The sequence below is a fragment of the Pleurodeles waltl genome, chromosome 6 (assembly GCF_031143425.1).
Source record: "Pleurodeles waltl isolate 20211129_DDA chromosome 6, aPleWal1.hap1.20221129, whole genome shotgun sequence".
In the NCBI taxonomy this organism is placed as follows: Eukaryota; Metazoa; Chordata; class Amphibia; order Caudata; family Salamandridae; genus Pleurodeles; species Pleurodeles waltl.
The window spans coordinates 1,716,055,765-1,716,344,122 of NC_090445.1; the positions used below are offsets into that span (position 1 = coordinate 1,716,055,765).

The 288,358-nt window shown below is 51.2% G+C and overlaps 4 protein-coding genes across 6 annotated transcripts in view; 2 read left to right on the forward strand and 2 right to left on the reverse strand.

The window, feature by feature from the left end:
- Positions 1-5,284: 5,284 nt before the first annotated feature.
- Positions 5,285-55,882, reverse strand: GTF2H4 (general transcription factor IIH subunit 4). The gene is made up of 13 exons (XM_069241938.1): positions 55,618-55,882; positions 38,321-38,425; positions 30,508-30,639; positions 30,111-30,207; positions 29,582-29,670; positions 27,093-27,201; positions 14,343-14,411; positions 13,732-13,815; positions 12,128-12,260; positions 11,024-11,154; positions 10,391-10,438; positions 8,616-8,694; positions 5,285-6,505 (listed from the first exon to the last, which is right to left on the reverse strand). The coding sequence occupies exons 1-13, from the start codon at positions 55,734-55,736 to the stop codon at positions 6,333-6,335; spliced, it is 1,368 nt and encodes a 455-aa protein (XP_069098039.1). The 5' UTR covers positions 55,737-55,882; the 3' UTR covers positions 5,285-6,332.
- A 721-nt stretch (positions 55,883-56,603) lies between these two features.
- On the forward strand, positions 56,604-197,173 carry VARS2 (valyl-tRNA synthetase 2, mitochondrial). 3 transcript variants are annotated; one of them, XM_069241941.1, is made up of 31 exons: positions 56,610-56,766; positions 74,995-75,325; positions 83,293-83,374; positions 87,380-87,480; positions 88,049-88,170; positions 89,062-89,207; positions 90,322-90,388; positions 90,655-90,752; positions 91,343-91,424; positions 92,254-92,373; positions 98,414-98,522; positions 101,099-101,187; positions 101,480-101,570; positions 104,031-104,158; positions 134,226-134,329; positions 135,006-135,087; positions 135,436-135,512; positions 136,394-136,481; positions 139,858-139,963; positions 152,898-152,968; positions 154,445-154,570; positions 160,894-160,998; positions 161,098-161,166; positions 164,466-164,544; positions 168,722-168,849; positions 172,773-172,925; positions 183,934-184,143; positions 184,229-184,340; positions 185,096-185,274; positions 195,301-195,450; positions 196,181-197,173. In XM_069241941.1, exons 6-31 carry the CDS (start codon positions 89,113-89,115, stop codon positions 196,271-196,273), a joined length of 2,811 nt encoding a protein of 936 aa, XP_069098042.1. In that variant the 5' UTR covers positions 56,610-56,766; positions 74,995-75,325; positions 83,293-83,374; positions 87,380-87,480; positions 88,049-88,170; positions 89,062-89,112; the 3' UTR covers positions 196,274-197,173. The 3 variants fall into 3 exon arrangements, with proteins under 3 accessions (XP_069098040.1, XP_069098043.1, XP_069098042.1); XM_069241939.1 differs by lacking the exon at positions 89,062-89,207 and having other exon boundaries at positions 56,604-56,766; XM_069241942.1 differs by lacking the exons at positions 89,062-89,207; positions 172,773-172,925; positions 183,934-184,143; positions 184,229-184,340; positions 185,096-185,274 and having other exon boundaries at positions 56,604-56,766.
- A 4,376-nt stretch (positions 197,174-201,549) lies between these two features.
- On the forward strand, positions 201,550-234,649 carry LOC138301827 (valine--tRNA ligase, mitochondrial-like). The gene is made up of 8 exons (XM_069242324.1): positions 201,550-201,613; positions 202,740-202,867; positions 207,021-207,173; positions 218,146-218,355; positions 218,441-218,552; positions 219,308-219,486; positions 232,777-232,926; positions 233,657-234,649. Exons 1-8 carry the CDS (start codon positions 201,550-201,552, stop codon positions 233,747-233,749), a joined length of 1,089 nt encoding a protein of 362 aa, XP_069098425.1. The 3' UTR covers positions 233,750-234,649.
- Positions 234,650-278,017: 43,368 nt separating this feature from the next.
- LOC138301443 (loricrin-like) overlaps positions 278,018-288,358 on the reverse strand; it is a 23,659-nt gene continuing 13,318 nt past the window's right edge. Inside the window, exons 5-8 of the mRNA XM_069241943.1 lie at positions 284,706-284,780; positions 284,359-284,556; positions 282,444-282,544; positions 278,018-278,700 (exon numbers count right to left, since the gene is read on the reverse strand). Coding sequence (XP_069098044.1) covers positions 282,468-282,544; positions 284,359-284,556; positions 284,706-284,780 — 350 coding nt within the window. The 3' untranslated portion in view covers positions 278,018-278,700; positions 282,444-282,467. The remainder of the gene's footprint in view (positions 278,701-282,443; positions 282,545-284,358; positions 284,557-284,705; positions 284,781-288,358) is intronic.

Below are 288,358 nucleotides of genomic sequence, written 5' to 3' on the forward strand. Positions count from 1 at the left end.
TTTGTGCTAACTAGCTTGGCAAAACGTGAGATTTGCCTAAAATGGACACTTCCCTGGACTCCAATCGCCCATGATTGGGTCGTATCTGTTAATAAAGTGTATAATTTGGAAAAAGGTGGCCTTGAGAGTAAGAGAAATCGATTTCGAGCATTATGGAGGGAAAGAGAAGCTGACGCAAGTCACATACGGAACGGATGAATATAGTAGGGAGTCTGATGATCAGACGCCTTGCCGGCCCTCCGGTTGCAACAACCTGTGGGGTAAAGGGGCGTCCCTGTCTCTTTGAAGCAGAGTCTCTTGGTAGAGCGGGACCTTAACCACAAGGCTGACAGACGGCTGGATGGGGTCCATGAGTGTTGGTTTGCCCTCTTAGTGCCTTAATTCAGATGTTTCAATAGCCTGGCTTGAGTGGTTATGAGGACAAAAAAAAAGTTGGATTCTGTTCTTCTAATAAGACTAGAATCAATGCAGAACACAAACGCTGAAGTCCATTTGGAGAACATGGGTATCAAAGAGACCTTGTGGGGTCACAGGTGCCAAATGCAGCAATAATTGTGCGGGATGAGAAGACAATCCGGCAGAGATGAGGAGGTCAATGTTGACCACTTGGATTGTATCACTGTGGTCTGAATCCGGACTAGGAGCAACGCAGGAGAGTTTCCTACTAGATACACTCAAGGAGTTGCCAGAAATGGCTGATGAGTGATCCAGGGGAAATTAGTAACGTTATCGGGATACAGTTAACTCTTTTTCAGGCACAGCAGCTTCTCTCTGCTTCTCAGGGAATCTACAGGAGCACATTGAAAGAGTGAATACCTTCTCACGGTTGGCAGCAGTGCTACGGCTTCACAGGATAGCTGCTTCGCAACCGATTATGGGACGATACAGCCTTCGAAGGATCTGCCATTCAGAGTTGTAGATCACCAAAGAGGACAATCTGGGTACTTCAAAGGGTGGGATTTTCAACTGAGGGCGAGATGTCAATGTCTTGGTGAATCTGGATCTTGGAGACGTTGTTGCACTTTTTATTGGAGTTCATGACATTTACAGGGTTTTGATTGCGCTTTGGTTGGGCGTGAAGGCTATAACCCAGTCTCGTTTTAGAGTTCGCCTCTTCTGATCCCAGTTGAAGGTGATTGGGGTTGTAGGAGTCTGGAAGAATATAGGTATCTGTAGAGTGTGGCTCTTGAGGTCCAAGGTGTTGCCCTTGCTGTGGGCTCGGAAGGTATTCAGCAATGTTGGTGACGACCAACAGGCTGGAGAAGTCATTAAGATTCTGGTTGGTCCATTACCTGATCTCGGGCTCAGGATCCAGTGAATTTATTGGTGCTAGCAGACAGATGTTTCCCAAACCTGTTCCCACTATAACAGACAAATCACACAAGGGTTTGTGCACAGGGAGGCTTACCGGACAGAATGTTTTAACTCCATGCTTCTCTCCACCAACAGATCAGTCTATTCTTGCAAACATCTTTCCCGAGTGCGATCCTTTGTAGGTATATTTGGTCACCATAAATAAACGACCGTTGTAAGATTTTGACTCCAGGTTACCAAAATCCAGGACCACGATCAGTGTGTTGTGTGGTTCTGTGGGTTCAACACACTTGTTTATGCTTTTCCCCTCAATGCAACTTATTCTACAAATAACGTGCACATGCATACTCCTTCGGACTGCTCAAGTGCACGCCACACACCTACAGTACACACACAAATGAGCATATTTTATGAACATTTCCAAAAGCTGCTGGTACGTGCTCAGCGTCCCAGTATTTGTCAGGGCCACGTCAGACAGTGGAATCTAAAGTTGATAAACATGGTGCTGCAGATCTTAAAGTCTTAGATCTTTTGATACCCAAACATTCTGCAAAGATATTTGGGCATTATTTGTAAGAGATGAAAGTCCAGTATGCACTATTGCTATTCCACAAAGGGGAAGACCACGGGCTGTATTGCATACGGTGTTGCAGGGTGTAACAGGTGTGTGCACCCGTTTTCTGTGCCCAGGGGGCCCTACAGGTTTACAGAACGGACAGTCGACGCTTGTGTGGCCCTTCTGTGATACAGATAGCGCAAGGGAACATGCAGTGCCAGCAATATCTTAAGTGGGTGTTCACTCATGTGCTTGGGGCATGGCTTCATGCTAAGGAGGGAAACACTTAGGTCCCGCACTCATGATCATACTAGGAGCAGAATATTCATAGCTGCGCGCACTGCCCCGGACTTCATTAGGTGCACCTTTCGAAAGGTGTGCCTGGAGCAGACCGGGCAGTACATCCATCCTGAAATCAGGGCCCTGGTGTCCTAACGATCACAAAGTCCCATTCTCAGCCTCTGTTGCAGATATTTACAATACACGTGCTATATGCAGCTATGGCTGATCAATATATTGTGATCCTTTTGGTGGCATTAATGCCAAACCTTAAATCTAGGGGCACACCCTTTCTTTTACAGTTCAGAAACATCTTGGTTTCTTTTGGGTCTCCAGCATGTTTCCCCACCTTCCCATACGCTATGACCCAGACGAACCCTGAAAACGGTACTTACAAAATTAGTGCTGCCTCCTTTTCAACTGGTTACTTAAGCGCCTTACTTTGCATGTGGGGTCTTATTTCTAATAAGAGTTACTTCACTGTGTAGTGTTAGTGAAATCTGAAGAGGTGACAATGCACCAATCATGTATGCAGATCCGCACATAAGGGCTTGTTTTGCAAACTCACTTAAGGTTGGTTTCCAGGGTTTTTCATGGTAATCGGATTAGTTTAGTTTGGAAGAGTTATGGAGCGCATGGCTACCCGGAGGCTTCCCAGCGCTAATGCAGGATCACTAAACCAGGTAAAAAACCTATACTGAGAAGAATAAAGTCTTCAATTTCTTGTGAAAAGAGGATTCTGAGTTGTTTTGACGGCGTTACAAAGGAAGAGAGTTCCAGAGGTTAACAGCTTTGGAGGCAAAGGGCTCTGTGCGCAGCACACAAGGCTTTGCAATGAATCCGTTGTTCTATGGGGAGCCAGTGAAGCGAGGCTAGCACTGATTTGGCCGAGAGATGTCCGGGAATGTTCATGCGTAGGCGGGAGCTGCATTCTGCACCACCTGCAATCTCTAATACATAACGGGGAGAACTCAGAAAGAGAAAGTTCCCATAGGATAAGCAAGACACTATAAGGGCCTGAATAATAAGTCTTTTAGCCAGAAATGGAAGAATCTTACAAAAGTTTCCTAATAGTTCTCAGCGGTCTAAAACAGGTAGCTGCAAGTTTTTTGGAATGGTATTCCATCGTGAGGCGAGAGTCCAACCAGGAGCCTAGGCTCTCCATGTTCTGTTTAGGCAGAAGGAGGCCTTTTAATCCTTCCAGAACAGGGGCTGGGGACTTAAGGAGAGAAAGATTCCCCACCATCACCTCTGTTTTCTCATCCTTAACTTTGAGTTTACATTCAGCCATCCAACTGTCAACATCCAAAAGACAAGAAGATAGATTGGCCTGTTCAGAGTTCCCATTAGTGGAGAAAGAGAAAACCAACTGAGTGTCATTGGCGTAGGTAACTAAGGATAGACCGTGGGATTCCACGATCTTGGCCAGTGGAGACATATAAATATTGAAAAGAGTGGGACCCAGGGAAGAGCCCTGTGGAACCCCGCAAGAGAGAAGGAAAGTGTTGGCGTAGGATGAACAGTTGAGAACTTGAAATGACCTCTCTCTCAGAAAGGAGGAGAACCAATCGAAAGCGGTCCCCTCGATTCCTACAGAAGATATTCTTTTGAGTAGTATATTGTGATCCACAGTGTGGAATGCGGCGGACAGGTCTAATAAGATGATAGCTGCATATCCACCGGCATCTGATCGATGTCGTTCTAGAACTTCCCTTCAGTGCAGATCCTAAGGCTGCTGCACAGACGGGGCTCCATACCCTTGATGTGAACACACAATTAGTATTGTCTCACGTGCAAAAATGTGTGGAAAATAGAAATATGAAATCTACTTCTGTACAGTGAATTTTCTAGTGCGCTCTGTAAGGCCATTTGTATTGAAACAAAACATCACCTGCTAAGGCAACAGCACCTCCGACTAGAAACAAAGCATCATTGTTGGCAATGAATGACAATATTTTACCCGCAGGCGCATTTACCAATTATTAATTGCTCAGCAGTTCTTACGTTCATTAAACACTACTGTGCTGACCTTCAGGCAAGGCCAGAAGCAACAGTGGGTCGAGCTAGAGACCTCCAGTTCAGAGCACTCGCTCTTTATGTCCACCCTCATAGAGAAGACCAGCATGTGAATCTAGAGTAAATTCATGCTGCATACTTTTCCACCGCCATGGAGAAGACCAGCATGTGAATCTAGAGTAGATTCATGCTGCACACCTGTCCACTGCCATAGAGAAGATTAGCATGTGAATCTAGAGGGGATTCATGCTGCACACCTGTCAACTGCCATAAAGAAGACCAACATGCAAACCTAGAAGGGATTCATACTGCACACCTGTCCACCGTCATAAAAAAAGACCAGGATGCAAATCTATAGTAGATTCATGCTGCACTCCTGTCCACCACCATGGAGATGACCAGCATGTGAATCTAGAGTTGATTTATGCTGTACACCTGTCTCACATCATAGAAAAGACCAGCATGCGAATCTACAGTACATTCATGCTACTCACAAGAAAGATCACCTATCTCAACAAAGAGTTCTGCAGCTTAATGCAATTAACATTCTAGTTAAGAGGTGTGCCAATACATTAGTTTCACACAGAGGTATAAGGGGACACACTTTACAACAGAAGGGGAAGGAGCCTGAAGGCGGTGCCTACTGTGCTGAGCAGTGTGGGCTTTGAGTCAATGTCAAACTAACACCTACGGTTAAAACCAAACAAAAACCCCCCAAAACACCAAGACCAGCAGATGGTGGAATGACGTATTACATGTTCATATTAAAACAGCCACATGCTGAAGTGGTATTGCTACAGAGAAGTGAGGTTTTGCATCTCTACCGTTTCTGGCCACCCTGCCCCTTGGGCAGGAGTTCACCTTGATGAGATGCTCAGACATATTAGATGCTACTGAGCCTTCTTTCACTCTCATGCAGTACAGACCTGGAGTTGGACACAGGAGGCAGGCCGATAAGGTCAGAGTTTGAGGAAAAGCCCCAAGAAGAATAACTTCATAGACAAGTGCGACAACATGAAAATATACAGTGCAGCAAAAAACAAGCACTGGCCTTTTAGCAAACTCATCATGCTCTTTGCAAGAGCTGTCAAGTGTCTGTCAATAACGGAGGCTAATTCATTTTGATCTCCAAAGAGGCCACTTTATTGTGTGGTGTGAACCAGGTGGTGCTAAAAATATACTGTGTTTAAGGGCATTAGCAAGAAATTAGCCAGGATATTGCTTCCATTCCAAGAGTCAGAAGCAATGTTTTAATGTCATCAGACCGGTGATGTCTTCAGCTGGGCTTCAGTGCTACAGAACACCCCACCTTCTCAGCCAATGACAGCTCACTTACAGTACACCCCACCTTCTCAGCCAATGACAGCTCACTTACAGAGCACCCCACCTCCTCAGCCAATGACGGCTCTCACAGTACACCCCACCTTCTCAGCCAATGAGAGCTCACTTACAGAACACCCCACCTCCTCAGCCAATGAGAGCTCTCACTAACAGTACACCCCACCTTCTCAGCCAATGACAGCTCTCACTTACAGTCCACCCCGCCTCCTCAGCCAATGAAAGCTCTCACTTACAGTACACCCCTCCTCAGCCAATGAAAGCTCTCACTTACAGTACACCCCACCTCAGCCAATGAAAGCTCTCACTTTCAGAGTTCGGGCACTCTGTTGAGCTGCTTCCGGTATTCATTCACACCAGCTGTTTAGGCTTTTTTGTCCTGTGCTACAGGCTTAGAGGTTATTTCATAAACATTGTGCAAAAATAAAGATAAGAACAGACCAGGTTTCCCAGTCTGAAATGCAACGTGGACATACAGCAGGCTGCATCCCCAGTATGTTCACTACCTTGTTAGATATGTGCTCCCTTGTGTGGTGCTGATGTCATGGCACGGTGTATGTCTCTCAGTCCAGCCTTGAGCCCAAGGGACACCTTCTCCCCAGTGCTTTTCTAGTCAGAAGTAGGAAGCCTGTGATCACTTCCTGGATCAGAGTACGGTGGAGGTGCCTCGGCTGCTCCCATCTGTTCCAACCACAAACACTAAATTCTTGGTCAAAGGCAACCGCTTGCCCCAAGTCCCAGCGTGTCTGGGGAGGGGCCTCTGCAGGCAGCTTCCGGGAGGAGTTCTCAGATGGCGCCCAGCTATCAGTGTTCCCTCCCTGTGAGGGGCTTAGGAGCCCTGCTTCTGCCGCTTCCAGAAGCGCTTGACGTCAGCGTGTCCTCCTGGCGTCACCACCATCACCCTCCGAGCTGGGTTTTCAAAAACCAACACTCCCAGGTCCCGGGCGTAATTGCGCAGCAGTTCAAAGTCCACCTGAGACAGGAACTGGTTGTACAAGACCCCTGGGTGCGGAAAGAGTCACATTGTGAGTAGAGCACGTCACACAAATAACGGAAGCATCAGAATCAGTCACTGGCAAGAGCGCCCAGATACCTCTTAAATACAAGCGCTACAATACTAATCGACTAAGGGCTGGATGCAGGTAAAAAACAGCGTTACACAAGGTCTACACAAAGAGATATGGTGAACAAACCCACAATGCCACTGTCTGCCCTAAAAAACATCAATATAAAACTGAATTCGCTCCTCATGTATCCTTCAGGTAAATAACAACGTTTGATACATGCTTGCTACCAGTTTCACCTTACCATAATGATAAAACAACGGCCAACACTGTTGTCCTCACCTGTTCTGTAGGTCACACAAGGGCACCGAAGGCTCTGATGGCTTACCGGCACTATATCTGGTTCCCTCGTGTTTATACTATAGGGGCTCAGGGCCTTGGGCGGTCGGTGGTTGCTGCACAGTATACACAGCGAGTGGTGCCCACTACTGGTGTCCTAGGGCCACAACAACAGTGTCTTGACTCTGCTGAGACAGTTTGTGCACTCCGGCCGGGTACCCACATCACTCCCTACGGGACCCGAACTCCAAGGAAGCGAGGCTGAGCCGCCAGCATTCCTCCCTTTCTCCATCTAGGGCATCCTTGGCGTCTCCGGAACCGATTTAGTGAACCCCTTTACAGCAGTTGTGTCAATTATAGGTTTAGGATGTTTAGATCGATGCAAGATTTCTAACATGACTGGTTAGGAAAGGAGTCCAGGAGCAGAATAAGCAGCCTGCCCTGGTAAGGCTTCCCCGTGAAGCAGAAGGCATCTCATCACTTCTTGGACACGGGTGACATCAAGTAGGCCCCACATGGTCTACAGAGGGATGTTCTCAAGGTATTGATAATGGGTTAATGCTTCCTACTGCGGTTCTACAGGAAAGCTCACATTATTGCACAGCAACATTTCCAAGTGGTTTGTGAAAACTTATAGGTTCATTGCAGTCCTTATTAGGTCTAACAAGACGTTCTTTGATTGTGACTCAATTTCACACTTTTTGAGTAATAACGGTGCTGATGGAATTCGTGCAGTATGTTTGGACGTACTGTGAATGGATAGGATATGGGTGACTTCTGATGCAAATTGTGAGCTGCTGGAGAGTATATAGTTACACTCCATCCCTATAGGATCTGAGCTACGCTTAGCACAAGATGAGGTCGAATATTAATAAAAGATACCTTATGCTTCAAATAGAACTAGCAAAGCAATCCAAAATATAAAATTTTGCTTGCATTTCTATACCATTAATTCAAAGTCGTCAAGTATCTTGATGTGTGGTTCACAGCACATTTAAACTCGAGCACACATAGGGTGAAGGGTTTTTGAATGGAGTATGTTTTGTTTCTTACAAATACGGGAGAATGAGAGCACGCGGCGCGAAAGGTTTCAAGTTCCACAAATATTTAGGTATCCTGTAGAGTGTACTAGGATGAGTAGGTTATCTTCCTCACCTGGAGAAGTCAGGCCAGGGTTGAGGAGAGTGAACTGTGGCCCCCCCCGGGGTGGGGAGAGGACTATGAAAGCGTCTCTCTGAGCTTGTGATCTCTAGGAAGCCACTGGCCTGAGGGTATTCGAGGCACTGGCAGGAAACCATGGTAACGGTAAGGTAGGTGCCTGTAATACTTTAATGCATCACTAGTGAGGACAGAGCGCATTTCCTTTCTTCATCCCCATACTCTTTCCTGGCGTGTCCTCCTTTCTCTGGATTTCACTCCAGCAGGCAGAGGAAGCAGCGGCTGAAACCAGTAACAAGGACTCTGCAGATTGTCCCCCGACACCCCCAGCAAAGGTGCTCTGGTTGCCCGGACGCCAGAAAAGAAAACAAAGAATAGGAAAGGGAGTTTCAGGAAGAATCGGTACCAATCCTTTGGGATGGGAACAGATGAACGTTTCAAACCACAGAGCGGAAGTTTCAGGGCAGAGATCACAAAAAACGACACATACAAGATACATGGTAAAATGGAAAAAGGCAAAACAGGGTATTCAGTGCCACCTTACAAGGGGTATGCCCAACCTGACAAGCAAGTCCTTCTGTTTCTCCCCGTACACCCAGGTTCTCACTCACCCTCAGAGAAGCGAAGTCGGTCCCTCTCTAGCTCCCAGAGCCGGATCTGGTCTGTGATTGTTGGTGGCAACACATTGGCCTGCAGTGAGAGAAAGTGTTTGATCATCAGGTTAGAAGTGCTCAGTGCTGGGACCACACTTTGTACCTCTAGAGCTGTGCAACCGTCCACTCATCTTCTATCATAAGCCACGACTGGTGCAAGCTCTGCTGGGGTGTCTGAAGGTTTGTATCTAGAGTTGTGCAGTGTTGTGACGAGATCTCTTTATCCAGAGGCATGCAGTGCTCAATCATAAGGATGTAGTGAAGCTTCAGGTACAACAAACTGTAGCTAAGGAGGGAGCTAAGCCAATTTTTTGTATTTGCAGCCTTGGCTTGTCGTAGTTTGACTCTTGCTCTGGGCAAGACTGCTGGTTTAAGGGTGACAGTACTTATGTTTGTAGGCGACTATGCGAGTCCTACAAGACTCAACTGTCGTCCCAACCCTCCCGGCTCACAAGCAGCACCTCACCTTTGTGGCAGCCTTTACGCATGGACTCAAGAGTGCGACATCTCAGGGAGTGTCGCGGTTAAACGGAGATTACCCCTTTCTCACATGAACAACATGTCTCAGTCAAGCACACGGGCACTGAAGGAGATGCAGTAAAGTCTTAATAGGTTTTATTAACAAGACTGCAATCTGCGATAAGTTTATGGGCTGCAATGATTAGGATAATGAACAGTGCAAGAAACAATCAAAGACGAGAGTCATGAACACAAAGACCCCCACCATCTTGCAACAGCATAAGAGGACGTGATATGAAATATGTCCTAATATCCTAACATGATGAGCCTACGCTCTAACCTGAAGAGAGCTAGGTGTCATAAACCTAATCTGCCAATGCCATGTCCATGAGACGAGCCCCCAACCCTCGTTGCCTTGGAATGAGATGTCTAGATCAGACTCCGTGGGGACACGAAGACTGGGCCAGCGTCAAGGAGACATGTAGCATGGATAGTTCGATGGCATCTGGTCGGAATCCCTCTATCTGTCTTTTTAAGGTGCATTTATACAGATCTGATGGGACTCGTGACGTAGGTCTGTTCCCAAACAATAGATAAGACATGCTTGGGACGGCACTTACATAAACAATTCCCTCGAAAGCACAAAGAGGGAAAGTACCTAATATGAATACCTACAGTTTATCTTTGTTGCTGATAGTCATGCCTTAGCAGAGTGGCACTGATGACACAAAACTAAAACATTGGCCTAACTAAAAACAAAGCAGCCATCCTGGAAAGATATAATTAAATAATGGCGCTAAAACAGAGCAAACTAAGTAGGGTAAAAGTCACTGGGTGACGGGGCACGAGTCTACAAGCCGGAAGGCTAAGCTAACTCCTGCTCCCATTAAAACAAGATAGGATTCACTACAGGCTTATTCAAGCACCACCCCCTCGCTGGTACAAGAAAGCAATCCCAAGGACTTGCACATATAAGTGAAGGTCATCTTCGGGCTTACCATTGTACTGTGGAACCCTGGGGGAACCTGGCTTCCCCAAGCCTGGCATGAGCCATGAATGTTGTGGTCCATGACCAGGTAAGAGGCTCTGCAACTAGAAATGTGCTCTGATGGAAGGTGAGAAGCTCTGAGTCAGTATTCTGTGTGATGGGGATTATCAGTGCAGGAGGGGTGACTACCCCTCGGACAGGGCCGAGCTTCTCCTCCTCCTCAGGACAAGTCAGTTTAGAGCTGTCAGACAAGAGAAGCTCTTAATACTCAATGTTCTAGTCTCACCTGTTTCAGCATTCCAGGGTGAGCTCGCGTCCTGAGGAAGTGAATGATCTGAAGAAGAGAAGGATTGTGTTACAAGCATCCAACGGAACCAGACGTGTGGCCGATCGTCACTAACTCATCCCATACCCAAACCCCATCCCCTTCTGATAACTCAGCTAAACAACCTCCCTAACTTACCTCAAACCTCATCACTCCCACTAACTTACTTCACATCCAATGACTGACTGTACACCACACCTCCAATAACATCCCGTCATCTTCAATGAGTGACTTCACTTTGTGAGAATTACCTCAAATCACCCCTTATTGCCTTTCTGAACTCTCACTGTTTATATTTTGCCCTCAACAAACGTACTCCTGTACCCACTGTTCCTCAGCTAAGCTTCCATTTGCTTCTTCCAGTGTAGCTCTTGCTCTGTCCTTCCCACCTCCCTAAATCTCTGTCGGACACAACAGCTGGATTTCTTACCCTTTCACTCACTCTACCGCATCACGCCAGTGGTTCAACAGCTAGCTAGGTGTTCCAGTCTCTCTGATCCCATTCCCCGCTCCTAGCTTGGTGACCCTATTCTCTATGGTTCGTATACCCTCCCACGGGCTCGCTCTACACCCTCGCCCAAGCCCCCTCCTGACCTGGTCAGCAGTGATCCCGTTGGCAATGGCCTGCTGGACGCTCTCTCGAGTCACTTGGGCGACAACGAGGTTGGGGAATCGATAGAGCATCTCGGAGAAGAGAGCCACCAGGGCGATCTGCAGCTCAGACTCTAGGTCACGAAAAGAAAGCGGGTCAAAACAATACACAGTGATGCGCAGCTCAAACTATGAGTAAACAACACAGAATAAACGGGGTTCAGTGAGCCCCTCACACCACTGGGCCCCGGTGCCACTGCACCTGCTGCCTCCAATGACAGCATAGCTATGTTGCTAGCTAAGTCAGTGTTTTTTTCAACCATTATATGAGCAGTTCAGGTACATCTTTCCTACCCTCTCAACGGAAGGAAACATACATTTAGTAAACATGATTTTGGTGCCAATCCCAAACCAGTGACAGGGCTCCTGAAAATGATTTTTAGATTTCTCACTTGCCAGCCTAAATATTATTCAGTGTTTAGGTAGAAGACTGACAATACCGTGGCTGGGATTTTTAAGTTCCATCACCTCCTCCCCCAGTCACTTCCTCCCCTCCTTGGCTCATCACAGTACATATGGAGCCTCCTCAGGGGTGGGGGGTGTGGGTGGGAGGGGATGGGGGGTTCGAAGGGGTCGTGCAGCTAGACAGAGAGGGGCTAACAGTACCTGCGGGTCTATCTGCCCCATGCCAGGCTGGGGAAGGAGCAGACATGGGAGGAAGTGTTCCTTTTCCTTTCTGGAAACAGGTGATACAATGTATTACAAGAACAATAAAAGACAATGGGAGGCAACGGGGGAAGCACCGCGAGAGCAGGAAGACAGGACAAAGAATAACTCATCTGATGAAAATGAAAGTTTCCAAGTGTCCCAAGTGAGTTTTGTGACGCTGCAGTTTGAATCTCAGGCCAGTGAGAGAGGAGGTTGGATTTTATCCGTGACCCACAGATACAGACCCCAATATGTCCAAAGTAAAGGTAGCCCCGATCCTGAAATTAAATCCACGGGGGACGTGGAACATTTAGTTTCAACAGCAAGAAACCAGCGTAGTCCAAAGCGCTAATTAAACTACGGCGAAGGTGGGGGGGTTGATGAAACATTCCCGGTCACCTGTGTAGGCGTAGATGCGATAGTTGGTCTCCACAACGATGAAGCCCTGCTCGTGAGAGTCCACCGAGGGGCCCGACACCCCAGAAGCCAAGTTGATGGCGAGACGCGTGGGGTAGAAGCGACGAGACTTCCTCTGCGGAGAAATGCACCAAGTGAGGATTTTATAAACACCCTCCTGACACCGCTCGGCCAAATCAGAGGCTTGCAAACTGCTAACGAAGGCTGTGAACACAAGTGTGGGGTTCTCTGTACCATTCGGGGTGCTGCAAGTCAGAACTAGCGGAGCTGGACCCTGGGAACCTGTCACGGAGCAGCAGGCGATGCTCCTGGCAACGAAGGAACTACACTGACAGAGCTGCGCACTGGAAAGACAAAGGGTGCTGTGAGGCAGTGCAGGGGTGCATTGTTAGAGATGTAAGAGACTTTGTTACACTCTACACCAGATGTAAGAGATTTGACAGCAGCATAGCCTTTGTAGACTTGTCTGGGCGGATTCTGTGAAACTGTAGCTTATGTCCCACTTTACTGCATAAAGTCTTGTGGTGACAAGCTCCACTTGTGACTACCGAGAGGAGCTCAGGTACTGTGTGTACCACGTCTGCAGACCCACGCAGAGGACGCTGCAGGCCTCATCTGTGACACTGCTAGCCAGGTCCAAAACTGGAACTCCAGAGTGCTACAGGGCTGAGATTTGCATGCTTCCAGTACTGGAACAGACTGACTGGGCTGCTGCAGTTCATAAAGGACAGGTACTGGTGAAGCTGTGTGTAACGGCTGTGAGCTCCAGGGGTGAAGGCCCGGTACTGGTGGAGCTGTGTGTGACGGCTGTGAGCTCTAGGGGTGAAGGCCAGGTACTGGTGGAGCTGTGTGTAACGGCTGTGAGCTCCAGGGGTGAAGGCCCGGTACTGGTGGAGCTGTGTGTGACGGCTGTGAGCTCCAGGGGTGAAGGCCCGGTACTGGTGGAGCTGTGTGTGACGGCTGTGAGCTCCAGGGGTGAAGGCCCAGCACTGGTGGAGCTGTGTGTAACTGCAGTGAGCTCAAGGGGTAAAGGGCCGGTACTGGTGGAGCTGTGTGTAATGTCTGTGAGCTACAGGGGTGGGGTGAAGGCCAGATACTGGTGGAGCTGTGTGTAAAGGGTGTGAGGTCTACGGGTGAAGGCCTGGTACTGGTGGAGCTGCAAGTAACGGCTGTGAGCTCCAGGGGTGAAGGAGAGGTACTGGTGGAGCTGTGTGTAACTGCTGTGAGCTCCAGGGGTGAAGGCCCAGTACTGGTGGAGCTGTGTGTGACTGCTGTGAGCTCCAGGGGTGAAGGCCAGGTACTGGTGGAGCTGTGTGTACCGTCTGTGAGCTCCAGGGGTGAAGGCCCAGTACTGGGGGAGCTGTGTGTAACTGCTGTGAACTAGAGGGGTGGGGTGAAGGTGGGATACCTGCTGTAAGTGGGTCGCCCCATATTGTGCCACAGAAGCCCCACTGCTGCTGTGGCCGGCGTCCCACAGGATACATTTCCCCTTTGTAGAAGTCGCCACAGAAGCTGGTGAACAGATCTGCCCGTGTGGACCTCACATCGCGCATGCGCTCCAGGGCGCTCACGCCCGCCGCACCTACCTTCCTCTGAAAGACGAGTCCAAATTCACGCAGATGCTGCAGGAAGGTGAGGAGTGAGTCCCCCATGCCCTCCACCGAGTAATCCTGAGGGGAGAAGAGGGGTGATTATAAAAACCATCCACCGACACCGCAAGAGGCCCAGCGGAGGGTGGGAGGAGAGCAGAGCTCAGGGTGGGACAAGGCGATAGTCAGTCTCTTTCCCTCACACACACGCAAACCTCCACTTCATGCAGGGCGCTCCCTCTCAGATGTCTGGTAGAAAACACACTATCACCCCCCGCACATCTCCCTGATGCCGGCTTCTCTCAGCTATTTTCCCACATGTCCGATCTCTTTCACGCTCCGGCCTCTCCCTCGCACTCCCTGAGCTAACTAATGAGTCAGACACACACTTACTGAACAACCCCCCACTCCTCGCCCCTCCGACCCATCCTCATCTTCAAGGCACTATCTGTTGTTCTCTTAGAAACACTCACTCACTCGCCTGCGGTCTCTCACCCACCCCCGGCCTCTCTTGCGAGCACCTTTCAACCTCTCGCACATTCTGCGTCCCTGCTGCTCCCTTACTGCTTCCCACCCACAGCCCCAGAGGGTAAGATGCGGACCCTCACCTTGCCGAGGGTAGAGAAGCTGAGCTGGAACATGAAGGAGAGGATTTCCACCAGATCCATGCCGCGAGACTGCAGGAGACAAGTGATGGAGACTTGTTATCACTGGCAGATCAGTCACTTACAAGACCTGAGCCTTGGGCCCTCCTCACAGAAGAGCTATCAACTCCAAACTCGGTACTGGCCCCAACGCCCACCCCCGGCCCACCCACTCCCAACCCAGGACCACCCACCCACTGCCAACCCAGGACCACCCAACCACTCCCAACCCAGCCCTGGAACACCCACCCACTCCCAGCCCAGCCCCGGACCACCCACCCACCCCCAACCTAGCCCAGCACCACCCACCCACCCACAATCCTGAGACCCTGGACCCTCCTCATAGAAGAGCTATCAACTCCAGACTCTGTAATGGCCCCAACGCCCTCCCCCAGCCCAGCCGTGTACCACCCACCCACCCACTCCCAGCCCTAGACCACACCCACCCACTCCCAGCCCAGCCCTGGACCACCCACCCCCAACCCAGCCCTGGACCACCCACCCACTCCCAACCCAGCCCTGGACCACCCACCCACTCCCAGCCCTAGAAACTCCCAGCCCAGCCCTGGACCACCCACCCACTCCCAGCCCTAGAAAACAGCCCAGCCCTGGACCACCCACCCACCCCCAGCCCTGGACCGCCCACCCACTCCCAGCCCTAGACCACCCACCCACCCACTCCCAGTCCAGCCCTGGACCACCAACCCAGCCCTGGACCACCCACCCACCCCCAGGCCTGGACCACCCACCCACTCCCAACCCAGGCCTGGACCACCCACGCACTCCCAACCCAGCCCTGGACCACCCACCCACCCCCAGCCCTGGACCACCCACCCACTCCCAGCCCAGCCCTGGACCACCCACCCACTCCCAGCCCAGGCCTGGACCACCCACCCACTCCCAGCCCAGGCCTGGACGACCCACCCACTCCCAGCCCAGGCCTGGACGACCCACCCACTCCCAACCCTGGACCACTCACCCACCCCCAACCCAGCGCAAGTACACTCCTGAGACCCTGGACCCTCCTCACAGAGTGTACCTGGCGCTGCTAACACCCTAGACTCCCTCCACTGCCAAACCCACCCTGCGGAGTGATTAACCCCAAGATGCTTCAGTGCCCTCCTCTACACTGCCCTCTCCTTTCCACTGCCCGCCACCACCACCACCACCACCAGGAGGACCTGTGACTCTTGAGACCCAGGTCTTAAGCCCTTCTCGCAGCAGGTTTTATTTGAGCACATGCTTCACATGGTTACCCGGGAAAGGGGCACTGAAGCTAGATGGTGTTTCAGAAGGTAGGGTAGCTCAGAAAGTGTGAAAAACAGGACTCAGAACAACAGGTACTTGAAGATATGATAGCATAGAGGGCGGGTAGAACACGATTTCAGGCTTTAGCAGTAAGTCAGCTGTACCCCCCTCACTTCAGATCTCTCACACTTAAAGCCCTGGACACCGCCCCCCTCACAAACAACTCCAAAGACCATGTGCTCCCTGTGACACCCGGTGCGCATCACCACAACAGCCTTGGACATACACCCAGCAGATCAGCCACTGCTAAGACAACCTCTCACTCTGCAGAACCCCGAGTAACCACCCACCTTGAAAACATCTCCACCCCCAACCTAGCCCAGCACCACCCACCCACTCTCAGCCCAGCCCTGGACAACCCACCCACTCCCAGACCAGCCCTGGACCACCCACCCCCAGCCCAGCACCACCCACCCACTCCCAACCCAGCCCTGGACCACCCACCCACTCCCAACCTAGCCCAGCACCACCCACCCACTCCCAACCCAGGACCACTCACACACTCCCAACCCAGCCCTGGACCACCCACCCACTCCCAACCCTGGACCACCCACCCCTAGCCCTGGACCACCCACCCACCCCCAGCCCAACCCTGGACCACCCACCCCCAGCCCTGAACCACCCCCAGCCCAGCCCTGGACCACCCAGCCACTGCCAACCCAGGACCACCCACCCGCTCCCAACCCAGCCCTGGACCACCCACCCGCTCCCAACCCAGGACCACCGACCCGCTCCCAGACCAGCCCTGGACCACCCACCCACTCCCAACCCAGGACCACCCACCCACTCCCAGCCCTGGACACCCACCCACTCCCAACCCAGCCCTGGACCACCCACCCACTCCCAGCCCTGGACCACTCACCCACTCCCAACCCAGGCCTGGAACACCCACCCACACCCAGCCCTGGACCACCCACCCACTCCCAACCCAGCCCTGGACTACCCACCCACTCCCAGCCCTGGACCACCCACCCACTCCCAGCCCAGCCCTAGACCACCCACCCACTCCCAGCCCAGGCCTGGACCACCCACCCACTCCCAGCCCAGGCCTGGACCACCCACCCACCCCCAGCCCTGGACCACCCACCCACTCCCAATCCAGGCCTGGACCACCCACCCACCCCCAGCCCTGGACCACCCACCCACTCCCAACCCAGCCCTGGACCACCCACCCAACCCTGGACCACCCACCCACTCCCAGCCCAGCCCTGGACCACCCACCCACTCCCAGCCCAGCCCTGGACCACCCACCCACTCCCAGCCCAGGCCTGGACCACCCACCCACCCACTCCCAGCCCTGGTAAACCCACCCACCCCCAACCCAGCGGGGTGTACAATCCTGAGACCCTGGACCCTCCTCATAGAAGAGCTATCAACTCCAGACTCTGTAATGGCCCCAACGCCCTCCCCCAGCCCAGCCGTGTACCACCCACCCACCCACTCCCAGCCCTAGACCACACCCACCCACTCCCAGCCCAGCCCTGGACCACCCACCCCCAACCCAGCCCTGGACCACCCACCCACTCCCAACCCAGCCCTGGACCACCCACCCACTCCCAGCCCTAGAAACTCCCAGCCCAGCCCTGGACCACCCACCCACTCCCAGCCCTAGAAAACAGCCCAGCCCTGGACCACCCACCCACCCCCAGCCCTGGACCGCCCACCCACTCCCAGCCCTAGACCACCCACCCACCCACTCCCAGTCCAGCCCTGGACCACCAACCCAGCCCTGGACCACCCACCCACCCCCAGGCCTGGACCACCCACCCACTCCCAACCCAGGCCTGGACCACCCACGCACTCCCAACCCAGCCCTGGACCACCCACCCACCCCCAGCCCTGGACCACCCACCCACTCCCAGCCCAGCCCTGGACCACCCACCCACTCCCAGCCCAGGCCTGGACCACCCACCCACTCCCAGCCCAGGCCTGGACCACCCACCCACTCCCAGCCCAGGCCTGGACGACCCACCCACTCCCAGCCCAGGCCTGGACGACCCACCCACTCCCAACCCTGGACCACTCACCCACCCCCAACCCAGCGCAAGTACACTCCTGAGACCCTGGACCCTCCTCACAGAGTGTACCTGGCGCTGCTAACACCCTAGACTCCCTCCACTGCCAAACCCACCCTGCGGAGTGATTAACCCCAAGATGCTTCAGTGCCCTCCTCTACACTGCCCTCTCCTTTCCACTGCCCGCCACCACCACCACCACCACCAGGAGGACCTGTGACTCTTGAGACCCAGGTCTTAAGCCCTTCTCGCAGCAGGTTTTATTTGAGCACATGCTTCACATGGTTACCCGGGAAAGGGGCACTGAAGCTAGATGGTGTTTCAGAAGGTAGGGTAGCTCAGAAAGTGTGAAAAACAGGACTCAGAACAACAGGTACTTGAAGATATGATAGCATAGAGGGCGGGTAGAACACGATTTCAGGCTTTAGCAGTAAGTCAGCTGTACCCCCCTCACTTCAGATCTCTCACACTTAAAGCCCTGGACACCGCCCCCCTCACAAACAACTCCAAAGACCATGTGCTCCCTGTGACACCCGGTGCGCATCACCACAACAGCCTTGGACATACACCCAGCAGATCAGCCACTGCTAAGACAACCTCTCACTCTGCAGAACCCCGAGTAACCACCCACCTTGAAAACATCTCACTCCTAAGGCCATGGTCTCCATCACCACCAAATGCAACTGTCAATCTAAAGGCTTGCACTAGAGCTCCCCTCTACTGTACACATCAGTCACAATGTCACACCATTCCCAGTGCAGACCTGGCCCTCCTCAGGCCAGGAGACCCCAAGAGACAAGAATGACCTCACACATGTCTGTGCAGAATCCTTTACTTGGAAACTGGAGAAAGGCACAGACTGCTTCAGAAGGCCCACAGGCCTACAAGCCTGCAACCAAGAACAGGCAAGGAGATGCATTGTAAAATCCAAAACTGGAATCACGTCAGACAGCTGGAGCCCAAGGTGCACGGGGAAGTGACATATAAAGGCATGTCTTCAAGTCCAACTATGCGCACACAACGTCCCTGTTTAGTCACCGGCCACGAAGAGCAATCCAATCTCAAGATAATATCACGACACGGTTATACCACGAGTCCATGAATACAATCATAAGTAACAGGTCAGAACATCTAAACTATGCCTTAACATTGGAAAACACAAAGGGACAGATGTACGAAATTCCAGCATTGTGACTTGCAATGTGCGAGTCGCAATGCTGGATGCAAGATGGTGTTCCTGACACCATCTGCGACTCGCAAGGGGGTCGCAAAGGCCCACCTCATGAATATTAATGAGGTGGGTCGCAATTTGCGACACCCTTGAGACTTGCGGCACTCACAGGGATGGTGGCCTGCTGGAGACAGCAGACCACCATGTCTGTGACTGCTTTTTAATAAAGCAGTTTTTTTTTAAATGTAATGCAACCCGTTCTCCTTAAAGGAAAACGAGATGCATTACAAAATGAAAAATGAAACGTTTCAATTTCATTTTTTCCAGAGCAGGCAGTGGTCCATAGTACCACTACCTGCTGTGAATTTTTTTTTCAAGGGCATTCACAAAGGGGAAGGGGTCCCATGGGACACTGGTGGTAACTGGGATTGCTTTGCGACCGTGTTCGCGGTCACAAAGCAATCCCACATCGCGCTGCGACTCGCAAATAGGAAGGGGAACACCCCTTCCTATTTGCGACTCGCAGTCCCGTTTTACGAGTCGGTAACCAGGTTACCGACTCGCAACATGGGAATGGGCATCGCAATGTGTCTTTTGCACCTCGCAAACAGCGATTTTCGCTGTTTGTGAGGCGCAAAAGCCTTTCTACATCTGGCCCAAAATGTGCAGTCAAAACTAGAGTTCCAAAAACACCTAAAAAACCTGTTCAGCGTTGCTCATTATTTTCTGTGATCTTCATTAAGTTCCAATATCAGTTCCACAATGTGTGACGTCACTTGATGTTCTCCGCTTTCCAGCGAGTAACATTAGACAGCTGGGTGTGTTCATGGGCTCTCACGGCTCCCCGTCCCGCCAAGGTCCTTGGGGAGGCCATCAATCGCCAACTCGAGGAACACCTTGATCCGACTGACTGGATCCTCTCCTCATCATCAGTGTTTTCTTGGGATGCCTGGGCCTTGCCAAACTCAGCAAGCAACTCCTGGAGTTGTGCCTTTGTTAGTCAAGGCCCAGGTACAATTGTGCAAGCCTTTCAGAGGTCCTTTAGCGGCTTCAGTCTAAGGAGCAGGGAAGGGGTGAGGTTCAGCTCCTCAACTCTATCCTCTGAGGCTGACATTTTTTTAAGTGTAGTTTTAGAACTTACACAATTCTAAACATACTTGTACGGCCTGACTAGCTAAAATACTTTTCAAATTAGTAAAACAGATGGACTGGGGAACTTGACACAAGGCCCCAGCTGTTCAGATTAGAAATTTGGAAAACTATAAGAATTAGAAAAAAAAAAAATCTAAAAATTAATTTTTAATAGTCAATTATAAGTTTCTTCGTGGAAACACCTATTGACGAACTGGTATCATGTACTGCCATTTGATGGAGTTTATTTTGACCAATGACTTTGTGTTTCACCACTGCGCATATTAGTTGCTCAATGTTCACCAGTAGCACATGGTATGTTTTGTTCAGTTGAGCCGCCTATTGGCTTTGACATGGCATTAGCCATTACTTTCAGTTTACCCGCCTATGGGCTTTGACATTGCATTAGCCATTACATTCTGTATTCTGCCTATTGGCTTTGACATGCTGTATCCAGTCTAGCCGCCTATTGGCTTTGACATTGCATGTCTATTGACTTTGACATGATGTATTCAGTTTAGCTGCCTATTGACTTTGACATGCTATTAGATATTCTGCCTATTGGCTTTGACATGATATCATATATTGCATTTTATATTCAGCTCAGCTGCCTATTGGCTTTGACATGATATTATACATTGCATTTTGTATTCAGCTCAGCTGCCTATGGGCTTTGACATGATATAAGACATTGCATTTTGTATTCAGCTTAGATGCTTATTGGCTTTGACATGACACTAGACATTGCATTTGATACTTAGGTTAGCTGCCCATTGCCTTTAACGTGGAGTTAGACATTGCAGTTGAGAATCGAAGCTGTATTTTTCCAAGCTGTGTTTTTGCACCAGAGAACCAAGATGTTTTTCTCACAGTAGACTAGACATGATAAGAGAGGGTACATGGGTGTTGTTCTCTCTGCTTGAGCTTGGGAACAGGAGTAGTCTTGGAGACCTGGCCAGTCTCCAAAAGGCTTGCTCAGTTTCCCAGGTCTGAGAGGAGGGGGCACACCTTTGTAACGAATGACACAGGCTGCAGAGAGTCAGATTCGAATCTGCCGGACCTCGTGCTGGAGCTTGGCGCCAGCTGCCAGCAATCCCGTGTGGGTAGATGAATCTCTCTCTCTCGCGGCTGACAGGGGTCATCAGCTTGCAGACCTTAGAAAGATGAAGCTGTAAATAGTTCCCACACGGTGAAGTATTTGTTTTGCTTTGCATTCAATATCTTATAAATATAACCTGCTGTGTATATTGCAAACTGATATATTTTGTTTGATTAACGCGGACTTGAAAGCTACTAATTCGTCATTCATAAATATTGTGGTTGGGGAAGAATTAACAACAATAAAAGTCTTCTTTGACCTCAGAAGTGCATTTCTGTTGTGTTATGTTAGTGCTTAGAAACTAAATAAGAGGAAAGCACTACATATCACCAAAAGCAAAGCGCTCCATCGCACCGCTGATTCACCAATGTAGGAAGCTGTCGGTCTATGAAGTGCACCAATGTAAGGGGACGCGCGGCAGAGAGTCCAGGCGACCCCTATTGGTTCACAGGGGTTAAAACAATAATCCCAAATGCTCTCTTTTGTGGTAGTCTGGGTGAGCAGCGCAGGCTTATCAGAGGCCAGTGCTCAGCATTTACTGAACCGAGTCAATAAATGTGACACACGCTCAAGAAGAAACTCAAGACCAATTTTAGAAAAATAGTTGTTTTTATAGAATGTCTCAAAGCACAAACAACTCACAAGAAGGTAAGTACTGTTGCAGTATCAATTCTGGCAAGTAATTTACTCGAGTGCACTTTTACATGGTAAAGAGACTTGCGTTGGATAAAGTACTTCTACTGCACAGGGATCCTAGCAGTCGATTCTCAGGGGACCCCTTAAGGTCTTGGGGTGCCAAAGGGACAAGGTCACAAGAAACACCAGCAGTTCAGTTCTACCTGTGCAGAGGTGCTGGGTGGGTCGGGTGCCCTGCGCACTTCACAGTTGGCTTAGGGGGGATGCCATGTAGAAACAGGCTGAAAAGAGAGACTTGGGGACAGGGCCGGGAGCTCCCGCTGAGGGTGGGTGAGTGGGGGGGCGAGTGCTCAGTCACTGGGGGTTCTGGGAGCAAGGAAATACAGTCAGTTCTTGTGGACCTGGGCTGTGGAGCTCAGGTGCAGCAGGTTTTGGTCATCGGGTGCACCTGCATGAAAACGCCTACAATGCTTAGGTGGACCTGCAAGGAGGAGTCAAGAACAGGGCAGCCGGTCCACTCTCAGTGATTGACTCTGCAATGCGGACGTCCCTCGATAACTGGTCTCTGGTTGTGGCGTTGGAGTCCAGTCTGGACTCAAGCAAGCGTTGGTTGCTGCAAGGGGTTCGGTGCCCCGGGTATTGGTGCAGTTCAGTTCTGGTAGGTCTTGGGGTCTTCTCTCTTGGTAGGGAGACTGGTTGGTGACTTCCTGGGCAGCTGCTGCATCGGTGGCAGCAGAAAGGTGAACTTAACGTTGCGGGTGGCGCCTGCAGGGAAGTGGCCCCTTCACTTCAGGGGAGATGCTGGCGACTTGGCAAAGTGCCGGAGGCTCTCAGAGGCTTTTGGAGGATGCACAGCTGCGGGACAGGTCGGGTTGTTGCGACTGTTGGGACGGCAGCAGGTAAGCAGAAAGAGTATTGCGCCAATGTCCACCAGCAGTCCACAGTTCTCGTTTCTTCGGGTCTTCCTTGTCCTCTTCTTTCTTCAGTCAATCTGAAGCCCTGGTGCAGGGGGCCGCCTAAACACTCAATTCAGGGGAGTGTCGGGTAGTAGCCAATGGGCTACTCGCCCCTGGGGTGATACTAAGTGGGCACAACCCCGTCCCAGAATTCCTAATTCCACCAAAAACACGATAGTGGAACCCTTCCTTTGTGGAGCACATCAGGCAGCCCACCTTAGGGGTGTGACCAGCCTGCTAGTGCAACAGGCCTACTTGCATAGCTAGTGTTCCACCTATCCTTGTGCTAAATGGGGGTTCAGGGCAGGGGGTGACATTCCCCAGGTCTGGGGGAAGCCAGGGTTGTACAGCAAAGGGTGGAAGAGGCTTTGAAGCCTCCAGCTCAAATAGCCATCCTGCTGGAGGAGGTGATCACACCTTTCTCTGGAGCAGGCAGTGTTTCTGACCTCTGAGAGTGCAGGCTTTCAACTCCCGGGGGCAGAAAATGGTCTGTGGTGGCAGGCTGGTTGGTAACAGCCAGCCAGCACACTAGAGGACTAGTAGGTTTTCAGGGGGCACCTCTAAGATGCCCTCTGGGTGCAGGTCATAATAAATCCAACACTGGCACCAGATTTGATTTATTAAGATGAAGTGGCTGATATTAAACACCATAGGTTTCAGTGGAGCCATTATGTAGCTGGGTACCTCGTAATGACCAATGCCAAGTACATACCTTAAGAAGACCAGTTGAATTACAATATCTAGTAATCGAAGTAGACATCAAAGGGGCATACCTACTTATGCAGATATGTCCTCACATAAAATATAATGCACTGCCTTAGGGATCTGAGTCCTGCTGTAGGAGTGACTTACATATATTACATGGATTGACTGGGGCATGGCACACAATGAGCGTGCCATGTCGTGTTTTCACTCATGGTTTGCACCCTGACATGCAGCCTGCAGTGGCAGTCTGCGTGTAATTTGCATCGGGCCCCTTAGGGTGGCACAATACATGCTACAGCCCTCAGGGACCCGCTTTAGTACCCATGCCCTGGGTGCAGAGGTACCATTTACTGGGGACGTACAGGGGTGCTAAAGTGTGTGCAAAGTGGGTTGCAATTGGGTATTTCGTTCTCAGGGGAAAGACACTGGCCCTGGTGTCTGGTTAGCAGGCTTCAGTGCACGGTCAGAGTCAAATACCAGCGGGTGGCAGTTCAAATGGGGTAAAATGTGGGGGTTTCCTACAAGTCCAGTTTCTTGCCCAGAGGGCACCAACTCTACAACAAATCCTGGCGGCGAGCACATTATTTTGATACATCCTTCTGGCCTAATACCCTTGGGGGGCTCTATCGGGTTCCTAATCAGCTACAATTCTTAGCCACGGGGAAAACCTTAGAAAGAAGCAAACCAGTGGGATCCCTAACTTGGCATCCTGAGGCAAGTGCATCACAGGAGACATGCCAGCTGACCAATAGTAACCCTTTGTTTGGAAACAAGGATTAAGAGCAATTTGTTCCAGCTTTCCTTCCTTTGTATTACATTTTGGTGAACCCCTTGTGTAACAGGACCCTGCCTCCATTGCCATCCAATAGCCGGAGGGCAGTGAGGCCCCTTACTTCCTGGATATCAGTGAAGGAGCCCCTACAGCAATCTAGATCTTGAGTATCTGTTTTTGTGGCCACTTCAGCTTTGAGGACAGAACCATCCTCTCTCAGCCAGAAATACGGAAGAGCCAGTGAATGGTTTCATGTCTGGAGATCAGACCGCAGGCAAGCCTGCATGATGGAGAAGGATGGTTCGTGAATGGAGAAGACGAGAGGACAGGTGAAGAGGGGCCGAGGTGAGACGGGCAGCAGGGAGGAGAGGCAAGGATGGGTGGAGGAGAAGCATCGACGTAGAGCGGGTAAAGCTATACGGGAATCGAGAACATACGTCTGAGTGAGAAGGCAGTGAACCTGCCCAAAGATCAAGCTGTCACCTGGATCCCCCCACTGCCACGGACAGGAGGAAGAAAGTGTTAGGGGACGGCCGACAAAGATTTACTAATTAAGATCACTCCCAACTGAGAAGCACTACAGATGCCCCGGACTGCATGTTTTTGGTGTCACGAATCATTGTTTCAGGAAGGCACCAAACTGTCAACTCTCAGCCTTGGGTCACAATTCTCATGTGTACTAAACCAAAAAAAAAGGGAAATCCTTGCTCACAAACTGTGCCTGAACTTGTAAGCAGGGGCCAGAGAACTGTTACTAATTGCCCACCTGTGAGATCTGATCTTGGCAGACTTTGGTTATTGAATGAAGCATGCTAAACGTACGCCAAATTGTTCAAAAGAGCCAATTTTCCCAAAACACCACCTTCCTGACTTTGTACTCAATAAAGTAAGGATTTAACTTCATTCACCTGCAGACTACCCTACCTTGGCCATCACAACTAGATTATGTTTGGGTTTGGGGGTTGGGAGGGGAGAGGGTCTGGATGAAGGAAGTCTGGGCTGCTGTCGCTAGCAACAGAGTGGCAGGGGTTTAACCCAATCAAGTATCCAGACTTTCACACAAAGCCAGAGGCACCAGCCAACCGTATTCTGTCTCTCCCTGTCTGGCACGAGTGTCCCGCCCAGACCTCACCAATAAACAACGTAGTAAAACCCCCGGAACCAGACCTTGAGTCTCAGACTTTAGTGTAGGAAATGAATTTACTCAAAGGACTAAGGGTTACTGTAACAAGCAGCTCCTGCGCATAAACACTTGAAACATGTTTGAAGTCTTATCTCGGCCCAAAATTTTCTAGCGTCATATTTCCTTCAATTTTGTTATAGTTTTCAATATCCAATTTTACCTATCTAAAAATAAAGTTGTATTCTACCTTGACTTTAAAGCACTGCCTGGACATTTAAAGATCTTCCTATTTACTGTAAAACTCTATATTTTGGTTTATTTCCTTTACCACTTACCAGAATACACCGCGATTGTGCCACTCCACTACCCCTGACGAGTCAAGCGCCCAACAGGGAGTGTAAGTTGATGGCAACTGTACCAAGCCTCAAAAAATCATAAAAACTTAGCCAGACCTGCGGGTCAAGGCACTTGATTAATCTACTCAGCCTAAACGTAATGCTCTTCAACCCTAAAGTGGTCTTGAAGGGTGGGATCCTTGGCAAATATTTTATTTCACAGAGTTGCCTCTTTCTTCATTATCAGAGCACTTTTATATAGGAGTTCAGAATGTCTGCCACACAAAAAACCTCTTTTCTTTGATTTATAGACTGCACTTTGCTCGATTTCTTATAAGAATTGAGCCCACGTATAAGATACAACCGACCTGCTTCTTACTTAACTAACAGCATCGTCATCAGGACGGGGTAGGAATGTTTCTCAGTTCATTTTAGATTCTCACTTTGGATAAATAGATTAGTAAAGTATGATGCGGTCGAACACTGTCGGTTACAGACACCACATTTCCCACTAAAGTGGCCGCACTTCCCTCTGACTTGCAGTTTTACTGATACAACTATACATCGTACAAAGGATAATGAGCTGAAATTGTGTTTCAGTGAATATTTATCATTTGCACATCAGCAAGTAAACTGTTCCAATGTGTTCTGATCCTATTAAATATTTGTTCCCCTCCCACCTCAGAATTACAACAAAAAATGCTTTCCTAACTGCTAATATATTTTGAAATTTGTAGTCAGTTACAAGCTGTATTTTGTGAACTAGAAAAGAACGGACATCCTAAGGCCTTCATTTCACACTCCCTGTCCCCCAGAGTGATTCCCGGACACTACACCTAACAAAACCTATCACTGCAGTTAGAGAAAGAAAAGCAAACACAAATCTCAAGGATAAAATAAGCAGCATTTTGTAAGAAAACATCGGCTGACATTTGACCTCTGCCTTCGAAGGCACAACACATGTGACAAGATACACAACAGACTTAAAACACTTCTTTATTGTGCATTCACTTTCTAAATGGAAGTAACACCTGCTCTTTGCAGCCGAGCTCTCTCATCAGAGCAGGTCCCCGGGCTCTACACACAGCTCATGGTGATAAAACCTGACTTGCCACACTTGGGCAATCGATTTTTCGAGGTCTGAGTACTAAATAGCTGGAAGAGCGCTAGTTAACCTCAATACCCCTGTTAAGTACTTCCCAGTAATCTCCGATTGTCCCAGGACCCAAGAGTACAAAACTTGTTGTACACAAGTTATTTATGTCAACAGATCTTTACTTGAGAACCTCTTGGGTGTGTAGTCGTGAAGTTTTCACTTCATACTGTGCCCACTAAATATGAAAACCCAGTTAGAAAACTGAACAATGCTTCGGAGCACTACCCCCTTCCCTCCCACAAACCCCTCAATGGCGGAAAGCGCCCCTCCAGGCCTGGCATCCACGGCGAAGCGCACAGGGTCTCACCTCGGCCGTTTTCAGGTACTGCAGCATGAAGTACCAGAGCTGGGACGCCGTGTCCAGGAGAAGGAACTGGAAGCCAGCAGAGGAGATGCAGGGGGCTTCCCCGGGCTCACTGCAGGGAGGAGAGAGAACAGACACGATGGGTTAGACGCACGGGCTCGTCAGACTCCAGAGCAGCTCTGCGCACATCAGCAGAAGGGAATCCTTGGTCATGGTAGAACAGACAATGTGCAGGAGGCACAGAACACGAGACACCGCAGGATCCTGGTCTCCGCATGAACACAGACTGATGAGAGGACATGACATCGGCTAGAAGGGCTTCCTTGCCCCTGGTAGTACAAACAATGTACAGGAGGCACAGCACATCAGGACAACATCAGATAACACAGAATCGTGGGTTTGATGTTGTGGAGGTGGGTGAAGGACAAGAGGGGTTGGGACACCGGGGCTGCCGTGCTCAGAGGGGCACAGAGCAGAGATACAATTAGCAGCTGGCATGGTACCCGGGCTCACACCAGACACCGCAGGAGCCTCGTCTCTTGAAGACAGACTGACATCAACTAGAGAGGTTGGAAATCATTGTGGAGTGAGAGAAGGCTGAATGAGCAGGGGGCACTGTACCTAGGGGGCTAACACTGGCTAGGCCAGGATCATTGGCTCAATGTACAGGGCACGGGGGCTTCACTCCTCACTCACTGCCAGGACACCCTCGCCGGTGACGGTGTGCTTTACCCTCGTAACATTGTGAAGGGCACGACGACAGGGAGGATGACCAGCAGGTAATTGGGCTGACACATTAAAAAGTATAATATTGGGTTCAATGTGGTGGGCACAGAGGCGTCCAGGCTCTTTGTGGAGGAACAGAATAAGCAGGAGGCACAGACTCCGCGTAGAGCAGGCTCGTGAGCTCAATGAGGGGAGACAGACTGGTCAGAGGGCTGGGTACGAAAGGTATTGGGCCAACAAGTGCCTTAAAGAAAGCAGTGCCTTCAAAATATAAAAGCACTGTGGGATTTGCACAAATTCTCTCCTGTGCCAGGACAGGTGTGACAGGTCACACAAGAAACAAGACAGAGACACAATAGCTTGCAAGGTCAGCAAAGACAGCTCCTAGGTTTCTGCTCAGGCGCTATGAGAAACAGAGGATCCACTCCACACCTATGTCAGGTCCGCCTCAAGTCTGAAAGATTATTTTGAATTTATTTTAGTTTTTTTGTGTAGTGGTCAAACTGCCTAAGGTGCTCTTGAACTCAGAAATCACAAATAAAAGAGTTGTTTGAAATAATCCCCTCACACATGGATGCTAGGGCCCTACCTTTGTGGTCCGATTCATTTAAAAATACTGGACAACAACTCCTTTTTAATCTTAGAAATGCCTCAGAATATCTCATTTGTGAAGAGCTAACTGAAATTTCTTGATTTTGATGAGTGCATCCCTTGGGCAGTAGCGTTGTAAGGTCATGGAATGTCCTTAGAGACAGACATGTTGTTTCACAGTGGGCAGTATCTCTACTGGGCAGTGTCAAAGGATTCACATTAGTTTCTGAAGCGTCCAGACCCAGTATGATCCGGCTTCCCTAATGGGTTTTTCAGATCAGATGGGCCTGAAAGCAGGCCTACCTTCTCCACAACATACCATTACTCTAAACTAAAAAGATTTTTCTTGTATGATTGACTTGGTGTAGTTAGAAGATAATATCCGTAAGCCTGCCCATATTACAGATTTAAAAACGCAGTCTGCCTCCCAGATCATTTAATAAGTTGATAGCGCAGTATTTTGAAGATGGCATGCTATGTTTTTTTCTAGGCCAGCATATAAAAGGTTAGGGGTCGTTTGGAGTAAGAAGACTTGCACAATTTTCAATGTTAGAATTATGAGGTGCAGATTTCTAACCTGATCTTCAGAGCTGCAGCCATCCTTTCTGTGGCCTTAGGACACATCACACAAGTGAAGATTCCCCGCCCGCAGGCAGTATTCAAAGTCTTGTGCAGTATGTCACTTCCTGAGTAGGAAAGAACTTAAGACTTTCCGTCTCTCTAGACCAGAGGTCTTCAAACTGGGGGAGGCAGGCCCCCCTAGGGGGGCCTGAAGTGATCCCAGGGGGGGCCCCCAGACTGGCCAAAATACATTTTATACAGTTAACAGGCCTTTGTTTTAAGCAGAAGCATGTTATTGCAGTTTTAAAAAGGTAACAGTACTTAACTGCAATGTTTAAATAGGTTTAGACATATTTAAACATTGCCATGTTTATAAAAAATTTTGAATAATTCTGAGGGGGGCCCAATGATTTTTATTTTTCAACTGGGGGAGCGCAGCATTAAATAGTTTGGAGACCTCTGCTCTAGAAAGTAAAAGCTAGTGATTTCGGATGTCTCTGTCCAATGATACGAGTGAGTGCAGTTTGTCTCTGAGACACAAGGGGTCAGTGTGACATCAAGTTACTGGTCAGAATAAGTCGAAAATCTGCAAGATGCTGCATTCACCTTCTTACCTCTTCATCAGCCCGGCTTGGATGAGCAGCTGGGCTAGATCCTGGCTCACTGCTGCGCTGGGGGAGCCAACCATGAAATGAAGGATTACCTGCAGGGGGAGAGACATCATGAGGAGCTTGAGAGATGCTACGTGTAACCTTCAAACCTACAACCAGCACTGAATACAAGGCCTTTCACTGTGCCTCGTTGGGGCCCACCTTTTTTTATTTATTTTATTTATTTAATGCGTTTTTATATAGCGCGGACTTTACCCGAAGGTGTCAGAGCGCTTCACAATAGGCAAAGTAACGATACAAGAGGAGAAGAATTACAAGTGAGCCTGTTACAAAAACAAGCGCTACATTACATGAGGCAATAGTGATGATTGTGCAAGTATCAAGTATTCACCTCTGAATCTCATGAGCATCCTCGTGCAAATGTGCCCACTAGTCATAGAGCAGCTATGGCAGGGGCACAAGAAGGGGTCACGTCTTCAACCCCTGGCACAGAATGATTACCCACCACAACTGCAAGCGTGCACTCACTCACCTCCCACCGCTCCTCCGCATACTTGTCGAGGGAAGGCACATCTCGGGCATGTCTGTCCGGTCCCAGTAAGCTGCCGTCGTCGGCCCATGCTTTACCACTGCCCGGAAAAAACAGAGATAGTGACTCCTAGGGCTGAAGTTACTGTAAATACTGGAATTAATTCATTAACTGTCTCACTACTTCGTATTTCAAACTAGATTAGCAAATTAAAGATTATGTAAAATGGGCCACTGATCCCAAAGAGGCTCCTTCACTGACAGGCCACTGATTTAATAGGAAGAAGACAGCAGCCCTCGCGCCTTCAGTGAACTACCTGGAAACAGACTGATAGTAACACATGCATCATAGTCTTTCTGCAACACCTGCACCCTTCCCTGTTGTTCCAGGCGCTACTCACCCTCCGAGCAGGGCTATTCGAAGGTTCTCCTTGAAAGTGGGGTTCAGCAGGAGCCCTTGCAGCCCCCCGGGGAGCTGCTGAGTGTGCCACAGGCGTAGCCCAGACAGGACCTCAGTGCTTTCTTCATGCTCCCTAAATAGTGAAGAAAGAAAACTTGAAGACAACAAAAGAAACATTAGCAACACTAAACAAACGAAATGCCAGGAGTGTGTGTTTGGCCGTTTCGCAACTTCCACTAATGTGATGTTAAAATGTTGCTAAAGAGTGGCAAACGCCAGCGGCGTCGAGGCGCTGATGCTGAAAATGGACTGGAGCCGAAGAAAGAACAGCTGAGCAGATCTACACAGCCAGGTCTTTACCTGCTCAGAAAACTGTAGGTGACTGAGAGCATCCTTGATATGTGCAGGAGGCGCATTCCAGGCTCTTGCAGCCACACGAAGGATACTGCGCCCCCCAAGAGGCCACTTAAACTTAGGGGCAACAGTGAGTTTAGCGCTCACCGACCTGAACATTCTCCTTACCCATTGTGTAGGACTCCGGACCCATGGTGTGAAGGGCCTCGTAAGGGCTGCAGAAGGATTTGAAGGTCATTCTTTGCAGTATTCGTAGCCAGTCTAGTCCTTTAATACCCTTAGTTACTGAGCGATATTCAGGAGACTTTACAAGGAGCCCAGTGGCTGCATTCTGAAGTGACTGAAGTTGGTTCAGGATATACTGGGGAGCGTTTAGACAGAAACTATTACAACAGTCCATTCCTGCCAGGACTGATGCCGTGACCAGAGCCTCCTGCAGGAGGACGGGAACACAAGGAAACATTCCATTCAACATCTGCGCATTAGGAACGCAGGAGGCGGAGGCATTACCTTGATCCTCATAGCTCAGCTTGTCATAGTTAAGAAAGCCCAGTTCGTGGGTACTCGCAAACATTTTCCCATGGAGCACAAGGTTTGGTCTGTGATGCCACCGAGGGACCCGTGATGCCAGCAGGGTGGCGCTCAGGGAGGGACGTTCTGGGCACGGGTGAGCAGGGAAGGGGGTGGATGGTAAAGTGGGTCCAGGGGAAGCGAAGCATACACAGCTACCGGCTAAACTGCACTGCGTGAAACCCAAAGGCCTGGGGATAATTACGGCTTGTTCACTTTATCAAACTGCGTGATCTTAGGCAATTGTTTTATTTCACTTCCCTCCATTATCGCATACAAGAGGACTTCAAAATGCGGACATCGGAATGAGCGCTAAACAAAACCGTCTCCTGGGTTTGGTTTAATAAACTATAATGTTATCCATGTGTAATAGCGCCCCAGGCCCCCCAGAGAGTGCCCATAACTTACTTTTCTGTTCTCTTGTTTCACTATGGTCATTGTTTTCACGATGGGGAAAGAATTAATGTTTCTGAATTCACGTTTGAAAACCGTCACTTTAAGAGACAAAAATATCTCAATGCACTGATATGATCTGATGTACTGAGGAGAAACTTTAGGAATTTTGAAGAGACATTATAATATTTTTACACTTTTGCTTCAAGATGTGTTTAAAATGAAGATGTTCCTCAAGTAAAGCAGCGCCGGACAACCTGGTCAATGAGCCTTTGATTTCAGTTTACCTTTAAATGACGGCCTGCCTGTTTATTCACCATCTTTTTAACGTTAGTGCTGAGTGGGGTAAACAGCAGCCCAGTGCCGCTGTCGACTAGGGGCACGTGTAAAACTCAGGAGGGCCGCGTGCGACCCCCAGCCGTACTCGGAGTATCACTGGCCTAGGTCACGGGCCGTCTGCACCGTGGTAGGAGGGGGACCCGTATCAGGGGGCCAACAGCACGGAGACTGAAAGGACAGATGAAGGCCAAATAAAATGACCTCCGTTGTCTCAGAATTCAGTCTGAAACTCTTGCTTCCCATCCAAAGGCCAATCGCCTGCGGTCACAAAGCCTGGTGCCGAGGCTGTCGTCATCCTTGGATAGAGAGACCACAATCTGGGTATCGTCTGCATAAGAAGTTAAGGAAAAGCTGAAGAACGAACCAGGCCAGCCAGCAGAGTAATGTAAAAATAAACAGGGTCACACTCAACAAAAAGCCCTGTGGGAGCCCCACAAAGAGATGTGTAATGTACCCAGTCTCACGATGTGCCCCGCCCCTCAAGGAATGATCTGAGCAGGTTCAGGGCAAGGCCACTGACACGCAGCGGCCAGCGGTCGAGAAGCCTGAGGTGGCAGACGGTGTCAAAAGCAGCCGAGAGATCTAATAGAAGCAGCACCGCTCTCTTCCCTTGGTCGAGTATCGCTCGCAGATCCCCTCTGGCTTGGAGTGGAGCCGATTCGGTACCACGAACGCTGCGAAACCCAAATTGGGCTTGGTCTGGGAGATGTTATCCTGTACACATTTCATGAGCTGAATGTCAGGGCTGGCGTCCAGGGTAGGCAGTGAATTAGGGCAGAGGTGTAAGAGTCAGTCTGAATCTTATGCCAAGGATGGGATGAGGTGGCCGGTGCGACTTCCCTACAGGGGAGTTCACCTCGTTTAAAAAAAGATGTTAAATAGGACAACATTATGAGCTAAGCAGGCTAGGGGAATAATTTGGAGTTGTTGGAGAAAATGCCGTCAATGTGTGACCAGCCCGGGGGGTGCCAAGGGGATCTTTTCGAACAGATTAACAGACAAAAAGTCTGGAGAAGGCCCGCAGTGGCCCGGTCCAGAGGATGCTCAAGGTGAGTCACCAGTAAGATGAAATCCGATCCTAAAACTGGGATTCTAGGTGTTTGGCAATTTCTAAAACAAAGGAAGGACTGGGGCCAAGTGGGCGATACACCAACATGTCATTAAAGGATTGAGTGATAGCAAGTGGTAGTGAAAAAGAAATGGCTTCACATTGTTGGGCCGGTTCTGAGCTGAGCTAATCACAAGGGGAGCTGGTTAACCACCAGCTCACGTGGTCAGCTTGAGAGAGTGCGGGCTTCCCTTCCACTCCAGCATCACTTGTTGTGGGGGATGGGAGGTCATCAGTGCATGGCTGGGAAGGCAGATCTCATGTTAGAGCATCCTGAGGGAATGCTGCAAATCACTCTCAAGTCCAGGGAAAGAGTGAAAGGAGAGGTCCATGAACTGCAGGAAGGACAGAGGACTGACAGGACAGGCATGGGACTGACAGGACTGGCATGGGACACGTGGGGCCGGCAGGAGAGCTACAGGGGTGACGGGATACCACACAGAGCAGCGCACGTTGCATCACGTGCTTCTAAAATAAGGCCTTGTGGCATGAGACTTATCAGAGGCGGCTGCCTCTCATGCACACAGCAGGAACCTAGCTGCAGCAAACCCTTGGAAGGGGCAGTCTTTAAACTCACAAAGAACTGCTGATAGAAATTACAGATTTCAAGTTATGGCATGTACTAATTTAAATTAACAATGACATCAACACAATAAAAAGAACCATATAAAATATAAATGTAATGTAAACTAACTTAAAGCGACCACTCACTGATATCACCTTTGATAGGAAATATCTCCTGTTTCTTGTGAACTGTAATTAGAAACTAGGACTGGTTTCTAATGAACACTACAAAACTCGTTAGTGTATTTATCGGTCTTGTACATACAGCATTAGCTGCCTATTGTGAGAGCTCTTTTTATCAACATGTAAAAAAATATATGCATCTCATTTGCTATCAACACGTCTAGAACATTCTTTAATAGTGCAAACTGGTAAATATCAGACACAAATGCTATTATATCCTACCATATAAAAACTAACTTATCAAACCTAACTTATCATACTGAACAGAACAGAACTCACCTTTCATGCCTAGAAAACCTACTCACAATACCTACTTATCATAGTTACTTACCTGCCACAGCTACCTACCATACCTAACCTATACCTACCACAGAAGGCTACCTACCGTACCTAACCTACAACTACCACAGAAGGCTACCCACCATACCTAACCTATACCTACCACAGAAGGCAGGCTACCTACCATACCTCACCTATACCTACCACAGAAGGCTACCTACCGTACCTAACCTATACCTACCACAGAAGGCAGGCTACCTACCATACCTCACCTATACCTACCACAGAAGGCAGGCTACCTACCATACCTCACCTATACCTACCACAGAAGGCAGGCTACCTACCATACCTCACCTATACCTACCACAGAAGGCAGGCTACCTACCATACCTCACCTATACCTACCACAGAAGGCAGGCTACCTACCATACCTAACCTATACCTACCACAGAAGGCTACCTACCGTACCTAACCTACAACTACCACAGAAGGCTACCCACCATACTTAACCTATACCTGCCACAGAAGGCTACCTACCGTACCTCACCTATACCTACCACAGAAGGCTACCTACCACACCTAACCTATACCTACCACAGAAGGCTACCTACCGTACCTAACCTACACCTACCACAGAAGGCTACCTACCGTACCTCACCTATACCTACCACAGAAGGCTACCTACCGTACCTCACCTATACCTACCACAGAAGGCTACCTACCGTACCTCACCTATACCTACCACAGAAGGCTACCTACCGTACCTAACCTACACCTACCACAGAAGGCTATCTACCACACCTAACCTATACCTACCACAGAAGGCTACCTACCATACCTAACCTATACCTACCACAGAAGGCTACCTACCATACCTAACCTATACCTACCACAGAAGGCTACCTACCGTACCTCACCTACACCTACCACAGAAGGCTACCTACCGTACCTCACCTACACCTACCACAGAAGGCTACCTACCATACCTAACCTATAACTACCACAGAAGGCTACCTACCATACCTAACCTATAACTACCACAGAAGGCTACCTACCGTACCTAACCTAAACCTACCACAGAAGGCTACCTACCATACCTAACCTACACCTACCACAGAAGGCTACCTACCATACCTAACCTACACCTACCACAGAAGGCTACCTACCATACCTAACCTACACCTACCACAGAAGGCTACCTACCGTACCTCACCTATACCTACCACAGAAGGCTACCTACCATCCCTAACCTATACCTACCACAGAAGGCTACCTACCGTACCTAACCTATACCTACCACAGAAGGCTACCTACCATACCTAACCTATACCTACCACAGAAGGCTACCTACCATATCTAACCTATACCTACCACAGAAGTCTAACTACCATACATAACCTATACCTACCACAGAAGGCTACCTACCATACCTCACCTACAACTACCACAGAAGTGTAACTACCATACATAACTTGTACCTACCACAGAAGGCTATCTACCATACCTGCCTTCCACACCTTGCTCCCATTCTTACCATACCTAGGGCCACATGTACAAAACATTTTTCTAGTCACAAATGGGCCAATTCGCAGAATCGGGCCATTTGCGACTAGAAAATGCTTTTTGGGATGTACAAAGCCCAAACTGCGATTCTGTAACTTGTTACCGAATCGCAATTTTGGTTCTGCAATTCAGTATTAGGAAGGGGGGTGTCCAGGGCGGTTTTAAATGGTATGTATGATTCTTTTGTGATTCTGGTCGCAAAACAATCGCAGTTTGCACCAATTTCATATTGGTGGTAACCCATTCGCAAAGGGGAAGGGGTCCCTGAGGGAACTCTTCCCCTTTGTGAATGCATGCAAAAACGTTTTTCAAGAGCAGGAAGTGGTCCCACAGACCACTAGCTATTTGAAAAAAATCAAACTGAAACATTTCATTTTTTTTCTTTCTAAATGCAGCCTGTTTTGTTTTAAGGACAACGGGCTGCGTTTTAAAAAAATTGCTTTATTTAAAAGCAATCCCAGGCATGGTAGTGTGCTGACACCAGCAGGCCACCATCCCTGTGATTTTTTAGATTCCCAAATTGCGACCTACCTGATTAATAATAATGAGGCAGGTCTATTTGCCGCCCACCAGGAATTGCAAAACAAACTCAATGGAGGTTCTTACATTTGGAATCACGATTTCCTAATTGTGATTTGCATGAAATCGCAATTAGAAAATCCAAATTCTAAATATTCGTACATGTGGCCCTAGATCTACTTTCATAACGTCCATATCATACTGTAGACGCCTAACCCATTCTTAACCCACCAAAACTACCTACCACACCTAAGCTATCATACCTACTGTGCTACAATACATAACTACCCATGTACTGTACCTACCATTCTTACCATACTTAATCTACTTGGAGTATCATAGCTAACATGTCATACCGTACCCGTCTAACCTATTCTTAACCCACCGTAACTACCCATCATACCTACCGTGCAACAATACATAACTACCTATGTACTGTACCTACCACTTCTACCATAAATTGCTTTACTGAACCATACATACTCTTCTCGAACAACCTTACCTAAACTATATGCCATAGTTAATCTATCATATCTACCTACCATACCTAACAAACCTATGCACTATTCCTCTTGCGTACCATTCCAGTGCCTTCGCTCCTACACCTATCATCCCCAACCTACTATACCTAACATACATACCATGCATACCTATCTACCACACCTAATAGTCTTGACCCACTGCTTGAAACTACCATGCATAACCTACCTGTCATAACATACCTTACCTGCTTACTAACCACAGCTACTTACCTGCCTTAACATGCCATGTGATATCTTATCTTTAAAATAAAGTAACAATATCTTCAATACTTAATCTACTTTACCTACCATAACCATTTTAATATGTTTCCCATACCTACCCACCATAGCTAACGTATCATGCATAACCTACTGACCATACAATAACTAGTATAACTTAATAGCTAAACCCGCCATAGTTGCAAACCATAACTAATCTAGCATACCCATCTCAAACCTTGTGCACAACACCTACCTCGAACGACTATGGTACTTAACAGAACTACGAAACATAACTATAACTAACCTACCATACCAGAAATTATACATTCCCACTGCCCATACCTAACTTATCCTACGAAAATATCACATCTTACCTATCATTCCTACCTTATTACCATAAATAACAAACCTACCTATAGTATGTTCCTACTGTACCTACATACTTACCCACTGTATGTAAATAACTTTACCTAACAATAACTAACCTACCAAGCCTAACCTGATATACCTAAACTACTGGTCATACTCAACTTACCCTACCGATTTACCATGCCTAACTTATCATACCTGCTTTACTACCATATGTAATAAACGTACCTGTAGTATGTATTTACTGTACTTAACATACTTACAATAGCCAACATATCTACGCTATCATACCTACAATATGCAACAAACCTAAGGACTTAACATACCTTCTTAACTAGCATACGTAAGGGTCACACCTAGCAGCCATACCTAACATTGTTTATATGCATAGTACCTACCACAACTAACCTATAATTCCTGACCTACCGCCCCATAGCAAACATAATTACCTACCAAACCTATGTACCATCTCTGCTTACCCATCACACGTACAATATACATAAAACAGATCTACAATAGCTTACCTACCGTAAACTATCTACCTAACATTGAACCCCCATCTCTGAGGTGTGTATAACTTAAACCTGCCCTAGGTGGCGTGTTGTGAAAAGGGGCTGGTTAGGCCTACGGACTCTCCAGCGACAGCCGGGGGTGCTACAGAGAGCGCTTGTGACTAATCTGAGGGACTCTAGAAGACAGAGTGTGGTACCTCAGCCTGTTAACTGACTGCAACTTTTGAAAGCCATGAAATTGTGAATGCCATTTCCTTTTAAACATAGTGAGCTTCCCAAATGATTGCTGAGTTCGTGTTGATGTGGCTTTGAACTCACTTGTGATTCTCCTTCTTCACCCACTGGGCCACAGCAGCTTGCGGAAGAGGCTGGTCCAGAAACAGCATCCGCATCACATAGTTCTTAGCCAATCCTGGCAATTCACTGGAAAGATGAAAGATGAATTGTGTCAAAGCAAAGGGCTCGGGGTCAAGAATGAAACAGTCTTTGGAATGACTAACAGCACATCCGAATTAGCAGAACAGAGTACCAATCTGACATTAATCCATGCGCGGAGGCCGAGGCCTGTGTACTCAACTTTTACCTTTGCTATTCCTGTGACCAGAAATGGATATTAGGAAAGTCTGTGCCTTGGTGAAAACTGCTGTAACACCGGAGTGAGAAAAGACTACACCTTTAGAAGAGTACACCCATCTCACTCACAGAAAGATGATTCACCTTTCTCCAATGAGACCATCACTCAGAATCCGGTAGTAGGACAGTGCATCAATGTCAGGAAACAAGGAATACTCAGTAAAAATCTAACATCCTTGCCTTCATTGTAGTCTGCTTTGTGAAGAAAGGTGCTTGGAAGCGAAAATGCCTACCGACTTTACCCCACAAAGGTATTGGTAAGCAAAGTATGGCAGCTGGATTGTTCTGACATTACCCAACATAGGTAAGGGTAAGAAGTACAGAATCTGTGCTGTCAGTCCATTACACAAGTAAGGGTAGGAGCAGTACAGAAGCTGTACTACCACTCCATTACACAAGTAAGGGTAAGAAGTACAGAATCTGTGCTGTCACTCCATTACACAAGTAAGGGTAAGAGAAATACAGAAGCTGTACTGTCACTTCATTACACAAGTAAAAGTAAGAAGTACAGAAGTTGTAGTATCACTCTATTACACAAGTAAGGGTAAGAAGTACAGAATCTGTACTGTCACCCCATTACACAAGTAAGGGTAAGAGATGTAAAGAAGCTGTACTGTCACTCCATTACAGAAGTAAGGGTAAGAGATGTAAAGAAGCTGTACTGTCACTCCATTACACAAGGGTAGGAGAAGTACAGAAGCTGTACTGTCAGTCCATTACACAAGTATGGGTAAGAAGTACAGAAGCTGTACTGTCACTCCATTACAGAAGTATGGGTAAGAGAAGTGCAGAAGCTGTACTGTCACTTTTTTACACAAGTAAGGGTTAGAGAAGTACAGAAACTATACTGTCACTTCATTACACAAGTAAAAGTAAGAAGTACAGAAGCTGTAGTATCACCCTATTACACAAGTAAGGGTAAGAGATGTAAAGAAGCCGTACTGTCACTCCATTACAGAAGGGTAAGAGATGTAAAGAAGCTGTACTGTCACTCTATTACACAAGTAAGGGTAAGAAGTACAGAAGCTGTACTGTCACTCCATTACACAAGTAAGGGTAAGAGAAGTACAGAAGCTGTACTGTCGCTCCATTACACCATAAGAGAAGTACAGAATCTGTGCTGTCACTCCATCACACAAGTAAGGGTAAGAAGTACAGAATCTGTAGTATCACTTCTTTACACAAGTAAGGGTAAGAAGTACAGAATCTGTGCTGTCACTCCATCACACAAGTGAGGGTAAGAAGTACAGAAGCTGTAGTATCACTCCATTACACAAGTAAGGGTAAGAGAAATACAGAAACTATACTGTCACTTCATTACACAAGTAAAAGTAAGAAGTACAGAAGCTGTAGTATCACCCTATTACACAAGTAAGGGTAAGAGATGTAAAGAAGCTGTACTGTCACTCCATTACAGAAGGGTAAGAGATGTAAAGAAGCTGTACTGTCACTCTATTACACAAGTAAGGGTAAGAAGTACAGAAGCTGTACTGTCAATCCATTACACAAGTAAGGGTAAGAGAAGTACAGAAGCTGTACTGTCGCTCCATCACACAAGTAAGGGTAAGAAGTACAGAATCTGTAGTATCACTTCTTTACACAAGTAAGGGTAAGAAGTACAGAATCTGTGCTGTCACTCCATCACACAAGTGAGGGTAAGAAGTACAGAAGCTGTAGTATCACTCCATTACACAAGTAAGGGTAAGAAGTACAGAAGCTGTACTGTCACTCCATTACACAAGTAAGGGTAAGAGAAGTACAGAAGCTGTACTGTCGCTCCATTACACCATAAGAGAAGTACAGAATCTGTGCTGTCACTCCATCACACAAGTAAGGGTAAGAAGTACAGAATCTGTAGTATCACTTCTTTACACAAGTAAGGGTAAGTAGTACAGAATCTGTGCTGTCACTCCATCACACAAGTGAGGGTAAGAAGTACAGAAGCTGTAGTATCACTCCATTACACAAGTAAGGGTAAGAAGTACAGAAGCTGTACTGTCACTCCATTACACAAGTAAGGGTAAGAGAAGTACAGAAGCTGTACTGTCGCTCCATTACACCATAAGAGAAGTACAGAATCTGTGCTGTCACTCCATCACACAAGTAAGGGTAAGAAGTACAGAATCTGTAGTATCACTTCTTTACACAAGTAAGGGTAAGAAGTACAGAATCTGTGCTGTCACTCCATCACACAAGTGAGGGTAAGAAGTACAGAAGCTGTAGTATCACTCCATTACACAAGTAAGGGTAAGAAGTACAGAATCTGTAGTATCACTCCATTACACAAGTAAGGGTAAGAAGTACAGAAGCTGTAGTATCACTCCATTACACAAGTAAGGGTAAGAAGTACAGAATCTGTGCTGTCACTCCATCACACAAGTGAGGGTAAGAAGTACAGAAGCTGTAGTATCACTCCATTACACAAGTAAGGGTAAGAAGTACAGAAGCTGTACTGTCACTCCATTACACAAGTAAGGGTAAGAGAAGTACAGAAGCTGTACTGTCGCTCCATTACACCATAAGAGAAGTACAGAATCTGTGCTGTCACTCCATCACACAAGTAAGGGTAAGAAGTACAGAATCTGTAGTATCACTTCTTTACACAAGTAAGGGTAAGAAGTACAGAATCTGTGCTGTCACTCCATCACACAAGTGAGGGTAAGAAGTACAGAAGCTGTAGTATCACTCCATTACACAAGTAAGGGTAAGAAGTACAGAATCTGTAGTATCACTCCATTACACAAGTAAGGGTAAGAAGTACAGAAGCTGTAGTATCACTCCATTACACAAGTAAGGGTGAGAGAAGTACAGAAGCTGTAGTATCACTCCATTACACAAGTAAGGGTAAGAGAAGTACAGAAGCTGTACTGCCACTCCATTACACAAGTAAGGGTAAGAAGTACAGAAGCTGTAGTATCACTCCATTACACAAGTAAGGGTAAGAAGTACAGAAGCTGTAGTATCACTCCATTACACAAGTAAGGGTGAGAGAAGTACAGAAGCTGTAGTATCACTCCATTACACAAGTAAGGGTAAGAAGTACAGAATCTGTGCTGTCACTCCATCACACAAGTGAGGGTAAGAAGTACAGAAGCTGTAGTATCACTCCATTACACAAGTAAGGGTAAGAAGTACAGAATCTGTAGTATCACTCCATTACACAAGTAAGGGTAAGAAGTACAGAAGCTGTAGTATCACTCCATTACACAAGTAAGGGTAAGAAGTACAGAATCTGTGCTGTCACTCCATCACACAAGTGAGGGTAAGAAGTACAGAAGCTGTAGTATCACTCCATTACACAAGTAAGGGTAAGAAGTACAGAAGCTGTACTGTCACTCCATTACACAAGTAAGGGTAAGAGAAGTACAGAAGCTGTACTGTCGCTCCATTACACCATAAGAGAAGTACAGAATCTGTGCTGTCACTCCATCACACAAGTAAGGGTAAGAAGTACAGAATCTGTGCTGTCACTCCATCACACAAGTGAGGGTAAGAAGTACAGAAGCTGTAGTATCACTCCATTACACAAGTAAGGGTAAGAAGTACAGAATCTGTAGTATCACTCCATTACACAAGTAAGGGTAAGAAGTACAGAAGCTGTAGTATCACTCCATTACACAAGTAAGGGTGAGAGAAGTACAGAAGCTGTAGTATCACTCCATTACACAAGTAAGGGTAAGAGAAGTACAGAAGCTGTACTGCCACTCCATTACACAAGTAAGGGTAAGAGAAGTACAGAAGCTGTAGTATCACTCCATTACACAAGTAAGGGTAAGAAGTACAGAATCTGTAGTATCACTCCATTACACAAGTAAGGGTAAGAAGTACAGAAGCTGTAGTATCACTCCATTACACAAGTAAGGGTAAGAGAAGTACAGAAGCTGTAGTATCACTCCATTACACAAGTAAGGGTAAGAAGTACAGAATCTGTAGTATCACTCCATTACACAAGTGAGGGTAAGAAGTACAGAAGCTGTAGTATCACTCCATTACACAAGTAAGGGTAAGAAGTACAGAATCTGTAGTATCACTCCATTACACAAGTAAGGGTAAGAAGTACAGAAGCTGTAGTATCACTCCATTACACAAGTAAGGGTGAGAGAAGTACAGAAGCTGTAGTATCACTCCATTACACAAGTAAGGGTAAGAGAAGTACAGAAGCTGTAGTATCACTCCATTACACAAGTAAGGGTAAGAAGTACAGAAGCTGTAGTATCACTCCATTACACAAGTAAGGGTGAGAGAAGTACAGAAGCTGTAGTATCACTCCATTACACAAGTAAGGGTGAGAGAAGTACAGAAGCTGTAGTATCACTCCATTACACAAGTAAGGGTAAGAGAAGTACAGAAGCTGTAGTATCACTCCATTACACAAGTAAGGGTAAGAAGTACAGAATCTGTAGTATCACTCCATTACACAAGTAAGGGTAAGAAGTACAGAAGCTGTAGTATCACTCCATTACACAAGTAAGGGTGAGAGAAGTACAGAAGCTGTAGTATCACTCCATTACACAAGTAAGGGTAAGAGAAGTACAGAAGCTGTACTGCCACTCCATTACACAAGTAAGGGTAAGAGAAGTACAGAAGCTGTAGTATCACTCCATTACACAAGTAAGGGTAAGAAGTACAGAAGCTGTAGTATCACTCCATTACACAAGTAAGGGTAAGAAGTACAGAAGCTGTAGTATCACTCCATTACACAAGTAAGGGTAAGAGAAGTACAGAAGCTGTAGTATCACTTCTTTACACAAGTATGGGTAAGAGAGGTATAGATGTTCTCGCGACACTCCATTGAACAACACATGTAAGGGTTTCCAGTCTGCCACTGTACAATCTACCACAGGTCGGTACCTATGACATCATGGAGCCCTGACGTCACTTCCTGTGAGGTCATCCTTTGCATTTAACACGCTAATAAACGTGTTTTACAAGAAGTCCCTGACTGCGCCCCGTTGTTGGAGAATAAAAGGAGTACCCCACCCACAGAACCGCATGCAGGGTACCCTATCCACAGTATCCCACCCAGAGTACCCCCCGCAGTACCCAAGGCACAGTACCCCACCCACAGAACCGCATGCAGGGTACCCTATCCACATTATCCCCCGCAGAGTACCCCCACAGTACCCCACCCACAGAACCGCATGCAGGGTACCCTATCCACATTATCCCCCGCAGAGTACCCCCACAGTACCCCACCCACAGAACCGCATGCAGGGTACCCTATCCACAGTATCCCACCCAGAGTACCCCCACAGTACCCCGCCCACAGAACCGCATGCAGGGTACCCTATCCACATTATCCCCCGCAGAGTACCCCCCGCAGTACCCCACCCACAGAACCGCATGCAGGGTACCCTATCCACAGTATCCCACCCAGAGTACCCCCCGCAGTACCCCACCCACAGAACCGCATGCAGGGTACCCTATCCACAGTATCCCACCCAGAGTACCCCCACAGTACCCCGCCCACAGAACCGCATGCAGGGTACCCTATCCACAGTATCCCACCCAGAGTACCCCCACAGTACCCCGCCCACAGAACCGCATGCAGGGTACCCTATCCACAGTATCCCACCCAGAGTACCCCCCGCAGTACCCCACCCACAGAACCGCATGCAGGGTACCCTATCCACATTATCCCCCGCAGAGTACCCCCACAGTACCCCACCCACAGAACCGCATGCAGGGTACCCTATCCACAGTATCCCACCCAGAGTACCCCCCGCAGTACCCAAGGCACAGTACCCCACCCACAGAACCGCATGCAGGGTACCCTATCCACATTATCCCCCGCAGAGTACCCCCAGCAGTACCCCACCCACAGAACCGCATGCAGGGTACCCTATCCACAGTATCCCACCCAGAGTACCCCCCGCAGTACCCAAGGCACAGTACCCCACCCACAGAACCGCATGCAGGGTACCCTATCCACATTATCCCCCGCAGAGTACCCCCACAGTACCCCACCCACAGAACCGCATGCAGGGTACCCTATCCACAGTATCCCACCCAGAGTACCCCCCGCAGTACCCAAGGCACAGTACCCCACCCACAGAACCGCATGCAGGGTACCCTATCCACATTATCCCCCGCAGAGTACCCCCAGCAGTACCCCACCCACAGAACCGCATGCAGGGTACCCTATCCACAGTATCCCACCCAGAGTACCCCCCGCAGTACCCAAGGCACAGTACCCCACCCACAGAACCGCATGCAGGGTACCCTATCCACATTATCCCCCGCAGAGTACCCCCACAGTACCCCACCCACAGAACCGCATGCAGGGTACCCTATCCGTAGTATCCCACCCAGAGTACCCCCCGCAGTACCCAAGGCACAGTACCCCACCCACAGAACCGCATGCAGGGTACCCTATCCACATTATCCCCCGCAGAGTACCCCCACAGTACCCCACCCACAGAACCGCATGCAGGGTACCCTATCCGTAGTATCCCACCCAGAGTACCCCCCGCAGTACCCAAGGCACAGTACCCCACCCACAGAACCGCATGCAGGGTACCCTATCCACATTATCCCCCGCAGAGTACCCCCACAGTACCCCACCCACAGAACCGCATGCAGGGTACCCTATCCACAGTATCCCACCCAGAGTACCCCCCGCAGTACCCAAGGCACAGTACCCCACCCACAGAACCGCATGCAGGGTACCCTATCCACATTATCCCCCGCAGAGTACCCCCACAGTACCCCACCCACAGAACCGCATGCAGGGTACCCTATCCACAGTATCCCACCCAGAGTACCCCCCGCAGTACCCAAGGCACAGTACCCCACCCACAGAACCGCATGCAGGGTACCCTATCCACATTATCCCCCGCAGAGTACCCCCACAGTACCCCACCCACAGAACCGCATGCAGGGTACCCTATCCACAGTATCCCACCCAGAGTACCCCCCGCAGTACCCAAGGCACAGTACCCCACCCACAGAACCGCATGCAGGGTACCCTATCCACATTATCCCCCGCAGAGTACCCCCACAGTACCCCACCCACAGAAGCGCATGCAGGGTACCCTATCCGCAGTATCCCACGCAGAGTACCCCCCGCAGTACCCAAGGCACAGTACCCCACCCACAGAACTGCATGCAGGGTACCCTATCCACATTATCCCCCGCAGAGTACCCCCACAGTACCCCACCCACAGAAGCGCATGCAGGGTACCCTATCCACAGTATCCCACGCAGAGTACCCCCCGCAGTACCCAAGGCACAGTACCCCACCCACAGAACCGCATGCAGGGTACCCTATCCACATTATCCCCCGCAGAGTACCCCCACAGTACCCCACCCACAGAACCGCATGCAGGGTACCCTATCCACAGTATCCCACCCAGAGTACCCCCCGCAGTACCCAAGGCACAGTACCCCACCCACAGAACCGCATGCAGGGTACCCTATCCACATTATCCCCCGCAGAGTACCCCCACAGTACCCCACCCACAGAACCGCATGCAGGGTACCCTATCCACAGTATCCCACCCAGAGTACCCCCCGCAGTACCCAAGGCACAGTACCCCACCCACAGAACCGCATGCAGGGTACCCTATCCACATTATCCCCCGCAGAGTACCCCCACAGTACCCCACCCACAGAACCGCATGCAGGGTACCCTATCCACATTATCCCCCGCAGAGTACCCCCACAGTACCCCACCCACAGAACCGCATGCAGGGTACCCTATCCACAGAATCCCACCCAGAGTACCCCCCGCAGAACCCAAGGCACAGTACCCCACCCACAGAACCGCATGCAGGGTACCCTATCCACATTATCCCCCGCAGAGTACCCCCACAGTACCCCACCCACAGAACCGCATGCAGGGTACCCTATCCACAGTATCCCACCCAGAGTACCCCCCGCAGTACCCAAGGCACAGTACCCCACCCACAGAACCGCATGCAGGGTACCCTATCCACATTATCCCCCGAAGAGTACCCCCACAGTACCCCACCCACAGAACCGCATGCAGGGTACCCTATCCACATTATCCCCCGCAGAGTACCCCCACAGTACCCCACCCACAGAACCGCATGCAGGGTACCCTATCCACAGTATCCCACCCAGAGTACCCCCACAGTACCCCACCCACAGAACCGCATGCAGGGTACCCTATCCACATTATCCCCCGCAGAGTACCCCCACAGTACCCCACCCACAGAACCGCATGCAGGGTACCCTATCCACAGTATCCCACGCAGAGTACCCCCCGCAGTACCCAAGGCACAGTACCCCACCCACAGAACCGCATGCAGGGTACCCTATCCACATTATCCCCCGCAGAGTACCCCCACAGTACCCCACCCACAGAAGCGCATGCAGGGTACCCTATCCACAGTATCCCACCCAGAGTACCCCCCGCAGTACCCAAGGCACAGTACCCCACCCACAGAACCGCATGCAGGGTACCCTATCCACATTATCCCCCGCAGAGTACCCCCACAGTACCCCACCCACAGAACCGCATGCAGGGTCCCCTATCCACAGTATCCCACCCAGAGTACCCCCCGCAGTACCCAAGGCACAGTACCCCACCCACAGAACCGCATGCAGGGTACCCTATCCACATTATCCCCCGCAGAGTACCCCCACAGTACCCCACCCACAGAACCGCATGCAGGGTACCCTATCCACATTATCCCCCGCAGAGTACCCCCACAGTACCCCACCCACAGAACCGCATGCAGGGTACCCTATCCACAGTATCCCACCCAGAGTACCCCCACAGTACCCCACCCACAGAACCGCATGCAGGGTACCCTATCCACATTATCCCCCGCAGAGTACCCCCACAGTACCCCACCCACAGAACCGCATGCAGGGTACCCTATCCACAGTATCCCACCCAGAGTACCCCCCGCAGTACCCAAGGCACAGTACCCCACCCACAGAACCGCATGCAGGGTACCCTATCCACATTATCCCCCGCAGAGTACCCCCACAGTACCCCACCCACAGAACCGCATGCAGGGTACCCTATCCACATTATCCCCCGCAGAGTACCCCCACAGTACCCCACCCACAGAACCGCATGCAGGGTACCCTATCCACAGTATCCCCCGCAGAGTACCCCGACAGTACCCCACCCACAGAACCGCATGCAGGGTACCCTATCCACAGTATCCCACCCAGAGTACCCCCCGCAGTACCCAAGGCACAGTACCCCACCCACAGAACCGCATGCAGGGTACCCTATCCACATTATCCCCCGCAGAGTACCCCCACAGTACCCCACCCACAGAACCGCATGCAGGGTACCCTATCCACAGTATCCCACCCAGAGTACCCCCCGCAGTACCCAAGGCACAGTACCCCACCCACAGAACCGCATGCAGGGTACCCTATCCACATTATCCCCCGCAGAGTACCCCCACAGTACCCCACCCACAGAACCGCATGCAGGGTACCCTATCCACAGTATCCCACCCAGAGTACCCCCCGCAGTACCCAAGGCACAGTACCCCACCCACAGAACCGCATGCAGGGTACCCTATCCACATTATCCCCCGCAGAGTACCCCCACAGTACCCCACCCACAGAACCGCATGCAGGGTACCCTATCCACATTATCCCCCGCAGAGTACCCCCACAGTACCCCACCCACAGAACCGCATGCAGGGTACCCTATCCACAGTATCCCACCCAGAGTACCCCCACAGTACCCCACCCACAGAACCGCATGCAGGGTACCCTATCCACATTATCCCCCGCAGAGTACCCCCTGCAGTACCCCACCCACAGAACCGCATGCAGGGTACCCTATCCACAGTATCCCACCCAGAGTACCCCCACAGTACCCCACCCACAGAACCGCATGCAGGGTACCCTATCCACAGTATCCCACCCAGAGTACCCCCCGCAGTACCCAAGGCACAGTACCCCACCCACAGAACCGCATGCAGGGTACCCTATCCACATTATCCCCCGCAGAGTACCCCCACAGTACCCCACCCACAGAACCGCATGCAGGGTACCCTATCCACAGTATCCCACCCAGAGTACCCCCACAGTACCCCGCCCACAGAACCGCATGCAGGGTACCCTATCCACAGTATCCCACCCAGAGTACCCCCCACAGTACCCAAGGCACAGTACCCCGCCCACAGAACCGCATGCAGGGTACCCTATCCACAGTATCCCACCCAGAGTACCCCCCGCAGTACCCAAGGCACAGTACCCCACCCACAGAACCGCATGCAGGGTACCCTATCCACATTATCCCCCGCAGAGTACCCCCACAGTACCCCACCCACAGAACCGCATGCAGGGTACCCTATCCACAGTATCCCCCGCAGAGTACCCCCACAGTACCCCACCCACAGAACCGCATGCAGGGTACCCTATCCACAGTATCCCACCCAGAGTACCCCCCGCAGTACCCAAGGCACAGTACCCCACCCACAGAACCGCATGCAGGGTACCCTATCCACATTATCCCCCGCAGAGTACCCCCACAGTACCCCACCCACAGAACCGCATGCAGGGTACCCTATCCACAGTATCCCACCCAGAGTACCCCCCGCAGTACCCAAGGCACAGTACCCCACCCACAGAACCGCATGCAGGGTACCCTATCCACATTATCCCCCGCAGAGTACCCCCACAGTACCCCACCCACAGAACCGCATGCAGGGTACCCTATCCACAGTATCCCACCCAGAGTACCCCCCGCAGTACCCAAGGCACAGTACCCCACCCACAGAACCGCATGCAGGGTACCCTATCCACATTATCCCCCGCAGAGTACCCCCACAGTACCCCACCCACAGAACCGCATGCAGGGTACCCTATCCACATTATCCCCCGCAGAGTACCCCCACAGTACCCCACCCACAGAACCGCATGCAGGGTACCCTATCCACAGTATCCCACCCAGAGTACCCCCACAGTACCCCACCCACAGAACCGCATGCAGGGTACCCTATCCACATTATCCCCCGCAGAGTACCCCCTGCAGTACCCCACCCACAGAACCGCATGCAGGGTACCCTATCCACAGTATCCCACCCAGAGTACCCCCACAGTACCCCACCCACAGAACCGCATGCAGGGTACCCTATCCACATTATCCCACCCAGAGTACCCCCCGCAGTACCCAAGGCACAGTACCCCACCCACAGAACCGCATGCAGGGTACCCTATCCACATTATCCCCCGCAGAGTACCCCCACAGTACCCCACCGACAGAACCGCATGCAGGGTACCCTATCCACAGTATCCCACCCAGAGTACCCCCCGCAGTACCCAAGGCACAGTACCCCACCCACAGAACCGCATGCAGGGTACCCTATCCACATTATCCCCCGCAGAGTACCCCCACAGTACCCCACCCACAGAATCGCATGCAGGGTACCCTATCCACATTATCCCCCGCAGAGTACCCCCACAGTACCCCACCCACAGAACCGCATGCAGGGTACCCTATCCACAGTATCCCACCCAGAGTACCCCCACAGTACCCCGCCCACAGAACCGCATGCAGGGTACCCTATCCACATTATCCCCCGCAGAGTACCCCCACAGTACCCCACCCACAGAACCGCATGCAGGGTACCCTATCCACAGTATCCCACCCAGAGTACCCCCCGCAGTACCCAAGGCACAGTACCCCACCCACAGAACCGCATGCAGGGTACCCTATCCACATTATCCCCCGCAGAGTACCCCCACAGTACCCCACCCACAGAACCGCATGCAGGGTACCCTATCCACAGTATCCCACCCAGAGTACCCCCCGCAGTACCCAAGGCACAGTACCCCACCCACAGAACCGCATGCAGGGTACCCTATCCACATTATCCCCCGCAGAGTACCCCCACAGTACCCCACCCACAGAACCGCATGCAGGGTACCCTATCCACATTATCCCCCGCAGAGTACCCCCCGCAGTACCCAAGGCACAGTACCCCACCCACAGAACCGCATGCAGGGTACCCTATCCACATTATCCCCCGCAGAGTACCCCCACAGTACCCCACCCACAGAACCGCATGCAGGGTACCCTATCCACAGTATCCCCCGCAGAGTACCCCGACAGTACCCCACCCACAGAACCGCATGCAGGGTACCCTATCCACAGTATCCCACCCAGAGTACCCCCCGCAGTACCCAAGGCACAGTACCCCACCCACAGAACCGCATGCAGGGTACCCTATCCACATTATCCCCCGCAGAGTACCCCCACAGTACCCCACCCACAGAACCGCATGCAGGGTACCCTATCCACAGTATCCCACCCAGAGTACCCCCCGCAGTACCCAAGGCACAGTACCCCACCCACAGAACCGCATGCAGGGTACCCTATCCACATTATCCCCCGCAGAGTACCCCCACAGTACCCCACCCACAGAACCGCATGCAGGGTACCCTATCCACAGTATCCCACCCAGAGTACCCCCCGCAGTACCCAAGGCACAGTACCCCACCCACAGAACCGCATGCAGGGTACCCTATCCACATTATCCCCCGCAGAGTACCCCCACAGTACCCCACCCACAGAACCGCATGCAGGGTACCCTATCCACATTATCCCCCGCAGAGTACCCCCACAGTACCCCACCCACAGAACCGCATGCAGGGTACCCTATCCACAGTATCCCACCCAGAGTACCCCCACAGTACCCCACCCACAGAACCGCATGCAGGGTACCCTATCCACATTATCCCCCGCAGAGTACCCCCTGCAGTACCCCACCCACAGAACCGCATGCAGGGTACCCTATCCACAGTATCCCACCCAGAGTACCCCCACAGTACCCCACCCACAGAACCGCATGCAGGGTACCCTATCCACAGTATCCCACCCAGAGTACCCCCCGCAGTACCCAAGGCACAGTACCCCACCCACAGAACCGCATGCAGGGTACCCTATCCACATTATCCCCCGCAGAGTACCCCCACAGTACCCCACCCACAGAACTGCATGCAGGGTACCCTATCCACAGTATCCCACCCAGAGTACCCCCACAGTACCCCGCCCACAGAACCGCATGCAGGGTACCCTATCCACAGTATCCCACCCAGAGTACCCCCCACAGTACCCAAGGCACAGTACCCCGCCCACAGAACCACATGCAGGGTACCCTATCCACAGTATCCCACCCAGAGTACCCCCCGCAGTACCCAAGGCACAGTACCCCACCCACAGAACCGCATGCAGGGTACCCTATCCACATTATCCCCCGCAGAGTACCCCCACAGTACCCCACCCACAGAACCGCATGCAGGGTACCCTATCCACAGTATCCCCCGCAGAGTACCCCCACAGTACCCCACCCACAGAACCGCATGCAGGGTACCCTATCCACAGTATCCCACCCAGAGTACCCCCCGCAGTACCCAAGGCACAGTACCCCACCCACAGAACCGCATGCAGGGTACCCTATCCACATTATCCCCCGCAGAGTACCCCCACAGTACCCCACCCACAGAACCGCATGCAGGGTACCCTATCCACAGTATCCCACCCAGAATACCCCCCGCAGTACCCAAGGCACAGTACCCCACCCACAGAACCGCATGCAGGGTACCCTATCCACATTATCCCCCGCAGAGTACCCCCACAGTACCCCACCCACAGAACCGCATGCAGGGTACCCTATCCACAGTATCCCACCCAGAGTACCCCCCGCAGTACCCAAGGCACAGTACCCCACCCACAGAACCGCATGCAGGGTACCCTATCCACATTATCCCCCGCAGAGTACCCCCACAGTACCCCACCCACAGAACCGCATGCAGGGTACCCTATCCACAGTATCCCACCCAGAGTACCCCCACAGTACCCCACCCACAGAACCGCATGCAGGGTACCCTATCCACATTATCCCCCGCAGAGTACCCCCTGCAGTACCCCACCCACAGAACCGCATGCAGGGTACCCTATCCACAGTATCCCACCCAGAGTACCCCCACAGTACCCCACCCACAGAACCGCATGCAGGGTACCCTATCCACAGTATCCCACCCAGAGTACCCCCCGCAGTACCCAAGGCACAGTACCCCACCCACAGAACCGCATGCAGGGTACCCTATCCACATTATCCCCCGCAGAGTACCCCCACAGTACCCCACCCACAGAACCGCATGCAGGGTACCCTATCCACAGTATCCCACCCAGAGTACCCCCCGCAGTACCCAAGGCACAGTACCCCACGCACAGAACCGCATGCAGGGTACCCTATCCACATTATCCCCCGCAGAGTACCCCCACAGTACCCCACCCACAGAACCGCATGCAGGGTACCCTATCCACAGTATCCCACCCAGAGTACCCCCCGCAGTACCCAAGGCACAGTACCCCACCCACAGAACCGCATGCAGGGTACCCTATCCACATTATCCCCCGCAGAGTACCCCCACAGTACCCCACCCACAGAACCGCATGCAGGGTACCCTATCCACAGTATCCCACCCAGAGTACCCCCCGCAGTACCCAAGGCACAGTACCCCACCCACAGAACCGCATGCAGGGTACCCTATCCACATTATCCCCCGCAGAGTACCCCCACAGTACCCCACCCACAGAACCGCATGCAGGGTACCCTATCCACAGTATCCCACCCAGAGTACCCCCCGCAGTACCCAAGGCACAGTACCACACCCACAGAACCGCATGCAGGGTACCCTATCCACATTATCCCCCGCAGAGTACCCCCACAGTACCCCACCCACAGAACCGCATGCAGGGTACCCTATCCACAGTATTCCACCCAGAGTACCCCCCGCAGTACCCAAGGCACAGTACCCCACCCACAGAACCGCATGCAGGGTACCCTATCCACATTATCCCCCGCAGAGTACCCCCACAGTACCCCACCCACAGAACCGCATGCAGGGTACCCTATCCACATTATCCCCCGCAGAGTACCCCCACAGTACCCCACCCACAGAACCGCATGCAGGGTACCCTATCCACAGTATCCCACCCAGAGTACCCCCACAGTACCCCACCCACAGAACCGCATGCAGGGTACCCTATCCACATTATCCCCCGCAGAGTACCCCCTGCAGTACCCCACCCACAGAACCGCATGCAGGGTACCCTATCCACAGTATCCCACCCAGAGTACCCCCACAGTACCCCACCCACAGAACCGCATGCAGGGTACCCTATCCACAGTATCCCACCCAGAGTACCCCCCGCAGTACCCAAGGCACAGTACCCCACCCACAGAACCGCATGCAGGGTACCCTATCCACATTATCCCCCGCAGAGTACCCCCACAGTACCCCACCCACAGAACCGCATGCAGGGTACCCTATCCACAGTATCCCACCCAGAGTACCCCCACAGTACCCCGCCCACAGAACCGCATGCAGGGTACCCTATCCACAGTATCCCACCCAGAGTACCCCCCACAGTACCCAAGGCACAGTACCCCGCCCACAGAACCGCATGCAGGGTACCCTATCCACAGTATCCCACCCAGAGTACCCCCCGCAGTACCCAAGGCACAGTACCCCACCCACAGAACCGCATGCAGGGTACCCTATCCACATTATCCCCCGCAGAGTACCCCCACAGTACCCCACCCACAGAACCGCATGCAGGGTACCCTATCCACATTATCCCCCGCAGAGTACCCCCACAGTACCCCACCCACAGAACCGCATGCAGGGTACCCTATCCACAGTATCCCACCCAGAGTACCCCCACAGTACCCCACCCACAGAACCGCATGCAGGGTACCCTATCCACATTATCCCCCGCAGAGTACCCCCTGCAGTACCCCACCCACAGAACCGCATGCAGGGTACCCTATCCACAGTATCCCACCCAGAGTACCCCCACAGTACCCCACCCACAGAACCGCATGCAGGGTACCCTATCCACAGTATCCCACCCAGAGTACCCCCCGCAGTACCCAAGGCACAGTACCCCACCCACAGAACCGCATGCAGGGTACCCTATCCACATTATCCCCCGCAGAGTACCCCCACAGTACCCCACCCACAGAACCGCATGCAGGGTACCCTATCCACAGTATCCCACCCAGAGTACCCCCACAGTACCCCGCCCACAGAACCGCATGCAGGGTACCCTATCCACAGTATCCCACCCAGAGTACCCCCCACAGTACCCAAGGCACAGTACCCCCGCCCACAGAACCGCATGCAGGGTACCCTATCCACAGTATCCCACCCAGAGTACCCCCCGCAGTACCCAAGGCACAGTACCCCACCCACAGAACCGCATGCAGGGTACCCTATCCACATTATCCCCCGCAGAGTACCCCCACAGTACCCCACCCACAGAACCGCATGCAGGGTACCCTATCCACATTATCCCCCGCAGAGTACCCCCACAGTACCCCACCCACAGAACCGCATGCAGGGTACCCTATCCACAGTATCCCACCCAGAGTACCCCCCGCAGTACCCAAGGCACAGTACCCCACCCACAGAACCGCATGCAGGGTACCCTATCCACATTATCCCCCGCAGAGTACCCCCACAGTACCCCACCCACAGAACCGCATGCAGGGTACCCTATCCACATTATCCCCCGCAGAGTACCCCCACAGTACCCCACCCACAGAACCGCATGCAGGGTACCCTATCCGTAGTATCCCACCCAGAGTACCCCCACAGTACCCCGCCCACAGAACCGCATGCAGGGTACCCTATCCACATTATCCCCCGCAGAGTACCCCCCGCAGTACCCCACCCACAGAACCGCATGCAGGGTACCCTATCCACAGTATCCCACCCAGAGTACCCCCACAGTACCCCGCACACAGAACCGCATGCAGGGTACCCTATCCACATTATCCCCCGCAGAGTACCCCCACAGTACCCCACCCACAGAACCGCATGCAGGGTACCCTATCCACAGTATCCCACCCAGAGTACCCCCCGCAGTACCCAAGGCACAGTACCCCACCCACAGAACCGCATGCAGGGTACCCTATCCACATTATCCCCCACAGTATCCCACCCAGCGCCCCCCCCGGGCCCCGCACCGGAAGACGGCCAGGCAGGTGGCCGGGTGGTCGTAGAGCCGGTCCAGCAGCGCCGGGCTCAGCTCCTGCAGGAACTCGTGCAGGTTCTTGCAGCGCAGGTGCACGCGCTCCAGCTTCATGCTGCCGCGGGGCGGGGCGGGGCCTGCGGGGCGCTCCGAGGGTCTCCCCGGCTGCCCTGCACCAGGAGCCGGGAAGCGGTCTCACTGCTCCGGCCCGGGGAGAGTGACCAGAGCCGGGAAGAGCTGCCGGAGCCTCGCAGCCAACCAGCATCCAGGAAACATCCGGCCTCACATCCAATCAGAAGCCAGGAAACATCTAGCCTCACAACCAACCAGCATCCAGGGAACATCCGGCCTCACATCCAATCAGAAGCCAGGAAACATCTAGCCTCACAACCAACCAGCATCCAGGGAACATCCGGCCTCACATCCAATCAGAAGCCAGGAAACATCTAGCCTCACAACCAACCAGAATCCAGGGAACATGTGGCCTCACAACCAACCAGCATCCAGGAAACATACAGCCTCACAACTAATCAGAAGTTAGGACACATCTAGTCTTATAATCAATCAGAAGCCAGGACAAATGTAGCCTCAGACTCAACCAGCATCCAGGGAACATCTGGCCTCACAACTAATCAGAATCCAGGAAACATCTAGCCTCAGACTCAACCAGAATCCAGGAAACATACAGCCTCATAATCAATCAGAATCCAGGAAACATCTAGCCTCACAATCAATCAGAAGCCAGGAAACATCTAGCCTCAGACTCAATCAGAATCCAGGAAATATAGCATCTCAACCAATCAGATTACAGGAGTTATCTATTGCGCTGCAGCTGTAGACTATATTGGCTACTTGTTGGAACAAAGAACTCTTGTCTTGGATTGGTCAGTGGAACCCACGCCATAGGATTGGTGGCTGAGGCATTCAGCAAACTGCAGCATGCCATGTGATTGGTTGTTGTAACACAGGCCGTTGCTCATTGGCTGTGGCCATAGGGTACCCGTGTCTTGAGCATGTAATGTGTCCCCTGCGTGTCCCCCTTCCTGTCTCCGGACGGGCCCGGCCCCTGCACCGGAGGCCTCAGCTGTTCCCGGGAGAGGCGGCCGCGGGGCTTCGGTAACAATCGTCACCGTGCCTGATGCTGGTGAGTAGGCAAAGCCGGAGCCTGGGCAGAGTCTGTAGCGCTGCCGGCCGCCGAGAGCTACCCGGCCCGTACATATCCCTGTTACGTCATCACTAGCGGTCTGTGACGAGGAGCAGATGCGCCGCGCTGATCTCTTCAGTCCGACTTGTAACCTGCCCTAAGGCCCCTTTCCGCCCCCGCGCGGGATCCCCAGACCCGTCTGTGCTGCGGGGGGGCCGCGCGTGACACCGTCATGGCTTAGGAGTGACATCTATGTGTGACACGTTCATGGGATCAGTGTGCTTAGGAGTGACTTCTATGCGTGACGTGTTCATGGGATCAGTGTGCTTAGGAGTGACTTCTATGCGTGACGTGTTCATGGGATCAGTGTGCTTAGGAGTGACTTCTATGTGTGACACGTTCATGGGATCAGTGTGCTTAGGAGTGACTTCTATGCGTGACGTGCTTACTGTAGGAAAGTAGCCTCTTTCTAGCCTTGTTACCCCCACTTTTGGCCTGTTTGTGAGTGTATGTCAGGGTGTTTTCACTGTCTCACTGGGATCCTGCTAGCCAGGGCCCAGTGCTCATAGTGAAAACCCTATGTTTTCAGTATGTTTGTTATGTGTCACTGGGACCCTGCTAGTCAGGACCCCAGTGCTCATAAGTTTGTGACCTATAGGTATGTGTTCCCTGTGTGATGCCTAACTGTCTCACTGAGGCTCTGCTAACCAGAACCTCAGTGGTTATGCTCTCTCTGTACAGATTGTCACTAACAGGCTAGTGACCAATTTCACCAATTTACATTGGCATACTGGAACACCCTTATAATTTCCTAGTATATGGTACTGAGGTACCCAGGGTATTGGGGTTCCAGGAGATCCCTATGGGCTGCAGCATTTCTTGTGCCACCCATAGGGAGCTCTGACAATTCTTACACAGGCCCGCCAGTGCAGCCTGAGTGAAATAACGTCCACGTTATTTCACAGCCATTTACCACTGCACTTAAGTAACTTATAAGTCACCTATATGTCTAACCTTTACCTGGTAAAGGTTGGGTGCAAAGTTACTTAGTGTGTGGGCACCCTGGCACTAGCCAAGGTGCCCCCACATTGTTCAGAGCCAATTCCCTGAACTTTGCGAGTGCGGGGACACCATTACACGCGTGCACTACATATAGGTCACTACCTATGTATAGCGTCACAATGGTAACTCCGAACATGACCATGTAACATGTCTAAGATCATGGAATTCTCACCCCAAAGCCATTCTGGCATTGGGGAGACAATTCCATGATCCCCCGAGTCTCTAGCACAGACCCGGGTACTGCCAAACTGCCTTTCCTGGGGTTTCACTGCAGCTGCTGCCAACCCCTCAGACAGGCATCTGCCCTCCTGGGGTCAAGCCAGGCCTGGCCAGGAGGGCAGAACAAAGGACTTCCTCTGAGAGAGGGTGTTACACCCTCTCCCTTTCGAAAAAGGTGTCAGGGCCGGGGAGGAGTAGCCTCCCCCAGCCTCTGGAAATGCTGTGATGGGCACAAATGGTGCCCATCTCTGCATAAGCCATTCTACACCAATTCAGGGATCCCCCACCCCTGCTCTGGCACGAAACTGGACAAAGGAAAGGGGAGTGACCACTCCCCTGACCTGCACCTTCCAGGGGAGGTGCCCAGAGCTCCTCCAGTGTCCTCCAGACCTCTACCATCTTGGATTCAGAGGTGCTGCTGGCACACTGGACTGCTCTGAGTGGCCAGGGCCAGCAGGTGACGTCAGAGTCTCCTTCTGATAGGCTCTTACCTGTGTTGCTAGCCTATCCTCCTTCCTAGCTAGCCAAACCTCCTTTTCTGGCTATTTAGGGTCTCTGCTTTGGGGAATTCGTTAGATACCGAATGCAAGAGCTCATCAGAGTTCCTCTGCATCTCTCTCTTCACCTTCTGCCAAAGGATCGACCGCTGACTGCTCAGGACGCCTGCAAAACCGCAACAAAGTAGCAAAGACGACTACTACAACCTTGTATCTCTGATCCTGCCGCTTTCTCGCCTGTTTCCTGGTGGTGCATACTCTAGTGGTAGATTGCCTCCTCCTTGCACCAGGAGCTCTGAAGAAATCTCCTGCGGGACGACGGAATCTTTCCCCTGCACCCGCAGGCAACAAAAGACTGCATCACCGGTCCTCTGGGTCCCCTCTCAGCACGACGAGCATGGTCCCTGGAACTCAGCAACTCAGTCCAGTGACTCTTCAGTCCAAGTTTGGTGGAAGTAAGTCCTTGCCACCCCACGCTAGACTGCATTGCTGGGTACCACGTGATTTGCAGCTGCTCCGGCTCCTGTGCACTCTTCCAGGATTTCCTTCGTGCACAGCCAAGCCTGGGTCCCCGACACTCTAACCTGCAGTGCACAACCTCCTCAGTTGTCCTCCGGCGTCGTGGGACTCCCTTTTCTGTCTTCGGGTGAGCTCCAGTTCACTCCTCTTCCAAGTGCCTGTTCCGGTACTTCTACGGGTGCTGCCTGCTTCTGTGAAGGGTCCATTTTGGGAGGACTTGCTGGGCGCCCCCTCTGTCTCCTCATCCAACTGGCGACATCCTGGTCCCTCCTGGGCCACAGCAGCATCCAAAAACCCTAACCGCGACCCTTGCAGCTAGCAAGGCTTGTTTGCGGCCTTTCTGCAAGCTTCTTCACGACGTGGGACATCCATCCTCCAAAGGGGAAGTTTCTAGCCCTCTTCGTTCTTGCAGAATCCACAGCTTCTACCTCCCGGTGGCAGCTTCTTTGCACCCTCAGCTGGCATTTCCTGGGCATCTGCCCACTCTCGACTTTGTCGCGACTCTTGGACTTGGTCCCCTTGTTCCACAGGTACTCTCGTCCGGAAATCCACTTTGGTTGCATTGCTGGTGTTGGTCTTCCTTGCAGAAACCCCCATCACGACTTCTGTGCTCTCTGGGGAATATAGGTGCACTTTACACCTACTTTTCAGGGTCTTGGGGTGGGCTATTTTTCTAACCCTCACTGTTTTCTTACAGTCCCAGCGACCCTCTACAAGCTCACATAGGTTTGGGGTACATTTGTGGTTCGCATTCCACTTCTAGAGTATATGGTTTGTGTTGCCCCTATACCTATGTGCTCCTATTGCAATCTACTGTAATTCTACATTGCTTGCATTACTTCCTTTTGCTATTACTGCATATTTTTGGTATTGTGTACATATATCTTGTGTATATTTGGCATCCTCATACTGAGGGTACTAACTGAGATACTTTTGGCATATTGTCATAAAAATAAAGTACCTTTATTTTTAGTATATCTGTGTATTGTGTTTTCTAATGATATTGTGCATATGACACCAGTGGTATAGTAGGAGCTTTGCATGTCTCCTAGTTCAGCCTAAGCTGCTCTGCCATAGCTACCTTCTATCAGCCTAAGCTGCTAGAAACACCTCTATTCTACTAATAAGGGATAACTGGACCTGGTACAGAGTGTAAGTACCCTTGGTACCCACTACAAGCCAGGCCAGCCTCCTACAGGAGTGACTTCTAGGTGTGACATATTAATTCATGGCTTCAGTGTGCTTAGAGTGACTTCTGTGTGTGACATGTTCATGGCTTCACTGTATTTAGGAGTGACTTCTATATGTGACATGTTAATTGGATCAGTGTACTTAGGAGTGACTTCTATGTGTGACACGTTCATGGGATCAGTGTACTTAGGAGTGACTTCTATGTGTGACACGTTCATGGGATCAGTGTACTTAGGAGTGACTTCTATGTGTGACACGTTCATGGGATCAGTGTACTTAGGAGTGACTTCTATGTGTGACACGTTCATGGGATCAGTGTGCTTAGGAGTGACTTCTATGTGTGACATGTTCATGGGTCAGTGTACTTAGGAGTGACTTATTTGTGTGACATGCTCATGGGATCAGTGTGCTTAGGGTGACTTCTGTGTGTGACATGTTCCTGACTTCTATGTGTGACGTGTTCATAGGATCAGTGTGCTTGGGGTCTCTTCTACTACTGAATGCGTGACACTTCCGCTTACCCTTTTGTTAAATCTTATATTTATGTACACATTGCCATGGGTGTCTGTGTATAGGAGTTATATAGTATTTTTTCTTTGATTATTAAACTGAGCAGTGTATTTTCTATGGGGGATGGGCCCTCTGTAAATACTTGGGCTAAGAAGACCGCAATGGTTGAAACGTGAAGCCGATGAAAGCTGATACTTTGCTACCATCAAAGGATTGAAAAGCTATTAAATAAACATTGGGGTTGTCTGGGGTGCCGACGTCCTGTTTCTCAGACTCTGGTGAATATGTTTAGGTGTATGAATGTTGGTTCTCTGATGGTGGTCTCCTGTTTATTTCCACCCTGTGGCCTAGCACGTGGAGCTCCGTGCAACACTGGGGGATTTGAGAGTTGGGGAAAGAGACGGTTGAGTGATTATTCCAGGTTTGACTGAGGTAGCAAGTAAATCTGCCTTACTTATTCCCGTGTCATGTCATCACTATCCGGGAAAGTGGCGACGAGGCTGGCGATATTTTGCGGTAATGAAGATCATTAATCAGTTAGTAAGGTTGCATGCGCATTACCACATGGGCTGTTGTAGTTTCCAAGTGTCCCTTTTTTTGCGGATTCTCCCTGAAAGTCCCGTTTCCAGGGCTGGATGAGTGATCATCTATTACTGACAGTCTCCGCTGCTCATCTATAGTCTGCCTTCACTCTGATTGCTTGCTGGGGTCCTGTGTGGAGCGTGTGTAGGCTGCTCTGCCATTACACCCACATCTTGTTTGGACGAGCTTTGTTCCTGTCAGGGGTGTGTAATTCCACCCGCAGCCAAACTTTCATGACTCTGCCCAGTTTATGCGACGCTGGGGACATCCTTCGTTCAGGAGTTTTGTTGTTCGAATAAGTTGATTCCTTCGTGTGAATTACAGTTTTAATGTGCGGATTCATCAAACTTATTACAACAGAGCAAATGTGTTCACATGAACTGTAGAGTGTGCCTAAATATATATATATATATATATATATGTTCTCTCTTCAGCCAGCTTGGGCTTTATTCCTGGTATTGGTTCCTTTAAAGCATAAGTCTGTAGTCAGTAATAGAAATTGCGGTAAGCACTTATAACGATGGCTGGAGTGATGAAAGCTATTTTGATGTCCACAAATGTTTTAGAAGTGTCTATCGGGACAATGGATTCAAAGTTTTGAAATGTACTTCATGGCCATTAATTGGCTAGGGTTTAGCGGAAAACTACTGTTGTACAACGGTCTGGGAGCAGAGGGCAGACATATTTTTGACAATGTAAGACCCCCAATGAAACCAGAAGGCGAAGAAGGCTGGGAGACATATATAGATGTGAAAAGGATAATGTGTGACTATTGTGATACGACAATAAGCCTCCTAATGGAAAGGCGTGGGTAGTTGCGGTTTACAAAAACTGATTGATTGATTGATTGCTTGTTGCCCAGAGAGGTTCTATGCCTCTGTCCTTGCTGCCGGGGGTGGCTGTGACCAAGTGCTGGGGTTGGCATAGGCCTTTTAAACTGTGCGGCTGCCCTGTCTGAACTGAATGGGCAACCGCAATACACAGCTGCAGTGCTGCACACAAATCACAACAGCTCCGGATGCGGGGGCGTGGTGAGCGATAAAAGAGAGTATGAAAATACAATAAATACATAAAGAGAACCAGCTGTGCATCATAATTTAACATAAAGGAATAAAGTAGAACACATTTCAAAAAGGCTTGCACATAGAGCATAACTAACAAAAACAATGTGGCTTACAATTTGTTTTTCACAAAACAAGAACCTAAAAATAACCCATTAAGAGCAAACGTCACGTTGGCCAAACCTAAATCTTCCCTTGGTTTGAACTCCAGAATCTGAGTGTAGTGAGCGGAGGAGGGGATCGTCTGATGGCACTGGAGGAGGGATGGTGGGTTTAGTTGGTTACAGAACAGCAACAAATGAGGTCTGGGGAGTCTGACAGAGATGAGAGCGACTGCACCAGAGACTGAAAGAAAAGTAAACTTTCTGTGTTGGGATGGCTTCCTTCTTAGACCAACCAGTCCGGTGTCTTGTGGGAACCCAAGAGCAGGCAGGACGCCACCTCCTGTCCCACCTGGGGCGCTCTCTGACAACCCGAGCCCCGTCGGTGTTATTGTGGTTAACATTACCCGTGCACTGGTTGACAACACAAGTTACTTTCAGGGCAGCAGTCAGTCTTACTTGAAGCGGTGAGCATATTCACCCGTGCAGCACTCAGTGCTTATCACGAAGAGTACAAAGAAATAAGTGTTCTGGCCGCAGGGTTTCCACAGCACTCCCAGTGCCAGGGTGCTCAGTGTTTCAATGCAGCTCTTCATACAGGGCGCCTCGGAGGATGGTCAGGGGCACTGGAATATGAGGGACTAATGCACTGTAATGTGGTGATGCGGACACCAGCGCTAGAATGCGTTAGTCTAACGCGTGATGCTACAAAGGGCTGCCCATTCAACAAAGAAATGAGCCATACAATAGATTGGGCAGACATTCAAGTGGAAGAAAGGCGCAGTAAATGAGAAAAAACCGTCGGATCAACATCCTGTGATTACGTGCAAATCTCTTAATCTCCTTATGCCTATAAAAAATAACATTAAAAAAAAATGAATGTGTCCTTGTGTAATGAAACTGCTGCATGTGCAAAGCTCTCCAACACCCTTGGGTCAAGTTCGCCCCATAAAAAAAATGTAAAACAAAAATCCTGAAACTTGTAAAAACACAAACTACTACTAAAAACAGTATTGGCAACCCAGTGGATTCCACCTTTGTGGCTTAATGGTTTTGCACTGAGGTCATGCTGTATGGCATACCTAATGAAAACAAGCAAAAAGGCACCGACGCTTCGGACCACTAGACCGTGGAAGGACCCAGAGAGCGCCCCCACTGCAGGGGACCTTAAAGTGAGAAACGGTGCATGGACTGGTAATGAGTGGAAACGTGAGCAGAGAGCCACAACTACTAAAAATGTTACCAAACATCTGCTCCACCTGGAAAGGACCGTAAAGTTGACTTGCCCACTAAATCTCCGGAGATTCCCACATTGCGGATGTCCTTGGCTTTGTGTTATTCGGTCTAGTTGTGTGCGTGAGACCCATTGTGGCTTTCCAGCCTTCATACTTTCTAGGCCTCTCCAACCCTGCGAGTGACCCCAGTATCTGATATTTCGGAATTCTGACATTTATTCGTAATGGTTGCAGATGGAATGAAGCACACAGGTGAATACAGTTTGCAAGTACAAAAGATAACAAGCAAATATTACTCGGGAAATTATTACTTAATTAGTGATTACACAACAGCAGAATGAATCCCTGCGCAAAAGTGTTCACAAAACCACAGGCAGTAATAATGTATTGTCATTCAGTAGCTTTTATCCAGACACTTGCCTTTCTTGAAGCTTATCTGACTGATGAGAAAATGTTGATAACTCTTAAATTTATTATGTAATTATGTAAGAGCAAATTATATTTCAACCCTTTGAAAACACAATTCAAGGAGACATCAGCATTAGTTTATCAAAACTCTAGTGATACGAAAAGGATAATTATGTGTAGAAAACTGGCCCTTGTTGCAGTTTCCCCTCACTTCTACCCTGATACTGATGCTAACTTGACTGAGAAGTGTGCTGGGACCCTGCTAACCAGGCCCCAGCACCAGTGTTCTTTCACCTAAAAATGTACCATTGTTTCCGCAATTGGCACACCCCTGGCACACAGATAAGTCCCTTGTAAAAGGTACCAGTGGTACCAAGGGCCCTGTGACCAGGGAAGGTCTCTAAGGGCTGCAGCATATGTTGTGCAAGAACCCCTCATCTAATACATGCATACTGCCACTGCAGATTGTGTGTATTGGTGGGGAGAAAAAGGTAAAGTCGACATAGCATCCCCCTCAGGGTGCCATGCACACAAAATGCTGCCTGTTGCATAGGAAAGTCAACCCTCTAGCAGGTCGTACAGCCCTATGGCAGGGTGCACTATACCATAGGTGAGGGGCATAGGGCATCCGCACTTTAAAGTTATTTATACGCAGCCCCATGCTAACCTATGAGGGAGGTAGGCCTTGCAACAGTGAAACCCGAACTTGGCAGTATTTCACTGTTAGGCCATGTAAACACATCAGTACATGTCCTACCTTTTAAATACACTGTATTTGATTTACAGGCCCTTGGCACCTCTGGTGCACTTTACTAGGGACTTACCAGTAAATCAGATATGCCAATTATGGATAAACCAATCAACAGTGTAATTTACCTTGGGAGCACTTGCACTTTAGCATTGATCAGCAGTGGTAAAGTCCGCAGAGACCATAAACAAGCAAAAACAGAGTCCAGTAAACCATAAAAACAGGAGGGCAGAAAGCAAAAAGACAGGGGAGGCACGACAAAAAGCTGCCAGGTCTAACAGAGTGTCTGTTTCCCCAAACCATACATTTCTTTATTGAGGGTGAGTGTAGGAAGTTTCCTCTATATGTGCTATTTCAAAGTAAGGAATAGCATGCACAGAGTCCAAGGGTTCCCCTTAGAGGTAAGATAGTGGCAAAAATAGATAATACTAAGGCTCTATTTTGTGGTAGTGTGGTCGAGCAGTAGGCTTATCAAAGGAGTAGTGTTAAGCATTTGTTGTACATACACACAGGCAATAAATGAGGAACACACACTCAGAAACAATTCCAGGCCAATAGGTTTTTGTTATAGAAAAATATATTTTCTTAGTTTATTTTAAGAACCACAGGTTCAAATTCTACATGTAATATCTCATTTGAAAGGTATTGCAGGTAAGTACTTTAGGAACTTTGAATAATCACACTAGCATATATACTTTTTACATAAAACACATTTAGCTGTTTTAAAAGTGGACACAGTGCAATTTTCACAGTTCCTGGGGGAGGTAAAGTAATGTTAGTTCTTGCAGGTAAGTAAACCACCTACGGGGTTCAAATTGGGGTCCAAGGTAGCCCACCGTTGGGGGTTCAGAGCAACCCCAAAGTTACCACGCCAGCAGCTCAGGGCCGGTCAGGTGCAGAGTTCAAAGTGGTGCCCAAAACGCATAGGCTTCAATGGAGAGAAGGCGGTGCCCCGGTTCCAGTCTGCCAGCAGGTAAGTACCCGCGTCTTCGGAGGGCAGACCAGGGGGGTTTTGTAGGGCACCGGGGGGGACACAAGCTCACACAAAAAGTACACCCTCAGCGGCACTGGGGCGGCCGGGTGCAGTGTGCAAACACGCGTCGGGTTTTCAATAGGTTTCAATGAGAGACCAAGGGGTCTCTTCAGCGATGCAGGCAAGGGGGGGGGCTCCTCGGGGTAGCCACTGCCTGGGCAAGGGAGAGGGCCTCCTGGGGGTCACTCCTGCACTGGAGTTTCGATCCTTCAGGTGCTGGGGGCTGCGGGTGCAGGGTCTTTTCCAGCCGTCGGGATTTTAGAGTCAGGCAGTCGCGGTCAGGGGGAGCCTCGGGATTCCCTCTGCAGGCGTCGCTGTGGGGGCTCAGGGGGGACAACTTTGGTTACTCACAGTCTTGGAGTCGCCTGGGGGTCCTCCCTGTAGCGTTGTTTCTCCACCAGTCGAGTCGGGGTCGCCGGGTGCAGTGCTGCAAGTCTCACGCTTCTTGCGGGGATTGCAGGGGTCTTTAAATCTGCTCCTCTGGATACAAAGTTGCAGTCTTTGTTGAACAGGGCCGCTGTCCTCGGGAGTTTCTAGTCTTTCTTGAAGCAGGGCAGTCCTCTGAGGATTCAGAGGGCGCTGGTCCTGGGGGAAAGCGTCGCTGGAGCAGGTTTCTTTAGAAGGCAGGAGACAGGCCGGTAGGACTGGGGCCAAAGCAGTTGGTGTCTTCTTTCTTCTTCTGCAGGGGTTTTCAGCTCAGCAGTCCTCTTCTTCTTGTAAGTTGCAGGAATCTAAATTCTTAGGTTCAGGGGAGCCCTTAAATACTAAATTTAAGGGCGTGTTTAGGTCTGGGGGGTTAGTAGCCAATGGCTACTAGCCCTGAGGGTGGGTACACCCTCTTTGTGCCTCCTCCCAAGGGGAGGGGGTCACAATCCTATCCCTATCGGGGGAATCCTCCATCTGCAAGATGGAGGATTTCTAAAAGTTAGAGTCACTTCAGCTCAGGACACCTTAGGGGCTGTCCTGACTGGCCAGTGACTCCTCCTTGTTATTCTCATTATTTCTTCCGGCCTTGCTGCCAAAAGTGGGGCCGTGGCCGGAGGGAGCGGGCAACTCCACTAGCTGGAATGCCCTGCGGTGCCGGAACAAAGGGGGGTGAGCCTTTGAGGCTCACCGCCAGGTGTTACAGCTCCTGCCTGGGGGAGGTGTTAGCATCTCCACCCAGTGCAGGCTTTGTTACTGGCCTTAGAGTGACAAAGGCACTCTCCCCATGGGGCCAGCAACGTGTCTCGAGTGTGGCAGGCTGCTAGAACCAGTCAGCCTACACAGGTAGTTGGTTAAAGTTTCAGGGGGCACCTCTAAGGTGCCCTATGGGGTGTATTGTACAATAAAATGTACACTGGCATCAGTGTGCATTTATTGTGCTGAGATGTTTGATACCAAACTTCCCAGTTTTCAGTGTAGCCATTATGGTGCTGTGGAGTTCGTGTTTGACAGACTCCCAGACCATATACTCTTATGGCTACCCTGCACTTACAATGTCTAAGGTTTTGCTTAGACACTGTAGGGGCACAGTGCTCATGCACTGGTGCCCTCACCTATGGTATAGTGCACCCTGCCTTAGGGCTGTAAGGCCTGCTAGAGGGGTGACTTATCTATACTGCATAGGCAGTGTGAGGTTGGCATGGCACCCTGAGGGGAGTGCCATGTCGACTTCCTTGTTTTGTCCTCACCAGCACACACAAGCTGGCAAGCAGTGTGTCTGTGCTGAGTGAGGGGTCCCCAGGGTGGCATAAGATATGCTGCAGCCCTTAGAGACCTTCCCTGGTATCAGGGCCCTTGGTACCGGGGGTACCAGTTACAAGGGACTTACCTGGATGCCAGGGTGTGCCAATTGTGTAAAACAAAAGTACAGGTTAGGGAAAGAACACTGGTGCTGGGGCCTGGTTAGCAGGCCTCGGCACACTTTCAATTCAAAACATAGCATCAGCAAGGGCAAAAAGTCAGGGGGTAACCATGCCAAGGAGGCATTTCCTTACAGTGAGCCATCGCCTGCTCAATACAGATCGGATACTGAACCCTAGAATGTTCCAAACTACTTCCCCAAGAAAACTAAAGTAGCCTCCCAACCACCTTTGATCTCTGGACCCATTTGCCTATGGACTATCTACTGCCACTGTTACTCGCTTTGGTTGCTAGTCCACAGTGTATGCTGCCCGCTTTTCCTCATCAGCCAAGTCGCCCCTCATGGATCTCTGGTGTTATTCTCCGTCTGCTGCTTCCCGGATATGGCGACAGGGCTCTCCTGCCCCCTTTCAGCCGGTCTAGTCAAGCCCTTTTCTCCTGTTTGTCTCTTGCCCGCCATTCTCCATCCCTCAAGCCAAGCCTCCTCCAGCGATGCAAAGTGCCATGTTTTCCCATCTGCCACCACCCGCAACCTTGATGGGAACATAATATATTTCACCTTCTTGGCTCGCGGTGCCTTTTTGACCACCTCAAAGCATTTCCTTTGACTATGCACCTGAAAAGTGAAGTTGGGATTAAGTCGGATCACTGCGTTGTCAATTAGTAAATCCCGTGCGACATAGCTGCCTGTAGTATTGCATTCCTGTCTCTAGTTCAGGATTCTGGCAATAATTGTTTGTGGTGGGGCTCCTGGCTTGGGAGGCAAAAGCCCGGCATCCCATGCACCCTCTCGACTGTGAAGGCGTTCGACAACCTCTTTGGCTGTAGCTTGTTCAGTACAAGATCCTCAACAAAGAGATCTACAATGGGGCCCTCCTGTACCCCTACTAGCCGAATGTTATTGCGTCTGGCCCTGCCCTACTGGTCCTCCAGCCGGGCCGCCATCGCCACACTTTGCTTTGGAAGGGACTGAACCTACTCCTCCAGCCTCTTCATGGTAGAGAGCAGGGCATCGATGTGTGACTCTGCAACCGCCAACTTTCCAGATATGTTCCCGAAGTCTGCTGTCAACAGATTGACCTCCAGGGTCACTGTGTCCAGTTTAGGCTCAATAGGCGAAATTGAGCCTCTAAGATCCTGGATGGCCGCCATAATGGCCTTTAGAGAGGGTTCACCACTGTTTGGGCAACTCCCGGATTCTCGCCTCTCGGGTCCCCAAGCTGTCCCCTAGAGGCCATCTTCACTGCGTACCTGTCCATCTTGTTAGCTTGGAACAATTTGGGCTGCTTGACCCTGACCCAGTGTTCCTGTCTCTACTCGCTCTGCTTGCCGGAATGTCCCAGGCCCAGTCAACTCCTCTGGCCCAGGGCTTCCTGCTGCTCACTTATAGCACCCCTGGGGGGGGCCTCGCCCCGCTCCCTTGAGGATTTAAAGGAGATGCTGGGCGGATGGGGGAAACCCCTTATTCCGGATTGTGCCGGGGTCCCCCAAGGTGCAGTTCTCCTTTCCCTTATGCCATGGCCCCTTCACCCGACAGAAGGGGGCAGGCGGGAGAGCGTCCTCTACTGCCCCCGCCCCTGGGCGGATCCTGGACTAGGGCCTCGTTCCGTCGCTCCCCTCAGCCACTTCTATCTCCGAGGGGGAGGGGAAACCTCACTTCCAATAGCCCCACACCACTCCAAGCCTGCCGACTGTTCTCCGCTCCCTCCTCCGCCTCCCCACCTCGTTTGCCTCTTCCGGTCCCTCCACCAGACTGATGTTCAGCAGCACGTTCTCCCTGAGGAACACCACTGCAGCGGCCGCTTCCTTCACCCGCTCAACCGCCCCCCCTCTATTCCGGCTGCCATTTTCCACAGGTACCGCATGCGTCAGGTTCTTTTCTTCCCAGCGCCGGGCCGATTACCTCCAGCACTACCTTGGTGTGCCCACGCCGTCCAGGATCCACCCTAGGGTCCCTTCAGGGTCTTCTTTGGTTGGTAGCATGAGGCTATGTAGCGGATTATAGGGGATTTTAAGCAGGCTCTCTCGGAGCTCGTTCAGCCTGCTGCCATCTTTGCCGCAGCTAGCCACGCCCCTAGGGCCTGATTTATATGTTGACTGTAAGCATACTACATCACAACAGATTATCCTCACCACCAATATAATGGTCCGCCCCCTGCATTTAGATGCAGAAAGACCTTTGGTATAACCATGGTGGAGACTACTCTGTCTGTGCCACGACTACACCTCTCCCACAACTTGATAGATTAGGGCTGGCAGAGGTTGACCTATATGTCCGCCCACGTAATTTAGATGGCTGAACATACAGGTCAATTTTCACTGCTCATCACTGTTAGGAAAACCGTGGAGGTATGGCGCAGTGAAAACTGACAATGCCCTACTCGCCATCTCACTGCGAAAATGAAAAGAAAAAAAAATTGATGAATAGGTTCGTAATGTTGACGGAGCCATGCGTAAAACTTTTGAAAAAGCATTGATCGGAACCGCCGTGAATGCAGTTCATGTCACTGCTTCAGAAATGTCAGCCAACGTGGCAGTTATTTATAAATTTGACAGGTGGTTACTTCGTCAGGGTGGTGGAGAAATTTACTTTCTCACCTTGACCGAGTAAACTCCGTCCTGACAAATCACTCTGTTAATTTTGTTCTTTGTGGCCTGTAAAGGGCTCAAGAGGACGAGGAAGTATGGTGAGATTTAAGGGGCATTGTTTTGATTGGCTTCATTAAGTCTGTTTGGGTCTCAATCTTAGACCTAAGAAGGGTATGTAAATTATGGCAGAACATGAATAACTTGTGAGTTGAAGGGTTGTAATGGTGGTTACAGAACATGTGTATGAGGGGCAATATTGAATTCAAACAAAAGGATTATGCTCGGCTGGTGGAGTACAAGCTGAACAACAAACCTCTTAGGGTCACAAAGTAGTTAACTGATATGGTTGATAAAATGTGGGCCAGGGGGGTGGTTGCATGTTTAGAATCATCTTTATAGCTTTCACCCCTTCTGATGTATAAAGGGAACATAGAGTTTCATGATTTAATTAATGTACCATATGGGTGGACAACACCCTCTCCTTAAGACTGATGACACATTGGCAATAGTTATTGATGCCAAGTTCTTTACAGAATTGGATTTAAGATTGTGCTTTCCAAGGAATTGCTTGTTTTCATTGCTTTAGATGTGGGTTATCAATTTTAAATGATGCTGTCTGCGACAACTCCACATGGTCTATTTAAGGCAGCACAGCACATTTTGTCTTTTCAAATGATATTTGTGAGAAAGTAGCCTCTTTCTAGCCTTGTTACCCTCACTTTTGGCCTGTTTGTGAGTATATGTCAGGGTGTTTTCAGTGTCTCACTGGGATCCTGCTAGCCAGGGCCCAGTGCTCATAGTGAAAACCCTATGTTGTCAGTATGTTTGTTATGTGTCATTGGGACCCTGCTAGCCAGGACCCCAGTGCTCATAAGTTTGTGGCCTATATGTGTTCCCTGTGTGATGCCTAACTGTCTCACTGAGGCTCTGCTAACCAGAACCTCAGTGGTTATGCTCTCTCTGCTTTCTAAATTTGTCATTAACAGGCTAGTGACTAAATTTACCAATTCACATTGGCATACTGGTACACCCATGTCATTCCCTAGTATATGGTACTGAGTACCCAGGGTATTGGGGTTCCAGGAGAGCCCTATGGGCTGCAGCATTTCTTTTGCCACCCATAGGGAGCTCTGACAATTCTTACACAGGCCTGCCAGTGCAGCCTGCATGAAATAACGTCCATGTTATTTCACAGCCATTTACCACTGCACTTAAGTAACTTATAAGTCACCTATATGTCTAACTTTCACCTGGTAAAGGTTGGGGGCAAAGTTACTTAGTGTGTGGGCACCCTGGCACTAGCGAAGGTGCCCCCACATCGTTCAGGGCAAATTCCCCGGACTTTGTGAGTGCGGGGACACCATTACACGCGTGCACTGTACATAGGTCACTACCTATGTACAGCGTCGCAATGGTAACTCCGAACATGGCCATGTAACATGTCTAAGATCATGGAATTGTCACCCCAATGCCATTCTGGCATAGGGGGGGACAATTCCATGATTCCCCGGGTCTCTAGCACAGAACCCGGGTACTGCCAAACTGCCTTTCCGTGGTCTCCACTGCAGCTGCTGCCAACCCCTCAGAGAGGTTTCTGCCCCCCCTGGGGTCCAGGCAGCCCTGGCCCAGGAAGGCAGAACCAAGGATTTCCTCTGAGAGAGGGTGTTACACCCTCTCGCTTTGGAAATAGGTGTGATGGGCTGGGGAGGAGTAGCCTCCCCCAGCCTCTGGAAATGTTTTGATGGGCACAGATGGTGCCTGTCTCTGCATAAGCTAGTCTACACCGGTTCAGGGATCCCCCAGCCCTGCTCTGGCGCGAAACTGGACAAAGGAAAGGGGAGTGACCACTCCCCTGACCTGCACCTCTCAGGGGAGGTGCCCAGAGCTCCTCCACTGTGTCCCAGACCTCTGCCATCTTGGAAACAGAGGTATTTGTGGCACACTGGACTGCTCTGAGTGGCCAGTGCCAGCAGGTGACGTCAGAGGCTCCTTCTGATAGGCTCTTACCTCTCTTGGTAGCCAATCCTCCTTCCTTGGTAGCCAAACCTCCTTTTCTGGCTATTTAGGGTCTCTACTTTGGGGAATTCTTCAGATAACGAATACAAGAGCTCACCAGAGTTCCTCTGCATCTCCCACTTCACCTCCTGCCAAAGGATCGACCGCTGACTGCTCAGGACGCCTGCAAAACTGCAACAAAGTAGCAACACAACTACTAGCAACCTTGTATCGCTTCATCCTGCCGGCTTTCCAGGTGGTGCATGCTCTGGGGGATAGCCTGCCTCCTCTCTGCACCAGGAGCTCTGAAGAAATCTCCTGTGGGTCGACGGAATCTTCCCCCTGCAACCACAGGCACCGAAAGACTGCATTACCGGTCCTCTGGGTCCCCTCTCAGCATGACGAGCGTGGTCCCTGGAACTCAGCAACTCTGTCCAAGTGACTCCCACAGTCCAGTGACTCTTCAGTCCAAGTTTGGTGGAGGTAAGTCCTTGCCTTCCCACGCTAGACTGCATTGCTGGGTACCGCGTGATTTGCAGCTGCTCTGGCTCCTGTGCACTCTTCCAGGATTTCCTTTGTGCACAGCCAAGTCTGGGTCCCCGACACTCCTTCCTGCAGTGCACAGCCATCTGAGTTGTCCTCCGGCGTCGTGGGACTCCCTTTTGTGACTTTGCGTGGACTCTGGTTCACTCTTCTTCCAAGTGCCTGTTCAGGTACTTCTGCGGGTGCTGCCAGCTTCTGTGAGGGCTCCCTACATTGCTGGGCGCCCCCTCTGTCTCCTCTTCCAAGTGGCGACATCCTGGTCCCTCCTGAGCCACAGCAGCACCCAAAAACCTCTACCGCAACCCTTGCAGGTAGCAAGGCTTGTTTGCGGTCTTTCTGCGTGGGAACAGCTCTGCAAGCTTCATCACGATGTGGGACATCCGTCCTCCAAAGGAGAAGTTCATAGTCCTCTTCTTTGTTGCAGAACTCCAAGCTTGTTCCAACAGGTGGCAGCTTCCTTGCACCCTCAGCTGGCATTTCCTGGGCTTCTGCCCACACTCTACACTGTTGCGACTATTGGACTTGGTCCCCTTGTCTTACAGGTACTCAGGTCCGGAAATCCACTGTTGTTGCATTGGTGGTGTTGGTCTTCCTGCAGAATCCCCCTGTCCCGACTTCTGTGCTCTCTGGGGGTAGTAGGTGCACTTTACAACTACCTTTCAGGGCCTAGGGGTGGGCTATTTTTCTAACCCTTACAGTCCCGTCGACCCTCTACAAGCTCACATAGGTTTGGGGTCCATTTGTGGTTCGCATTCCACTTTTGGAGTATATGGTTTGTGTTGCCCCTATACCTATGTGCTCCTATTCCAATCTATTGTAACTTTACACTGCTTGCATTACTTCTTTTTGCTATTACTGCATAATTTTGGTTTGCGTACATATATCTTGTGTATATTTCTTATCCTCATACCGAGGGTACTCACTGAGATACTTTTGGCATATTGTCATAAAAATAAAGTACCTTTATTTTTAGTATATCTTTGTATTGTGTTTTCTTTTGATATTGTGCATATGACACCAGTGGTATATTAGGAGCTTTGTATGTCTCCTAGTTCAGCCTAAGCTGCTCTGCTAAGCTACCTTTTCTATCAGCCTAAGCTGCTAGACACCCCTCTACACTAATAAGGGATACCTGGAACTGGTGCAAGGTGTAAGTACCCCTTGGTACCCACTACAAGCCAGGCCAGCCTCCTACAATATTACAGCTTTTATGAAGAGTTGGTTGGAGCACATTGAAAGGCTGCATGTGATTTGGGATTACAAGGGGAAAGAGTAAAGCTAATGTGCTGTTGATTGGTGCTGAATTGTTTGCATTTGTGTTGAAGGTTTTGGCTGCCGGGGCAGCGTTCCTGTCTCGAGACCAATGAAATGTGTTAAATAAAAGAAAGGCCGATGTGCACTTTATAGATATCATGGCATTCCAATGGAAGGCAGAGGACCTAGAGGGGGGGTGAAGGCTTTGGAAAGTTTTTGTCCCAGACATGGGCTGTTGAAGGCTCTGGGGGAATTCCACTGATTAATCTTTTCTTTCTTTTTCTTTTATAATAACAGTGTGACATCTTCAGCTGCTTGTCTCTATCCCCCTCTCCCGTACATTCTGCCTTCATATTGTCTTCTTGTTGCCTTTTATTGAATTTGTAAGTGTATTCTGTGTTTTCAACGGTTCCTTGTACATATTCTTTGGAACATTTACTGTACAATTATATCTGGGTCGTTTAAAACACTCTGAGTTTGAGTTACGTTTGAGCTATAGAAAACTGCAAAAACAAATGGTAACATTTTTGACGTCCTAGAAGGCCTGAAATATATATACTTTTGATGTTTGAGTTCTGTAGGTTATAGGTTTGAGTCTTAGCAGGACTGACTGACTTATTTCCTTCTAAGGCTGAAAAGGTGGCTTTGAATTTGGTAGGAGTAAGATATTGCCATACCTGGGTGGTAATGCTGCACATAGGCACTGAACTAGCATGTCAGTTATTTAGCGGCTTAGAGGGATCACTCTTTCGCATACTCTAGAGACGGTACATTAATGAATGACCCTTGAGTAACATTCTGTTTCTAAATTTATATTCCCTCTTCCCTCCGTGCAGCTTGTCGTTATCTTTGAGAATCGCTACAGAAACCTCATCAGGATATCAGAAGGTCACTGAGCCTGGTGTCAGGCGTGGGATCTTCGCGATGCTGCGACTCTCTCTTGGTACTCGGCATGGGCCCAGCCAGGTCTGGGCCCATCTTCTGCTGCCGACCAGGGGAGCTGGCTATGTTGACGTGAAGCCCTGGGTGTTGAGCAGGTCGTGGACCTCTGAGGCTGCTGGACCTTCGGCTCAGGCCTCTCGGCTGAGAAACAAGTCTGAGAAGGAGCGTCGTCAACGAGAAAAGCAGCAAGCTATAGACGCGCGGCTAAGCCTAGCTGAGACCAAGGTGAGCATGTCCGAGCTCCACAGCAAGCGCATGGGAAACACTTTGCTTACTTACTTGTGTGATGTTTGCACAAACTAACAGTGTCTGCAGATTCCAGTTTTACAATACCGTAGGCAATCTTAAAATATTCTCAGCAGAGGAAGAATTCCTCTGTTAATACAGCTTTAAAGGTTTGCAGTACAAAGTCCATTTAGAGATAAATTATGGGCTGAAGGTCAGAGGACATAACTTTTGAAGCGATCTGTAACTTGTCAGAAGATAAATGAAGCACTGAGAACTGATTGTTTTTTTCTGAACTATCTTCGACCTGTGACCTAGATGTGGAACCATCATGGTATTTAATGTGGCATAATCTGGAGCACAGCAGACATGTGATGACACAAGGGGATTGAGAATACCATAGGTAGACATATTAGGATCAAAATCAAATCATTAAAATTTATAGAGCGCGCTACTCACCCGTGCGGGTCTCAAGGCGCTAGGGGGAAGAGGGATTACTGCTGCTCGAAGAGCCAGGTCTTGAGGAGTCTCCGGAATACGGAGTGGTCCTGGGTGGTCCTGAGGCTGGTGGGGAGGGTGTTCCAAGTCTTGGCCGCCAGGTAGGAGAAGGACCTCCCACCCGCTGTGGAGTGGCGGATGCGAGGGACGGCGGCGATTCTCTCCATGTTCAGTCTTGCCAACTGATGTAGTGACCTTTGGCATCCTGTGTTCGAGGTAAGTAGAATCCTATACACACCTCTGCCAACTATAAGCTAGATAACGTGCCCATGTTAGAGAAGTATAGTCTGCTGTCTCTTTTAGCCAGGATAGAGCCATACCTGGTAATCCACAATGCCAGGGGTAGGTTTCTGGTTACAAGGCTAAGATTCAACCAATGTATGTGCTAAATAACCAGAAGTCTTGGTGATGAAGAGATGAACTCTTGGGGCCTTACTACTTGGAAAAGACCAACACTAATCCTGTTTTCAGTAGCTCCAATGTATGTATAGTGGCGATCACGGAATGGCAGATTAATTGCAAGAGGGCCAAGGCTCTTCTGTTAACCAAGCCAGTTATTGCAGCCTAGCGGCTCTGCATTCCATTTCCAGGTTCCAGTGTGAATTCTAACACTGAAGTGCAGATGTTACCTTCTACATGAGTCTGACACTTTTATGTAGTGTACCACAGTATAATGCATTGGGTCTCGTGTTTGCTCGTGTTAGAGCCGATTGCGTTGTAAACTCCTAACCCGACTTTTCACCTATCGGGCAAAAGTGCATTTATGCCCGTAACCCGAAAAAGTGAAATCAAGTAGGTAAAGCGCTCGACTTCTGCCAAGCGAGATCAGGCTCGTAAATTAGTTAAAAAAAAGTCCACGAGCCCGATGGAAAACAGCGAGCCTCGCATGTTTTCTGTACTTGGTCGCTGCGCTCGAGGAGGGCTAGCCACCGGAAAAGGCATGACATATGCATGCCTTCGACTAATGAAAGCAAGCCGATTTAATTAGGGAAGCCCACGAACCAATAAAAAGCACTGACGTGAAGTTGACAGGGCTCGGAGCCCTTTTCTAACTACAAAAGAGTCTCCCTGCTATACGCATGCTCAAGCGCATGCAACGCAGGCTCGACCCTAAAAAGGATCTTCTATTTTTTAAAGTCTTCAGACGCACGGTGCTGTACCGCCTTTAAGATACATCAGCTACCGAAGATGATTGCAATTACAGAGGTCATGGTTCATCCGAGCGCCCAAAAATACGCAAATGCTTATATTGTAGTTAGTTGTAATACGAATAGCCTAAATAATACAATAATAAGGAAGTGCAGCTCAGGCGTGAGTCCAGCGCCTGGATGTCTCAGTCATCCCGTTGGAGACACCCGTTTATCCAAGGTCTTGAAACAATGCGACCTGACTGCCCAGAGACAGTGGAAGGTGCGGCTGCAGAAGCGTGGCCATTGTATTCGCCAAAAATATGTAACAACAACCTCCACTTCAACTAATCATGGGTTAGAGTCCCCATGTGCACTGACAACCACCTCCTCAGGGTAGTTTCAGATTATGGCCCAGTAGTCGAGGAGCCTAAACGGTTACAGGAATTGGAATGGCGTACTGGTAAGCTGCCAGTCCTCGTGGAAATTGGCAGCAGTTTACCTTTTGTACCTATAGTTAATGTGGAATGATCGAGTTCTAGAGGTAATCCCAATAAGAAATATACTTTGATAGCTTTCCAGGACCTCTGCCAACAGCTTGGTCTAATAGACCCTTGTCAACCAGACAACCCGAAAGCAAAGGTCTATCCCTGATTCTCCGGCAGATCTCACTGCCTCTGAGGTAGACCATCTTCTGACTTTCCTTAGTCCACCCAAGGTGTCCGCGAGATCCCTGCGGGTGTGCTTCTCTGCATTTACTCCTCCTTTTCCTTTAAGACACTACCTTACGTCCTCTATAGCAACTTCTCTAAAAAAAGTTGTTGGGCTTTTTTCAAATGATTTTTTTCTGGACAGCAAAGCATTCCAAAATAAATATTAAAGTTTTAAAACTTTTACAGGAAGAAGGCGACTGGGTCCTTCCCAACCTTTGGCTTTATTTTTTCAATCTCTTTTTGCGATGTAGCTAAGGCAATGTGCAATAGATGTAGTGGTTTTTGATAAAGGCATTATTCTATCGATGCTTCTATGTTTGAATATACTGGATCTTCAGATCATTATATTAAACTTTCTGTGATAACTAAAGAGGTTAGAAGTAAGGTCTCGAACATTATGAGGCAAATGGTGTGTAGTGTGCCCAGGGTGCCAGGCCTTCTCTGTGATCACTGCTCAGGCCTGGAGTGAGCTGCCCTGGACTCTCCAGCTTCAGCCAGAGTTACTAAAGCTCTGGAAAGCTCTGGAGTCCTGTCTGTTGGTTTAAAATCAGCCTTTACCTCTGACTTATCTGTAGATTCTGTTTCTGGGTCTAAGCGCTCTCAATTACCAGTAAGTAAACCCTCTTATGTATGTTGATCTTTCCTCTTTTTCACTTAGAAATGTTCTGTGAGGAACGTAAGCAGTTAGCACTTGTTAATACAGCGGGGTTGCCAATCACTGGAACAACTTAGCAACAATGACATTAGGCATGTTCTTCTTGCAAGGGTTTAATGAAGGAGCTTGAACCCTTCCAGTCAGAATGACGCCGTCTAGTGTACCGCGTCTTACAACTCTGCCTTACAGTTAACACGTTACCCAGGAGAAGATATTGTTACCACTCTTTCTTAGTTTGCAAATTATTTTCTCCTAAGTATCAAGACCTTACTCTTCAGTTCTGGTTTCACGAATTACAGAGCGAACCCTCATTAGTGGTATAGGATGAAAATGGGAAGAACAGATCTGCATCAAATCCTTGCACGCTGAACGGTGGGATCATAAAAGTTATAGAGTGCGCTACTCACCCGTGCGGGTCTCAAGGCGCTAGGGGGAAGAGGGATTACTGCTGCTCGAAGAGCCAGGTCTTGAGGAGTCTCCGGAATACGGAGTGGTCCTGGGTGGTCCTGAGGCTGCAAGATTCCCCGGCGTGTCCTTTTTAATAAGCAGACGCTGTATTTAACTTCAGCTGAGGTAAATAAAATGTCTTCCGTAGTCGCCACCTGCCCAAGATCTATTCACAAGCGGCAGCAGTTGGAAATGTGTGTTTTGAGAATATTCGGATTAGCTGAGACTGTGAATTGAATCTTTCTTGACATGATGTATGACCACCTCCCAGAACAGTTTACTCTGTGTCAGATCAGGGCTAGTGGACCCCCCGTTGGACCTCACCGGAGTCCTACTTTCATGGAACAGCGACAGTGATGGGTAAAAGTGTCCGCGGGAGTGTTGGTGCCACTCGGGCATTAGTCACCTGGACAGGTGGGATCTGTATTGCAGGGTGTGCGCAAGATGAGGACCACGTGTAGTTGTGTACACAGCAGTGAGCGCCCTCACTTCACCCTTCCTCTGACTGTCACCTAGGGCAGCAGGCAGTTGTCTTATTCATTGGATAGATTCAGGGACTCGCTTGTGTATTGTCTACTTCTGGTATTTACGCCCAGGTAATAGCAGAGATACCTGTGGCTCTTGTAATGCTGCGGAGCCCCACGCTTCCCTGTGGGGATGGGCTCTACGCCTCCTTCTCCGCTGCCGAGTGGGTGTACTGGGTGGGAGGGAAGCCTCCTCTGTAGGGTCTGGTGGCATTCCTGCCGAGATTTCCCGCTTTATGAGGTCACAGTAGATGGAGCTGAAATGCTAAATCCAATAATAATATGTGGGAAACAAGTGTAGATATTTTGAAAATCCAGTTGACTCCACCTTAAGGTACAGATTCTCGGACTCAAAACCTGCCTCCAGCTATCCCGGAATTGGATCTCAAGTACCTGCTTAAAGCTCAACTGCACACACAGTTTCCTTCTGCTCGAAACGACCAGTGTTCTTTGGACCCAAGTGTAGTTTTCCACAATGACCCAGACGGTTTCCTCACTCAGCACGGCAGCTGACGGACAGTGTTGCTTTGTGGTGCTCTTACGGAGAAGGTTGTATGTATGAACAAACAAGAGACCAGTAATAAGACAATAACACAAACGTTCAACACAAGGCACAAAGCTGGACAACGCAAAAAAAACAACACAACCATAACCTCACAACAGTGCATATCAAAGGAAGAATACAAAAATAACACAAACGTATACAACACAACAAAAATAGAACCGATGTTTTCCATTGTCACGTTGACACACTTATTCAGAGTCAGACGTGCCAGTCAGTTAAAAAGCAGTTTAGTTATTAAGTGGCCCGACACATTGAATTTATCAATGCTTGTTGAATTATGTGTTCCTCGGTTCAGTTTTGTTTCATGACAGATCTTGTTTTTTTTTTAAATAGTTTGAAGGTTTTAAATTACTTCCCATATATTTTCTTGATGGTAGGCAGATTATCGAGTTACTTTGCTTTTATACAAAATGTTTTTATCTGACATAGCTTTAGTACGTCCTTGTGTTGTTTGCATTGCTATAGATGTCTTCCTTTCTGTGGCATTTACTTCGGGGTATGACGGCCCCTACCCCCCCCGAAGCCTCCTGTTATGATGTTCTTATTTATTAAAGTGCCACTTTTTCCCAGACATCTTGATAATCCAGGATCTCAGTTTGAAGAGTGCGCACACTCTCACATTGTTAAACCGCGCTCCCTCTGGCCTCCAGCGTGGACCACCACCGATACCACCTAAACTAGAGCCACCTTGGGCGCTAGTCTGTCTCTGGAGTCCTCATTGGATGCACAGTGGAGCAGATAAATAAACCGCTTCCTGAAGGAAAAGGATTATGGGAAACCCTTTATCTCCATAAGGTGCCGTCTTTGTTCCAAACTAACAGTCGTTTCCTGGTTTAAGTTTCTTCTCCAGCCCAACCAGGAAACACTTGAGCTGATGACACCATCAGAGGGGGCTTCCCACCACTGAAGTCTGCCGGAGCCTTGAGCCGGATCTGAACAGGGCAGGTACTGCTAGGAAAGGAGCCCGAGACAAGGATCATACTCGCTCTGCTTTTGGTTCACCCGTCGCTCCACGGGGAGGATGAAGGAATGATTTCCGCTAACGGGATAGGAAGGAGAAACCCTTCTGGCTTGTGTATATTTTTTCTCATTTCAGTCAGAGTTGCTTCTTGAAATAGTTACTGGAACAACAACATAATTACTGATTTTTGGTAGTTTTTTTTAGAAGTGGTTGCTGATTGGATGCCATAAAGGCACAGTTGTATTTATAAAGGGTCGGGGTACACATTGCCCTTTTTTAAAGATACAAAAAGTACTACCCTATTGTGTATGTTCTCTGCTATTGCCATGTTGTTACCACGGAGCTCCTACAGTTCCATGCGGGCAAAATCCATGAAATACTGTGCTGGGTCTTAGCGGGGCAAGGACCATTCTCCGTATATGTACGCGGGAGGCGGGTGTTCTTGACGATCGTAGGATTTTAGGGTGGATTGTTATGAAGGATCCCAGAGGGAACTGGTGGAGAGGACAGTTGGGAGGAAAGGCTGGTGGCCCGAGGCTGTACTGATCGCCCTCTTGTATTTTTTTAATAAAACGTACTTGCATAAGCGGAGGACGGCATGTGATGCAGATGAACAAATAGAGATAAAGCAAGGCATTTTGCGAGGGTGGACAGAATGAAACCTAATGGAAACGTGAGTGAAGTGTACAAACAGGTCTTAGTAGAGTTATCCGTGGTCGGTGGTATATTGATGCGATCTACTACATTAGTTGTACCGGAGGGTATATAAGGGATAAGGTACTAGCTCTTTCACACGGGGGCATATAGGTAACGTCGGTGCTGAAAAGAGGAATTTGTAAAAACCTTCAGTGGCCAGGGTTGCACATGAATGTGGAACACGACGTGAGAGATTGTATGATATGCGCGTCAGTGACAAGTCGCAAGTCACATTGCCTGGTCCAGTTGAAGCTGTAAGTGTACCCAACAAGCCATGGAGCAAGGTAGCAATAGATATTATTGGTCCCGCGGTACTGTTGAGTGGGGTATTAGAATATACTGTAGTAATGACAGATTTTCACAGCCGCTGGCCTGAACTCAAGTTTATAAAGGTACCTAATGCCACAAAGATTATTGAATTCCTAGAATCAGTTTTTGACAAAGAAAGCATTCCGGATGAAATTTTGACAGATAATGGTTGTCAATTTACTTCAGTTCAGTGCTCTGATTTTATGGCATATCTGAAAATCAAACACATGAAAAAAACGTCATTATATCATCACAGAATTAACCGCCTTGTAGAGAGATTTAACAGCGTTACTAAGGACAATATGCATTTAGATAAGGTCAACAGGTTGAAGTGTATATTGGAACATAAGTCGTTGGCTGTGTGCACTACACCTAGTGCGGACACAGGTGTCTCACCTTTCGTGTTTTTAGAGGCCGGGCGCCAGCAATGAAGATAACGAGACAGTGGACGGGGGATTTTTCATTAACGAGCAAAATAGCGGAGGTGTACAAGAAATGAATACAAGCACAGAAGAAGTATGTGGGAAAGACAATCTGCATAAACGAGGGGGATTATGTGAAGGTTAAAACTGCTCACATAATCCAGAAAGGGGAGTCCAAGTTTTCCTCACCTAAAAAAGGGTTGAAGTTCTGTAAAATGGGGTCAAATTGGAAGATGGTAATTGGTGGAATAAAGAAAAGTTATCAATTGCTCATGAAGTTAAAGTAAAAAACAAAGATCATTGAAAGCCTTAACAATAAGCACGAGGGCGCGTGTAAAGAGGGCTCGGAACAGAGAATGTCTTCAAGGAAGAAGAAGTTACCAGACAAGTTTCAAGATTATCAACTCGGCATGTCAAAAAGAATTTAGAATGATTGATTTTTTTTTTATGTGCAATTTTCTGTTTCTAGGTAACGTGCTATCAAGATTATGTACTCAACATGTCAAAAATAATTTCTAAGCATTGATTGTTCTTATGTGCATCTTTCCGTTTCTAGGTATATTTTATAGTCGTGTATCATTACTGAACATGTTCAAGCTTAACCTTAAAAGAACATTGCACAGTTTTTAGCTTGATGTATAAGGAGGAAGGTGTGTTGGGTCTTAGCGGGCATAAGGAGCGTTCTTAGGATATGTATGCAGTAGCTAGGTGTCCACTCTGATTGTAGGAATGTTAGGGTGGAATATTACGAAGGATCTAGCGAGAACTGGCGGAGATGACAGTCGGGAGCAACGGCTGGTGACAGGGGGCTGTACCGATCGCCCTGTATTCTTGTAATAAAAGTTACTTGAACTCCACAACGCGTCTTTATATGCTGTCGACTGCCCTGTCGTACACACTTTGCTTTGCACACACACGCCATGCACGCTACAGTTACAATACAGTTCCAAAGTGTTCCTTACAAAAATTCTGAATAACCATTCCCTACCTGAGCTGATTTGCACAAAATACGAACCCAACCTATGACAACTGATGTCTCTCCTTCTACAGGTGTCCAGGGGTCAGGCGAAGGCTTGGAAGAAGAAGGAGGTGATTCCTTATAGCGGCGCCACAGAGCTGGGGCAGAAGAAAGGTACCTTGGGAACACGAGCAGCGACCTCTGCGGAAAGATACCTGCGTCCAAGGGCAGGCGTAGCTGTCATAAGAGGCGGGGAGTGGATGAGGGGCGGGGCATCGTGTTCAAAGATGGGAGTAGTCTGAGCGCCATTGATCATGCATTTCATGTGCTAAATAGTGTTGTTATTAGTGTCTAATTTGAAGAACAAACATGCTGTTTGGGTGCCACCACCCAGTAGCACCACCCACTTCCCGAGGCACCACCCGCTTCCATCACTGGCTGGCACCATGTAGGCAATAGAGCGTGCAAACCTAGTCTGTAGCCAGGAGATAAGGTGAGGCAGACCACTTCCCAAGGAGTGTTAGATGGGACTGGAAGGGTTCTCGGAAATGCGTTCCCTTGGTGGGTTCCATATTTGAAAAGCTGTGTCATTCCTTCACACTCTTTCACATTGAATCGTAATTACAATTAGCACATATGTGACCATCGCTCTGTGTGCTCTGCAGAGAGGCCAAGAAATGGACGAACACCTGATATAGTAGGAACACTTGGTGCCCCAGTGACTGGCACTGTCAGAACCTCTCAGTGCATGGAGCCTCAACTCCAGATCTCGCAATAGTGCCATAATGAATACCCATCTGCTTCCTGGCAGAAATGGCACTAGTGACAGCTGTGCAGTATGCCCTGTGCAACAATCATATGTTAAATGAAAAACAAAACCGCAGAACACGCCAAAAATAGAGGTGTAATAACTAGGGAACGATATGTGATGTGAATTAAAAAACGTGAAATGTGACTGAATGCATCACTGACGTAGGGGCTCTTGCTGGTAGAGGCCTCTTTTAAAGACTGTTTAAATACTGCCAGGGCTGAGCACATAGGGTGTGAGTAACACCGTTCATGCTCGCATCTTCTCTGTCTCCCTCTGTCTCCCTGAGGCTGCAGCGAGAGGCTGCTCATTAGTCTTTTGTAAACAGGACAGGACCAGTCTCTCACTGTTCACAAAATACTAATGGGTTGTCAAAAATGGGTCCCAGTGCCCTAAAATTCATGCTGATTGCAGACCAGTGGCTAAAACTAACTACTGTGGGGCCTATTCACAAACTGCATCTTGTAGTATGTTTTGTGTACTCCTGTAGTACTACAAGTGTACTACAACTTGTTATTCACAATCCATCGCTCCTATCTTTTCTGTGCGGAGTGGGTTCAATCCCAGCTTCCTTGCTTGAGCAAACAGTGTGACCCTAGGAAATGACTCTTCGTCACTCTGCTCCTTTTCAGTGATCTTCACGTTTGAGAGCAACTTGATGTAGTTCAGGACGTACTCAATACAACCTTTCTTGAGCATGGTTTAACAGACAATAATGTTGCTCTATTTATAAACAAAGTTTTATACAGAAGAAACAAGGCAATGTGCGAGATTAATAAAAGTGCCGCAGCAGGAAGGGTGTGGGCCACTAACTTGAATAAGGGCCATTCAGTGCAGTGTTCTAATCCAAGGTGCTAAAGTGAAACAATCCAAAATACACAGTTTGTGTAAAAGTTTCAATGATACTTGCAGTGGTGCAGGATATCCATGGTAAGCTAAGAGCTGGTCTCCTCCGCCTTCATGGAGCTGCTTATCCAGACAGGCTTCAACCCCGACGGGGCTGCAGGGAATTCTGGGAGCTGGCGGTCTTTGTCTCACTTCCACTGCCCTGTTGGCACTGGTAGTGAGGTAGCGATGCTTTGGTGTAGGGCGCATAGCTCAGCCTCACGGCACATGCACTCCCACTATCTGTACCCACTCAGCTGCGAGTATTGCTTGGCAACGCAGGGATGACCTCTTGGGCCAGTTCTAAGCTCCTCGACGGGTCTGCTTCAGGACTAACCGCTAGGGACCCTGTCCTACAGCTTGGGGAAAGCGGCCCTGTGAAAAGGTACGAAGAGGACCTTAGCGGTCCTGAGGAGAAAACGAATATTGAAGAAGTGATACATGGGATGTACTTCGTGTGATTATCATTTAAGGAGTGAAAAGATTTGGTTTGATTCAAAGTAACTTTGGAGAAGATTGTTGTTACATGTTTCGATGTGAAATAATGGGGGTCCCTATCGCTTAGTCATGAAAAAGACCCATTGAGGAGCTTAGAATTGGCCCAAGAGCGAAAGGGGGTCGAAACGTCCACGCCGATGCTCCAGCCTGGATTTGGTAACTGTTTATAGTGTTGATGAAGGACTAAAATGGGAATCTAATGTTTTTTTAATTTAGGATGGGTTCAATGCAGAAAAAGATTAACCAACAGGCTGCTTTTTCGTGTTTGGTATGTGGATTGTTGTGAGATTCAGTATCTCCTGTTTCCTTTTCTGATCACGAGCACTTGATCTTTGGAATTTTTCTGTCCTTCTATTTTGAGGTGTTTTGATAGGGGCTTCCTTTGGAGTGATTCTTATGTAATTTAGATTTTATATCTTGTATGTATAATAATAAAGCAAGTTTTCTAATTGATTATGTACCCATGATGCTTGTTAGTGTGAAGGTATGATTTTGTTGTTAACTTGGTCTCCTATGGGGACTGTAGTTTTTGGCACAAAGTTCCTACCCAGGCCCCTGGGGTTATTTGGCTTACCTTCTGTGGTTTGTATTATATTCCTCATGGAAGCGTCATCTAAAACAGAGAGGTCTGTCCAATTCCTGCCCATGGTTATGGCAACATGCCAAAGTATGCAATTAGGGATGGATGGAATGCTTGAAATAATTTCAGCCACCCATATTTACTCCGGCCGCATCCCAATCCATCATTATTTTGCCCACAACCTCACCCCAGTTTGGACCCAGCCATATGCAAATCAGTCTTGACCCTGCTCCTCATAGGAACAGTCCATCCCGAACTGCCAAGCCAGGACCTCCCTGAACCGGAACCCAGGACCTGTCTCGTCCTTATTATGGGCTCATCAGCTGGGCAGAGCTTGGTTCCAGTGACCGTGTGCGTGGTACCCGTCCCACTTAAGGTGACTTATTAAAGTACACAAAACATGATGCACTGAATGCTTGAATTATTTTGAGCCACTGATAATTACTGTTTAGGTCCTAATCTGCTCCTTCCAACACATGCAGAGCTAATCCATGTGGTCCAGACGTAGGAGTTTGTAGAGGTGGCATGGATGACTTTGGCGATAGACCTGATTTGGCAGGTAGAGGGTGCCCCATAAAAGCCATTATAGACAGACAGACTGTAGAACATGCCAAAAAACTGCAACTTTAAATAACAAGGAGTTTTTCAGTGAGGTGTTCTAAAGGACGTCCTGGACAACTCAAGATTCATTCTCGTCCATTTGATGTCCGCTGGTACCCCTTGATGAAAACAACCATATTACTAACAGCTGCTCCTCTATGCTCAGATTGCCACTTAGGAAACAAGAGAAACAGCCTGGCAGAAGCTGCCAGCCCAGCCACATATAAAGTATTTAATCCATTTCCTGAGACTTCAGCTGCAGTATAGTGTGCTGATTTTAGAGGAGACATCTGGAAAATTGGATCCATCTCTGGTGGCCCAGTTTTAGAGGCTGTAAATAGTGTTCAGCCCTGTTGTCTTTGGTCTGGAAAGATAGAGGTAGCCTTGCACCTGTCCAGGGTCCTGCCAGAATGCTGTACTGTGTGCACAAGACATCTAATGAAGATAGAGCTACATAGAGTGGAGACCTGAGACAGTGTTAAAGACATCAGAAGTAAGATACCTTAGAGGAGGTGCACCTGTTGCAAATAAAGCAGTAGCCTGGAGCACTGTAGTGCGCAGAAGTTGATGATGTGGGGAAAAAGAACAATTAATTCCAGCATATCCAAAGCAGAGTCTGGGAGTGGAGGCGGGCCTGTGACTAATCCGAAAGGTTGCTGGATTGTACCAGGGTGGTGGTTCTCACTGGTGAGGTTTGCTGTCCATCTTTGTAGCCGGACAAATATAACCACAGCCGGTGGTTGCGACAAGTTAGATTTCAGACACCCTTCCATGTGCCTTGTTGTGATGTCTGTCTCTTGTCCCTCAGACACATCAGTGCCGCTGCCCAGCTCCTACAGCCCGTGCTACGTTGAAGCTGCCTGGTACCACTGGTGGGTGAAAGAGGGCTTCTTCAAGCCTGAAAATCAGGTAATGAACAGAGATGAGATCCTCATTCACGGTAAATGAATAGCTAAGAACATATGTCTCTTTCTGGGCGATGCCTGAGATCACAACACCCGTTGCCCACCCAACCTAGAAGTGGCATATTGCTTATCACGTTGCCAATCCGCTGGGTGTGCCCAGTCATGGGAGTGGCATGCTCTGTGCAGTCCAGGAAGCCCACCAAACCTTGATGTACCCTTTATCTCTAAGCCAATGACCTGAGCCCATCCAGTTAGAAAGGACATTCTCAGCATCCCTGTGACAACTGTGAGCCAGGCCTAGAGGTGACAGGCTCTGTGCTTGGCAATCCTCTACTCTCCGATGACTGCCCTTGTATCCCGGCACCAGTCCCCGGATCCGCTTTTATTCCTCTTCTCATCTGTAGCCTTGTCATGTCATGGAAGTGTTTTATGCTTGTGCCTCGCTGTCTGTCCCCAGAGCCTTCCCCAGCTCCTTGGGCATGAGCTTTGTGTTTATCAATTACTTGCTTTCCATTGAATTGTATGACCTGATGTGAATCTCCTTTTTATGTCGACCCTGGTGGCCACCTCAGAGACGGCTGCCTCATGCGCAAGAGCGGACCTTCTCCCTCTGCATCCCACCGCCGAACGTCACCGGCTCGCTCCACCTCGGACATGCGCTCACCGTCGCCGTGGAGGATGCCCTTGTGCGCTGGTGAGTACCTAGAAGGTGGCATGTCAAGGATGTGACCTCATCAGAGGGTACCATTTGTCTTTGTTATACTCCTTTCAGAATGTGAATTGTTGGGGGTCTACCTTCCTCACAAGCTGCCCGAGTCTGAAATACACCCCCCTTACAAACTGAAAAACTCCAGATGTGTACCATCTGCACAGGTTGCAGAAACCTTGCAATGTACCCGCTCCACAAAATGCATCATATCAGGAATGTACCATAGTCACAGGTCCTGCATCAACCTTGGTGAACCACAAGCCAACCAGAGGTTCACCTCTCTAAGAAAGCCAGTGGTAGGGGCTGAAATATTGCAGAGAATCAAGAATCAAAAGTCATGGTTTTGGTCCAGCCTGGTATTGCTACACTTAGGCCAATTTTCTTCCCATGTTCACTGATGCCTATTAGGAACCTGTAGGGCACGTGTTTGCCCTGACTCCATGTACTACCAAAGTTGCGGGCACGCGTGTGCACAATTTAGATTCTGATGCTATCCTGAGTTTTTATTTCCCAATAATGAAGCTGAAAATATCTTGTTTCACAGAGAGAATGTACACACCTTCATTTCCCCAGGTGCACTTTTGTTCTGGTGTGATATCCTAGGTGTGCTGCATCGACTATTATGGGAAATGCTTATTTACTATTACATGATACTCTCTTTCTCCCAAATGTGTTTGCTCCCTGTGCTATTGAAGCTGTTTCTCGTGCTTCAAGAAAACATTGGTATGTATGTATGTATGTATATGGTATGTCTATAGTGTACATCTATCCAAAAGCCAGCAGAGCACATTATATGGTTAAAGACAAGCATAGATTCAGTAAGTAAGAGCAGAGGACGCTGACAGTTAATACATTGCGATGTATTGTTCTTTAAAGGGAAGAGACTTCAACTCTTTGCTTAATTGGAGCAGCGTTGGTGTGGCTCTGATGTTGCTACATATCTTGGATTCAGAGATGGAAAAGGCCTGCTGCTTTGCACAGTCTGATGGTGTCCTGGTTGCAGGTGTGCCGAGAACTACCAGGTATGGTGCGCTTGTCTGCACATCAACGGAGGTCCTGTCCGTGATGGCTCTGTAAGCCACGCGGCTGGGTTTGTAAGTAGCGGCCAGAAGAGGAAGCCAGCGGAGTTCTGTCCGGATGTGCTTGGTCATATTTCTTCTGGACCTCAATAAAACATGCTGTCGAGTAGGATGCCCCTCAGGGTCGGGGTGGAGTCTAGGAGGCCCTGCAACAGCGCTTTACCGTCATCCAGATACAAGAGTACGAGGAGTGAATAGCAGTGCTGGAGTTACTTTCTGGAAGGAGTGATTTGACTTTCTTTAGAACGGAGATCTGGTACCGGGTCATGTTTTGTGGCAATGTGTTGCTTGAGAATGAATGAGATTGGTGTCCAGGGTGACTCAAGTGACTTGTCATTCAGTAACCGTTGCAGCTCGAAGCAGTCAAGGTTCGTGCCATTGAGCAATGTTTCTACTATTTCTTGTTTATTGTTCCTGGTAAATAGTAGGACATGTGACTTGGTCAGGCTGCTCTGCAGGTCGATGCTGCACATCCAGGCCTGGATGACGTGTGCGCATTGTTTGAGGAGTTGGATGTCTGAAGCAGAGGAGACTTTCAAGTAGAGTTGTGTATCGTCGGCACACTGGGGAATCGGATGCTGTTATCTGTGAGTAGAGCTCTAGGGGGCTCCATGTAGAAGATGACAGTGGACAGTAAAAACCCCTGGTGTTTTTTTTTTTCTTGAAATAGAATGAATTGTTTTGTAGGCTTGATGTGTTTGTACACTTCCTTCTTGCTAACCTAGGCCAGTCAGCTGAGGTTCTGTGAAGCCTTCTGTACCTGCTAATATACCTTAGCTTGGACTGTGCTACAAGCTATTCCTCTATTTTGTATGTCCTCGTGTTTTTATTTTTGGTTGTCAAACACATGCTGGGTCAATGCTTGTGACATGTTTGAGTTGGCGGCAAGCGCCTGAGAGATGCAGGACTCCTCGTGCTCAGGCTGAGGATGTTCTGACCCCTGCGTTGTACAAGGTGGAATATGAGCTGATCTCATACTTGCCAAACCCACTCCAGACCTCTTCCTCACCCCCCCCCAGAAGTTCCACAGAGATGTCACTACTGCCTTGTGTTGCAGGAGGAGAATGCAGGGATGGAGAGTACTGTGGGTGCCGGGGTCCGATCACGCGGGGATTGCCACTCAGGTGAGTGTGAACATTGGCTTCAGGGGAGAGAGGTGAGTGGGGCACTAGCTAGCTATACTGGTGATAGTGTGAGCATGTGAGTGAGTGGTGGAGCGTGCCAGTCAGTAACTGAACCTGTGTGGAAGCCGCCAGTAGGTGCCATGAAGATGCCTGGATGACATATAGTTGGTGACGTTTGTTCTGTGTGCCGCGATGTTTTGACCTTGGTGCCATGAATGGGTCGATGCCATTCACTGCTTTGATGTCTCTGCTCACTCCCTCAACAGGCGGTGGTGGAGCGGTACCTCTGGAAGGAGCGGGGGCTCCGCAGGCACTCCCTAGGGCGGGAAGAGTTTCTCCGCGAAGTCTGGAAGTGGAAAGAAGAGTGAGTAGCAGCCTCGTTGCTCCCTGTCTAGATCTGTACCTTCCGGTGAATGCACACATTCTCCACTCTTGCTGCAGGCGAAAGGAAGGAAGGACCGGTGAGTGGCCCTGGGCATGTGCCCAAGGCCAAAGAGGAGCAGAGAGACCTGTACTGGTGCAGGGGGGAGCTCACCTGGACCAAGTTCTAGAGTGTCAGCACTCTTCACCCGGGTCCAGGATCCCTTGGGGTTCCCTTGTCTTTTGTCCTGCCAAGCAAGAAGTCCTGGAATATTCACTCTTTCCCATCAGCAGTGAGTCTTACCTGCTGTAGTGACCGCTGGATTCTGATGCAGCATCATAGTGATACTGAGTGAGGCTCATTCCATGGCCAACCTAGAGGGAGAAGAACTGGACCTCTCCTGCTGGACTGTGATATCGAAGAAAGACTCACCTTGAGCAGCCAGTGATAAACATGAAAGCGAGACGTTTGGGCTGCTGGCTGCCTCCTTGTGTTTTCCTTTGGCGTTTTGACCTGTGTTTCTGCTCTAGCTGTAGTCTGCGTTTTCATTACCTCTTATTCTTGACACTCTGTTCTTTGGTTTGCAAATTTAGGAAAGGGGATGAGATCTTCCACCAGCTGCGGACCCTGGGAGCCTCCCTGGACTGGGACCGCGCCTGCTTCACCATGGACCCGGTGCGTAGAGCCAGAGGCTTTATTGGGGCCTTCTTCATAATCATGAAGTATCATTGTGCATGCCAAGGCTGATGTGGTTGTCTCCTGGAGGTGGTGTCTCTTGTCTTGTCAGCTGGAGGAAGCAATGCTTGTCTTCTTCACCTACGGTGGCCTGCAGTGCTCCTCTCGCTGACAGATGTGTTATTCTCTCATTGGAAGGCTGAGGTGCTTGCCCCTCCCTGCTGGCAATGTGTCCTGTATAATTCTCATCTCTAACGAGCCTGTTGTCCCCAGAGGGCCTCTGCGTCGTCTGTCCGGAGGCTGCAATGCCTTTCGATGCTCCGAGAGCTCGACAGTACCTGGAGATGATGCACCTCTCTACTGATGTAAATATGATGCTGTAAGGGAGGCTTCGTGCACCCTGGGTGCACTGCCCTCAGGACAGCCGGCTGCACGTCGGATTACATTATGTTTTAGTCCTCTAAAGTGGAACAGTACAGGTTGGAATAACCAGAGTGTGGTTTGTGGTTACATTCACATGTACAGATGTTGTGTAGCAACTCACTCGTCGAGTCTGGTTCTTAAAAAATGGATTGCCCGTCCCAGCATCCACACAGGCCGATGCCTTATGATCTTGTATAAATCAAAAATATCTCTCTGTCTCCCAGTACATTCAGTTCCCCCTAACAACCAAGCACCCGCTTATGCAGCACATAACCCTGGATAGTCACACGCAAGGACTTGACTCCGGATGCTGAAAGGTTGTGTATCCTGAAATCCGTCACGTCTTTTGTTGCCTCTTATTCTGGAAGGTCTTTAAGTTTTCCTGCTTGTCTATATCTCCTTATAGAAATTTTCATTGGCTGTCACGGAGGCGTTTGTGCGATTGCACGAGGACGGACTGGTGTACCGCCGGCGGAAACTTGTCAACTGGTCGTGCGCACTGAGGTCTACGATCTCAGATATTGAGGTGGGCGGTGTTAATCGTGCTTTACAACCTTTGTACTGAGGTCTCTCTCTACTCTTTCATCACCTGCATCCTTGCGGTACTGGGACTCACACAGAGCCTTGTCAGAGTACTGGAACCCCGACCTACAACACGGGGATCCACACACAGCTTTGTAAGTGTATCTCAGCTCTGGCCATGCTCCAGAGGCCATTCCACACACAGCTCTGTAAGTGTATCTCAGCTCTACCATGCTCCAGAGGCCATTCCTCACACAGCTCTGTAAATGTATCTCAGCTCTGCCATGCTCCAGCAGGCCATTCCTCACACAGCTCTGTAAATGTATCTCAGCTCTGGCCATGCTCCAGAGGCCATTCCACACACAGCTCTGTAAATGTATCTCAGCTCTGCCATGCTCCAGCAGGCCATTCCACACACAGCTCTGTAAGTGTATCTCAGCTCTGCCATGCTCCAGCAGGCCATTCCTCACACAGCTCTGTAAATGTATCTCAGCTCTGGCCATGCTCCAGAGGCCATTCCACACACAGCTCTGTAAATGTATCTCAGCTCTGCCATGCTCCAGCAGGCCATTCCACACACAGCTCTGTAAATGTATCTCAGCTCTGCCATGCTCCCGCAGGCCATTCCACACACAGCTCTGTAAATGTATCTCAGCTCTGCCATGCTCCAGAGGCCATTCCTCACACAGCTCTGTAAGTGTATCTCAGCTCTGGCCATGCTCCAGAGGCCATTCCTCACACAGCTCTGTAAGTGTATCTCAGCTCTGCCATGCTCCAGCAGGCCATTCCTCACACAGCTCTGTAAATGTATCTCAGCTCTGGCCATGCTCCAGAGGCCATTCCACACACAGCTCTGTAAATGTATCTCAGCTCTGCCATGCTCCAGCAGGCCATTCCACACACAGCTCTGTAAATGTATCTCAGCTCTGCCATGCTCCCGCAGGCCATTCCACACACAGCTCTGTAAATGTATCTCAGCTCTGCCATGCTCCCGCAGGCCATTCCACACACAGCTCTGTAAATGTATCTCAGCTCTGCCATGCTCCAGAGGCCATTCCACACACAGCTCTGTAAATGTATCTCAGCTCTGCCATGCTCCCGCAGGCCATTCCACACACAGCTCTGTAAATGTATTAGCTCTGGCCATGCTCCAGAGGCCATTCCACACACAGCTCTGTAAATGTATCTCAGCTCTGCCATGCTCCAGAGGCCATTCCACACACAGCTCTGTAAATGTATCAGCTCTGGCCATGCTCCAGCAGGCCCTTCCACACACAGCTCTGTAAATGTATCAGCTCTGGCCATGCTCCAGCAGGCCCTTCCACACACAGCTCTGTAAATGTATCAGCTCTGGCCATGCTCCGGCAGGCCATTCCACACACAGCTCTGTAAATGTATCTCAGCTCTACCATGCTCCAGAGGCCATTCCACACACAGCTCTGTAAATGTATCTCAGCTCTGGCCATGCTCCAGAGGCCATTCCACACACAGCTCTGTAAATGTATCTCAGCTCTGCCATGCTCCAGCAGGCCATTCCTCACACAGCTCTGTAAATGTATCTCAGCTCTGCCATGCTCCAGAGGCCATTCAACACACAGCTCTGTAAATGTATCTCAGCTCTGCCATGCTCCAGAGGCCATTCCACACACAGCTCTGTAAATGTATCTCAGCTCTGCCATGCTCCAGAGGCCATTCCACACACACAGCTCTGTAAATGTATCTCAGCTCTGCCATGCTCCAGAGGCCATTCCACACACAGCTCTGTAAATGTATCTCAGCTCTGCCATGCTCCAGCAGGCCATTCCACACACAGCTCTGTAAATGTATCTCAGCTCTGGCCATGCTCCAGAGGCCATTCCACACACAGCTCTGTAAATGTATCTCAGCTCTGCCATGCTCCAGCAGGCCATTCCACACACAGCTTTGTAAGTGTATCTCAGCTCTGGCCATGATCCAGAGGCCATTCCACACACAGCTCTGTAAGTGTATCTCAGCTCTGCCATGCTCCAGAGGCCATTCAACACACAGCTCTGTAAGTGTATCTCAGCTCTGCCATGCTCCAGCAGGCCATTCCTCACACAGCTCTGTAAATGTATCTCAGCTCTGGCCATGCTCCAGAGGCCATTCCACACACAGCTCTGTAAATGTATCTCAGCTCTGCCATGCTCCCGCAGGCCATTCCACACACAGCTCTGTAAATGTATCTCAGCTCTGCCATGCTCCCGCAGGCCATTCCACACACAGCTCTGTAAATGTATCTCAGCTCTGCCATGCTCCCGCAGGCCATTCCACACACAGCTCTGTAAATGTATCTCAGCTCTGCCATGCTCCAGCAGGCCATTCCACACACAGCTCTGTAAATGTATCTCAGCTCTGGCCATGCTCCCGCAGGCCATTCCACACACAGCTCTGTAAATGTATTAGCTCTGGCCATGCTCCAGAGGCCATTCCACACACAGCTCTGTAAATGTATCTCAGCTCTGCCATGCTCTAGAGGCCATTCCACACACAGCTCTGTAAATGTATCTCAGCTCTGCCATGCTCCCGCAGGCCATTCCACACACAGCTCTGTAAATGTATCAGCTCTGACCATGCTCCCGCAGGCCATTCCACACACAGCTCTGTAAATGTATCTCAGCTCTGCCATGCTCCAGCAGGCCATTCCACACACAGCTCTGTAAATGTATCTCAGCTCTGGCCATGCTCCCGCAGGCCATTCCACACACAGCTCTGTAAATGTATTAGCTCTGGCCATGCTCCAGAGGCCATTCCACACACAGCTCTGTAAATGTATCTCAGCTCTGCCATGCTCCAGAGGCCATTCCACACACAGCTCTGTAAATGTATCAGCTCTGGCCATGCTCCAGCAGGCCCTTCCACACACAGCTCTGTAAATGTATCAGCTCTGGCCATGCTCCAGCAGGCCCTTCCACACACAGCTCTGTAAATGTATCAGCTCTGGCCATGCTCCGGCAGGCCATTCCACACACAGCTCTGTAAATGTATCTCCGCTCTACCATGCTCCAGAGGCCATTCCACACACAGCTCTGTAAATTTATCTCAGCTCTGGCCATGCTCCAGAGGCCATTCCACACACAGCTCTGTAAATGTATCTCAGCTCTGCCATGCTCCAGCAGGCCATTCCTCACACAGCTCTGTAAATGTATCTCAGCTCTGGCATGCTCCAGAGGCCATTCAACACACAGCTCTGTAAATGTATCTCAGCTCTGCCATGCTCCAGAGGCCATTCCACACACACAGCTCTGTAAATGTATCTCAGCTCTGCCATGCTCCAGAGGCCATTCCACACACAGCTCTGTAAATGTATCTCAGCTCTGCCATGCTCCAGCAGGCCATTCCACACACAGCTCTGTAAATGTATCTCAGCTCTGCCATGCTCCCGCAGGCCATTCCACACACAGCTCTGTAAATGTATCTCAGCTCTGCCATGCTCCCGCAGGCCATTCCACACACAGCTCTGTAAATGTATCTCAGCTCTGCCATGCTCCCGCAGGCCATTCCACACACAGCTCTGTAAATGTATCAGCTCTGACCATGCTCCCGCAGGCCATTCCACACACAGCTCTGTAAATGTATCTCAGCTATGCCATGCTCCAGCAGGCCATTCCACACACAGCTCTGTAAATGTATCTCAGCTCTGGCCATGCTCCCGCAGGCCATTCCACACACAGCTCTGTAAATGTATTAGCTCTAGCCATGCTCCAGAGGCCATTCCACACACAGCTCTGTAAATGTATCTCAGCTCTGCCATGCTCCAGAGGCCATTCCACACACAGCTCTGTAAATGTATCAGCTCTGGCCATGCTCCAGCAGGCCCTTCCACACACAGCTCTGTAAATGTATCAGCTCTGGCCATGCTCCAGCAGGCCCTTCCACACACAGCTCTGTAAATGTATCAGCTCTGGCCATGCTCCGGCAGGCCATTCCACACACAGCTCTGTAAATGTATCTCAGCTCTACCATGCTCCAGAGGCCATTCCACACACAGCTCTGTAAATGTATCTCCGCTCTGGCCATGCTCCAGAGGCCATTCCACACACAGCTCTGTAAATGTATCTCAGCTCTGCCATGCTCCAGCAGGCCATTCCTCACACAGCTCTGTAAATGTATCTCAGCTCTGCCATGCTCCAGAGGCCATTCAACACACAGCTCTGTAAATGTATCTCAGCTCTGCCATGCTCCAGAGGCCATTCCACACACACAGCTCTGTAAATGTATCTCAGCTCTGCCATGCTCCAGAGGCCATTCCACACACAGCTCTGTAAATGTATCTCAGCTCTGCCATGCTCCAGCAGGCCATTCCACACACAGCTCTGTAAATGTATCTCAGCTCTGCCATGCTCCCGCAGGCCATTCCACACACAGCTCTGTAAATGTATCTCAGCTCTGCCATGCTCCCGCAGGCCATTCCACACACAGCTCTGTAAATGTATCTCAGCTCTGCCATGCTCCCGCAGGCCATTCCACACACAGCTCTGTAAATGTATCAGCTCTGACCATGCTCCCGCAGGCCATTCCACACACAGCTCTGTAAATGTATCTCAGCTCTGCCATGCTCCAGCAGGCCATTCCACACACAGCTCTGTAAATGTATCTCAGCTCTGGCCATGCTCCCGCAGGCCATTCCACACACAGCTCTGTAAATGTATTAGCTCTGGCCATGCTCCAGAGGCCATTCCACACACAGCTCTGTAAATGTATCTCAGCTCTGCCATGCTCCAGAGGCCATTCCACACACAGCTCTGTAAATGTATCAGCTCTGGCCATGCTCCAGCAGGCCCTTCCACACACAGCTCTGTAAATGTATCAGCTCTGGCCATGCTCCGGCAGGCCATTCCACACACAGCTCTGTAAATGTATCTCAGCTCTACCATGCTCCAGAGGCCATTCCACACACAGCTCTGTAAATGTATCTCAGCTCTGGCCATGCTCCAGAGGCCATTCCACACACAGCTCTGTAAATGTATCTCAGCTCTGCCATGCTCCAGCAGGCCATTCCTCACACAGCTCTGTAAATGTATCTCAGCTCTGCCATGCTCCAGAGGCCATTCAACACACAGCTCTGTAAATGTATCTCAGCTCTGCCATGCTCCAGAGGCCATTCCACACACAGCTCTGTAAATGTATCTCAGCTCTGCCATGCTCCAGCAGGCCATTCCACACACAGCTCTGTAAATGTATCTCAGCTCTGGCCATGCTCCAGAGGCCATTCCACACACAGCTCTGTAAATGTATCTCAGCTCTGCCATGCTCCAGCAGGCCATTCCACACACAGCTTTGTAAGTGGATCTCAGCTCTGGCCATGCTCCAGAGGCCATTCCACACACAGCTCTGTAAGTGTATCTCAGCTCTGCCATGCTCCAGAGGCCATTCAACACACAGCTCTGTAAGTGTATCTCAGCTCTGCCATGCTCCAGCAGGCCATTCCTCACACAGCTCTGTAAATGTATCTCAGCTCTGGCCATGCTCCAGAGGCCATTCCACACACAGCTCTGTAAATGTATCTCAGCTCTGGCCATGCTCCAGCAAGCCATTCCACACACAGCTCTGTAAATGTATCTCAGCTCTGCCATGCTCCAGCAGGCCATTCCACACACAGCTCTGTAAATGTATCTCAGCTCTGGCCATGCTCCAGAGGCCATTCAACACACAGCTCTGTAAATGTATCTCAGCTCTGCCATGCTCCCGCAGGCCATTCCACACACAGCTCTGTAAATGTATCTCAGCTCTGCCATGCTCCCGCAGGCCATTCCACACACAGCTCTGTAAATGTATCTCAGCTCTGCCATGCTCCCGCAGGCATTCTACACACCGTTCAACAGACATATCACTGCCTGCAGCACTCACAGCTCAGCCAGTGCAGTTTAACTGAGACTCAGAACAACTGTGCATCTCCAGCGAAGGGATTCTGACATTACTCTGCCTGTGCACCTCATGTGCAGCTACATAACCCCCTTCTTTGGCAATCTCCATGTTCCCTGGTTCCCTTCTGATCTGATGGTCTCATTTCTCTGTCCCTCTAGGTAGAGAGTAGAGCACTGTCAGGCCGTACGTACCTCTCTGTTCCAGGTTACCAGGAGAAGATTCCCTTTGGGCTCATGGTGACCTTTGCCTACAAGGTGGACGGCGAAGGTGAGTGCTGGTTAACCTTGGTCCGAGGCATGAACAGTGAGTGTGAGTAAATGGTGCCTGTGCAATTAAGGCAGGGAGTTTATGCCCTAGCTGGAAATCAGGGTGAGTGAGACAACCATGTCTGACCCTCCCAGAGGACTCACAGGCGGGTTCTTCTTCCTAAAAGAATCCTTAGAAAGAAGTGGGCTCCATTAAAAGAGAAAACACAGACTATTTCAAGGAGTTTGACTAAAAGCCGTATGGCTTACAGGCAGTTCTGAAAGTGCTCTAATAAATACTCCAGTACTTCCGAGTCTATAAGCACACCCATGCCTGTTTTGGGGGGATAGCTGTGGACTTTTCTTTAGTGATCTGGGATAATCAACCATCTTAGGCATGGTCCAAAGTGTGGAGTGTTCACTTGTGTCCAAGGGACAACAGTACTACACAACTTCGCTTGGCTAGCAGTTTACTTCCTTTAGGCACTTGAGATTTTTAAGGTACTTGGGTTCTGAGATTGCAGGAGGGTGGCTGAGCTTTGAAGTGGTTCCTTTCATTAGTTGATGTGCTGTCTGTAGACTTGGAATGAGTCACTGCTACTCAGCACCACCCCTTTCCCACCAGATCATCTTCTATAAACAGGGCATGCAGTGGTCTCTTAGATGCCCACAAAGGTTTCCTAATCTCTCCTTTAATCTGCAAGTCCACCTTGGGAATGGGCTGTTAAGCAGCGGCTCTTATACGGGATGGGCTGCTCTTCGGATCCATTGAGGTGGTCACCGCTTATAAACCTTCTTGAAGCTGGAAGAGTGATCCTTTCCCTAAGCATGAAGCTCAGTGTGGTGGCGCTGATGGGTGATGGGAGACACCTCGACAGATATGCCAGGCTCCTGCTCCGCATGGATGATACAGAAGGGAAAGAAGTCCTCCTTTTCAAGGCTCATAAGTGTCTTAACTGTTCTTGAAGTAATCTATAATAATTTACATACGCCTTGAATTTGTCACTCTGGATTAAGTGCATTGGACCTGAGGATGTTTCGTCCAGGTGATCTCAAGCTGACCTCTTGCTAGTGGCTGATATAAATGTAATTATTCAAATTGAATAAAAATGTATTCGTATAGCTGTTCATACCCCTGATAACAGGTGAAGCTAATCGGTGAATGGTTAGAATGCTACACTGTGAGAAGTGAATTGGTGGTTAGGTTAATTTGTCTGTTTGTGGCTGAAAGGGTATGGGATATGAATATGCAGGCAGTACTTTAGTGTCATGCACAATAAGTAGTGGTATGCACTTTTGTTTTAGCTGTGATCACATAGCTGTACTTTTGCATGAAATATAAAGAATTAGTTGAATAGATATCTCCCCCTAGGTACATTCCAAACCATCCTTGCCAGACAAAGTTTGAAAATCCTAAAAGGGAATATACTGCAGACAGCAGCCCTCTGGCAGGCCCACCTGCAGGTTTGGGCCAGTTCTGATGGACACTGGGGTGTTGTTCCAGATCTTCGGTGAATAGTTGGACAAGGTGTGTCCCATTGTTTTTTGTTTATGTACTTCTTCCTCTCCAGTCTGATCGTGTCCTAGATGGGACTGTGGCCAGAGCGAGCCAGCGATGGTGAGCTTGCCAGGGGTATCATCATGACGGCTTTGGAAATGATGCATCTGGTTTTGAAGGAGTTGTGGGCTAGCAAGGGCAGGGAGTGGAATTCCATTAGAATGAAGGTAATGTGTCATGTTTATTTAGGCTATTAATGAGGCATGCTGAGATGTGTAGGACACCCCTAATGTGGCCAGTATATAATGTGGTAGTGTGTAGAGCAGAGAGTTGTCACCCTCCCGATGTGAGAGTGAGTGCTTGAACAGCAGTTCTCAAGTCCCTTTCAGAGAGGTTTTAGTTACAAATAGAGAGCTGGTACTGAGGCAGCTCGGTTCTGCTGGTGATGTCTTCCTTAAAGGTGTGATCATGTCTGGGGGGAATCACAGTGACTTGGCTTTGGTTGAGAGTCGGGGTTTGAGTCTGTCCAGGTTCATGTCGTTGAGCCAGTTTTGGACTAGTTGCTACTTGTTATTGGTGAATATCAGGAATTATGTTTTGGTTCGGTTACATTTCAGGTAGGTGCTAGGCATCCAGATCTGCAAGAGGTGCAGAAGATGTTTTAAGTGCTGGTGTCTGATGCAGAGGAGGGTTTCAAATAGAGTTGTGTGTTGGCTTATTGATGAATGTTGATGTTCTTATCTGTGAATAGCGCCTCAAGGAGCTGCTAGTAGAGGCTGAAGATGACAGAGGACAGTATGGGAGCGTAAGAGAGTAGGGGTGATGGGGAGATTTTTAGACCCAGAGTTTCCCAGGTAAACAAAGTGGTGCTGATGGGTAGGTAGGGGAACCAGTGAAGGATGTTGCCTGCCAATCGCATTCAAGAGTTCAGGGTGGGTTGGTTGACTTGCAGCCGCATCGATGGTGGCGGGTGGGGAAGTGGTCTGTATGTTGTGCGTCTGTCCTTCCCAAAGGGTCTGCAGACGGTCTCGGATGTCCTGAATCAGTAATGTGGTCAGTCTCTGATTACGTCTTCTTGTTTCTCATGCTCTGCTCCTCAGACCAAGAGGTTTGTGTTGCTACAACACGACCTGAGACCATGTTGGGAGACGTCGCAGTTGCTGTCCATCCTGAGGACTCCCGGTATCTGGTAAGAAATAAATACCCTGTTTGATGAGAAATGTGTGTTTGTGCCTAGAAATAGGATTCCATTAAGCTAGAGGCCAGTGATTGAATGTCACGGAGGCTCAACTGGCGCCTTGTCCATTCCATTAAAGGTCATTCCTTCAATAAAGATCACTTTCAGAATAGGTAGTGGTAATCTGTGCACTTACAGCCACTAAATGCAGAGGTCAAAAGCTTAGACACTGATCTCACCCCTTAGTTGCAGCCCCCTCCAGACAGAGGCCTATGAGTGACTATGTGCCTGGTTTCTCTTTCAGGGGTTCCACGGTAAGCGGCTCCGGCACCCCTTCACTGACCGCCTTCTGCCCATCATTACCGACTGCCTGGTGGATCCAGAAGTGGGGACAGGTGAGTGTCCTGCCACAGACTGCCTCTATGCTGCATCTCGTGGCGCTCTGCTGCAGCTGCCAGGAGTGGCCTCTTCTGCTGCATCTCAAGGCGCTCTGCTGCAGCTGCCAGAAGTGGCCTCTTCTGCTGCATCTCACGGTGCTCTGCTGGCTCCTGCTAGGGTGGCACGTTCTCTCGCTCCTCGTGGTGCTCTGCTGCAGCTGCCAGGAGTGGCCTCTTCTGCTGCATCTCACGGCGCTCTGCTGCAGCTGCCAGGAGTGGCCTCTTCTGCTGCATCTCACGGTGCTCTGCTGGCTCCTGCTAGGGTGGCACGTTCTCTCGCTCCTCGTGGTGCTCTGCTGCAGCTGCCAGGAGTGGCCTCTTGTGCTGCATCTCAAGACGCTCTGCTGCAGCTGCCAGGAGTGGCCTCTTCTGCTGCATCTCAAGGCGCTCTGCTGCAGCTGCCAGGAGTGGCCTCTTCTGCTGCATCTCACGGTGCTCTGCTGGCTCCTGCTAGGGTGGCACGTTCTCTAGCTCCTCGTGGTGCTCTGCTGCAGCTGCCAGGAGTGGCCTCTTCTGCTGCATCTCAAGGCGCTCTGCTGCAGCTGCCAGGAGTGGCCTCTTCTGCTGCATCTCACGGTGCTCTGCTTGCTCCTGCTAGGGTGGCACGTTCTCTCGCTCCTCGTGGTGCTCTGCTGCAGCTGCCAGGAGTGGCCTCTTGTGCTGCATCTCAAGACGCTCTGCTGCAGCTGCCAGGAGTGGCGGCCTCTTCTGCTGCATCTCAAGGCGCTCTGCTGCAGCTGCCAGGAGTGGCCTCTTGTGCTGCATCTCAAGGTGCTCTGCTGCAGCTGCCAGGAGTGGCCTCTTATGCTGCATCTCAAGGCGCTCTGCTGCAGCTGCCACGAGTGGCCCATTCTCTCGCTCCTTGTGGTACTCTGCTGCAGCTGCCAGGAGTGGCCTCTTCTGCTGCATCTCACGGCGCTCTGCTGCAGCTGCCAGGAGTGGCCTCTTCTGCTGCATCTCAAGGTGCTCTGCTGCAGCTGCCAGGAGTGGCCTCTTGTGCTGCATCTCAAGGTGCTCTGCTGCAGCTGCCAGGAGTGGCCTCTTATGCTGCATCTCAAGGCGCTCTGCTGCAGCTGCCACGAGTGGCCCGTTCTCTCGCTCCTCGTGGTGCTCTGCTGCAGCTGCCAGGAGTGGCCTCTTGTGCTGCATCTCAAGACGCTCTGCTGCAGCTGCCAGGAGTGGCCTCTTCTGCTGCATCTCAAGGCGCTCTGCTGCAGCTGCCAGGAGTGGCCTCTTCTGCTGCATCTCACGGTGCTCTGCTGGCTCCTGCTAGGGTGGCCCGTTCTCTCGCTCCTCGTGGTGCTCTGCTGCAGCTGCCAGGAGTGGCCTCTTGTGCTGCATCTCAAGACGCTCTGCTGCAGCTGCCAGGAGTGGCCTCTTCTGCTGCATCTCAAGGCGCTCTGCTGCAGCTGCCAGGAGTGGCCTCTTCTGCTGCATCTCACGGTGCTCTGCTGGCTCCTGCTAGGGTGGCACGTTCTCTCGCTCCTCGTGGTGCTCTGCTGCAGCTGCCAGGAGTGGCCTCTTCTGCTGCATCTCAAGGCGCTCTGCTGCAGCTGCCAGGAGTGGCCTCTTCTGCTGCATCTCACGGTGCTCTGCTGGCTCCTGCTAGGGTGGCACGTTCTCTCGCTCCTCGTGGTGCTCTGCTGCAGCTGCCAGGAGTGGCCTCTTGTGCTGCATCTCATGGCGCTCTGCTGCAGCTGCCAGGAGTGGCCTCTTCTGCTGCATCTCAAGACGCTCTGCTGCAGCTGCCAGGAGTGGCCTCTTCTGCTGCATCTCACGGCGCTCTGCTGCAGCTGCCAGAAGTGGCCTCTTCTGCTGCATCTCAAGGCGCTCTGCTGCAGCTGCCAGGAGTGGCCTCTTGTGCTGCATCTCAAGGTGCTCTGCTGCAGCTGCCAGGAGTGGCCTCTTATGCTGCATCTCAAGGCGCTCTGCTGCAGCTGCCACAAGTGGCCCGTTCTCTCGCTCCTCGTGGTGCTCTGCTGCAGCTGCCAGGAGTGGCCTCTTCTGCCGCTTCTCAAGGCGCTCTGCTGGCACCTCAGGGAGCCGGGTGCAGAGATTTGCCACATTTTGCTAATGTCTTCCAGCACCATGTGGTAATGTTTGGTGTCCTCCTTCACCACATGGTGTAATGTGGTATCTCCTGTCACCATGTGATGAGGTGTGGTGTGTGCAAGAATCATGTGGTGTGGAGCAGCGTGGTCCATAGTCTTGTGGTTGCGTGTGGTGTCTGCCAGCCCCGGTGTGGTGTCTTCCAGCACTGTGTGGCCAGATGTGGTGCCTGCCAGAGTCATGTGGTGAGGTGGCGGTGTCTGGCAGCTCTGTGCCGTAGGAGAGTGTGTTGAAGGCTGGAGTCTACAAGATGGTGGCTTGATCTCTAGCAGGCCCTCAGTCTGACAGTCCCTCTTCTTAATTCCACAGGTGCAGTAAAGGTTACCCCAGGTCACAGTCCTGTGGACCATGAGCTGGGCTTGGCCCATGGATTGCCACTCGTCTCAGTCATCGGGGAGGATGGGGCTATGATGGCCGAGTGTGGAGATTGGCTGCAGGTACCACCATCACTTAAGGGTGCCGAGGCTTCCGACCTTTTTTTGCTTTCCTCCCCATCTTGAAATCCTCACTGCTACCCTTTAAAGGGCAGTGAGTGTCTGAGGGCTACTGCCTTCAGCTGCACCCCACGGACACAGCTTGAGCCGACCACAGAAGGCGCCTAACACCTGGAAGAGTTAAGTAAGGATGTTTTCTTCTCAGAGGGTTCAGGGAGGGTTTTTCTGAGGCATGTTTGAACAGAATTGTGCCAAATTGAGCATTTTGAAACACATTTTCTTATAAAATTGCCCAAAAGCAATGGTCTCTGAAATGGCAATCATTAAACATTTTATGGTGTGCCAACCCACTGAAGTCTGAAGGCCCCCCCTTCCCCTATCAGAGTTGATCCAGGTTATGTGAAATATGCAGGGCGTCTCCCCGTCGCCCATATGTCTGCCAGTATAGCATTTTGCCTTGTTGCCAGTTATGCCAAGAGTTGCTTCTAGAATGTCAGTGCCATTGACAGACTTGCAGGCGCTGCTTGCACACTCACTTACATTCACTCATTCACACATCCTCTCTCCCACACACTCCTTCAAACCCATCGAATCTCATACATTCTCACTCATCCAGTGTCACTGTCACTCTCCGCTTGCAATCACTGTCTCATTCGCACATTCGTATGTAGTACTTCTCACTCTCATTCACTTATACTCACTCCATGCCACTGCCATTCACCTTTACTCATACACACATTGCTCCATTGTGAAACCTACCCTTTGGAAGCGGGTGCGCTCTCTGAGCTCCCAAGCCCTCCAGGTGAAACTAGAGAAGAGGGGGTAGTCGTGGAGCAGCGCATGGCCCTGGCTCCCTGTGCTCCATCCACTCTGGTCCCTGTGCTCCATCCACTCTGGTCCCTGTGCTCCATCCACTCTGGCCCTTGTGGCAGCACCGCACGCATGGCCCTGGCTCCCTGTGCCCCATCCACTCTGGCCCCTGTGGCGGCACCGCACGCATGGCCCTGGCTCCCTGTGCTCCATCCACTCTGACCCCTGTGGCAGCACTGCACGCGTGGCCCTGGCTCCCTGTGCTCCATCCACTCTGGTCCCTGTGCTCCATCCACTCTGGCCCCTGTGGCAGCACCGCACGCATGGCCCTGGCTCCCTGTGCCCCATCCACTCTGGCCCCTGTGGCGGCACCGCACGCATGGCCCTGGCTCCCTGTGCTCCATCCACTCTGGCCCCTGTGGCGGAACCGCACGCATGGCCCTGGCTCCCTGTGCCCCATCCACTCTGGCCCCTGTGGCGGAACCGCACGCATGGCCCTGGCTCCCTGTGCTCCATCCACTCTGGCCCCTGTGGCGGCACCGCACGCATGGCCCTGGCTCCCTGTGCCCCATCCACTCTGGCCCCTGTGGCGGCACTGCACGCATGGCCCTGGCTCCATGTGCTCCATACACTCTGGCCCCTGTGGCGGCACCGCACGCATGGCCCTGGCTCCCTGTGCTCCATCCACTCTGGCCCCTGTGGCAGACGGCACGCATGGCCCTGGCTCCCTGTGCTCCATCTACTCTGGCCCCTGTGGCAGCACTGCACGCATGGCCCTGGCTCCCTGTGCTCCATCCACTCTGGTCCCTGTGCTCCATCCACTCTGGCCCCTGTGGCAGCACTGCACGCATGGCCCTGGCTCCCTGTGCCCCATCCACTCTGGCCCCTGTGGCGGCACCGCACGCATGTCCCTGGCTCCCTGTGCTCCATCCACTCTGGCCCCTGTGGCGGCACCGCACGCATGGCCCTGGCTCCCTGTGCCCCATCCACTCTGGCCCCTGTGGCAGCACCGCACGCATGGCCCTGGCTCCCTGTGCTCCATCCACTCTGGTCCCTGTGGCACCACCGCACGCATGGCCCTGGCTCCCTGTGCTCCATCCACTCTGGCCCCTGTGGCAGCACCGCACGCATAGCCCTGGCTCCCTGTGCTCCATCCACTTTGGCCCCTGTGCTCCATCCACTCTGGTCCCTGTGGCAGCCCTGTACGCATGGCCCTGGCTCCCTGTGCTCCATCCACTCTGGTCCCTGTGCTCCATCCACTCTGGTCTCTGTGGCAGCACCGCACGCATGGCCCTTGCTCCCTGAGCTCCATTCATTCTGGCCCCAGTGGCGGCACCGCACGCATGGCCCTGGCTCCATGTGCTCCATCCACTCTGGCCCCTGTGGCGGCACCGCACGCATGGCCCTGGCTCCCTGTGCTCCATCCACTCTGGCCCCTGTGGCAGCACCGCACACATGGCCCTGGCTCCCTGTGCTCCATCCACTCTGGTCCCTGTGGCAGCACCGCACGCATGGCCCTGGTTACCTGTGCTCCATTCACTCTGGCCCCTGTGGCGGCACCGCACGCACGGCCCTGGCTCCATGTGCTCCATCCACTCTGGCCCCTGTGGCGGCACCGCACGCATGGCCCTGGCTCCCTGTGCTCCATCCACTCTGGTCCCTGTGATCCATCCACTCTGGTCCCTGTGGCAGCACCGCATGCATGGCCCTGGCTCCCTGTGCTCCATCCACTCTGGCCCCTGTGGCAGCACCGCACGCATGGCCCTGGCTCCCTATGCTCCATCCACTCTGGTCCCTGTGCTCCATCCACTCTGGCCCCTGTGGCAGCACCGCACGCATGGCCCTGGCTCCTTGTGCTCCATCCACTCTGGTCCCTGTGGCACCACCGCACGCATGGCCCTGGCTCCCTGTGCTCCATCCACTCTGGTCCCTGTGGCACCACCGCACGCATGGCCCTGGCTCCCTGTGCTCCATCCACTCTGGCCCATGTGGCGACACCGTACGCATGGCCCTGGCTCCCTGTGCTCCATCCACTCTGATCCCTGTGGCAGCACCGTACGCTTCGCCCTGGCTCCCTGTGCTCCATCCACTCTGGTCCCTGTGCTCCATCCACTCTGGTCCCTGTGGCACCACCGCACGCATGGCCCTGGCTCCCTGTGCTCCATCCACTCTGGTCCCTGTGGCACCACCGCACGCATGGCCCTGGCTCCCTTTGCTCCATTCACTCTGGCCCATGTGGCGGCACCGCACGCATGGCCCTGGCTCCCTGTGCTCCATCCACTCTGGCCCCTGTGGCGGCACCGCACGCATGGCCCTGGCTCCCTGTGCTCCATTCACTCTGGCCCCTGTGGCGGCATCGCACTCAAGGCCCTGGCTCCATGTACTCTATCCACTCTGGCCCCTGTGGCAGCACCACACGCATGGCCCTGGCTCCCTGTGCTCCATTCACTCTGGCCCATGTGGCGGCACCGCACGCATGGCCCTGGCTCCATGTGCTCCATCCACTCTGGCCCATGTGGCGGCACCGCACGCATGGCCCTGGCTCCCTGTGCTCCATCTACTCTGGCCCCTGTGGCAGCACTGCACGCATGGCCCTGGCTCCCTGTGCTCCATCCACTCTGGTCCCTGTGCTCCATCCACTCTGGCCCTTGTGGCAGCACCGCACGCATGGCCCTGGCTCCCTGTGCCCCATCCACTCTGGCCCCTGTGGCGGCACCGCACGCATGGCCCTGGCTCCCTGTGCTCCATCCACTCTGACCCCTGTGGCAGCACTGCACGCGTGGCCCTGGCTCCCTGTGCTCCATCCACTCTGGTCCCTGTGCTCCATCCACTCTGGCCCCTGTGGCAGCACCGCACGCATGGCCCTGGCTCCCTGTGCCCCATCCACTCTGGCCCCTGTGGCGGCACCGCACGCATGGCCCTGGCTCCCTGTACTCCATCCACTCTGGCCCCTGTGGCGGAACCGCACGCATGGCCCTGGCTCCCTGTGCCCCATCCACTCTGGCCCCTGTGGCGGAACCGCACGCATGGCCCTGGCTCCCTGTGCTCCATCCACTCTGGCCCCTGTGGCGGCACCGCACGCATGGCCCTGGCTCCCTGTGCCCCATCCACTCTGGCCCCTGTGGCGGCACTGCACGCATGGCCCTGGCTCCATGTGCTCCATACACTCTGGCCCCTGTGGCGGCACCGCACGCATGGCCCTGGCTCCCTGTGCTCCATCCACTCTGGCCCCTGTGGCAGACGGCACGCATGGCCCTGGCTCCCTGTGCTCCATCTACTCTGGCCCCTGTGGCAGCACTGCACGCATGGCCCTGGCTCCCTGTGCTCCATCCACTCTGGTCCCTGTGCTCCATCCACTCTGGCCCCTGTGGCAGCACTGCACGCATGGCCCTGGCTCCCTGTGCCCCATCCACTCTGGCCCCTGTGGCGGCACCGCACGCATGTCCCTGGCTCCCTGTGCTCCATTCACTCTGGCCCCTGTGGCGGCACCGCACGCATGGCCCTGGCTCCCTGTGCCCCATCCACTCTGGCCCCTGTGGCAGCACCGCACGCATGGCCCTGGCTCCCTGTGCTCCATCCACTCTGGTCCCTGTGGCACCACCGCACGCATGGCCCTGGCTCCCTGTGCTCCATCCACTCTGGCCCCTGTGGCAGCACCGCACGCATGGCCCTGGCTCCCTGTGCTCCATCCACTTTGGCCCCTGTGCTCCATCCACTCTGGTCCCTGTGGCAGCCCTGTACGCATGGCCCTGGCTCCCTGTGCTCCATCCACTCTGGTCCCTGTGCTCCATCCACTCTGGTCTCTGTGGCAGCACCGCACGCATGGCCCTTGCTCCCTGAGCTCCATTCATTCTGGCCCCAGTGGCGGCACCGCACGCATGGCCCTGGCTCCATGTGCTCCATCCACTCTGGCCCCTGTGGCGGCACCGCACGCATGGCCCTGGCTCCCTGTGCTCCATCCACTCTGGCCCCTGTGGCAGCACCGCACACATGGCCCTGGCTCCCTGTGCTCCATCCACTCTGGTCCCTGTGGCAGCACCGCACGCATGGCCCTGGTTACCTGTGCTCCATTCACTCTGGCCCCTGTGGCGGCACCGCACGCATGGCCCTGGCTCCATGTGCTCCATCCACTCTGGCCCCTGTGGCGGCACCGCACGCATGGCCCTGGCTCCCTGTGCTCCATCCACTCTGGTCCCTGTGATCCATCCACTCTGGTCCCTGTGGCAGCACCGCATGCATGGCCCTGGCTCCCTGTGCTCCATCCACTCTGGCCCCTGTGGCAGCACCGCACGCATGGCCCTGGCTCCCTGTGCTCCATCCACTCTGGTCCCTGTGCTCCATCCACTCTGGCCCCTGTGGCAGCACCGCACGCATGGCCCTGGCTCCTTGTGCTCCATCCACTCTGGTCCCTGTGGCACCACCGCACGCATGGCCCTGGCTCCCTGTGCTCCATCCACTCTGGTCCCTGTGGCACCACCGCACGCATGGCCCTGGCTCCCTGTGCTCCATCCACTCTGGCCCATGTGGCGACACCGTACGCATGGCCCTGGCTCCCTGTGCTCCATCCACTCTGATCCCTGTGGCAGCACCGTACGCTTCGCCCTGGCTCCCTGTGCTCCATCCACTCTGGTCCCTGTGCTCCATCCACTCTGGTCCCTGTGGCACCACCGCACGCATGGCCCTGGCTCCCTGTGCTCCATCCACTCTGGTCCCTGTGGCACCACCGCACGCATGGCCCTGGCTCCCTTTGCTCCATTCACTCTGGCCCATGTGGCGGCACCGCACGCATGGCCCTGGCTCCCTGTGCTCCATCCACTCTGGCCCCTGTGGCGGCACCGCACGCATGGCCCTGGCTCCCTGTGCTCCATTCACTCTGGCCCCTGTGGCGGCATCGCACTCAAGGCCCTGGCTCCATGTACTCTATCCACTCTGGCCCCTGTGGCAGCACCACACGCATGGCCCTGGCTCCCTGTGCTCCATTCACTCTGGCCCATGTGGCGGCACCGCACGCATGGCCCTGGCTCCATGTGCTCCATCCACTCTGGCCCATGTGGCGGCACCGCACGCATGGCCCTGGCTCCCTGTGCTCCATCCACTCTGGCCCATCTGGCGGCACCGCACGCATGGCCCTGGCTCCCTGTGCTCCATCCACTCTGGTCCCTGTGGCGGCACCGCACGCATGGCCCTGGCTCCCTGTGCTCCATTCACTCTGGCCCCTGTGGCGGCACCGCACGCATGGGCCTGGCTCCCTGTACTCCATCCTCTCTGGTCCATGTGGCAGCACCGCACGCATGGCCCTGGCTCCCTGTGCTCCATCCACTCTGGTCCCTGTGGCGGCACCGCACGCATGGCCCTGGCTACCTGTGCTCCATCCACTCTGGCCCCTGTGGCAGCACCGCACGCATGGCCCTGGCTCCATGTGCTCCATCCAATCTGGTCCCTGTGCTCCATCCACTCTGGCCCCTTTGGCGGCACCGCACGCATGGCCCTGGCTCCCTGTGCTCCATCCACTCTGGTCCCTGTGCTCCATCCACTCTGGTCCCTGTGGCAGCACCGCACGCATGGCCCTGGCTCCCTGTGCTCCATCCACTCTGGTCCCTGTGGCACCACCGCACGCATGGCCCTGGCTCCATGTGCTCCATCCAATCTGGTCCCTGTGCTCCATCCACTCTGGCCCCTTTGGCAGCACCGCACGCATTGCCCTGGCTCCCTGTGCTCCATCCACTCTGGTCCCTGTGCTCCATCCACTCTGGCCTCTGTGGCAGCACCGCACGCATGGCCCTGGCTCCATGTGCTCGATCCAATCTGGTCCTTGTGCTCCATCCACTCTGGCCCCTTTGGCAGCACCGCATGCATGGCCCTGGCTCCCTGTGCTCCATCCACTCTGGTCCCTGTGCTCCATCCACTCTGGTCCCTGTGGCAGCACCGCACGCATGGCCCTGGCTCCCTGTGCTCCATCCACTCTGGTCCCTGTGGAACACCGCACGCATGGCCCTGGCTCACTGTGCTCCATCCACTCTGGTCCCTGTGGCAGCACCGCAATCATGGCCCTGGCTCCCTGTGCTCCATTCACTCTGGCCCCTGTGGCGGCACCGCACGCATGGCCCTGGCTCCCTGTGCTCCATCCACTCTGGCCCCTGTGGCGGCACCGCACGCATGGCCCTGGCCCCATGTGCTCCATCCAATCTGGTCCCTGTGCTCCATCCACTCTGGCCCCTGTGGCGGCACCGCACGCATGGCCCTGGCTCCCTGTGCTCCATCCACTCTGGTCCCTGTGCTCCATCCACTCTGGCCCCTGTGGCGGCACCGCACGCATGGCCCTGGCTCCCTGTGCTCCATCCACTCTGGCCCCTGTGGCGGCACCGCACGCATGGTCCTGGCTCCATCTGCTCCATCCAATCTGGTCCCTGTGCTCCATCCACTCTGGCCCCCTCGGCGGCACCGCACCCATGGCCCTGGCTCCCTGTGCTCCATCCCTCTGGTCCCTGTGCTCCATCCACTCTGGTCCCTGTGGCAGCACCGCATGCATGGCCCTGGCTCCCTTTGCTCCATTCACTCTGGTCCCTGTGCTCCATCCACTCTGGCTCCTGTGGCAGCACCGCAAGCATGGCCCTGGCTCCCTGTGCTCCATCCACTCTGGTCCCTGTGGCACCACCGCACGCATGGCCCTGGCTCCATGTGCTCCATCCAATCTGGTCCCTGTGCTCCATCCACTCTGGCCCCTTTGGCAGCACCGCACGCATTGCCCTGGCTCCCTGTGCTCCATCCACTCTGGTCCCTGTGCTCCATCCACTCTGGCCTCTGTGGCAGCACCGCACGCATGGCCCTGGCTCCATGTGCTCGATCCAATCTGGTCCTTGTGCTCCATCCACTCTGGCCCCTTTGGCAGCACCGCATGCATGGCCCTGGCTCCCTGTGCTCCATCCACTCTGGTCCCTGTGCTCCATCCACTCTGGTCCCTGTGGCAGCACCGCACGCATGGCCCTGGCTCCCTGTGCTCCATCCACTCTGGTCCCTGTGGAACACCGCACGCATGGCCCTGGCTCACTGTGCTCCATCCACTCTGGTCTCTGTGGCAGCACCGCAATCATGGCCCTGGCTCCCTGTGCTCCATTCACTCTGGCCCCTGTGGCGGCACCGCACGCATGGCCCTGGCTCCCTGTGCTCCATCCACTCTGGCCCCTGTGGCGGCACCGCACGCATGGCCCTGGCCCCATGTGCTCCATCCAATCTGGTCCCTGTGCTCCATCCACTCTGGCCCCTGTGGCGGCACCGCACGCATGGCCCTGGCTCCCTGTGCTCCATCCACTCTGGTCCCTGTGCTCCATCCACTCTGGCCCCTGTGGCGGCACCGCACGCATGGCCCTGGCTCCCTGTGCTCCATCCACTCTGGCCCCTGTGGCGGCACCGCACGCATGGTCCTGGCTCCATCTGCTCCATCCAATCTGGTCCCTGTGCTCCATCCACTCTGGCCCCCTCGGCGGCACCGCACCCATGGCCCTGGCTCCCTGTGCTCCATCCCTCTGGTCCCTGTGCTCCATCCACTCTGGTCCCTGTGGCAGCACCGCATGCATGGCCCGGGCTCCCTTTGCTCCATTCACTCTGGTCCCTGTGCTCCATCCACTCTGACTCCTGTGGCAGCACCGCAAGCATGGCCCTGGCTCCCTTTGCTCCATCCACTCGGGTCCCTGTGGCGGCACCGCACGCATGGCCCTGGTTCCCTGTGCTCAATGCACTCTGGTCCCTTGGCTGACTCTGGCTTGAGGCAGGACCTGCCTGAGCTGCTGAACCTAGAAGGAAGCAGTCAGAGGTGGTGTGACGTGGACTCTCTCACATTAGATTTTAGTCGTCTTTTTGATGTAGATTTACTTTTGAACAGATCCTGTTTGCTAAAATGTTTCTCGGGGACAGAGACTCTGAGGCTAATCCCAAGGAGCGGTAGTAGCGTGGTATCTGTGGTGGACCCGGGGCTCGGTGTTAAAGAAGGGTGTCCTTTAACTCGGAACTTAAGGTTAACACGATTTTACTTATCACTTCATGGTTACAATGTAGGGGGGCATTGATGCTGTCCCAATATTAGGGGGATGGGGAAGTCAGACTGTTGGTTGGGACTCCCTCCAGAATGGGGAGGGGGATAGTGGGTGGGCCCCCCGTGGGCCCCCCATGTGCCCCGCTCCACAATGTGGGCTTCGTCCTGATCATCAAGGGCTGAACGTTTTTCTAGACAGGAATTACTGAGGGAAACTTTCTGCTGCTGAGGGAACATTCAAGTTCTACCTTTTGAGACCTAAATGATGGGTTCATACTTGGAACTGGTTACCTGGTGCTTTCAATATTTCATGTCCAATGACTCACTTGCAATTACATCGCAAGCAGTGAGCTTAGGGTCACTCCCTGGAATGCAGCAGGAAGAAAGAACAGCAGGAGAAATGGGACTTTTTGAATCCCCTAAAGGCGGATGTGATTTGTCTCCAGGAGACGTTGTGTGTTTACTGTTGGTTATATTGCGACGCTGGGCGCTCCAGGGGGGGCCATGCAAGGGGTGTGGGGGGTGGGGGGTGGCTAGCCTCTTCCCCAGAAGGGTTACATTGAAGTATGAACGCTATAGAGATCCCAGTAACCTGTTTGTGGGTGTACCCTTGTTCAGTACAGGAGGGTGGGGGAGCTACACCCCTCTTACTGCTAAATACTTATACACCCCGCGTGCCATGTGTGATGCCCTCCTACTGAAGGTGTTCTCTTTCATTGATACATTTTTGGATCGGAGGTGCCCCCTGGTACTTCTGGAAGGGGTTTCAGTTGTAAAGTTTCCCCCTTTGCCCTGCACCAGCTCTGGGATGAGGCGGAGCTGTGGATCCCCCCGTGGCGTCCTCCAGAGGTGCTTGCTGAGAGGAGCGGTGGCTGCAGTGTGGTGAATGGGAGATGCCACCGGACCCCCTGGACCCCCGGCCCTGTTTACTCTTAGATCCCAGGGGCCCCAGCAGTCTCGGACCCCGTGGTGGTCGGCAGCCCACCCTCCCTGCCCTGTTTACTCTTAGATCCCAGGGGCCCCAGCAGTCTCGGACCGGGTGGTGGTCGGATGCCCACCCTCCCTGCCCTGTTTACTCTTAGATCCCAGGGGCCCCAGCAGTCTCGGACCCCGTGGTGGTCGGCAGCCCACCCTCCCTGCCCTGTTTACTCTTAGATCCCAGGGTCCCCCAGCAGTCTCGGACCCTGTGGTGGTCGGATGCCCACCCTCCCTGCCCTGTTTACTCTTAGATCCCAGGGGCCCCAGCAGTCTCGGACCCTGTGGTGGTCGGCTGCCCACCCTCCCTGCCCTGTTTACTCTTAGATCCCAGGGTCCCCCAGCAGTCTCGGACCGGGTGGTGGTCGGCTGCCCACCCTCCCTGCCCTGTTTACTCTTAGATCCCAGGGGCCCCAGCAGTCTCGGACCCTGTGGTGGTCGGATGCCCACCCTCCCTGCCCTGTTTACTCTTAGATCCCAGGGGCCCCAGCAGTCTCGGACCCTGTGGTGGTCGGCAGCCCACCCTCCCTGCCCTGTTTACTCTTAGATCCCAGGAGCCCCAGCAGTCTCGGACCGGGAGGTGGTCGGCTGCCCACCCTCCCTGCCCTGTTTACTCTTAGATCCGAGGGGCCCCAGCAGTCTCGGACCCCGTGGTGGTCGGCAGCCCACCCTCCCTGCCCTGTTTACTCTTAGATCCCAGGGGCCCCAGCAGTCTCGGACCCTGTGGTGGTCGGATGCCCACCCTCCCTGCTCTGTTTAGTCTTAGATCCCAGGGGCCCCAGCAGTCTCGGACCGGGTGGTGGTCGGCTGCCCACCCTCCCTGCTCTGTTTACTCTTAGATCCCAGGGGCCCCAGCAGTCTCGGACCCTGTGGTGGTCGGCTGCCCACCCTCCCTGCCCTGTTTACTCTTAGATCCCAGGGGCCCCAGCAGTCTCGGACCCTGTGGTGGTCGGCTGCCCACCCTCCCTGCCCTGTTTACTCTTAGATCCCAGGGTCCCCAGCAGTCTCGGACCCTGTGGTGGTCGGCAGCCCACCCTCCCTGCCCTGTTTACTCTTAGATCCCAGGGGCCCCAGCAGTCTCGGACCCTGTGGTGGTCGGATGCCCACCCTCCCTGCTCTGTTTACTCTTAGATCCGAGGGGCCCCAGCAGTCTCGGACCCTGTGGTGGTCGGCAGCCCACCCTCCCTGCCCTGTTTACTCTTAGATCCCAGGGGCCCCAGCAGTCTCGGACCCTGTGGTGGTCGGATGCCCACCCTCCCTGCTCTGTTTAGTCTTAGATCTCAGGGGCCCCAGCAGTCTCGGACCCCGTGGTGGTCGGCAGCCCACCCTCCCTGCCCTGTTTACTCTTAGATCCCAGGGGCCCCAGCAGTCTCGGACCCTGTGGTGGTCGGCAGCCCACCCTCCCTGCCCTGTTTACTCTTAGATCCCAGGGGCCCCAGCAGTCTCGGACCGGGTGGTGGTCGGCTGCCCACCCTCCCTGCCCTGTTTACTCTTAGATCCGAGGGGCCCCAGCAGTCTCGGACCCCGTGGTGGTCGGCAGCCCACCCTCCCTGCCCTGTTTACTCTTAGATCCCAGGGGCCCCAGCAGTCTCGGACCCTGTGGTGGTCGGATGCCCACCCTCCCTGCTCTGTTTAGTCTTAGATCCCAGGGGCCCCAGCAGTCTCGGACCGGGTGGTGGTCGGCTGCCCACCCTCCCTGCTCTGTTTACTCTTAGATCCCAGGGGCCCCAGCAGTCTCGGACCCTGTGGTGGTCGGCTGCCCACCCTCCCTGCCCTGTTTACTCTTAGATCCCAGGGGCCCCAGCAGTCTCGGACCCTGTGGTGGTCGGCTGCCCACCCTCCCTGCCCTGTTTACTCTTAGATCCCAGGGGCCCCAGCAGTCTCGGACCGGGTGGTGGTCGGCTGCCCACCCTCCCTGCCCTGTTTACTCTTAGATCCCAGGGGCCCCAGCAGTCTCGGACCCTGTGGTGGTCGGCTGCCCACCCTCCCTGCCCTGTTTACTCTTAGATCCCAGGGTCCCCAGCAGTCTCGGACCCTGTGGTGGTCGGCAGCCCACCCTCCCTGCCCTGTTTACTCTTAGATCCCAGGGGCCCCAGCAGTCTCGGACCCTGTGGTGGTCGGATGCCCACCCTCCCTGCTCTGTTTACTCTTAGATCCGAGGGGCCCCAGCAGTCTCGGACCCTGTGGTGGTCGGCAGCCCACCCTCCCTGCCCTGTTTACTCTTAGATCCCAGGGGCCCCAGCAGTCTCGGACCCTGTGGTGGTCGGCAGCCCACCCTCCCTGCTCTGTTTAGTCTTAGATCCCAGGGGCCCCAGCAGTCTCGGACCGGGTGGTGGTCGGCTGCCCACCCTCCCTGCTCTGTTTACTCTTAGATCCCAGGGGCCCCAGCAGTCTCGGACCCTGTGGTGGTCGGCTGCCCACCCTCCCTGCCCTGTTTACTCTTAGATCCCAGGGGCCCCAGCAGTCTCGGACCCTGTGGTGGTCGGCTGCCCACCCTCCCTGCCCTGTTTACTCTTAGATCCCAGGGGCCCCAGCAGTCTCGGACCGGGTGGTGGTCGGCTGCCCACCCTCCCTGCCCTGTTTACTCTTAGATCCCAGGGGCCCCAGCAGTCTCGGACCCTGTGGTGGTCGGATGCCCACCCTCCCTGCCCTGTTTACTCTTAGATCCCAGGGGCCCCAGCAGTCTCGGACCCTGTGGTGGTCGGCTGCCCACCCTCCCTCCCCTGTTTACTCTTAGATCCCAGGGGCCCCAGCAGTCTCGGACCCTGTGGTGGTCGGATGCCCACCCTCCCTGCTCTGTTTACTCTTAGATCCCAGGGGCCCCAGCAGTCTCGGACCCTGTGGTGGTCGGATGCCCACCCTCCCTGCCCTGTTTACTCTTAGATCCCAGGGTCCCCCAGCAGTCTCGGACCCTGTGGTGGTCGGCAGCCCACCCTCCCTGCTCTGTTTACTCTTAGATCCCAGGGGCCCCAGCAGTCTCGGACCCTGTGGTGGTCGGATGCCCACCCTCCCTGCTCTGTTTACTCTTAGATCCCAGGGGCCCCAGCAGTCTCGGACCCTGTGGTGGTCGGCAGCCCACCCTCCCTGCCCTGTTTACTCTTAGATCCCAGGGTCCCCCAGCAGTCTCGGACCCTGTGGTGGTCGGCTGCCCACCCTCCCTGCTCTGTTTACTCTTAGATCCGAGGGGCCCCAGCAGTCTCGGACCCTGTGGTGGTCGGATGCCCACCCTCCCTGCCCTGTTTACTCTTAGATCCCAGGGGCCCCAGCAGTCTCGGACCCTGTGGTGGTCGGCAGCCCACCCTCCCTGCCCTGTTTACTCTTAGATCCCAGGGGCCCCAGCAGTCTCGGACCCTGTGGTGGTCGGATGCCCACCCTCCCTGCCCTGTTTACTCTTAGATCCCAGGGTCCCCCAGCAGTCTCGGACCCTGTGGTGGTCGGCAGCCCACCCTCCCTGCTCTGTTTACTCTTAGATCCCAGGGGCCCCAGCAGTCTCGGACCGGGTGGTGGTCGGCTGCCCACCCTCCCTGCCCTGTTTACTCTTAGATCCCAGGGGCCCCAGCAGTCTCGGACCCTGTGGTGGTCGGCAGCCCACCCTCCCTGCCCTGTTTACTCTTAGATCCGAGGGGCCCCAGCAGTCTCGGACCCTGTGGTGGTCGGCTGCCCACCCTCCCTGCCCTGTTTACTCTTAGATCCCAGGGGCCCCCAGCAGTCTCGGACCCTGTGGTGGTCGGATGCCCACCCTCCCTGCTCTGTTTACTCTTAGATCCGAGGGGCCCCAGCAGTCTCGGACCCTGTGGTGGTCGGCTGCCCACCCTCCCTGCCCTGTTTACTCTTAGATCCCAGGGGCCCCAGCAGTCTCGGACCCTGTGGTGGTCGGCTGCCCACCCTCCCTGCCCTGTTTACTCTTAGATCCCAGGGGCCCCAGCAGTCTCGGACCGGGTGGTGGTCGGCTGCCCACCCTCCCTGCCCGGTGATCCAAGGTGCCGCTTTTACTCACCTTCGATGTTCCTCTTTTCGTTCGACTCCAAAGTGTCTCCTACCAGGTCGTGGGGTTTTCAAGGGTCCAGAGCTAAATTTCATTTTAAGAAACACAGGGAGGGCTCAGCGGGACCACAGGGTGATTGTGGCCATAAAGGTTCATTAGAAGCCCCGCTCGGTAACCTGGAGGTTGGGCGGGAAAGGAATTGGAAACATGGAACATGTTTATGCAGCAGCTGGGCGGTGCCAGCCAGAAAATCATGGAGGGTAACCTCGAGGGGACACCCCGCCCGGTACCCCCACTACATGCTCTTGTTAGGGAGCACTGGAGGGTGCGCCCCCCGGAAAGAGACACCAGGGGGTCTGTGTTGAAAAGGCCCGGGTGACGAGAAGCCTCTTCTCAGCCTCTGACAGTCCTCGGGTTGGCACAAGGGCAGCAAAGCGCCTGTCGAGCGGTTCTAGGCGCTAGTCGCCGACGGATGAGGCTGGTGAGTTACATCTTCACCGGCGGCCACGGATGACGCCGGCCGGACTCTGCATTTCGGGCCTCTGTGCCGCTGATGGGGTACAGGAGCGGCCCGGGGGTGGGGTGCATGCTCGAGGGCTCCCCGTATGAGGAAGGGGCTGCGTTACATCACAGGAGTGCGCAGCTCGGCCGCAGCGGGCAGATAATTCCCGCCTCGTTAATAAGACAAGATGCACCTAATTGTAGGACAGTAATATTTCTGGCTTTAAAAAGTTGTCACGAAACTTGGGCGGTAACTATTATTGTTCCACTATTCAGGATTGTGATTGAAAATAACCCGGAAGCTATCGTCAAATGGCCCTTTTGATGCGGTGGGCAAAGTGTTTTTGAAATGTCTTTTGACTCAGCTAAGCGTGTGGGCGCAGGAAAACAAAATGACTCCAATAAAGCAAACTGGGTTGTGGAAAAAGCATGGAACCATTGATAACTTAGCAACCTTCGGTGATGAATGAACAAGATGTCTCCGTGAGAAGAGGGGAGGCCTCTGTGGGCCACACAGATGTCTCCACTGCGGTTGATAAAGTGGATTGTGCTTTTCTGTGGGTAAAGCTTTCTAGATTGGGCATCCCAGGTTCTCTGTTAGATGTAATGATCTCCCCCACTCTCCCCCCTGGCGCAGGGCGCTTTTAGGGGGTGATAGGGGCCGTCCCCAAGAAACCCCTACTCCAAGTGGGTTAAAATAAGGGTGCAAGCGAGCCCCATTGCTCTCGTCTTTATATACTTCAGATCTACCCCATCACCTAATTCAGAGGTAGGTTATTGCCCCTGTAATGGGCGAGAGACGATTAGTTCGCCTTCTTCATACGGATGACATAATAATCCTTCATTTCACCCCGAAAGGGTTAAATAGTTGCCTGCAGGCCTTGGAACAGTTCGCAGGGGCGCACGGATATTTCTAAAAGCAAGAGAATGTGCTTTCATGGGAAGAAGAAACGAAATAGAGCAGTTTCTTTCTCAGGGCTCCTGGGAGCGCAGAAGTTCGATACAGTGAAATCATTCACCTCTCTGGGGAAGAAACTGAGTAGGACCCTCAGTGCTAAGGCTCATATACAACAGAATATGAGCAAGGCCCAGTGTCCGGTAAGGGCTCGGGCGCTCTCTCTCGGGCACCTGGCAGGAGACGCTTGAAGCATCTTCTAGAGGGTTTTGTGCACAAACCCATCCTCTCTGCTCTATGGATCGGCGCAGATTGTACTTACCAGGGGGGGGATCCTGGACAGGATGGAAGGACGAGTTATTAGAAATGTATCTAAGGTTTGGAGTGGATTTGAGAAGGGGGGTTGTGTGAGGGTTGGCATCGGTGGTACCCTGGGTTGCCAGTCTAGTGAGGAGCGGTGATGACACCCTAAGGTCTCTTATAAACAAATACATTCTGGCAGGTAATAAGGAAAGTTCACAATCTGTAGAGGTTTTTCTTATGCTGTAGATATGTCACAATTAGATTACGACCTTCTCTTTGCTCTTTCACAGCTGCAATTAGAAGCCACCTTAAAGCAGGCCGCCTCGCCCTTAAGCATTACAGCTAGACAGAGAGGCCTGCTTAACAAAGGGGCTCGCAGCCCATAGCTGATCCTGTGGCAGTAAAGTGCAGCCGTACATCACCTGGAATATGCCGCGTGTGGGGGGACGTCTCTAGATTCTGCTGCAGCAGGGGTTGCGTCCACGTAGCGCTTCGTGGGCCGGATAGGAGGACACCTCGGCTGTGTGTAATCTCCAAGACTTGACACGAGCCCTTCTTCGTTGCCGGCTTCGCCATCGTCAATGGCCGAGACCCATAAGTCCTCAATTATCAGGGGTAATACAGTCACTTTAGGCCCCTCCAAATGAAATGTTCTCTTATAGAATTTTTAACTTTTTAAAGTATTTTTTTAAATATATATTAACTATATAGTATTTATAGCACAGTTACCTGCACTTTGCCTCGGTCCTCATTGTTTTTAGTGGGGCATGATGAACATGTCATTTCTAGGCCTTTGGAAGTATGTGTTTTAGTCTGTCCTTCATGTGGACCTCGTTTGGACGTCCATAAATGAAATAAACTTGAAACTCGATGGATGGAATTCATCTGATCCTTTGGTAACTGAATTTGCTGCATTAAATTCCAACGTTTTTAGCTCTGTAACTTTAGAAGGTAGCTCCCTCATACAGATCAGTCGTGGCTCTGGTCCGTCTGCCCACTTTACGGTACTAATCTCCATGGCCCAACTAGTCCTGCGTGACTCCCCCACTCTTTACCAAGAGTGGGTGCACCCTGTCCCTGTCTGAGACTTCCCATCGCACCTGATCTCAAGTGTCTGCCTTGATGGGGCCCCAGCCCCAGTATTACTTGGCCTCATCCATCAGGATCATACAGGCCTCCACCCTCCATGGCTGTGACTGGGCCCCACCCTCAGTGGCGTAACAAAGGCCCCCGCAGCCCCCACTGTGCGGGGTGCCCCCGACCTCCAGGAGGCCTCCTCGGCACAGTACGCTGCGAGGGGGGGGGCGGCAGGCCTACACCCTCCTTGATCACGACTGGGCCCCACCCTCAGTAGAGCAGATGGTGAGAGATGTTAGTGCAGTGCTTGCAGTGACCCAGTGCACACAGCGGGGGAGGGGGGGGGGGCGAGCTGCAGGAGGCCCCCCTCAGCACAGTACACTGTGCAGGGGCGCAGGCCCGTGACTGGGTCCAGGGGAGGGCAACCCCTCCTGGTACTTTGCAGGGGCCCCTTCAAGTTTCGGCTGGTGGCTCATATTCCACTGGTGACGAGCACTTTCATTTAAAGGCGCTCAGTGTCGCATTCAGAGCCCGCCCTTTAGAGCCGGTACCCAATCACCCCTATAAACAGCCTCATTTCCTGACACACACGAGCTCCTTGCTGCCCCCAAGCTGCAGAGTTTACGACTGACTAGATGCAAGATCACTTTAGTGGTAGAAATCAGCTGTACACAATTATTGTTATGATACAACGTGTACCCTCCTTCCCTTAATAACATACCCAACGGGGTTTGAGAATGCTCAAAGTTGCACCCATGTGTACAAAATGTTATACACGCCGTAGAGAGCACCTAAGAAGGAGATATTTACTTCTAGCTCAACGGTGTAAAATGAGGAGGACGCTGACTCCCTCTGAATTCTGCTTAACAAATGGCCTTTTCGAAGGACAGAATCTTGTAAAACATGCCAGAGGAACCCTCCTATACCGCCCTCCAGGACCAAGAGCCCCCTTCAGCGACACCATCTCCGACCTCGTAAGCACCCACGCCCTCGCATCTCCAGACTACATTCTCCTGGGAGACCTAAACTTCCATCTGGAAAACAACGACGACGCCAACACCGCTTCACTGACCACCAACCTCCTCAACTTCGGTCTCCACCAACTGGTCAACACTCCCACCCACTTCGCCGGACACACGCTTGACCCCCTCTTCACCTCAAGCAATCACATCTCCTTCAGCCACACCTCCGAACTCCACTGGACCGACCATCACTGCGTCCATTTTTCCTTCAAGAGAAACACCGAACACCACCGCATCCCTCTACCACCTCACCGCCGCTGGGGAAAAGTCACCGAAGACCAGCTAACCAGCTCTCTCGCCAAAAACCCACCACCCGACTCCACCGACCCGAGCGCCGCCGCCATCAACCTCCATCAATGGATCCTCGACTGCGCCGACACCTTAGCTCCACTCAAGAAACCCACCACCAACCAAGGTAAGAAAAAACCAGCCTGGTTCACAGAAGAACTGACCACCTCCAAAGGCACCTGCCAGAAGCTCAAGAAGAAATGGATCCTCAAGCGCACACCCGACAACCTCGCCACCCTCAAAGACGCCAACCGCGATCACCACCAACGGATCCGACTCGCCAAGCGCGCTCACTTCACTGAACGCCTCAACAACAACGCCCACGATTGCAAAGAACTCTTCCGCATCGTGAAGGAACTCTCCAACCCAAGCTCCAACATCAACGACGTCCCACCCTCCCAGAAACTCTGCGACGACCTCTCCACCTTCTTCCACCAGAAAATCGCAGCCATCCATGACAGCTTCAACACCGCACCTCCGCCAGTCCCCACCCCTGACGACTCCGCCCACGCCTGCCGCCTCACCGCCTGGACCCAAGTGGACGACGCCGAAACCCTAACAACCATGAATTCCATCCACTCAGGCTCTCCCACGGACCCATGCCCACATCACGTTTTCAACAAAGCCGACACCACCATCGCCCCCAAACTCCGCAAGATCATCAACCTCTCCTTCAACACCGCCACCTTCCCGGACAGCTGGAAGCACGCAGAAATCCAACCCCTCCTCAAGAAACCCAAGGCTGACCCCAACGATCTCAAAAACTTCCGACCGATCTCTCTCCTCCCCTTTCCAGCAAAAGTTATCGAGAAGATCGTCAACGCACAGCTCGCCCACTTCCTAGAAGACAACTCCATCCTAGACCCCTCTCAATCTGGATTCAGACGAAACCACAGCACCGAGACCGCACTCCTCGCCGCCACTGATGACATCAGACAGCAAATGGACAACGGCGAAACCTCAGCCCTCATCCTCCTCGACCTATCAGCCGCTTTCGACACAGTCTGCCACCGCACCCTACTGGCCCATCTCCACGAAGCCGGCATCCAAGACTAAGCCCTCAACTGGATCTCATCCTTCCTCTCCGACAGAACCCAGAGAGTCCGGCTCTCCCCCTTCCGCTCCAAAGCCACCAACCTCATCTGCGGCGTCCCCCAAGGCTCCTCTCTCAGCCCAACGTTGTTCAACGTCTACATGGCCCCCTTGCAAAAGTGGCCCGTCAACACAAACTCAGCATCATCTCCTACGCCGACGACACCCAGCTCGTCCTCTCCCTGACCAAAGACCCTCTCACCGCCAAAACCAACCTCCACGAGGGACTAAAATCCATCGCCAAGTGGATGAACAACAGCCGCCTGAAGCTCCACTCCGACAAGACGGAAGTCCTCATCCTCTGACGCACCCCCTCGGCCTGGAACGACTCCTGGTGGCCCACTGCCCTCGGACCACCACCCACCCCAGCCAACCACGCAAGAAACCTCGGGTTCATCCTCAACTCCGCTCTCACCATGTCCAAACAGGTCAACGCCGTCTCCTCTTCTTGTTTCAGCACCCTCCGAATGCTCCGCAGAATCTTCAAGTGGATCCCAACAGGAACCAGAAAGACGGTAACTCAAGCCCTCGTCAGTAGCAGACTTGACTACGGCAACGTACTCTACACAGGCATCCCAACAAAAGACATCAACCGACTCCAGCGCATCCAGAACGCATCCGCCTGCCTGATACTCGACATACCCCGCCGATGCCACATCTCCCCGCACCTGAAGGACCTCCACTGGCTCCCCGTGGAAAAAAGGATCACCTTCAAACTCCTCATCCACGCTCACAAGGCTCTACACGACACCGGACCCACCTACCTCAACACCAGACTCAACTTCTACGTCCCCACACGTCAACTCCGCTCTGCCGACCTCGCCCTCGCCAACGTCCCCCGAATCCAGCGCAAGACCTCTGGCGGCAGATCCTTCTCCTTCCTCGCCGCCAAGACCTGGAACTCTCTCCCCACCTCTCTACGCCAGACCCAGGACCTCCTCACCTTCAGGAGACTCCTCAAGACTTGGCTCTACGAACGCTAGCAGCGCCCTTCCCCCCCCCCCCCCACCCCCCCAGCGCCTCGAAACCCTGACGGGTACATAGTGCGCTTTATAAATGATATGATTGATTGATTGATTGATTTGTTACAAAGTGTAGTCTCATGGCTTTAGTAACCATTTTGTTGTGATTTATTCAGTTTTTGGGTCTCTCCTACAAGCGGCTTCAGTTGTCTGGCGAGAGCTGATGTCGCCCCACAATGCATCACATACATGCAGACAAACACAAGCCTTGCCCAACATGAGCTGCATTACATGATGGCTGCTGTGCATATGTGCGCGTGACTGGCAGCCATCTTAGTTTTACTGGGGGCTCCATCAGGCCCTTGTTGTCTCTGAGGACCATTAGGGGTCTCTAGTGAAGCCCTTGGTCCACCCCAGACTGCCTTCTGCTATTGCCCCCCACCCCCAAATCACCGCTCCTCTTGGGGGGCGGGGGCAGCATTGAGATCTCCACTAAGGCACGTCATGGTCAAAGGCTGGCTTCTTACTTCTAAGGGCTGACGGGGTTAGAGTGGGGGACAATTATCCTGCCCTCCACCCCATTCCCAGTGCATCAGTTGCAGTGTGAGACAAATGATTCTTGCAATCTCCCAGGCGCGCTTAGCATCCTTCGGGCCCCGTCTCCTCTGATTCTTGGAAGGGATGAAGGGATGCATGGGAACTTAAGGAACACGTCTGAATGTGTCGGGCCTGATCCGATGGTGGCTCTGCCATGACCACCAGCCTCCTGGTGGACTGCCGACAGCCTCCTTCCACCAGAAAGGCCACCGACCCCGGCTGATTCCGTGTCACCTGCTTCCTCCGTGGGCACAGCCGAGTGAAATGTGTGCGGCTTCCTTCTGAACCCCGAATAGTTTCTGTATGAAGTCTTTGACCTTAGAGTATGTTGGTACCCAAACATGTGTGCCTGCACCTTGTGTCCTCTCTCCTGGAAGGAGACACCTTTTCCATCGCACAGCGATGCTTTTCTCTACGTTTCGTCGTCTTTGCTTCTACCCTCGAGCTTCCATACATGGAGTATTTCATTATTAGGCGGTGGAGTGAACTCTGACACTACTTCACCCTTCCCCAGTTGTGTGCTGTGAGTGGTATAGCGCCTTGTGGGTGACCTGCATGCTGGACATAGGGGTGGACAAGCCATGGATGTGAGAGCTGAGCTCAGAATCTGGATTAACCTTTAGACCCAAAGCATAAATTGAGTACTTGAATGATCTTCAAAGTAACAGCCCTTTAAGTCTTTAATAGAATTATATTTCATTTTTCAGTGTACTTTGGCAAATAAATTCTGCGTTGAGTGCCATTTAATAAAATTATGATTTCTAACCAATCCATCCACTTGAAGTGATGTAAAAAAATCCCTAATAACCATGCCGTTAATGAGCCAAGAGATGCTGGGCTCTGCTAAGACCTGGTCTGTAATGTTACATATGGAGCACCATGTATGTTAAAGCATGTGAAGTTTTTATATGTAGCGCACTCTGTCCCAAGACACTCCCAGCAGGTCCCAAGTTGGAATTTAACATTATGACTCGTTGTGAGAAACAGAATCTGACAACAAATGGGCCACGGAGCATCTCCTTGCGCTGAAGGAATGTGCTCTCACCCACACGTGGTACCTCCATGTTAGAGTTTGATGTATAAACTACCCACAGAACGGGATGTAGGAAAGTACCATCTTGCCTGGCATGTTACCCCCATTTTTCACTGTATATATGTTGTTTTAGTTGTATGTGTCACTGGGACCCTGTTCTCCAGGGCCCCAGTGCTCATAAGTGTGCCTGAATGTGTTACCTGTGTAGTGACTAACTGTCTCACTGAGGCTCTGCTAATCAGAACCTCAGTGGTTATGCTCTCTCATTTCTTTCCAAATTGTCACTAACAGGCTAGTGACCAATTTACCAATTTATATTGGCTTACTGGAACACCCTTATAATTCCCCAGTATATGGTACTGAGGTACCCAGGGTATTGGGGTTCCAGGAGATCCCTATGGGCTGCAGCATTTCTTTTGCCACCCATAGGGAACTCTGACAATTCTTACACAGGCCTGCCACTGCAGCCTGAGTGAAATAACGTCCACGTTATTTCACAGCCATTTTACACTGCACTTAAGTAACTTATAAGTCACCTATATGTCTAACCTTTACCTGGTAAAGGTTAGGTGCAAAGTTACTTAGTGTGAGGGCACCCTGGCACTAGCCAAGGTGCCCCCACATTGTTCAGGGCCAATTCCCTGAACTTTGTGAGTGCGGGGACACCATTACACGCGTGCACTACATATAGGTCACTACCTATATGTAGCTTCACAATGGTAACTCCGAATATGGCCATGTAACATGTCTATGATCATGGAATTACCCCCTCTATGCCATCCTGGCATTATTGGGACAATTCCATGATCCCAGTGGTCTGTAGCACAGACCCTGGTACTGCCTTTCCTGGGGTTTCACTGCAGCTGCTGCTGCTGCCAACCCCTCAGACAGGTTTCTGCCCCCCTGGGGTCAAGCCAGGCTTGTCCCAGGATGGCAGAACAAAGGACTTCCTCTGAGAGAGGGTGTTACGCCCTCTCCCTTTGGAAAATGGTGTGAAGGCAGGGGAGTAGTAGCCTCCCCCAGCCTCTGGAAATGCTTTCTTGGGCACAGATGTGCCCAATTCTGCATAAGCCAGTATACACCGGTTCAGGGACCCCTTAGCCCCTGCTCTGGCGCGAAACTGGACAAAGGAAAGGGGAGTGACCACTCCCCTGACCTGCACCTCCCCTGGGAGGTGTCCAGAGCTCCTCCAGTGTGCTCCAGACCTCTACCATCTTGGAAACAGAGGTGCTGCCAGCACACTGGACTGCTCTGAGTGGCCAGTGCCACCAGGTGACGTCAGAGACTCCTTCTGATAGGCTCCTTCAGGTGTTAGTAGCCTATCCTCTCTCCTAGGTAGCCAAACCCTCTTTTCTGGCTATTTAGGGTCTCTGTCTCTGGGGAAACTTTAGATAACGAATGCAAGAGCTCATCAGAGTTCCTCTGCATCTCTCTCTTCACCTTCTGCCAAGGAATCGACTGCTGACCGCGCTGGAAGCCTGCAAAACTGCAACATAGTAGCAAAGACGACTACTGCAACTCTGTAACGCTGATCCTGCCGCCTTCTCGACTGTTTTCCTGCTTGTGCATGCTGTGGGGGTAGTCTGCCTCCTCTCTGCACCAGAAGCTCCGAAGAAATCTCCAGTGGGTCGACGGAATCTTCCCCCTGCAACCGCAGGCACCAAAAAGCTGCATTACCGGTCCCTTGGGTCTCCTCTCAGCACGACGAGCGAGGTCCCTCGAATCCAGCAACTCTGTCCAAGTGACTCCCACAGTCCAGTGACTCTTCAGTCCAAGTTTGGTGGAGGTAAGTCCTTGCCTCACCTCGCTAGACTGCATTGCTGGGAACCGCAACTTTTGCAGCTACTCCGGCCCCTGTGCACTTGCGGCGGAAATCCTTCGTGCACAGCCAAGCCTGGGTCCACAGCACTCTAACCTGCATTGCACGACTTTCTAAGTTGGTCTCCGGCGACGTGGGACTCCTTTGTGCAACTTCGGCGAGCACTGTTTCACGCATCCTCGTAGTGCCTGTTTCTGGCACTTCTCCGGGTGCTACCTGCTGCTGAGAGGGCTCCTTGTCTTGCTCAACGTCCCCTCTCTTTCCTGGTCCAATTTGCGACCTCCTGGTCCCTCCTGGGCCGCAGCAGCTTCCAAAAACGCTAACCGCACGATTTGCAGCTAGCAAGGCTTGTTGGCGTTCTTTCGGCGGGAAAACACTTCTGCACGACTCTCCGCGGCGAGAGGGATCCGTCCACCAAAGGGGAAGTCTCTAGCCCTTTTCGTTCCTGCAGAAACCGCAGCTTCTTCTGTCCAGTAGAAGCTTCTTTGCACCCGCAGCTGGCATTTCCTGGGCATCTGCCCATCTCCGACTTGCTTGTGACTTTTAGACTTTGTCCCCTTGTTCCACAGGTACCCTAGATTGGAAATCCACAGTTGTTGCATTGTTGGTTGGTGTCTTTCCTGCATTATTCCTCTAACACGACTTCTTTGTCCTTTGGGGAACTTTAGTGCACTTTGCACTCACTTTTCAGGGTCTTGGGGAGGGTTATTTTTCTAACTCTCACTATTTTCTAATAGTCCCAGCGACCCTCTACAAGGTCACATAGGTTTGGGGTCCATTCGTGGTTCGCATTCCACTTCTGGAGTATATGGTTTGTGTTGCCCCTATCCCTATGTTTCCCCATTGCATCCTATTGTAACTATACATTGTTTGCACTATTTTCTATGACTATACTGCATATTTTTGGTATTGTGTACATATAACTTGTGTATAATTGCTATCCTCATACTGAGGGTACTCACTGAGATACTTTGGCATATTGTCATAAAAATAAAGTACCTTTATTTTTAGCATATCTGTGTATTGTGATTTCTTATGATATTGTGCAAGTGACACTTGTGGTACTGTAGTAGCTTCACACGTCTCCTAGTTCAGCCTAAACTGCTCTGCTAAGCTACCATTATCTATCAGTCTAAGCTGCTAGACACCCTATACACTAATAAGGGATAACTGGGCCTGGTGCAAGGTGCAAGTACCCCTTGGTACTCACTACAAGCCAGTCCAGCCTCCTACACGGGATTAACCTTAAGCCATGGATATACTCACCATTTCAGTTCAAATTATTCAGTGCGTGTCAAAACACGAAGCCTGCAGTTTTTGTTTGGGTGAATATTTCCCTATGCCCATCTCAAAGCAACAAAAACAGATTATTTACATCGAGTGTTTACTTCTTTCAGACATATTCTGTTCTCACGAGCCTTTATTCTGCTGAACGTTTGCAGTTTTGAATGACCATTTGAGATGAACAATCAGCCTTTCTTAGTGTCCACCTCATACCACTGGTGGGTCCTGTAGGCGCTGATGGTGGCGGCTTCTCTCCCTGTCCAGGACCAGTTACCGAGGACTCATCCTTGGTCTGTTGTCGATGACTCGCTCTGTCCTGCTAAATCTTAGTGGTGGCCCATCCTCTGCTCACTGGTCTTGGTGATGATTTCTCTTGACCTCCAGTATCTATATCAGCGATGCCCCTCCCGGCTCTGCTAGAGTCTCAGCAGTAGCCCCGGGCACGGGTTGCATCAGTGGCCTTGGTTGGTAGATTGACGGAGCATCTCTTACACTGGGGGTCGTTGAGCTTTTCAGGAGGACTCTTCGGAAGCCTCTGGTTTATCCCAGCTCAAGAGACGTAGAATATTTCCATTAACTGAAGGCAGCAGGATTGGCATCTGCCTGTCAAGTCACTGGAACCCCGGTTTACCAATGTAGGAGGCTGGACTGGCTTGTAGTGAGTACCAAGGGGTACCTGCACCTTGCACCAGGCCCAGTTATCCCTTATTAGTGTATAGGGTGTCTAGCAGCTTAGGCTGATAGATAATGGTAGCTTAGCAGAGCAGCTTAGGCTGAACTAGGAGACGAGTGAAGCTCCTACAGTACCACTAGTGTCACTTGCACAATATCATAAGAAAACACAATACACAGATATACTAAATATAAAGGTACTTTATTTTTATGACAATATGCCAAAGTATCTCAGTGAGTACCCTCAGTATGAAGATAGCAAATATACACAAGATATATATACACAATAGCAAAAATATGCAGTATAGTCTTAGAAAACAGTGCAAACAATGTATAGTTACAATAGGATGCAATGGGGACACAAAGGGATAGGGGCAACACAAACCATATACTCCAAAAGTGGAATGCGAACCACGAATGGACCCCAAACCTATGTGACCTTGTAGAGGGTCGCTGGGACTATTAGAAAATAGTAAGGGTTAGAAAAATAGCCCACCCCAAGACCCTGAAAAGTGAGTGCAAAGTGCACTAAAGTTCCCCAAAGGACATAGAAGTCGTGATAGGGGAATTCTGCAGGAAAGACACAAACCAGCAATGCAACAACGATGGATTTCCAGTCGAGGGTACCTGTGGAACTAGGGGACCAAGTCCAAAAGTCATAAGCAGGTCGGAGATGGGCAGATGCCCAGGAAATGCCAGCTGTGGGTTCAAAGAAGCTGCTACTGGACAGTAGAAGCTGAAGGTTCTGCAGGAACGACAAGGGCTAGAGACTTCCCCTTTGGAGGATGGATCCCCATGCCGTGGAGAGTCGTGCAGAAGTGTTTTCCTGAAGAAAGACCGCCAACAAGCCTTGCTAGCTGCAAATCGTGCGGTAAGGGTTTTTGGATGCTGCTGTGGCCCAGGAGGGACCAGGATTTCGCCAATTGCGTCTGGGGACAGAGGGGGCGTCGAGCAAGACAAGGAGCCCTCTCAGCAGCAGGCAGCACCCGCAGAAGTGCCAGAAACAGGCACTACGAGGATGCGTGAAACGGTGCTCACCCGAAGTCGCACAAAGGAGTCCCACGTCGCCGGAGGACAACTTAGGAGGTCGTGCAATGCAGGTTAGAGTGCCGTGGACCCAGGCTGGACTGTGCATAAAGAATTTCCGCCGGAAGTGCACGGAGGCCAGAGTAGCTGCAAAAGTCGTGGTTCCCAGCAATGCAGTCTGGCGTGGGGAAGCAACGACTTACCTCAACCAAACTTGGACTGAAGAGTCACTGGACTGTGGGGGTCACTTGGACAGAGTTGCTGGATTCAAGGGACCTCGCTCGTCGTGCTGAGAGGAGACCCAATTACCGGTGATGCAGTTCTTTTGTGCCTGCGGTTGCAGGGGGACGATTCCGTCGACCCACGGGAGATTTCTTCAAAGCTTCTAGTGCAGAGAGGAGGCAGACTACCCCCACAGCATGCACCACCAGAAAACAGTCGAGAAGGCGGCAGGATCAGCGTTACAGAGTTGCAGTAGTCGTCTTTGCTACTTTGTTGCAGTTTTGCAGGCTTCCAGACCGGTCAGCAGTCGATCCCTTGGCAGAAGGTGAAGAGAGAGATGCAGAGGAACTCGGATGAGCTCTTGCATTCGTTATCTAAGGAATCCCCAGGTACAGAGACCCTAAATAGCCAGAAAAGAGGGTTTGGCTACCTAGGAGAGAGGATAGGCTAGCAACACCTGAAGGAGCCTATCAGAAGGAGTCTCTGACGTCACCTGATGGCACTGGCCACTCAGAGCAGTCCAGTGTGCCAGCAGCACCTCTGTTTCCAAGATGGCAGAGGTCTGGAGCACACTGGAGGAGCTCTGGGCACCTCCCAGGGGAGGTACAGGTCAGGGGAGTGGTCACTCCCCTTTCCTTTGTCCAGTTTCGCGCCAGAGCAGGGCTGAGGGGGTCCCTGAACCGGTGTAGACTGGCTTATGCAGAAATGGGCACCATGTGTGCCCATGAAAGCATTTCCAGAGGCTGGGGGAGGATACTCCTCCCCTGCCTTCACACCATTTTCCAAAGGGAGAGGGTGTAACACCCTCTCTCAGAGGAAGTCCTTTGTTCAGCCATCCTGGGCCAGGCCTGGCTGGACCCCAGGAGAGCAGAAGCCTGTCTGAGGGGTTGGCAGCAGCAGCAGCTGCAGTGAAACCCCGGGAAAGGCAGTTTGGCAGTACCAGGGTCTGTGCTACAGACCACTGGGATCATGGGATTGTGCGAACTATGCCAGGATGGTATAGAGGGGGCAATTCCATGATCATAGACATGTTACATGGCCATATTCGGAGTTACCATTGTGAAGCTACATATAGGTAGTGACCTATATGTAGTGCACACGTGTAATGGTGTCCCCGCAGTCACAAAGTCCGGGGAATTGGCCCTGAACAACGTGGGGGCACCTTGGCTAGTGCCAGGGTGCCCACACACTAAGTAACTTAGCACCCAACCTTTACCAGGTAAAGGTTAGACATATAGGTGACTTATAAGTTACTTAAGTGCAGTGTTAAAATGGCTGTGTAATAACGTGGACGTTATTTCACTCAGGCTGCAGTGGCAGGCCTGTGTAAGAATTGTCAGAGCTCCCTATGGGTGGCAAAAGAAATGCTGCACCCCATAGGGATCTCCTGGAACCCCAATACCCTGGGTACCTCAGTACCATATACTAGGGAATTATAAGGGTGTTCCAGTAAGCCAATGTAAATTGGTAAAATTGGTCACTAGCCTGTTAGTGACAATTTGAAAGAAATGAGAGAGCATAACCACTGAGGTTCTGGATAGCAGAGCCTCAGTGAGACAGTTAGGCATAACACAGGTAACACAGTCAGGTACACTTATGAGCACTGGGGCCCTGGCTGGCAGGGTCCCAGTGACACATACAACTAAAACAACATTTATACAGTGAAAAATGGGGGTAACATGCCAGGCAAGATGGCACTTTCCTACATCCATCACATCAGGTCCAGCGCAACGTCTGTCTGAGCCAGTTTATCTCCCTTCAACGAGCGCCCTTTGAATATCTGGTTTCCTGCTTTGCATTTTGGCTGACCCTGTGCAGTTAGCAGAAATCTCTCCTCCTCTGCACAGGTCTGTGCTGCAGCCCCATCTTACACCCATTACTTCCTGTCACCTGCACAGATGCTGAGCAGGATTGGGTTTTCAGTTTAATACACAGAGATCTGAGGCACTGCGCACAGACATCACCCTGGCGACCCACGTTACCTCCTGATGCGATGCAGGTGAGGCCTGAGGAACGCCAGCCCGGTGACTTGTTTCGTGCTGTTCTGAAACAGCTTTTGGTCACCCTTGAATGGTAGATTGAACCTAAAATGGACAAGGGGGCATCACATTGTATCTGCACACTGCAGTGTCTGTCTTCGAATGCATTTTTAAAAAAAGAAAGCGCCGCTCCTGGAGGCCCCTTTGATGCGAGTACGCAGTGTGATAGCAGCAGCCAGGGTAGAGTACTTTTGCTTTATAAAAGAGGGCGGCTGCTGTGGCGTGTGAATACCTTATGACGCCACCCGCCTGCGGCCATTTTGGGATGGTGTTTTATCAAGGAACTATAATTGAAGATGGCCGTGGTGACATCAGGTGCCTCATAACATAACAACATACGTGCACGCTCCAGCCACTATTTTGAGATTTGTCATTTTTTTTCTATGCAAAAGCAAACCAGCATTGGCAAACCCAATAGATCGCGTTGCTGCTCTTATTGCCACTTGCATTAGCTGTGACAATTCTACTGAGTACTCGCAGTTTTTTTTTGTTTGTTTGCATGTTCTAAGTTGTATTTACAAATATGGAGCGAGGCCAACTTTAAGTTACATTTTCGCTCCAGGCGAGATCTTGTCTGTCAACGTAAACAAAGGGGAAGAGAAGGTCTGTGGGGCGGGAACGGGTTCATTACTGACCTGCAGAAGCTTTTGTCCACTTGCACATTTCCAGGATGTATCCAGAGTGCAGTGTTGCCAACTCTGAAATATGATCTGGTAGATTAAAAATACATCTCCATTAACACAGGTTCCAAGTACCGCATTGCAGCCCTCCTGGTACTGTTCGCTATAGGCACCAGTATGTTTGTTTTTTAAATCTACTCACAGTTTTCTGTAGGTTGACAGCAGCTCCAGGAGAATCCAGGCCCATCCTGGAGCTGGAGTTATCTATGAGGCGTGCGACTCTCCTTGCGTCGAGGAGTTTCCTGAAGTTGGGTCCTTACTCGCCCAGCTTGAGGCGCGTCTTAAGACAGGCACAGGGTGTGCACAGAGTCTCCTGTAAAGGATGCACACGTTGCAGGTGACGTGCAATCTGATGAGTAGGACGGACTCTGAGTGAAGTCCCCCAGAGGGCTTCAGTGCAGGCTGTCAGTTCTGCCTCTCCTCTGGTGCCCCGGCTAGGTCTAGATGAACCTCAGATGTTACAGAAGATGCTCGCAATCCCAGCCATACAAGGAGCCAGCAGAAGAGCACGGGAAGCGCCTGGGCTCCACGTAGAGAGGTTGCTCTGGTTCACTCATCCCTCTTCATCGCTGCCTCTAGGCTCTTTCATGGCTTTGCTCTGCTGCTCTCTCTCTGTTATCTATCACTCTCCATTTCTGTCTTCTTTACTCCCCTGATATACCTTTCTTCTATGGATCCTTTTACCCCGATTCTTTCCCTTTAACGCCTCGTCCGTACGTCAGGTCACCTGGACGTAACCTTCGCTGTGTTCTCTTGAAGGGTGTTGGCCGGTTCCATGCACGCGACAAGGTGGTGGCCGCTCTGAGACAACAAGGACTCTACCGAGGCACAAGAGATCACTCCATGCTGCTTCCCGTCTGCAGGTAATAGTGCAGAGCTCGCTCTGGCCCAGCGCCTGGGGCTTGCACAGGTGACCGCTGCAGGAGCTGCTCTGTGAAATAATGAAATAACTGTGGGGGGGGGGTGAAATGGACCCTGGGTGATGGTGAAAGGGCCTGCAGGGGGTTACTAGGATCGAAGTCATGGGGTCCACCCCAATATAACTCAGCCCAAAAGTTCCTCTTTCTAAACAAAACAGAATGAAACAATGGCTTTGTAGCATCTGAAGCCTGGAGGCTCCCAGCTGCCCAGAACTGTGCTGAGCCTTTAAGGCCCCCAGCTGAGCTTGGTGTCCCCCAAGGTGCACCCCAAGGCAAGTGTAAGCCACATCATCACCTCAGTATCATAAGGGGATGAAGCTGAAAGAGAAAACATCCCAGACCTGGCTCAGAAGCTGCCTCTGGGGCAATCTGAGAGAAGTCGCCCAGGGAGCTCTCCGCCTCCGTGGCGACACTCTGTCCCTGTCTCCTACAAGAATGGAAAAGACAAACACAAATCTCAGAACTCATCAATATCCCCATCCCCTGATACTATTCATGTTTGCCTTTTCTAAAGAGCATCTATCACCATAAGGTGTCTCAGAACACCAGGCCCATTCCTTGTGCGCCTCCTGTCCTTGTGTTCCACACCTCACCCCACATCTCCTTTGTGCCCCTGCAGCCGCTCCGGTGATGTCGTGGAGTATCTTTTCAAGAGCCAGTGGTTTGTCCGATGTGCAGAGATGGCCAAATCTGCCTCACAGGTGAGACATTCATCGTGAACATATGTGCAGCGCGTGTGACTCCTCGTAAACATATCTGCTAAGCCAACTCCACACACCAGTGTTTATTGCACCATTCACTCTCAGCATCCCAGACACCAGCTCTGACTTACAGGGAAGGGGAACACACACCTATGGGGGTTCCCAGGAGTTATTGGGTTCCTGGGGGTTCTCCCAGGGTTACCCTGACGGTTCTGGCTTGCAGTTCTTGAACTTTTGTGCCCTGATTTCTGGAGGGTCCTTGTGTCTCCAGGGCTCCGGGGTGGCTGTGTTCTCTTCTCTTGCTTGGGAGGTTTCTCCCCATGAGCGCTTCTTGTTTCTTCCCTGCAGGCTGTGGACTCCGGCCGCCTGCAGATCATCCCCAGTGTGCATGGCAAGGTCTGGAAGAAGTGGCTGTCGGACATCAGGTAAGGCTGATGCGCTCCACACGCATGGATTGGTGTCCTTCATTTCAGTGTTTGTTGTCAGGTGCTGAGGCTGCCAGGTGGTTACTTCAGTTTGTGTCCTGTAGGCCTCATCCAGCCACCGACCACTCATGCAGCGCAGGGGGAAATGAACTTATCTCTGGTCACTCGACAAGGCTTGTCCAGTGTCACTGAGAGACTCCGCTCGAGAGCTGGGGCACGATCCAGAGAGCTTCCAAGGCCAATGTTCAGTAAATAAGCAACTAAAGCCAAGAAATCCAGAACACATAAAGGTGACTTCATCACTGTGTGGTTTATAGGCAGCGATCGTGGGCTAAAAGCAAGAAGTAGCAAGAAGTGTCAGAGTGAAGAGAGGTAGGGGACGGATGCCGCAGGGTGAAGCACATTGTAGTATTGTAAGAGCTCTCAAAGGAGGGGACCGAAGGGTAGGAAAGGGGAGGAAACCTGAGGTATGAGAGAAGATCCTGTGAGAAACATGCAGAGGGTCCCAGCCTTCCCTCGCCCCCTTCTAAAACTAAGACTTGGGTTTCAAAGCATTGAAATGTTCACTTGTGAGTGTTATATGACTTCCTAGGACTCTCCAAATCCCAAAGGCAGCACTGCTGTGGCATGCTGTGGCATACTGTGGCATATTGTTGCTAGCGAGGGCGTCTTGGTGCTAGAGTAGGATTGCCCCCGTCTACAGGACAAGTCTCGTGTACATGTCTGGCACATGCCCTGTACTTTGTCTTTACAAGCGCCCTGCAATCGTCATGTCCCAATGTGTCAAGCCGAGACTTTCCTGTGCTTCGTGCAGGTCCTTGAGGAGGGCAGAGTCATTTTATCACTCCCGTAATGTCTGTGTTTCTGTTTCTTGGCTGCAGCGATTGGTGCGTCTCCCGGCAGCTTTGGTGGGGTCATCAGGTTCCTGCCTACATGGTTTCAGATTTGCAATCCAGTAACTCACCACAGGTACAACTACAGGAGCGCAGGGTGTAACTGTTGCGGGTTGTGGGTAAAAGCAAATGTTGCACGAGTGTTGGATGCAGGCAGTCCACGTGCTTGCAGGGTGTGGGATACTGCCGGGGTGTGGGTTGCTAGTCGTGTGTATAGTGTTGCAGGAGCTCAGGCAGCGTGTGGAGTGCCGCAGGGTTGCAACTTGCTACTCGTGTATAGTGTTGCAGGTGCGCAGGCAGCGTGTGGAATACTGCAGGGGTGCGGGTTGCTACTCCTGTATAGTGTTGCAGGTACGCAGGCAGCGTGTGGAATACTGCAGGGGTGCGAGTTGCTACTCGTGTATAGTGTTGCAGGAGCGCAGGCAGCGTGTGGAATTATGCAGGGGTGCGAGTTGCTACTCGTGTATGGTGTTGCAGGCAGCGTGTGGAATACTGCAGGGGTGCGAGTTGCTACTCCTGTATAGTGTTGCAGGTGCGCAGGCAGCGTGTGGAATACTGCAGGGGTGCGAGTTGCTACTCGTGTATAGTGTTGCAGGCAGCGTGTGGAATGCCGCATGGGTGCGAGTTGCTACTCGTGTATAGTGTTGCAGGAGCGCATGCAGCGTGTGGAATACCGCAGGGGTGCGAGTTGCTACTCGTGTATAGTGTTGCAGAAGCGCAGGCAGCGTGTGGAATACTGCAGGGGTGTGAGTTGCTACTCGTGTATAGTGTTGCAGGAGCTCAGGCAGCGTGTGGAATACTGCAGGGGTGTGAGTTGCTACTCGTGTATAGTGTTGCAGGAGCGCAGGCATGTGGAATACTGCAGGGGTGTGAGTTGCTACTCATGTATAGTGTTGCAGGAGCGCAGGCAGCGTGTGGAATACTGCAGGGTTGCGACTTGCTACTTGTGTGTATAGTGTTGCAGGAGCGCAGGCAGCATGTGGAGTGCCGCAGGTGTGTGAGTTGCTACTTGTGGATAGTGTTGCAGGAGCGCAGGCAGCGTGTGGAATGCTACAGGGGTGCGACTTGCTACTTGTGTGTATAGTGTTGCAGGAGCGCAGGCAGCATGTGGAGTGCCGCAGGTGTGTGAGTTGCTACTCGTGGATAGTGTTGCATGAGCGCAGGCAGCGTGTGGAGCGCTGCAGGGGTGCAAGTTGCTACTCGTGTATAGTCTTGCACGAGCGCAGGCATTGTGTGGAATACTGCAGAGGTGTGAGTTGCTACTCGTGTGTAGTGTTGCAGGAGCGCAGGCATTGTGTGGAATACTGCAGAGGTGTGAGTTGCTACTCGTGTGTAGTGTTGCAGGAGCGCAGGCAGCGTGTGGAATGCTGCAGGGGTGCTAGTTGCTACTCGTGTACAGTGTTGCAGGAGCGCAGGCAGCGTATGGCATACTGCAGGGGTGCAAGTTGCTACTCGTGGATAGTGTTGCAGGTGCGCAGGCAGCGTGTGGAATGCGCATGGGTGCGAGTTTCTACTCGTGTATAGTGTTGCAGGAGCGCAGGCAGCGTGTGGAGTGCCGCAGGGTTGCGACTTGCTACTCGTGTATAGTGTTGCAGGTGCGCAGGCAGCGTGTGGAATACTGCAGGGGTGCGAGTTGCTACTCCTGTACAGTGTTGCAGGTGCGCAGGCAGCGTGTGGAATACTGCAGGGGTGCGAGTTGCTACTCGTGTATAGTGTTGCAGGAGCGCAGGCAGCGTGTGGAATGCTGCAGGGGTGCGAGTTGCTACTCGTGTATGGTGTTGCAGGAGCGCAGGCAGCGTGTGGAATGCTGCAGGGGTGCGAGTTGCTCCTCCTGTATAGTGTTGCAGGTGCGCAGGCAGCGTGTGGAATACTGCAGGGGTGCGAGTTGCTACTCGTGTATAGTGTTGCAGGAGCGCAGGCAGCGTGTGGAATGCCGCATGGGTGCGAGTTGCTGCTCGTGTATAGTGTTGCAGGAGCGCAGGCAGCGTGTGGAATGCCGCAGGGGTGGGAGTTGCTGCTCATGTATAGTGTTGCAGGAGCGCAGGCAGCGTGTGGAATGCCGCAGGGGTGCGAGTTGCTACTCGTGTATAGTGTTGCAGGTGCGCAGGCAGCGTGTGGAATGCTGCAGGGGTGCGAGTTGCTACTCGTGTATAGTGTTGCAGGAGCGCAGGCAGCATGTGGAGTGCCGCAGGGGTGGGAGTTGCTACTCGTGGATAGTGTTGCAGGAGCGCAGGCAGCGTGTGGAATGCTGCAGGGGTGCGAGTTGCTACTCCTGTATAGTGTTGCAGGAGCGCAGGCAGCGTGTGGAATGCTGCAGGGTGCGAGTTGCTACTCGTGTATAGTGTTGCAGGAGCGCAGGCAGCGTGTGGAATGCTGCAGGGGTGCGAGTTGCTACTCGTGTATGGTGTTGCAGGAGCGCAGGCAGCGTGTGGAATACTGCATGGGTGCGAGTTGCTACTTGTGTATAGTGTTGCAGGTGCGCAGGCAGCGTGTGGAATGCTGCAGGTGGGCGAGTTGCTACTCGTGTATAGTGTTGCAGGAGCGCAGGCAGCGTGTGGAATGCCGCAGGGGTGGGAGTTGCTACTCGTGTATAGTGTTGCAGGAGCGCAGGCAGCGTGTGGAATGCCGCAGGGGTGCGAGTTGCTACTCGTGTATAGTGTTGCAGGAGCGCAGGCAGCGTGTGGAATGCTGCGGGGTGCGAGTTGATACTCGTGTATAGTGTTGCAGGAGCGCAGGCAGCGTGTGGAGCGCTGCAGGGGTGCGAGTTGCTACTCGTGTATGGTGTTGCAGGAGCGCAGGCAGCGTGTGGAATACTGCAGGGGTGCGAGTTGCTACTCGTGTATAGTGTTGCGGGAGCGCAGGCAGCGTGTGGAATGCTGCAGGGGTGCGAGTTGCTACTCGTGTATAGTGTTGCGGGAGCGCAGGCAGCATGTGGAATGCTGCAGGGGTGCGAGTTGCTACTCGTGTATAGTGTTGCGGGAGCGCAGGCAGCGTGTGGAATGCTGCGGGGTGCGAGTTGCTACTCGTGTATAGTGTTGCAGGAGCGCAGGCAGCGTGTGGAGCGCTGCAGGGGTGCGAGTTGCTACTCGTGTATGGTGTTGCAGGAGCGCAGGCAGCGTGTGGAATGCTACGGGGTGCGAGTTGCTACTCGTGGATAGTGTTGCAGGTGCGCAGGCAGCGTGTGGAATGCTACGGGGTGCGAGTTGCTACTCCTGTATAGTCTTGCAGGTGCAAGGGTGCATCCAGTTTAGTGGATAGCAAGAGATTGGTGGCTTCAGCCTCTGCTGGTAAGGTATGGGATTGCTACCTGCAGACACTAAGGAAAGATGTAGGACTTCTGGCTGCAACCCATGTGTGCAATGTTGCAAGTGCACAACATAAGAGCTCAGTGGGACATTGTCCATCCTTCATTCTTCCCACCCACGATTTTCATTTCCTTGTTCCAACTACAGGATGAGAGTGAGGCCTTCTGGGTGGTTGCACGGTCAGAAGCCGAGGCGCTGAAGAAAGCCGCTGAGATGCTGGGGACCCCGGAACAAGACATCTTACTTAGGAGAGGTGAGGTCAGCTGGCGGGTCTGAAGTGAGGACCCTTAAATGTTTCACTGGCACGAGGTGAAGGGACCCTTTAGTGTTTCACTGGAACAAGGTGAAGGGACCCTTTAGTGTTTCACTGGCACAAGGTGAAGGGACCCTTTAGTGTTTCACTGGCACAAGGTGAAGGGACCCTTAAGCGTTTCACTGGCACGAGGTGAAGGGACCCTTAAATGTTTCACTGGCACGAGGTGAAGGGACCCTTAAGCGTTTCACTGGCACGAGGTGAAGGGACCCTTTAGTGTTTCACTGGCACGAGGTGAAGGGACCCTTAAGCGTTTCACTGGCACGAGGTGAAGGGACCCTTTAGTGTTTCACTGGCACGAGGTGAAGGGACCCTTAAGCGTTTCACTGGCACGAGGTGAAGGGACCCTTTAGTGTTTCACTGGCACGAGGTGAAGGGACCCTTAAGCGTTTCACTGGCACGAGGTGAAGGGACCCTTTAGTGTTTCACTGGCACGAGGTGAAGGGACCCTTTAGTGTTTCACTGGCACGAGGTGAAGGGACCCTTAAGCGTTTCACCGGCACGAGGTGAAGGGACCCTTTAGTGTTTCACTGGCACGAGGTGAAGGGACCCTTTAGTGTTTCACTGGCACGAGGTGAAGGGACCCTTTAGTGTTTCACCGGCACAAGGTGAAGGGACCCTTAAGCGTTTCACTGGCACGAGGTGAAGGGACCCTTTAGTGTTTCACTGGCACAAGGTGAAGGGACCCTTAAGCGTTTCACTGGCACAAGGTGAAGGGACCCTTAAGCGTTTCACCGGCACGAGGCGAGAGCACTCAGTCGGTCTCATCTGCCCTGCTGTACCTCCTGGTGGTGGGTAGCGCGCGCGTCCAGCTGGTTCAGCATGGTGCCCTCTAACCTCTTGCTGACCAGACCTGAGGTCCCCTTGCAGCTCAGGATGCCGGATAGCTTGCTGATGGTGAGTCCACCCAGCGGGTCTGATGTCTTTAATGGTGGACAGAGCGTTCACGAGAGGGGAAGCCGCCCGAGCCCTGCAAGGCCTCGCGATGAGAAGAGGTGATCCAGGCCTCCATAGGGTGACCAGAAGATCTGCTCCAGAAGGTCTTTGTACTCAGTTTTTACCCAGTCACCAGCATATAGCCCATTTTCTTCTCTGATGCTTCATTTTAAATTAACTCATATTTTGCTTTGTTTGACGCGCGCCTCGAAGCGTTTTTACTGGTGTGCGGACCCTACAAACATCTGGTTAGGCCCTGATCACGGGTCACAGAGCCAAATTACCGCCCGGTTTTATGCTTTATTTTTTCTCCATGATTGCAAGATTTCTGTGTAGAAATAACTTTGTCTCATTCTAGCTCCTAATAACTTTGCCTATGAAAATATTGCATGGGTTAAATAAACTGTGCGATTGTACCACACAGCAAACTCACAAGCAGAGGAAGGAAACTGCTTTTAAAAGTTGAGATGACGCGTCTCCCTCACGAGGGACTGGCATGTACATTTTCCACCTGCGCAGAGCAGATGGTAAATATAAAACATACATGTTAAGTATTTTAAAACATAACATTATTATATGGAGTATTTTTTAACTTTAAATTAAAAGCTCAATTTAATCCGACTTTGTCTCACCTTTTAGTCATTAAGATTGTTTTTTAACAGTGTTATATGGATTACACTATTAAAATTAATATAAAGATACAAAATATTGGTCACGTAATTCTTTTTAAATGTTTGTAAAGTAATTACTTACATACTATTTTAATGTAAATTCAATTAAACAAAATATAGGTTCATTAAAAAAAAATCATTTTAATATTTGCAGATATTGTAAATAAATCTTTGTTCGATCATTAAGAATATATAAAAGATAGAGGCTTTTTGATCAAATGTATTTTCTGTTTTTCTTGGAAAATATTACAATACATATAGTAAAAGATAAAAAAGAACAAAAATACGAAAAATATGAGTAATACTATAACACATTCTGACTGCTTCAGCGCCTCATTGCGGTTTGTAAGCGCTATACAAATGCTGTTTTAGTACAGCTCCATCTCAGTATACTCCATAGTGTAGAACGTTCCTAAGTCTGACCACACTTTATGCCACTCTTTTGGCCCGGATTAGTATCCTGGCCTTGTGTGCCCACCTCACGGGCACGCCTTCTTCGAGGCCTGACGCAAGACTCCTGCCCACCTGGTTAGAAGAGGTAGATGGTGGGTGGGAGTGGTCGCATAACCTTGTTTCTGGACGGATTGTCCACCTGCCTGTTGTGCCCTCCTTGCCCTGCACAGGTTTGTGCATCCAAGGGGTGCAGCGTGGTTAAATGCCCTTCTCTCACCATGCTTCTGAACTCTCTCAGTGCATGTGGCATGCCTCGGAGGGCACGGCTGGCCCTCTGGTCAGCAGTGTCCAGCAGTGTGTGACCCTGGGCAGAAAGTGATGCAGGGCTCAGCCCTATCCCGGGGCTTGCTGTACCCTGTCTCCTCGTCGCCGCAGTCTGACCATCGAGTCTCCGTCTTGTAGCTCATTGATGTGATGGCATTTGTAGTTCCTCGTGAGTGCTCCTGTGGCAGGGAGTGCCTCCCCCGTGTGAACCTTCTGTGTGAGGTCTGAGGCAGTGTCTGCTGCTGAGGGTGTGCTCACAGGGCTGGCTGTTCTTCTCCATCAGATGGTGCCCAGTGTGTGCCACCCTGGCATCTGTTCCTCTGACAGGCTCTTCAAGGCCCCCCTCTTCCTCCTCGGCCAAGGGTAGGACCACCACACTGAGGGGAGTGGGTGCTGACACCAGTGCTGGGGTAGGGGGCCTGCTGTAGGCCTGCTCTGAGCTGGGCCTTGGTAGGCTGGTGGGTGCAGTGCGCGTTTACTGTAGGCGCAGGGAGTTGTGGGAAGATCCATTCCACACTGTCCCTTTGTGAACTGTCTCCATTCCCCACACTGTCTCTTTGTGAATGTTTCAATTCCCACACTGTCCCTTTGTGAACTGTCTCCATTCCCACACTGACCTTTGTGAATGTTTCTTCCCACACTGTACCTTTGTGATTGTTTCAATTCCCACATTGTCCCTTTGTCTCCATTCCCACACTGTCCCTTTGTGAATGTTCCATTCCCACCCTGTCCAGTTGTCTCCATTCCACACTGTCCCTTTGTGAATGTTCCATTCCCACACTGTCCCGTTGTCTCCATTCCCACACTGTCCCTTTGTGAATGTTCCATTCCCACCCTGTCCCGTTGTCTCCATTCCACTCTGTCCCTTTGTGAATGTTCCATTCCCACACTGTCCCGTTGTGAATGTTCCATTCCCACACTGTCCCGTTGTCTCCATTCCCAACCTGCCCCATCCACCCACCCAGGTGTATGAATGTCTTTATTCCCACCCTGCCCCATCCACCCAGGTGTATGAATGTCTTTATTCCCACCCTGTCCCATCCACCCAGGTGTATGAATGTCTTTATTCCCACCCTGTCCCATCCACCCAGGTGTATGAATGTCTTTCTTCCCACCCTGTCCCATCCACCCAGGTGTATGAATGTCTTTATTCCCACCCTGTCCCATCCACCCAGGTGTATGAATGTCTTTATTCCCACCCTGTCCCATCCACCCAGGTGTAGGCTCCTTTCTGGCTCAGTCGGTTCCCTTCTTGTGTCCCGTTGGCACACTTGGCGCGCTGGTGACGGCTTCTACACTACCCTGTGCTGTGCCAACCTGTGAAGTTGTGTGTTTAGTACAAACCAGGTCATGTCATCACTTTCGTGCGGAAGAGGGAGATTGTTTCATCCTTCAAGTGTCCGCCCGACTAGCCGCTTATAAAGTCTGGAACAGCACTTCACAGACAGGGACGAGCCAGCAGGGGGCGCCCCCGGACCTCAGTCCAAGAGCCTGAGTTCGAGGCCTGGCTCTGGGGGTGTTTGTTTCTTACAGGTGCAGGGAGGGGGGAGTTTACTGCCTCAAAACTAACAGCGGGAGCCCAACATATCACCCCAACCCGCCCCACAAAACACCCCACAATACACCCTTTTATTTACGGAGGGACGAGTGCAGCTTTTAAACGTAGATAAGAAGGGTCTGTGAGGGGCTGTGACTGTCTGATTCCTTCAGTTAAGTGCACATGGTGGTTCTTTGGATCCTGTTCGTGTTTTTACATTTTCGTTTTTCTCGAAGTGACAGAAAATGCTGACAAGTAGGTTTGTCCTGGGAACAGCAATGAGATGCCGTGCGCCTCTAGGCGCTTCATGTAATGTCTAATAAAAGGGACAGGCCTGCGTGCCCTTCAGTCTCAGGCATGAGGGACAGAGTCCCTGCACCCCTACATGTGCCCGCTCCCCCTGAGGGGTTCCAGGCCTCGGGAGGGAGGTCCTCCCTGATCTCAGTCCATATGGAGTCTCTGCGCCCCCCCCAGCAGACAATCAGCAGGCAGAGAGCCTCGGTCTCTGCCGGGCAGTGAGGAGGGCACGGGGTGTTTATATCCCACAGTGGGTGGTGCTCCCACCACTGAGCAGGCCCTGTCTGCAAGCAGCGCCACCCTCTGTGCCCGCGGCTCTGTGCCCGCTGCTCTGCTCTGTGCCCGCTGCTCTGTGCCCACTTCTCTGCTCTGTGCCCACTGCTCTGCTCTGTGCCCACTGCTCTGTGCCCACTGCTCTGCTCTATGCCCACTGCTCTGTGCCCACTGCTCTGCGCCCGCTGCTCTGCTCTGTGCCCACTGCTCTGTGCCCACTGCTCTGTGCCCACTGCTCTGCTCTGTGCCCACTGCTCTGTGCCTGCTGCCCTGCTCTATGCCCACTGCTCTGTGCCCACTGCTCTGTGCCCGCTGCTCTGCTCTATGCCCACTGCTCTGTGCCCACTGCTCTGTGCCCGCTGCTGTGTGCCCGCGGCTCTGTCCCCGCTGCTGTCTGCCTGCTGCTCTGTGCCCGCTGCTGTCTGCCTGCTGCTCTGTGCCCACTGCTCTGTGCCCGCTGCTGTCTGCCCGTGGCTCTGTGCCCGCAGCTCTGTGCCCGCGGCTCTGTGCCCACTGCTGCCCCTCCTCTCACGAGCATGTGCTGTCGTGTGCAGCCTCTGCGCCTTCAGTACTGACATCCAAAGCTACAGGAGCTTTCCTTGGTGTCCAAGCTCCCTCATCATCACTCATTCAGCACTGAGATCGTCTTCTCCAGTAACAGACTTCTCCAGGAGTGCTAACTCTGTGCTGCCATGTTCTTAGGATTTGCATGGCGCAGCTAATCCCCGTGAGGGTATGCAGGCACCTGGGCAGGCGTGTAGGCATAGGACTAGGACTAGGGGTAGGGTGTCCACCCCTTTGTCCAAGAGGCAGTTCTTCAGCTTCTTGCGGAATTCAAGAAATGAGGAAGAGGCCCTGATGTGTTGAGGGAGGTTGTTCCTTGTCTTGGGTGCGATATAGGAGAATGCTCGACATCCCGCTCTACTCTTGTTAGTGCGGGGGTGGGAGAGTGAGGGTGGCTGAGCGCACGTGTCTGGAAGGTTGGTGAATGTGGAGGGGGTTGTTCTGCAATGACTTGTATGCTTGCACTAGGAGTTTGGATTTTCTGAGATTGTGACTGGGGGCCCAGTTGAGCTCCCTGAGGTGTGGTGAGATTTGGGTGCGTTATGGGAGGTTGAGGATGAGTCTCGCTGCAACGTCCTGGACGGTTTGAAGTCAGTGTCGGAGATGGTAGGAAATCCCGGTGTAGAGTGTGTTGCCGTAGTCCAATCTGCTTGTGATGAGGACTTGTGTCTGGTGCCCTGGGGTAGCCATTTGAAAATCTTGCTTCTCACGCGGAGAGCAGGAGGAGCCGACCACTCTGTTATGATGCGCTTGTCGTCCAGGATGATACCCAGGTTTCTGGCGTGATCGGTAGGTGTGGGTCCAAGTTCTGCTGCCCACCACTTGGAGTCCCGTGGAGAGTTCTTGCTCCTGAAGATCAGCACTGACGTCTTGTTGGAGTTCAGTTTTACGCAGTTAGATCTCATCCAATCTCCTGCGTTGATCATGCAGTTGGAGAAATTGGTTCTGGTGGTGCTGGGCTTGTCGGTCAGAGAAAGGATGAGTTGGGGGTCATCGGGTTAGGATACAATGTTGATGCCTTCGGATTTGATGATGTTGGCCTGTGGAGTCACGTAGGTGTTCAACAGGGCTCAGCTGAATGATTAACCTTGAAGCACTTTGCAGATCAGATCCTTGGATTCAGATGCAAAGGGCGGTCAGTGGCATAACAAAAGACCCCGCAGCAGCTCCAGTGGTGCATGGGGCCCCCAAGCTCAGTACCCTGGCCTGAGAGCTCCTGAGTGAGTTTTGAGGGGGGCCCTCCATGTACTTTGCATTGGGCCCCCTTAACTTTAGTTACTTCACTGAGGGTGGTAGTCTGACTCGCTGTGTTCCTCCTGTAAGGAAGGAGCCTATGCACTTGAGGGCCGAACCCTGAATGTCTGTCATGCAGCCTTCTGACAAGGGTGTGGTGGGAGACCGTATCGAACGTTACAGAGAGGCTGAGAAGGATGAGAGCTGCAGTTTCTCCATGGTCCAGTATTGTTTTCATGTCGTCTGTGGCACCATGCGTGCTGTTTCCGGTCTGTGGTTGCTCTAAAATCTTGATTGGCTGTGGTCCAGTCGGTCGCAGAGTCAAGGAGGCGGGTGAGTTGTTTGTTGATGACTTTCTCCATCACTTTGGCAGGGTGTGGGAGAAGAGAGATCTTTAAGTTGCTCAGCGTACTGGGGTCTACTGGTGGTTTTTCGTGGAGGGCGTTGACTGTGGCACATTTCCAGACTTCTGGGAAGGTGGTGCATTCGATGGAGGTGTTGATGAGATGTTAACTTATACCCGTCCAGTGGCTCCATCCTGTGTGATGCCTGTAACCAATGAGGCCACAGCACACTGCATGCTTGATTACGAAATGTCGAACTACAGTTCCCAGAAGACAACCTACTGGTGACCGAAAAGCCATGACTGGTTGAATGTGCCATGCATGACCTGGGTCCATTTAGCAGCAGTGCTCATAGATCAGGGGTGTGCAGTTTTATAAAATAGATACTTGTCCAAGGAATTGAATGCTTCACAAATCTACATACATAGTAACAAAACGTTTGCTCCTCAAGAAGAGAGTCTGCCAGGGTGAGCAGAGATAAGCCTGACAGACACTCTTCAGTTTCACGTCAGGCAGCCAGGAGCTAAACATGCACTATTTGCGCAGGCTCCCGGCTGTCTGAGCTGAGCTTTGCTGGGCTGAAGAGGTCACAGCCCTGTGGGCGTGACCTCTTCGGCCTAGCAAAGGAGCCTGGAGGCCCTCCTCCTGATGAAGAGGGGGAGCGTCACCGACTGCTTCGGACCTGGTCGCTTCAGTTTCAAGCCCAGAAGCGCCCAGGGTTGAATGTCAGTCAGTGACACCTCATCAGAGAGTGGGGTGAGGTCACCAGTCTCACTGACCCCGTCCCACTCTGTGACGAGGCTGGGACTGCTGCCTTCTCTTATTGGGTGACCTTAGGTTAGCCAGTGAGGGAAGGCAGCAGTCCCAACCCTCCTGGGACCTCCGAGGCTGAAGGTAAGTGTATGTTTTTCTAAATGCATGTTTGGTGTGTGCATGAGCGTATGTTTGAATATTTGATAATGAGTGTTGTAAATGGATGTATGTGTGAATGAGTGTGCATGTGTGCCTGTGTGTCCCACCCTACCACCTCCCTCCTAAAATTACCGTCCGCCACTCCTAGGAAGGCTCTGATTATGATGCTTTTCTGATTATACCAGGCTTCAAAGGATCCAGAGTTCTCTTTCTGTAAAATATTTGATTACTCGCTGACGTTATTTGTGAATGGCCTCTGTTTAGAGGAGTTTTCTGGTTGCAGGATGGCTTTGAGTATGTCACCGCTTTTGTTATCCATATTTCCGGATATACTGTTGTTCTAACTGTATCATTGCTGGCTTTCTTACTTTAGTTTCTGAAGAGGACCCATGAAATGTTTTATCAAATTTACATTCAAGCTTTCACTTGATTTCACAAAATGTTACTGCAAATAAACCAAGACTGTACTTGTGGTCCTGAGGGTGAACAAGAGCTCGCAGTCTGACCTTGGCCAAATCAATTCATCCTCCTGTGCCTTAGTTTGTAGGGACCGAAAAACACATTCAGTTGACCTGCCTTCGGGTTCAGCACCTAAAATACATAAGACCAAAATGCATTCTGCACCGACCAAGCAGACATCTCAATCTGTTTCAGTATAAAGCTGTAAATCTGACATATATACTTCGGAGCCGAAAACATCACTTTCGGAACCAACAGTTTTGGTTTGTGTTAAACTTCTGTGTTGAAACCTTCGGAACTGAAAACTGCCATCACTACACATCCTGCAGAGAATTCATCTCGCATAGCACCAACACTTGAAGTAATGGACGCTAAACTGCGCAAGCTTCAAATACAGAAGGGAACAGGAATTGTTCTAATTAAACATAGACTCACATTTCAAGAGACCTTGGATGCTGGGCCTCCCCCTGAGAAAGTCTCCAAGGAAAAGGACCAGGCTCTGGAACAACCTCCACCTTCACCACCTCATTCTCCTTTACTAACTTCTACTCCACCACCGTCAACTCCACATGCCACATCTCTCCACAAGCATCATCAGCATCAGCTGCATTCGCCTTTCTCTTACCGCCTCTGTCGGATGTAGGTGGAGAACGGCTTCGGATCTTTCACGTCCTGTTCTGGCCAAGATGAGGGCGACCCCTTCCAGTAGCCACTGTGCTGCTGACAAGATGGAAGCCTAAGTAGTCCGTGCCCTCCAGAAGGAGCTCCAGAGGAAAAACCACCAGGGAAAAAACCTCTAGAAAGAGCTCCTGAAAATCAGAAAGGCAAAGTAGAACTCAGGACTCCAAGAACTGGAACATCAGGAATCTCCAATAAAACCAGGCAGGAACAATCCACAGCACACACAAGGGCGAGGACCACCACCATCCAGCGTTGCAACACAAAGAAGAAAGAAACTCAAGCTCCTTATATACCAGAAAACAGGAAGTGAACAAACAGGATAAAGGAAAGCCACCATATTAAGTTGGGAAAGTGTCATAGGACAAACTAGGCAAAACACCAGCTTCGAAAGGGATTAATAAAAGGGAAGAACAAGCATTCCGGGACAAAGAAAGCTTGGTCTCCAAAACCAAAGAACGAACAGCCCAGAATCAAAGAAACAGGTAAGTATTATTTATGCGTCGCGGGGGCCACCCTGAAGATACCACTGCTTGCAATCAAGTACTGGCCAGAGCAGCTGCCCTCTTGCACCAGCCCTGCAATCGCTTCTCTTTACTTACACACAGCCTCAGGTGCCCTTTCTTTAGGGCCCAGCACTAGCAGCAGCAAACCAGCTCACAACCAGCAGCCTGGTATGTTCACAAAGTGCCTGAGCTCTAAGGCCCTCCCTCAGGCTACCCACATCTCTATCTGGCGGGAGCTGCCGGACCACCACTCAGCAGCTGATGCTCCCCGGTCTCCAGCTCCCCCTGCTGGCCTCAGCACCGTACCCCGTAACACCACTTCAGGTTCTTTTCAAGTGGATCTCTGACTGCAAGGTTCCTTTTTTCCAAGAACAGACCCCCACCTCATGTGCAAATACTGTCCATGCCCAGTGCCGGCGCCCGTGTGCACATAGAAAGTAAAACAAGGGTGAGACTGACCTGAGGCTGAATGCTGTCTGGGTCCTGGGTCCCTGTTGCCAGCGGCCTGGCTATCTGCTTTCCTTAGCCACTTACTCCCAGGCTGCTAAGGACAGTGAAAGGAGGGAGTCCTGGATCTGAGCTGGCGCTGGTGCAGCCCCACAGCAGCAGCTCCACGCCTCCCTCTGCCTCCTGCGCCCGGGCTACTGAGGACAGTGAAAGGAGGGAGGCCTGCATCCGGCGCCGGTGCAGCCCCTCAGCAGCATCTTGCAGCAGCTCCACACCTCCCTCTGCCCCCTCTCCCAGGCTGCTGAGGACTGTGAAAGGAGGGAGGCCTGGACCTACAGCTGGCTTAGCCCCTAAGCAGCAGCGTGCAGCAGCTCCATGCCTCCCTCTGCCCCGCTCCCGGGCCGCTGAGGACAGTGAAAGGAGGGAGGCCTGGATCCAGAGCGGGTGCAACCCCTCAGCAGCAGCTTGCAGCAGCCCATACCTCCCTCTGCCCCCTGCTCCTGGGCTGCTGAGGACAGTGAAAGGAGGGAGGCCTGGATCCGGAGCTGGTGCCGGTGCAGCCCCTCAGCAGCAGCTTGCAGCAGCTCCACGCCTCCCTCTGCCTCCTGCTCCCAGGCTGCTTAGGACAGTGAAAGGAGGGAGGCCTGGACCCATAGCTGGCTCAGCCCCTCAGCAGCAGCGTGCAGCAGCTCCATGCCTCCCTCTGCCCCGCTCCCGAGCTGCTGGGGACAGTGAAAGGAGGGAGGCCTGGATCCAGAGCGGGTGCAACCCCTCAGCAGCAGCTTGCAGCAGCCCATACCTCCCTCTGCCCCCTGCTCCTGGGCTGCTGAGGACAGTGAAAGGAGGGAGGCCTGGACCCACAGCTGGCTCAGCCCCTCAGCAGCAGCGTGCAGCAGCTCCATGGCTCCCTCTGCCCCGCTCCCGGGCTGCTGAGGACAGTGAAAGGAGGGAGGCCTGGATCCAGAGCGGGTGCAACCACTCAGCAGCAGCTTGCAGCAGCCCATACCTCCCTCTGCCCCCTGCTCCTCGGCTGCTGAGGACAGTGAAAGGAGGTAGACCTGGATCTGGAGCTGGCGCCAGTGCAGCCCCTCAGCAGCAGCTTGGAGCAGCTCCACGCCTCCCTCTGCCTCCTGCTCCCAGGCTGCTGAGGACAGTGAAAGGAGGGAGCCCTGGACCCACAACTGGCTCAGCCCCTCAGCAGCAGCGTGCAGCAGCTCCATGCCTCCCTCTGCCCCGCTCCCGGGCTGCTGAGGACAGTGAAAGGAGGAAGGCCTGGATCCAGAGCAGGTGCAACCCCTCAGCAGCAGCTTGCAGCAGCCCATACCTCCCTCTGCCCCCTGCTCCTGGGCTGCTGAGGACAGTGAAAGGAGGGAGACCTGAATCTGGCGCCAGTGCAGCACCTCAGCAGCAGCTTGCAGCAGCTCCACGCCTCCCTCTGCCTCCTGCTCCCAGGCTGCTGAGGACAGTGAAAGGAGGGAGGCCTGGATCCGCAGCCAGCACCAGTGCAGCCCCTCAGCAGCAGCTTGCAGCAGCTCCACGCCTCCCTCTGCCTCCTGCTCCCAGGCTGCTGAGGACAGTGAAAGGAGGGAGGCCTGGATCCGCAGCCAGCACCAGTGCAGCCCCTCAGCAGCAGCTTGCAGCAGCTCCACGCCTCCCTCTGCCCCTTGCTCCGGGGCTGCTGAGGACAGTGAAAGGAGGGAGGCCTGGATCCGGAGATGGTGCTGGTGAAGCCCTCAGCAGCAGCTTGCAGCAGCTCCACGCCTCCCTCTGCCCCTTGCTCCCGGGCTGCTGAGGACAGTGAAAGGAGGGAGGCCTGGATCCGGAACTGGGGCTAGTGCAGCCCCTCAGCAGCAGCTCCACGCCACCGACCGGCAGAAAGCAGAGCCTTAGCTATGGGTCTCCTTGCCTGTCGTAGGGCAAATGTTGTCTTCATTTTGGGCCGAGTGTAAAGTGCATTCCAGTTATGGGCCACACAGCGCAAGTGCAGACTGCGCTTGCGCTGTGACCTATAACCGGGCTGTAGTGCGCAGACACACCGTGAGCTATGCTCTGCTGCCGAGACTAGCGGAGTTTTGGGCCGAACTCCGTACTTCAAGAGCAGTGGCAAAAACTCTGTTAACTCTACCAGTGGAGTGGAGCGAACCGCCCCCCTATCATATGTAGCTATACACACTACTCGCTTGAATGTGTACATAACACATCTCAAGTATACACTGCATGCATGACCCTTGTGTGACACAGCACAGATATGTCATATACTATAGTATATCTCTGTGCTTACAAGAACACTTACTACCAGGTCACAGCACACTAACAACAGAGCACAATACACCTAACAGACATTTTACACAGCCATTGAACATGCGCAATACCTCAAGTAGAAGTGGATATGGTGCACAATGCCGGCCAAAACATTTCCTCGAGAAAAACAAGTTGCAGAGTCCCGATCCAACACTAGATGGCAGGAGAGTGCATAACATGCGAATATGCAGCCCTACACGCTACAAGTAGATGCTTACAGCGTAAGTAACATGCTCGTTTCTAGCTTCCAGTCCCAGGCCAGTGGACTTCAATTTCACACCCTTGTGCCAATTAACATGATGAACAGCTTACTGAGGACCACACCTGTACGCACCGTCATCACAGCCAAGCAAGCTGAATGTGTGCTTCTCAGATGCCTGTAACATAGCATATCATTCACGTATCAATGACCCTCCTAATCTATGAAGGTTTTAGACAGGCAGGTGTGAGAGTAGATATCTTAGTGCTAACAGCCAGCCTAAGGGAAACCCTAAAACAAGTATAGTTCTGCAGTAACTAGCCTTCACAGCCAACCCATTAGTCTCTAATTAGGAAATAGCCAGGTTCTAGGTTCTTCCTAAAGCTGTAAAGATTTCCATTAGCTCTGAGCGGGCCATCAGTTTGTTCCACATCTGAGCTACCTTGACCTGAAAGGACCGGCCCCCTGACCTTACTTTCCTAACCCTTGGTATGATGACCAAGTTGACCGATGAAGAATGTAGGAGCCTCTGAGGTCTGTAATGTCTAAATTTCCTCTCTAGCAATACAGGACCTGTCCCATTGATGGCTTTAAAGACCACACAGAGTGCTTTAAAGGTAATTCTCTCTGACTGGTAACCAGTAAAGCTCTTTCAAAGCACTTGACGCAGAGTCATATCTTGGTTTATTCAGTGTAAGTTTTGCAAGTTTTAATGAATGTACTCTTTTTTCTAAAGATTAAAACCTGATGGTTAACCTCAGTGACTTTCTCAATTATTTCTGTTCCTCGTTTGTCCGCAGATCCCGATGTGCTTGACACCTGGTTCTCATCCGGCCTCTTCCCCTTTGCCATGTTGGGGTGGCCTGAGCAGGTAAGTGCCTTCTCATGACACCGGGTGGAACACTGTCCACCGTGCTCTGGCTGCCCTTAATTCTCAGGGTCTTCATGACGAGAGTTGTGTGGTGTCGATCATACAGCATTCCTGATTAATCAGACTGTATTGGCGTCCTCTCACATTCTCACCTGATTGATGAGGTTGCTGTAGTCAGTCCCCTGTTGCACCCTCGCCGTCCTGTGCGAGTCAACTGTTGGAATGACCTCAGTGGTAGCATTCGGTTCCAGAGACAAGTCTGGCATCACTTCCCATCGACAGCTGTGACCCGTGGTAGGGCTTGCCTTGGTCTTCAGGACCACGGAGACCACAAAGGAATGGATGATCGTGGTGGCTATGGAGGATGCATGATATTTTTGTAATCACGTTTAATTCTTTCATCTTCGTGGGATAATCTGCAGTGTGTTGAGAGAGGAGCGAGCGGAAACCATGAAAAGGCAGTTAGAAGGCAGTGTGTGCAGGCCGCAGAGGACAGCCTGTTGTGTCACTGTGCATCACTGATGCGGGCAGCTGGAGCTTGCCACTGCACACCTCTGTAACACTTGAGACCAGAGCAGTATCTGTAGAGTACTTGACCACAGGCAGACCAAGGTAGACACTCGGGCTTCAGCACAAGCAGCCCTGTCGCAAGACTGCCGGCGAGTTAACCACATCTTGGAGAGCTTAAGAGGAACAGAGCCAGCTGGGGTAGGCTTCCTTTGCAGAGTCGTCCCTCATCAGTTTAAACTTAGTGACTCCCACGTGTGAGATCTCTTGCACTTGTGCAGGATAATTCAGTGCTTATGATTGCCAATAAAGATTCATCTGAAGGATAACTTGAAAAGCAAGTTGTCCTTTGAGGAAATGCGCCTGAGGGAGGGTTTGCCATTGTACATCTGTCAATGGACTGTCTCTCATGTTCAGAAGACACATGTTCATGCACGAGCTTTACAGCAAATGTGCGGAGACGCACATGGAGACTGAGTTGAAGCGATTCACCCTGTGGAGGTAGACGGCACGGTGAGAAGCATTGCAGTATTCGACAGGGTCTTATGGATGCTCTGAATGAATGCGTGAATTCTTCGGGATGGATGAGTGTAAGGTTATGTGAGAAGTAGTGAGCTTGCAGAATGTAGTGCTTAGGATGAGTACGGAATACGGGTGTCCAGCTTTAGAGGCTTGCTGTGCTGTCTTCCAGATACATATTTTTTGTGCCTTTCCTTGGACCCGGATTAAAGTATTGCCTGTTTTATTTATACTAGAGGGATGTTGAAGTCTACCACCCCGTTGACATTGCCGGTCTGAAATTCACTGCTTATTTAGTGTGTGCAGCTTGTACATGTTGTTTCCTAGAGTTGTACACAGTGATGTGTAGTTGTTGTGTCTTAGACCCTGAAGATAGGATCTCTGAGGTGTGATCCAGTGTCTTCAGCCACCCTGCAGTAACCACTCTCCCTCGCTCTGTCCCCTTACCAGACACAGGACCTGTCACAGTTCTACCCCAACAGCCTGCTGGAGACGGGAAGTGACCTCATCTTCTTCTGGGTGGCCAGGATGGTGATGCTGGGACAGCAGTTAACTGGTCAGCTGCCCTTTTCCCAGGTATCATCCATGTTTCCTTCTACTTCTCAAATGCACCTTTTTTTGGAACAACAGCATAAAATATGTAGTTTGATGCTCTCATCTGTGTCACTAACTTTAGAATATATCAGCTACTTTTTGTACTGTAGACCATATTTGTGTCTTGTTGTATTTATATATTTTAGAGCTCCATTTCTGGTCTTTCCTTAGAAAGAGCTTTCACTATCTTGCAGCCTAATGTAGTAACGAAAAATCATTAAAAAAAATGCATTCATACATACATACATACATACATGCAGAGGCCTTTGGTCAACCTTCTTCATCCATTGGTCTTTGAACTGTTACTCACATATTGCCTCCACCTACCACAGCGTTCAGCTTGAGGCAGTGAGTAAACCCACTTCAGCGATTGGCTGTCTTGCTGTGTGAGTGACAGCATAGTGTCCTATCACATGTGCACATCCACCTAACAAGAAGTGCACTTCGGCCCCAGTCCTGATGATTCAGTGCTTTGTTTTATCAATTCTTTTTTTCAATCCTATCTGTATCATTTTTTTTAGTCTTCCATGTTTGTTTAAACTTAGTTTGCAGGTTACTACAGTTCAAAGCCAATGATATGTCTTTTGCCCCCATTAACAATATTTTCCCGCGATGCACATTAAAATAAAGAGGGTTGCAATACCTATTCCAAGTACAAATGTATGCTCGGAAGTACTTGCTTATTAATATTACATTTTTCAATTTCTACTTTATATTTCAAACACAAGAACACAACCTTCATTCTGCAGCATGTTTACTTTTTCCTTCTTTTTCGCTGCATACACTTGCTTTAAAAAATAAAATACAATAGCCATCGCCCCGGCTTGCATTGGCCAGACCTGTTGACCCTCTGGGAGTTCTTTTTCCAGCTTGTTGTAGCTCTCCGTACTTCATGATATGCATATTTTCCAATTTGATAGCAATTTTGGTCGTTTTAATTAACGCTACATAGTTGTGGCTTCTCCACCATTTTACCAAGCTTTTATCTATACAATGTATGTTTTTATAATCTGATGGATGCTTCTACCTGCAGATTCCTCCCCTCTTGAATCCTTCCAAGCTCCAGACTGGGTCTGGAAAGTGTAACCTCTTTTCTGCGTAGTGGGGTGGCCCATGGCCTTAGCTTGTCTTCGGTCTTCGCCCCAGACATATATCACCGAACAGCACAAGGTATCATCCTGGTGCATTGACATCTGGTCCTGCACATGCACTATCTTGTGAGGCATACTGTGGCTTACCAAGAACTGGAAGGTGCTTGGACTCTACCCATTGCTTACTATTGGTTGGCTTTCCTTGACACTCTCCTTTGCCTGCCTCCTATTGGTTCCCAGCTTGTCAGTTTTGTGTATTTCTGTACTACGGAGCATTACTTCTTTGCAGTCCCTTTGTGCGACTGGCATCACTGCTTCCACTGCTCGGGCTCTGTTTTCCTTTGTGTGCAGCACTTCAGTAGAGTGCCTGTGTATTTGAGGTGTTTCTCTCTTCTGTGTCTCTCCCCCTGCGCCCCGTGTTGCTCTCTGTTTTCTGATTGATTTTCCCCAACCCCATCTCTCTTGCCCGTGTGTTCCTCCCCATTGTGTCATCCCTTCTGGGGCCTCTGTGTTGCTTCCTCCCTCCTGGGCCCTCTGTGTTGCCTCCTCCCTCCTGGCCCTCTGTGTTGCTTCCTCCCTCCTGGGCCCTCTGTGTTGCTTCCTCCCTCCTGGGCCCTCTGTGTTGCTTCCTCCCTCCTGGGCCCTCTGTGGTGCTTCCTCCCTCCTGGGCCCTCTGTGTTGCTTCCTCCCTCCTGGCCTCTCTGTGTTGCTTCCTCCCTCCTGGCCTCTCTGTGTTGCTTCCTCCCTCCTGGGCCTTCTGTGTTGCCTCTTCCCTCCTGCGCCCTCTGTGTTGCCTCCTCCCTCCTGCGCCCTCTCTGTTACTTCCTCCCTCCTGGCCTCTCTGTGTTGCTTCCTCCCTCCTGGCCTCTCTGTGTTGCTTCCTCCCTCCTGGGACCTCTGTGTTGCTTCCTCCCTCCTGGGCCCTCTGTGTTGCTTCCTCCCTCCTGGGCCCTCTGTGTTGCTTCCTCCCTCCTGGGCCCTCTGTGTTGCTTTCCTCCCTCCTGCGCCCTCTGTGTTGCTTTTCTCCCTTCTGCGCCCTCTGTGTTGCTTTTCTTCCTCCTGCGCCCTCTGTGTTGCTTCCTCCCTCCTCCCTCCTGCGCCCTCAGTGTTGCTTTCCTCCCTCCTGGGTTGCTTTTTCTCCAACCTCTTTTGCTTTTGTGTCTTCTGCAGCCTTCCACCGCTGTTGCTCTGATGTTCGTCCCATTTTTCTTCGGTGCCCCTCCTCCATCCCACAGTGTTGCTTCGCCATTCACCCACCACCCTCACCAGTATTGCTTAATCGATCACCACCTGCCCCGTGCTGCTCTGCTCCCCCCCTACTGCTGTAAAAATAAAAAACACTTTGGCACGTTTTATTTTCATTTTAGTTACCAATCCAACTTGGATCAGTAACTACGAAGGTAAATAAAACACCTATGTCGTTTTGTAGGTGCCACATGCCTGTAGGCCGCATCAGAGGCGCTTAAGGTTTTGGATGTTTTGTTCTTTTTACTTTAGCCAGACTGCACTGCCTCGGGGATGCTGCCAGCGTTGCCACTGCTTGTTTTCTGTGCTCTTGGACGCAGATCCAGAATTTTTCCCTTCTGAACTTTCTGTGAAAATGTTAAAGTGCAGTATTTTGGGCTGATATCCCGCCCAAAGCTGTCAGGCTTTAAATGTTGCTGCTCCTCTGGCAGGCGGATGTAAGTATTGAATCCTCACTACGTCGGTCCTGTTACGTTACTCAGTCCTGCGAGAAATGTGGGTGCATGTCTGCTGATGCCATAAACTAGGGAGATGCCAAGGACTTAATGGCTCAGCTCCAGGACCTGTATGTGGCACAGGCTCCTCAGCTGGCCTCAGAAGAGGTGCCCTCAGCTCTCCTGGCCCCTAGGGCTGGCCCGGCACCCTCCTTGGCCTTCGTCAAGACAACGTGGGCCTACAACCCATTCTGGACCTTCACGACCTGAACTACTCCTCTGCAAGGAAAAGTCCAGAAAACGCCCTCTTAGCCTTGGATCCCGGTGCCTTGCTAGTGTCCCTCACTTGCAGAGCGCGCACTCTCATGTGTCGATCCTACAGGTGCAGGGGATGCTTCCTGTGGCTTTTGCTGGGGGTCCACTGAATATCAATCTGCAGTCGTGCTGTTTGGGCGACTTCAGCGCATTCCTGTTAACAAGAGTGATGTCGGTGCTGGAGACGCACCTCAGCAGGTTGCTCATTAAAGGTGTCTTCACTGCAGCTGGTGTCGGACCGCGTTTTGTTGACGATCTCGCTGCTGTTTGATCTGGGTTCGCGTCTCTAGCCCTGTCAGTGATTGCTCTTTATTGGTACAAAACAGGACAGTGTTTCTCCAGGCCTACCCACCACTCCAGGAGTGCGTGAACCCCAAAGTATCAGGAGAAAGCTCTTCCTCCAACCCAGACATTCCAGCATCTTCTGGGCTTCCTCACCTAATGTTGCTAGTGCCTCCTGCTGGTGCCCAGGCATGGACTGCTGGGCATGTACCCACCAGCAGATTTCACAGGAGGTACTGGTCCAGCGTCTCTGGTGGAGGAGCACCAGCCTGGTGGTGGGGGCCCTTCTGTCCACCTCAGACAGTGGCCACTGTGTGACCTATGCCTCTTGCCTCATTCAGAGAAGTCACCTCTGCACTGCTGATCAGAAGACACCGGTCTCTGTCCGACAAAAGTTTTAACCTGCTCGAAGTCTGTCAATGCATCTGGATCTCAAGGTGGGCTTGCTATCCATCTGCAGTCGGTGACTTTCTGCTGACGGACAGTACACACATGATGCGGTATACCAAGAAGCAGGGTGGTGTGGATTCATGCTTCCTGCATCTGGAGCACTCAGTCTGTGGTCATGGGGTAGGCTTACAACGTTTGGCTGGTGGTAAGCTATCCGGCAGGTTCCCTCAGCATGTGACCTCAGACAGCACCACCTTCACAACCACAAGTGATGTCTTCACACGGAGGAGGTCCGATACATCGCCTACCACTAGTGAAGCTCTCCAGGCAATCTCTCTTCTACGTGAGACATCAGGCAGTGACCGCAGTTCTGCTGCTTCCACTGAAGTAATCCCAGGGAGATCTCAGCATCCAACGCCCACCTCTAGGACATGTTCCCTCCTGTTCTTTTTATCGCTCGTGGCGCGAGGAACCTGCATCCGGGCCGAGCTCAGATGGTCTTGATTACACTGATTGGCCTGGGATGGTGTGGGTGTTTTGATCTGCTTCACCCATCCCTATATCCACACCCCGTCTCTTCTTCTTCTTCCAGACAGAGGACCTCCTCTCTTCCCCCTACAGGAGGAGGGGCAGGCCTTGAGAGCCTCCATCTTGAGATTGAGCTGCGCATATTGAGTTCCGTTGATTTGCCCTCAAAGCCATTGATGTAATTCTGCGAGGCACCGGTTCTGCGCATTGGGCTCGCTCTGTACCATGGTGCACCGGAGGGATCGTTGACGCTCTCAAGATGAATTTATCTTATGTGCTACATTTTTCATTATCTCATTCCTAAGCTTTGCTTTTAGCACACTTTAAGGTCATTTGGTAGTCTGCTCGAGCTTTCTGTGTTTTTCTGATCAGCCATCTCTGTTAAAATCTGTTGCCATGTGGCTTCTGAGGGGGATGATGTACTTTTCCTCCTCATTTTGTGATGCCTCAGTGGGATCGTAATTTGGTGCTTTGCGTTCTAGATGCCTTCCCCAGGCATCGTTGTTCTTCCACTGAGGTGTCTTTTCTTTCTAACTTGGTGACTCAGTTTCCTGTGGGCCAATCATTACTTTCTCAATGATCTCCCTCCTCCTCATCACACCGAAGAGGAGGAACGGCTGCACCTTTAGGACCCCTAGGACACTCGGCTTTCATAAGGACAAGGACCCCTGAGTGTCAGGAACATGATGATCTTGTCAAGGGCCACACGGGCTCCTAGAAGGGCAAGGCAGGTTAGAAGCTGAGTCTCCTCTCGTGGATCCTCCTGTGTACCAGGAAATGCCATGCCCTCACCAAGGTTGCATCTCTTGAGGCAATCGAGCCCGTTCCACCCAGGCTGAGGCTATGTCAGTGTTTTCCAGGAAGTGCTGGATATCTGCCAGGCAGCAATCTGGTTGTGTGTGCAGACTTTTACCAGGCCTCCTCAGATCCACACAAAACATCACTTTGCTAGATGAGCATTGCAGGTGTGACTATTTCCTCAGAATGACCACCTGGGAGGTAGTTTTTTTTTACTGAATGAAGAGATAAGGAAGCTACAGATAGAAGTATCTTTCAGACGAAAAAGTTGCTTACCTTTGGAAATGATTTTTCTGGTGGATTTTCTCAGGCCAGCCTTTTTGTGCCCAAGTTACAAAATGAATACTTTTTCAAATGCTCTGCTGCTTGATAAATATTGTGTGTGTCTATGTGTTTATTATTGTGAGGCTGTTTGTTTGTTTCTGTCAGTGTGTGTGTGTGTGTGTGTGTATCTTTCTTTATGTTTGTGGGTTCTAAGCATATGTCTCATGTTGTGCCTGTCTTTCTGTGTGTCTGATGTTTTGTGTTCCTTTTTGTGTTTCTGTGCCTGTCATTCTGTGCACGTATGCCTTTGTGCATGTGACTGTGTGTGTGTGTGTGCCTCTGTGAGCATGTATTTGTCTTTGCATGTGTGTGTTGTGCCTCTGTGAGCATGTATTTGTCTTTGCGTGTGTGTGCCTCTGTGAGCATGTATTTGTCTTTGCATGTGTGTGTTGTGCCTCTGTGAGCATGTATTTGTCTTTGCGTGTGTGTGTTGTGCCTCTGTGAGCATGTATTTGTCTTTGCATGTGTGTGTTGTGCATCTGTGAGCATGTATTTGTCTTTGCGTGTGTGTGTTGTGCTTCTGTGAGCATGTATTTGTCTTTGCATGTGTGTGTTGTGCCTCTGTGAGCATGTATTTGTCTTTGCATGTGTGTGTGTTGTGTCTCTGTGAGCATGTATTTGTCTTTGCATGTGTGTGTGTTGTGTCTCTGAGCATGTATTTGTCTTTGCGTGTGTGGGTGTTGGGCCTCTGTGAGCATGTATGTGTCTTTGCATGTGTGTGTGCGCTTCTCTGTATTGCTGTGCGTGTGTTTGTGTGTGTCTGTGCATCTTTACAATCAGTTCGGTGAATGACATTACTTCTTTCATGATATGTTTTTTGTGCTACACTCGGTGGTCCCTGTCCCTTCACCCAGTGACCCTCTCTCCTCACCCCCCGTCTTTGTCCCACCCCCCGCAGGTCTTCCTCCACTCCATGGTCCGAGACGCGCACGGACGGAAAATGAGCAAGTCTTTGGGTAATGTGCTGGACCCCCTGGATGTGATCTCAGGGGTCTCCCTGCAGGTACGTAATGCACGTCTCTTCTCCCTTGTGGCCCTCTCATGCTCACCCTCCTCTGGGTCCTTACCCAGGGACCTTACCCCTCTGTCTTTCTCTCGCCAGCGACTTCACGAGAAGCTTCGTGACGGGAACCTGGATCCCCGGGAGGTGGCTTTGGCGGAGGAAGGCCAGGCAAGTCCTATGCCCATCAGTCACCAGCCTGCGCCAGCGTGCATTATGCTTAGTGTGTTGTAGTTCAGGGTTTTATGGGAATTGTGGGAACCTGGATCCCCGGGAGGTGGCTTTGGCAGAGGACAGACAGGCAAGTTGTAAGGAAATGCCTCCTTCGCATGGTTACCCCCTGACTTTTTGCCTTTGCTGATGCCAAGTTATGATTTGAAAGTGTGTTGAGGCCTGCTAACCAGGCCCCAGCACCAGTGTTCTTTCCCTAACCTGTACCTTTGTCTCCACAATTGGCACACCCTGGCATCCAGGTAAGTCCCTTGTAACTGGTACCCCTGGTACCAAGGGCCCTGGTGCCAGGGAAGGTCTCTAAGGGCTGCAGCATGTCTTATGCCACCCTGGGGACCCCTCACTCAGCACAGACACACTGCTTGCCAGCTTGTGTGTGCTGGTGGGGAGAAAATGACTAAGTCGACATGGCACTCCCCTCAGAGTGTCATGCCAACCTCACTCTGCCTATGGCATAGATAAGTCACCCCTCTAGCAGGCCTTACAGCCGTAAGGCAGGGTGCACTATACCACAGGTGAGGGCATAGGTGCATGAGCACTATGCCCCTACAGTGTCTAAGCAAAACCTTAGACATTGTAAGTGCAGGGTAGCCATAAGAGTATATGGTCTGGGAGTCTGTCATGCACGAACTCCACAGCACCATAATGGCTACACTGAATACTGGGAAGTTTGGTATCAAACTTCTCAGCACAATAAATACACACTGATGCCAGTGTACATTTTATTGTGAAATACACCCAGAGGGCATCTTAGAGATGCCCCCTAAAAACATACCTGACTTCCAGTGTGGGCTGACTAGTTTTGCCAGCCTGCCACACACCAGACATGTTGCTGGCCACATGGGGAGAATGCCTTTGTCACTCTGTGGCTAGTAACAAAGCCTGTACTGGGTGGAGGTGCTTCTCACCTCCCCCTGCAGGAACTGTAACACCTGGCGGTGAGCCTCAAAGGCTCACCCCCTTTGTTACAGCGCCACAGGGCATCCCAGCTAGTGGAGATGCCCACCCCCTCTGGCCACGGCCCCACTTTTGGCGGCAAGGCCGGAGGAGATAATGAGAAAAACAAGGAGGATTCACTGGCCAGTCTGGACAACCCCTAAGGTGTCCTGAGCTGAGGTGACTCTGACTTTTAGAAATCCTCCATCTTGCAGATGGAGGATTCCCCCAATAGGATTAGGGATGTGCCCCCCTCCCCACCGGGAGGAGGCACAAAGAGGGTGTAGCCACCCTCAGGGCTAGTAGCCATTGACTACTAACACCCAGACCTAAACACACCCCAAAATTGAGTATTTAGGGGCACCCTAGAACCTAGGAAACTAGATTCCTGCAACCTGAAGGCGAAGAAGGACTGCTGACCTGAAGCCCTGCAGAGAAGACGGAGACACCAACTGCTTTAGCCCCAGCCCTACCGGCCTGTCTCCCCACTTCAAGAAAAACTGCAACAGCGACGCGTCCCCCAGGGTCCAGCGACCTCTGAAGCCTCAGAGGACTACCCTGCATCTAAAAGGACCAAGAACTCCCGAGGACAGCGGCCCTGTTCCACAAAGACTGAAACTTGCAACAAAGAAACAACTTTTAAAGGACTCCACGTTTCCTGCCGGAAGCGTGAGACTTTCCACTCTGCACCCGACGCCCCCGGCTCGACCTGCGGAGAAACAACACTACAGGGAGGATTCCCCGGTGACTGCGAGCCCCTGAGTAGCCAGAGTTGAACCCCCTGAGCCCCCACAGCGACGCCTGCAGAGGGAATCCAGAGGATCCCCCTGAACGCGACTGCCTGCTGCACAGAACCCAACGCCTGGTAAAGACCCTGCATCCGCAGCCCCCAGGACCTGAAGGATGCGACCTCCAGTGCAGAAGCGACCCCCAGGTGGCCCTCTCCCTTGCCCAGGTGGTGGCCCCCCCTTGCCTGACTGCTTCGCTGGGGAGACCCCTGGGTCTCCCATTGAAACCAATTGCAAACCCCACGCCTGTTTGCACTCTGCGCCCGCCCCTGTGCCGCTGAGGGTGTACTTTTTGTGCTGACTTGTGCCCCCCGTGCCCTACAAAACCCCCCTGGTCTGCCCTCCAAAGTCGCGGGTACTTACCTGCTGGCAGACTGGAACCGGGGCACCCCCTTCTCCATTGAAGCCTATGCGTTTTGGGCACCAATTTGACCTCTGCACCTGACCGGCCCTGAGCTGCTGGTGTGGTAACTTTGGGGTTGCCCTGAACCAACCACGGTGGGCTACCTTGGACCCAACTTTGAACCCTGTAGGTGTTATACTTACCTGCAAAACTAACCAATACTTACTCCCCCCAGGAACTGTTGAAAATTGCACTGTCTAGTTTTAAAATAGCTTATTGCCATTTTTGCCAGAATTGTACATGATATTGTGTTGATTCAAAGTTCCTAAGATACCTGAGTGAATACCTTTCATTTGAAGTATTACTTGTAAATCTTGAACCTGTGGTTCTTAAAATAACCTAAGAAAATATATTTTTCGATACAAAAACCTATTGGCCTGGAATTGTCTTTGAGTGTGTGTTCCTCATTTATTGCCTGTGTGTATGTACAACAAATGCTTAACACTACCCTCTGATAAGCCTACTGCTCGAGCACACTACCACAAAATAGAGCATTCGTATTATCTCTTTTTGCCACTATCTTACCTCTAAGGGGAACCCATGGATTCTGTGCATGCTATTCCTTACTTTGAAATAGACCATACAGAGCCAACTTCCTACACAAGTCCTGTGCCCATCAGTCACCAGCCAGCGCCAGTGTGCATTATACTTACTGTGTTGCAGGCCAGGGTTTGATGGGACTTGTGGGAGCCTGGATCCCCAGGGGGTGGCTTTGGCAGAGGAAGGCCAGGCAAGAGTCATGCCCATCAGTCTCCGGCCAGCGTGCATTATACTTACTGTGTTGCAGGCCAGGGTTTGATGGGATTGCATCTCTGTAAGTTACTGCTGGGCAGATGCAGGACACACACTGGTGTTTCCAAGGCATTGAGAGCTCTCCTGTATCTAGCAGCCAAAGCTGCGCCAGTGAGGGGCAGTTAATGTGGGATTTGCAAACTGTTTTCAGTCTTTGAAATCTTCGGGTCTATCGGGGCCTCAGTGTCACCCCGGTGCCTTCTCGATAGTTTCTGGTGATCCACCTAGCCGTCTTATCACCGATGGACCCAGCGCGCGAAGTCTCACTGATGTCCAGGCCTCGGTGTGCGCTGTGATCTCACTCTTGTCTTTCCTTTCAGAGGAGGGATTTCCCATCTGGGATCCCAGAGTGTGGGACGGATGCCCTGAGGTTTGCGCTGTGTTCCCACCGAGTCCAAGGTGAGTGTTGGAGCTCCTTGGTCGCTTTTAGATGTAATATGATCCAAATGAATTCTAAAATCAAAAGAATAAAATCAATGTTTAAACTAGTTCATCTGTCTAGAAGTATGATCACTCTGTCATTGTGGGGCTATCACCTGGAACCGCTAGTAAAGCTGTCTCCCATCAGGATTAGATCTTAATGTGACCTACCTTCCCTTTCTAACACTTGGAATGTCTCCTGGCAGCGGGTAACTCATCTGAGCACCACGGTGCAGAGGGGGTTTCCTGCAGCATCTTTACCCATGCAGTAAGAGCCTCTGTCCGCAGCGGGTGTCAGCCAGGTCCGCATACTGAAGTATTACTGGTGAGGGTGAGAAGGGACCCTCTGTGGACCATCAGTGGCCCTGCCTGGCTCCACCTGCCTGACTGGGCCCTGTCAGCACTCATTTCATGCACTAGTGCATGGTTTTGGGGCGATCAGTATTCGACAACATCTCTAAAGTGGCACCAGTATCAAAGTATATTTAGTTTCATGTATATAAATTAAAGTTTGTAACAAATAAATCAGAAGCTTCCCAAGTTTAGATCCTCAGCTCCTTGCAGTCCTGTGGACATTTCCGGTTCTGAAGCAGAGCCGGAGGGAAAGCCCCTCCTCTGAGTGCTCCACAAAGGGGTCTGCATCGATGTACAATAACAGACAAAGCCCATAGTACTCTACAAGAGTTAAGGCTTAGTCCCTCACATGATTGGAATTACAGACATCACAGGGTGACTGCCCCCTTCCCCAGGGCTGTATGAGGCAGGAGATGAAATCAGAGACATAAACAATCACAGCTGTAGTTGGGCTTAAATTCTAAAACAACAAAATACAATATCAAGTTACAACAGGTCTCTGGGGTGAGTGACATCAAATCCATGTATCTGATCATTAAATCCAGCGGGTACCGAATCTGATATCCACAAAAAGGGGGGTTCCTAACTACACATGATACAAGTAGTTTCTACAAAATGTAAACTGAATGCTAGTTGATCGTGTGAGTCTGGGAGTAGGAGAACATTGTTGCAAAAAATATAAAAAGTCTTTCCCTATTTTTCCACCAAAGGTGTGTTCTATGTTATTCACAATTGAGCTCTGGTGTAAAAAAAAGCTCGTATCGTATAATTTATTAAGGGAAATTAAACATTGAGAATTAACAAGCATAGAAAAAGATCATGTACCTGGTAGTAGGTGAGATGCCGGGGAATATTTGTTGCAGCATTCAAAATGAGAACATTACAAAAATCGATAATGTGGGTTGGATTTGAAATATTAGATCATAAGTAGGTAGTTGAGACAATGACAGTGTCTTAGAATCATCAGCAGCGCTGCCCACATTTGGTTACAGTAACTACAGTCCCACTGAGTTCCACATTTCTGAGGTATATTTTCTATTATCTGAATGATAAAAATACTACATGAAAAAGCCTGAACAAAAAAAGGCAAAAAGTGTGTGTGTATGTATATTTTCAGTGAACACGGCTTTCTCACCGGGCGGGACAGACTGAACCTAGACAGCCTAAATCAAATAAAGCCAGCAAATGGAAAGCATGAAATCATGAGTTACAAACCACAAAGCCAATGGCAAGTGAAGGGCAGAATGCATCCAGAGTCAACTTTCTGAAATTCCCCAGTATAGTTTTCCGCATGCCACACAGCTGCGCTGTATGGGAGGCTGTGACCTAAAACAGTCCATTGTGCCCAGTGAGTCATGAACCTGACCCAGGCTGGTTTAACGAGGAATGCAGGGCGGCTACTAAGCAGCTCCCCAAAGATTGGCTACCTCACGAGGTGCGTATAAAAAATCCATTCATGCCAGAAAGCTGGCTGTCGAGCATGAAATGTGAGGCAATCTTGTAGCAGCTATGGCTGTAAAGGACTCCAGTGGTTTTTGGAAAATTGTCAACCGATCGAAAGTTTCTGAAGCCTTGACAGGTGGTCTGGGGGCAAACATTAGTGCTGAGCTCAGGGTTAACCACTATAAAGCGGTCTAATCCTATCCAGAACCCATATATTGTAGCTATGTAGAGCACCTTTGATTAGATTTGGTTTAACTGAGGGGAGCGAGGCAATTAGCGTCAGTCCTCCGAGGACGGCCTCCAGCCCTGACTGGGTCTCCCTGGATCTTTACAAGGAGAAAGTGGGGTGCTGGACGCCTGTTATTCCTAACGTGGCTAACAGCGCTGCTGCTAGTGGGCTCCGGGTCTCTTGGCCCACAGCTATGATGATTCCTGGATGTAGGCGAGACCCCAGTGCTGTAGATCAGTTTCTCGGTTGGAGTCCACAGTCAGTCATTGGGCGTGTTGTCCCCAGTAGGATTCAGAAGTGGGCCGGGCGTAATCAGGTGCATTCTCCCAAGCACTATGGGTTTAGAGAGGGACTCTGTACCATAGAGCAATGTCTCCATCTTTACCCAGTCATTGCCAAGGGGGGGGGGGTGCTTCTCTCCTCTGTGGACTTCAGCAGCAGCTTCGACAGAGTTCACCACAGTAAGTTCTGAAAGAGTCTGGCCTAGTGTTTGACCAGGCTCGTTGTTTCTACGGGCCCTTCGCTGTGGGGCGAGTACCACTGTAAGGTGTAGCCGGGAGGCGAGTGAGCAGATTCCTTTAATTTGCAGCGAGGTGGTCACCAGGGCCGCGTCCTGGCTCCCACGGTGTCCCCTTGTCCGTAAGTGGTACAAGCGTGTGCAATCCTCAGGGAACGACCTGCTAAGCTCAGGCCCACCTTCGCGCCTGCTGTGCTTTAAGGACATTCTGCTCTTTCGATGCCCCGTACCCCCAAAGGTTTGAGGGCCCAGATTAAGAGATTAGTTGTTTTATGGATAATTTAGAATTGAAACGAATATCTCCAAACCTACATACATGATGTGTAACTGAAGAGCAGCCCAGGAAGGTTCCTTCTGGATCAAGGGTGGGCATGTGGGGCAGGTTACCAGCCTCCCCTACCTAGAAATTACGTTTAACTCCAAATGGTTGTGGATGCTGCGCGTCGCGAACCGATGTTTGATTCGTTCTCTTGGGGCCTGGTTTGATGTAGGCAACAGGCAGATCCAACCTCTCCTGGAGGTTGATATGTCAGAATGTTTACCTGTTCCAAGGTATGGTTCTGGAGTTGGGGTCACTGGGATGTTACTGGGGTACCCGCAGAGGATAATCTGTTCTCCAGCGTCTGCTCGGCCTTCCCCCCTTGATTCCACGCCTTCATTACACGAGGAACTGTGTTTGGCCCGTGCATCTGCTCCAGTGGGCCAAGAATCATGGTACTCTCAGACGCCAGGTTACCACAGATTGTATGAACCGCGAGAAGGGCACTGTCCTCCCCTGGTATGTGAAATCCACCTCCAAAGCCATGGGATGGCCAGAATGCTTACATCACCCACTGCTTGGCCAAAGCTGATACCCTCAAAGTTACAAAGCTCTTTATGTCAGTGTGACACCTAGAGACAAGAGGGGTTGGGGCATCATTCGAACATCATCATCTCGAGCCCTTCTTGACTTGGGTCCAGAGCCCTGGGAAGATCAGTCTTAGCCACACTGCGGCTGGGACGTCTAGGTCCAGTATGATCAAGCGCCCATCCTCGCCTGCCCTTGCGATGGGATCACCGCACAAACATTAGGACACGTTGTCTTCAGTTGTAAATATTATACATTGCAAACCAAAAGGTTTTCAAGAACCAGTTCTTAAGTTTTAGTTTCGACCAACGTAAGCCCGTCCTACTCATGCTCCCAAACCCCTTCTTCTGCTCTAATGTAGGAAAGTTTTTGAAGTCAGTTTTACGTAAACAAAATTTATTGACAGTCTGATATCTCCCTTTTTTATCATCCCGTATTTTAAGTGTATTCATGTTTTCTATAATTATTTCTGACCTTAATGCTTTTGTGATTGTTTTTTACACAATCAAATAAAGCCATTTATTGATTGATTGACTTATTGATCTGTGTACTGAGATGTTCACGAGTTGAAATAATCAATGAAGAAAAGAAATGTAAAACTTGAGTTACAAAAGCTCTAGGTGTGCTCTAAACTCGAATGGACGGTCCAACAGACAGGCAGAGTAGGATCCCATAAACAAAGCGATGGGCTCCACCCTGAAGCCCGAGTTGTTTCTGCATGTGATGTCATTGGTACTCTCTTGCGTCCTTCTCCTCCTTCTTCCAGGCGATGACCTTAACCTCGACGTGGCTGCCGTCCTCAGCATCCGACACTTCTGCAACAAGGTCTGGAATTCGCTGAAGTTCACGCTGGCTGCCCTGGGGGAGGAGTTCTCACCAGTGCCCCTCGGGGAGGTGAGTTTTGTTGTTCAGATGCTTCTGGTAGGAATTATGACTCGTGGAAGAGCGCTCAAGATTTAATTTCCTGCCACTCCTGGGAGATTCAGGTCCCTACTAGAGACCAGGTGTATTCTGAAACCAGTTGAGGCTTTGCTGATCCCGCCACCTATTGGCCGGTGGATTGGGAGGATCTCTACTGAATATTACATCTCTCTAAGGTCTTGTTCATCTCAGCATCATTCAAAGAAATACATATTCATCCTGGCACTTCTCAGAGGCCAGCTTGGTTCTAGCACCTCTTGGACACCTTCTTTGTTTGAGCACCTCTAAAAAACCGTATAGATTTGAATGGCAGTTGGAGACCTCGTTTCTGGCACCTCTCAGAGGCCTCGTTTGTTTTATTCCTTTAAACTCCTTCTTTTTAGACACTTCTGTTGGTTTCAGCACCTCCCAGAGACCATCTGTGTCCTGGATCTCCAAGCTTTATCCACTAATATTAGAACCATGAGGGCTCCATTGCAGACAGCGGCTTAGCAGAGGGTTGTTAGTGGTTGATTTATATTTCACCCTCTATTGGCGGATTCGTCTCAAGAAATCGAAGCCGTTCTTCCTCAGCTTCTGCTGGTTTTTAAAGGCCCTCTCCTGTGTTCCAGGCCCTCCCCAGTGTTCCAGGCCCTCCCCAGTGTTCCAGGCCCTCTTCTCCTGTGTTCCAGGCCCTCTTCTCCTGTGTTCCAGGCCCTCTCCTGTGTTCTAGGCCATCTCCTGTGTTCTAGGCCCTCTCCTGTGTTCCAGGCCCTCTCCTGTGTTCCAGGCCCTCTCCTGTGTTCTACGCCCTCTCCTGTGTTCTAGCCCCTCACCTGTGTTCCAGGCCCTCACCTGTGTTCTAGGCCCTCTCATGTGTTCCAGGCCCTCTTCTGTGTTCTAGGCCCTCTTCTGTGTTCTAGGCCCTCTTCTGTGTTCTAGGCCCTCTTCTGTGTTCTAGGCCCTCTTCTGTGTTCTACGCCCTCTCCTGTGTTCTAGCCCCTCACCTGTGTTCTAGCCCCTCACCTGTGTTCTAGCCCCTCACCTGTGTTCTAGGCTCTCACCTGTGTTCTAGGCCCTCACCTGTGTTCTAGTTCTAGGCCCTCTCCTGTGTTCTAGTCTCTCACCTGTGTTCCAGGCCCTCACCTGTGTTCTAGTTCTAGGCCCTCTCCTGTATTCGAGGCACTTTCCTCTGTTTGAGGCCCTCTCATGTGTTTGAGGCCCTCTCCTGTGTTCCAGGCCCTCTCCTGTGTTCTAGCCCATCTTCTGTGTTCTAGCCCATCTTCTGTGTTCTAGCCCATCTTCTGTGTTCTAGCCCCTCTTCTGTGTTCCTGGCCCTCTCCTGTGTTCCTGGCCCTCTCCTGTGTTCCAGGCCCTCTCCTGTGTTCTAGCCCCTCGCCTGTGTTCTAGGCTCTCACCTGTGTTCTAGGCCCTCACCTGTGTTCTAGTTCTAGGCCCTCACCTGTGTTCTAGTTCTAGGCCCTCTTCTGTGTTCCAGGCCCTCTTCTGTGTTCCAGGCCCTCTTCTGTGTTCCAGGCCCTCTCCTGTGTTCTAGGCCCTCTCCTCTGTTTGAGGCCCTCTCCTCTGTTTGAGGCCCTCTCCTCTGTTTGAGGTCCTCTCATGTGCTCCAGGCCCTCTCCTGTGTTCCAGGCCCTCTCCTGTGTTCTAGCCCCTCTTCTGTGTTCTAGGCCCTTTTCTGTGTTCTAGGCCCTTTTCTGTGTTCTAGGCCCTTTTCTGTGTTCTAGGCCCTCTTCTGTGTTCTACGCCCTCTTCTGTGTTCTACGCCCTCTCCTGTGTTCCAGGACCTCTCCGGTGTTCCAGGCCCTCTCCTGTGTTCCAGGCCCTCTCCTGTGTTCCAGGCCCTCTCCTGTGTTCCAGGCCCTCTCCTGTGTTCTAGCCCCTCGCCTGTGTTCTAGCCCCTCACCTGTGTTCTAGGCTCTCACCTGTGTTCTAGTTCTAGGCCCTCTTCTGTGTTCGAGGCCCTCTCCTGTGTTCCAGGCCCTCTCCTGTGTTCCAGGCCCTCGCCTGTGTTCTAGCCCCTCGCCTGTGTTCTAGCCCCTCGCCTGTGTTCTAGCCCCTCACCTGTGTTCTAGGCTCTCACCTGTGTTCTAGTTCTAGGCCCTCTTCTGTGTTGGAGGCCCTCTTCTGTGTTCCAGGCCCTCTTCTGTGTTCCAGGCCCTCTTCTGTGTTCCAGGCCCTCTTCTGTGTTCCAGGCCCTCACCTGTGTTCCATGCCCTTTTCTGTGTTCTAGGCCCTCTTATGTGTTCTAGGCCATCTCCTGTGTTCCAAGCCCTCTCCTGTTATAGGCCCTCACCTATTTATCTTGCCTGTAACTTGCTTAGCAGGCATTTAACAGCCAGTATAGTTCTCAGCAGCAGGCTCAACTGCCTTCCTAGGTGATTTCTGTTTCTTGTTTAAGAAGCTCCCTGCCATGTGTTGAGGAAAAATCAAGAAAGTTGATATCTGGAAGGTTCTCAGACTCACATTATCTTGTTACTCAGTGGAGGAAGAGTGTTATTCCGGCACCTCGTATTGATTTTTGTGCTCTAGGGTATCAGGTTGGTTCCAGCACCTCCCTGAGGTATTGTTACTTCTTGGTACTCTCTTATGTTATATCATTTACACACCTTTCGTATGCCACGTTGGTTCTAGGTCCCCTTGAAGCCACATGTTGGTTCTAACACATTTTGGAGGCCATGTTAGTGCCTATACCTCTGGGAGGCCATGTTGGATCCAATACCTCTGGGAGGCCATGTTGGTTCCAATACCCCTGGGAGGCCACGCTGGTTCCACTACCCCTGGGAGGCCACGCTGGTTCCAGTACCTCTGGGAGGCCATGTTGGTTCCAGTACCTCTGGGAGGCCATGTTGGTTAATACCCCTGGGAGGCCACGTTGGTTCCAATACCTCTGGGAGGCCACGCTGGTTCCAATACCTGGGGAGGCCATGTTGATTCCACTACCTCTGGGAGGCCACGCTGGTTCCAATACCTGGGGAGGCCATGTTGGATCAAATACCTCTGGGAGGCTATGGGGAGGCCATGTTGGATCCAATACCCCTGGGAGGCCATGTTGGTTCCAATACCCCTGGGAGGCCATGTTGGTTCCAGTACCTCTGGGAGGCCATGTTGGTTTCAGTACCTCTGGGAGGCCATGTTGGATCAAATACCTCTGGGAGGCTATGGGGAGGCCATGTTGGATCCAATACCCCTGGGAGGCCATGTTGGTTCCAATACCTCTGGGAGGCCATGTTGGTTCCAATACCTCTGGGAGGCCATGTTGGTTCCACTACCCCTGGGAGGCCACGTTGGTTCCACTACCCCTGGGAGGCCACGCTGGTTCCAATACCTGGGGAGGCCATGTTTATTCCACTACCTCTGGGAGGCCACGCTGGTTCCAATACCTGGGGAGGCCATGTTGATTCCAATACCTCTGGGAGGCCATGTTGGATCCAATACCTCTGGGAGGCCATGTTGGATCCAATACCTCGGGGAGGCCATGTTGGATCAAATACCTCTGGGAGGCTATGGGGAGGCCATGTTGGATCCAATACCCCTGGGAGGCCATGTTGGTTCGAATACCTCTGGGAGGCCATGTTGGTTCCAATACCCCTGGGAGGCCATGTTGGTTCCAATACCTCTGGGAGGCCATGTTGGTTTCAGTACCTCTGGGAGGCCATGTTGGTTCGAATACCTCTGGGAGGCCATGTTGGTTCCAATACCTTGGGAGGCCATGTTGGTTGCAATACCTTGGAGGCCATGTTGGTTCCACCTCAGTTTGATGTGAGTGGAATGTCTGTCACTTTTCATAGTTGGTGGTCTCCGCTCCTACAGACCGTGCACCCTTGCCGATGCCACGATTATTCCTTGGTTTAACCTCGACCCCCTAACAATGTACCTCCGTTTCCCTCCCGTGGCAGCTGTCTCCGACCTCTCCCATGGATGTCTGGATCTGCAGCCGCCTCTCGCAGACAGTCAGTGACTGCGGCCGTCACTTCGCAGACTACGAGCTTCACTCAGTCACCTCAGCCATTCACGGCTTCTGGCTGCAGAACTTCTGTGATGTTTACTTGGTGAGCGAGGGGCGGACACGATGCTGGAGGTCTCATATGAGAGCGCACGTGCATGGCCGTCTCTTCCTTCTCGTTTGCGCTCTTTCCCCTGCGTGTCCAGTGTGTTTTACCTCACTCCCTGCTTGTCTGTCTACTCACTCTCTCTTTGTCGGGGTTCTGTTGGTTTGCAACAGCTCTCACACTCTTTTCTTTTTTGTTTTTATACCAGTTTTGCTATTTCTTATTTGTTCTGTCATCTGTGTGCTGCATTTCCCTCTCAACCCTTCTGTCCTTATTTGCACTCTGTCCCTTGACCTCTCTTTTCCATTGTTTTATCTCCCACTCTCCTTCCTCTTTCTTTCTCTCTCTGTAGTCTTCTCACCCAATGCCTTTACTCACTTGCCTCCTCCGATTTCCTCTCCTCCTCCTATTTCATGTCTTCTCACTGGAAGGAACATTCTGGACAACATTAGAATTGGATTTAAAGCGCATTTCTGTCCAGTAGTGCATTAACAGCGCCCATAGAATGCGGTACAGATGCCACTGAGGGACAAAGCCGGTAGGTTAATGTGATATGATGGAGCACAAGCTGCGCAAAGGTTACACAAGAGACAAACTGACCCCGACTAACCCGGGAGTGTTTGCCTGTTTCCGGGATGGAAAAGCCTCGCCCGGTAACCGCTGCAGGGGTTCTCGTCGGTCTACGGTTTCATTTGCACGGATGGTCCACTTGTCAGAATGAGCTCCCACCAGTAGCGCCTTGAGGGGATCTTTTCAGCAAACACGTTTTGATAACTAGTGGACAGAATCACTTGGTACTCTAATATTTTTCCTTGAGGTTGTCTTTTGTAAGATTAAAATGATAGGAAGGTTGAGTGTTTGGGCTCATAATGTGTCCAGCATCCACTGGTCAGCATGTTTCGGCCCATGCAGAGGCCCGCGCAGGGTCCAGGGGCTTCTCCTGGTTCCAGACCCCTCGGGAGCCAGTGAGATGCAGCTTGTGTGGGGAGCTGTGGCGGGGCACAAGCATTCAGGGCACAGGCCAAGAAATCAGAGTCTGGCGGACACACTGAACCGGTCACTGATGGCCACCCTGCGGTCCCTGGAATATTGGCCTCATGGAGGGCACCTTCCAGAGGGTAACAAGCCGATGACGTAGCCTTGCAGATGAGTGCCACCTCTTGGAGAATGTGTGACCAAAGGAGGTACCATAGCTGTCCATCCATGGGGAATATTCATGCTGTGGAAGAGCTGGGTAGGAACATTTCTGCCACTATCTTTCCATCCATAGGGAGCTCAGAAGCTCAGACACACGTCAGTGGCTCTCATTCTTGGTGCGGGACCCTGGTGCTCCGTGCTTCTGGAAATGTTGGTCCCTCCGTACGAGAAGCTGCCCATCAAGGCAGACCTTTTAACCAAGCTTCCAGGACAGCGTGGAAGTCCAAGCGTCAGGGCGATAAACCTGGTGGGTTGGCATCTTAGGTCATAGAGTTTGGATATATTCATTCACCTGTTGAGTGTGCGCTCACACCGAAGGAGGCATGCGGCCTGCTACACATGCGTGCTGTGCAGGAAAGTGGGGGAGCTCTCTTCATTATCAGATAAACAAAGCTCCTTCAGGCAAGACCCCCTCTACCCCTTGGTGCCCCTCGAGGAGGCAGGGTTGGCACACACATGTATCACGCGCAGCAGCACTGGTTTCCAGCACGTCACACAGACAATACACTTCTGTTTAAAACTCCGGTCATTGAAGGTTTCATGAAGGAGCTTAGGAATAATCACTCCAAGAACAGCTCCTGTTCCCACGTGGGACCTTAATGCTGTGCTTCCGAGACTTCTGGGCCTCCCTTTGAGCCACAAGGTTGTGCAATACTTCTCCTGGAAGGTCGCATCCCTCCGGGCAGTCACTTCGAAGAGTCCTTTAGCGGTAGAAGAACCTTTCACTCCGGTACACAGGGGTAGGTAGAGCAGGACATTTCACTCGGGAACACAGTGGTAGATAGAGCAGGACCTTTCACTCGGGTACACGGGTAGATAGAAAATAACCTTTCACTCAGGTACACAGGGACAGATAAAGAAGAACCTTTCACTCAGGTACACAGGGATAGAGAATAACCTTTCACTCAGATACACAGGGATAGAGAAGAACCTTTCACTCAGGTACACAGAGGTAGATAGAGAAGAACCTTTCACTCAGGTGCACAGGGATAGATAGAGAAGAACCTTTCACTCAGGTACACATGGATAGATAGCGAAGAACCTTTCACTCAGGTACACAGGGCTAGATAGAGAAGAACCTTTCACTTGGGTACACAGGGGTAGATGGAAAAGAACCTTTCACTCAGGTACACAGGGACAGATAAAGAATAACCTTTCACTCAGGTACACAGGGATAGAGAATAACCTTTCACTCAGATACACAGGGATAGAGAATAACCTTTCACTCAGGTACACAGGGGTAGATAGAGAAGAACCTTTCACTCAGGTGCACAGGGGTAGATAGAGAAGAACCTTTCACTCAGGTGCACAGGGATTGATAGTCACTCAGGTACACAGGGTAGATAGAAAAGAACCTTTCACTCAGGTACACAGGGATAGATAGAGAAGAACCTTTCACTCAGGTACACAGTGGTAGATAGCGAAGAACCTTTCACTCAGGTACACAGGGGTAGATAGAGAAGAACCTTTCACTCAGGTGCACAGGGATAGATAGTCACTCAGGTGCACAGGGATAGATAGTCACTCAGGTGCACAGGGATAGATAGAGAAGAACCTTTCACTCAGGTACACAGTAGTAGATAACGAAGAACCTTTCACTCAGGTACACAGGGGTAGATAGAGAAGAACCTTTCACTCAGGTACACAGGGACAGATGGAGAATAACCTTTCACTCAGGTACACAGGGATAGAGAAGAACCTTTCACTCGGGTACACAGGGGTAGATAGAGAAGAACCTTTCACTCAGGTGCACAGGGATAGATAGAGAAGAACATTTCACCCAGGTACACAGGGGTAGATAGCGAAGAACCTTTCACTCAGGTACACAGGGGTAGATAGAGAAGAACCTTTCACTCAGGTACACAGGGCTAGATAGAGAAGAACCTTTCACTCAGGTACACAGGGATAGATAGAGAAGTAGATAGAGAAGAACATTTCACTCAGGTACACAGGGCTAGATAGAGAAGAACCTTTCACTCAGGTACACAGGGTTAGATAGAGAAGAACCTTTCACTCAGGTACACAGGGGTAGATGGAGAAGAACCTTTCACTCATGTACACAGGGATAGATAGAGAAGAACCTTTCACTCAGGTACACAGGGGTAGATGGAGAAGAACCTTTCATTCAGGTGCACAGGGATAGATAGTCACTCAGGTACACAGGGGTAGATGGAGAAGAACCTTTCACGCAGGTATACAGAGATAGATGGAGAAGAACCTTTCACTCAGGTACACAGGGGTAGATAGAAAATAACATTTCACTCAGGTGCACAGGGATAGTCACTCAGGTGCACAGGGATAGATAGAGAAGAACCTTTCACTCAGGTACACAGGGATAGATAGTGAAGAACCTTTCACTCAGGTACACAGGGCTAGATAGAGAAGAACCTTTCACTCAGGTGCACAGGGGTAGATAGAAAAGAACCTTTCACTCAGGTGCACAGGGATAGTCACTCAGGTACACAGGGATGGATAGAGAAGAACCTTTCACTCAGTTACACAGGGATAGATAGTGAAGAACCTTTCACGCAGGTACACAGGGCTAGATAGAGAAGAACCTTTCACTCAGGTGCACAGGGGTAGATAGAGCAGAACCTTTCACTCTGGTACACAGGGGTAGATAGAGAAGAACCTTTCACTCAGGTGTACAGCGGTAGATAGAGAACAACCTTTCACTCAGGTACACAGGGGTAGAAAGAGAAGAACCTTTCACTCAGGTATACAGCGGTAGATAGAGAAGAACCTTTCACTCAGGTACACAGGGCTAGATGGAGAAGAACCTTTCACTCAGGTATACAGAGATAGATAGAGAAGAACCTTTCACTCAGGTACACAGGGGTAGATAGCGAAGAACCTTTCGCTCAGGTACACAGGGGTAGATAGAGAAGAACCTTTCACTCAGGTGCACAGGGATAGATAGTCCCTCAGGTGCACAGGGATAGATAGAGAAGAACCTTTCACTCGGGTACAGAGGGCTAGATAGAGAAGAACCTTTCACTCAGGTACACAGGGGTAGATAGAGAAGAACCTTTCACTTGGGTACACAGGGGTAGATAGAAAAGAACCTTTCACTCAGGTACAGAGGGACAGATAAAGAATAACCTTTCACTCAGGTACACAGGGATAGAGAATAACCTTTCACTCAGATACACAGGGATAGAGAAGAACCTTTCACTCAGGTACACAGGGGTAGATAGAGAAGAACCTTTCACTCAGGTGCACAGGGGTAGATAGAGAAGAACCTTTCACTCAGGTGCACAGGGATTGATGGTCACTCAGGTACACAGGGTAGATAGAAAAGAACCTTTCACTCAGATACACAGGGATAGATAGAGAAGAACCTTTCACTCAGGTACACAGTGGTAGATAGCGAAGAACCTTTCACTCAGGTACACAGGGGTAGATAGAGAAGAACATTTCACTCAGGTACACAGGGGTAGATAGAGAAGAACCTTTCACTCAGGTACACAGGGACAGATGGAGAATAACCTTTCACTCAGGTACACAGGGATAGAGAATCACCGTTCATTCAGATACACAGGGATAGAGAAGAACCTTTCACTCAGGTACACAGGGGTAGATAGAGAAGAACCTTTTACTCAGGTGCACAGGGATAGATAGATAGAGAAGAACATTTCACCCAGGTACACAGGGGTAGATAGCGAAGAACCTTTCACTCAGGTACACAGGGGTAGGTAGAGAAGAACCTTTCACTCAGGTACACAGGGCTAGATAGAGAAGAACCTTTCACTCAGGTACACAGGGATAGATAGAGAAGTAGATAGAGAAGAACATTTCACTCAGGTACACAGGGCTAGATAGAGAAGAACCTTTCACTCAGGTACACAGGGTTAGATAGAGAAGAACCTTTCACTCAGGTACACAGGGGTAGATGGAGAAGAACCTTTCACTCATGTACACAGGGATAGATAGAGAAGAACCTTTCACTCAGGTACACAGGGGTAGATGGAGAAGAACCTTTCATTCAGGTGCACAGGGATAGATAGTCACTCAGGTACACAGGGGTAGATGGAGAAGAACCTTTCACGCAGGTATACAGAGATAGATAGAGAAGAACCTTTCACTCCGGTACACAGGGGTAGATAGAAAAGAACCTTTCACTCAGGTGCACAGGGATAGTCACTCAGGTGCACAGGGATAGATAGCGAAGAACCTTTCACTCAGGTACACAGGGCTAGATAGAGAAGAACCTTTCACTCAGGTGCACAGGGGTAGATAGAAAAGAACCTTTCACTCAGGTGCACAGGGATAGTCACTCAGGTACACAGGGATAGATAGAGAAGAACCTTTCACTCAGGTACACAGGGATAGATAGCGAAGAACCTTTCACTCAGGTACACAGGGCTAGATAGAGAAGAACCTTTCACTCAGGTGCACAGGGGTAGCTAGAGCAGAACCTTTCACTCTGGTACACAGGGGTAGATAGAGAAGAACCTTTCACTCAGGTGTACAGCGGTAGATAGAGAACAACCTTTCACTCAGGTACACAGGGGTAGTAAGAGAGGAACCTTTCACTCAGGTATACAGCGGTAGATAGAGAAGAACCTTTCACTCAGGTACACAGGGGTAGTAAGAGAAGAACCTTTCACTCAGGTATACAGCGGTAGATAGAGAATAACCTTTCACTCAGATACACAGGGATAGAGAAGAACCTTTCACTCAGGTACACAGGGGTAGATAGAGAAGAACCTTTCACTCAGGTGCACAGGGGTAGATAGAGAAGAACCTTTCACTCAGGTGCACAGGGATTGATAGTCACTCAGGTACACAGGGTAGATAGAAAAGAACCTTTCACTCAGGTACACAGGGATAGATAGAGAAGAACCTTTCACTCAGGTACACAGGGATAGATAGAGAAGAACCTTTCACTCAGGTACACAGTGGTAGATAGCGAAGAACCTTTCACTCAGGTACACAGGGGTAGATAGAGAAGAACCTTTCACTCAGGTGCACAGGGATAGATAGTCACTCAGTGCACAGGGATAGAGAAGAACCTTTCACTCAGGTACACAGTAGTAGATAGCGAAGAACCTTTCACTCAGGTACACAGGGGTAGATAGAGAAGAACCTTTCACTCAGGTACACAGGGACAGATGGAGAATAACCTTTCACTCAGGTACACAGGGATAGAGAATAACCGTTTACTCAGATACACAGGGATGGAGAAGAACCTTTCACTCAGGTACACAGGGGTAGATCGAGAAGAACCTTTCACTCAGGTGCACAGGGATAGATAGAGAAGAACATTTCACCCAGGTACACGGGTAGATAGCGAAGAACCTTTCACTCAGGTACACAGGGGTAGATAGAGAAGAACTTTTCACTCAGGTACACAGGGCTAGATAGAGAAGAACCTTTCACTCAGGTACACACGGATAGATAGAGAAGTAGATAGAGAAGAACATTTCACTCAGGTACACAGGGCTAGATAGAGAAGAACCTTTCACTCAGGTACACAGGGTTAGATAGAGAAGAACCTTTCACTCAGGTACACAGGGGTAGATGGAGAAGAACCTTTCACTCATGTACACAGGGATAGATAGAGAAGAACCTTTCACTCAGGTACACAGGGGTAGATGGAGAAGAACCTTTCATTCAGGTGCACAGGGATAGATAGTCACTCAGGTACACAGGGGTAGATGGAGAAGAACCTTTCACGCAGGTATACAGAGATAGATGGAGAAGAACCTTTCACTCAGGTACACAGGGGTAGATAGAAAAGAACCTTTCACTCAGGTGCACAGGGATAGTCACTCAGGTGCACAGGGATAGATAGAGAAGAACCTTTCACTCAGGTACACAGGGATAGATAGAGAAGAACCTTTCACTCAGGTGCACAGGGGTAGATAGAAAAGAACCTTTCACTCAGGTGCACAGGGATACTCACTCAGGTACACAGGGATAGATAGAGAAGAACCTTTCACTCAGGTACACAGGGATAGATAGCGAAGAACCTTTCACTCAGGTACACAGGGCTAGATAGAGAAGAACCTTTCACTCAGGTGCACAGGGGTAGATAGAGCAGAACCTTTCACTCTGGTACACAGGGGTAGATAGAGAAGAACCTTTCACTCAGTTGTACAGCGGTAGATAGAGAACAACCTTTCACTCAGGTACACAGGGGTAGAAAGAGAAGAACCTTTCACTCAGGTATACAGCGGTAGATAGAGAAGAACCTTTCACTCAGGTACACAGGGCTAGATGGAGAAGAACCTTTCACTCAGGTATACAGAGATAGATAGAGAAGAACCTTTCACTCAGGTACACAGGGGTAGATAGCGAATAACCTTTCGCTCAGGTACACAGGGGTAGATAGAGAAGAACCTTTCACTCAGGTGCACAGGGATAGATAGTCCCTCAGGTGCACAGGGATAGATAGAGAAGAACCTTTCACTCGGGTACAGAGGGCTAGATAGAGAAGAACCTTTCACTCAGGTACACAGGGGTAGATAGAGAAGAACCTTTCACTTTGGTACACAGGGGTAGATAGAAAAGAACCTTTCACTCAGGTACACAGGGACAGATAAAGAATAACCTTTCACTCAGGTACACAGGGATAGAGAATAACCTTTCACTCAGATACACAGGGATAGAGAAGAACCTTTCACTCAGGTACACAGGGGTAGATAGAGAAGAACCTTTCACTCAGGTGCACAGGGGTAGATAGAGAAGAACCTTTCACTCAGGTGCACAGGGATTGATGGTCACTCAGGTACACAGGGTAGATAGAAAAGAACCTTTCACTCAGGTACACAGGGATAGATAGAGAAGTAGATAGAGAAGAACATTTCACTCAGGTACACAGGGCTAGATAGAGAAGAACCTTTCACTCAGGTACACAGGGCTAGATAGAGAAGAACCTTTCACTCAGGTACACAGGGATAGATAGAGAAGTAGATAGAGAAGAACATTTCACTCAGGTACACAGGGCTAGATAGAGAAGAACCTTTCACTCAGGTACACAGTGGTAGATAGCGAAGAACCTTTCACTCAGGTACACAGGGGTAGATAGAGAAGAACATTTCACTCAGGTACACAGGGGTAGATAGAGAAGAACCTTTCACTCAGGTACACAGGGACAGATGGAGAATAACCTTTCATTCAGGTACACAGGGATAGAGAATCACCGTTCACTCAGATACACAGGGATAGAGAAGAACCTTTCACTCAGGTACACAGGGGTAGATAGAGAAGAACCTTTTACTCAGGTGCACAGGGATAGATAGAGAAGAACATTTCACCCAGGTACACAGGGGTAGATAGCGAAGAACCTTTCACTCAGGTACACAGGGGTAGGTAGAGAAGAACCTTTCACTCAGGTACACAGGGCTAGATAGAGAAGAACCTTTCACTCAGGTACACAGGGATAGATAGAGAAGTAGATAGAGAAGAACATTTCACTCAGGTACACAGGGCTAGATAGAGAAGAACCTTTCACTCAGGTACACAGGGTTAGATAGAGAAGAACCTTTCACTCAGGTACCCAGGGGTAGATGGAGAAGAACCTTTCACTCATGTACACAGGGATAGATAGAGAAGTAGATAGAGAAGAACATTTCACTCAGGTACACAGGGCTAGATAGAGAAGAACCTTTCACTCAGGTACACAGGGTTAGATAGAGAAGAACCTTTCACTCAGGTACACAGGGGTAGATGGAGAAGAACCTTTCACTCATGTACACAGGGATAGATAGAGAAGAACCTTTCACTCAGGTACACAGGGGTAGATGGAGAAGAACCTTTCATTCAGGTGCACAGGGATAGATAGTCACTCAGGTACACAGGGGTAGATGGAGAAGAACCTTTCACGCAGGTATACAGAGATAGATAGAGAAGAACCTTTCACTCAGGTACACAGGGGTAGATAGAAAAGAACCTTTCACTCAGGTGCACAGGGATAGTCACTCAGGTGCACAGGGATAGATAGAGAAGAACCTTTCACTCAGGTACACAGGGATAGATAGCGAAGAATCTTTCACTCAGGTACACAGGGCTAGATAGAGAAGAACCTTTCACTCAGGTGCACAGGGGTAGCTAGAGCAGAACCTTTCACTCTGGTACACAGGGGTAGATAGAGAAGAACCTTTCACTCAGGTGTACAGCGGTAGATAGAGAACAACCTTTCACTCAGGTACACAGGGGTAGTAAGAGAAGAACCTTTCACTCAGGTATACAGTGGTAGATAGAGAAGAACCTTTCACTCAGGTACACAGGGCTAGATGGAGAAGAACCTTTCACTCAGGTATACAGAGGTAGATAGAGAAGAACCTTTCACTCAGGTACACAGGGGTAGATAGCGAAGAACCTTTCGCTCAGGTACACAGGGGTAGATAGAGAAGAACCTTTCACTCAGGTGCACAGGGATAGATAGTCCCTCAGGTGCACAGGGATAGATAGAGAAGAACCTTTCACTCAGGTACACAGGGCTAGATAGAGAAGAACCTTTCACTCAGGTACACAGGGGTAGATCGAGAAGAACCTTCACTCAGGTACACAGGGGTAGATAGAGAAGAACCTTTCACTCAGGTGCACAGGGACAGATAGAGAAGAACCTTTCACTCAGGTGCACAGGGGTAGATAGAGAAGAACCTTTCACTCAGGTACACAGGGGTAGATGGAGAAGAACCTTTCACTCATGTACACAGGGATAGATTGAGAAGAACTTTTCACTCAGGTACACAGGGATAGATGGAGAAGAACCTTTCACTCGGGTACACAGGGGTAGATAGAGAAGAACCTTTCAATCAGGTACACCAGGGTAGATGGAGAAGAACCTTTCACTCAGGTACACAGGGGTAGACGGAAAAGAACCTTTCACTCAGGTACACAGTGGTAGATAGAGAAGAACCTTTCACTCAGGTACACAGGGATAGATAGAGAAGAAACTTTCACTCATGTACACAGGGATAGAGAATAACCTTTCACTCAGATACACAGGGATAGAGAAGAACCTTTCACTCAGGTACACAGCGGTAGATAGAGAAGAACCTTTCACTCAGGTGCACAGGGGTAGATAGAGAAGAACCTTTCACTCAGGTGCACAGGGATAGATAGTCACTCAGGTACACAGGGATAGATAGAGAAGAACCTTTAACTCAGGTACACATGGATAGATAGCGAAGAACCTTTCACTCAGGTACACAGGGCTAGATAGAGAAGAACCTTTCACTCAGGTGCACAGGGGTAGATAGAGAAGAACCTTTCACTCAGGTACACAGGGATAGATAGGGAAGAACCTTTCACTCAGGTACACAGGGGTAGTCTCTGCTAGTCTCACCATTAATGTCTCTCCCCTCTCTTCTCTCTGCTAGTCTCATCATTAATGTCTCACCATTAATGTATTTCGCTTCTCTTCTCTCTGCTAGTCTCACCATTAAAGTCTCTCCCCTCTCTTCTCTCTGCTAGTCTCACCATTAATGTCTCTCCCTCCTCTTCTTTCTGCTAGTCTCACCATTAATGTCTCTTGCTTCTCTTCTCCCTGATAGTCTCACCATTAATGTCTCTCCCCTCTCTTCTAGTCTCACCATTAATGTCTCACCATTAATGTCTCTCGCTTCTCTTCTCCCTGATAGTCTCACCATTAATGTCTCTCCCCTCTCTTCTAGTCTCACCATTAATGTCTCACCATTAATGTCTCTCGCTTCTCTTCTCCCTGATAGTCTCACCATTAATGTCTCTCCCCTCTGGTCTCGCCTTGAATGTCTCTCCCCTCTGGTGTCTCTTCTAGTCTCTCCATTAACGTCTCCCCTTCTCTCCCCCGGTGCCCGCCCGGTGCCCTCCCGGTGCCCAGGAATCGGTGAAGCCGGTGCTGAGGGCCGGGGACCCCCCCCGGGTCCGAGGGGTGCAGCAGGTGCTCTTCTGGTGCTCGGAGGTCTCCCTCCGGCTCCTGGCCCCCTTCATGCCCTTCCTGGCCGAGGAGCTCTGGCAGCGGCTGCCCCGCCGCGGCGATGCCCCCGCGCCCAGCATCTGCGTGGCACCGTACCCCTGCGGCCAGCAGCTGGTGAGTCAGGGGGTTCAGGGCCCGAGGGGTGGTATCAGGGAGGTCACCCCTGCGGAAGCTCATTCACTGTGTTCCCTCCTCGCAGGCTCACTGGCGCCAGCCTCGGGTGGAGAGCGACCTCCTCTTCGTGCAGGACGTGGTGCGTGCCATCCGTGCCCTCAGGGTGGGGTACCAGCTGAGCCGGGCGCGCCCCGAGGGTGAGTGCAGCAGGGCGCCCCGAGGGTGAGTGAGTGCACGAAGCGGGGGGGATTAATGCCCCCACGCCAGGACCCTTCACTGTGTACCGCAGACTGGCAGCGGTGATGCCAACCTTCACACTCCTGGGAGGCGTCTGGCCCTGGTTGGTGCTTCCCGCCGCCCGATTTATTACAGTTTACATTCTTCATCTGGACAGAGTTGTGTTTACTACATCCACAGCTGCTGGAACTGTTTATTTTCTTCACACCCGCCAGGTTTACACCCACCTCGTGGTCAGACAGTGCTTTGGGAATCTGTGATTTGTTTGCAGACATTTCTAGCTTGTAAAGCAGTATTACCCATAGAGAGAGGCCCTGTGACCTCTAGTGTGAGGCTAAAGAGGTGTGATAGAACAGTCCCGCTATCAGTGTGGTGGGAGGGGGTCATTGAGGGTGATGTGTTGGTGGGCATGGTGCCAGGCAGGTCAGCGGGTGAAGCATCATCTCATGGCTGAAGGTCAGGAAGCATACACTTGCCCAGGTGGTACATGTGCCAGAGGAAGGGGGCTCCCTGTGTACCCGGGTATCTTAGCTCAGGTGGGCTCCGCTGGGGCACGGGGTCCAGGTAGCCTCTGAGAGGGAAGCGCCCTCTTGCCCCCTGGCTTTTGCTGCTCGGTGCCCCCTCAGGTTTGCACACACGTGTAGGCAGCGGAATGCCCCCGGGCGCAGGTGCCCATCGATGGCAGCGCTGATGTCTTTCACTCTGTGCCCCCCAGTGACCGTGATCTGCCCCGAGGAGGGCATGGCCAGGATCCTGCAGGAGTACCAGGAGCCGCTGCAGACCCTCTCCCTCTCCGGGACCCTCAGGGTTCTCCCGCTGGCCGGAGAGAGGACCCCCGCCCGCTGCGCTGTTGGGGTCGTCAATGAGCAGTGTCGGGTCTACCTGAGCCTGCAGGTGAGTGCACGCGCACCCCCTGGTGACGAGCCACGGGGGGCGGGGGGGTGGGGGGGTGCAGATGGAGGGGCTGGGAGGGGGCTGGGAGGGGTGCAGATGGAGAGGCTGGGAGGGCTGGGAGGGGTGCAGATGGAGGGGCTGGGAGGGGTGCAGATGGAGGGGCTGGGAGGGGTGCAGATGGAGGGGCTGGGAGGGGTGCAGATGGAGGGGCTGGGAGGGGTGCAGATGGAGGGGCTGGGAGGGGTGCAGATGGAGGGGCTGGGAGGGGTGCAGATGGAGGGGCTGGGAGGGGTGCAGATGGAGGGGCTGGGAGGGGTGCAGATGGAGGGGCTGGGATGGGAGGGGTGCAGATGGAGGGGCTGGGATGGGAGAGGTGCAGATGGAGGGGCTAGGAGGGGTGCAGATGGAGGGGCTGGGAGGGGTGCAGATGGAGGGGCTGGGAGGGGTGCAGATGGAGGGGCTGGGAGGGGTGCAGATGGAGGGGCTGGGAGGGGTGCAGATGGAGGGGCTAGGAGGGGTGCAGATGGAGGGGCTGGGAGGGGTGCAGATGGAGGGGCTGGGAGGGGTGCAGATGGAGGGGCTGGGAGGGGTGCAGATGGAGGGGCTAGGAGGGGTGCAGATGGAGGGGCTGGGAGGGGTGCAGATGGAGGGGCTGGGAGGGGTGCAGATGGAGGGGCTGGGATGGGAGGGGTGCAGATGGAGGGGCTGGGATGGGAGAGGTGCAGATGGAGGGGCTAGGAGGGGTGCAGATGGAGGGGCTGGGAGGGGTGCAGATGGAGGGGCTGGGAGGGGTGCAGATGGAGGGGCTGGGAGGGGTGCAGATGGAGGGGCTGGGAGGGGTGCAGATGGAGGGGCTGGGAGGGTGCAGATGGAGGGGCTGGGAGGGGTGCAGATGGAGGGGCTGGGAGGGGTGCAGATGGAGGGGCTGGGAGGGGTGCAGATGGAGGGGCTGGGATGGGAGGGGTGCAGATGGAGGGGCTGGGATGGGAGGAGTGTAGATGGAGGGGCTGGGAGGGTGCAGATGGAGGAGCTGGGAGGGGTGCAGATGGAGGGGTTAAGAGGTGGAACATTTGGTGACGAGCCACGGGAGGAGGTGCAGATGGAAGGGCTGGGAGGGGTGCAGCTGGGAGGGGTGCAGATGGAGGGGCTGGGAGGGGTGCAGATGGAGGGGCTGGGATGGGAGGGGTGCAGATGGAGGGGCTGGAATGGGAGGAGTGCAGATGGAGGGGCTGGGATGGGAGGGGTGCAGATGGAGGGGCGAGAGGGATGGAGGGCTGGGAGGGGTGCAGATGGAGGTTCTGGGAGGAGTGCAGATGGAGGAGATGGGAGGGGTGCAGATGGAGGGGCTAGGAGGGGTGCAGATGGAGGGGCTGGGAGGGGTGCAGATGGAGGGGCTGGGAGGGGTGCAGATGGAGGGGCTGGGAGGGGTGCAGATGGAGGGGCTAGGAGGGGTGCAGATGGAGGGGCTGGGAGGGTGCAGATGGAGGGGCTGGGATGGGAGGGGTGCAGATGGAGGGGCTAGGAGGGGTGCAGATGGAGGGGCTGGGAGGGATGGAGGGGCTGGGAGGGGTGCAGATGGAGGGGCTGGGAGGGCTGGGAGGGGTGCAGATGGAGGGGCTGGGAGGGGTGCAGATGGAGGGGCAGGGAGGGTGCAGATGGAGGGGCTGGGAGGGGTGCAGATGGAGGGGCTGGGAGGGGTGCAGATGGAGGGGCTGGGAGGGGTGCAGATGGAGGGGCTGGGAGGGCTGGGAGGGGTGCAGATGGAGGGGCTGGGAGGGGTGCAGATGGAGGGGCAGGGAGGGTGCAGATGGAGGGGCTGGGAGGGTGCAGATGGAGGGGCTGGGAGGGTGCAGATGGAGGGGCTGGGAGGGGTGCAGATTGAGGGGCTAAGAGGTGGAACATTTGGTGACGAGCCACGGGAGGAGGTGCAGATGGAGGGGCTGGGAGGGGTGCAGCTGGGAGGGGTGCAGATGGAGGGGCTGGGAGGGGTGCAGATGGAGGGGATGGGAGGGGTGCAGATGGAGGGGCTGGGATGGGAGGGGTGCAGATGGAGGGGCTGGGATGGGTGGAGTGCAGATGGAGGGGCTGGGAGGGTGCAGATGGAGGGGCGGGAGGGATGGAGGGCTGGGAGGGGTGCAGATGGAGGGTCTGGGAGGAGTGCAGATGGAGGAGATGGGAGGGGTGCAGATGGAGGGGCCAGGAGGGGTGCAGATGGAGGGGCTGGGAGGGATGGAGGGGCTGGGAGGGGTGCAGATGGAGGGGCTGGGAGGGGTGCAGATGGAGGGGCTGGGATGGGAGGGGTGCAGATGGAGGGGCTAGGAGGGGTGCAGATGGAGAGGCTGGGAGGGTGCAGATGGAGGGGCTGGGATGGGAGGGGTGCAGATGGAGGGGCTAGGAGGGGTGCAGATGGAGGGGCTGGGAGGGGTGCAGATGGAGGGGCTGGGAGGGCTTGAGGGGTGCAGATGGAGGGGCTGGGAGGGTGCAGATGGAGGGGCTGGGAGGGGTGCACATGGAGGGGCTAAGAGGTGGAACATTTGGTGACGAGCCACGGGAGGAGGTGCAGATGAAGGGGCTGGGAGGGGTGCAGCTGGGAGGGGTGCAGATGGAGGGGCTGGGATGGGAGGGGTGCAGATGGAGGGGCTGGGATGGGAGGGGTGCAGATGGAGGGGCTGGGAGGGTGCAGATGGAGGGGCGGGAGGGATGGAGGGCTGGGAGGGGTGCAGATGGAGGGCCTGGGAGGGGTGCAGATGGAGGAGCTGGGATGGGAGGGGTGCAGATGGAGGGGCTGGGAGGGATGGAGGGGCTGGGAGGGGTGCAGATGGAGGGGCTGGGAGGGTGCAGATGGAGGGGCTGGGATGGGAGGGGTGCAGATGGAGGGGCTAGGAGGGGTGCAGATGGAGGGGCTGGGAGGGGTGCAGATGGAGGGGCTGGGAGGGCTGGGAGGGGTGCAGATGGAGGGGCTGGGAGGGGTGCAGATGGAGGGGCTGGGAGGGGTGCAGATGGAGGGGCTGGGAGGGTGCAGATGGAGGGGCTGGGAGGGGTGCAGATGGAGGGGCTAAGAGGTGGAACATTTGGTGACGAGCCACGGGAGGAGGTGCAGATGGAGGGGCTGGGAGGGGTGCAGATGGAGGGGCTGGGAGGGGTGCAGATGGAGGGGCTGGGATGGGAGGGGTGCAGATGGAGGAGCTGGGATGGGAGGGGTGCAGATGGAGGGGCTAGGAGGGGTGCAGATGGAGGGGCGGGAGGGATGGAGGGCTGGGAGGGGTGCAGATGGAGGGTCTGGGAGGGGTGCAGATGGAGGAGCTGGGATGGGAGGGGTGCATATGGAGGGGCTAGGAGGGGTGCAGATGGAGGGGCGGGAGGGATGGAGGGCTGGGAGGGGTGCAGATGGAGGGTCTGGGAGGGGTGCAGATGGAGGAGCTGGGATGGGAGGGGTGCAGATGGAGGGGCTAGGAGGGGTGCAGATGGAGGGGCTGGGAGGGATGGAGGGGCTGGGAGGGGTGCAGATGGAGGGGCTGGGAGGGGTGCAGATGGAGGGGCTGGGAGGGGTGCAGATGGAGGGGATGGGAGGGGTGCAGATGGAGGGGCTAGGAGGGGTGCAGATGGAGGGGCTGGGAGGGATGGAGGGGCTGGGAGGGGTGCAGATGGAGGGGCTGGGAGGGCTGGGAGGGGTGCAGATGGAGGGGCTGGGAGGGGTGCAGATGGAGGGGCTGGGAGGGGTGCAGATGGAGGGGCAGGGAGGGTGCAGATGGAGGGGCTGGGAGGGTGCAGATGGAGGGGCTGGGAGGGGTGCAGATGGAGGGGCTAAGAGGTGGAACATTTGGTGACGAGCCACGGGAGGAGGTGCAGATGGAGGGGCTGGGAGTGGTGCAGCTGGGAGGGGTGCAGATGGAGGGGCTGGGAGGGGTGCAGATGGAGGGGCTGGGAGGGGTGCAGATGGAGGGGCTGGGATGGGAGTGGTGCAGATGGAGGGGCTGGGAGGGTGCAGATGGAGGGGCTGGGAGGGTGCAGATGGAGGGGCTGGGAGGGGTGCAGATGGAGGGGCTAAGAGGTGGAACATTTGGTGACGAGCCACGGGAGGAGGTGCAGATGGAGGGGCTGGGAGGGGTGCAGCTGGGAGGGGTGCAGATGGAGGGGCTGGGAGGGGTGCAGATGGAGGGGCTGGGATTGGAGGGGCTGGGATGGGAGGGGTGCAGATGGAGGGGCTGGGAGGGTGCAGATGGAGGGGCTGGGATGGGAGGGGTGCAGATGGAGGGGCTGGGAGGGGTGCAGATGGAGGGGCAGGGAGGGGTGCAGATGGAGGGGCTGGGAGGGTGCAGATGGAGGGGCTGGGAGGGGTGCAGATGGATGGGCTGGGAGGGTGCAGATGGAGGGGCTGGGAGGGTGCAGATGGAGGAGCTGGGAGGGGTGCAGATGGAGGAGCTGGGAGGGGTGCAGATGGAGGGGCTAAGAGGTGGAACATTTGGTGACGAGCCACGGGAGGAGGTGCAGATGGAGGGGCTGGGAGGGGTGCAGCTGGGAGGGGTGCAGATGGAGGGGCTGGGAGGGGTGCAGATGGAGGGGCTGGGATGGGAGGGGTGCAGATGGAGGGGCTGGGAGGGGTGCAGATGGAGGGGCTGGGAGGGGTGCAGATGGAGGGGCTGGGAGGGGCTGGGAGAGGTGCAGATGGAGGGGCTGGGAGGGGTGCAGATGGAGGGGCTGGGATGGGAGTTGTGCAGATGGAGGGGCGGGAGGGATAGAGGGCTGGGAGGGGTGCAGATGGAGGGTCTGGGAGGGGTGCAGATGGAGGAGCTGGGATGGGAGGGGTGCAGATGGAGGGGCTAGGAGGGGTGCAGATGGAGGGGCTGGGAGGGATGGAGGGGCTGGGAGTGGTGCAGATGGAGGGGCTGGGAGGGATGGAGGGGCTGGGAGGGGTGCAGATGGAGGGGCTGGGAGGGTGCAGATGGAGGGGCTGGGATGGGAGGGGTGCAGATGGAGGGGCTAGGAGGGGTGCAGATGGAGGGGCTGGGAGCGATGGAGGGGCTGGGAGGGGTGCAGATGGAGGGGCTGGGAGGGGTGCAGATGAAGGGACTGGGAGGGTGCAGATGGAGGGGCTGGGAGGGGTGCAGATGGAGGAGCTGGGAGGGGTGCAGATGGAGGGGCTGGGAGGGTGCAGATGGAGGGGCTGGGATGGGACGGGTGCAGATGGAGGGGCTAGGAGGGGTGCAGATGGAGGGGCTGGGAGGGATGGAGGGGCTGTGAGGGGTGCAGACGGAGGGGCTGGGAGGGGTCCAGATGGAGGGGCTGGGACGGGTGCAGATGGATGGGCTGGGAGGGGGGGGTGCAGATGGAGGGGCTGGGAGGGTGCAGATGGAGGGTCTGGGAGGGGGGCTGGGAGGGTGCTGATGGAGGGGCGGGAGGGATGGAGGGCTGGGAGGGGTGCAGATGGAGGGTCTGGGAGGAGTGCAGATGGAGGAGATGGGAGGGGTGCAGATGGAGGGGCTGGGAGGGCTGGGAGGGGTGCAGATGGAGGGGCAGGGAGGGTGCAGATGGAGGGGCTGGGAGGGGTGCAGATGGAGGGGCGGGAGGGATGGAGGGCTGGGAGGGGTTCAGATGGAGGGTCTGGGAAGGGTGCAGATGGAGGAGCTGGGATGGGAGGGGTGCAGATGGAGGGGTAGGAGGGGTGCAGATGGAGGGGCTGGGAGGGATGGAGGGGCTGGGAGGGGTGCAGATGGAGGGGCTGGGAGGGATGGAGGGGCTGGGAGGGGAGCAGATGGAGGGGCTGGGAGAGTGCAGATGGAGGGGCTGGGAGAGTGCAGATGGAGGGGCTGGGATGGGAGGGGTGCAGATGGAGGGGTGCAGATGGAGGGGCTGGGAGGGGTCCAGATGGAGGGGCTGGGAGGGGTCCAGATGGAGGGGCTGGGACGGGTGCAGATGGAGGGGCTGGGAGGGGGGGTGCAGATGGAGGGGCTGGGAGGGTGCAGATGGAGGGTCTGGGAGGGGGGCTGGGAGGGTGCAGATGGAGGGGCTGGGAGGGGGTGCAGATGGAGGGGCTGGGAGGGTGCAGATGGAGTATCTGGGAAGGGGGCTGGGAGGGTGCAGATGGAGGGGCTGGGAGGGGGGTGCAGATGGAGGGGCTGGGAGGGTGCAGATGGAGGGGCTGGGAGGGGTGCAGATGGAGGGGCTGGGAGGGGTGCAGATGGAGGGTCTGGGAGGGATGGAGGGGCTGGGAGGGGTGCAGATGGAGGGTCTGGGAGGGGTGCAGATGGAGGGGCTGGGAGGGTGCAGATGGATGGGCTGGGAGGGGGGTGCAGATGGAGGGGCTGGGAGGGGTGCAGACGGAGGGGCTGGGAGGGGTGCAGATGGAGGGGCTGGGAGGTGAACATGAGGCTGCTGGGGTCTGTTGTGAGTGAAACAATCCACAGACCAGAGGTTGTACGACCTACATCCAAAGCAGATGAGCCCGCAACCCCTGGGACTAAAGTCTCCAAAGCCAGGCAGACACTGCCGTAACTGAAGACACGGCCACAAGAGGTAAACTCACTCATTTCAAACATAAACATCCTCGAGACAGCATTTAAAAGGAACTACTAGACAGCGAGCCGCTGTATGAGAATGCGCTCACGAGCGCAGTGTACGTCGCAGAGGACAGAAGATGTCATAAGGATCTGCACGATTCATGAAATATAAGTCCTTGAACTTGATAGGCATACCCACATAACGCTTTTCACCAACCCAAGTGGAGAACTCTTGTAGAGTTTGAGTTTGATCAAGTGCCTCATTATTATGCGCTACCAAAGATGACATTATTTCAACTACCGAAGAATTCACTAGATCAGACGTGTGTACAGAATCACTGGTGCTATCATTGCCTGTTTGTTTATCCTCTATGGATCCATAGCCTGACAAGGAGTCAGCATCCTTGGCTGCTAAAGTGTTCCTTGCTTGAACACTTGAGACTTTGATAAGATCCCTTTTACTCCACCAACCTTTATTCTTTAACAATACTGAACCCTTTGAAACTTTCTGAACTTGTGTAGGAGAGGAAAACTTAGAATGACCTTTCTTTACTCTGGAAGGAATCTTGACTAGTACCTAATTACCAATCATAAATTCAACATCCTTAACTTTGTGTTTTCTAATAAATAGTCCCGCCGAACGAATGTGCTTGTTCTGCACTGTAGTCTCAAGTTCAGAGAGATCTTCTAACCTGTTCCTGTTGAACTTCCTCATCCAATCTGGGCAAACAGAACACCTAGGAAATCTCTTACGTAAAAGAAGAAACGAGCAAACCCCGGTGGTACTATGAGGAGTAATGAAATATGACCATATTTTCTGTTGTAAGAAGGATTTGACTTCCAAACCACTTGCTAAAGCCGTTTGTACTCCTTCTTTGAGAAACCTGTTCTTGCGTTCCACCAAGCCATTTGCAGAAGGAGAAGATAGGTCCACTCTAATATGTGTGATTTGGTGTTTCTCAATAAATTCCTTCATTTTATGTTGTACAAAATGTGTGCCATTGTCAATAACTATCTCCTTATGTGCTCCTGGAATTGACAAATATTTGTTACAGAATGTAAAATAGATTCAGTGTCGGGGTGGATGTAAAACCAACCTGTACCCATTTAGGGAAGAATCCACCAGAAGCACATGTACCTTTTTGATATTGGAAGTGTTTCAAAAGGTCCAGCAAAACCTAATGCTACTTTTGTCCAAGCTTCCGCTGGCACTGGAGCATTGTAAAGAGGAGTATTAATTGGCTTCCAATGCTTATCGGAAATTATGCATGTAGTACATTCATCAACACATTTAGCCACCTGAGATTCCAACCCTGGCCACCAATAACATTGCTTCAGAGTTTTGCATGTGCTGCCAACTCCTAAATGTCCCTTATGTGCCTCTTAATAAAGATTTTTTCTTCAAGAAACCGGAGGAATGCAACGATCATCTTGCAATAATACACCATCTACTAAAGCTATCTCATCAGATAGCTGCACATATGGACACAAATCTCTCTTGGCCAGCCTTTCTCCTAAAACGTTTTAACTTCTACTGACATTTGATCTTCCTGTGTTGCTGTAGTCCAATCCTTAAATGATAAGGAACTTTCCTCTGAGCCTTCCCAATCTGCTTCATGGGTGACAGACAGCCTGGACAGTTAGCACCAACATTCCTCCCACCTGGAATATACTTAAGAATAAAATCAGACTTCTGCAATTTGGATAGTAGCCACACTAAACGAGAAGATGCTCTTCCAGATCCATTACCATTCAGAAGGTGAAGTAAAGGCTTGTGATCAGTAAAAATATCAAATCTTGCACCCCCAATAAAGTTTGTAAATCCTTCTACTGCCCGTGAACATGCTAATGCCTCTCGCTGAATGGGGCTGTAATGCGATTCAGCACTAGCGAGACATCCTGAAGCAAAGGCAACAGTGTCGGGACAGAACAGCTCCTAATCCTACCTGACTTGCATCTACAGTGACAACACATTTATTTCAGCAACAAAAGGTGACGACAATGGTGTAGACACAATCATATTCTTCAGCGTTGCAAACGTATCATTCGTGTCCTTAGACCAAAGGTATTTTGTCCCTTTTTTAAGTACATTTCTTAGTGGGTGTGCAATGTAAGCATAACCGTTCACAAACCTTGAGTTATTTTCACTTAAACCCAAAAAGTATCTAAGTGTATCCTTATCTCTGGGAGGTGCTGCATCCTGAATAGCTTTAATAAGAGAACATTTTGGATAAATACCTTCAGGACTAATGGAATGCCCCAAGTAATCAAAGTTTTGTACATTAAATGTGCACTTATCAGTGTGAAGGGTGATACCACATTCCCTAAATCTGTCAAATACCAAAGCTAGAATATTGTTATGTACAGATAGCGTATCAGCAAGTACTAGAACATTATCTTGAAAAGCCTGCGCCCCCAAAATACCATCCAATACATAGCCATCAACCTCTGAAAAACACCAGCTGCAGAAGCTAACACAAACGGTAACCTAGCAAATTTAAAAGATACAAAAGGAGAGACAAATGTGGTTACATCCTGTGAAATGTCATAAAGAGGAATTTGATGATAAGCAGATTTGTGGTCTAACAACGAAAAATACCTTGCAGTACCAATATTTGCTACCTCCCTTATATTGTATCATCCCAGTTATCTTGCCCTCCTTTATACGGTGTTATCATCCTGCTCTAATGCGTTCCTTATATGGTGTTATCATCCCTGGCTCTCATGCCCTCCTTATATGGTGTTATCATCCCAGTTCTCATGCCTTCCTCATATGGTGTTATCCTGCTCTCATGCCTTCCTTATATGGTGTTATCCTGCTCTCATGCCTTCCTTATATGGTGTTATCATCCCTGCTCTCATGCCCTCCTTATATGGTGTTATCATCCCAGTTCTCATGCCTTCCTCATATGGTGTTATCCTGCTCTCATGCCTTCCTTATATGGTGTTATCCTGCTCTCATGCCTTCCTTATATGGTGTTATCATCCCAGTTCTCATGCCTTCCTCATATGGTGTTATCCTGCTCTCATGCCCTCCTTATATGGTGTTATCCTGCTCTCATGCCTTCCTTATATGGTGTTATCATCCCAGTTCTCATGCCTTCCTCATATGGTGTTATCCTGCTCTCATGCCTTCCTTATATGGTGTTATCATCCCAGCTCTCATGCCTTCCTTATATGGTGTTATCATCCCAGTTCTCATGCCTTCCTTATATGGTGTTATCATCCCAGTTCTCATGCCTTCCTCACATGCCTTCCTCATATGGTGTTATCCTGCTCTCATGCCTTCCTTATATGGTGTTATCATCCCAGCTCTCATGCCTTCCTCATATGGTGTTATCCTGCTCTCATGCCTTCCTTATATGGTGTTATCATCCCAGCTCTCATGCCTTACTTATATGGTATAAGCCCTGCTTCCTTGTGTTGCTTGTGCCCCAGACACTTTGTTAGATGTGATGTGCCTGCATCATCTGCTGTACTCCAGCTGACTGTTAGACAGCCACCTAAGTTTTATCTTTGGTTCCTTCAGGGGCTGGTGGACCCTCAGCAGGAGCTCCTCAGACTCGCTCCTCGTCAGCAGAAGCTGGAGCGGCAGCTGTGGGAGCTGAGGGCGCGGATGGAGGCCGAAGGTTACAGTGAGAAGCACCCTCAGAGTGTCCAGGACGAGCACCGGCGGAAGGTTTGTGAAGCATCAAAGTGATTCCGGTCACCGTCAAGGAGACCTAATGTCTCCCCCCATCTTTTCCTACACGCCCTCCTGCTGGTCCAGTGTCTTACCTCACACTCTAATCACTGCACCTCAATCCTGACCATATTAACCTGTGATATACCTCTACCATGGCCACACACAGCTGGTGGTGTACCTCCCTGCTGTGATACCTCCTGCTGCAGTTGTGAGGCCAGACACAGCTGTTGAAGAGCCTCAGCCCACACAGAGCTGGTGATGGACCTCAGCCTTACAGAGCCTTCCGATAAAACGCTGTGGTCCATTGTATGTGGCCTCCACCATGGCCACACACAGCTGGTGGTGTACCTCCCGGCTGTAATACCTCCTGCTGCAGTTGTGAGGCCAGACACAGCTGTTGAAGAGCCTCAGCCCACACGGAGCTGGTGATGCACCTCAGCCTTACAGATCCTTCTGATAAAACGCTGTGGTCCACTGTATGTGGCCTCTACCATGGCCACACACAGCTGGTGGTGTACCTCCCTGCTGTAACACCACCTGCTGCAGTTGTGAGGCCCAGACACAGCTGTTGAAGAGCCTCAGCCCACACAGAGCTCAGCCTTACAGAGCCTTCTGATAAAACGCTGTGGGCCACCGTGTCCCTGCCCGGCATCACTTATGCTGCTCCACTGCTGGGTTGAGGCACCTCTGCCGCTGACTCATTCTCTTTACTGTTCCTTTCCAGATCATCGCCCTGGAGACAGAAGCTGCTCGTCTGGCAGAGGTGGCCCAGAGTTTCCAGAGGCTGTTGTCGGAAGGAGAGGAGACTGGAGTGTAGAGGACACTTGTTGCCGCCTTTCTGCATCAGCACAGACGGCCAGATGAGCGGCCCCTCAGGAGTCTGAAGCTGCAACGCTCTGTGATGGGGATCACAGCCAGATCTGGGTGGTTGGACACCATAAATGGACGCTCAGATCTGCCACACAGCAGAAGATTTTACGCTGACATCAGTGGCCTTCCCTGGGCCGAGCAGGACAACGGCTATAAAGTGAATGTAAAGGAAGCGGACGACCCTGGGCACCTGTCGAGCCAAGGACCTCCTCTCTCGAGTGAGATGTCTCCACCAAAGAGCCACCCACCTCCGTGTGGCTTGGAAGGTGGGGGTGGGCACTAATGGTGAAAGAGGCCTTTTGTGCAAGGGTGGAGGTGGTGTGTGGATGCCTGAGCAGCTGTCCATGCACAGCAAGGGTGCTTCTTTGCTTCACTGACTTGAACACCCGGCAGCTAAGCTGATTGTTTGAGAGAGGCAAACATTTCAGACTCTGTACTGCTAATGGAGGCTATTTTCTGCCGGCATCCTCTGTTGGACGCAGGGGAGGCTCGACGTTTGGGATTACAGGGACTTGGGAAGGTGAGGATGTGAGAACAAGGAGTACAAGCTAAGAACATGCATGAAATGATGTGAGTGAATAGGGATTTGACAGAAGCAACATTCACAGTCAGTCAGAAAATCTTTAATTGGCAATTGCCATAAAAGTACATAGAAATTCACATAACTTAATTTTTTTTAAAATAATTAAAAGGATAAGCAAAGTATCCATTCAAGGAACAGTTTGACAAGATAACTTGAAACAAAACAAGATTGAACTGCCAAAACAACCTAGGCTTATCTGTTTCGACTAGTGTTTCCAGGGATAAAAGAAAATTATAATAAAAACAAATTTACTACCCTTCAGAACTATGTACGTTCATGTCAATTCTTATAATACAAATCATTATCTAAAATTATAAAAACAAATAAAATATTATTTAAAAATATTAAAATTACCCAGAATATAATAACAGCCCTTCACTTAGTGAAAAATTGCAAATGCATTTCAGAACATATCTAATTGCGTAATAGGCTTATTATAGAGCGGTATCAAGAGATTAATACTGTTTCCTAATAGCGACAGCAGATCTCATAAAGTTTAATCCATAATAACAGATTTGAGTTTCTGACAGTTTTGGGACATATATCGGAGCATCCCTGTAATGTGTAAGCTTTGATTTACGAAGGAGGGGCGGTATAAAAGCATGTCTGGGAATAGCATACAGTGTACAGAAAAGAAACAAGTGAGAGGTACTCTGCTTGGATCTGGCGTCGCAAGGGCACGTGGCAGATCTTTTTGCCAGATACATTGTTTAGGGAAGGTCACCTTAAAGTGAATCAAATTCATTCTAAATGAGGTTAAAAGAGAGTATATTTTTGGGCTTGAAAACCATGTTAAGTAAGGTTCCATAGTGGATACAGTTACAATCTGAACATAAGGTTCAAAAGTCTTCAGTTTCAGGGCACTGTGGAATCTTATATTTGAGATATGCTCAGTATACCGTGATTTCAGCAACTCTTTTGCATTTATAGGCAGGGACTATGGGGCTGCAAACATGTTCCCAAGCCCCAGGGATTGGAAAGTTGATTGCAAATATCAAAGCCAAGGAATCCTATTTGATTGGTCCAGCTGTAGACATTCAATAATGCATTCTTGCACAAGACATGCCGCAGGATTCCTCCAGCATCTAATCCACAGCAGAAGTGGTGCAACAGAGATCGAATCCTCTATTAATCGTAAACCCACCTCCTCATGGCAGATGATATTTGCTACGCTCTTAGGCACCATCAGTAATCTGCAGGCGAGTTTGTTCTCAACACGTTGAAGTGTAGGTGCTTTCACATAGCCCCAAACGCCTGCCCCATATAGAGCTGCTGAAACGCACTTGGAGATCTAAAGAATTACGATCTGAGACAAACAAACAAAACAATTTGCGGGTGAAGCAAAATATCGCTTCTATATTCCTCTCCAATTGCTGGGTCTTAAAATTAGAATGGATGTCCCATAGCATGGAAGAGCTCACGTGCATGCCTAAATACCAAAAGTTTTTCACCTTGTTAATGGTATTTACTCCGATGGTGAATTGCTTGGACTTTGTATTTCGGGGGCCACATGTCATGACATATGTTTTGGAGTAGTTTACTTTCAAATCAAGGCCCTGCATGAAAGTTAAAAAAAAAGATCTAGCAAGCCTTGTAAACCATTTGCTGTACGGGCAGTTAGTACAGCATCATCTTCATATAATAAGACTGGGAGCAATCTTTGGCCCATCTTTGGTAGGTCCGTACCATATTTTGTTAGGAAATCATAGCCCATTTAGGTAAATCAGGAAAAGAAAAGGGGCTAAAATACAACCCTGTCTCCTCTGCTTGATGGAATCTGGGAGGTTCTCTCACCATTTGACCAAACTGGACTGAAACCTTTAGGTCCATATGTAGACGCTTTATTAGCTCCAAGAGGTTTGCATCAATCCCCAGGGTTCCCATAATTTGCCACAGCTTCCCTCTATTTACCAAGTCAAAAGCACTTGATAAATCAATGAATGCCATGTGAATGGATTCTTTTTTGGCAATTACATATTTACGAAGGATAAGGTGCAAATTTAATACTTGTTCCACCGTGCCTAGTCCGGGTTTAAAGCCATATTGAATTGGGGATAAAATCTGTGCCTCTGTCACCCAGTCCTCCAATCGTGATAAGATCACACTCCCCAAAATCTTGGCCGTAGAATCGATAAGAGAAATTGGTCTATAACAAGAGGGGTCTTGTCTATTACCCTTTTTAAATATGGGAATGATAATGGCCAGCTTCCATGAGGGAGGTATGTTGCTTTTTACAACACTTCTTAACACGTTTGTGACTAGGGGGCCCCAAAGATTGGGCATAGATTTAAAAATATCTACAGGGACTCCATCAGGGCCAGGAGCCTTTCCTGGTCTTGAACGATTTATGGCTCTAATGACCTCATGGAGATCGGCGGAAATGTCTAAGGTATTAGGATTAGGATCTACGGGGATCTGCTTGATATTTCTATCCTCCTTAATCAGAATATCATTTTCTGGGTGAAATACTCTCATGAAGTGCTTCATCCAGACGTCCTCTGGGATTGAGCAATCATCAGCTTTAGTGTTACAATTCGAGAAGTATGGGTGATTTACCATTTTCCAAAATGTTGAAGTATCCTTCATTTCAGTGGCTGCCAAGAGTTCTTCCCATGCTTTAGTCCTAATTTCCAATTTCCTCTCTTCCAGTGTTGCCTTATACGGGGCCCTTGCCATTTTAATTAAGTCACGGGAGGGAGGAATAGTTCTATGGGCTTCTTTTAATTTTTTATGGGCAGCTGTACATGCGGAATTAAACCATCGGTGCCCCACAGGGCTCAGAGGGGGCCTATCCATCACCAAGGCATCCGAGATAGCATAACTTAAATGTTCGTATTCTTGGACTATACGGTCATGGGCTAACTGCTGGGACAAGCAAGAGTTAGTAGAATCTAGCTTTGATCTTATAATTTCCTGGTTAAATGTGATTGGGTGTATTTTTTCCCATTTCAAACGTACGCCAATATTTTCTGGGAAAGTGGTATCTCTCCTCAGGTCCTTGTTCTTAAAGTCCTGTTTGGTGTTGTAAGCTAGTTCAATGCATAAGAGGTTATGATCACTGGCACAGTGAGATATAATCTTAAAATCAGAGATTAAATGAAAATCTGAAGAGCCAATAAGGATAAAATTAATAATACTCCCTTTCGAGTTCCCTGTAAATGTAGGGATTTTTTGGGTATTTATAGACGCTCTCTCTCCCTAGCATAGACCAGATCAAACTTACATAAAAAATAATTTAAAGCTTCACCTTCATTTGAATGGATAAAGTGAATTAACGACTCTCTGCCTTCACTTGGAACACTGCACAAATGTGGGGCTTCCTGGCAGCATAGGAGAGTATTGGGAGGCTGTGACCTAAAACAGTCCATTGTGCCCAGTGAGTCATGAACCTGACCCAGGCTGGTTTAACGAGGAATGCAGGGCGGCTACTAAGCAGCTCCCCAAAGATTGGCTACCTCACGAGGTGCGTATAAAAAATCCATTCATGCCAGAAAGCTGGCTGTCGAGCATGAAATGTGAGGCAATCTTGTAGCAGCTATGGCTGTAAAGGACTCCAGTGGTTTTTGGAAAATTGTCAACCGATCGAAAGTTTCTGAAGCCTTGACAGGTGGTCTGGGGGCAAACATTAGTGCTGAGCTCAGGGTTAACCACTATAAAGCGGTCTAATCCTATCCAGAACCCATATATTGTAGCTATGTAGAGCACCTTTGATTAGATTTGGTTTAACTGAGGGGAGCGAGGCAATTAGCGTCAGTCCTCCGAGGACGGCCTCCAGCCCTGACTGGGTCTCCCTGGATCTTTACAAGGAGAAAGTGGGGTGCTGGACGCCTGTTATTCCTAACGTGGCTAACAGCGCTGCTGCTAGTGGGCTCCGGGTCTCTTGGCCCACAGCTATGATGATTCCTGGATGTAGGCGAGACCCCAGTGCTGTAGATCAGTTTCTCGGTTGGAGTCCACAGTCAGTCATTGGGCGTGTTGTCCCCAGTAGGATTCAGAAGTGGGCCGGGCGTAATCAGGTGCATTCTCCCAAGCACTATGGGTTTAGAGAGGGACTCTGTACCATAGAGCAATGTCTCCATCTTTACCCAGTCATTGCCAAGGGGGGGGGGGTGCTTCTCTCCTCTGTGGACTTCAGCAGCACCTTCGACAGAGTTCACCACAGTAAGTTCTGAAAGAGTCTGGCCTAGTGTTTGACCAGGCTCGTTGTTTCTACGGGCCCTTCGCTGTGGGGCGAGTACCACTGTAAGGTGTAGCCGGGAGGCGAGTGAGCAGATTCCTTTAATTTGCAGCGAGGTGGTCACCAGGGCCGCGTCCTGGCTCCCACGGTGTCCCCTTGTCCGTAAGTGGTACAAGCGTGTGCAATCCTCAGGGAACGACCTGCTAAGCTCAGGCCCACCTTCGCGCCTGCTGTGCTTTAAGGACATTCTGCTCTTTCGATGCCCCGTACCCCCAAAGGTTTGAGGGCCCAGATTAAGAGATTAGTTGTTTTATGGATAATTTAGAATTGAAACGAATATCTCCAAACCTACATACATGATGTGTAACTGAAGAGCAGCCCAGGAAGGTTCCTTCTGGATCAAGGGTGGGCATGTGGGGCAGGTTACCAGCCTCCCCTACCTAGAAATTACGTTTAACTCCAAATGGTTGTGGATGCTGCGCGTCGCGAACCGATGTTTGATTCGTTCTCTTGGGGCCTGGTTCGATGTAGGCAACAGGCAGATCCAACCTCTCCTGGAGGTTGATATGTCAGAATGTTTACCTGTTCCAAGGTATGGTTCTGGAGTTGGGGTCACTGGGATGTTACTGGGGTACCCGCAGAGGATAATCTGTTCTCCAGCGTCTGCTCGGCCTTCCCCCCTTGATTCCACGCCTTCATTACACGAGGAACTGTGTTTGGCCCGTGCATCTGCTCCAGTGGGCCAAGAATCATGGTACTCTCAGACGCCAGGTTACCACAGATTGTATGAACCGCGAGAAGGGCACTGTCCTCCCCTGGTATGTGAAATCCACCTCCAAAGCCATGGGATGGCCAGAATGCTTACATCACCCACTGCTTGGCCAAAGCTGATACCCTCAAAGTTACAAAGCTCTTTATGTCAGTGTGACACCTAGAGACAAGAGGGGTTGGGGCATCATTCGAACATCATCATCTCGAGCCCTTCTTGACTTGGGTCCAGAGCCCTGGGAAGATCAGTCTTAGCCACACTGCGGCTGGGACGTCTAGGTCCAGTATGATCAAGCGCCCATCCTCGCCTGCCCTTGCGATGGGATCACCGCACAAACATTAGGACACGTTGTCTTCAGTTGTAAATATTATACATTGCAAACCAAAAGGTTTTCAAGAACCAGTTCTTAAGTTTTAGTTTCGACCAACGTAAGCCCGTCCTACTCATGCTCCCAAACCCCTTCTTCTGCTCTAATGTAGGAAAGTTTTTGAAGTCAGTTTTACGTAAACAAAATTTATTGACAGTCTGATATCTCCCTTTTTTATCATCCCGTATTTTAAGTGTATTCATGTTTTCTATAATTATTTCTGACCTTAATGCTTTTGTGATTGTTTTTTACACAATCAAATAAAGCCATTTATTGATTGATTGACTTATTGATCTGTGTACTGAGATGTTCACGAGTTGAAATAATCAATGAAGAAAAGAAATGTAAAACTTGAGTTACAAAAGCTCTAGGTGTGCTCTAAACTCGAATGGACGGTCCAACAGACAGGCAGAGTAGGATCCCGTAAACAAAGCGATGGGCTCCACCCTGAAGCCCGAGTTGTTTCTGCATGTGATGTCATTGGTACTCTCTTGCGTCCTTCTCCTCCTTCTTCCAGGCGATGACCTTAACCTCGACGTGGCTGCCGTCCTCAGCATCCGACACTTCTGCAACAAGGTCTGGAATTCGCTGAAGTTCACGCTGGCTGCCCTGGGGGAGGAGTTTTCACCAGTGCCCCTCGGGGAGGTGAGTTTTGTTGTTCAGATGCTTCTGGTAGGAATTATGACTCGTGGAAGAGCGCTCAAGATTTAATTTCCTGCCACTCCTGGGAGATTCAGGTCCCTACTAGAGACCAGGTGTATTCTGAAACCAGTTGAGGCTTTGCTGATCCCGCCACCTATTGGCCGGTGGATTGGGAGGATCTCTACTGAATATTACATCTCTCTAAGGTCTTGTTCATCTCAGCATCATTCAAAGAAATACATATTCATCCTGGCACTTCTCAGAGGCCAGCTTGGTTCTAGCACCTCTTGGACACCTTCTTTGTTTGAGCACCTCTAAAAAACCGTATAGATTTGAATGGCAGTTGGAGACCTCGTTTCTGGCACCTCTCAGAGGCCTCGTTTGTTTTATTCCTTTAAACTCCTTCTTTTTAGACACTTCTGTTGGTTTCAGCACCTCCCAGAGACCATCTGTGTCCTGGGTCTCCAAGCTTTATCCACTAATATTAGAACCATGAGGGCTCCATTGCAGACAGCGGCTTAGCAGAGGGTTGTTAGTGGTTGATTTATATTTCACCCTCTAGTGGCGGATTCGTCTCAAGAAATCGAAGCCGTTCTTCCTCAGCTTCTGCTGGTTTTTAAAGGCCCTCTCCTGTGTTCCAGGCCCTCCCCAGTGTTCCAGGCCCTCCCCAGTGTTCCAGGCCCTCTTCTCCTGTGTTCCAGGCCCTCTTCTCCTGTGTTCCAGGCCCTCTCCTGTGTTCTACGCCCTCTCCTGTGTTCTAGCCCCTCACCTGTGTTCCAGGCCCTCACCTGTGTTCTAGGCCCTCTCATGTGTTCCAGGCCCTCTTCTGTGTTCTAGGCCCTCTTCTGTGTTCTAGGCCCTCTTCTGTGTTCTAGGCCCTCTTCTGTGTTCTACGCCCTCTCCTGTGTTCCAGGCCCTCTCCTGTGTTCCAGGCCCTCTCCTGTGTTCCAGGCCCTCTCCTGTGTTCTACGCCCTCTCCTGTGTTCTAGCCCCTCACCTGTGTTCCAGGCCCTCACCTGTGTTCTAGGCCCTCTCATGTGTTCCAGGCCCTCTTCTGTGTTCTAGGCCCTCTTCTGTGTTCTAGGCCCTCTTCTGTGTTCTAGGCCCTCTTCTGTGTTCTACGCCCTCTCCTGTGTTCCAGGCCCTCTCCTGTGTTCCAGGCCCTCTCCTGTGTTCCAGGCCCTCTCCTGTGTTCCAGGCCCTCTCCTGTGTTCTAGCCCCTCGCCTGTGTTCTAGCCCCTCACCTGTGTTCTAGGCTCTCACCTGTGTTCTAGGCCCTCACCTGTGTTCTAGTTCTAGGCCCTCTCCTGTGTTCTAGTCTCTCACCTGTGTTCCAGGCCCTCACCTGTGTTCTAGTTCTAGGCCCTCTCCTGTATTCGAGGCACTTTCCTCTGTTTGAGGCCCTCTCATGTGTTTGAGGCCCTCTCCTGTGTTCCAGGCCCTCTCCTGTGTTCTAGCCCATCTTCTGTGTTCTAGCCCATCTTCTGTGTTCTAGCCCATCTTCTGTGTTCTAGCCCCTCTTCTGTGTTCCTGGCCCTCTCCTGTGTTCCAGGCCCTCTCCTGTGTTCCAGGCCCTCTCCTGTGTTCCAGGCCCTCTCCTGTGTTCTAGCCCCTCGCCTGTGTTCTAGGCTCTCACCTGTGTTCTAGGCCCTCACCTGTGTTCTAGTTCTAGGCCCTCTTCTGTGTTCCAGGCCCTCTTCTGTGTTCCAGGCCCTCTTCTGTGTTCCAGGCCCTCTCCTGTGTTCCAGGCCCTCTCCTGTATTCGAGGCCCTCTCCTCTGTTTGAGGCCCTCTCCTCTGTTTGAGGTCCTCTCATGTGCTCCAGGCCCTCTCCTGTGTTCCAGGCCCTCTCCTGTGTTCTAGCCCCTCTTCTGTGTTCTAGGCCCTTTTCTGTGTTCTAGGCCCTTTTCTGTGTTCTAGGCCCTTTTCTGTGTTCTAGGCCCTCTTCTGTGTTCTACGCCCTCTTCTGTGTTCTACGCCCTCTCCTGTGTTCCAGGACCTCTCCGGTGTTCCAGGCCCTCTCCTGTGTTCCAGGCCCTCTCCTGTGTTCCAGGCCCTCTCCTGTGTTCTAGCCCCTCGCCTGTGTTCTAGCCCCTCACCTGTGTTCTAGGCTCTCACCTGTGTTCTAGTTCTAGGCCCTCTTCTGTGTTCGAGGCCCTCTCCTGTGTTCCAGGCCCTCTCCTGTGTTCCAGGCCCTCTCCTGTGTTCTAGCCCCTCGCCTGTGTTCTAGCCCCTCGCCTGTGTTCTAGCCCCTCACCTGTGTTCTAGGCTCTCACCTGTGTTCTAGTTCTAGGCCCTCTTCTGTGTTGGAGGCCCTCTTCTGTGTTCCAGGCCCTCTTCTGTGTTCCAGGCCCTCTTCTGTGTTCCAGGCCCTCACCTGTGTTCCATGCCCTTTTCTGTGTTCTAGGCCCTCTTATGTGTTCTAGGCCATCTCCTGTGTTCCAAGCCCTCTCCTGTTATAGGCCCTCACCTATTTATCTTGCCTGTAACTTGCTGAGCAGGCATTTAACAGCCAGTATAGTTCTCAGCAGCAGGCTCAACTGCCTTCCTAGGTGATTTCTGTTTCTTGTTTAAGAAGCTCCCTGCCATGTGTTGAGGAAAAATCAAGAAAGTTGATATCTGGAAGGTTCTCAGACTCGCATTATCTTGTTACTCAGTGGAGGAAGAGTGTTATTCCGGCACCTCGTATTGATTTTTGTGCTCTAGGGTATCAGGTTGGTTCCAGCACCTCCCTGAGGTATTGTTACTTCTTGGTACTCTCTTATGTTATATCATTTACACACCTTTCGTATGCCACGTTGGTTCTAGGTCCCCTTGAAGCCACATGTTGGTTCTAACACATTTTGGAGGCCATGTTAGTGCCTATACCTCTGGGAGGCCATGTTGGATCCAATACCTCTGGGAGGCCATGTTGGTTCCAATACCCCTGGGAGGCCACGCTGGTTCCACTACCCCTGGGAGGCCACGCTGGTTCCAGTACCTCTGGGAGGCCATGTTGGTTCCAGTACCTCTGGGAGGCCATGTTGGTTCCAGTACCTCTGGGAGGCCATGTTGGTTAATACCCCTGGGAGGCCACGTTGGTTCCAATACCTCTGGGAGGCCACGCTGGTTCCAATACCTGGGGAGGCCATGTTGATTCCACTACCTCTGGGAGGCCACGCTGGTTCCAATACCTGGGGAGGCCATGTTGGATCAAATACCTCTGGGAGGCTATGGGGAGGCCATGTTGGATCCAATACCCCTGGGAGGCCATGTTGGTTCCAATACCCCTGGGAGGCCATGTTGGTTCCAGTACCTCTGGGAGGCCATGTTGGTTTCAGTACCTCTGGGAGGCCATGTTGGATCAAATACCTCTGGGAGGCTATGGGGAGGCCATGTTGGATCCAATACCCCTGGGAGGCCATGTTGGTTCCAATACCTCTGGGAGGCCATGTTGGTTCCAATACCTCTGGGAGGCCATGTTGGTTCCAATACCTCTGGGAGGCCATGTTGGTTCCACTACCCCTGGGAGGCCACGTTGGTTCCACTACCCCTGGGAGGCCACGCTGGTTCCAATACCTGGGGAGGCCATGTTTATTCCACTACCTCTGGGAGGCCACGCTGGTTCCAATACCTGGGGAGGCCATGTTGATTCCAATACCTCTGGGAGGCCATGTTGGATCCAATACCTCTGGGAGGCCATGTTGGATCCAATACCTCGGGGAGGCCATGTTGGATCAAATACCTCTGGGAGGCTATGGGGAGGCCATGTTGGATCCAATACCCCTGGGAGGCCATGTTGGTTCGAATACCTCTGGGAGGCCATGTTGGTTCCAATACCCCTGGGAGGCCATGTTGGTTCCAATACCCCTGGGAGGCCATGTTGGTTCCAATACCTCTGGGAGGCCATGTTGGTTTCAGTACCTCTGGGAGGCCATGTTGGTTCGAATACCTCTGGGAGGCCATGTTGGTTCCAATACCTTGGGAGGCCATGTTGGTTGCAATACCTTGGAGGCCATGTTGGTTCCACCTCAGTTTGATGTGAGTGGAATGTCTGTCACTTTTCATAGTTGGTGGTCTCCGCTCCTACAGACCGTGCACCCTTGCCGATGCCACGATTATTCCTTGGTTTAACATCGACCCCCTAACAATGTACCTCCGTTTCCCTCCCGTGGCAGCTGTCTCCGACCTCTCCCATGGATGTCTGGATCTGCAGCCGCCTCTCGCAGACAGTCAGTGACTGCGGCCGTCACTTCGCAGACTACGAGCTTCACTCAGTCACCTCAGCCATTCACGGCTTCTGGCTGCAGAACTTCTGTGATGTTTACTTGGTGAGCGAGGGGCGGACACGATGCTGGAGGTCTCATATGAGAGCGCACGTGCCGTCTCTTCCTTCTTGTTTGCGCTCTTTCCCCTGCGTGTCCAGTGTGTTTTACCTCACTCCCTGCTTGTCTGTCTACTCACTCTCTCTTTGTCGGGGTTCTCTTTGTTTGCAACAGCTCTCACACTCTTTTCTTTTTTGTTTTTATACCAGTTTTGCTATTTCTTATTTGTTCTGTCATCTGTGTGCTGCATTTCCCTCTCCACCCTTCTGTCCTTATTTGCACTCTGTCCCTTGACCTCTCTTTTCCATTGTTTTATCTCCCACTCTCCTTCCTCTTTCTTTCTCTCTCTGTAGTCTTCTCATCCAATGCCTTTACTCACTTGCCTCCTCCGATTTCCTCTCCTCCTCCTATTTCATGTCTTCTCCCTGGAAGGAACATTCTGGACAACATTAGAATTGGATTTAAAGCGCATTTCTGTCCAGTAGTGCATTAACAGCGCCCATAGAATGCGGTACAGATGCCACTGAGGGACAAAGCCGGTAGGTTAATGTGATATGATGGAGCACAAGCTGCGCAAAGGTTACACAAGAGACAAACTGACCCCGACTAACCCAAGAGTGTTTGCCTGTTTCCGGGATGGAAAAGCCTCGCCCGGTAACCGCTGCAGGGGTTCTCGTCGGTCTACGGTTTCATTTGCACGGATGGTCCACTTGTCAGAATGAGCTCCCACCAGTAGCGCCTTGAGGGGATCTTTTCAGCAAACACGTTTTGATAACTAGTGGACAGAATCACTTGGTACTCTAATATTTTTCCTTGAGGTTGTCTTTTGTAAGATTAAAATGATAGGAAGGTTGAGTGTTTGGGCTCATAATGTGTCCAGCATCCACTGGTCAGCATGTTTCGGCCCATGCAGAGGCCCGCGCAGGGTCCAGGGGCTTCTCCTGGTTCCAGACCCCTCGGGAGCCAGTGAGATGCAGCTTGTGTGGGGAGCTGTGGCGGGGCACAAGCATTCAGGGCACAGGCCAAGAAATCAGAGTCTGGCGGACACACTGAACCGGTCACTGATGGCCACCCTGCGGTCCCTGGAATATTGGCCTCATGGAGGGCACCTTCCAGAGGGTAACAAGCCGATGACGTAGCCTTGCAGATGAGTGCCACCTCTTGGAGAATGTGTGACCAAAGGAGGTACCATAGCTGTCCATCCATGGGGAATATTCATGCTGTGGAAGAGCTGGGTAGGAACATTTCTGCCACTATCTTTCCATCCATAGGGAGCTCAGAAGCTCAGACACACGTCAGTGGCTCTCATTCTTGGTGCGGGACCCTGGTGCTCCGTGCTTCTGGAAATGTTGGTCCCTCCGTACGAGAAGCTGCCCATCAAGGCAGACCTTTTAACCAAGCTTCCAGGACAGCGTGGAAGTCCAAGCGTCAGGGCGATAAACCTGGTGGGTTGGCATCTTAGGTCATAGAGTTTGGATATATTCATTCACCTGTTGAGTGTGCGCTCACACCGAAGGAGGCATGCGGCCTGCTACACATGCGTGCTGTGCAGGAAAGTGGGGGAGCTCTCTTCATTATCAGATAAACAAAGCTCCTTCAGGCAAGACCCCCTCTACCCCTTGGTGCCCCTCGAGGAGGCAGGGTTGGCACACACATGTATCACGCGCAGCAGCACTGGTTTCCAGCACGTCACACAGACAATACACTTCTGTTTAAAACTCCGGTCATTGAAGGTTTCATGAAGGAGCTTAGGAATAATCACTCCAAGAACAGCTCCTGTTCCCACGTGGGACCTTAATGCTGTGCTTCCGAGACTTCTGGGCCTCCCTTTGAGCCACAAGGTTGTGCAATACTTCTCCTGGAAGGTCGCATCCCTCCGGGCAGTCACTTCGAAGAGTCCTTTAGCGGTAGAAGAACCTTTCACTCCGGTACACAGGGGTAGGTAGAGCAGGACATTTCACTCGGGAACACAGTGGTAGATAGAGCAGGACCTTTCACTCGGGTACACGGGTAGATAGAAAATAACCTTTCACTCAGGTACACAGGGACAGATAAAGAAGAACCTTTCACTCAGGTACACAGGGATAGAGAATAACCTTTCACTCAGATACACAGGGATAGAGAAGAACCTTTCACTCAGGTACACAGAGGTAGATAGAGAAGAACCTTTCACTCAGGTGCACAGGGATAGATAGAGAAGAACCTTTCACTCAGGTACACATGGATAGATAGCGAAGAACCTTTCACTCAGGTACACAGGGCTAGATAGAGAAGAACCTTTCACTTGGGTACACAGGGGTAGATGGAAAAGAACCTTTCACTCAGGTACACAGGGACAGATAAAGAATAACCTTTCACTCAGGTACACAGGGATAGAGAATAACCTTTCACTCAGATACACAGGGATAGAGAATAACCTTTCACTCAGGTACACAGGGGTAGATAGAGAAGAACCTTTCACTCAGGTGCACAGGGGTAGATAGAGAAGAACCTTTCACACAGGTGCACAGGGATTGATAGTCACTCAGGTACACAGGGTAGATAGAAAAGAACCTTTCACTCAGGTACACAGGGATAGATAGAGAAGAACCTTTCACTCAGGTACACAGTGGTAGATAGCGAAGAACCTTTCACTCAGGTACACAGGGGTAGATAGAGAAGAACCTTTCACTCAGGTGCACAGGGATAGATAGTCACTCAGGTGCACAGGGATAGATAGAGAAGAACCTTTCACTCAGGTACACAGTAGTAGATAACGAAGAACCTTTCACTCAGGTACACAGGGGTAGATAGAGAAGAACCTTTCACTCAGGTACACAGGGACAGATGGAGAATAACCTTTCACTCAGGTACACAGGGATAGAGAAGAACCTTTCACTCGGGTACACAGGGGTAGATAGAGAAGAACCTTTCACTCAGGTGCACAGGGATAGATAGAGAAGAACATTTCACCCAGGTACACAGGGGTAGATAGCGAAGAACCTTTCACTCAGGTACACAGGGGTAGATAGAGAAGAACCTTTCACTCAGGTACACAGGGCTAGATAGAGAAGAACCTTTCACTCAGGTACACAGGGATAGATAGAGAAGTAGATAGAGAAGAACATTTCACTCAGGTACACAGGGCTAGATAGAGAAGAACCTTTCACTCAGGTACACAGGGTTAGATAGAGAAGAACCTTTCACTCAGGTACACAGGGGTAGATGGAGAAGAACCTTTCACTCATGTACACAGGGATAGATAGAGAAGAACCTTTCACTCAGGTACACAGGGGTAGATGGAGAAGAACCTTTCATTCAGGTGCACAGGGATAGATAGTCACTCAGGTACACAGGGGTAGATGGAGAAGAACCTTTCACGCAGGTATACAGAGATAGATGGAGAAGAACCTTTCACTCAGGTACACAGGGGTAGATAGAAAATAACATTTCACTCAGGTGCACAGGGATAGTCACTCAGGTGCACAGGGATAGATAGAGAAGAACCTTTCACTCAGGTACACAGGGATAGATAGTGAAGAACCTTTCACTCAGGTACACAGGGCTAGATAGAGAAGAACCTTTCACTCAGGTGCACAGGGGTAGATAGAAAAGAACCTTTCACTCAGGTGCACAGGGATAGTCACTCAGGTACACAGGGATGGATAGAGAAGAACCTTTCACTCAGTTACACAGGGATAGATAGTGAAGAACCTTTCACGCAGGTACACAGGGCTAGATAGAGAAGAACCTTTCACTCAGGTGCACAGGGGTAGATAGAGCAGAACCTTTCACTCTGGTACACAGGGGTAGATAGAGAAGAACCTTTCACTCAGGTGTACAGCGGTAGATAGAGAACAACCTTTCACTCAGGTACACAGGGGTAGAAAGAGAAGAACCTTTCACTCAGGTATACAGCGGTAGATAGAGAAGAACCTTTCACTCAGGTACACAGGGCTAGATGGAGAAGAACCTTTCACTCAGGTATACAGAGATAGATAGAGAAGAACCTTTCACTCAGGTACACAGGGGTAGATAGCGAAGAACCTTTCGCTCAGGTACACAGGGGTAGATAGAGAAGAACCTTTCACTCAGGTGCACAGGGATAGATAGTCCCTCAGGTGCACAGGGATAGATAGAGAAGAACCTTTCACTCGGGTACAGAGGGCTAGATAGAGAAGAACCTTTCACTCAGGTACACAGGGGTAGATAGAGAAGAACCTTTCACTTGGGTACACAGGGGTAGATAGAAAAGAACCTTTCACTCAGGTACAGAGGGACAGATAAAGAATAACCTTTCACTCAGGTACACAGGGATAGAGAATAACCTTTCACTCAGATACACAGGGATAGAGAAGAACCTTTCACTCAGGTACACAGGGGTAGATAGAGAAGAACCTTTCACTCAGGTGCACAGGGGTAGATAGAGAAGAACCTTTCACTCAGGTGCACAGGGATTGATGGTCACTCAGGTACACAGGGTAGATAGAAAAGAACCTTTCACTCAGATACACAGGGATAGATAGAGAAGAACCTTTCACTCAGGTACACAGTGGTAGATAGCGAAGAACCTTTCACTCAGGTACACAGGGGTAGATAGAGAAGAACATTTCACTCAGGTACACAGGGGTAGATAGAGAAGAACCTTTCACTCAGGTACACAGGGACAGATGGAGAATAACCTTTCACTCAGGTACACAGGGATAGAGAATCACCGTTCATTCAGATACACAGGGATAGAGAAGAACCTTTCACTCAGGTACACAGGGGTAGATAGAGAAGAACCTTTTACTCAGGTGCACAGGGATAGATAGAGAAGAACATTTCACCCAGGTACACAGGGGTAGATAGCGAAGAACCTTTCACTCAGGTACACAGGGGTAGGTAGAGAAGAACCTTTCACTCAGGTACACAGGGCTAGATAGAGAAGAACCTTTCACTCAGGTACACAGGGATAGATAGAGAAGTAGATAGAGAAGAACATTTCACTCAGGTACACAGGGCTAGATAGAGAAGAACCTTTCACTCAGGTACACAGGGTTAGATAGAGAAGAACCTTTCACTCAGGTACACAGGGGTAGATGGAGAAGAACCTTTCACTCATGTACACAGGGATAGATAGAGAAGAACCTTTCACTCAGGTACACAGGGGTAGATGGAGAAGAACCTTTCATTCAGGTGCACAGGGATAGATAGTCACTCAGGTACACAGGGGTAGATGGAGAAGAACCTTTCACGCAGGTATACAGAGATAGATAGAGAAGAACCTTTCACTCCGGTACACAGGGGTAGATAGAAAAGAACCTTTCACTCAGGTGCACAGGGATAGTCACTCAGGTGCACAGGGATAGATAGCGAAGAACCTTTCACTCAGGTACACAGGGCTAGATAGAGAAGAACCTTTCACTCAGGTGCACAGGGGTAGATAGAAAAGAACCTTTCACTCAGGTGCACAGGGATAGTCACTCAGGTACACAGGGATAGATAGAGAAGAACCTTTCACTCAGGTACACAGGGATAGATAGCGAAGAACCTTTCACTCAGGTACACAGGGCTAGATAGAGAAGAACCTTTCACTCAGGTGCACAGGGGTAGCTAGAGCAGAACCTTTCACTCTGGTACACAGGGGTAGATAGAGAAGAACCTTTCACTCAGGTGTACAGCGGTAGATAGAGAACAACCTTTCACTCAGGTACACAGGGGTAGTAAGAGAGGAACCTTTCACTCAGGTATACAGCGGTAGATAGAGAAGAACCTTTCACTCAGGTACACAGGGGTAGTAAGAGAAGAACCTTTCACTCAGGTATACAGCGGTAGATAGAGAATAACCTTTCACTCAGATACACAGGGATAGAGAAGAACCTTTCACTCAGGTACACAGGGGTAGATAGAGAAGAACCTTTCACTCAGGTGCACAGGGGTAGATAGAGAAGAACCTTTCACTCAGGTGCACAGGGATTGATAGTCACTCAGGTACACAGGGTAGATAGAAAAGAACCTTTCACTCAGGTACACAGGGATAGATAGAGAAGAACCTTTCACTCAGGTACACAGGGATAGATAGAGAAGAACCTTTCACTCAGGTACACAGTGGTAGATAGCGAAGAACCTTTCACTCAGGTACACAGGGGTAGATAGAGAAGAACCTTTCACTCAGGTGCACAGGGATAGATAGTCACTCAGTGCACAGGGATAGAGAAGAACCTTTCACTCAGGTACACAGTAGTAGATAGCGAAGAACCTTTCACTCAGGTACACAGGGGTAGATAGAGAAGAACCTTTCACTCAGGTACACAGGGACAGATGGAGAATAACCTTTCACTCAGGTACACAGGGATAGAGAATAACCGTTTACTCAGATACACAGGGATAGAGAAGAACCTTTCACTCAGGTACACAGGGGTAGATCGAGAAGAACCTTTCACTCAGGTGCACAGGGATAGATAGAGAAGAACATTTCACCCAGGTACACGGGTAGATAGCGAAGAACCTTTCACTCAGGTACACAGGGGTAGATAGAGAAGAACTTTTCACTCAGGTACACAGGGCTAGATAGAGAAGAACCTTTCACTCAGGTACACACGGATAGATAGAGAAGTAGATAGAGAAGAACATTTCACTCAGGTACACAGGGCTAGATAGAGAAGAACCTTTCACTCAGGTACACAGGGTTAGATAGAGAAGAACCTTTCACTCAGGTACACAGGGGTAGATGGAGAAGAACCTTTCACTCATGTACACAGGGATAGATAGAGAAGAACCTTTCACTCAGGTACACAGGGGTAGATGGAGAAGAACCTTTCATTCAGGTGCACAGGGATAGATAGTCACTCAGGTACACAGGGGTAGATGGAGAAGAACCTTTCACGCAGGTATACAGAGATAGATGGAGAAGAACCTTTCACTCAGGTACACAGGGGTAGATAGAAAAGAACCTTTCACTCAGGTGCACAGGGATAGTCACTCAGGTGCACAGGGATAGATAGAGAAGAACCTTTCACTCAGGTACACAGGGATAGATAGAGAAGAACCTTTCACTCAGGTGCACAGGGGTAGATAGAAAAGAACCTTTCACTCAGGTGCACAGGGATAGTCACTCAGGTACACAGGGATAGATAGAGAAGAACCTTTCACTCAGGTACACAGGGATAGATAGCGAAGAACCTTTCACTCAGGTACACAGGGCTAGATAGAGAAGAACCTTTCACTCAGGTGCACAGGGGTAGATAGAGCAGAACCTTTCACTCTGGTACACAGGGGTAGATAGAGAAGAACCTTTCACTCAGTTGTACAGCGGTAGATAGAGAACAACCTTTCACTCAGGTACACAGGGGTAGAAAGAGAAGAACCTTTCACTCAGGTATACAGCGGTAGATAGAGAAGAACCTTTCACTCAGGTACACAGGGCTAGATGGAGAAGAACCTTTCACTCAGGTATACAGAGATAGATAGAGAAGAACCTTTCACTCAGGTACACAGGGGTAGATAGCGAATAACCTTTCGCTCAGGTACACAGGGGTAGATAGAGAAGAACCTTTCACTCAGGTGCACAGGGATAGATAGTCCCTCAGGTGCACAGGGATAGATAGAGAAGAACCTTTCACTCGGGTACAGAGGGCTAGATAGAGAAGAACCTTTCACTCAGGTACACAGGGGTAGATAGAGAAGAACCTTTCACTTTGGTACACAGGGGTAGATAGAAAAGAACCTTTCACTCAGGTACACAGGGACAGATAAAGAATAACCTTTCACTCAGGTACACAGGGATAGAGAATAACCTTTCACTCAGATACACAGGGATAGAGAAGAACCTTTCACTCAGGTACACAGGGGTAGATAGAGAAGAACCTTTCACTCAGGTGCACAGGGGTAGATAGAGAAGAACCTTTCACTCAGGTGCACAGGGATTGATGGTCACTCAGGTACACAGGGTAGATAGAAAAGAACCTTTCACTCAGGTACACAGGGATAGATAGAGAAGTAGATAGAGAAGAACATTTCACTCAGGTACACAGGGCTAGATAGAGAAGAACCTTTCACTCAGGTACACAGGGCTAGATAGAGAAGAACCTTTCACTCAGGTACACAGGGATAGATAGAGAAGTAGATAGAGAAGAACATTTCACTCAGGTACACAGGGCTAGATAGAGAAGAACCTTTCACTCAGGTACACAGTGGTAGATAGCGAAGAACCTTTCACTCAGGTACACAGGGGTAGATAGAGAAGAACATTTCACTCAGGTACACAGGGGTAGATAGAGAAGAACCTTTCACTCAGGTACACAGGGACAGATGGAGAATAACCTTTCATTCAGGTACACAGGGATAGAGAATCACCGTTCACTCAGATACACAGGGATAGAGAAGAACCTTTCACTCAGGTACACAGGGGTAGATAGAGAAGAACCTTTTACTCAGGTGCACAGGGATAGATAGAGAAGAACATTTCACCCAGGTACACAGGGGTAGATAGCGAAGAACCTTTCACTCAGGTACACAGGGGTAGGTAGAGAAGAACCTTTCACTCAGGTACACAGGGCTAGATAGAGAAGAACCTTTCACTCAGGTACACAGGGATAGATAGAGAAGTAGATAGAGAAGAACATTTCACTCAGGTACACAGGGCTAGATAGAGAAGAACCTTTCACTCAGGTACACAGGGTTAGATAGAGAAGAACCTTTCACTCAGGTACCCAGGGGTAGATGGAGAAGAACCTTTCACTCATGTACACAGGGATAGATAGAGAAGTAGATAGAGAAGAACATTTCACTCAGGTACACAGGGCTAGATAGAGAAGAACCTTTCACTCAGGTACACAGGGTTAGATAGAGAAGAACCTTTCACTCAGGTACACAGGGGTAGATGGAGAAGAACCTTTCACTCATGTACACAGGGATAGATAGAGAAGAACCTTTCACTCAGGTACACAGGGGTAGATGGAGAAGAACCTTTCATTCAGGTGCACAGGGATAGATAGTCACTCAGGTACACAGGGGTAGATGGAGAAGAACCTTTCACGCAGGTATACAGAGATAGATAGAGAAGAACCTTTCACTCAGGTACACAGGGGTAGATAGAAAAGAACCTTTCACTCAGGTGCACAGGGATAGTCACTCAGGTGCACAGGGATAGATAGAGAAGAACCTTTCACTCAGGTACACAGGGATAGATAGCGAAGAATCTTTCACTCAGGTACACAGGGCTAGATAGAGAAGAACCTTTCACTCAGGTGCACAGGGGTAGCTAGAGCAGAACCTTTCACTCTGGTACACAGGGGTAGATAGAGAAGAACCTTTCACTCAGGTGTACAGCGGTAGATAGAGAACAACCTTTCACTCAGGTACACAGGGGTAGTAAGAGAAGAACCTTTCACTCAGGTATACAGTGGTAGATAGAGAAGAACCTTTCACTCAGGTACACAGGGCTAGATGGAGAAGAACCTTTCACTCAGGTATACAGAGGTAGATAGAGAAGAACCTTTCACTCAGGTACACAGGGGTAGATAGCGAAGAACCTTTCGCTCAGGTACACAGGGGTAGATAGAGAAGAACCTTTCACTCAGGTGCACAGGGATAGATAGTCCCTCAGGTGCACAGGGATAGATAGAGAAGAACCTTTCACTCAGGTACACAGGGCTAGATAGAGAAGAACCTTTCACTCAGGTACACAGGGGTAGATCGAGAAGAACCTTCACTCAGGTACACAGGGGTAGATAGAGAAGAACCTTTCACTCAGGTGCACAGGGACAGATAGAGAAGAACCTTTCACTCAGGTGCACAGGGGTAGATAGAGAAGAACCTTTCACTCAGGTACACAGGGGTAGATGGAGAAGAACCTTTCACTCATGTACACAGGGATAGATTGAGAAGAACTTTTCACTCAGGTACACAGGGATAGATGGAGAAGAACCTTTCACTCGGGTACACAGGGGTAGATAGAGAAGAACCTTTCAATCAGGTACACCAGGGTAGATGGAGAAGAACCTTTCACTCAGGTACACAGGGGTAGACGGAAAAGAACCTTTCACTCAGGTACACAGTGGTAGATAGAGAAGAACCTTTCACTCAGGTACACAGGGATAGATAGAGAAGAAACTTTCACTCATGTACACAGGGATAGAGAATAACCTTTCACTCAGATACACAGGGATAGAGAAGAACCTTTCACTCAGGTACACAGCGGTAGATAGAGAAGAACCTTTCACTCAGGTGCACAGGGGTAGATAGAGAAGAACCTTTCACTCAGGTGCACAGGGATAGATAGTCACTCAGGTACACAGGGATAGATAGAGAAGAACCTTTAACTCAGGTACACATGGATAGATAGCGAAGAACCTTTCACTCAGGTACACAGGGCTAGATAGAGAAGAACCTTTCACTCAGGTGCACAGGGGTAGATAGAGAAGAACCTTTCACTCAGGTACACAGGGATAGATAGGGAAGAACCTTTCACTCAGGTACACAGGGGTAGTCTCTGCTAGTCTCACCATTAATGTCTCTCCCCTCTCTTCTCTCTGCTAGTCTCATCATTAATGTCTCACCATTAATGTATTTCGCTTCTCTTCTCTCTGCTAGTCTCACCATTAAAGTCTCTCCCCTCTCTTCTCTCTGCTAGTCTCACCATTAATGTCTCTCCCTCCTCTTCTTTCTGCTAGTCTCACCATTAATGTCTCTTGCTTCTCTTCTCCCTGATAGTCTCACCATTAATGTCTCTCCCCTCTCTTCTAGTCTCACCATTAATGTCTCACCATTAATGTCTCTCGCTTCTCTTCTCCCTGATAGTCTCACCATTAATGTCTCTCCCCTCTCTTCTAGTCTCACCATTAATGTCTCACCATTAATGTCTCTCGCTTCTCTTCTCCCTGATAGTCTCACCATTAATGTCTCTCCCCTCTGGTCTCGCCTTGAATGTCTCTCCCCTCTGGTGTCTCTTCTAGTCTCTCCATTAACGTCTCCCCTTCTCTCCCCGGTGCCCGCCCGGTGCCCTCCCGGTGCCCAGGAGTCGGTGAAGCCGGTGCTGAGGGCCGGGGACCCCCCCCGGGTCCGAGGGGTGCAGCAGGTGCTCTTCTGGTGCTCGGAGGTCTCCCTCCGGCTCCTGGCCCCCTTCATGCCCTTCCTGGCCGAGGAGCTCTGGCAGCGGCTGCCCCGCCGCGGCGATGCCCCCGCGCCCAGCATCTGCGTGGCACCCTACCCCTGCGGGCAGCAGCTGGTGAGTCTGGGGGTTCAGGGCCCGAGGGGTGGTATCAGGGAGGTCACCCCTGCGGAAGCTCATTCACTGTGTTCCCTCCTCGCAGGCTCACTGGCGCCAGCCTCGGGTGGAGAGCGACCTCCTCTTCGTGCAGGACGTGGTGCGTGCCATCCGTGCCCTCAGGGTGGGGTACCAGCTGAGCCGGGCGCGCCCCGAGGGTGAGTGCAGCAGGGCGCCCCGAGGGTGAGTGAGTGCACGAAGCGGGGGGGATTAATGCCCCCACGCCAGGACCCTTCACTGTGTACCGCAGACTGGCAGCGGTGATGCCAACCTTCACACTCCTGGGAGGCGTCTGGCCCTGGTTGGTGCTTCCCGCCGCCCGATTTATTACAGTTTACATTCTTCATCTGGACAGAGTTGTGTTTACTACATCCACAGCTGCTGGAACTGTTTATTTTCTTCACACCCGCCAGGTTTACACCCACCTCGTGGTCAGACAGTGCTTTGGGAATCTGTGATTTGTTTGCAGACATTTCTAGCTTGTAAAGCAGTATTACCCATAGAGAGTGGCCCTGTGACCTCTAGTGTGAGGCTAAAGAGGTGTGATAGAACAGTCCCGCTATCAGTGTGGTGGGAGGGGGTCATTGAGGGTGATGTGTTGGTGGGCATGGTGCCAGGCAGGTCAGCGGGTGAAGCATCATCTCATGGCTGAAGGTCAGGAAGCATACACTTGCCCAGGTGGTACATGTGCCAGAGGAAGGGGGCTCCCTGTGTACCCGGGTATCTTAGCTCAGGTGGGCTCCGCTGGGGCACGGGGTCCAGGTAGCCTCTGAGAGGGAAGCGCCCTCTTGCCCCCTGGCTTTTGCTGCTCGGTGCACCCTCAGGTTTGCACACACGTGTAGGCAGCGGAATGCCCCCGGGCGCAGGTGCCCATCGATGGCAGCGCTGATGTCTTTCACTCTGTGCCCCCCAGTGACCGTGATCTGCCCCGAGGAGGGCATGGCCAGGATCCTGCAGGAGTACCAGGAGCCGCTGCAGACCCTCTCCCTCTCCGGGACCCTCAGGGTTCTCCCGCTGGCCGGAGAGAGGACCCCCGCCCGCTGCGCTGTTGGGGTCGTCAATGAGCAGTGTCGGGTCTACCTGAGCCTGCAGGTGAGTGCACGCGCACCCCCTGGTGACGAGCCACGGGGGGCGGGGGGGTGGGGGGGTGCAGATGGAGGGGCTGGGAGGGGGCTGGGAGGGGTGCAGATGGAGAGGCTGGGAGGGCTGGGAGGGGTGCAGATGGAGGGGCTGGGAGGGGTGCAGATGGAGGGGCTGGGAGGGGTGCAGATGGAGGGGCTGGGAGGGGTGCAGATGGAGGGGCTGGGAGGGGTGCAGATGGAGGGGCTGGGAGGGGTGCAGATGGAGGGGCTGGGAGGGGTGCAGATGGAGGGGCTGGGAGGGGTGCAGATGGAGGGGCTGGGAGGGGTGCAGATGGAGGGGCTGGGATGGGAGGGGTGCAGATGGAGGGGCTGGGATGGGAGAGGTGCAGATGGAGGGGCTAGGAGGGGTGCAGATGGAGGGGCTGGGAGGGGTGCAGATGGAGGGGCTGGGAGGGGTGCAGATGGAGGGGCTGGGAGGGGTGCAGATGGAGGGGCTGGGAGGGGTGCAGATGGAGGGGCTAGGAGGGGTGCAGATGGAGGGGCTGGGAGGGGTGCAGATGGAGGGGCTGGGAGGGGTGCAGATGGAGGGGCTGGGAGGGGTGCAGATGGAGGGGCTAGGAGGGGTGCAGATGGAGGGGCTGGGAGGGGTGCAGATGGAGGGGCTGGGAGGGGTGCAGATGGAGGGGCTGGGATGGGAGGGGTGCAGATGGAGGGGCTGGGATGGGAGAGGTGCAGATGGAGGGGCTAGGAGGGGTGCAGATGGAGGGGCTGGGAGGGGTGCAGATGGAGGGGCTGGGAGGGGTGCAGATGGAGGGGCTGGGAGGGGTGCAGATGGAGGGGCTGGGAGGGGTGCAGATGGAGGGGCTGGGAGGGTGCAGATGGAGGGGCTGGGAGGGGTGCAGATGGAGGGGCTGGGAGGGGTGCAGATGGAGGGGCTGGGAGGGGTGCAGATGGAGGGGCTGGGATGGGAGGGGTGCAGATGGAGGGGCTGGGATGGGAGGAGTGTAGATGGAGGGGCTGGGAGGGTGCAGATGGAGGAGCTGGGAGGGGTGCAGATGGAGGGGTTAAGAGGTGGAACATTTGGTGACGAGCCACGGGAGGAGGTGCAGATGGAAGGGCTGGGAGGGGTGCAGCTGGGAGGGGTGCAGATGGAGGGGCTGGGAGGGGTGCAGATGGAGGGGCTGGGATGGGAGGGGTGCAGATGGAGGGGCTGGAATGGGAGGAGTGCAGATGGAGGGGCTGGGATGGGAGGGGTGCAGATGGAGGGGCGAGAGGGATGGAGGGCTGGGAGGGGTGCAGATGGAGGTTCTGGGAGGAGTGCAGATGGAGGAGATGGGAGGGGTGCAGATGGAGGGGCTAGGAGGGGTGCAGATGGAGGGGCTGGGAGGGGTGCAGATGGAGGGGCTGGGAGGGGTGCAGATGGAGGGGCTGGGAGGGGTGCAGATGGAGGGGCTAGGAGGGGTGCAGATGGAGGGGCTGGGAGGGTGCAGATGGAGGGGCTGGGATGGGAGGGGTGCAGATGGAGGGGCTAGGAGGGGTGCAGATGGAGGGGCTGGGAGGGATGGAGGGGCTGGGAGGGGTGCAGATGGAGGGGCTGGGAGGGCTGGGAGGGGTGCAGATGGAGGGGCTGGGAGGGGTGCAGATGGAGGGGCAGGGAGGGTGCAGATGGAGGGGCTGGGAGGGGTGCAGATGGAGGGGCTGGGAGGGGTGCAGATGGAGGGGCTGGGAGGGGTGCAGATGGAGGGGCTGGGAGGGCTGGGAGGGGTGCAGATGGAGGGGCTGGGAGGGGTGCAGATGGAGGGGCAGGGAGGGTGCAGATGGAGGGGCTGGGAGGGTGCAGATGGAGGGGCTGGGAGGGTGCAGATGGAGGGGCTGGGAGGGGTGCAGATTGAGGGGCTAAGAGGTGGAACATTTGGTGACGAGCCACGGGAGGAGGTGCAGATGGAGGGGCTGGGAGGGGTGCAGCTGGGAGGGGTGCAGATGGAGGGGCTGGGAGGGGTGCAGATGGAGGGGATGGGAGGGGTGCAGATGGAGGGGCTGGGATGGGAGGGGTGCAGATGGAGGGGCTGGGATGGGTGGAGTGCAGATGGAGGGGCTGGGAGGGTGCAGATGGAGGGGCGGGAGGGATGGAGGGCTGGGAGGGGTGCAGATGGAGGGTCTGGGAGGAGTGCAGATGGAGGAGATGGGAGGGGTGCAGATGGAGGGGCCAGGAGGGGTGCAGATGGAGGGGCTGGGAGGGATGGAGGGGCTGGGAGGGGTGCAGATGGAGGGGCTGGGAGGGGTGCAGATGGAGGGGCTGGGATGGGAGGGGTGCAGATGGAGGGGCTAGGAGGGGTGCAGATGGAGAGGCTGGGAGGGTGCAGATGGAGGGGCTGGGATGGGAGGGGTGCAGATGGAGGGGCTAGGAGGGGTGCAGATGGAGGGGCTGGGAGGGGTGCAGATGGAGGGGCTGGGAGGGCTTGAGGGGTGCAGATGGAGGGGCTGGGAGGGTGCAGATGGAGGGGCTGGGAGGGGTGCACATGGAGGGGCTAAGAGGTGGAACATTTGGTGACGAGCCACGGGAGGAGGTGCAGATGAAGGGGCTGGGAGGGGTGCAGCTGGGAGGGGTGCAGATGGAGGGGCTGGGATGGGAGGGGTGCAGATGGAGGGGCTGGGATGGGAGGGGTGCAGATGGAGGGGCTGGGAGGGTGCAGATGGAGGGGCGGGAGGGATGGAGGGCTGGGAGGGGTGCAGATGGAGGGCCTGGGAGGGGTGCAGATGGAGGAGCTGGGATGGGAGGGGTGCAGATGGAGGGGCTGGGAGGGATGGAGGGGCTGGGAGGGGTGCAGATGGAGGGGCTGGGAGGGTGCAGATGGAGGGGCTGGGATGGGAGGGGTGCAGATGGAGGGGCTAGGAGGGGTGCAGATGGAGGGGCTGGGAGGGGTGCAGATGGAGGGGCTGGGAGGGCTGGGAGGGGTGCAGATGGAGGGGCTGGGAGGGGTGCAGATGGAGGGGCTGGGAGGGGTGCAGATGGAGGGGCTGGGAGGGTGCAGATGGAGGGGCTGGGAGGGGTGCAGATGGAGGGGCTAAGAGGTGGAACATTTGGTGACGAGCCACGGGAGGAGGTGCAGATGGAGGGGCTGGGAGGGGTGCAGATGGAGGGGCTGGGAGGGGTGCAGATGGAGGGGCTGGGATGGGAGGGGTGCAGATGGAGGAGCTGGGATGGGAGGGGTGCAGATGGAGGGGCTAGGAGGGGTGCAGATGGAGGGGCGGGAGGGATGGAGGGCTGGGAGGGGTGCAGATGGAGGGTCTGGGAGGGGTGCAGATGGAGGAGCTGGGATGGGAGGGGTGCATATGGAGGGGCTAGGAGGGGTGCAGATGGAGGGGCGGGAGGGATGGAGGGCTGGGAGGGGTGCAGATGGAGGGTCTGGGAGGGGTGCAGATGGAGGAGCTGGGATGGGAGGGGTGCAGATGGAGGGGCTGGGAGGGGTGCAGATGGAGGGGCTGGGAGGGGTGCAGATTGAGGGGCTGGGAGGGGTGCAGATGGAGGGGCTGGGAGGGGTGCAGATGGAGGGGCTGGGAGGGGTGCAGATGGAGGGGCTGGGAGGGGTGCAGATGGAGGGGCTGGGAGGGGTGCAGATGGAGGGGCTGGGATGGGAGGGGTGCAGATGGAGGGGCTGGGATGGGAGAGGTGCAGATGGAGGGGCTAGGAGGGGTGCAGATGGAGGGGCTGGGAGGGGTGCAGATGGAGGGGCTGGGAGGGGTGCAGATGGAGGGGCTGGGAGGGGTGCAGATGGAGGGGCTAGGAGGGGTGCAGATGGAGGGGCTGGGAGGGGTGCAGATGGAGGGGCTGGGAGGGTTGCAGATGGAGGGGCTGGGAGGGGTGCAGATGGAGGGGCTAGGAGGGGTGCAGATGGAGGGGCTGGGAGGGGTGCAGATGGAGGGGCTGGGAGGGGTGCAGATGGAGGGGCTGGGATGGGAGGGGTGCAGATGGAGGGGCTGGGATGGGAGAGGTGCAGATGGAGGGGCTAGGAGGGGTGCAGATGGAGGGGCTGAGAGGGGTGCAGATGGAGGGGCTGGGAGGGGTGCAGATGGAGGGGCTGGGAGGGGTGCAGATGGAGGGGCTGGGAGGGGTGCAGATGGAGGGGCTGGGAGGGTGCAGATGGAGGGGCTGGGAGGGGTGCAGATGGAGGGGCTGGGAGGGGTGCAGATGGAGGGGCTGGGAGGGGTGCAGATGGAGGGGCTGGGATGGGAGGGGTGCAGATGGAGGGGCTGGGATGGGAGGAGTGTAGATGGAGGGGCTGGGAGGGTGCAGATGGAGGAGCTGGGAGGGGTGCAGATGGAGGGGCTAAGAGGTGGAACATTTGGTGACGAGCCACGGGAGGAGGTGCAGATGGAAGGGCTGGGAGGGGTGCAGCTGGGAGGAGTGCAGATGGAGGGGCTGGGAGGGGTGCAGATGGAGGGGCTGGGATGGGAGGGGTGCAGATGGAGGGGCTGGAATGGGAGGAGTGCAGATGGAGGGGCTGGGATGGGAGGGGTGCAGATGGAGGGGCGAGAGGGATGGAGGGCTGGGAGGGGTGCAGATGGACGTTCTGGGAGGAGTGCAGATGGAGGAGATGGGAGGGGTGCAGATGGAGGGGCTAGGAGGGGTGCAGATGGAGGGGCTGGGAGGGGTGCAGATGGAGGGGCTGGGAGGGGTGCAGATGGAGGGGCTGGGAGGGGTGCAGATGGAGGGGCTGGGAGGGGTGCAGATGGAGGGGCTAGGAGGGGTGCAGATGGAGGGGCTGGGAGGGTGCAGATGGAGGGGCTGGGATGGGAGGGGTGCAGATGGAGGGGCTAGGAGGGGTGCAGATGGAGGGGCTGGGAGGGATGGAGGGGCTGGGAGGGGTGCAGATGGAGGGGCTGGGAGGGCTGGGAGGGGTGCAGATGGAGGGGCTGGGAGGGGTGCAGATGGAGGGGCAGGGAGGGTGCAGATGGAGGGGCTGGGAGGGGTGCAGATGGAGGGGCTGGGAGGGGTGCAGATGGAGGGGCTGGGAGGGGTGCAGATGGAGGGGCTGGGAGGGCTGGGAGGGGTGCAGATGGAGGGGCTGGGAGGGGTGCAGATGGAGGGGCAGGGAGGGTGCAGATGGAGGGGCTGGGAGGGTGCAGATGGAGGGGCTGGGAGGGTGCAGATGGAGGGGCTGGGAGGGGTGCAGATTGAGGGGCTAAGAGGTGGAACATTTGGTGACGAGCCACGGGAGGAGGTGCAGATGGAGGGGCTGGGAGGGGTGCAGCTGGGAGGGGTGCAGATGGAGGGGCTGGGAGGGGTGCAGATGGAGGGGATGGGAGGGGTGCAGATGGAGGGGCTGGGATGGGAGGGGTGCAGATGGAGGGGCTGGGATGGGTGGAGTGCAGATGGAGGGGCTGGGAGGGTGCAGATGGAGGGGCGGGAGGGATGGAGGGCTGGGAGGGGTGCAGATGGAGGGTCTGGGAGGAGTGCAGATGGAGGAGATGGGAGGGGTGCAGATGGAGGGGCCAGGAGGGGTGCAGATGGAGGGGCTGGGAGGGATGGAGGGGCTGGGAGGGGTGCAGATGGAGGGGCTGGGAGGGGTGCAGATGGAGGGGCTGGGATGGGAGGGGTGCAGATGGAGGGGCTAGGAGGGGTGCAGATGGAGGGGCTGGGAGGGTGCAGATGGAGGGGCTGGGATGGGAGGGGTGCAGATGGAGGGGCTAGGAGGGGTGCAGATGGAGGGGCTGGGAGGGGTGCAGATGGAGGGGCTGGGAGGGCTTGAGGGGTGCAGATGGAGGGGCTGGGAGGGTGCAGATGGAGGGGCTGGGAGGGGTGCACATGGAGGGGCTAAGAGGTGGAACATTTGGTGACGAGCCACGGGAGGAGGTGCAGATGAAGGGGCTGGGAGGGGTGCAGCTGGGAGGGGTGCAGATGGAGGGGCTGGGATGGGAGGGGTGCAGATGGAGGGGCTGGGATGGGAGGGGTGCAGATGGAGGGGCTGGGAGGGTGCAGATGGAGGGGCGGGAGGGATGGAGGGCTGGGAGGGGTGCAGATGGAGGGCCTGGGAGGGGTGCAGATGGAGGAGCTGGGATGGGAGGGGTGCAGATGGAGGGGCTGGGAGGGATGGAGGGGCTGGGAGGGGTGCAGATGGAGGGGCTGGGAGGGTGCAGATGGAGGGGCTGGGATGGGAGGGGTGCAGATGGAGGGGCTAGGAGGGGTGCAGATGGAGGGGCTGGGAGGGGTGCAGATGGAGGGGCTGGGAGGGCTGGGAGGGGTGCAGATGGAGGGGCTGGGAGGGGTGCAGATGGAGGGGCTGGGAGGGGTGCAGATGGAGGGGCTGGGAGGGTGCAGATGGAGGGGCTGGGAGGGGTGCAGATGGAGGGGCTAAGAGGTGGAACATTTGGTGACGAGCCACGGGAGGAGGTGCAGATGGAGGGGCTGGGAGGGGTGCAGATGGAGGGGCTGGGAGGGGTGCAGATGGAGGGGCTGGGATGGGAGGGGTGCAGATGGAGGAGCTGGGATGGGAGGGGTGCAGATGGAGGGGCTAGGAGGGGTGCAGATGGAGGGGCGGGAGGGATGGAGGGCTGGGAGGGGTGCAGATGGAGGGTCTGGGAGGGGTGCAGATGGAGGAGCTGGGATGGGAGGGGTGCATATGGAGGGGCTAGGAGGGGTGCAGATGGAGGGGCGGGAGGGATGGAGGGCTGGGAGGGGTGCAGATGGAGGGTCTGGGAGGGGTGCAGATGGAGGAGCTGGGATGGGAGGGGTGCAGATGGAGGGGCTAGGAGGGGTGCAGATGGAGGGGCTGGGAGGGATGGAGGGGCTGGGAGGGGTGCAGATGGAGGGGCTGGGAGGGGTGCAGATGGAGGGGCTGGGAGGGGTGCAGATGGAGGGGATGGGAGGGGTGCAGATGGAGGGGCTAGGAGGGGTGCAGATGGAGGGGCTGGGAGGGATGGAGGGGCTGGGAGGGGTGCAGATGGAGGGGCTGGGAGGGCTGGGAGGGGTGCAGATGGAGGGGCTGGGAGGGGTGCAGATGGAGGGGCTGGGAGGGGTGCAGATGGAGGGGCAGGGAGGGTGCAGATGGAGGGGCTGGGAGGGTGCAGATGGAGGGGCTGGGAGGGGTGCAGATGGAGGGGCTAAGAGGTGGAACATTTGGTGACGAGCCACGGGAGGAGGTGCAGATGGAGGGGCTGGGAGTGGTGCAGCTGGGAGGGGTGCAGATGGAGGGGCTGGGAGGGGTGCAGATGGAGGGGCTGGGATGGGAGTGGTGCAGATGGAGGGGCTGGGAGGGTGCAGATGGAGGGGCTGGGAGGGTGCAGATGGAGGGGCTGGGAGGGGTGCAGATGGAGGGGCTAAGAGGTGGAACATTTGGTGACGAGCCACGGGAGGAGGTGCAGATGGAGGGGCTGGGAGGGGTGCAGCTGGGAGGGGTGCAGATGGAGGGGCTGGGAGGGGTGCAGATGGAGGGGCTGGGATTGGAGGGGCTGGGATGGGAGGGGTGCAGATGGAGGGGCTGGGAGGGTGCAGATGGAGGGGCTGGGATGGGAGGGGTGCAGATGGAGGGGCTGGGAGGGGTGCAGATGGAGGGGCAGGGAGGGGTGCAGATGGAGGGGCTGGGAGGGTGCAGATGGAGGGGCTGGGAGGGGTGCAGATGGATGGGCTGGGAGGGTGCAGATGGAGGGGCTGGGAGGGTGCAGATGGAGGAGCTGGGAGGGGTGCAGATGGAGGAGCTGGGAGGGGTGCAGATGGAGGGGCTAAGAGGTGGAACATTTGGTGACGAGCCACGGGAGGAGGTGCAGATGGAGGGGCTGGGAGGGGTGCAGCTGGGAGGGGTGCAGATGGAGGGGCTGGGAGGGGTGCAGATGGAGGGGCTGGGATGGGAGGGGTGCAGATGGAGGGGCTGGGAGGGGTGCAGATGGAGGGGCTGGGAGGGGTGCAGATGGAGGGGCTGGGAGGGGCTGGGAGAGGTGCAGATGGAGGGGCTGGGAGGGGTGCAGATGGAGGGGCTGGGATGGGAGTTGTGCAGATGGAGGGGCGGGAGGGATAGAGGGCTGGGAGGGGTGCAGATGGAGGGTCTGGGAGGGGTGCAGATGGAGGAGCTGGGATGGGAGGGGTGCAGATGGAGGGGCTAGGAGGGGTGCAGATGGAGGGGCTGGGAGGGATGGAGGGGCTGGGAGTGGTGCAGATGGAGGGGCTGGGAGGGATGGAGGGGCTGGGAGGGGTGCAGATGGAGGGGCTGGGAGGGTGCAGATGGAGGGGCTGGGATGGGAGGGGTGCAGATGGAGGGGCTAGGAGGGGTGCAGATGGAGGGGCTGGGAGCGATGGAGGGGCTGGGAGGGGTGCAGATGGAGGGGCTGGGAGGGGTGCAGATGAAGGGACTGGGAGGGTGCAGATGGAGGGGCTGGGAGGGGTGCAGATGGAGGAGCTGGGAGGGGTGCAGATGGAGGGGCTGGGAGGGTGCAGATGGAGGGGCTGGGATGGGACGGGTGCAGATGGAGGGGCTAGGAGGGGTGCAGATGGAGGGGCTGGGAGGGATGGAGGGGCTGTGAGGGGTGCAGACGGAGGGGCTGGGAGGGGTCCAGATGGAGGGGCTGGGACGGGTGCAGATGGATGGGCTGGGAGGGGGGGGTGCAGATGGAGGGGCTGGGAGGGTGCAGATGGAGGGTCTGGGAGGGGGGCTGGGAGGGTGCTGATGGAGGGGCGGGAGGGATGGAGGGCTGGGAGGGGTGCAGATGGAGGGTCTGGGAGGAGTGCAGATGGAGGAGATGGGAGGGGTGCAGATGGAGGGGCTGGGAGGGCTGGGAGGGGTGCAGATGGAGGGGCAGGGAGGGTGCAGATGGAGGGGCTGGGAGGGGTGCAGATGGAGGGGCGGGAGGGATGGAGGGCTGGGAGGGGTTCAGATGGAGGGTCTGGGAAGGGTGCAGATGGAGGAGCTGGGATGGGAGGGGTGCAGATGGAGGGGCTAGGAGGGGTGCAGATGGAGGGGCTGGGAGGGATGGAGGGGCTGGGAGGGGTGCAGATGGAGGGGCTGGGAGGGATGGAGGGGCTGGGAGGGGAGCAGATGGAGGGGCTGGGAGAGTGCAGATGGAGGGGCTGGGAGAGTGCAGATGGAGGGGCTGGGATGGGAGGGGTGCAGATGGAGGGGTGCAGATGGAGGGGCTGGGAGGGGTCCAGATGGAGGGGCTGGGAGGGGTCCAGATGGAGGGGCTGGGACGGGTGCAGATGGAGGGGCTGGGAGGGGGGGTGCAGATGGAGGGGCTGGGAGGGTGCAGATGGAGGGTCTGGGAGGGGGGCTGGGAGGGTGCAGATGGAGGGGCTGGGAGGGGGTGCAGATGGAGGGGCTGGGAGGGTGCAGATGGAGTATCTGGGAAGGGGGCTGGGAGGGTGCAGATGGAGGGGCTGGGAGGGGGGTGCAGATGGAGGGGCTGGGAGGGTGCAGATGGAGGGGCTGGGAGGGGTGCAGATGGAGGGGCTGGGAGGGGTGCAGATGGAGGGTCTGGGAGGGATGGAGGGGCTGGGAGGGGTGCAGATGGAGGGTCTGGGAGGGGTGCAGATGGAGGGGCTGGGAGGGTGCAGATGGATGGGCTGGGAGGGGGGTGCAGATGGAGGGGCTGGGAGGGGTGCAGACGGAGGGGCTGGGAGGGGTGCAGATGGAGGGGCTGGGAGGTGAACATGAGGCTGCTGGGGTCTGTTGTGAGTGAAACAATCCACAGACCAGAGATTGTACGACCTACATCCAAAGCAGATGAGCCCGCAACCCCTGGGACTAAAGTCTCCAAAGCCAGGCAGACACTGCCGTAACTGAAGACACGGCCACAAGAGGTAAACTCACTCATTTCAAACATAAACATCCTCGAGACAGCATTTAAAAGGAACTACTAGACAGCGAGCCGCTGTATGAGAATGCTCTCACGAGCGCAGTGTACGTCGCAGAGGACACAAGATGTCATAAGGATCTGCACGATTCATGAAATATAAGTCCTTGAACTTGATAGGCATACCCACATAACGCTTTTCACCAACCCAAGTGGAGAACTCTTGTAGAGTTTGAGTTTGATCAAGTGCCTCATTATTATGCGCTACCAAAGATGACATTATTTCAACTACCGAAGAATTCACTAGATCAGACGTGTGTACAGAATCACTGGTGCTATCATTGCCTGTTTGTTTATCCTCTATGGATCCATAGCCTGACAAGGAGTCAGCATCCTTGGCTGCTAAAGTGTTCCTTGCTTGAACACTTGAGACTTTGATAAGATCCCTTTTACTCCACCAACCTTTATTCTTTAACAATACTGAACCCTTTGGAACTTTCTGAACTTGTGTAGGAGAGGAAAACTTAGAATGACCTTTCTTTACTCTGGAAGGAATCTTGACTAGTACCTAATTACCAATCATAAATTCAACATCCTTAACTTTGTGTTTTCTAATAAATAGTCCCGCCGAACGAATGTGCTTGTTCTGCACTGTAGTCTCAAGTTCAGAGAGATCTTCTAACCTGTTCCTGTTGAACTTCCTCATCCAATCTGGGCAAACAGAACACCTAGGAAATCTCTTACGTAAAAGAAGAAACGAGCAAACCCCGGTGGTACTATGAGGAGTAATGAAATATGACCATATTTTCTGTTGTAAGAAGGATTTGACTTCCAAACCACTTGCTAAAGCCGTTTGTACTCCTTCTTTGAGAAACCTGTTCTTGCGTTCCACCAAGCCATTTGCAGAAGGAGAAGATAGGTCCACTCTAATATGTGTGATTTGGTGTTTCTCAATAAATTCCTTCATTTTATGTTGTACAAAATGTGTGCCATTGTCAATAACTATCTCCTTATGTGCTCCTGGAATTGACAAATATTTGTTACAGAATGTAAAATAGATTCAGTGTCGGGGTGGATGTAAAACCAACCTGTACCCATTTAGGGAAGAATCCACCAGAAGCACATGTACCTTTTTGATATTGGAAGTGTTTCAAAAGGTCCAGCAAAACCTAATGCTACTTTTGTCCAAGCTTCCGCTGGCACTGGAGCATTGTAAAGAGGAGTATTAATTGGCTTCCAATGCTTATCGGAAATTATGCATGTAGTACATTCATCAACACATTTAGCCACCTGAGATTCCAACCCTGGCCACCAATAACATTGCTTCAGAGTTTTGCATGTGCTGCCAACTCCTAAATGTCCCTTATGTGCCTCTTAATAAAGATTTTTTCTTCAAGAAACCGGAGGAATGCAACGATCATCTTGCAATAATACACCATCTACTAAAGCTATCTCATCAGATAGCTGCACATATGGACACAAATCTCTCTTGGCCAGCCTTTCTCCTAAAACGTTTTAACTTCTACTGACATTTGATCTTCCTGTGTTGCTGTAGTCCAATCCTTAAATGATAAGGAACTTTCCTCTGAGCCTTCCCAATCTGCTTCATGGGTGACAGACAGCCTGGACAGTTAGCACCAACATTCCTCCCACCTGGAATATACTTAAGAATAAAATCAGACTTCTGCAATTTGGATAGTAGCCACACTAAACGAGAAGATGCTCTTCCAGATCCATTACCATTCAGAAGGTGAAGTAAAGGCTTGTGATCAGTAAAAATATCAAATCTTGCACCCCCAATAAAGTTTGTAAATCCTTCTACTGCCCGTGAACATGCTAATGCCTCTCGCTGAATGGGGCTGTAATGCGATTCAGCACTAGCGAGACATCCTGAAGCAAAGGCAACAGTGTCGGGACAGAACAGCTCCTAATCCTACCTGACTTGCATCTACAGTGACAACACATTTATTTCAGCAACAAAAGGTGACGACAATGGTGTAGACACAATCATATTCTTCAGCGTTGCAAACGTATCATTCGTGTCCTTAGACCAAAGGTATTTTGTCCCTTTTTTAAGTACATTTCTTAGTGGGTGTGCAATGTAAGCATAACCGTTCACAAACCTTGAGTTATTTTCACTTAAACCCAAAAAGTATCTAAGTGTATCCTTATCTCTGGGAGGTGCTGCATCCTGAATAGCTTTAATAAGAGAACATTTTGGATAAATACCTTCAGGACTAATGGAATGCCCCAAGTAATCAAAGTTTTGTACATTAAATGTGCACTTATCAGTGTGAAGGGTGATACCACATTCCCTAAATCTGTCAAATACCAAAGCTAGAATATTGTTATGTACAGATAGCGTATCAGCAAGTACTAGAACATTATCTTGAAAAGCCTGCGCCCCCAAAATACCATCCAATACATAGCCATCAACCTCTGAAAAACACCAGCTGCAGAAGCTAACACAAACGGTAACCTAGCAAATTTAAAAGATACAAAAGGAGAGACAAATGTGGTTACATCCTGTGAAATGTCATAAAGAGGAATTTGATGATAAGCAGATTTGTGGTCTAACAACGAAAAATACCTTGCAGTACCAATATTTGCTACCTCCCTTATATTGTATCATCCCAGTTATCTTGCCCTCCTTTATACGGTGTTATCATCCTGCTCTAATGCGTTCCTTATATGGTGTTATCATCCCTGGCTCTCATGCCCTCCTTATATGGTGTTATCATCCCAGTTCTCATGCCTTCCTCATATGGTGTTATCCTGCTCTCATGCCTTCCTTATATGGTGTTATCCTGCTCTCATGCCTTCCTTATATGGTGTTATCATCCCTGCTCTCATGCCCTCCTTATATGGTGTTATCATCCCAGTTCTCATGCCTTCCTCATATGGTGTTATCCTGCTCTCATGCCTTCCTTATATGGTGTTATCCTGCTCTCATGCCTTCCTTATATGGTGTTATCATCCCAGTTCTCATGCCTTCCTCATATGGTGTTATCCTGCTCTCATGCCCTCCTTATATGGTGTTATCCTGCTCTCATGCCTTCCTTATATGGTGTTATCATCCCAGTTCTCATGCCTTCCTCATATGGTGTTATCCTGCTCTCATGCCTTCCTTATATGGTGTTATCATCCCAGCTCTCATGCCTTCCTTATATGGTGTTATCATCCCAGTTCTCATGCCTTCCTTATATGGTGTTATCATCCCAGTTCTCATGCCTTCCTCACATGCCTTCCTCATATGGTGTTATCCTGCTCTCATGCCTTCCTTATATGGTGTTATCATCCCAGCTCTCATGCCTTCCTCATATGGTGTTATCCTGCTCTCATGCCTTCCTTATATGGTGTTATCATCCCAGCTCTCATGCCTTACTTATATGGTATAAGCCCTGCTTCCTTGTGTTGCTTGTGCCCCAGACACTTTGTTAGATGTGATGTGCCTGCATCATCTGCTGTACTCCAGCTGACTGTTAGACAGCCACCTAAGTTTTATCTTTGGTTCCTTCAGGGGCTGGTGGACCCTCAGCAGGAGCTCCTCAGACTCGCTCCTCGTCAGCAGAAGCTGGAGCGGCAGCTGTGGGAGCTGAGGGCGCGGATGGAGGCCGAAGGTTACAGTGAGAAGCACCCTCAGAGTGTCCAGGACGAGCACCGGCGGAAGGTTTGTGAAGCATCAAAGTGATTCCGGTCACCGTCAAGGAGACCTAATGTCTCCCCCCATCTTTTCCTACACGCCCTCCTGCTGGTCCAGTGTCTTACCTCACACTCTAATCACTGCACCTCAATCCTGACCATATTAACCTGTGATATACCTCTACCATGGCCACACACAGCTGGTGGTGTACCTCCCTGCTGTGATACCTCCTGCTGCAGTTGTGAGGCCAGACACAGCTGTTGAAGAGCCTCAGCCCACACAGAGCTGGTGATGGACCTCAGCCTTACAGAGCCTTCCGATAAAACGCTGTGGTCCATTGTATGTGGCCTCCACCATGGCCACACACAGCTGGTGGTGTACCTCCCGGCTGTAATACCTCCTGCTGCAGTTGTGAGGCCAGACACAGCTGTTGAAGAGCCTCAGCCCACACGGAGCTGGTGATGCACCTCAGCCTTACAGATCCTTCTGATAAAACGCTGTGGTCCACTGTATGTGGCCTCTACCATGGCCACACACAGCTGGTGGTGTACCTCCCTGCTGTAACACCACCTGCTGCAGTTGTGAGGCCCAGACACAGCTGTTGAAGAGCCTCAGCCCACACAGAGCTCAGCCTTACAGAGCCTTCTGATAAAACGCTGTGGGCCACCGTGTCCCTGCCCGGCATCACTTATGCTGCTCCACTGCTGGGTTGAGGCACCTCTGCCGCTGACTCATTCTCTTTACTGTTCCTTTCCAGATCATCGCCCTGGAGACAGAAGCTGCTCGTCTGGCAGAGGTGGCCCAGAGTTTCCAGAGGCTGTTGTCGGAAGGAGAGGAGACTGGAGTGTAGAGGACACTTGTTGCCGCCTTTCTGCATCAGCACAGACGGCCAGATGAGCGGCCCCTCAGGAGTCTGAAGCTGCAACGCTCTGTGATGGGGATCACAGCCAGATCTGGGTGGTTGGACACCATAAATGGACGCTCAGATCTGCCACACAGCAGAAGATTTTACGCTGACATCAGTGGCCTTCCCTGGGCCGAGCAGGACAACGGCTATAAAGTGAATGTAAAGGAAGCGGACGACCCTGGGCACCTGTCGAGCCAAGGACCTCCTCTCTCGAGTGAGATGTCTCCACCAAAGAGCCACCCACCTCCGTGTGGCTTGGAAGGTGGGGGTGGGCACTAATGGTGAAAGAGGCCTTTTGTGCAAGGGTGGAGGTGGTGTGTGGATGCCTGAGCAGCTGTCCATGCACAGCAAGGGTGCTTCTTTGCTTCACTGACTTGAACACCCGGCAGCTAAGCTGATTGTTTGAGAGAGGCAAACATTTCAGACTCTGTACTGCTAATGGAGGCTATTTTCTGCCGGCATCCTCTGTTGGACGCAGGGGAGGCTCGACGTTTGGGATTACAGGGACTTGGGAAGGTGAGGATGTGAGAACAAGGAGTACAAGCTAAGAACATGCATGAAATGATGTGAGTGAATAGGGATTTGACAGAAGCAACATTCACAGTCAGTCAGAAAATCTTTAATTGGCAATTGCCATAAAAGTACATAGAAATTCACATAACTTAATTTTTTTTAAAATAATTAAAAGGATAAGCAAAGTATCCATTCAAGGAACAGTTTGACAAGATAACTTGAAACAAAACAAGATTGAACTGCCAAAACAACCTAGGCTTATCTGTTTCGACTAGTGTTTCCAGGGATAAAAGAAAATTATAATAAAAACAAATTTACTACCCTTCAGAACTATGTACGTTCATGTCAATTCTTATAATACAAATCATTATCTAAAATTATAAAAACAAATAAAATATTATTTAAAAATATTAAAATTACCCAGAATATAATAACAGCCCTTCACTTAGTGAAAAATTGCAAATGCATTTCAGAACATATCTAATTGCGTAATAGGCTTATTATAGAGCGGTATCAAGAGATTAATACTGTTTCCTAATAGCGACAGCAGATCTCATAAAGTTTAATCCATAATAACAGATTTGAGTTTCTGACAGTTTTGGGACATATATCGGAGCATCCCTGTAATGTGTAAGCTTTGATTTACGAAGGAGGGGCGGTATAAAAGCATGTCTGGGAATAGCATACAGTGTACAGAAAAGAAACAAGTGAGAGGTACTCTGCTTGGATCTGGCGTCGCAAGGGCACGTGGCAGATCTTTTTGCCAGATACATTGTTTAGGGAAGGTCACCTTAAAGTGAATCAAATTCATTCTAAATGAGGTTAAAAGAGAGTATATTTTTGGGCTTGAAAACCATGTTAAGTAAGGTTCCATAGTGGATACAGTTACAATCTGAACATAAGGTTCAAAAGTCTTCAGTTTCAGGGCACTGTGGAATCTTATATTTGAGATATGCTCAGTATACCGTGATTTCAGCAACTCTTTTGCATTTATAGGCAGGGACTATGGGGCTGCAAACATGTTCCCAAGCCCCAGGGATTGGAAAGTTGATTGCAAATATCAAAGCCAAGGAATCCTATTTGATTGGTCCAGCTGTAGACATTCAATAATGCATTCTTGCACAAGACATGCCGCAGGATTCCTCCAGCATCTAATCCACAGCAGAAGTGGTGCAACAGAGATCGAATCCTCTATTAATCGTAAACCCACCTCCTCATGGCAGATGATATTTGCTACGCTCTTAGGCACCATCAGTAATCTGCAGGCGAGTTTGTTCTCAACACGTTGAAGTGTAGGTGCTTTCACATAGCCCCAAACGCCTGCCCCATATAGAGCTGCTGAAACGCACTTGGAGATCTAAAGAATTACGATCTGAGACAAACAAACAAAACAATTTGCGGGTGAAGCAAAATATCGCTTCTATATTCCTCTCCAATTGCTGGGTCTTAAAATTAGAATGGATGTCCCATAGCATGGAAGAGCTCACGTGCATGCCTAAATACCAAAAGTTTTTCACCTTGTTAATGGTATTTACTCCGATGGTGAATTGCTTGGACTTTGTATTTCGGGGGCCACATGTCATGACATATGTTTTGGAGTAGTTTACTTTCAAATCAAGGCCCTGCATGAAAGTTAAAAAAAAAGATCTAGCAAGCCTTGTAAACCATTTGCTGTACGGGCAGTTAGTACAGCATCATCTTCATATAATAAGACTGGGAGCAATCTTTGGCCCATCTTTGGTAGGTCCGTACCATATTTTGTTAGGAAATCATAGCCCATTTAGGTAAATCAGGAAAAGAAAAGGGGCTAAAATACAACCCTGTCTCCTCTGCTTGATGGAATCTGGGAGGTTCTCTCACCATTTGACCAAACTGGACTGAAACCTTTAGGTCCATATGTAGACGCTTTATTAGCTCCAAGAGGTTTGCATCAATCCCCAGGGTTCCCATAATTTGCCACAGCTTCCCTCTATTTACCAAGTCAAAAGCACTTGATAAATCAATGAATGCCATGTGAATGGATTCTTTTTTGGCAATTACATATTTACGAAGGATAAGGTGCAAATTTAATACTTGTTCCACCGTGCCTAGTCCGGGTTTAAAGCCATATTGAATTGGGGATAAAATCTGTGCCTCTGTCACCCAGTCCTCCAATCGTGATAAGATCACACTCCCCAAAATCTTGGCCGTAGAATCGATAAGAGAAATTGGTCTATAACAAGAGGGGTCTTGTCTATTACCCTTTTTAAATATGGGAATGATAATGGCCAGCTTCCATGAGGGAGGTATGTTGCTTTTTACAACACTTCTTAACACGTTTGTGACTAGGGGGCCCCAAAGATTGGGCATAGATTTAAAAATATCTACAGGGACTCCATCAGGGCCAGGAGCCTTTCCTGGTCTTGAACGATTTATGGCTCTAATGACCTCATGGAGATCGGCGGAAATGTCTAAGGTATTAGGATTAGGATCTACGGGGATCTGCTTGATATTTCTATCCTCCTTAATCAGAATATCATTTTCTGGGTGAAATACTCTCATGAAGTGCTTCATCCAGACGTCCTCTGGGATTGAGCAATCATCAGCTTTAGTGTTACAATTCGAGAAGTATGGGTGATTTACCATTTTCCAAAATGTTGAAGTATCCTTCATTTCAGTGGCTGCCAAGAGTTCTTCCCATGCTTTAGTCCTAATTTCCAATTTCCTCTCTTCCAGTGTTGCCTTATACGGGGCCCTTGCCATTTTAATTAAGTCACGGGAGGGAGGAATAGTTCTATGGGCTTCTTTTAATTTTTTATGGGCAGCTGTACATGCGGAATTAAACCATCGGTGCCCCACAGGGCCCAGAGGGGGCCTATCCATCACCAAGGCATCCGAGATAGCATAACTTAAATGTTCGTATTCTTGGACTATACGGTCATGGGCTAACTGCTGGGACAAGCAAGAGTTAGTAGAATCTAGCTTTGATCTTATAATTTCCTGGTTAAATGTGATTGGGTGTATTTTTTCCCATTTCAAACGTACGCCAATATTTTCTGGGAAAGTGGTATCTCTCCTCAGGTCCTTGTTCTTAAAGTCCTGTTTGGTGTTGTAAGCTAGTTCAATGCATAAGAGGTTATGATCACTGGCACAGTGAGATATAATCTTAAAATCAGAGATTAAATGAAAATCTGAAGAGCCAATAAGGATAAAATTAATAATACTCCCTTTCGAGTTCCCTGTAAATGTAGGGATTTTTTGGGTATTTATAGACGCTCTCTCTCCCTAGCATAGACCAGATCAAACTTACATAAAAAATAATTTAAAGCTTCACCTTCATTTGAATGGATAAAGTGAATTAACGACTCTCTGCCTTCACTTGGAACACTGCACAAATGTGGGGCTTCCTGGCAGCATAGGAGAGTATTGGAATCACCAACCCATAGGATAACTAACTCTTCATCCTGCAGTTGGGTGGATGAGTCAATAAAGTCTATTACATCCTCAAGAGTTCCCTTCAGGAGACCGTGTGGTACAATATTATAGAAGTTTATGATCAGGATACCCTTACTCCCCTTAATAGATAGTAAAACAGTCATAAAGTAGGGTGAGGACCAAATTAGGGTCGCCTCCATCTGTGGTAATTGTAGTGAAACAAGAACTAAAAGGCCACCTCTCGCCCTTCCCGTTGTGGGGGTTAATGCGGGTTGGTGTGGAGATAAGTAGCCATCCAACAGAAAGTGTCCTTTGACCAGCTCTCCTGAAGACAAATGATGTTGTGTGTCGATATAAATCTCAACCACTGTGGGTTTTTTATTTTTGACCGGAGCCCCGCTGTGTTGCAACTAATCAGTGTTAAAGGTTCATATCCTAAACATAATGCCAATTCATCCGTGATATTGGCACCAGGACAGATTCCTGTCAGGACCGCCCCTTCTTCTGGTATAAGTTTATCGTAGCCATCCGCGCTTAACCCCAGCAGGTTTTCTCTACCATGCCTGACGATATCGGTGAGTCAGTCATTCTCATCGAGGGAGTTAAAAGCCTGGAAGCGATTAATAGTAGAAACAATTATCTGGGGATACGGCCTGACACTGAGCTGTTTGCGGGGATCAGCGGTAGAGCGAAAAGGCAATAAGGAAGGGTCATGGAAGTGGCATAATGGGCACATTTGAATCCCTTCTTCAGACCTAGTGCAATGTTCAGAATCAGCCAACAAACGGTTAACTAGGCAGGAATTGGCAAAATGAATTACAACACAATCACCCTCATACTCTTTTCTTGATGAACCAACCCATTTCACTCTGCGTGCCATGAGGCTCTTGTTATTTAGATCCTCATGGTAATTAAATTTAAATGTAGTCCTCAACCAGTGGGCAGACTTCCTCATTAAGGCTCGAGTGTCTTCTTTTTTGTTGCTCTCCAGAGGGGGCACATTTTCTAACACCAAGACATACGGCATGCATTCGGGCGGTAGGTGCGGTGTCTCTTCATGATTTTAAATTGAAAGAACGGGGGGAGATTTGACCCGGGCGGATGAAGTTCCCTTCGTTTTTCCAAGGGCAATTCGTGCTCGATATTGGAAAGTCCAAGACCGTCCAAGGGTTTAACCAAAGATGAACCAGATCTGTTAAGTGGAGGATTAAATACTGGATTATGTCTTTTTTAAGCTCAAGATCTTGGCCGTGTACTTTCCCAGTGTTAGATAACCTTGAGTTAATAGTTTGAGAAAGAGTACTGATCACATTGTTACAAAAGGAATCAAGTCTTTTGGTTAGCAAAATAATAAGTTTCTCCTCGAGAGCCACGCAGAAAGGTTTAGGTATAGAATCAATTATATAGGTGGAGTCATATTGGACTTCTAAGTACATCCATCAGTTGTGTCCAAGGCTACGGTTTGACTTACATTGATTTCTGGTAGAAGATGGCTTCTCTTTTTTTAGCCCCGAAATTGTATTTGTATTCTTAACCCTTCTTCCCGCTCCTCTCTTCTTCGGAGGGGGTGGGGGGGGGGGGAAATCCACCTGAGAACACTCAGGGGCTAAGTTATCGATTGGCTTTACTTAAGTCTTGCAAGAGTACACCACTATGGTCAGACTGTATAATGCCTGGGTCTAGAGCCATCAAAGGTGACTGAACCTTTTGTATGGTGGTTATAAGGACAGTGGGCTCTAGGGGGTGGCCGCTGAGCAGATTTCTGAGCAGCCCCAATCTTTTCTTCAACTTTCTTTAATTCTGATTCTATAACCCCAATTATAGAGGATAAGTAGCTGGTAATGGTTGTTTGTGCTGAAGAGCCCAGCTCTCCTTCCCCCTTTTGCAAACAAATCTTTCTTTTCCCCATTTTAATAGGGTATTTACACACCTCCAAGGTTAAAATTAGTAGGAATTGCCAGGTGTACCTTCCTTCCTCTGCACCTTCTCCACTGGGCAGTCCTAACGTAGGTGTTTTACCTCATGGCCTAGAGGGATGGCCCAGCCCAGGCTTCGCGTGGCGCGGGGAAATAGGCAGCGCTTTCAAGTGCGATGGCGCCTGGCCTCGCCCCCAGTCTCCTCTGGCAATATGGGACACGGAGTCCCCCACAACAGCGTCTCTCCTTCCCACGGCGCGGGGAAACAGGCAGCACTTTCAAGCACGCAGTAGAGCCTGGCCCCGCCCAGGTCTCCTCTGGCAATATGGGACATGGCGTCCCCCACACCAGCGTCTCTCCCCATTCACAGTCTTCTGAATGATATTTTGGAGGAGAAGGGTCTGTGACCCCAGTAACAGGAGGGGGCTGGCACACCGTAACTCTATCGAGGACGAGAAGAGGGCTGGAACCCTGGATTTGTGTGCTGGGTCAGGCTGTGGTCCCAGGGCAGGAGAGGGAGCTATTTGCTCTCTTAGTGGTACATGAAATAAATGGATCTGAGTCTGTGATCTCTCATCCATGGAGCAGGAAGATGGTCCTGGACCACAGAGTTGTTTGAATTGGGATTGTGTCCATGGAACATTGAGTGGAGATCCTGTAACCCCACAGCTGTGTCTTTTCTTCTGTGGCCCACACTCCTACGCTGTGGGATTCGGATCCAGACTTTGGTGATGGATTGTGGCCCCACACTCCTATGCTGTGGGATTGGGATCCGGACTTTGGTGATGGATTGTGGCCCCACACTCCTATGCTGTGGAATTGGGATCCAGACTTTGGTGATGGATTGTGGCCCACACTCCTACGGTGTGGGATTGCGATCCAGACTTCGATGATGGTTTGTGGCCTCACACTCCTACGCTGTGGGGTTGGGATCCACACTTTGGTGATGGATTGTGGCCCCACACTCCTATGCTGTGGAATTGGGATCCAGACTTTGGTGATGGATTGTGGCCCACACTCCTATGGTGTGGGATTGCGATCCAGACTTCGATGATGGTTTGTGGCCTCACACTCCTACGCTGTGGGATTGGGATCCAGACTTTGGTGACGGATTGTGGCATCATACTCCTACACTGTGGGATTGGGATGCAGACTTTGGTGATGGATTGTGGCCCCACACTCCTGTGCTGTGGGATTGGGATCCGGACTTTGGTGATGGATTGTGGCCCCACATTCCTACGCTGTGGGACTGGGATGTAGACTTTGGTGATGGATTGTGGCCCCACAATCCTACGCTGTGGGATTGGGATCCGGACTTTGGTGATGGATTGTGGCCCCACACTCCTGCGCTGTGGGATTGGGATGCAGACTTTGGTGATGGTTTGTGGTCCCACACTCCTATGCTGTGAGATTGGGATCCAGACTTTGGTGAAGGATTGTGGCCCCACACTCCTACGCTGTGGGATTGGGTTGCAGACTTTGGCGATGGATTTTGGCCCCACACTCAGACACTGTGGGATTGGGATCCTGATTTAGGCGATGGATTGTGGCCCCACACTCCTACTCTGTGGGATTGGGATCCGGACTTTGATGATGGATTGTGGCCCCACACTCCTATGCTGTGGGATTGGGATCCAGACTTTGGTGATGGATTGTGGCCCCACACTCCTACGCTGTGGGATTGGGTTGCAGACTTTGGTTCTGGATTGTGGCCCCACACTCCTACGCTGTGGGATTGGGATCCGAACTTTGGCGATGGATTGTGGCCCAACACTCCTACGCTGTGGGATTGGGTTGCAGACTTTGGTGATGGTTTGTGGCCCACACTCCTACGCTGTGGGTTTGGGATCCAGACTTTGGTGATGGATTGTGGCCCCACACTCCTGTGCTGTGGGATTGGGATCCGGACTTTGGTGATGGATTGTGACCCCACAATCCTACGCTGTGGGATTGGGATGTAGACTTTGGTGATGGATTGTGGCCCCACACTCCTACGCTGTGGGATTGGGATCCGGACTTTGGTGATGGATTGTGGCCCCACACTACTGCGCTGTGGGATTGGGATGCAGACTTTGGTGATGGTTTGTGGTCCCACACTCCTATGCTGTGAGATTGGGATCTGGACTTTGGTGAAGGATTGTGGCCCCACACTCCTACGCTGTGGGATTGGGTTGCAGACTTTGGTGCTGGATTGTGGCCCCACACTCCTACGCTGTGGGATTGGGAACCAGACTTTGGCGATGGATTGTGGCCCCACACTAGTGCGCTGTGGGATTGGGATGCAAACTTTGGTGATGGTTTGTGGTCCCACACTCCTATGCTGTGAGATTGGGATCTGGACTTTGGTGAAGGATTGTGGCCCCACACTCCTACGCTGTGGGATTGGGTTGCAGACTTTGGTGCTGGATTGTGGCCCCACACTCCTACGCTGTGGGATTGGGAACCAGACTTTGGAGATGGATTGTGGCCCCACACTCCTACGCTGTGGGATTGGGTTGCAGACTTTGGTGATGGATTGTGGCCCCACACTCCTACGCTGTGGGATTGGGTTGCAGACTTTGGTGAAGGATTGTGGCCCCACACTCCTGCGCTGTGGGATTGAGATCCAGATTTAGGTGATGGATTGTGGCCCCACACTCCTACGCTGTGGGATCGGGATCTGGACTTTGGTGATGGATTGTGGCCCCACACTCCTACGCTGTGAGATTGGGAACCGGACTTTGGTGATGAATTTGTTTTCAGTGAACATCGTATTGACTTGGCTGTGCTCCCCTAGGGCCTCATTACATTAAGGGTGCAGTGTGCCACTGTGCACCCTTGAGTGGTAGTTGAGAGACAGTGCGCCCTATTACAGTGAATGCAAACTAGTATCTGCACTGAACAGCACATCAGTCAAAGGTTAGGTTGTGCTCCCTAACTCCTCCGTGATTGTGCTCATTCCCTCCACCCCCCCATAGTCCAGGTGCCATCGCTTGAGCTAAGAGCACAGTCCGGTAAGGTCTCTCTGCAGCTCTTACAGTTGTCTGACCATTCTTTCCATCAGTTCATCTCATGTTTTAAAACAATTTTGTATGAAAAACATGCCGATGTAAAAGCGAAGTGTCCTGTCTTCTTTTCAAATAAAACTCTTTAAACCACATCCACTATTAAGTCCATTGGACTGGGACCACCGCGTGAGAAATGAATCGTAAATCAGGGACCAGAGGGCGGGCGGTGGTGCCTTCCTGCTGGTGTTCAGGCTGGGCATGGGAAGACTGGCACCGTCTCTGTGGCTGCGCTGGTCCCTCCTCGCCCGCAGGGGCAGCCAGGCACTCTGTGCTTTTTTTGCTGACAGAGCAAGCATTGCACAACACTTCTTACTGAAAACAGTGTGTTCCCTTTGTTTTTTTGCTTTTGTTTGACATTGTGCGGCCAGTAACACCATCTTTTTATGTACGGTAGGAGCCCCCCTCTTGTTTTGTCTGTGCACATACCGTGCCCTCCTCTGATCCAAATGAACTCATTCATTGATTGATGTGTTGTGTATAGCGCCGCGAGCCGTAGGAGGTTTCCTTCGTAACATTGCTCATGGAACAAGCAGCCACAAGTCTGGGAGTTAGTAACTCACCTGGCAAGGGCAGCGCCAGCTCTGCAGGGGTTTCTGAATCATACCAACCTCAGCCCTGGCAGGATCCTGTATGACCAGCTTTTGATTTGGTGGCAGCGACCACTGAACTTGGCACCCGTAGCCCGCCAGGTTTGTACCTGATGGAAAAAGTGCGACCGGTGGAGGCAAGGAGACTTAATATGAAAACAAATCTGTCCTTTCACAGGAAGGCAGTGTAAAGATGTCAGAACTGATAAACACGATCCCTTCCCAGCCCCAGATCTTGTCTGGAAGCAGAGACTGGAAGCCAATGAGGGGTTGGCGAGATGTAGTGACCCCTAGAGGTAAATCACATGCAGAAGGCGATTCGAGCTGAAGGGAAGGCGGCGGTCCTTGCACATCACGAGGACCGGATACAAGATGCAAGCTCCGTTCCAGGGTGTCTCGATGAAAAATGCAAGAGTTAACCACTGCATTGATGTGGGTTGTCTGGCCAAGTAACAAGTCCAGTTCGACACCCGGATGTTTTACGCAGGGTAGAGTGGTGTTTTACTGATGTGAGACGCGGTGCAAAGGAAGCCTCCAGAAGGAGATGGATAACAGGATCCCTGTTTTGTTACTTTAAAGTTGGTTAAACACATGCAAGTTTTAAACAAGTTTAACCATGTCAAGACCATTGTGCTCGTTACAAGCATCTTTGCCTAAATTGCATGAGATATTTAGGACCGTTTGGGTATCACCCGTCTGCACTCGTAAAACAAACTCAAATATTGGATGAAATGTGGCAGTAGGATCATATAAAGGTTGAAAAGTAACCATTACTAAATCATACCCAGGGGGTCTCACCCAGGGAGCTGTAAGGGGGCCGATGGAAAAGGAAGACGTCAGCTTATTCACCTTATCCGGAAGGTAAGACCTCCGCCCACGCTTCTGTCGTTACCTGCCCTGGGAGTCGTTGACACGTCTCCCCACGCAGACCTGAACATATCTCATGGCCGGTGTTGGACCTGGCTTTTTGACAGGGTCATCCCCAAACTTTTTGCCTTCCTCCTTTTCTTTTTCTGACCTCATTTTTGCTGGTTTTTAGACTCTGCGCACTTTACCACGGCTAACCAGTGCTAAAGTGCATATGCTCTCTCCCTTAAAACATGGTAACCTTGAATCATACCTGATTGGACTATTAATTTACTTCCAAGGCATCTCTCACTCAGAAAAGCATTGCATCCAGAGTGGAGCTTGGGACTTCTGTGTGGCTTTCCACTGCGGCCTCAACTGCCCAGGTTTATCAAGAAGATCGCGAATGTCCGGACCCAAGTCATCCTTGTGGTATCAGTTTGGGCCAAGAGAGTGTGGTACCTGAAAGTCCTGGGCATGAGCTTCTATTCTGTTCTGTTCTGTCCTATGCTATTCTATTCTATTCTATGCTATTGTATTCTATGCTATTCCATTCCATGCTATTTTATGCTATGCAATTCTATTCTATGCTATTTTATTCTATCCTATTCTATGCTGTTATTCTATCCTATGCTATTCTATGCTATCCTGTTCTATGCTATTCTATTCTATGCTATTTTATTCTATCCTATTCTATGCTATGCTATTCTATTCTATGCTGTTATTCTATCCTATGCTATTCTATCCTATGCTATTCTATGCTATCCTGTTCTATGCTATTCTATTCTATTTTATGCTATGTTATTCTATTCTATGCTATTTTATTCTATCCTATTCTATGTTATGCTGTTCTATTATATGCTGTTATTCTATCCTATCCTGTGCTATTCGATTCTATTCTATGTTATCCTATTCTGTTCTGTTCTATTCTATTCTATGCTATGCTATGCTATTCTATGGTATTCTATTCTATGCTGCCATTCTGCTATTCTATTCTATGCTATGCTCTGCTTTATGTAGGAAAGTACCATCTTGCCTGGTATGTTACCCCCATATTTCACTGTATATATGTTGTTTTAGTTGTATGTGTCACTGGGACCCTGGTATCCAGGGCCCCAGTGCTCATAAGTGTGCCCTGAATGTGTTCCCTGTGTAGTGACCAACTGTCTCACTGAGGCTCTGCTAACCAGAACCTCAGTGGTTATGCTCTCTCATTTCTTTCCAAATTGTCACTAACAGGCTAGTGACCAATTTCACCAATTCACATTGGCATACTGGAACACCCTTATAATTCCCTAGTATATGGTACTGAGGTACCCAGGGTATTGGGGTTCCAGGAGATCTCTATGTGCTGCAGCATTTCTTTTGCCACCCATAGGGAGCTCGGACAATTCTTACACAGGCCTGCCACTGCAGCCTGAGTGAAATAACGTCCACGTTATTTCACAGCCATTTACCACTGCACTTAAGTAACTTATAAGTCACCTATATGTCTAACCTTTACCTGGTAAAGGTTGGGTGCTAAGTTACTTAGTGTGTGGGCAACCTGGCACTAGCCAAGGTGCCCCCACATCGTTCAGGGCAAATTCCCCGGACTTTGTGAGTGCGGGGACACCATTACACGCGTGCACTATACATATGTCACTACATATGTATAGCGTCACAATGGTAACTCCGAACATGGCCATGTAACATGCCTAAGATCATGGAATTGTCACCCCAATGCCATTTTGGCATTGGGGAGACAATTCCATGATCCCCCGAGTCTCTAGCACAGACCCGGGTACTGCCAAACTGCCTTTCCCGGGGTTTCACTGCAGCTGCTGCTGCTGCCAACCCCTCAGACAGGATTCTGCCCTCCTAGGGTCCAGCCAGGCTTGGCCCAGGAAGGCAGAACAAAGGACTTCCTCTGAGAGAGGGTGTTACGCCCTCTCCCTTTGGAAAAAGGTGTCAGAGCTGGGGAGGAGTAGCCTCCCCCAGCCGCTGGAAATGCTTTGATGGGCACAGATGGTGCCCATCTCTGCATAAGCCAGTCTACACCGGTTCAGGGATCCCCCCACTCTGCTCTGGCGCGAAACTGGACAAAGGAAAGGGGAGTGACCACTCCCCTGACCTGCACCTCCCCTGGGAGGTGCCCAGAGCTCCTCCAGTGTGCTCCAGACCTCTGCCATCTTGGAAACAGAGGTGCTGCTGGCACACTGGCCTGCTCTGAGTGGCCAGTGCCAGCAGGTGACGTCAGAGACTCCTTCTGATGGGCTCTTACCTGTGTTGCTAGTCTATCCTCCTTCCTAAGTAGCCAAACCTCCTTTTCTGGCTATTTAGGGTCTCTGCTTTGGGGAATTCTTTAGATAACGAATGCAAGAGCTCACCAGAGTTCCTCTGCATCTCTCTCTTCACCTTCTGCCAAGGAATCGACCGCTGACTGCTCAGGAAGCCTGCAAAACTGCAACAAAGTACCAAAGACGACTAATGCAACCTTGTATCGCTGATGCGGCCGCCTTCTCGACTGTTTTCTATTGTTTTCTATGCTGCTATTCTATACTGCAATTCTATGCTATGCTATTCTATGCTATGCTCCGCTATTCTATCTATGCTATGCTATTCTATTCTAGCTATGCTTTGATATTCTATGCTATTCCATGCTATGCTATTCTATTCTATGCTATTCTTTTATATGCTGTGCAATTCTATTCTATGCTATTCATGCTATGCTATTCTATTCTATACTATTCTATGCTATTTTATTCAGTTCTATTTTATGCTATGCTATTCTATTCTGTGCTATGCTATTCTATGCTATTCTATTTCATGCTGTTCTATTCTATTCTATGCTATTCTGTTCTATTCTATGCTATTCTATTCTGTTCTATTCTATGCTATGCTATGCTATTCTATGCTATGCTATTATGTTCTATTCTATTCTATTGTATGCTATGCCATTCTATTCCATTCAGTTCTATGCTATTCTATGCTATACTGTTACATTTGAAACTAGTCTATGCTATTCTATTCTATGCTATTCTGTTCCATGCTATGCTGTTTTATTTTATGCGATGCTATTTTATTCTATCCTATGCTATTTTATTCTATGCTATTCTCCAGGATTTGTAAAGCACATGGCTACCCAGACGGGCCTCCCAGCACTAGCATAGCAATCAGGTCCCCTGTCCCAGCTGAACATTTATTCGAAAATAATTTTTTTTAGCAATTTTCTGGATTTTGGTTCTGGCTCAGTTTTCCTTATTTGCAGTGGGGGTGCATTGGGCCCACCGATCAAACTCCTTCTATCAACCCTCCTTAGACACCATTCTTAGCAGATAAGTTGCAGTTGAGTACCCAAGATTCCTTTCTGCTTTAAGTGGTCACTCCGTTTCCTGTTGGGCAGGCTTCGATATTAATCTTTCTGGTACCTGCATATTCCTCACCAGTCCAGCCCACCTCCCCTTGGTGAGGTGTGGTCATGCAGGTTTTTAATAAGCTCCTATTTTAGACTTAACACACTGCTCCCCTTGAAATTATGTTGACCTCCTCTCCATCTCACAGGGCGTGGAAAAGCTGACGTTGGTGCAAGGAGGAGTGGGGGTGCATTCCACATGCGGTGGGATTTCAATCTATGCTAGGTGTTAACTCTGCTGCCCCCAAAATCTCCAGGAGTCCTCATGTTCTGAGGGAGTTGGGTCAGTAGTGTTCTCAGGTGACCGTGATTTTGCCATACTGAGTAAGGAGGTTGGTATTCAGAGCTGCTCTCTAGTAGGCCAGGTGTTTATAGCAGCTAAAAGTAGGGATAGCACTTAGGGAAGTATCTGGTAAGTGGTTTATGATGCACATCTTGAAGCAATGTGCACGGTTCAGTTGTTCAACAGATAACCAGGTATAAGGGAGTATTTCCAGTGTCCTCAAGCGAAGAGCTGATGTGGGGTGAAGTCCCAAACTTGCTGGGATATGCTGTGCTTCAGTGTTACCCTCCTCTTCCGCCTGTGTGCAGTAGGGTGGCATGTTACTCCACCCAAACCCTACCCCTTCATGCTTGGAGGTTCAGCAATGGTACTTGAGTGCCTGCAATCTGACCTTGGAAATTGTGGGTGTGGCCTCACCGCATGCCCTCCTTTCACAAACTCTGTAATGCAGCCGCCAACCACGCCTTGCGACGTAGCGTGCCGAGGAGGATAGTGGTAGATACGGTTCCCTGGCGTCTTGCTGCCTCCACTCTCTTGGCCCTGCAGTATTCAGCTGTAGATACGTGTAAAGATTACTCGCCAGTTGCGTCAGAGTTTTGTTGCTGGAGCCTTCATTGTTTACATCCTTTGTGGTGATGGAGTGTCCTGCCTCTGTTTCACCCTCTCCTTTCTTCATGACCCAATGAGGACCAGGGTTGGTCTCCAGCACGGCAGCTCTCTGAGACTCTGAGGATTGTGGCTCTTAAGATGGTGAGTAGGGAGACTGGAAGCCCTTCTGGTCATCCTCTGTTCACCTTCTTCTTTCCTGAGAGGTTAGCGCTTTGAATGATGTTCTGCCTAACGTTGTTCCATGCTGACACATTGCCACATTGAGATTTTCACACCGTACTGTGGAGGAACAGATGCTGCATCACTTGGACCCTCATCAGCCTCCAAGATTGCACATCAACGTACATCAGCGCTATTATGTTGATGATTGGACTGTTCCTTTGCTTTACATTTGCCAGGAAAGGAAAGTCAATGACAAAGAGGTAGATTTCGCCCTGCATTGTCCTTTGCATTTGTGTTATGCCCTACCCAAGAAGGCATATTGCACCAGGGTGAAGGATCCTTCTTCGTTGTTGTCCAAGGTCGTGTCTTTTGTAGACGCAGTTGGGCTGCAGCGTGGGCTTCAGCCCACACCTTCACTAGGCACTGCTGCCTCGAGTCCCAAGTCTACAAGGATGGCCCTCTTGCCTGAGACTGTTTTTCACGGATGCTCTCTTTTGACGCACCTTGTCGGGGCAACTGTTTGGGTGTTGATTCAAGAGGTGAGACGTCCGCTGGCTGAATCATCCGTCGACTCGAGCATCATCACTGCCCACCTCCCTCCCAGTGCCGTGGAGTGGTCGTCTAGATATTTGTTTTATGAAATTTCAAGTTATTTCTTTTATGTCAATTACTATCTTTCAGCCCATCACTGTCAGGCTCATCTCTGTCTTGAAGACGTGACGTCAGCAGGTTGGCGTATTTTGTCACCCCTATCCAGAAGAGGTAATGAAGCAGTGGAAGTAAATGTGATCCAACCAGTCGGCGCAAGGGAGGTTCTCAGGTTTTCGGGACCTATTCTGGCACTGAGGAAGAATTCATAAGATGTTAGATGAACAATTTTCTATTATGTGAAGGAAAGTTTCATTTCTTTCAGGGACCCAGAGGTAAGGATTCTGCTTAACCGCTTAAAGTCCAGAGTCCAACACCATACAGAAGCTCGTTTACTTCCACCCAAATGCACTCTACAAAATTAGATCATTGAGCTTCATCAGTCTGGTTCCATCTAAACCCAGCTGTCACACAGGATCCGGCTTAATAACAGCGTGCCCCAGTCTCTATTGTTCTCCATGTAACTGATATTAAAACATCATTGCTGCTTGGAATCTGACCATAACAACAGAAATAAAAAATGATATTAATGCATTTACGCTGCTCTGCTGGAAGAAACTGCATCAATCTTCCCCTTTGTGTTCTGCCTCTGCCCGTCTTGAGGGAAAGACGGTGCCAAACCTGGCCGCCTCTTGGAACTGGAATTGGCCAAATCATCTGTAGGCCTGACCTCTATGGCAGCCTTTCAACCAGCCGGATGAGGGTCCCGGCCTCGGCCGTCCATGAAAAATATCTTGGCCAGTAAACCTTTCTTCTTTGAAGACTGTGCCTTGTTGAGGAAGGTGAAGGCTGTATGAATTCACATAATTCCCTCACAAAGGGGGTCTCCAAAGAGGTCTCTGTAAGCTATCAGGCCTTCCTCCGAACTCCACCTCCTTGCACCTGCTTTGGTATGCGACTTAGTCCATCCCATCCCGGATGTGACATCAAGGACACTATGGCCCTCATTACGACTTCGTCAGTCTTTGAAAAAGACCGCCAAAGCCGGGGGAGCCAACATACCGCCCGTGCTGGTGGTATGCTTGGCCCTATATTATGACATTTCCGCTGGGCCAATAGACGGAAACTGCGTTTCCATCCGCTGGCCCGGCGGAAAAGTCACATCAACATTGCAGCCGGCTTGTAATCAACCCAGCGGAAATGTTGATGTGCAGCGGGTGCAGCAGCACCCGTCACGCATTTCACTGCCCGTAATTCGGACAGTGAAATACGCGATGGGGCTTTGCCTGGGGGCCCCTGCACTGCCCATGCCAAGTGCATGGGCAGTGCAGGGGTCCCCAGGGGCACCCTGAGTCCCCCTTACCACCAGCCTTTCCATGGCCATGGAAAGGCTGGCGGTTGGGGACTCATAATCCCCAGGGCAGCGCTGCCCTGGGGATTATGACCGCCCGGCGGAAGCTTAGCGGTATATTGGAGAGACCGGCGGTATGACCCTGTCGAATGCGCCACGGTCATAATACGCTGGCGGAACACCACCAGCCTGTTGGCGGTGTTACTGCCAGTGTTCCGCTGACCGCCAGGGTTGTAATGAGGGCCTATATCTGCACCGCCTCCGTATGCTGACGTCAGCTCTTTTCTTTCCATGCCTGCTGATGTAGATCTTGAACTTTCTCATTGCTGTCACTTCTGACAGATTTTTTTTTTTACCTCAAACGTTTCAACACATTTGATGACAATGTCACCCCTGAAGACTACAGGGTTTAAACCATGTTGTTACGGTAACCAGCAAATGTTGGTTACAGACACCCATGACGTATGCCTATGCTGCCTTGGCTCCAAACATGGCTTTGTGTTGTCTCTGTGCTGCGCCAAGATGAACAAGAAGGCCACCTGTAAAAACTTGCTGAACTCTATAGGTCGAAAAAGCGCTCACGGTCGAGGTCGAAGGTGCAGCAGTCATGCTCCGGCTCCCAAGGCTGCTCTAGACAGATTTTTCCTTCTTCCATCTACACAGGAAGTGACATCACGGTATTTACCATCATCCATTCTCACAAGAAGTGAAATCACTGGAATTTCCTTATTCCATCTGCACAAGAAATCACACCACTGATTTCCCACCAAAACTGTTGTTGGACCAGGCCCTTTTGGTGGGTTCATCCCATGACTTTTTGCCTCCTTCCTCATATTTGTTCTGACCTCTCGCCATTGGCTCTATGACTCTATGACTCTGAGCACTTTATCACTGCTGATCAGTGCTAAAGTGCAGGTGCTCTCCCATCTAAAGTTGGTATGATTGGCTTATACCTAATTGGCATATTTAATTTACCTAGAATTCCCTTTTAAAGTGGTATCCCTATACCCAGGGCCTGTAAATTAAATACTACTAGTGGGCCTGCAGCGCTGCTTGCGCCACCCACTGAAGTAGACTTTCAAAACCTGTCTCAGCCTGCTAGCGCAGGGTCTGTGTGCACAGTTTTCTGCCACAGGGACCTGGCATCTAAATTTACTTGCCATACCCAGAACTCTCCTTTTACTACATGTACGTCACCCCTAAGGTACGCCCTAGCTAGACCTATGGGCACGGTGTCATGTATGTAGAAGGCAGGACGTGCCAGGTTGCGTGGCCTGTCCTGGTAGTGACAAACAGCCTAACTTGGTGTCTCACTGCTGTGAGTGCTGCCTTCTCATAGGGTTGCATTGCACTGAGTTATGAGGGGTAACGTAGGCATGTTTGGTATGGTTGTGATGGTGATAATAAATGCTGCTTACTGGTGTAGGTGTATTTTTTATTACTATCACAGAAATACCACTTCTAGAAAGTGCACATTTATCTGTGCTTATAATTCTGGTGTTTGCAGCTTGACTCCAATCCACGTCTGGGCAGAGAGACAGTTGGGGCTTTGTGCATACTTCTCAGACAGCCTGTACACAGGGAGGGTGGAGGTGTCACAGAGGTGCATCTACATATTGTATGGTCTTCCTGGGCTGAGAGAAGGGAGAGGCGGGGCACACCTGCATTTGTAAAGGCTGTGCCCTGGCCTCACACAAAAGGGTCATTTACCCCCCGCTGATGTTTGGAGCCTGTGCTGGAGGAGAGAGGGGGCACTCCCAGAACCAGTTGTAACTGGTTGGAACCTCCTCTCCCCTTGTTTGTTAACACAATGTAAAACTGAGTATAAGTACAGGGGAATTTTCCCCACAATTTGGTGATTTGGAGACATCTTGGAACTGGACACAGAATGCTGGAAGGAGTCACCAGGAGCCACCGTGGACTGCTGCTGCTGTGCGGACCTGTGACCTGCTGGGTCACTGTAAGGAACTGCCACTGACTGCAACTGCATCAAGCACAAGGAGTGCTTCATCTCACCTTATAGCTCCTGGAAGGCTCTTTGCTGGGCTTGTGTATGATGCCTTTTGCACTTTGAGAGCGCTCTGAGAAATGTGCACCTATCACCGCCGTGACCTGGGCTCATCGATCTTCCCCTCACGCTTGAAAGCGCTTTGCCAATTTCAAGGTTCATTGCCGCAGCCCTGGCGGGTTGCTTTCGTTAAGCATGAGGAATGCGCTGTCCCCGGGACCCCCGGGGCACCATCTGTTCAAGGAAAGGAGCGAACGAGCTCCTATCGTGCCCCAGGGACGAAGCACGCTCAAAGGAGCACCCCCGGGGGCACACGCAGGCACCTACTCTGGTGCCTGCCCTCTACTGCGGCCAGGTGGGCTCCGGGCTGCAAGAGAAGGAGACAGGTAAGAAAGAAAGCCTCATCAGAGACTCCCCGCCCCACTGGGCCCCCTTCTGTCTTTGTGGACGGGCAGGGGGGGAAGGAAGCCTCATCAGAGGCTCCCCCTGCCCCAAAGGATGCCCCAATCATCTGGTCAGACCACAGGCGGAGCAGAAGCCTTGCCGAATGTCCCCCGCTTTGTCAGGTCTCTTGTTCGGGCCCCTGCGAGAGTCGGATGAGGCCCGGCCCAGCCCAATTTGGTGCCCTTGTTGTTTGCTGGCATTGCCTCTCCCCCCCCCCCCCAGGTCCAGTTGAGGACCAGGTGGGGGGGGGGGGGGGCTGGGATTGTGCACCCCAGGAGGGGCCCGTTATAAAAACCGGAGGGGGTGCATGTCATCCCCCCACCAGATCATCGCAAGACCCCAGTTTTTGCGCAGTGGAGCGCTGGGGGCCCCCCTTTGTTCTCTTCTTGGCACTGGAAGTGCCTTTTCATCATAATAGAGGTACTTTTAAAGGACATACATAGTTATGTTCCTGGTATGGACATGATATATTATTATGTTAACCTGCCTATTTTTATGATGTGCTACACATATTTGCTCATGTTCATTTTATGGGCATGACATGCTGATATGTGTTTATGACTTGCCATCTGTTTTATTATGTTCCTGATATGGGCGGTAATGATGTTTCTATGACAAGTGCATTTCCTTAGTAATGTGATCCTGACTCCTGCTTATGTTGCAGAATAATGAGTAACCTGGGTGTCATGTGTGACGACTGCTGGTTCTGCAGAGTAACTATTGGGTAACGTTCTGACAACTGCAGGATATTACTGACATGTTGTGTCTGGTCTAATAATTGCATTGTGTACAATACAGTTTATTTTTATATAACTTTGTGTTGTGTTTCCTTTGTGGTGGGGATAGTGCGTCACGTGTGTTGTGTGTGCTGTGCAAATGTTTTACACATTGTCTCTGGGACAGACCTGACTGCTCGTGCCAAGCTACCAGGGGGTGAGCTGGGGTTATCTTGGACGTGTAACGCCCTCGCCCTGACTAGAGTGGGTGGATTCTGGCTGGCTGAGGTGCGTACCCGAGCCAACCAGAAACCCCATTTCTAACAACTGCTTTTAAAAGAAGCCAAAAAACCTGGAAAGGTACTGCTTTGGTATCTATTCACAAGCTGAGGAATCTGCAACTAAACGTCTCTATTACAAGAACAAATTACTCACCTTTGGTAACTACTTTTCTGGTAGAGACTCTAACTGCAGATTCCTCACCCACCTTGATCCCAGTTCTGTGGAATGGAGCAATACAGTCCATTGCTGAGATTCTAACTTAAAGTCTGCACACTGCCACAAACTGAGTTCAGTAGCTCCATGTCTGGTGGTGTAGATGGAGCTCAGAGTGAAACTGACGTCAGCGCACAATGGCGGCGCATATATGGTGTCCCGGTGTCATACTAGGGTGGGACAGACCAGACGTGGAGCCGCACGGCCACCTGTCGACATGCAAGGAAGTTGCTACCAAAGATTCTGGGTCCAGTCTGACACTCGGAGAAGTATTCACAAGTTGAGGAATCTGCAGTTAGACAGACTCTGTACTTATTACAGAGTAGAGTATGGGCTGTGTATTTCATCCCTGCAGCTGTCAGTTAAATCCTGACCCACGTGTGCGTTGCACGTGAAGCTCATTAAGATTTTTGTCCAGTTGTACTTCTTTGGTTGTTGTATTTTGTCCACGGGGCAGTTATTTACTTGTGATCGCTGCTTGTTCAAATGTCCTGCAAGGGTCTGATCTACATCATACTACTGAAACTGTGGGGTGTTGCTCATGTGATGTTCTTCCTACAGATGGGGTGATGAAAGCAATCTTAGGTTCAAAAGGTCTCCTTTGTGAGTGGGACATTTGGGAAACTGTTCAGAACCAGGACCTTGTTTCAAGTTGTCTCGTCAGAAGTGATGAACATCCTCAGGATCAATCAATCAAGGACTTGTATAGCGCTCCATTCAGCCGTGAGGGTATCTGGGCACTGGGTCCGGCTGCTCGTGAGTCAGTGGAAGAGCCTGGTCTTGAGCCCCTTTCTGAGTTCCTGGAGGGGGGCGCAGTTCTGAGTTGGATGAGGAGGCTGCCACAGGCTTTTGCAGCAAGGTAGGAGATGGGATGGCCACGGATGCGGGGAGCATCGGGCGAGGGAGGCAGAGGTGGGGCGCAGAGGCCTAGAGGGCATGTGATAGCTGAGGCGGTGGCTGCAGTAAGCTGGTCCTTGGTTGTGAAAGTCTCAAGATAGCTGAGCTAAAGCGAAGCGCCCCGGTGAAAATGTCCGAGGAGTTGTCACCTGAGTCTTGCGCAAATCTTTGTGACCCAGGTGTGTAAGAAAATAAAGTACTAACAAGGGAATCATTTACATGATAATCCAACTAATAAACTAAATCTTTCGTCCCTTAAAAAGTGACAATATGAATTGCACAGAAAAGAAGTTAATTAAATAGAGCTATATTATCTTATGTGTAAATCAAAAGAAAGAACGGGCACATAATGTGCCAAAGGATATTTATATGTGAATGTTAAAGAGACATAGGGTCCATCTACAAATAAACCAGTGATATATCGATCATGGGAATGTTTGATCGAGATTGAATTCACCAAACCACAGTCCATTATTTACAAAACCCACTCTTACTGTAATCAGTCCATTACTTATGTTAAACAGCAATCAGGACGATGATCCAAAAGCTACGTCTAAGAGGTGGATGTAGCTTCAACGTTTCGGTCATCGATGTCCGCCGTATGTGAGGCCATCTTCAGGACCTTGATAATTAAAGGAGATCTTCAGTAGACCCAAACAGGTAGAAATATGTGTACTGTTCACAACCTCTGGTTTCATTCTCATGCACATTTCACAAATCCACATCAATTCTCCTAGTACATAATTAGATAAACGATTTAAGAGCCGGGCCCAGGGAAGCGGATGGACAGATGCAGAGCTGCCAAGTTTTCAGACTGCTTATGTGTGACACCTCTATGTTTTCAGACTGCTTATGTGTGACACCTCTAGGTTGTCAGTGTGCTTGTGTGTGACACCTCTATGTTTTCAGTGTGCTTGTGTGTGACACTTCATTGCCTGAGGCGTGACACTCAAGGAGACCCGAGCAGTTATGCCTTCCACATATTGTGTACATGAGCTTTGTAGAAGTAGTTTTGTGATGACTAATGCATCACTGCCTTGTATAGACTGTACTATAAATGGGGATTGCGAATGAAGGAACTCCTCAGACAGAGGAGTGAGTTGGACTAAGAACCATGAATGTTTCATACTCCGTGGAGCTCAGTTTCCATTGAGATCGTACCAGCAGCACAAGGAGCTTGAAGAAGGATTACGGGGTGCTGAGTCGGGGTGGCCGTGAGCTGGTCACATCCATGGGTCCCCATCCTCGGGATCTAGCGGTTTTGTATCCCCCCGTAGATTGCATTCAGGGAGTTGAAGTTTATCTTGTACAGTATATGAGTAGTTGGCTGGAATAGCCCATATACTCATTGAAACTCGCTGAAGGTGCATTACTCACTCGCCCTACATAGCATAGAAGCAGTTGAGGGTATTGTGGCAGCAGCTGAACACTTCAGAAGCAACCCTGGGTCACAGCTGCATCGCTGCCCATGCCGCAGTGTCTGTAGAGATGCCTTGTGCTTCTAAACACTAACCTATGAGCCCTTACTCTGTCTGTGGGGTTTAAGGGGGAATGTGTGTTCCTGTTATTTCTCCTAAAACTGGTCTGTAGCGGTTTCTGCATCATTTCTTATGCTTGAGGTATGATGACAAGCTCTCACGGCTACCATGAAGGGTTGCACTAGTGTTGTCAGCCCAGAGCCCCCCCACAACAGGAAGTATCCTTCCCTGCAGTCCAGCCTGTTGCAGAGCACACCCTGACCTTGCACAGCGGTATCATGGCTTTTGCAAGGCGCAGCTCTGCGCATGATTAAACCTCAAGAGTGCAGCAGTGTGATCAGCATCGTGTCTGGACCGTCTCTAATGCAGTCCCTTCTTCACTCACCCTCACTCCTTGGACAGACCTGAGTGTCTGGTCCTGGCAGTGTCGAGCACACCAGCGACTCTGACGCCACGTTCCGTGCAGCTGCGGGGTCGATGGTGAACAAGGCTGGTCTGGGGATTGCCTGCACATACTTACTCTGGAGTTACAGCTCCTGTGGTGTGGGGTGTAGCATGCAACTGCATCATGCCTGTGTGTCTGTGGAGGTCGAGGAGGCTTCGTCATGGTGGACTGCGCTAGAGAAGCTACATTATACCTTCCAAGATCCTGGATTGGCTGCAGCGAACCAGTCGGCCCAGGGTCAGCTGAAGACCAAACAGTCAAACCGGCCTCCCCGGCATGGCGAGATAACACGCTCAGCTTCTCTTTCAACTGATGTGCTTGACAGTCGCCTTCCTTGCAGTGATGCGGAGAATAGACCTCAAAAGCCTTTAACACGAGGTGTGTGGCACTTGCAGGGCTGCTCACATAGTTGGGGTTCACAGTCAGTGAGCAAAGGTGCAGCTGACTCTTTGCAGAGGCTTGCTTTCATTGGAGCAGTCCTGGATACCGTACAGCCCAGGATGTTCCCTCCGTTGCAGGTCAGGGCACTCGGGTCTCCTGCGGACACCCTGCTCCATTTCAATCTATTGAACTTGGCGCCATTAATCTGGTGGTGAAGTCCTTTACTGCCATCCATCAAGGAGAGGCCGGTGCAGGTTTCTCACGGACAATAACTCTGCCTTGTGGTACTGCCATAAATATGGTGCATGGGGCTCCTGGATCGTGCCAAGAGAATCTGTGTCTCTGGAGGTAGCTGGAGCAGCAGGACATTTCCCTCATCATTAACCACCTGGCAGACTCCTTCAATGCGAGGGTGGATTATCTCAGCTGGTGGCATCGGGCAGACCACAAATGTTGCAGGGTATCTTCCTACAGTGGGAGAAGAACCGTGGCTAGATCTTTTGGCCCCTTTGAGAATGCACAGTGTCAAAGGTTTTGCACATTCGAGTTTCCACAAAGACACTCCCTTGGTGATGCATTCTAGCTGGAATGGAGCACTGGACTCCTGTGCACCTTCATATTCCTTATTCTCCCGCCCCCTGCCCCTCCAACCCACTCTAGAAAACATTAGGAGAGACCGGACACAAGTTATCCTATTAGCTCTGGATTAGGGGAGGAATTGGTGGTACCTGGAGGATATGGGCATGAATATCTGTCGCCTAATGAAGCTTATCTTTGGTAGGATCTTCCGTAGCAACAGCATGGCAGCGGCCTACCTGCGACCCTGCTCAGTCTGCAGCTCCATGCATGGCGATTGAACAGTGGCAGTTGCTTGCATTTGACCTGCCACCCGAAGTTGTGGATTTTGCTTAGCTGCCAGGCGCCCGTCCACACAGTTAACTTACACTGGGCCCTGGGACAAATTTGTAGAGTCCATAAAACAGGCCTTTAATAAGGCAAAGTGAACTTCAGGTATTATCTGTGCATCTGTCCTACACCACTTTTGTTCTCGACAAACTAGTGCTGAGGACTCGGGTGTCCTACTTCCTCAAGTTGTGACTCTTTCCATGTTGGGCAATCCTTCTCTTTCCTGGAGTTCTTTCCTCACCCCCGAAAGAGGAGGCAAGATTCCATCAGTTGGACCCCAAAAGGACTTTGAGCTGTCACATTGACTGCACCAAGTTCCATTGAGTGGATAGTCAGCATTTTTGGGTTTCTCGGAGGTGAAGAGCCGTGCGCAGCAGAGGACTCTATTGGGCCGGATAGTTCTCTGCATCACGATCTCCTATGCACTGGCCAAGAAGCAGCCTCAGGAAGGACTGAGAGCTGCTTCTACCAGGGCTACGGATGCCACCCCTGTGTTGGACAGGGGAATGCCTTCCTTGACATCTGCCAGGCTGTGATTCTTTAGTTGGTGCATTTGTTCATGAAGCACTGCTGACAACCAGGTCAAGTGGGAAGGTCATTTTGTCCACTTCATAGACTCTGCTGTAGGAGGCTGGCCCTCTATGTGGTGTGCAAAGCTAGGAACACTGTGCAGGGGGTCCAGGCAACCACACGTTGGTTTACGGGGGCGAAAACTAGATCACTTGCGCTCTAATTTTTAAGGTAGCTTGGTCGAGCAGTTAGGCCAATCTTGGAAAAGTGCAAAGCATTTGTTGTACTCACTGCATCATTCTTGCAACTCACACACTCAAATGAATAAATTGAGAACAATGTATACAAATACTTCAGGTTTTTATATAAATTTTAAGACCAAGATCATCAAAATTGGTCAAGTACTTTTCGCGCTATGAATTTTTGAAGTTTAGTATAAATAGTCTTTTTGTGCGTATTTACGCACCATATGAATGAATGTTGGATCACTTTTTAAAAATACATATAAAATCACACAGTCGGATTACCAAGTTCTTCTTTTGCAGGTTGGTCGAGGTCATCTGTGGGCGGACTGGACCAGCTGGAGAAGTTCAGTTGGCTCCCGGTTCCGGTGGGAGCAGTGGGAAAAGGTCTCTGGAGCTGTTACAGGGCAACTGCGGAGGGCCATTTGGAAAAGCACTGCACAGGTAAGTTTAAAGATTAATCCAGGGGGGTCCCCAAGGAGTGTCAAGGTCGCAAAGACACAGCTGGATCCACGGTACAGGGCTGCTGGGTGCAGAGCGAGTTGGTGAGCGAGGAGCTGTGCACAAGGATGACCTGAGATGCAGGAGGTAGGTCGGTGCGAGGGCAGGATGATGGGGGCCCTCTGCTGGGAGATCTGAGTTGCTTCTAAAGTCCCTCGACTGGGGCTTCGTCCTGGTCCTTTTGCACTCCTGGGAGTGCTGTTGTTCTAGGTGCCCGACATTGGCTGACCAATACCCAGGGTATTGGCACAGTTTGGAAGATAGTGGGCGTAGTGCCATCAAACCTGGCATACTGGCAGGGTTTATCCTCGTGGTAGTCGGGCGAAGTTTGGTCTAGCTGCAGCATCTGGTTCGGGAGTTAGCGGCTGGTCAGTGAAGTGGACCTCACTGCCTTGGCACTCTGGAGGGAGTTCTCTGGCGATTTGTGAAGCCTGGAGTTCCTCTGGGGTTTCTTAAAGTGGTTCCAGTTGTCCAGCAGCTCCTCAGCGGCATTTGTCAGGTTCTGGGTGCAGCAGGCAGGGTTTGGCGCCTTTTCTTTGTTGCAGCAGGTCCATGGTTCTCGTGCCTTCGATCTTCTTGGTGCTGGTCTTCTGTCTGTTGAACCTGAGTTCTTGGTCTAGGGATGCCCACTAAATACTGTATTTAGTGGGCATTTTGCGAGAACCTTGTAGTGACAAATGGGTCACCTACCTTTGGGTGGCTACACCCATAAGTAACCACTACATGTGGGCAGGGGTCACTTCCCTACACATGATTGGCTAGTTTCCTTCCATCCAAGACAGAGGAAAATGAAATGGAGAGTACACCTTGCAGGCAACACCTTAGGGTGGTGCATGCCAGGTGAGTCCACTCCTTCTGTCCTTAGTTAGAATTTTCTGCCGTTGCTCCCACCAAAAGTGGGGTTTGCAACAGGGGCGGCCGTCTGCTACCAGCAGCAGGCCTGGGGGCTGAGTTTCAAAGGCAGTGGCCCTTTGAAGCTCGCGGCCAGGGAACTGCACATTCCTGAGGGAGGAGGTGTTAGCACCTCCACCCAGGAAGGGCTTTGTTCTGCAACCCAGAGAGAAGCATCTCTCATCCCAAGGTTGTAGATTGGTTGTCTGGTGGTGGCAGGCTGGATAGGACCAGTCAGTAACCAAGCTAAGGTAGTTAGCTTTTGCAGAGGGCACCTCTGAGGTGACCCCTGTGTACATTTTGTAATAAATCCAATACTGGTACCGGTTTGGATTTATCATTATGAGTTGTTGACACTAAACAACCCAGGGTTCAGAGTAGCCATCATGTAACTGGGAAACAGGTAGTGACCAGAGACCAGCACATGTATTAAAATGGCTGCTCTGTTCACTTACTATGTCCCAGGTTTGTCAAGGACACAGTAAGGGCATATTGTTCATGCAACTATGCCCTCACATACAGTATAGTGCTCCCTGCTTTAGGGCTAGAAGGCTTACCAGAGGGGTGACTTACCTACATTGCATCCAGTGTATTGTGAAGAGGGCACACAGGCTGTGTGCTATGTCGAGGTTGCATTTGGGGATTGCGCCAGGACACTCGGACTGCAATGGCAGTGCTAGTTGCATCTGGATACATAGCCCTAGAGGGTGGCATAATCTGTGCTGCTGCACTCCGGGGCCTACCCTTCGTACCCCATGCCCTGGGCATCTAAGTGCCATTTACTAGTGACTTATAGTCACAGATATAAGTGTTGCCAATTACCTTTGCAATTTTTAGGGAAAGAACACTGGCACTGGGAAACTGATTAGCAGGATCCCGGTGCACTCCAGTCCAAGTTGCATCCAGAAATCAGGCAAAAAGGGGGTGGAAGGGTACCACAACAAGGAGCCAGTTTCCCACACCTGCACCGTTGGAGGCACTGCTTTGGAATCACTCCTAGAGGTGAAGAATCTGCAGTTAGAAGTAACCATCGGAAGGACAAATTACCTCCAGTGTTGCTGTTTCTAGTGAATGCTCTAACTGCAGATTCCTTACAACCATCCCACCTCCTGCTCTGTGAAGTAGCTTCTTTTTAGCATCTAAAAGGTTCCCGAGGTAGAGATCAGCATACTGGTATCGAAAATTGTTTTAGGCTCTGTATTGGTAGGGCCCTGGTTAGGTCCCTACAACTTTAGAAAACGTTTTTTAAAGTATTTGATTTAGTTGGTTATCCAAAAAGGGAAATTCTAAATTCTAAAAGGGTCCCAACTTTAGTAAGATAAAAATGTCTGATTCAGAGTCCAGTAACCAGGGGGTCAACCTGGAACCTTACGAGGCATATAGCTATGACCAATTAAGGAAACTCTGCAGACTGTACAAAGTTCAAACTGGAAAAACTTAGGTTTCTGGTGGCCCAGTGTGAAAGAGATCATCCCCCAGCTGATGAGGATACATCTGAGGTGGATGAAGAACCTGTGGACAATGGGTATGGGGGCAGCTCCTCCTCTCACTTGCTCCAGGGTACCGACAGACACAGACCTGGAACTTGCCAGGCTGACCAACAGACTGGCTTTAGAAAGTCAGCTTTTGGAGATTGAAATGCAAAGAAAAGAGTTGGACTTGGCACCCATCTCTGGTGACAGCATACTAATAAATAGGGAGAAAGAGAAGCCTTTCAACCTAAGACTCCCCAAAGGAATTGTCCCCCCTACCAAGAAGGAGATGATATCCAGAAATGGTTCATTGCCTTTGAAGAGCCTGCATTGGGAGAGTTGTCCAAAAGAATCACTGGAGCACTCTATTATGGGAATTATTCTCAGGGAAGTGCAGGGATGGGCCCCTGACACTGAGTGAAACAGTTGCTAAGTCCTATAACCTCATGAAGGGTACCCTGATTGAGGGCTTTGGATTTACCACTGAGGAATACCGCATAAAATTCAGGGGGACTCAAAAATCCCAGAGTCAGTCCTGGGTAGAATTTGTGGACTTCTCAGTAAAGATGCTAGGTGGTTGGTTAGAAGGCAACAAGGTACATGGTTATGAAGGGCTGTACAATTTAATGATGAAAGAACACCTTTTGAGTAATTGTGTCCATGAAAAGTTGCACCAGTACCTAGAAGATTTGGGGCCAGTCTCCCCCCCAGAGTTCGGGAGGGAGGCTGATCATTGGGTAAGAACTAGGGTGTCCAAAACTAGAACTGGCGGGGTGAGCAAAAGAAAGTCAGGGAAGCCACCCTCCCCGCCAGTGAAGAAGATGGAGCACCCTAGAAATAAAGAAAAGGAGTCATTAGGCTCCCAAAAATCTGACCAGGAGGGTGGGCCCAAAGACACCTCACAGAACAAAGGTGGGTTCCAGGGTAAAAACTGGGATGCCACTAAGGCATGGTGCCACAACTGTCAAAAGACAGGGCACCACACCAAGGACACCTCTTGTCCCAAAAACAGACCCACTAGTAAACCCCCAGGGGTAACCAATGTAGCCATTGGGTCATCCCCAATGGCTCCACAGATGAGGAGGTCCTCACAGCCTTTAACTGGAAAGTGGGCACCATAGGTGAGTTGGAGATTTCAGATGGGAGTGGCCACTTCCACCACCTACCGGTGAATGGAATCTCACCCAATGCCCTGAGAGACACCTGTGCCAGCCACACAGTTGTGCATGACAGGCTGGTGTTCTCAAACCAGTACATCCCAGGTGAGACTGCCAGGGTAAGAGTTATCCCAGGGGAAGTCACTGATAGGCCAGTAGCTTTAGTGCCCATAGAGATAGATGGGTCCCTTAGCTGGAGAAGGGTGGTAGTCAGTACAGATCTCCCCCTTGACTGTCTCCTTGGAAATAGCCACCCAGAGGTTGGTCAGAGCCCAAACGAGGAACTGGTCCAGTGCCAGCTCTCTCCCAAGGATTCTGGAGGTCCTGCCCCTGCAGTGAGTGCAAGGAGGCCCCAGAAGAAAAAGGGAAAGCAAAGAAAAAGGAAAGGTGGGCAACCTTTAACTAAGGCACCAGAGAGCCAAGGGGTTTCTGCTCCATTAGGGAATAACTCCACTGTTGGAACTGGTGAAGCCCAGCTTGACCCCCAAGAAAACCTGACTAGTCAGGTACCTGCTCAGCCTGATTCAGTTGCTCCTCAGCTGGCAGAAGAGAAAGTGGAAGGAGGGTGATTTCTGCAGGATGTAGAGACCCCCCACTCCCGTACAGCAGACAGGCACCCTGAACCCCAAAAAACCTGTAACTTAGCCCTGTCCCCTGTGGGTATGGAGCTAAAGGTGTGGTTCTGGGCACTGACAGCTGTCAGTGGCCTCTACTGGGTGTTTGCCTTTATGGCTGCACTGTCCTTGGCATGGTGGGCTGACCCCATACCAAATAGAAAGTTAAGCCCCCTGACTCTGTTGGTCATGGTGGGGTTACTACAGTTATAGGTAGCCTCTTTGGGTAAGCCATGGATTGCCCTGGCTAAGATAAGGATAGCAGAGGTGGACACCTCTGACCCCAAGACAGAAGGAAAAATACAGACACTGGTAGTACAGGTATAAGACATTTCAGATTGGGTCCTGTAGGTGTTGAGGTGCGTCAGTTCCCCAGAGGGAATGACCTGGACAGTAGGATGTAAGGCAGAGTAGGCCCTGCAACTAACCAGCTTGTTTCCTTTCTGTTCCTTGCCTGACAGACTAGGAGGCCTTTCCGAGATATTGGCTGAGTCTCCTGGCCTGTAGGCGGGGGGGAGTTGTGTGGGAAACTGGCACATTGTTGCAGTAACCCCCCACTTATTGCCAGGTTTCTGAATGCATCTTGGACTGGAGTGCACTGGGATCCTGCCAACCAGGTTCCCAATGCCAGTGCTCTGTCCCTAAAACATTGTAAAAGTAATTGGGTACACCTTTAGCTACCACTATAAGCCCCTAGTAAAAGGTACTTAGGTATCAAGGGCATGGGGTACTATGAGTAAGCCCCTGAGGGCAGCGGTACTGATTGTACCCCCCTCAAGGGCCATGCATCCAATTGCACCCAGCACTGCCATAGCTGGCTGAGTGTCCTGGTGCAAACCTAAAATACAAACTTGACATGGCACACTCTCTGTGTGCCCTGTCCACCCTGCACTGCATAAGTTATAGGTAAGTCTCCCCTCTAGCAGGCATTCTAGCCCTAAGGCAGGATGCACCATACTATATGTGAGAGCATGGCTGCATTGAGCAATATGCCCCCACTGTGTCCTGGCCAAACCTGGGACATAGTGAGTGAACAGAGCAGCTATTTTAGTATATGTGCTGGACACTGGTCAATACTAGATTCCCAGCTACATAATGGCTACTCTGAACCCTGGGTTGTTTGGTATGAAACAACTCAGAATAATGAATCCAAATGCACCCAGGAGTCATCTTAGAGGTGCCCCATGCAAAAGCTAACCCTAACTGACATAGTTGCTGACTGGTTCCATCCAGCCTGCCACTTCCAGACGGCCAATATACAAATCTGGGGGAGAGCCCTGGCTCTCTAGTTTGTAAGACAATGCTCTTCCTGGGTGGAGGATCTAACACCCCCTCCCTCAGGAATGTGCAACACCCTGGCAGTGAGCGGCAGTGAGCTTCAAAGGGCTACTGCCCTAAAACTCGAGCCTCCAGGCCTGCTGCTAGCAGCAGAGGGCTTCCCCCTTTGTAAACCCCCACTTTTGGCTGGAGCAAAGGTGGGAAAACAGACAAAGGGTAGGAGGAGCAGCCTCACTGAGCATGCACCACCCCTGGGGTCTTGCAGGCGAAGTGGAACCTCCACCTCCTTTTCCTCCATGTGGGATGGCAGGAAAATATCCAATAGGGTTAAGAAAAGTGACTCCTCCCATAGGACATGGTCACTGTAGTGGGTGTAGCCACCCCAGGGTAAGTGTCCGATTGGACACTACCAGGTTCCTCCTAAAACGCCCACTAAATTCAGTGTTTAGTGGGCTCCCCTAGACCAAGAAATCAGATTTGTAACAGATTGAAAAGGAAGAAAGAAGACAGTGCCAAAGAACCAGCCAAGATGAGAACAGACCTGCTGCTGCAGACCTGCTGCATCAGAAGAGGCTCCAAGACCCCTGCTTGCCTCACCGCACCAACAATCGCCTATGCGGAGGAGCTGACCACTGGACTGACCTCAGAAGACTCTGCAGACCTCCAGGCTTTGCAAAAAGCCCGCGATTTCCCTCCTGAGTGGAGGCACCACTTAAGAAACCACAGGAACCTGCACAGCACCTGCAAACCGGTGAGGGACACTTCACTGACCGGACAATATCTCCGCAACTGGAAGTCGCAGTTGGACCCAATGACACACCAACGACAGCCCTGACAAGACCTGTAAGTGTGCTGAGTTTAGTGGCACAGCACCCTCCCGTGGCAGAGTTGTGACAGTACCCCAGTGGCCAGTGCACGTCGGACATCATCAAAAACAGCTCCCCCAGAGCTGCAACTGGACAAGGAGGAAGCCCCAGTCGAGGGACTTCAGTGACACCCCAGACCTCCTGCCAGAGTGCCCGTGACATCCTGTACGACCTCAAGAAGAAGAGTTACCTCCAGCTCCAAAGGGTCCCTTTGCGCACAGCATCCAAGACCTCCAAAACACCCTGTACCTGAACACCCTCAGCCTTGCATCGTGGGATCTGCTGTGTGCCCCGGGTCCCCAACCTCTTGCGACCTCATCAGCCCAAGGCGACCCCCAGGCACCAACTTTAAATGTGCAAACCAGCTCCTTTTCCAGGTGGCCCATCCAGGTGGCCCTGTGCCTGTGCCATGACGTTTTCCAACGCTGCTCCCGCTGGAACCGGGAGCCGCCAAGGCTCTCCAGCTGGCACAAAGTGCCCACCGACTGCTGCGACCATCTTGCAAAAGAAGAGACTGGTAACCCAACTGTACAATTTTAAATGCATTTTTAAAAGTGCCTGCCTATTGATTCCTATGGTGCGTAATTATGCACAGAAAGTCTAACTTTGCCAAAACTTTAAAAAGTCATATCTCAAAAAAGTACTTAACGGATCTTAAAGATTTTGATCTTAAAATTCATATAAGAGTCTGAAGTATTTTTTTACAAATTCTGGTCTCAAGTTACTCATTGAGTGTGTGTGGTGCTTGATTGGATTTGTTAGTACAGCAAATACTTAGAACATTTCCTGGATTAGCCTAACTTCTCGACCAGCTGCCTTAAAAATTGGAGCAATAGGTGGTCTAATTTTTACCTCTGGAAACCAGTGTGCAGTTGCCTGGACCCCCTGCATAGTGCGCCTAGTTGTGCTCACTGCATAGAGGGCCAGGCTCTGACAGGCCCTACGTCAGAGGGTGCAAGGAATCAAGCAAGAATGTGATGCCTTCGAGCAGGGGTGATGCTCTGCTCCATCATTTTCAGGGCAGTATGGAGCCCCCGTAGAGCTGCACTGTGCCACTTAGGTTTGCATAGGAGTTTTGAAGAAAAAGGTTCCCGATCCAGTCTGATACATGGAGAATACTCTACAGGTGAGGAATACAAGTATACACCAGAAGGATCATTGAAGATAAGTAACTTGTTCTTCTCAAAGTTACATGGAGCACCTGACGTGGCCTTTGCAGATATCTGAATGAATCAGCAGTAGATGGTCCACGGTAATCTTTTAAACAGGACTCAAGAATGAAATAATCTCAGTGTCATTGTCTAGGATAAAATCAGGGCTCTCACACTAATTAAAACACATTTGAAGCATGGGATGGTCACAGAAGAGGGAAATGTCGGACTAATGGCTGGGTAGTCATGAGTGTTCGGCTGTACCGTCTTCTCACTGCACCACACCACAACAAAAGTGGAGTCAATGTCTAGTCCCTGGAGGGACATGTGACTTATCAAAGCCAGCCAGATATGCACACTTTAAACTTCTCTAACCTAGTTGTCTTAAAACAGCTGAGTTATAGAAAGCACAGGCCTCCGGCGCTCCTACGAGTGCTGAGGGAGGCCGCTACCTCCAATCCTGATGCTTCTTTCATGCTGGTTACCAGGATTTTTTAAGGGAATTTGCTGGAGACCGTAACAAGGTCGACATCGGAACATTGTGCGGCAAGCAAGGTAAGTGTTTTTTTCTTTTTATTTACACACACCACTCACCTTGCATGCATGAATGCACCAACACCACATTTAGCCCGTCACTTCCCCCACTCTGGCTACAGCCCAGCCTCTGCTGGTATTAAAGACCTCTGTGTCTCACCTGAAAGATGGAAATGCCAACTAGTACGAGGACTTGGGGTACGAAGGCCCATGAGTTCCTACTTGGAGTGAGACAATTGGAAGACTTGTCCAAGAGCGCATGGCAGCATCCACTGCCATGTGCCTGCAGGAGCTCAGACCAGCTGTGGGTTCCTGCCGTGTGCATCTGCGCCATTGCATCCTGTAAGTAGTGCGGGGTGCTGGATCGGCCTGGTGTGTGTGAGCAGATTAGAGGAAAAGAAACACCAGACATCTGAAAATACATTTCACAGAGGGGAGCTTCTTTCGTTACTCAAGGATACTTGGAAAAGAGTAGGAGTGGGCGATAGATTCCTCTCTGCCGGCAAAGTTGGCAGACTTTAGGACACTAACACGGGTTTTGGCCAAAGCCTGCCAACCGCTGTGTGACTGAGTGGGTCAGCAAGAATTGGCATCCCCTAGTGCAATGATCAGGTGCTAGGGGTGCATCAGGCGATATTTCTTCATAGTAAGCGGTCAATACCGTTTGCTGTGAGAAAGCTGCTGCTTGAGTAGAAAATCTAGTGGAGCAGCAAAATATACTCAAGCATTAGCGCCCTGTGGTGCGCTGCATGGAGACCTGGGCACTGATTTTTCAGTACAGAACAAGCTCCCGGTGCTACAAATTAGCGCAATGAGCACAAAGTACCAATTTCCACCTGTTTGCAGAACTCTGTGGACTATCGCAGAGTTTTCATGTAACTCTGTGGAGTGAGACTCCGCGCGTTCCGCCCATCGCTAGAAAAGAATTGTAAACTAAATGGGAAAAACTAAAAGAAATTAACATAAACCAAACCAGGAAACACATTGGTTTAATAATTTAAAAAACAATCTATATTCAAGCAGAAGAGCCAGACACCCAGAAATAAAGAGGCAAAGTAAATGATTGAAGCTAAAATAAGTTTTCAAACAGCAGCAGTCACCTACTGTTGGTCGGGTAATACTTGCATTATCCCTGTGCAAAGGATTGATTTTGGGTGAATGGAGCTATGTGGGTGATCCCACCAGATGCAGGAGTTCCACCGCACTCCAGTGCAGCAGAAGGGACTCTGCAAACACCCAGGGCCTAACCTGGGGCATCCTTGCATTCGAGAGGCAGTACTAAACCCTTGGCTGAAAGACCTCCTCAGGGGAAGAATCCACAGAATTAGGATCCCGTGTCAGAGGTAGATCTGGCGACTGCAGCGGAGAACCAGCCTGCAATGTGGGATTTAGCAGTTCCTCCACGACTTTGACGTTGATCCCAAAATGGCTTCATTACACTCCACCCCTCAGTGGCTCAGAACAAACCTGGCTAGATCCATCCCGTTCCTTGCAAACCTGCTCTCATCCACACTCATAATCAACCTGGACTCACTGTCTGTTAAATGCCCTTCATCAGGCTGCTCATTCAGAAAAGTGTCTTTACATATTGTCCTTGTCATATATTTACTCATTCATTCACCCGTGCATGTGCTAACTCACTCATTCACCCAAGCACTCTCTTACTCATTCAGACATCAACTCACACATGCACCCGCCCACCTGTCCAAAAACCACAAACTGCACAGTCAAGGAAGAAGCACCTTCAGAGACAAAAAGCCACATTTATTGGCTTTGCCAAAGCATCATGCACTAATGTATAGATGCACTGAGTTAGCGAATCTCCTGTAAACACTGCAGATTTGTTGAAAACAGAAGTGGAACTCAATTCTGCGCTTGCACACAGGCATAAAATGGAATGACGCTATTGCTGCCTGTGGCCATCGAGGCTCAATACTGTGTGAGCATTGAAGTTCATTTCTGCCTGGGACCACTGAGGTTCTTTACTGCCTGGGACCACTGAGGTTCATTGCTACCTGTAGCCGATGAGGGTCGTTACTGCCTGGGACCACTGAGGTTCATTGCTACCTGTAGCCGATGAGGGTCGTTACTGCCTGGGACCACTGAGGTTCATTGCTACCTGTAGCCGATGAGGGTCGTTACTGCCTGGGACCACTGAGGTTCATTGCTACCTGTAGCCGATGAGGGTCGTTACTGCCTGGGACCACTTAGGTTCATTGCTACCTGTAGCCGATGAGGTCATTACTGCCTGGGACCACTGAGGTTCATTGCTACCTGTAGCCGATGAGGGTTGTTACTGCCTGGGACCACTGAGGTTCATTGCTACCTGTAGCCGATGAGGGTCGTTACTGCCTGGGACCACTGAGGTTCTTTACTGCCTGGGACCACTGAGGTTCATTGCTACCTGTAGCCGATGGGGTTGTTACTGCCTGGGACCACTGAGGTTCATTGCTACCTGTAGCCGATGAGGGTCGTTACTGCCTGGGTCTACTGAGGTTCATTGCTACCTGTAGCCGATGAGGGTCGTTACTGCCTGGGTCTACTGAGGTTCATTGCTACCTGTAGCCGATGAGGGTCGTTACTGCCTGGGACCACTGAGGTTCATTGCTACCTGTAGCCGATGAGGTCGTTACTGCCTGGGACCACTGAGGTTCATTGCTACCTGTAGCCGATGAGGGTCGTTACTGCCTGGGACCACTGAGGTTCATTGCTACCTGTAGCCGATGAGGGTCGTTACTGCCTGGGACCACTGAGGTTCATTGCTACCTGTAGCCGATGAGGGTCGTTACTGCCTGGGACCACTGAGGTTCATTGCTGCCTGTAGCCGATGAGGGTCGTTACTGCCTGGGACCACTGAGGTTCATTGCTGCCTGTAGCCGATGAGGTTGTTACTGCCTGGGACCACTGAGGTTCATTGCTACCTGTAGCCGATGGGGTCGTTACTGTCTGGGTCTACTGAGGTTCATTGCTACCTGTAGCCGATGAGGGTCGTTACTGCCTGGGACCACTGAGGTTCATTGCTACCTGTAGCCGATGGGGTCATTACTGCCTGGGACCACTGAGGTTCATTGCTACCTGTAGCCGATGAGGGTCGTTACTGCCTGGGTCTACTGAGGTTCATTGCTACCTGTAGCCGATGAGGGTCGTTACTGCCTGGGACCACTGAGGTTCATTGCTACCTGTAGCCGATGGGGTTGTTACTGCCTGGGACCACTGAGGTTCATTGCTACCTGTAGCCGATGAAGGTCGTTACTGCCTGGGACCACTGAGGTTCATTGCTACCTGTAGCCGATGAGGGTCGTTACTGCCTGGGTCTACTGAGGTTCATTGCTACCTGTAGCCGATGAGGTCGTTACTGCCTGGGTCCACTGAGGTTCATTGCTACCTGTAGCCGATGAGGGTCGTTACTGCCTGGGACCACTGAGGTTCATTGCTACCTGTAGCCGATGAGGGTCGTTACTGCCTGGGACCACTGAGGTTCATTGCTGCCTGTAGCCGATGAGGGTCGTTACTGCCTGGGACCACTGAGGTTCATTGCTGCCTGTAGCCGATGAGGTCGTTACTGCCTGGGACCACTGAGGTTCTAGTGCCTGAGGACATTGAGGCTCATTGGTGCCTAAACACATTAATACTCAATACTATGTGGTTCCATGGAGACTCAATACTCTGGGAATGATGAGCATCATTAATACATACAATTATTAATATTTGTTAGTGCCTGGGGTCACTGAGATTAATTACTGCCTGAGGCTATTGAAACTTCCCTGGGGTCATTATTGCTTGGTGCCATCAGTATTTAATTCTTGCCATAGTCACTGATATTTAATACTGCTTGTGTCATTGATATTCATTACTGCCAGTGGTCATTGATATTCATTACTGTCTTTGGCCAGTGATAGTCATTACTGCCTGTGACCATTGCTATTCATTACTAACTGTAGCCATTGATGTTCATTACTGCTGGGGATGTTGATATTCAATACTTCTGGGAGCATTGATATTCATTACCACCTGCAGCTATTGATATTCATTACTGCCTGTGGCCACTGATATTCATTACTGCCTGGGGCCATTGATATTTATTACTGGCTATGGTGATTGATATTCATTACTGCCTGTGGCCATTGTTAGTCATTACTGCCTGTGGCCATTGATATTCATTACTGCTGGGGATACTGACATTCATTACTGCTGGTGGCCATTGATATTCATTACTGCCTGTGGCCATTGATATTCATTACTGCCTATGGCCATTGATATTAATTACTCCCTGTGGCCATTGGTATTCATTACTGCCTGTGCCTATTGATATTCATTACTGCCTGTGTTCATTGATATTCATTACAGCCTGTTGCTATTGATATTCATTACTGCCTGCGGCCACTGATATCCATTACTGCCTATGATCATTGATATTCATTATTGCATGTAATCATTGATATTCATTACTGCCTTTGGCCATTGATAGCCATTACTGCCTGTGGTCATTGATATTCATTACTGCCTGTGGTCATTGATATTCTTTACTGCCTGGGGCATTGATATTCTTTACTGCCTGTGGTCATTGATATTCATTACTGCCTGTGGTCATTGATATTCTTTACTGCCTGGGGCATTGATATTCATTACTGCCTGTGGTCATTGATATTCTTTACTGCCTGTGGTCATTGATATTCTTTACTGCCTGGGGCATTGATATTCTTTACTGCCTGTGGTCATTGATATTCATTACTGCCTGTGACCATTGCAATTCATTACTGCCTGTGGTCATTGATATTCATTACTGCCTGTGGTCATTGATATTCATTACTGCCTGTGGTCATTGATATTCTTTACTGCCTGTGGTCATTGATATTCTTTACTGCCTGGGGCATTGATATTCTTTACTGCCTGTGGTCATTGATATTCATTACTGCCTGTGACCATTGCAATTCATTACTGCCTGTGGTCATTGATATTCATTACTGCCTGTGGTCATTGATATTCTTTACTGCCTGTGGTCATTGATATTCTTTACTGCCTGTGGTCATTGATATTCTTTACTGCCTGGGGCATTGATATTCTTTACTGCCTGTGGTCATTGATATTCTTTACTGCCTGTGGTCATTGATATTCTTTACTGCCTGGGGCATTGATATTCATTACTGCTTGGGGCCATTGGTATTCATTACTGCTTGGGGCCATTGGTATTCATTACTGCCCATTGCTATTGATATTTATAGCTACCTGTAGCCATTGAATTCCTTATTACCCATGATCTTTGATATTCATTACTGTCTGCAAATGTGCCTAAATGTAAAATGTATGGCATGTTGTGTGTGAACATTGTGTGTCTCTGCATATATTGTGGTGGGCTCAAATCTATTGCTTTGCCAACCAATTGGTCTTTAGAGCGTGTGTCTTCAATGATGCTGTACTTGTGTTGCTGGTCATACTTTCATTTGTGTTATTGATTGCATAGTTCATATGGATTTTATTTGTAAGTCTTCTATTGGTCACCCTGTTGTTTCCAAAACATTAGATACACACAGAGTAGGATGTGGGCCATCTCCTTGGTGATGATTGGATGGCGTTGCTGTCTCTCTCGCTTTCTTGCTCCTGATACAACAGCTTGCTTCCCTCTTCTTGCGTTTGTCCCACCCAAAAGCATGCGAGTCTCACAGTGTTTTGGCTGGATGAGTTTTAACTTTCAACTGCTGACATCAGGGAGCTATATTTTGTTTTACATGTTTCATTAACATTTAACTTTTAGCCTTGCATCGGATTGGAAGACCTTCCTGGCGCTCCACTACCCTGGTCTTGCTTCTTTATTTTGTGTTGCGTTACGCTGTTTGTATAGCACATGAATCACCCGGGAGTGTATCCTGGCACTGAAGCAGGAGCTGTATGGGCGGAGCCATGGTCGCGGCTTATTGAAGTTAGGTCTTCATCTTTAATCAAGAACTAGAGAAGCTGCTCTGAGCTGCAGGTCATCCCAGGGTTTAGCAGTGAAAGAATAGAAGGTATGACCACCAGATCTGGTTGTGACTCGACACATTCCAGGTTTGCACTCTGAACCCACCACAGTGCACCTGAGCATCATACAAGCTGCGTCTGGTTCGGCATCTCCACTAGCGCAGAGGCCCCCTGAGACCTTCCATTGTCTCTTTGACTCCATCTCTGGCCAGAGCTGGCCACCATCGAGAGATGATGTGGACAGTTTTTGCTTGGATTTACATGAGGCCACTGGGCTTCATACTTCCCCTGGTACGGGGTTAAAGCAGCCTTTCGGACCCCCAGTGGAAGAGGGGGCTTCCCATGCTATGGTAATGTGATGGCCAGCTGTGCTCCTGGATGTAGAGTGGAGTTCTCTTGCAGTCAAGACAAATGCTTTTACAGAACTTTTCAACCTTGGCTATCTTCAACTGAGCCGTTGCTTCCTTCCAAAGAAGCCCTTCCTGACTTGGGCGCTTGTTTAAAGCCCTATCTATCTCTTTTTACTGGCCGGTGAATATGCAGCCACAAGCAGTACCCGGAGACTCTTACTTTCATCATAGAGCCTGACGTGGGTGGCTCTCCATCCTCGGGCGCGCCTGCTGCATTCCTCTCCGGTGCATACCTGCCGTGTCCTCTCTCCCCGGTAGGCCGTATTCTTGCATCCAGGTGAGACGCAGCCCGTGTTCTGTATCTTTACGAGCGCTTGTCTTTTCCCAGCGAGTTTGTCTTTCAGCGCCTTCTGACTCTGTATTTTGACTCCCTGCTCCCCACGTTCTCGGTTTCCTGTGATTTCATCCTCAACCTGAATAATGGAACTTATTTCTTAAGTCATGGATGGAGTATGGCAGGATACTAATTCCGACCTCAGCCTGAGTGATATGAACTTATTTGTAAAGTTACAAGTGGATTGCAGCAAGATGTTAGTTGCTACGAACTCCTGAACTTGGTCTTAAATCTAAACTATCAATTCTTGGACTATTGTTTTCAGTCTCTGAAGGGTTATTAGTGATTTAGGCAATTGTGGAATAATGTATTAGAGACTATTGTCTGTCACTTGACAACGGTCAAGGTATTCCTAATTCACACATACGCTCATGTTATTCAAGAGATATTCATATGTCAAATGACTTACCTTAGATACGTCCATTGCAGGAGATGAGAAAGGTTGCTATCACTACAGTGTGACCACAGTTAGCATTGGGGTGCACAGCACTAGTTTAGGTATTTGTATAAACATTCCCTAGACTGGCACAATGTTGCTCTTGTTTATTGATGTTCGTCATATCATTGTCCTTTTCAAGTTGCAGAGTTTACCAATCCGCATCCTGGACTCGGCCCCTTAGAAGAGAGCGGGACGGGACATGAGGGGAAGATGAACAAGGCAGCAGTGATGCACAGAAGGTCTTTTTTATTGCATCTCTGATTCTCATGGTACCTTTCATTTGCTGTGTTATGGAAACCGTAGGCCGCACCTGTCTACCTGGTACCTCAGTCTGAGTCCTGCAGCCCATCATCCCTTCATCCCGTGGGGCCAGACTTGGCTTATCTGGCCTGCTTGTCTCACAAGGATGCTGGGAACCTGCCTCACTTCCATTTCCTCCCTGCAGAAAGGTGCAAGTCTGACAAGGGGGATGGCATGCAAACTACACTTGTCTCCCCAGCCCTATTGGAGTCACCCAGTCTTTTCAGGGCCAGGGAAATCATTCTGGGAAGCAATATGCAGGCCATCCTGGACATCAGGCCTCAAGCTCCCCTCCCCTTGTGGCGACAGCTTCGAAGCTAGTGTAGCTTGCCATTAGCTGCGCACAACCACCCCGTAGGAGACAGAATCCAGTACTTCTTCCCTGGTTTGCAAACCATCAGATGCGACAGATGGGTCCTTCACATCGTTCAGCATGGCCAGGCTCTACCACCCCTCCCCTCTCACTAGAATGGCTGAGGGAGGGGGGAGTGGTACCTTTACCTGCGAGCTTTAATCTCCAAAGGAGCCATCAGGAGGGGTCCAGACTCGCTATCTCCTCGTGCAAAAGAATAATGGAGGACTTCATCCTACCTTAGATCTTTACCCTCTGAATACCTTCCCTCAGAAGGACAAAGCCATGATGCTCACTCTGCCTAGGTCTGTCCCCCAAGATCCAGGTGAATAGCTGGCGGTCTTGGACCTTCGGGATATGTATTTTCATCCACCCATCATCCAATTCCACAGACGTTGCCTGTGGTCCATGACAATCCAGGAGCATTTTCAGTTTGCCATGCTCCTTTGCGGCCTCACCTGTGCTTGGTATGTGTTCATGAAATTGATGAGCCAGTTTTGAAGGTGAGAGATTCATGTTTTCCCCTACCGCGATGACTGGCTGGTACTCACCATAGTCAGTCGAGTGGCCACCTCCAAAGGATGGCAAACTGCCAGACATCATTAATGTTTGCAGTCAATGGGACGAAGTCGCATCTGACTTGCTCCTTTGGACGTGCCTTAGATATGGTACAGTTCAGGGCCTTCCCTCCATTTCAACGAGTCCAAAACATTCAGGCTGTGATCCAGATGTTTCAGCCTCAGTCCTGGATCTCAGTGAATGGAGCTCTGAGGCTTCTTGGCTTTTTTTCCTTGTACATCCTGCTTGTTGATTAGCCCAGGTGGCATACATGGGCTCTGCAATGGAATCTCAAGTTCCAATGGGGCCAGAACAATGAAACCTGTCAGATGCTGCAGAAAACACGCCTTTTCTTGCAGTCACCCCAGATTTTTTGCTTTTTGCAGGACCGTATTTTATTCCAGGTTTTATTTAGATTTTTCACATGGGCACTGCTGTCCACTGCCCAATCTATGTGCTCTGACCCCGAAAACATGGAGAAGCTGGCTAATTCCTAATTGGAGTATTTAACTTTTCTATAAGACCACAGTATATGGTACAGAAATACACCCATTGCATGAAACGTAAACAGTCACCTGTGGGCCCACAGCACTCACTGTGACAGTGTGTGGTACTGTGTGGCCTGACTGCTGCAGTGCAACATATTAAAATAACCCTTTCTGATGGGTAAAAACCTGCTTTTGAAATATTAGTAAGTCACCAGTGGGCTAGACTTGTAGCCCACAGGTAGGGTGCATGGCATTTAAAAGTGGTACATGTACGAAATTACAGTAACACGCCCTAAAAGCTATTTTCACTGCGGCAGGCCTAGCTCCCTGTGTAGAAAACTAGAATACAAATACTGTATTTTGGCAATGGGACCAGCTATCAAACTAATCATACAACTATTTTGATAGTCATTAAAAATGATGAAGTCAGATTTTTAATAAATGTAAAGGTAAATTTACTTTTAGGAAGTTACCCCTTACCTTCCTGAGCTGTCAGAAAGCTAATTAGCAGAAACCTCTGCCTGTGCTCAACCTTGAATAGGTGTGAAATGCCTTCCAGGAGCAAACAATAGGCTGACCTTATGACTCCTCTGAATCCCACAGAATACTCAGAGTGTGGCGTGGGCATCCTGTGACACCACAGTGTCCAGCCCTGCTTGTCAGGTGTGTTGAGCCACATGTAACACTTGGGGCACACTTCAAAATGAGAGACCAGGATGCCAAGACAATTCTTGTGGGTCCCTTGTCTGATTGCTGAAGGAGCCTCCTTTTATCCTACCAGATTAATTCCTCTGGGTTTGTTGTGGGTGCAGTGCCTGCTTCCACTTGGATTGTAGTGTTAGATGTGGGAGAACACTAGTATTACCGTATTACACTCCTCACACATTCACCAAGCCCTCAGAGCCCCACTTAAGTATGTTTAAAGACTTTTGCCACCTCAAAAATGCTCCGATGTGTTGCATTTTAGGCCTGTTTACAGTAAGGCAAGAAACTCCGCTTATGGCCTCACAGATTGCATCACTCGTGACATGTTCAAAGGCGTCATTGACATCACTGATAACATCTCATATTACAGCATTGATGACAACACTGGGATGTGGGGGCTCAGGTTCTACTCAGCTCAGTAAAGTGTAACTGGTGAAGTTCAGTGTTTTTTTTTTGTTTAAATATGGTGCAGCCGAATGTCTTTGTAAGCACATTTGAGGCATGTCAGGGGCCCTGCTGGTCCCCACTGGTGATGTGCAGCTGCGTTTCTTTGTAAACGCTATTGATGGGTGTCAGAGGGCCTACAGGACCCCTCAGTGAGGCACTCGCTTTCCATGTCAATGATTGAACTGAAGTAGTGTCTGTGAGTTAGCTGCTCTGTTTTTCTGATGATCCTCAGAAAAGTGAAACTTGTGCAAGATTGCCCCTTGAGCCTGCAGACATGAAAGATGGAGACTTTGTATTGGTACCATGATGCCGGGTGTGAAATGATTCAAGAGGCTAGCGCCTGGATACCCTCTTGGGTGGTCAGTGCATTATACAAATCAACATAACCTAACATGTCCAGAAGCACCAGGCTGGGAGTGGCGGCCGCACGCGCTATACAAATGAGAAGGAAGACGACTGGTTTCTTGGCAGCAACACTGCTCACTGTAGTCTTTGGATTGATTGCAGCACAAAACACAAGGCCTCTGTCGCAGCTCGCACATTTTATTCGTAGTAAAATAAGATAACTTAAGGTGGAAAATCTTCATAAAACATGAAAACAATGGAGGGAGCCTGAAGCAGAGGAAGTGAAGGAGCCTCAGCCTGGACTGTCCGGCTGCTGTGGGGCACCATCATTGGGGTCAGTCTTTGCGGTTTTGGGGCTCTGTGCACCTAGCACGAGGGAGCCAAGACATTTACATAATGGTTTTAGCCACCCCACAACCACCTGCAGAGATTCTGGTGGCCCTTCTAGGAGGTCTGGCAATGGCGTGGTGAACCTCAGCACACCCAGAGGGGGAATGTCAACTTGTGAGTTCAATTGTCATTTCATTAAACTATTTAAACAAATGTAAAAACCCAGTAGATTCCCTAGCTTTCCTTCTCAAATTACTGGCCCCCATGCCCCTTTCATATTTCCTGTAGACGCAGACTTCGTGCACACCAGATGGTCTTCTGCCAACCTTTCATGGTCGATAATTGCTCTCCAGGGCCGGTGGTTTATGGGAGATAGCACGATGGTTCTGTGCTTGTGTGTCAAAGCGCTATGACAAGGCTTCTAGAGGCTGCGCTGGAAATGCCAAACCTTGCTTCACCTCATGTCTTTAGCCAGGCATGATGCCTGGGTCTGCCTGCCAAAAGCGAGCCGGTTTTCGGGAAAAGCTGAGAGAACCTGTGGATGAAAAATACCATCAGTTCAATCCTGGTAAACTGGGATACGCATCAACTGTAGGTCTGTGGAGATAAAGGGTGTGGAGCACACTGGGGTACGCATGAACTGTAGGTCTGTGGAGATCAAGGGTGTGGAGCAAACTGGGGTACGCATCAACTGTAGGTCTGTGGAGATAAAGGGTGTGGAGCAAACTGGGGTACACGTCAACTGTATGTCTGTGAAGATCAAGGGTGTGGTGCAAACTGGGGTACATGTCAACTGTAAGTCTGTGAAGATCAAGGGTGTGGAGCAAACTGGTGTACATGTCAACTGTAGGTCTGTGAAGATCAAGGGTGTGGAGCAAACTGGGCTAAATGTCAACTGTAGGTCTGTGAAGATAAAGGGTGTGGCGCAAACTGGGGGATGCATCAACTGTAGGTCTGTGAAGATCAAGGGTGTGGAGAAAACTGGGGGACGCATCAACTGTAGGTCTGTGGAAACCAAGGGTGTGGTGAAAACTGGGGTACACCTCAGCTGTAGGTCTGTGGAGATCAAGGGTGTGGAGCAAACTGGAGTACGCGTCAACTGTAGGTCTGTGGAGATCAAGGGCGTGGAGAAAAACTGGGGTACGCCTCAACTGTAGGTCTGTGAAATTCAAGGTTGTGCAGCAAACTGGGGGACGCTTCAGCTGTAGGTCTGTGACGATCAAGTGTGGAGCAAACTGGGGCACTTGTCAACTGTAGGTCTGTGGAGATCAAGGGTGTGGAGCAAACTGGGGGACGCGTCCACTGTAGATCTGTGGAGGTCAAGGGTGTGGAGCAAACTGGGGGACGCGTGAACTGTAGATCTGTGGAGATCAAGGGTGTGGAGCAAACTGAGGGACGCGTCAACTGTAGATCTGTGTGAGGTCAAGGGTGTGGAGCAAACTGGGGGACGCGTCAACTAGATCTGTGGAGGTCAAGGGTGTGGAGCAAACTGGGGTACGCGTCAACTGTAGGTCTGTGGAGATCAAGTGTGTGGAGGAAACTGGGATACGCGTCAACTGTAGGTCTGTGGAAATCAAGGGTGTGGAGCAAATTGGGACATGCGTCAACTGTAGGTCTGTGGAGCTCAAGGGTGTGGGCAAACTGGGGTACGCGTCAACTGTGGGTCTGTGGAGATCAAGGGTGTGGAGCAAACTGGGATAAGCATCAACTGTAGGTCTGTGGCGATCAAGGGTGTGGAGAAAACTGGGGTAAGCGTCAACTATAGGTCTGTGGAGATCAAGTGTGTGGAGCAATCTGGGGTACGCGTCAGCTGTAGGTCTGTGGAGATCAAGGGTGTGGAGCAAACTGAGGTACGCATGAACTGTAGGTCTGTGGAGATCAAGGGTGTGGAACAAACTGGGATACGCGTCAAGGTCTGTGGAGCTCAAGTGTGTGGAGCAAACTGGGGGACGCGTGAACTGTAGGTCTGTGGAGATCAAGGATGTGGAGCAAACTGGGGGATGCATCAACTGTAGATCTGTGGAGGTCAAGGGTGTGGAGCAAACTGGGGTACGCGTCAACTGTAGGTCTGTGGAGATCAAGTGTGTGGAGCAAACTGGGGTACGGGTCAACTGTAGGTCTATGGAGATCAAGGGTGGGGAGCAAACTGGGGGACGCGTCAACTGTAGGTCTGTGGAGATCAATTGTGTGGAGCAAACTGGGGTATGCGTCCACTGTAGGTCTGTGGAAATCAAGGGTGTGGAGCAACCTAGAGTACGCGTCAACTGTAGGTCTGTGGAAATCAAGGGTGTGGAGAAAACTGGGGGACGTGTCAACTGTAGGTCTGTGGAAATCAAGGGTGTGGAGCAAACTGGGGGACGCATCAACTGTAGGTCTGTGAGGGGTCAAGGGTGTGCATTATACTGTGGTGTGCATCAACTGTAGGTCTGTGGGGGTCAAGGGTGTGCGGCAATCTTGGGTCTCTTTTAAATTGGAGAGGTCTCAAACTTGGGTCTGTGGAGAAGAAGGCATGCATAAAATGTAGGTCTGTGGAAGTCAAGGGTCACACTGGAGTGTGCATCAAACATGGGTCTGTGGATATCAAGGATGTGTTAAACTGGGGTGTGTGACATCTGCGGGTAAGTGGAGATCAAATGTGTGCATCAAACATAGGACTGCAGAGATCAATGGTGTGTGTCAAACTGAGGTGTGTCTCAACTGCCAGTCTGTCGAGATCAAGGGTGTGCCTCAAAAGTGGGTCTGTTGTAAACTGGGCAGTGTCTCAAATGTGGGTCTGTGGTGAACAAGTCATGCATAAAACTTAGGTCTGTGGAGGTCAGTGGTGTGCATCAAACTGAGGTGTGTGTCAAATGCAGGTTTGTGGAGCTCAAGAGTGTGTGGGTCAAACTGGGGTCTACTGGTGAGTGTCTAAAATTTGGGTCTGTGAAGAAGAAGGTGGGCATAAAGCTTAGTTATGTGGAGATAAAGAGTAAAGCTGGGGTGTGTGTCAAACCTAGGTCTGTGGAGATGAAGGGTGTGTGCCAAACTGGGGTGTGTGTCAACTATTGGTTTATGCAGTTCAAAGGTGTGCGTCAAAACTAGGACTAAGGAGATCAATGGTGTGAATCAAACTGGAGCGTGCATGAACTGTAGGTCTGTGGAGATCAAGGGTGTATGTCAAATTTAGGTGTGTGTCAACTTTAGGTCTGTGGAATTCATGGGTGTGCATCAAACATGGGGCTGTTGTAAACTACAGTCTCTCACTCTTGGGTCTGTGGAGAACAAGGCGTGCATAAAATGTAGGTCTGTGAAGATCAAGGGTGTGCGTCAAACTGGGGTTAGCGTCACACTTAGGTCTGTGGCTATCAAAGGTCTGTGATTAAGGATGGGTTTGAAACTGGGGCATGTGTCAAAGCTGAGTCAGTGAAGAACCCTCGCAGACTGGGGTGTGTGGTCAATAAATATGTGTGAAAGGTGTGTCTGTGGCAAAGGGTCTGTGATGAAGTTAAGATGTCAGACGGATCTGGGTCAGTCAGCGATGGCATATGATGAATAGGGCTGTGTGCCCAACTCATGTGTAGCGGACTAGTGTCTTTGGAGAGCAGGTGTGTGTGTCAAACTTGTGTCCACTACAAAGGGTCTGTGATGAAGAGAGTTTCAAGGCAAGCAGAGGTCTGCGCAGCAAACTAGGGTATTGGCTGCTTGCAGTTGGGAACATGACAAAATGGGGTCTGTGGTGAAAGGTGCAGCTAACTGGGGTCCAGTGAACCTGGGTGTGTACCAAAGTGGATTTGCAATAAGGGAGGGGTATGTGGCGCACTGAGGTGTACGGCCCATGGGTCCCTTATAAACACTTGGTTTCATGTGTGTAGTGTCTTGTGAGTTATGATGGCTGGACCCCTTTGGTTCCTGATGGACTCCATAGAACTGTGATGTAAGTGTTCGGTGTGGTGAACACATGTCATGTTTAGAATGTTGAGTTTGTGGTTACATGCAGAGCAACGAAGACATGTAAGCGCAAGCTGTGTGAGGCGTAGTCATTTATGAGTACCCAGGTTTGGAAAGATGCTGCAATGAGGAGTAAACTCTTGGAGACCATGTCAGAGGGACTGGGCATGTTGTTGGTAATGTTTACAATGTGCCATAGGTTGGAATCACCCTTGCCTTCTATAGAAGCCACTTGGGCCTTCCACCGTCTTTTAGCACCAAGATACCTGCGGGCAATTGCATGCTCTATAAATATTATCAATAGATGCCCAGGAGAACTCTACGCCTTGCTTAGCTAGTGCGATTGTGTACCTTGAGGGCGAGTTGGTGTGGCCCCTAGCCGGTCTTTGCCGGGTTCTGGTTTGCGTGGTTTGGGTGAGGGAAGCTTCCGGTGCCTGCGCCAATGTTGGATCCTACAGAGAGAGAAAGTTAAACATATATCAGGAGTGGCTTCAGGACAGGTGAAAACACCCCTCCCGTTTATCTCCCCAACCTGGTGGACAGCCATGATGCCAGCTACTAAGCTTTGTACGAGCACCAGATGGTACATAACTGTAATTGAAACTTTAATTGTTGGCAGAAAGCCATTTGCACTCCCAGCACACATTTGGAATCGAATCGTCAATAGTGCTTGCATGATGTGCTTTCATGGTTGCAGTGTGAAGACAACATATCTGGTGTGCATGAATTCCCTCATTCTGTGAGGTCTAGGTGTGGGAGGAATTGGAGGAATTTAGTAATTCTGCCTTGCTCAAGTAAGGTGGAATTCCTGATAAATTCCACTGCTCCGAGGCAAAAGACCAGGTGTAGTTTATTGGAAGGTTCATTAATAGCATCAGAGACCAGGTGTCATTCAGTGGGAGGTTCACTGTTGAGGCAAAGACCAGGTGTCATAGGAGGTTCATTAATGGTGTCTCACGCTCCTGGAGATTCCCCCTGGTGGTATCTCAATTTCCTGTAAATTCTGACAGTGTTTCCTCAATCTCCCATAGATTTCCCCAGGTGTTGTCTCACTGTCGTGTAGATTCCCCCTGGTGGTTCCTCAATCTCCTTTAGATTGCCTCTTGTGGTGTCTCACTCTCCTGTAGATCCCCCCTTGTGTTGTCTCACTCACCTTTAGATTACCTCTGGTTGTGTTTCAATCTCCTATAGATTCCCCTTGAGTGGTGCCTCACTCACATGTAGATTCCCCCTGGTGTTTCTCAATCTCCTTTACATTCTGACAGTGTTTTCTCAATCTCCCGTAGATTTCCCCAGGTGATGTCTCACTGTCTTGTAGATTACCCCTGATGGTTTCTCAATCCCCTGTAGATTTTTTGCTGGTGGTGTCTCATTGTCCAGTACATTTCTGCTGGTGGTGTCACACCTTCCTGCAGATACCCTCTGGTGGTGTTTCACTATCCTGTAGATTCCCCATTGTGGTGTCTCAATCTCCTGTAGATTCCCCCTCTCCTGTAGATTCCCCCTGGTGATGTATCGCTCTCTTGTAGATTTCCCCTGGTGCTGTCTCAGTCCTGTAGATTCCCCCTTGTGGTGTCTCACTCTCCTGTAAATTCCCTCTTGTGTTTTTTCACTCACCTGTAGATTCTCTCTGGTTGCGTTTCAACCTCCTACAGATTCCCCCTTAGCGGTGCCTCACTCACATGTAGATTCCCCCTGGCGGTATATCACTCTCCTGTATATTCCCACTGATTGTATCTCACTCACTCTCCAGTAGATTTTCCCTGGTTGTGTCTCACTTTCCTGAAGATTTCACCTGGTGGTACCTCACTCACATGTAGATTCCCCCTGGTGGTGTATCACTCTCCTGAATATTGCTGCTGGGTGTGTCTCACTCTCCAGTAGATTTTCCCCTGGTGATGTCTCGCCCTCCTGTAGATTCACCCTGGTTGTGACTCACTCTTCTGTAAATTTCCCTGGTGGTGTCTCACTCTCCTTTGGGTTCCCCCCTTGTTGTGTCTCACTCTCCTGTAGATTCCCCCCTGGTGGTGTCTCACTCTCCTGTAGATCCCCCCTGGTGGTGTCTCACTCTCCTGTAGATTCACTCTGGTTGTGGCTGACTCTCCTGGAGATTCACCCTGGTTGTGACTCACTATGCTATAGATTCTCCTGATGTAGGTCCCCACACGAATGTCCCATCTCATTTCACCATTTACCAGCACTCGCTTTCGGTCACAGGTTTGTCCTTTATTCTGAAGGTGAAGCCTAACTCCTGGGTTTCACATACCTTGGTTGACGTGCTGGCTTCCAGATTGTAAATATCCTCCGCCGACTCCAAACGAGCTTGAAGATCCACCTCCTTGCATTCCAGACATCCCTGAAGATCCTCCACCAGTTCCAGACGATCCGGAGGAGCCTTGTAAGATCTGTTGAGCATTTGACGATCCGTGATCCGAAATCTGCCACTGACTGGGACCGGTTCCACCTGTGAGTGACATGTAAGATGGCCAATGAGTGAGGAGCCTCCAAGTCTGGGGTTAGACCACCAAACATGTGCATGGCCGGTGTCGAGCCAGCAGAGGTCCTAAGGAAGGGGTTCTGTATGGTCTGTGAGTACCTCTCCTCTGAACGTACCTCCGATGTGAGATGTTCCTTGATGTCCTTTTTTACAGCCAGGAGACACTGGGACATCTTCGGGGCGAACAACTCCTGCAGAGAGACAAGCAGAGGTGACTTATTCTGTATGAGGACTGAGGAACAGGTGAGTTCATTATAAAAGGGCTAGTCATTCTGTAGGTGGTGTGGGCTGCCCAGTCGGTGTACAGTACGGACGTGTGGACAGTACGGACGTGTGGACAGTGGCCAGAGGATGGGTTATCAGTTGTGCCTGAGGCTAGGCAGTATATGGGCAGGGCTCTCAGTGAGTACCCGGTGGTTAAGGATGGTGTGAGGTTTCTGTCTCAGTGTCTTATGGAAGTTAGGCTTTTTGAAGGTACATGCGGTGAGTAGTGTCATTAACGTCTGGTGCCCCGATGCTTTAGCTAGTACTGCACTCTAATGAGATCTGTCAGTGCCTGGGTACACTTGTATCTCCTGGTGCAGTAAATCAAGTACTCAAGGCTTTCTCCAGGAGTGCTATCATGTTTCAAAATCAGATAATGTGTGCCTCAAGCAATCACTCACGTTAACATTAATGGAGTGAGGAGAGAGCAGGGCAATAACGCAAGGAGCCAGAAGGTCCAGGCCCATTTTGGAACAGAGATTGGCTATTGTGACATCATTAGGGAGTCCTGGAGGACAGCGGTGGGTTGTGACATTTCATGTAAATCCTGAAAGGCAACAGTGTATTAAGGCATCACCAGATGAATCTTGGTGAACAGTTAGGGGCGTAGCCTGGTCAGTAAGATTGGGGGGTGTTATCTTTAGATTTCTCAACAATCACGCTGGCACATAATGTTAAAATACAATACGACCACCAGGGTGCACAAGAGGGGCTTAAGGGGCAGTGAAAATGGCAAGGAATACGGGTTGCGAGGTGTACTCAGTGAGAGAACACACATTATTTTGTGAAATAACCAAAAAAAATCTAAGTATTTCCAAACAGAGAGGGAGAGAGTGTGTTTTTGTATGTGTGTATGTAAAGATTCCTGGTGAAATCCGACAGACATCTCATCATACCTGACTGAAAGCACATACCCAACAATTTATCACAAAATATATTTATTAAGGGGGTGTAATACCCCAACCCCTTCCCTACCCCCGATGCTACCCCCTGACAACAGTGGACTCTACCATCACTAAATCAGTCATGGTGGACAAAGAGGGACTGTGACATCACCAGATGAATCATGATGGGCAACCACGGACTGTGACATCACTAAATCTATCATGATGGACAACCATGGAGTGTGATACCACTAGATGAATCATAATAAACGTCAATGGACTGTGGCATTACTACATGAATCATGATGGGCAACCATGGACTGTGACATCATAGATGGATAATGATGAATAAACCTGGACTGTGACATCATTGGATTAATCATTATGGGCAACCATGGACTGTGACATCACTAAATAAATTATGATGGACAGCCATGGACTGTGACATCATCAGATGAATCATTATGGGCAACCATGGACTGTGACGCCACTAAGTCAATCATGATAGACAACTATGGGCTGTGACATCACTAGATGAATAAAGATGGGCAACAATGGACTATGACATCACCACATGAATAATGATGAACAACTATGTACTGTGACATCACCAGATGAATCATTATGGGCAACCACGGACTGTGACATCACTAAATCAATCATGATGGACAACCATGGAGTGTGATATCACTAGATGAATCATAATAAACGTCCATGGACTGTGGCATTACTAGATGAATCATTATGGGCAACCATGGAGTGTGACATCACCAGATGAATTATGATGGACAACCAAACCATGGGGTTGTGACCTCACTAAATCAATCATAATGTACAACCATGAACTTAGACATTACCGGATGAATCATGGTGGGCAACCATGGACTTTGACATGTTGTGAGGACCTCTTGTACCCAAACTGGTTCCCATATTTCTTAGCTGTATTCTAGATTTCTTATTTTACTTGTTTTAGCTGAATCGCTTTTAGCAATGACATTTTACACACTTTATTTCACTTCGCCTTCAGGGTATTACTCGAGGAATATATTGTATGAGTTGCTTCTTTTAGTTAGCCTTTCCTCGACATGTAATCTGTATATTCTGTTCAAGGCTATGAACACAGTGCAATATCTCCTAGTGCTTTTGTTGCGGTTCAGGAGACAACTTCTAACACTTAGACGTAGCATTGCATCAGAGCTGTACTTGTAACACAGTGTGGTTTTATTATACAAGTGGTAGACTGACCTGGAAAGGGTAGAGGGGCACTCTAGCTGCGACCATCCTGACAGGATTGCTGTAATCGACATGCAGCTCTGCTGGCACTAACCTACCAGCTTCCCGAGGGGATTGTCATCCACACTACAGGCCGACTCCTGGCACTATCTCCAGGGATGGGCCTGCGCCTAATCCTTTAGATGGGGCAGGCAAAAGGGTACACCCTCTATGCTCTCACTATAGTCTTGGGCTTAGGTAGGAACCTCAGAAATCATTCACCATAGTTGGATTGTTCATTATCTTTACCATGTTTATAATGCTAGAAATGTTGCTTTGTTTCAACTGCATAATTCTCAGAGCTCATTTTCTGTATGGAAGATTATGATTGTTTCAACAAATGCATTGAAAACATATTTCATACTTCTCTTGTGTTTTGCCTGGGCACACATGAGTAATATAACGAAAGGGTGACATCTGTTTCCACTACTTCCTTGGGGAGTCAGAGTGTCATGTTCAGGTTGCCACAATCACGTTCTACCCCAAAAGGGTTAGGGTTTATGTGAGGCACCGTGAGCTAGCCAGGAATTGGGATGGTGGTTTCTGATGGTGTGGACAGACTCGGTTCCCAGCCTTCCTAGTATGCAATCCTATTATCATAGTAGGAACCGTATAGCATGGTGACACCAATGTACAAAGGTCAGGTACCTATTCAACAGATCTCCTGAGTAGCTTTCTCTTGTGTGCCCAAGGTGTCCCATTCATCTCAATATCTCCTCCTCAATTATAGGAAGTACCTGTATTTGACTGTAGGTTGCTCAAGTTTGAACCTTAAAAGGATATCCACATTAGTACTTTCCTTCTCTGATTTCCATCATTAAAATGGTGAATCCAGTTAACATTATTGTCAATTACAGATGTGCTGTAACAACATTTACTCCAAAACGGGCTAGCTAGTGAGGGTGGAGACATTACCTCTGTGGTGGAGGCACCCGATGCGTACAAAACGGAAGTTTTTTACTCACTGACGACTTTTCTGCAGTTGAAGTAAACACAAATATGAATCATGATGGACAACCATGAACTGAGACACCACTAAATCAATCATGATGGGCAACCATGGACTGTGACATCACTGGATGAATCATGATGGACAACCATGGACTGTGACATCACTAGATGAATAATGATTGGCAGCCGTGGACTGTGACATCACTAGATGAATCATGATGGACAACCATGGACTGTAACATCACTGGATGAATCATGATGGACAACCATGGACTGTGACATCACTAGATGAATAATGATCGGCAACCGTGGACTGTGACATCACTAGATGAGTAATGATCGGCAACCGTGGACTGTGACATCACTAGATGAATCATGGTGGCCAACAGTGGACTGTG

Excerpts from the sequence above, each read along its gene's own strand:
- GTF2H4 (XM_069241938.1), bottom strand. The coding sequence starts at position 55,736 with ATGAAGCTGGAGCGCGTGCACCTGCGCTGCAAGAACCTGCACGAGTTC. Across the intron at positions 11,155-12,127 it reads TCGCATCTACGCCTACACAG|AGTCTGAGCTGCAGATCGCC; the intron begins GTGACCGGGAAT and ends TTCGTGACCTAG. Across the intron at positions 8,695-10,390 it reads ACCCTGGAATGCTGAAACAG|GCCAATGTGTTGCCACCAAC; the intron begins GTGAGACTAGAA and ends CTCTCACTGCAG.
- VARS2 (XM_069241939.1), top strand. The coding sequence starts at position 75,083 with ATGCTGCGACTCTCTCTTGGTACTCGGCATGGGCCCAGCCAGGTCTGG. Across the intron at positions 90,753-91,342 it reads GTCTGGAAGTGGAAAGAAGA|GAAAGGGGATGAGATCTTCC; the intron begins GTGAGTAGCAGC and ends TTGCAAATTTAG. Across the intron at positions 184,341-185,095 it reads GAGCCGGGCGCGCCCCGAGG|TGACCGTGATCTGCCCCGAG; the intron begins GTGAGTGCAGCA and ends TGTGCCCCCCAG.
- LOC138301827 (XM_069242324.1), top strand. The coding sequence starts at position 201,550 with ATGGTTGTGGATGCTGCGCGTCGCGAACCGATGTTTGATTCGTTCTCT. Across the intron at positions 202,868-207,020 it reads CACCAGTGCCCCTCGGGGAG|CTGTCTCCGACCTCTCCCAT; the intron begins GTGAGTTTTGTT and ends CTCCCGTGGCAG. Across the intron at positions 218,553-219,307 it reads GAGCCGGGCGCGCCCCGAGG|TGACCGTGATCTGCCCCGAG; the intron begins GTGAGTGCAGCA and ends TGTGCCCCCCAG.